At 42.7% G+C, this 222060-nt stretch overlaps 3 protein-coding genes and 1 pseudogene across 11 annotated transcripts; 2 read left to right on the forward strand and 2 right to left on the reverse strand.

Annotated features, from left to right (window-relative positions):
* Nucleotides 1-18361: 18361 nt before the first annotated feature.
* Nucleotides 18362-18718, reverse strand: LOC308434556 (small ribosomal subunit protein eS25-like; annotated as a pseudogene). The gene has a single exon. The product of its transcript is annotated as a small ribosomal subunit protein eS25-like (transcript).
* Nucleotides 18719-52516: 33798 nt separating this feature from the next.
* On the forward strand, nt 52517-148098 carry LRRFIP2 (LRR binding FLII interacting protein 2). Of its 6 annotated transcripts, XM_080934500.1 has the most exons (30): nt 52517-52765; nt 54030-54101; nt 70537-70681; nt 88159-88245; nt 89706-89756; nt 94491-94547; nt 94642-94686; nt 97563-97631; nt 100506-100547; nt 102296-102361; nt 103272-103346; nt 104451-104501; nt 104582-104626; nt 105225-105272; nt 105596-105652; nt 108192-108260; nt 110328-110417; nt 114722-114766; nt 116035-116151; nt 118907-118978; nt 125354-125524; nt 130893-130985; nt 133332-133424; nt 138388-138489; nt 138724-138856; nt 140398-140447; nt 143696-143816; nt 146083-146162; nt 147136-147240; nt 147825-148098. In XM_080934500.1, exons 3-30 carry the CDS (start codon nt 70592-70594, stop codon nt 147933-147935), a joined length of 2235 nt encoding a protein of 744 aa, XP_080790626.1. In that variant the 5' UTR covers nt 52517-52765; nt 54030-54101; nt 70537-70591; the 3' UTR covers nt 147936-148098. The 6 variants fall into 6 exon arrangements, with proteins under 6 accessions (XP_080790626.1, XP_080790627.1, XP_080790629.1 ...); XM_080934501.1 differs by lacking the exon at nt 94491-94547; XM_080934503.1 differs by lacking the exons at nt 133332-133424; nt 138388-138489.
* A 3855-nt stretch (nt 148099-151953) lies between these two features.
* MLH1 (mutL homolog 1) lies at nt 151954-189676 on the reverse strand. 2 transcript variants are annotated; one of them, XM_080934530.1, is made up of 19 exons: nt 189542-189676; nt 187394-187484; nt 184566-184664; nt 180947-181020; nt 178176-178248; nt 177065-177156; nt 175973-176015; nt 175516-175604; nt 173363-173475; nt 169817-169910; nt 167988-168141; nt 163104-163480; nt 160919-161067; nt 158039-158147; nt 156328-156391; nt 154685-154849; nt 154107-154199; nt 153670-153783; nt 151954-152574 (listed from the first exon to the last, which is right to left on the reverse strand). In XM_080934530.1, the coding sequence occupies exons 1-19, from the start codon at nt 189655-189657 to the stop codon at nt 152407-152409; spliced, it is 2277 nt and encodes a 758-aa protein (XP_080790656.1). In that variant the 5' UTR covers nt 189658-189676; the 3' UTR covers nt 151954-152406. The 2 variants fall into 2 exon arrangements, 1 of the variants encoding a protein (XP_080790656.1); XR_013975474.1 differs by having other exon boundaries at nt 152543-152574; nt 154107-154161.
* Nucleotides 189677-190037: 361 nt separating this feature from the next.
* Nucleotides 190038-197167, forward strand: EPM2AIP1 (EPM2A interacting protein 1). Of its 2 annotated transcripts, none has more exons than XM_080934408.1 (2): nt 190038-194116; nt 195461-197167. In XM_080934408.1, the coding sequence occupies exon 1, from the start codon at nt 190094-190096 to the stop codon at nt 191912-191914; it is 1821 nt and encodes a 606-aa protein (XP_080790534.1). In that variant the 5' UTR covers nt 190038-190093; the 3' UTR covers nt 191915-194116; nt 195461-197167. The 2 variants fall into 2 exon arrangements, with proteins under 2 accessions (XP_080790534.1, XP_080790535.1); XM_080934409.1 differs by having other exon boundaries at nt 195515-197167.
* Nucleotides 197168-222060: the final 24893 nt, after the last annotated feature.

Genomic DNA, 222060 nt, shown 5'->3' on the forward strand with positions numbered 1-222060 from the left:
CTGACTTCAGAAAGTTCCAGTCCATGGTCACTCATCCCTTTGCCTCTGGGATTGTGACGAGTAGTGCACTGTGGCCCGCTTAGAAAGCTCTTCCCCTAATGTTAGCTGGGAAGTGAAGGGGTGGGGGGAGAAAAAGTGGGGCTGAAATTCTAATATCCTCCTCAAGCACAGTCTCCAGTCACCCCACTTCCTTCTGCCGCCCACTTCTACCTTTTAAAGGCCCTACTACCTCTCAAAGTGCCCAGACTGAAGACTGTTTTGCACACGAGTCTTGAGGTGGCCTTTACAGAAACCACAGCATTCATTCTTGTGAGAGCAAGGCACCTCCTATAGCTGGTTTGAGGCTCACAAGCCTTAGTGTTGAAGGTCTGAGTTCCTCCTAGTCACTGAACCCAACCTTGCTAGCGGTCCAAGACGCTATCACATGTATTTTCTCAACAAACATTTCTATGGTGCCTAGCATTTGTTCATTCCTGCTCTAGATGCAGGCAGGACAGAAAACCAGTGAGCAAAAGAGGCAAAAATCCTGACCGTCAGAGAGCTCCTAGTAGGTTAAAAACAAAATAGATCAATTGTATTGATAGATGGTAGCCAAGGGGGTCTTCAGGGAAAAGTAAAGCAAGGAAGTCCAGAAGGGTTAGGAGATTCGTAGTGAGAGACAGTCTGGGTGAGGATGGGCAGGGAAGCTGCAAAGAACTGGGTCCCATAAACAACACTCATTGTGTTGTTTCCTGTTACAACATTCTTACTTCAGAGGGAACAATGCTCACCAAAGTTGCAGAGATACTTACTCTTCAGAGTCTACTGACTTTCTATTCAAATATGTACTATATATCTATATACATAACATACATTACATACTTATACATATAACATATATATTTATATGGTCATATATATTATTCTAAATATAATATTATATTTATTAAGTATCAACCACTTATTTTCTTTTATTAATTATTTAACTAATTATTAATTACTATGAGATTTATGTTATAATACTTTAATTATGTTTATAATATAAGGTATAGATTATTGTATAAATCAATAGTTAATAACTAGTCATGAAATTTAACTATTTGATTGATTTAATTAATAAAATAGTGACTGTTTTATTAATAATGTATTATTAAGTATTAATATAAGCAACAATATGATATTGATTATATGTGTATGATTATATACTGTTAATTTTATATATAATTACATATGATAAATATGACATATAATGTACAATATTATATATACATACATATAAGGTCTCTCACTGTGTAACCCTGTCTGACCTGGAACTTGCTTACTTGATGAACCAGGCTGGCCCCGAACTCACAGAGACCTGCCTCCCTCTGCTGATACTGGTATTAAAGACATTCCTGGCTTAACTCAGTTTAAAAAGCAAAGGATATAGTGCACCAGCCATCAGCAGAGAAGGACCTTGGTCATCTTCTAAGTCCCCTTTTATGGATGTTCCATGTCAGCCTGGAGGTGACGGCTGCTTCCTGCACTTCCATTCCTGTGTTCTTTAGGGCTCTCCTTCCTCCAATTTAGCCCATCCCCTCCGATAGTAATTGTTTATATACAATGTCTCTTGTTCAAGTTGCTGCTTTGGCTTCTGACTGACACATTGTATTCTGCTTGATGACAGGAGGAAAGATGCCCAGCGAGACAATGCTGGAGGGTGTCAGTTTCCGGGGATTTGTCTTGATAATGAGGGATGGGTATTAGTTTATTAAGAATATTGTAATTTAATATACTCCTCTTAAATATCTATTTTTTCATATTTGTCTATCATCTGTATCTATCACCTATATTATCTATCTACTACCTATGCATCTACTAGATATTAATCATCTATGTATGTATGTATGTATGTATGTATATGTATGTATGTATGTATCTATCTATCTATCACCCATCTATGTAACTATCATTTATCTCTTTACTTATCTATCCATTACTGATCAGCAAATTGGAAGAGTAAACAGCATGATTTGTAATTTCAGGGTCATTTCTTTGTGCCTCAGAGACGGGACAAGATAATGGAAAATATCGAAAGTCGAGGTGGGTGGTGGCATTTTCTTATCTAGTGCCACATGTGACTGTGACTGACTTTCTGAAATCAAGAGTCAGCCTCCGGATTGGATTCCTAGGAACCAGAACTTTGAGAGGCAGACGTGTGTGCAGAAAGCTGGTTGTGCAAGGCCTTCCGTCAGACTTCTCTGTAGGGGATAGAATGAGGCAGCACCAGGAAGAAGATGCAATGGCTGCCACGTGATAACACCTGAATCCTCAGCTGGTCCTACATGAGGCGTGGAGCTAGGATGCCTCCAGAGAACTGTTCTGGACTCTGGTGACCACACCAGGTTCCTGAAATTCCACTTTAGCCAATGTTCTCCATTGTCTCCTGGGAGATGGTACTGCCCGGAGGACAGATGGAGGGCGGCACACACAATGGCCCTGAATAGGGCCTCTGGGAAGGCACCACAGCGTCCTCTGTGACGCCGAGGACTTGTAGACTTTCCAAAAGTTGTGCTTACCCAAACTGACAAGAAATGGAAATGAAAATTTCCAAACCCAGGGTGTCGTAAGTCCAGGGAACCCACGCCGGGGCGAGAGCACATTAAAAGAGGAAGTGACGTGTCCTGTGAGGCCCAACTGCTCATTGCTGTCCCCAATCATTTGATTGGCTGCTGTCATATGAGTACAGAGAAAGGTCAGAGAGAAACTGGGATGCTCCTCTCAGCCCCGCTCCTCCATCTGTCCCTTCTTCGTCCCTTAAGTTTCCACAGGATTGGGTTGGGTGGGTCCGACACAGGCCCAATTTTAACCAGATCTGACATGAATAAGAAGTTAACAAAATCAACACAGGGGTCAGGGGAGATGGCTTAGTCAGCTCCCAGATCCCATGTTAAAAAGATTCAGGCCTGGTAACACAAGCCAATAGATCCCTACTTCTCACTGCCCAGACGGCCAAGCTGAAGTAGGAAGCTCAGGTCAGTGAGGGATCCTGTTTCAAAAGTAAGGTGTTCTGAGGAACCACACCCAACACTGACCACCTCTGGCTTCCACATGTACTGACAAACCTGTAAAAACTGCACACATGGACATTGCACACATGGACGTGTGCATGCACAGGCAAAAGCATTCGTATTTAAAAATATTTCTTTAGGAGCTGGGAATATAGTTTAGTGGCAAAGTACTTGTCTAGAATGCATAGATCCTTTTCCCAGCAACACACACACACACACACACACACACACACACACACGCACCACGCACACACTCACGCACACACGTACACACACGGAGCGAGGGGAGGAGGAAAGGGAGAGGGAGGAGGAGAGAGTTATCTTTCAATAAAATGTGGCCCATTTAATTATGTAGGGCAAGGGGCAAGGGTTCAGTGAAGCCTTCTCTGCAGCCTAAGTGGCTGTCTCGGGTCCTGCCCCGGCTCCTGTGAGCTGAGCTGGGCGCTGTGAAGATCTAGCTTTCTTCTTGTCAGCCCCCTCCGGGTCGGGCCCTGAAGCTCCTCAGAGGTTATACCGCCTCTCCTGTCCCAGAACCAACAGCCTCTAAGGACTTGATTTGAGTCAGCTCCCAACTACCCAGAATCTACAACCCGTGTTCTCCATCTTGTTGCAAATGACTCGGCCACGACCTCTGGAAAGAATGTTGGGAAGGGGCTCTCATCTCAGTGAGCCAAGACCTCTAAGCCACAAGGTTGCTCCTGGGCTTTCCAGGGAGCGTTGGACTTGGGGACTGAAGTGGTGTTTTAGGGGAGGGAGGAAAACCTGTGTGTCAGGATCAAGCAAGGACAAACCAGGCAGGGGCTGAGAGCTCAGCCTTAAGGACTGCACTTTGTTTTGTCTAATTCCATCTTATTTCATATCTCTGCAGCACCTGACAGTGCTGATGCTTCTGACTCCGCCTAGAATCTCTCCTCCATGAGCTGTGTGTGTGTGTGTGTGTTGTCAAGTATTCACATGGAGGGCAGAGGACAACCTTGGGTGACAATCTTTGCAAGCCACCACCATTTTCTTTTGAGACCCAGTTTCTCATTGGCTTGGAGCTTGTCAAGTGGGCTAGGCTGGCTGGCCAGTAAGCCCCAGGGCTCTGCCTATCTCTCCCTTCCCAGCACTGAGGTTATAAGTGTTTGCCAGAAGCTTGACAGGGTTCTGGGGATCAAACTCAGGTCCTCGTGTGAGCAAGGCGAGCGCTTTACCCAGTGGGCTGCATCTCCAGCCTCTTTCCTTGCTCTTTTGCTACCCACCTGCATGACTCCAGGTTCTGTTTTTCCACTGCCACGGTATGCACTATCAGGGGTAGATACTCTGCCGAATTAATTGCCTGTAGCACCAGCTTCCCCTGGGATTGCCTGGGTGTCTGCCAGCTCAGTCAGTGTTGAAAGCTGAAGCCCTCTTCCTCTACCTTAAATCAGTGCTCTTTGTTTTATGGGGTTGGGAGCCAGCCTCAACCCCCCATCTTTCCTTAAGGCCACACCCTGACAGTTATTCATTCTCCATCATCACATTTAGAGCCATTAACATCTCCCTCCATCAGGATCCCTGGCCTGAGACCTCCACTGTGCTCTGGAAACAGCACTGCCCACACCTCCATCTCCACCCTGCCTTTTCTAACACAGACTCCAGATGCAGTGCCAAACACTGTTAGGACCACTCCCTACCCTACAAGTGTCCAAAGCCCCAGGACTTAGTTAACAGGAGGAAAGAATCAATTACCGAAAGTTGTCCTCTGACTCCACACGTGTGCAACGCCAGGGGCACAACCACCCTCAAAATCAGTAAAGTACAAGAAGCAAAAAGAGGCCACTTACCATTCCCTGGAGTTGCCTTCTCCACACACCTGTTTTCCTGTGGGAATGGAATTTTCTAGAAAGGTGTTATACCTTTAAAGAAACATTCTGTGAAACCAATTTGATTGGTTGGAACTTCAGTAATTATGGAGAATTTAGAATGTTGCAGGCCCAGAGCCTAATAGAATTTAACCTTGGACTAAATAGCTCCCTGAATAGACATTCTTTGTCTGCCTCAGGGTAGAACCTGACATTCTGTGAATAACAGGGGAAAAGGCCTTTGAAATGTATTAATTTAACAAAACCACTGTTTCCACCAACCAAAAGGCTAAGGAGTTGTCAGACAGCACCAGAGGCCTATAGCTGAGATGTGGTTGCTTTTTCTGTAATCCACCGATATGCTTGATCTATGATTTTCTTTGTTCTGTTACTATAAAAACTTCACAAGGACTGGAGAGATGGCTCAGTGGTTAAGAGTACTGGCTGCTCTTCCAGAGGACCCAGGTTCAAGCCCAGCTTCTGCATGGTAGCTCACAACTGTCTGTAACTCCGGTTCTACAGTATCTAACACCCTCTTACAGACATATATGGTGCACATAATATACACCAGTGTACATTTTTAAAAGCCCAAACAACAACAACAGCAACAACAACAAAAACAAAAATCTCGAAACTTTCCCGTGTTGGAGTGTGAGATTTGGGATGTATTAGTTACTGTTCTGCTGCTATAATAAAACATCATGCCCAAAGGCAACTTATAGAAGGAAGAGTTTATTTTGGCTTATGGTTCCAGGCAGGTGAGTCTTTTATTGGCAGGGAGCCATAGCAGGTGTGGCATCAGGAGCAGGAAGGTAGAGATCATGTCTTTTCAGCCATAAACATGAAATGGAAGGAGCAAGTGGAAATAAATCAAGGCGGTCTTCTCGCAAAGCCAGCTCCCAGTCACTTTCCCTCAGCATGGCTACATCTCCTAAATCTCAAACAACATCACTAATGGGACTAAGTGTTTAAAAGCCTGAACCTATGGGGACATTCTCATTCAAACCACTAGATGGGCTAACCTGCGACACTGCTGGCCTGCTTCTCTGAGTAGGGTGTCCAAGCACGTTAACAGCAGGCTGGACTGAAGGGAGAGAAGTGGATTAGGCAAGGTCTCAGTCTTCATGAATACGGGAGAAAGTCTTCTCCAGAGACAGTTTTTAGTGAAACAGCTCTCTTTATTGTGGGGCCAGGGAGAGGATGACAAGGACTATATAAACCCTGGGAAATGGGTAGGGGTTTGGGGTGAGTGTTTAATCATGGCTGGTGCCCAGGTGCTGGGGAATGCTCCATTTGCATGAAGAGGAATTTCAGGTGCTTGCTGTACATGTCCTTATAAGGAGAGGGGAGGCATAACCTGTAACCTAGCCACCAGGCTATGTGACGATAGTGCTTTAAGGTGGGGCAGAGGTAGGGGGTCATAAGGCTACGTCTACATCTGGACATGCAGGTCCAGAGCAGGGAGGAAGTAGTCCTGCTCCTGCCTGTCTCAGGATGAGGTTTTAGGGGTTTGAACATGTCTCAGCCTTATTCTTGCTCCAGACTGGCTCCTCCCAGTCACACGGCCTTCTGACCTCATAAACCTGAGCCTGTGTTCCTAGGCAACAGCCACTCATACTTGACACTGGAATAAACTAGCTGTTATCTGATTTGAGCTGAGAGTTGAGTTTTTATATCCACACTACAAACCATTCCCAGTGAAATTCCCTGTAATTTCTGTGGTGGGAGAGACCACACCCCTCAGACAATAATCTGAAATAGACTAGTACTGCGGTGATGTAAGGGCACTTCAGCCCTTAGACGACAGATAACACTTGGCTTCCAGGTCTGCTCATGCGACTTATAGGTCTGAGGGGGGGCATTTTGACCCCTGGCAGGGCTTATGGTAGCATGAAAGAGGCAGTGGACATGCATTGAAGGATTAACACACATGTATAGTTGAAAACAGTGTTTGGCGAGTTCAAGTACCCTAGGGACATACAAAGAATCTGAAATATCCCTTGAGTCTAGAGTCAGCTGCAAAAACCTGAACCAGCTCACCTTCATGAAACTATAGCGAGTTGAAGTCACTATGGCAGGGTTTCCCAATCGTGGCTATATGGACATCCTGGGTTGAATATGTTCTTACTGTAGGATGTGATGGTTAGTCTTAATCTTCAATTTGTTGGTTAGATGAAGAGAGAGGGGCACCTGGTAGATTAGTCAATCACACATTTGCCGGGAGCTTCCAGGCCTGGAGAAGGTAGTGGTGGGGAGCACACAGTAGGACTGTGGTGATGGCTTTAAAGTCTGAGGGTCTCAGGACTTTCTAGTTCTCTGACTGTACTGAAATGTTGATAATTTCTAAAAGGTCCTAATAACTTTTCTTGCTCTTTCTGAGGGTAAAAGGCTGCTAACTTGGGTGATTGACACCTGTAGCCTAACGGCAGGGAATTAAGTAATGTGGCCCTTTTTCTATCTCAGCAGGAGCTGCTGGGCTCTAACTTCCAGCCTGCTAGTCAAAGAGACTCTTAGAAAAGTGATTACAGCATTTATTACTAAGTTGTAAAAAGTTTCCTATGAAAGCTATTGAAGGGAAAAGGGGAAAAAAGATCCTCAGGGTGGGGGAGTAAGTTCTAGCAAGGGAAAAATTCTACCCTTCTCTCTCTGTCCTCAGCACTTATACATCTTTCAGAATACATGATCACATGTTACAAAGCTCATTAAAGGTTCACACGAAAAAAATCAAATCACATTTGCAATAGAAGTTTACAACAGAGACTGTTTACATGCATATCCATTAGGAGATAATTATCTGGCTAAACATCCATCACCTGTCTCAGCTCCACAGGTTCACTGAAGGTTTAAAACCATAACTAAGTTCTTAGTGAAGTTTTCTATAGATAAATATTGTATCCTCTGTACTAGCACCCACAGTAAATCATTAGTTCTCTTTTTTATGACTTTTGGTTAATTGTTTTACAACTTCTTGGAATGTGCTCTGAGTAGGAGAAAGTCTGGTTACAACCTAAGGGCAATTAACTGATGACACTTGGGAGACTAACAGAGTTCTCACTGCAGTTTTGACTATCAAAAAAAGGACCCAATAGTAGTCCCACTATAAAGGAGCTTAATAATCACTGTTATAATTTTAGGAATTCTTATAGAATCATTATTAAGACTTAAGTCATCTATTTGTCTATATAGCATCATTACAAGACAGTACATCTTCATAGATCTGCAGAGATCTGCTCTGAAGGGGTGTGCTATTACCCAATGATTGCTATATATGTTTAATAATAACAGGGAAAGCATATTAGTAGCAAGAATCTTTCCTAAAATGAATCCCACACTTAATCCTTGCTTAATAAGGGCAAATCTTTGCAGATTATGTAATAATTCAAAACAGGCCATCTCAGGATGATCACCTGCTAGTTATTAGCTTGTGCCATTGTGGCTCCTCACACACATTGGAGAGCATTTTGAGAGGGTTAACAAAGAGGGGCGCACCCTATATGTGGGCAGTACCATCCCCTAGGCTACTGTCCTTGATAGAATTAAAGGGTAAAAAATGGAAAACCAACCAAATCAGGAATGCTTTTTCTGCTCTCTGGCTACCATGGTGTGAGCCACCCTGATTTACCTCCTCTTCCTGGCTTCTGAAACCATGAACTGAAGTTGTTTTGAGGTATTTTGTTAGAGTGACTGGAAGTCCCAGAGATTGCTGTGTACACTGCAGCGTGTTGAATTGTTCCCCTGGCCTTCACCTACAAGTTGCCACCCCTCAGCTGTGTCAACCAAAATATCCCCAGATACAACAGGATGTCCCACTGGGCTAATATCATCACTTCATGGAGAACTGCTATGTTAGAAACTGTGGGTTCAATTAAGCATACTTGTGAGGATAAAAAGGCTCCTTTGTTTGTGAAGCAAAGAACAAGAAGCAGATTGTATGAGTCAGAGTTTTGTTTGCATTGTTAATACCATGAGTTTCAGAAGAATCACTCTTGGGCTCAGGTTCTCCCTGAGACAGATCTGTTCACTAAAAGCTGAAGTGTCATTATGTTTTGGCAGAGCTATAAAATAAAGCTGATTTAGTTAGCTCAGCACTGTGTGTGTGCTGAGCACACTCGAATATATGCACATGGGAACTTGTGGCTTGTTACTGCCAAACACAGGCACTATAGCTTCTCAATAAGTCTTTCCTGAGTGGATAATGATGAAAGCAAATCTCTAACAATATTTCATAGAAGAAGAAAGGCTAAATCTAGACCAAAGATTGCTGATGCAGACAATGCTGGCCAACTGGGAATTGCTGCTTGGAACCAATGGGATGTGGGTGGAGGATATAAAGGGCACCCTGTGGATTATTAAAGGAGCTTGCAGCAGCATTCAGATGAGCTTGCTGTGGCATTCTTACCTGCTCCCAGAGTCTGTACCTTGGATCCCATGCCACCTCATCTCCAATCCTCAAGGACAAGTAGGGTCTGGCAGCAGGCAGTCCAAGGTACAGGCAACATCAGAAGCCCAGTGTGGGGCTTGAACCCATAACCCTCAGCCAAAATCTAAGAGTCTAATCTAAGATGTAGAGGAAATTGCTGAACAAAGGCCGTCCTCTCCCTCTTCTTCTCCCCACCTCGGACAACACAGCAAATATGATAACAAAAAGTAATAAAGAACTTTTACGTTAATCTTTGTCAGGAGTCTCATGGAGAGATTGTTTTTCTGCTCCTACTGACTCAGAACAGTGCACAAAGCAATAATCGCATGTTATTCTGTATCCACGTGCTTTTTCCAACATAATGGGGGCGTGGGTTCCTTTAACACCTCCACCTCCCTGTTTTTAGTTCATGTTCCCAGACCAGGTATACTTATATACAGAGAGAGAGAGAGAGAGAGAGAGAGAGAGAGAGAGAGAGAGAGAGAGAGAGAGAGAGAGAGAAAGAAGAAGAAGAAGAAGAAGAAGAAGAAGAAGAAGAAGAAGAAGAAGAAGAAGAAGAAGACCAAAAGAAGCCAGAGAGAACATGTGTGACATAGCTGTTTCACAGCTCAGCCACCAAATGGTCATGAGGCCAGATGTCCTGAATTTGTGGCCTAAGGGCTGAGAGGCTTTTTGTCCTTTTGGATAGTGAGAATCAAATGTGAATTCTGTTGTCCATTTATCTTAATTGGGTAACTAGCCCAGAGTCTCCAGTTCTTAATGTCCCCTGTAAAGGGTCATATGGGAAAAAGAATCAATATCCCCAGCACCCTCGCCTGGACTGTTTGAGTCAGTGTAGGCCATAGCTTCATGATGTCTTACTTTCCAGCATTTTCCCTTGTGCGATGCTCCCAAGTAGATGAGGGATGGTCAAGTTTGAAAAGTATGACATTAGAGCCTCTAAACATGACAGTCTGGGTCTATTCTGCAAGGCCTTGATGCTATCATAAGTTTTCCATTCCAAGCCAAAATGAGAAACAAAACACAGTGATTTTTAAAACGCAGCTTCTGAATACACTGGTGAGGGGGACACCGATGAAGGAACCATGTGGCCTGAAGAGGGGTAGCACACAAGGCTGTGCTACAGAACATTGCAAGAGGGCATACTCTTCAAAGACACCCAGAAGACTGAGGCTGATGAAAGCAAAGAAATCCATCTGATATGAACCAGAGCTGGTTCACAAAACAGATTGGTTCTAAGAAAACATTTATTTTTATGTGTATGGATGCTTTGCCTCTCTGTCCATACGTGCACCAAATATATGCAGTACAGGCCGGAAGAGGGCATCTTGCCCCTGGAATTGGAGTCAAAGAGTTGTGAGCCCATGAGTGCATGCTAGGAACAGAACCCAACCCTGATCCTCTGAAGGGTCACAAGTTCTCTAAATCAGTGATCCACCTCTCCAGCTCCAGGGCTGATTTCCCTTCCTTTCCCCTCCCCTGACACATGCTAGCCCTCTTGAACATGGCATTCAATTTGCATAGTTCAGCCAGCCAGTTACACTTGCCAGAAACACAGGAAGTCCTCTGCATCCCTCCAGACTGGAGAATGAGGAACAGGCTAGCTGTGGAGACCTCAGGGATGCAGCAGCTTCTGCAAACAGATGACAGTGACACCTTATCTAACTTCAGTGATCAGGGGGCTCCTTGGTAGCCTGAAATCAGCCATCATGGGAATATTTAAACACCAGAGATGGGCAACTGCTGTGAGCTGGGATTCTTCATCCTCCACACAAACTGATTGGTGTTAAACAGCAACCAGCACACCCCTGAGCATCATAACCATTTAGTGGCACCAGCTGGGAAACTGAGGTCTGGGTTTCGCTATGGTTGGATTATCATGTGTTGTCTCCAAACCTCATGTTGAACTGTAAAGCTCCTTATGAGCTAGCCAGAGGTAGGTAGGGCAAGGCAGCTTCTTTAAGAGCTGTTTAGGTCTTCACTCTCAAGAATGGATTGGCTGAAGCCAGACACCGTGGCACACATCTGTAACACTAGTACTTATGAGTCTGAGGATGAAAAGTATGAGTTTGAGGCCAGCCTGGGCTACATGGCAAGTTCAAGGATGTCCTAGGCTTAAAAAATAATTTATTCTGCTATTAGTGAATTTGTGAGCTAATGAATTATCTCAAGAGTGTGTGTGCCATAGTGGCTCTTCCTGGTTGTCAGCCTCACTCTATCTGGAATGAACCACAGTCCAGAATTGGAAGGCTCACCTGTGATCCTGATCTTGGGGCTGGGAGATACAGATTTCTGACCTAGATTTTGGCATGGAGATCTTGAGGCATAGTGTCTACGGATCTCTGGAGACTAAAGCAAAGGAGATCTCTGAGTTCAAGGTCATCTGGGACAAAGCAAGTCCCAGATCCAGGCTTGGTGGTACACACCTTCTTCTGGAGACATACAAAAGGACATTGGAAGATCCTTGGACTTCCATTCATAGCTGATGCCCACCATCGTTGGGAGTTAGACTACAGACTGTAAGTCACCAACAAATTCCCTTACTATACAGAGACTACCCATAAGTTCTGTGACTCTGGAGAACCCTGACTAATATGTGTGCCTTAACAGCACTTGAGCTAGATCACCCATGTACCCTACATTAATTTTTTCATGCATGTCCCCTCACCACCTCATTTCCATCTTTTTTTTCTGCTCTCCTTCTCAAATATGACTCTAATGAGCCACATAAACCATCCCCTCAACCTCTTGTTAACTACACTTCCTTTGCTGTATAATAAACTCACCTAACAGACACACCCTGGGGTGGTGGAGAGGGTGTCCGGTCATGGATCATGGTGATTATGTTGTCTGAGGAGTGTAGGAACAGTAAATGCAGAGGTGGAGAAAGCAAATCCACATTTGTGGTGGAAGGGACACAGTGGAATCAACCTGCCACCTGGTGGCTGACTGGTCCCTCAGAGAACCGTTCTCAGAGGGATTGATACATTACCCAATTAGTAGTAGGTACTCCTGACTTGGTCTTGGGGAGTCCGTGTTGATGAACTTCTACACAGCCTCTGTAATGCAATTATTATGAGCCTCTCTGCTCACAAGTCCACCAGGCAGTGGCCGGGAAATGAGGCTGACTGATTACTGAGTGACATTTTGTACACCTGAGTATTGAGATGGCCTCTGAATTGAGGTGTTCTCATGCCTGAATAAGTGAGCATTCTCGGGGGAAACAATGTCTTCTCTTCCTGTTCAGAGAGGTCCAGCCCCCTGCTGTCATGAAACCCTGCTGCTAAGGTTGAAGTCTGATGTTACCAGAAAGCCCTGAGCTTAGTGCAAAATGACAGACTCCCTTTATCACTGGGACCTCTCCTCTAAGGGAGGAACATCTCAGCCTGAGATTCCTGAGATTCCTTCCCTATGCTAATGAGGCATCTCAGTATCTTAACCTTTGGCCAATGACCTTTGACCACCCTGGTTATTCTCACCCCTTTCCCCCAAACTACATAACCCTTGGATGACCCTGAATAAAGTGTATGCATACAAGCCCACCCTGAATAGAGGTGTGCACATAAGCTAAGATTGTCTCAGAGAGCTGTTTCATTGAAGATCCTTGGAGAGGCCTTCACCTAAAAGAGCTTTGACACTAAGATCCTTGGAGAAGTGGCCCCCCTACCCCATTCCCAGCTGGACTGGATTCCTATAGAATTCCACCCGTTCCCAACTCTGCTTCATTCTTCCAGCCTGGCGTGCAGCCACATCTGGACATCCGGAGAGGGAAGAAGCAGAGGATGCGGAACCGCACCCTGCCTCCCCTCATTCCTGGTTGTCATTCATTTTCAGATCCTGATCCTGAATTTTCTCAGGTCCCTCCTGATCATCCAGAGACATGAACCTCTGTAGATCCAACTTTCCTGCCAGCTCTTGGTGTAGATCAAGCTGCAGTGAAATTCACGCACCTGTCTTCTGCCCCAGAGTGCCCTGTCTGTCTTTCATCGATGTCCCACCGGATCACCCTGAGTGGAATTGGCTGTATAGTAGAGATGGTTACTTCTACTGTATGGAGCAGGCCCATCAGTTAAAGCATATCAGGTGTTTTCATCCTCAGCCAACTGGTCCAGGGGGATTTGGAGCGAGATATGACAAAATACATTGCAAACATGTATGAAATTCACAAAGACTAGATTTTAGATAATTTTTTAAAAGCCACACATTGACACCTAATCTTTAGTGTGATGGTGATATAAGAAATTGGAGCCTCTTTGCAGGGGCAATCATGATGCCTTGGAAATGCGATTAGCGCCCCCATAAAAGCCAAAGAGCTGCTGTGTGCCTTTCATCATACAAAGACACAGTCAGGGAAAACTGTCTATGAACCAAAAGGAGGGCCCTCATCACAGAGCCATTCTGCTGGGACTTTGATTTTGGACTTTAATCTTCAGAACTGTGAGAGATAAGTTTCTGTTTCTCACAAACCGCTGAATCTATACGGCTTTGTTGTAGAAGACCAATAGTCTTACATGTGGACTATGTGGCAAGCCATAAATAGTTTTAAATGAACAGAATCACTTAGTATATGTCTTATAGGAAGAATACAAAGAATCAATAGGAAAGACCTACTATGTCATCCTCAAATCCCTGGAAATAAATGAATGAGGAAATAAATAAATACGGTCACTGTGATAAAATGCCAAGACCAAAAGAAACTTAAGTAAGAAAAGCTTCCTATTGGCTTGTATCTCCAGAGAGAGAGAGTCCTTTTGTTGGCATAGCAACAGGAATAGGAAACTAGCTGATCACATTTTCAACCTCACACAGGATGCAAAGAACAGGAAGTGGGACAGAGCTATAAAATCTCAAGGTTTTTTCCAGCAATCCACTTCTTCCAGAAAGACTGAATCTCCTGAAGGTTCCATAGCTTTCCCCAAACAGTGTCCAAATAATGCTCGAGCCTATGAGCCTTTGAGGAATATGTATGTATGTATGCATGTATGTATGTATATAATATAAATTATATATTATACATATTATTCACATAATATATTAGATGAATAATATAAATATCTAACATATGTTTATATTATATATAATAATATAAATACATAATATATATTTATTATATATTGCCACGTCTGGTATGGCCATGGGAGGTACAGCGAAACACAGTTGCCACCCCTGGAGCAGAGCCATGAGTTTCCACAAGTATTAGCAGTTGCTGTAGGCATAAGGCTTCTTTGCATAATAATGTACATATTTTCACATTCCAGGGAATGTTCTCTCTGTCAAGGTTATTGGGAAATGTTCTCCCTGCCAGGGTTAATGACTCCATGATAATTAGAAACAGCATAAGCCCAGAATGCAAGAATTAGTTTAATGTTCCTCAGCAAAATGGTAATGCTGCACCCTTCAGGATAGTCCTTAAGGCTGTGGGGAAAGAACTCTGAAGATATGAGTTCAAGAATATATAAACAGAATTTCTCAACTATGCAAAATATAAGGATGCAATATAAATTATATGAGGGGCTTCATGGACCTGAAAGAACAGAGGCAGCTGCTTTAATGAGTCAGGAAATGGAAAGAAATAGGTAAAAAACAAAGCTCATGGTGCAAGGAATAAAGGAGAACCAGGAAGTGAGTGAGTGTTGATCTCAGGGTGGGATCCCACTCAGCTAAGCTTATTGTTTGTGTTTACAAAGACAGGCAGGCTTCTGAGTTCAAGTCAGCCTGGGACAGACCAAGTTAGGTCCAGGCAAGGTAGGAGTAGTGATTTCAGGATGGAGTATCACACAGATATACTTATTATTTGTGTTTACCAAAGCAAATATTTCTGAGATTAAGGTCTGTCTATAGAGCAAGTCCCAGAACAGCCAAGCTTAGGCAGTGAAAAAATTGGAAAACGGAAAGCTAACTTTCTCACATAGAAATAGCCTCTGTGTCTAGATTTGGCAACCACAAGCACTGTGTCCAGCAAACCACCTAGGACTTGCTATGTTAAAAATATACTTGCTGTCTTTTTATAAGAAGCAGGAGTCTAAGATCATAAAATGCTGGTTCCTAGGATAATCAAAAAGAGAATGGGGGTTAATGATTGAGTTGATATGCAAATAAAAGACTGCAATTTTGTCTGTAAGAACTGAGCTATACTAGAGAGCTAACACAGCTTTTAGAATTTTGTCTGACTTTTAGAATTTCTTACTTTGTCAGAAAACCAATGAGCTGCCTAAAGAGCTATCTCAAGCAGACCACAGAACTGCCAGCTTGCACCTCATCACTGACTTTGAGTCATTTTTTCACTGCTCCCAGACATCCCTTCCTCAAGACTCCCAACCAAGTTGTATTATATATATTCATATATACCATGATTTATATATAACATAGTCAATATAAATATATATAAAGAGGTCTGGAGAGATGGGCCAGTGGTTAAGAGCACTGACTGCTCTTCCAGGGGTCCTGAGTTCAAATCCCAGCAACCACATGGTGGCTCACAACCATCTGTGATGAGATTTGATGCCCTCTTCTGGTGTGTCTGGAGACAGTGACAGTGTACTCACATACATGATGTGTGTGTGTGTGTGTGTGTGTGTGTACTGTTGCATGGACACCTTTTGAGATGACAGGAGACACGTCAGGCAGCGTTCTGCTGTCTGCAGCTTCAGCTCCAGGGAGAGCTGAATTCTCTAGTCTACATGGGCACCTGCACTCTGTAACACACACACAAATAAAAATAAATCTTTAACATTTATTATGGGAACAACTTATGTAATGTATAGAGAGAGTGAAGAAATTTTCTATAAATGATAAACAGGCTGGAAATGAATGAACTAAGTACAAGTCTCAGAACTTAGACAACAACAGTCGAATAATTGCAAAGAGATTCAGAAAGCAAAGGTTAGAGAGGATAAACTGTTAAAGAAATAGGTATTAAATATTTTTAAATACAAGTAGGTGGTAATACAAACAGAAGGGAGTCTTTTCTTCTATGATATATTAGAGTTGAAAATGATTTAGTGAACCTGTGGAGAACTAAGTCAAAGAAGAAGACACAAATCACTCATGTCAGAAATGAAAATATTTCTGACATTTTTGCAGACATAGAATACCTAAAAATGGATCATGAGTCTGTTTCAAGAGCTGTGCAAATAATTTGATAAGAAATGAGAAGGGTGTTAGTAAAGTGTAATTAAACATTAGATTTGAGAAGAAATAGAGGTTCTGGGAGCTCAAGAGGCCTTTCATAGATGAGGACCTGGGTTTCGTCCCTGGGACAGCATGAGAAAGTGTGTGTGGGGGGGGGATAAAGGGGAGGACGAAGGGGGGAGGAAAATTATTGATCAATCAAAAGACATAAACTCAGTAGAAAAAAAAATCTTCTCACAGAGACAACTGGTTCCTAGAGGTCTGCTGGTAAGAAAACCCAGGCCTTTATGAAACTCCACAAGGGACCATGAAAGAAAGCATGATTACAGTTCCAGTTTGCTCAGAAACACAGAGGCAAGCACTCTGGATGTTAACACAATAGAGTCAGCTCTTGTGCTGCATCATGGGTAATGGACAGAGGTAGTTTGTACATTCCCAGAGCTGAAGAAGCTCTGATCACTGCACTGCTTCCTATTCTTTTCTCTTATGATGAGAACAATTAAGACCTATCCTCTTAGCTGAGCATGGTAGGAACGCCGTTAATCACAGTACTCAGGAGGCAGAGGCAGGTGGGTTTCTGCGAGTTTGAGGCCAGCCTGGTCTACAAAGCAAGTTCCAATACAATCAGAACTACATAATGAGACTCTGTCTAGAAAAGAAATAAATATCTGTCCTCTTGGAAACTTTCAAATACATCATATAGTGTGGTCAGCTTTGGTTAACATGAGCCATGTTAGTCAGCACTGATGTGTTTATAAAATGATAAAGAAAAGATATGTCCCAGGTTTCAGCACCAATGTTAGGAAAAAGATAAAGAGAGTGGAGGGATATGTTCTATGGAGGTGTCGGGGGAAGGAGGTGCCTCTGGGGGGCCCATGTTGGGTCCCTTCCACCCGAGGGACCAGCCACACGATGGTATAGTATAGAATAGAGTTTATTCAGGGCATGGGGAGGAGAGTTAAGAGGGTAGTAGGGGCAGAGAGAGAGAGAGAGAGAGAGAGAGAGAGAGAGAGAGAGAGAGAAGAGGAGAAAAGGAGTAGAAAAGTAGAGGCTGGCCATGAGCACATGGAGGGGGAGAGGGAATGGGAAAGGAAGGATAAGGGGGTAAGAGCAGGAAGGCAAGAGAAGAGAGCAAGAGCAAAGAGTGTGAGGAGGGGGCAAGCAGCCCATTTTATAGTGCCAGGTAGCTGTGGGGTGGAGCATACCTGGCTGTTGCCAGGTAACTGTGGTGTGGAGTTTGGAAGAATCCTAACAGGCACCATCTTGGTGAAGTGTTTATGACCATTCAGAGGTCTAAATGGGATGCCCCCATAGGCTAGGGCATTTTCGTACTGGTTCCCTGTTGGTGGATGTTTGAGGAAGGTTATTGGGAAGTGCAGCCTTGCTGGAGTAAGTACTGGAGTGAGATCCGGAGAGTTCATAGCCCAGCCCCATTTTTAGCTGGCTTTGTGTTTGTTTTTGAAGATCCAATCCACCAACCTCCTATTCCTGCTAAGGTGAAGACTGGAGTTAGGTTTTAAGTTTAAACTACTATGGTTAAAAGATCTATAAACAAAAATGCCTCTAACCTGTAAGTCCCACTAACAGAAGGACAGATGACTTCCTGGAATGTGGGGGCTGTTGGTCATGGACGATAACAAGCCCTGTGTTTTTACTTCTGTAACAAAGGTTGGTTGCCAAAGCTTCAGAGGATGTGCTTGATCACGCTTGCCCCCTACTGGATAAAGATAGGAAGTACATAACACTATGGGGGTTTGCCTTTATAAGAGGCAGACTAACATTCTATGTGGCCACTCCCTGGGAATTCAGGTATAAATCTTGCCAGTGTCCATGGTCTTGGCCAGTATTTAATAAAGCTTGCTTCAAATTTGGCTCAAAAAAATTGTGCTAGTGGTCTTTTTTTTTTTTTTAATCCAATAAAGTCTTATTTTCCCAAATGTACAGCTGATTGAACCTGTTCATGCGTCTTCACCAGCAGCTGGGGCGTCTCCACCCTTTGTGTTTCTGGTGTAAATGACTTGGGCTCTGTGCTTTGAAACCAGCTTGATAAGCCCTTTACTCCTGAAGGGCTGCCCTGGCCAAGGAACCTCGAATCCTAAGTCTCTCGGAGACCACGGCTGGAGTGATCAGCTTATAGTTGGGAACTTCCTTACAGAGTTTGTCTTATGTAGCTTTGTCAAACGGGACAAGACTGTTCAGCTAGTCCCGAACGTTGCCTTTGGACCACTTCTTTTTGGCCTTGACACCAGATCTATTTACTGGGTCTTTGTCTTTTTTGGCCGACTTTCTGGCATCTTGTGGTCTTTGGGCAGCATGGTGAAGCTCAGAGATTCGTATGGACCACCGCAGCCCCGAGATCGGAAGGAAAGGAAGCTCGGCGGGATTAACACTACAATATCTGCTGATTGCTGCCATACTTCTCTCTACCATGAGAGGCCCTTGTCCGTCTGGGACCGTCAGTTAAAACAAACCCTTTCTTCTATAAATTTCTTTTGATCATGGTGTTTATTGCAGCAATGGAAAAGTAAGCGATAGTTTATTTGACTTGTTCTTGTAAATAGAGGGTGGCCATGTGTGCTTCTGGGATTCCAATTTTGAAATAAAAACACACGCATTATGCGTTTTAAATGTAAAATACCTCTTGTCAGTCAGTCAAAATACCTCCTGTCAGTCAGTCCTGCTGCCCCTGTCCTGTGGGTGTATTCTGAGTGTCCAGGATAGCCAGTTGATACAGTGTCTTAAGTCCTGTCTTTTGTGTCAAATGTCACTCTGTGCGCTGAGATGTTCACATGTGAGATGCTGTCAGGTCCTACAAGACAGGACAGTTTAAATGCTGCTGCACAGGCATTTTTAGGTTGAACTTTTGAGTGTCGTTCCGAACTTCAAATAGACTCACTCAACTTTGTTCAACCTACTCCCTTGTGTTTTATTCATTCCCTAATAATATAATTTCTTTGTTCATTTTTAAATGGATCAAGATGGTCATAGTAATGAAACTCAGGTTGTCAGGACTGGGAGCAAATGCCCTTACACTGGTACTCGTGTGTGTGTGTGTGTGTGTGTGTGTGTGTGTGTGTGTGTGTGAGTGCACACGAGCACGTGTGTATGGGGGTGAGAGGGGTTGCAGAATTTCCAGCTTTGAACTCACAATGTAGCCAAGAATGACCTGGAACTTCTGATCCTCCCACCTCCACCCCCAGGTGCTTGAATCACACCCATCATATATGTACCCATCATGTGTGTACCCATCATGTATGTACCCATCATGTGTGTACCCATCATGTGTGTACCCATCATGTGTGTACCCGTTATGTGTGTACCCATCATGTGTGTACCTATCATGTGTGTACCCATCATGTGTGTACCCATCATGTGTGTACCCATCATGTGTGTACTCATCATGTGTGTGTACCCATCATGGCTGTTTGTGATGCTGAGGATAGAAACCAAAGCTTTCTGCCTGCTAGGTAACCATTTTATCAAGTGAGCTACGTCCCAGCTTTGCTTTCTTCATATCCTTGACAGAGATTCCTTCTGATTCATAAAAGATCATGGAGGCCCTTCATTTTGTGTTCCTCTCATATATATTTTAGGTCATTATTTGCTTTAGGGTTAGGTAGGATTTGAAATATGAAATATTTTCATTTCTACCCTTGCTATTTGTCTAGTGATCAGATTTAAAACTATGTTCAAATTTCAAGGAGCCCATGTTAAAAAAAAATCTCAGGGATTCCTCTGTAAGAAGGTCTTTGGCTTTGAAGTTGGAGAAGGAGAAGGGACTTTATCTTCTGGATGTCTGTGGAGTAGGAAGGTCAGCTGGGTGCTTTCTCTGCCTCTCTCTGAGGTAGCCAGTTTTTACCACAGCGTCTGGTTCCTGAGTCTTCGCTGGTACAATCAAATGGTTGTGATTTTTTTAAACAACAGTGTCACATGGTGCCAAGAGCAGATGTACAAAGTGCCTCCAAAGCAGGGTCTTTTCCTCTTCTGGAGCCTTGGCTTCTGTTGCTATGAGGGAGGAGAGACGAGTACGGAGCAAATCGAGGAGCCGTGGGCATCTAGCCTGTTGGGATGAGAAGTGTGAAGTTGTGTGGGACAGAGAAAGAGGGATCTTCATGGCTGCTGTGCAGGGCTGTTGGTGCTGATGATGTCCGGGAATTCTGAGACTTGATGCATTTGGGACCAGCTCATTCATTCCTGGGGCACATTCCTTGTTTGGATGTAGATGTGGTCCTGTATGAAGTTTTGTGTGAGAAGGCTAAGGCCAAAAGTCCACCCTGACTGAATAGCCTCTGGGTTCAGCACAATATGGGGAGGAGTGGGGGGGGACCTGGGGGAGGGGTCTCCTCTGACCTTTTCTGGAGAATTCTAAGCTCTCACACTTGCCTCTACCTGAAGAATGTCACTTAGCCTTAGTTTGATCACAAGATCAATTTCCTTTCTCCTGATAAAACCTGTCCGGCTAGCATCTGAGCTAGCTAGCTGACTCCTGAAAAGCTTCCCTATTTGCTAAGGAGGCATTTTGATGTCCTAAGCCCTCAGCCAATGACTTTTGCTCATCCTGGATGCTTCTACCCTTAGTTCCTCAAAACTTTATAAGCCTTGAATCACCCTGAGTAAAGTTTATCTGCCTCCCAATAGCTGGTCCCAGTGTGGTCGTTCACCGTAAGCACTCACGGGGCTTCCTAACTCCTAACTCCCTGTTTTTCATCTCTACTCCCACTGCCCGTGGTCTGTATCAGCTAACAATCCATGAGAGGGGGAGACCCAGGCAGATGTGGAGTCATCATCCTAGAAATAGTTAGCTCATATTTATCCTCTCCATCCAAGAAACACCAGGATAAAGGAGCAATACCAGGAGAAGACAAACTGACTCCTTAAAATGGTGTGTGGTGTGTGTGTGTGTGTGTGTGTGTGTGTGTGTGTGTGAGAGAGAGAGAGAGAGAGAGAGAGAGAGAGAGCGCATACAGCACAAAATAGGGGGGACTTTCTAGATTCTGAAGACCAATGTCAAGCTCTGACCCTTCCTGTCCCTGGCTCATTTTTCCATGAGGGCAAGCCGATCAGGGGCAGCAGCTGTGGGGTTCAGAAGCCCTGTGGGTATGAATGGAAATGCTGACTCTCCAAAGATCAGCTTTGGGGAGACAGATCAACTTTATTTGGGGTGAATTGAGGGTTATATAGCGTTTTGGAGGAAGGGGATAGGAATAGCCAGGGTGGGAAAAGGTCATTGGCTGAAAGCTAAGGCACCGAAATACATCATTAGCGTGGGGAGGCACCCCAGGAATCTCAGGTACTTGCTGAATGGGTTTTTTTAATGTGGGGGAGCTATAATTTCCTAAGGGCTACTCCATGTTCCTCAGGAAGGCAATGTGGGGCCAGGGATCTTCCAGGAAGAGAAGAGGAAGCCCTGCTGACTAAGGGAGTCCCCCATTCTGCACCAAGGTCAGGGCTTTCCTGTAATATCAGACTTTGACCTTAGCAGCGGGTCTTCTGACACCAAGCTAGAGATAAATTCCCTCAATGAAGGTATATGTAGGAGGGAACTAGATGAGACTCAAGACCTTTCAGCAGGGTGTGGCACATGAGATGAGGAGTTGTCCATTCTCTTGTTGTGCACACTGAGATGACCTCAGTTCAGAGCCATGTACCCTGTCAAGATGATGAGCTAGTGTGTTTGTGTCAAATACCCCAGTCATGGCTGGTTAGTGTTTGTCCGACTGAAAATGAGAGTATCCAGTTAGCAAAGCATTGTGAGCTGCCTGTATGTATGGTAAAGCCTCTTGTCCCCAAGGGTGAAGACATGAGTTAGTCCCTGGAACCCATACGGTGTAAGGAGGAACCAGCTCCTGCAAGTCTTCTTCTCCTTCCCCTTCCTCCTCTTCTTCCTCCTCCTCTTCTTCCTCCTCCTCTTCTTCTTTTTAATTGGATATTTTCTTTACTTACATTTCAAATGTTATCCCCTTTCCCAGTTTTCCCTCTGGGATCCCTTTATCCCATCCCTCCTCTCCCTGCCTTTAGGAGAGTGTTCCCCCATTCACTCACCCATCCACTCCCTCCTACCCTCTGCCCTGACATTTCCCTATACTGGGGCATTGAGACTTCACAGGGCCAAGGTTCTCTCCTTTCATTGATGCCCCATAAGGCCATTCTCTGCTACATATGTAGCTGGAGCCATGGGTCCCTCCATGTGTACTCTTTGGTTGGTGGTTTAGTCTCTGGGAGCTCTGGGGTGTCTGGTTGGTTGAAATTGTTGTTCTTCCTATGAGGTTGAAAACCCCTTCTGTTCCTTCACTTTTTTCTAACTCCTCCACTGGTGACCCACGGGTCTTCTTTTGATTTCCATATATGCATTGTGGCATATGTACACAATAAATGAATGTAATAGAAAGGAAACACAGAGAAGCTATGATTGCCCTGTCCCTGTGAAGGAGTGACAGGCATAGGAAGACATCACATAGGTAAGAAGCAAGTTGACATTGTCTGCCTAGAGGGCCTGCTTCCCTTTCTCGTTTAGGGAAGAGAGGAGTTGAGGGGGCTGAATGTTTAATCCACACCGGAGAAAACCCTTCCCAAGCAGGGTTGAGGAGAGATCTCTAGAGCAGAAGATACTCAGAGCTTAGAGTAGTTTTTGTTCTCACTCCCTCATGTGCTTAAGTCACATGCAAAGTGGCTCTGCTTCTACAAGAACATTCCTAGAAACCAGCCTTGAGCTCTTGCTTGGAGCACAGTGAACCGATATATACTGACTGGCTCTATGTCAACTTGAAATAAACTAGAGGCATCAGAGGGGAAGGAGATTCCGTTGAGGAAATGCCTCCATGAGATCCAGCTATAAGGCATTTTCTCAATTAATGATCAATGGGAGAGGGCCCAGATCATGGTGGGTGGTACCTTCCATGCCTGGGCTGGTGGTCTTGAGTTCTATAACAAAGCAAGCTGAGCAAGCCATGGGAAGCGTCTTAATCAGTGTTTCTATTCCTGCACCAAACATTACAACCAAGAAGCAAGTTGGGGAGGAAAGAAGGGTTTATTCAGCTTACACATCCACATTGCTATTCCAAAGGAAGTCAGGACTGGAACTCAAGCAGGTCAGGAAGCAGGAGCTGATGCAGAGGCCATAGAGGGATGTTACTTAAGAGTTTGCTTCCCCTGGCTTGCTCAGCCTGCTTTCTTATAGAAGCCAATACTACCAGCCTAGGGATGGCACCACCCACAGTGGGCCCTCCCCCCTTGATCACTAGTTGAGAAAATGCTTTACAGCTGGATCTCATGGAGGCATTTTCTTAAGAGAGGCTCCTTGTGTGTGTGTGATAACTCCAGCTTGTGTTAAGTAGACACACAAAACCATCCAGTACAGGAAGCAAGACAGTCAGCAGCACCCTTCCACATGGTCTCATCATCAGCTCTTGCCTCCGGGTTCCTGGACTGTTTGAGTTCCTTTCCTGACTTCCTTCAATAATGATCTGAAAGTGTAAGCCAAATAAGCCCTCTCCTCCCCAACATGCTTTTTGGTCATGGTGTTTGTTTCAGCAATAGAAACCCCTAATTAACTCACCCAAGGAGGCCATGTCGGCAGACTTCTGAGGGCTGGCTGCTAACATCATAAGCCAAGAGCACTGGGGATATGTGGGTGAACTGTCAGTACTAGGAGATTGTCAGTGCTGTTGCTGGTCGCAATGATCACAAGACACAATGATTGTCTGTCTGCAAGACAGAAAGACTAAGGGAAGTGACATCAAGGCAGCCCTAGCCCATGACTGTAAAAAGATGGAAAAGCATGCTCTAAGAGTCAGTGTTAGGCCCAGGTGAACCTGAGCACCAGGCAACAAAGCATCAGCCAGCTGTTCTCATTCCCTTCCTGAGGCTGAGGCAGTCGAGGAAGAGTGAGTCTAGGCTGTGGCCATGATGCTCCTAAGAACACTGGGCCTGACTTCTCAAGATTTCTCTTATCCCCTGCTCTGCCTCAGAGTAGGAATGGGGCCTCTATGCAAACTGGCTTATGTATCTGACTCTCTTCAGTCTTTATTGACCTGTCTGGACTCTAGACACTTCTACATGCCTGGACAGCAAGCCTCAACTGAGGGGTAGAAATTATTTTATTTTTAGAGTCAGATTACACAGAGCCACTGATAGAGGTCAGGAAATGGTGCCAGCTCAGAGATGCCCCCATTTTCCCTTTTGAGGTGCTTCCAGTCGTTCACACCGATATCCCAGGACTTCCCCTGCCCTTGTTAGGGGATGATGAAGGTGAGCCCTTTCCTCAAGTCCCTCAGTTAGGATGGGCTTGTGTTCTGTCACCAGGTGTTCAGAGAAAAATGGAAATAAACACCAAGGTAATTTACTGACATCTCTGCAAGGAGAGGTTGTCAGAGTCCCTGTTCTCTAGCTGTGAAGACCCCTACCATGACTCAGGCAACTTATACAAGAAGCATTTAATTGGAAGTTTGCTGATAGCTTCTGGGGGTGAGTCTGACCATTATGGCAGACATGGTAGCAGGCAGGTAGGCATGGCAGATAGCGGTAGAGCTTGTATTGTGTTAGCAAGATGGCGGCAGAGAGAAAGGGAGGGAGAGGGAGAGGGAGAGGGAGAGAGAGAGGGGGAGAGAGAGAGAGAGAGAGAGAGAGAGAGAGAGAGAGAGAGAGAGAGAGAGAGCTGGACCTGGTGTGGCTTTTGAAACCTCAAAGTCTACCTGTTCCCACAAGGCCACACCTCCTCATCCTTTCTAAATAGTTCACCAACTGGGTACCAAACATCCAAATATATGAGCCTATAGAGGCCTTTCTACTCAAACCAGCACAGAGGTCTTCTCACACTGAGAACGGCTGAAGGAAGCTGGCAGCCATAGTACATAGGCAGACTAACCTGAAAGAAGAGTGGACCCTTGCCTAAAGATGGGCAGTTTTGTTCTTGGTTTCTTCTTTCTCTTCTTCCTTGTCTTCCTCCTCTTCATTTTTTCTTTGTTCTCCTCCTCTTCCTTCTTCTCTTCCTCATCTCCCTCCCCTTCTTTCTTTCTTTCCCCTTTCCCCTCCTCTCCTCCTTCTCCTCCTCTTTCCTTCTTCCCCCTCTTCCCCTTCTTTTTCTTCCTCCACATCCTCCTCCTCTGTCTTACTTGTGTGACACATACAAGTTTTTATCTTGCCAATAGAGACAGACAGACAGATCACTATTTTTACTGGAAATACTTCACCTCCCTTGTTTTATTTTCCCATGTCCTTTGTGGCAAAACTTGAATCTGGTTGCACCACTTGACTTGTGTTTGTGTTTGGCTGATTACACGGTACTAATAGCATGAACTGTCCACGTGCTCCGCTTTAAAACAGCAGCTGTGGTCCCAGGAGGATGGATCAGACAGGAAAGTGCTCTCTGTTCAAACATGAAGACCCGAGTTTGGGGTCCCAAAACCCATGTAAGAAACTGGGCATAGCAGTAATTCAGCACTGGGGGGGGGGTGTTCCTGGCTGGGGTGTCTAACCAAAGAAGTGAGATCCAGATTCAGGAAAAAGCAATGTCTCAAAAACTAAGGTTGGAGGGGCGGGGGCCGGAGAGATGGCTCAGTTGTTAACAGTGCTTGCTGCTCTTCCTAAGGACCAGAATTCAGTTCACAGCACTCGTATCCGATGAGCTCACAGTTTGCCTGTGTCTCCAGCTCCAGCAGAACCAATGCTGTTTTCTGGCTTCCATGGGTCTCTACACATACTTGGCAAACACACAAACACATACATACATTTAAAGTGAGATGAACCTTTTAAAAAACTAAGTTGAGGCCAGCCAGATGGTTCAGCTGGTAAGCATGCATGCTACCAAGCCTGATGACCTAAGTGTAATTTCTAGTACCCACAAAATAAACAAAGAACAAATTCCCAGATGTTATCTTCTGATCCGAATGTTCACCCATACAAATAGTTAAATACTACAAAATAAGAGAGGTAAAATAGAGGAAGATAGTGTGTACATATATACAAATACATATATACCAGTTCACACACTAGTACATAGTATGAGAGAGACGGGGGGGGGGGGCAGGGGGAGACAAACCTACTAAACCCAGACCCATTGAACCTGGGCAACTTGAATTGAGAAATGGAAGCTATTTTAATCCACATATCTGAAGAATTGGGAACACAGCATAAGCTTTTCCAGAAGTGTGTTTATATATTTTTAATCAGAAACAAAATGAGAAATTTTATAACATTGGCAAAAAGAAATTGTTCCGAGGTATAACAAGACACAAATAAAATTGTAAAGTCTACCAAGGCAGATTGATACCCGTGGAGGGGGGAACCTCTTTTCTGAGGAGAAGGAGAAGGGGAGGGGGGAAGGGGTTGGATGGGGAGCTTCAATCAGGATGTAAAGTGAATTTTTAAAAAATGGGGAGCTGGAGGGATGGCTCAGCAGCTAAGAGCACTGACTGCTCTTCTAGAGGTTCTGAGTTCAATTCCCAGCAACCACATGGTGGCTCACAACCATCTGTAATGGGATCTGATGCCCTCTTCTGATATGTGTGAAGACAGCGATAGTGTACCCACATAAAATAAGTATATCTAAAAAAAAAAAAAAAAACCAACCGAACCAAACCAAACAAAAAACCAAAACCAAAAAAAAATTTTTTTTCTTTAAAATGAAAAAGCTTTGGTACTGCAGGATGGCTGAGCAGGTAAGGGTTCTTTCCAGCTGACTTTGCAACCCTGAAAACCTGAGTCCTAAGGCAGAGACCAGCCCAGCTTGCTGGAAGAGGCTCAGATCTACCAGGAAAAGGCATTCTCCAACCTGCTGAGCTGCCTGTAGCCTGTGCAGTGAGCGCCAGGTTCCCAGCTCTTGTGAGCTGTCACCCATGCTGGGGTGGGCTTTGGTGATGCAGCTGTCCTTGAGTCATTTCTGCTCCTGTAAGTGACCCCTCACCCATATTCCTGTAACTGTTCCCAAGAAAGCTCACTCCTCAGGTTAGACTTCGGCGGAGCCGGTAACTCTGTTCTGTGTTTAGTTCGCTGTCTGGCGCGAGTCGACATTTGTTCATGTCTCTGCAGGAAAAGTGTCACACAACAGATAAGTTCTCAGGAAATCACTTAGAGGAACTTATTAGCATGCAGATTTCAAAACGCCTGAATCAAGGCTTGGCCCTTAAGAGATAGCAGTTGGAAGGCGGGGGGAGGGGGGGTCTTTAAAGTTATAATTGTCCTCATTTGTTTGGCTCACGAGCTCGAGAAACGCAAACCTGATTTGTCTCCAGTCCTTTCATCCCTAGCAGAAGGTGTGCAGAGGCCGAGTCTCTTTGCACCAGCAAACTCACAGAAGTTACGAAGAGTGCCCGTCAGTTGTGCATTATTAACACGGCTCTCAGCCCCATGTGCTGAATCCGCGGTTCCCGTCGTAGCGCTTCATGAAAAAGAAATGAGCGTGGTAAGGGTTTGCCTCCTGCCGAATAAGATACTGAAAAAGACCCTGTGACTATGTGAATAGGAACTTTATAGAAAATGGAAACTCACCATTTTTTTGTTTTAAATGCAGCAAAAGATCTCAGGATGATTCTGGCATCTGGAAAGGAGCCTTTTAGACTTGGAGTCTGGTACACTCACTCTTCCCAACGACTAGCATCAGCCAGGAGGACTAGAAAGGCAGACTCAGACATTACACCATCAGCTTGTTGCTGAGAAACCAAAGGCGATGGGTTGCGTTTTTTTTTTTTGCTTGGCCTGACTCATCCACATGACCAGCTACCATCTTAACTTCTGCACTGAGCTTGGAAAACCTCTGAAGTCAGTAAAGAAACAACTAACAGCTCAGACTTAGTGTATCCAAAATTAAAGTTATTTTGTGTGTGTACGCGTTTGGGGGAGGGGGTGCCCACGTGAGGGCACATGTATGCAAATGTGTATGAACACCTCAGGCGACGTTCCTCAGGAAGCTGTAGTGTCTGTCATTGAGATGGGGTTTCTTTTTAACCTGGAGCTCACCAAGTAGGCTAGTAGCGGTCTGCCCAGTCCTAGGGATCATCCTATCTCTACCCAGGTTCTGGGATTATGAAGGTACAGCATCATTCCTAGCCACATGTGTGTGCATGTGATATATATATATATATACACACATATATACATACATATAAGTTCTTCTTGCTTGTATGTATATGGCCTACAGTCCTACAGTGCCTGAGAAGGCACTGGATCCCTGGGAACTGGATTACAGGTGATTAAAAGCTACTGTATGGGTCCTGAGAACTGCACCCAGGACCACCCTCAAGAACAGCAACTGCTAGCTGTCTCCTTAACCTCACTTCTGGCTTTTTTATGTGGGTCCTGGGGATCAAACTCAAGTTTATAAGGCAAGTACTTTACAGATGGAGCTATCTCCCTCCTACCCCCAAAGAAATGTTTCTGTTTTAAATCTTCATTCTGATGTCTCTGTCTGTTTCTTCCTTTGATGTGTGAGACCAAGGTGGGAATAAATACTTCACGGGTTGGAATAAGATCAAAACAGAAAACATACCTTGCAGGATGAGAGGTCTGTTTATAATTGAAACAGTTTGCTTGGTACTAAAATCTAACTAAGAGGTAAGTCCCTGTGTCAAGTCCCTGATAATTAAGGTCTCTGTTTGCAACCAAGAGTAAGTTCCTGGTCAGATGTGGAAAGCTTGTAACCCCCACTCACTGATGTGTATCTTTCTTTGCCTTTGTGACTGCCCGGAACCCCATTCACTTGATACACATCCTCACCTTTGTTCCTCCCTTTTTCATTGTATCTACTTAACAATGAATAATTGGCAACCCTCTCACCCCCTGTGAACACCTTATCTCCCCTCTAACAAGAACTTCAAGAAGCTAGGGGTGGCTGCTCCCCCACCACACACACATTTAGGGAGACAGCCAGCTGGCCAGCCTAGAATGCATTCAAATGCATATTGCTTTAACTTCAACAATCCTGGACTTGGTTCTTTTTTTTCCAGATCCCAGGATTGACAGTTATTCTTAATCTGGGATCTGGGTCACCTCTTTAACACATTGCTTTGAGTCTAAGTTCTTGCTTCAGACTCTGCATTTGAGAAAAAAAAAAAAAAAAAAAAAACCAATGAGATAAAAAGAGAGGTCTCTCCTCCTCTTCTACCCTTTTCTTAGTTTTATTCTGAGGCAGATCAGGTAGCCCAGGTTGGCCTTAAACTTATGAAATACCCAAGGATAACCTCGAACTTCGGGTCCTCGTGCTTTGACTTCTCAAATGCTGGGTTTACAAGTGTGCTTTTCTATGCTGACTATACATATGTGAGGTCTCAAGAAAAAGACCACTGAAGGGTTGCGCATGATTTGGGGAGGCTTTTATTGTAGACAAGAGAGGAGAGATATCTGAAAGAGTCCAGAGAAAAGAGAAAAGGAAACAGAGAGACATGGCTAGTGTTGGGATTCAGACCCAGGACAAGTGGCTGAAGTCATATTTAACATACCAAAGAGGACCTGGCCTCCAGGTTTTCCCAGCATCCCTCAGTCTCAACCTGTTGCAGAGTATAGCTGATGTACCCTGCCCTTTGCCCTGAACTTTCCAGCCAAAGGGCTGGGCTTCCACTCCCCCAGGATTTTTTTCCTATGTAATCCAAACATTTTGCGCTCCCCCTCCCCCATGCATGTAATAGCTCTTTCTTTCTGTCTCTCTCTCCCAATGGTGACTTCCCTGGCTCCGTTCCTTGGGACCAATGAACCTTCCCAAGAATAGTTTACCAATAAAATTGCCTTTATATCCTGTAATCTGACTTCAATTGAATTAGCTCACAGTGGAGAATAAATACCATCAGCGGAGAATAAATATCATCTGGTACCATAACTGGAGGTAGGGGGGAGGTTAGGTTCAAAGACATTTGACCTGAGGCTCCCCCCCTCCCCACTGTATGACCCCAGGCTTATGGGTAGGAACTGAAGGAGCCTGGAGGCCAGAATGGACTTTGACATGCAGGTATAGGACAACAGAGAGCCATAAGTCCCTCCTGCCAGAGGCAAGGGAAATGACTCCCTTGGGAGACAGGAACTGCTTCACAAATTCCTGGAGGAATGCTGGCTTTTATCCAATTTGCTAGAAATCCTATAGTCTGGGCTTAAGTTGAGTCATGACTGTCATATGTACAGCCCGAGTGTTGGGTCTCATTAAAAAAGAAAGAAAGAAAGAAAAGAAAAGAAAAGAAAAGAAAGAAAGAAAGAAAGAAAGAAAGAAAGAAAGAAAGGAAAGGAAAGGAAAAAGAAGCCAGGGGATATGTTTGGTCAAGGCGCGGTATGGTAGGGGTGCCTCTCTAGGCCCATGTTGAGGCATCCCTTCCCCCTTAGGTACCAGCCACACAAGGAGTATAGTGTAGAATAGTTTATTTAAGGCAGGGGAGTTGAGGAGGTGAGAGAGAGAGAGAGAGAGAGAGAGAGAGAGAGGGGGGGGGGGGGAGGGAGAGGGAGAGGGAGAGGGAGAGGGAGGGAGGGAGAGAGAGAGAGAGAGATAGAGAGAGAGAGAGAGAAGAGGAGGGGGGAGAGGAGGGAGAGAACACATGGGGGGAGAGGAGTGGGGAGAGAAGGGACAGAGGGGGAAAGTGGGTAAGACAGCTGGAGAGCAAGAGAGTGAGGAAGGGGGGGGGGCAAGCAGCCCCTTTTATAGTGAGTCAGGAAGACCTGGCTGTTGCCAGGCAACTGTGGGGCGGAGCCTAGAAGAAAGGCTAACACTGAGACCTAACAGAACCCAGCGCTCTGTGCAAGCTTGGGAAGCTTTCAATCCCCTAGCTGCATCCCTGCACGACGCGTTAACAATCCCAAGGAAACTCTGTGCAGAGTGCACACAGCACAATCAACATGGTTGGAAGGTGACTTTGAGGTCAAGCACGCAGCCTGAGGTCAGAAATGTATCAGCAAATTCCTTGGGGGAAAGAGAAAGAGAGAGAAAGAAGGAAAGAGAAGTAGGGGAGGGAAGGGTCTGCCTTTTATTTAGACTGTGACATAACCACTCACAGGTAAAGATGAAAACTATGGCCATTACCACGGCAAGAGATGTACTGGTCCCGTCGCTTATGGATGAAGTTACCACTTGTTTGGAGGTGAAAGTTGGTTCCTGATGAGCTGCCATGAAGGTGCTGGGAATTGAACCTGGGTCCTCTGGAATAGCAGCCAGTGCTCTTAACTACTGAGCCATCTCTCCAGTCCCCATCCCTGCTATTCTTGATATACTCTCTCTGCTCTCCTGCTTCTTCTCTCTTGCTGTTTTTCTATTGTCTTTCCCTTGCTATTTTTTCTCTTACAGATAGCCTTGGCAATAACTAGCCTGTTGGCCATGTTCAGGCTACTTCCTTCTCTCTCTGCTCTGGACTCTTCCAGACGGCCCTGGCTGTTCTCCCTCTCATATCTACAGTAAAATCCTTCCCCTTAATCGTACTGCGGAGTGGTCATTGTCAATTTGTATGGCTGGTGGGTCACACGCATCTCTGTGGACATATGAAGTGATTTCTAGATTGTTCCCAGTATTTCTGTTGGAAATAAGATGATAACAGATTTAAGAGACTGGTCAACAGAATGTGGTTTTAAATATGCAGTTCTGCAGAAAGGGATGTCAGCTTAGAGAAACGCTGAAAATGGCTGATACACTGGTTTGGTCAAAGACAGTGGCTTTTAAAGTGTCCACCCAACTCCATTGTGAGAAATAACTTGAAATCCTTCTGCCCTAGCCTGGTACTTGTTTCCTCAAATTCCCCATCCTATTGATTTAGGACACAGCCTTATCTAATAAATCATTTAGCACCTGAGACTGAATCATTCTCCGCAGTGGTATCAGAAACCAGCCTTATGGTTGCCGGTCACCTCAGATGTCACCCCTTGGCAACAAGGACCCAGTATCCATTGCCATGGCAACCACCATACATTTGAGCAGCAGATTCCTTTAGCTTTCCAATTCTGATACTTCCGAGCCAAGCAGGGGCAGCCAGAAGCCTAGGGGAGAGGAGGCTGAGGTAGAGAAGTCTTTGCACGAACACCTCAGTCAAGATTGGGGAGTATGATGTCACCCAGCCACGCCTGTTAGATGTGTGAGCACAGCAGCTAACAGAGAGAAGGGAAAAGCATTCTTCTGCTCGATTCCCTGAAGTATGACTGGAAAAATGATGCTGTAGCCAACTCCCTGGGAGCACCCAGGAACCTGAGTGGGTACAACATCAGATACCCCCGCTTCCTGGCCGCCTGACATCATCTCAGGGCTACGGGGCTCCCACCCCTGCAGTTTTGTACTGATGTTTCTGCATCAGGGTTCTAGGCCTTCTGTTCACCTCAGACTTACTGTTTCTGTGGAAGTGTGGCTGACTCTGAGCCCTGGCCCTAGGCTTGCTCCTGGCTCCTTCTGTCTCTGTTCTGAAGGAGCAGAACAGCTCCTTGTTGTGCAATGAGATAGGAGTTAAGTAGACTACATAACACACCATTCCATGACTACAGACAGGAACACTAAAGTCACCACAGAGACGCTGACATTCAGTCCCCAGAGGACAGTGCAGACAGGTGTGAGTCCCAAATGAATACTGGGATCAAAGCATTTAAAGAAAGATCAGGGGCTGGAGAGATGGCTCAGTGGTTAAGAGCACCGACTGCTCTTCCGGAGGTCCCGGGTTCAAATGTCAGCAACCACATGGTGGCTCACAACCATCTGTAATGGGATCTGATGCCCTCTTCTGGTGTGTCTGAAGACAGCTACTTACACATAATAAGTAAATAAATCTTTAAAAAAAATATCAGGAGCTTCATTACTTAGGAAATAAAAGGGATTTGAATGAAGCACAAGAAGTGGTTGCCTTGAAATAATGTTTTAAACAAAATTTAAAAGCCAGGGGGAAAAGGAGGGTAAATTAAGTAAAAATTGGACCAAAGCAGAACTTGGTTTAGTATCAGAAAGAAGTTTCTAATAACCAGAGTTTTACATCATAGATAGCTATGATCTTACAAGTAACTGGTGACCAGGCTCCACACCTAATCCCCGCAGAAAGGGTGTAAGCCTTCGTTGTCTAGAAATTCACTTAATCAAAGGCAACACCGTACTTGTTGTTTCTCTAGGTGACCACAAGGTGGCGGCAGCAGAGAAGTCCCGGGCAGGTGACTGAGGAGAAACCTGGTTCCAAAACTTACTAAGAACTTTAGTTGTCATAATAGGTGCTGTGTCTTTATAGGTTTACAATCGCCAAACCTACTAAAAAGTTAGAAAAAAATTTTTTTCACCAGAAAGTGTATTTACTAGTAAAAAGGGAGCGGGTGGAGGAGGTGGTTCAGTAAAGCTCTTTCAAGGCAAGCCTAGTATGTGAGTTTGGAACCCCAGAGACCACATGCAGCTCAGCTGAGTGCAGAGGTGTGTGACCACGATCCCAGCCCTGGAGATGTGGAGACAGGAGGGTCTGTGACACGTGAGACGCCATCTGAGTAAGAAAAGATTCATCATGGCTGTCAGATCTGCTGTTTTCCTGACCACAGAAGCTGCGAGGTTACGCTTTTTGTTTTGAGCTATTACGTTTTGGGGTGCTTTGCTACGCAGTAGAATTCCATGAAGCGCCCCCCCCCCCCAATGCCAGCCTCCCTAGCCGGATTTACACCCCAGCTACTGTGCTTATTTCAAAGCCCTCACCCTTTCTACCCAGAATCCTCTGCCCAAACAGCCCATGCCGAGTATCTGTTCAAGTCCTGGGAGTTGGACTCAGGCTTACAGCTTGGTGGCAGGTGCCTCTGCCAACTGAGTCATTTCACCAGCTCCATACGGGTACTTTGGATACTCTTTTCCCGTTCCTTGTAACTTTTTTATAACTCTAATCATGTTTCTTGAGGTGCTTGCACTTGGGAGGCTGAGCTACAAACCTCATGGTCAGCCTCAGCTACTTAAGACCCTGTCTTTGAAAACTTTTATTATCTTACAGAATCTATTTATTTATGCATAACGCCTCTCCTTCTTCAACCTTATCTGTCCTTTCTGTGCAGATAAGAATCTTTGCATTTCTTTTGCTCAAGAAGGCAAGCATCTCTGTGTTGGCTCTCTCTCTCTCTCTCTCTCTCTCTCTCTCTCTCTCTCTCTCTCTCTCTTTTTTTTTTTTTTTTTTTTGTCTACTTGACATAAGCTAGAGTTATCTTAAGAAGCCTCAGTTGAGAAAAATTCGTCCATATTCCTGGTCTGTAGGCAAGTGTATGTATGAGGCACTTTCTTGACTCATGATTGATGTAGAAGGAACCAGCCTATTGTATGTAGGTGGTGACATTCCTGGGCAGGTGGTCCTAAAAACAAGCCACCTAGCCAAGAGGAGAAACCAAGCAAGCATTTCTCCATGGTCTCTGCTTCAATATCTGTCTTGAGTTCCTGTCTCGATTTCCCTCAGTGAGAGACTGTGACCTCAGATACATAAGCCAAATAAACCCTCTCTTCTCCGAGTTGCTTTTGGCCATGGCGTTTGTGTCAGCAATAGAAAAGAAGCTAAGACAATCTCTTAGGATGGTTCTACACACATCCTAAGATTTTTCCCCTCAAATACTCCTGGGCCTGGAGTGTGCATTTCCCTAGTCCCTGAGCACAGAAGTTTCCTTCAGAGGCCATACAACCTGGAGGTGACCAGATAGCCTGGGATACTGCTGAACATGAAGGAGAACACCCCAGATTTGAGGCAGAGGAAGTGAATGTGGGTTGACTGGCAACTTCCTGGTTCTGTAATCCTAAACAAGTCACCCCTCCTTACTGTGGTTCTGTTTCCTGTAGAGAAATTCATGTTTACCTCTCTTACCCTGCAGGAATGTGGTGGAAAGCAAGACCTTCCTTCAAACCTTTTACCTCAGTGGCCTGGGACAAGACCGACTTGCTATTTTACAACACCCCAAGTCTATACCCACATTTGCCACAGGGAGGATATGTTCCAGAGACCCTAAGAGTTCCCGGAAGGAGAAAAAAAATGTTAGAATGTTCCAGATGGCTAAGCTGTATCCAGTGAAGGAGTGGCGCATGGAGGCTAAAGTCAGGGAAACACAGACTTTGAGGCTCAGTCACTTCCGGAAGACTGCGGGATTTTAACTCCAGGACCAGCACGCCATCCTGTCATCTTCTCTGTACCTCTTTTTTAACTGAGTCCTTCTCCACTCTCCCCATCCTTCATCTCCTCCCCCCTTCCTCCATCCCCTTCCCCTTCTCCATCCTCTATCCCCTTCCCCCTCACCCCTGCCAGAAGCAATTAGGCATGAAGAGCTACACTTCCGCATCCCTATCATAATTTTTAAGGACTCTTTTCGATCGCTTCCTGTCTTGACTGTTTGTTTTGGGAAAGGGGGGGAGGTTGTTACAGAAAGCTTCTAAGTCTCATTCTCAACTGTCAACTGCGGTCATCTATGCCTCTGCAAAGGAAACTTCCCTGCTCATGTCAGCTAGCCAGCGGCATGGACCACTCCCCTCAATATGGTCCCCAGTGGCAGCACGGACGATACTTACCTTTTTTTTTAGATGTGTGCATGTATGCCTGTGTGTGTGTGTGCATGTATGCCTGTGTGTGTGTATGTGTGTGCATGTATGCCTGTGTGTGTATGTATGTGTGTGTGTATGTATGCCTGTGTGTGTGTGTGTGCATGTATGCCTGTGTGTGTGTATGTGTGTGCATGTATGCCTGTGTGTATATGTATGTGTGTGTGCATGTATGCCTGTGTGTGTGTATGTGTGTGTGCATGTATGCCTGTGTGTGTGTGTATGTGTGTGCATGTGTGTCTCTGTGTGTGTGCGTCCATGTGAATATGGAGGCCATAGACAACTTTGGGCATGGTTCATTGTGTCCCTCCTTTTCTGAGACAGGGTCTCTCAATGGCCAGAAAGTTGCCAAATACGCTAGGCTGGCCGGCTAGCAAGTCCTGGGGGATCCACCTGCCTCTGACTACCCAGCGCTGAGATTACAAGAGCACCTTGTTATGCTTGGCTTTTTGAAAATGTGAGTTTGGGGGATGTAACTCAGGTCCACGAGCTTGTGTGGCAAGCACTTTATTAAATGAACGGTCTGACTTCCTCGAGACTGGTGAGTGGAATTATTTCCAGAACACAGTTACGTTATCAGGTCCAGTTGCTCAGCTCCTTAGGAAGCTCATGGGCCATCCCAAGCATGACAGCTGCACCCGGTTCCCCAGGATCCTGTCTGGACAGGAGCCATCTCAGGGACCATGTCAGGTCCCTGAGCCAGCTCTGCCACCCACTCCATGGGGTGCCCTGCCTCTTCCTAGGTCTCCAAGTTAGATCATTTCCCACTCAACAATGGCAAGAGGTTAGGCCCTAGAGTTTATTGGCTTCATTTCAAGTTTATTAGTAATTGTAGGTTGGACCTTGGGGCACTCCTGAACCGTAGTGTCTTGGCTTTGCCCTTGTGAACATTCAGGGCTGGTCTGTGGCTTTGAATCAACAGTTTGGCTGATAAAAGCCCTAACCCTAACCTAATAGTTGGTAAATAATTGTTTGGACTAAATGCTGCAATTTATTGATAAAAATAATAACAGTAACTATACTTCACTGTTTGTTATGTGCCAGTCACTATTTTAAATCGAGTCAGGGACAACAACCTAAGGCCAGGGAAGTTGATCACATTCAGGCAGTGACATAGTGAAATTTAACATAATAGTTAAATGAACGCAAGTTAAATGTAAGAGAACTAACCAGACTCTCTAGCCTGTGAAATCACTGTGTTCTCTAATTCTCTTCCTCCACAGTTCCTACTTCTCAGTTCTTCACTGTAAAACTCCTCTTGGGCTATCCAGAGCAGCAGGATCATTTTTTTTTCTGATGAAGCAGGGGACAGCTCTGAATGGAGCTAATCAGGCTTGGACTGCGTCACCCTTCCTCCATGATCTTCTTTCTGTCCAGTGATTTGACTTTTCTCTTTTTACCTCCCAAAATAGGGTTTCCTTTGTGTAGCCTTGGCTGTCCTGTTCCGATGATCAGGCTGGCCTCAAACTTGCAGAAATCCACCTGCCTCTGCTTCCTGCCTCCTGAGCGCTGAGATCAAAGGCAGGGGCCACCACCACCTGGCCTGTGATCTGACTTTGAACACATCCTGACATGTATGCAAACGGACCACACGTGTATACACACTCATGCACACAGACACAGCAGTTAAGTGATTAAGAAAAATGCATTCTAGAGACAGGAGAGTACACAGAGGCACTAAAGGCTTGGAAGCAGAAAACTGAAGAGGATGACATCCAGAGGAAGGAATGTTGCTCTCCCAGCCTCCAAGGTGGGGCGTGAGGGTGGGGTGTGGGGGATCAGGAAGGCCTCAGGGAAATATGGCCCTGGGTATCAAATTAGCAACCCAGCTCTGCAAGGTCCTAGAGGATTAGAAGCTGGGATGTACCCAGCTGCACTTGCAGGGACAGAGGCTGTCCACGTCAGGGTTCAATTGATGCTGCCCAGAACAACAGTGGATCTCGTTTCCAAAGCCTTGGTAGGTCAGACCTGTATTACTCATCACATTAGTTAAGGTTGCATGGCTTTCAGGCAGGATGTACAGTCTTGGGCCAACTCAAATAAAATGAAAAAAGAAAGGAGGATTACTAGAAAGCTCCCAGGGTCTTTTATAAAGCCAACTGGACAGGAGAACAACCACAGGTCAGCAAGGGAACCACGAGTTGATGGTTGTAGTGCCATCAGAGTGAGTTTGTTTCCGTGTGCCTGGGACCTTTGGCTGTGGAACAGGGTGTTCTTAAAGAGCCTATGACTTAGTTCAGTTTCCCAGAAGCAGAGAGAGTGTGATGCAGGTGATTAAGAGCGCTTTCAAGGGCAACTGGAAGAGGGCGAGGGCAGTGGGATGGAGCTGCAGACAGCCAAGCAAGCCTGGCCCCAGCATGTTCATCTGTGAGATCTGCAGAGACTGGCTTGATAAGAGTTACCGCCTGACACAGTGGAACAAAGATGGGCCTCACATCCACCAGCCACTGTTCACAGTATTTGAGACAAGGTAATTTGGTTGAAGGGACCACTCATGACCTTTATCAGCCACTATTCACAATGGCTGCTGACATCCTAGGTTCCATCCCCAGGCCCACCCCAACACACAAAGTCTTCTGGAATTTTCATTAGGAGTTCATCAATGTGTAGGTAATTTGGGGAAACTGAAAATTTTTATTATATTTATCCCTCTAGATCTAGTGTTTATTGGTGTTTTTAAAAAATATGGTATCAGTGGGCCGGGGAGATAGTTCAGTCAGTAACAGGCTTGTCATGCAAGCATAAAGGCCCAAGTTTGATCCCCAGAACCCATGTTAAAGAAAAGAAGAGGAAGAAGAGGGTGTGAGGAGAAAAAGAAGAGAAAGAAGGAGGAGGAGGGGGAGGAGAAGACCAATATGGTGTCATGAGATTGTAACCCCAGTGCTGGGCAGGTGGACATAGGGGGACGCCTGAGGCTTGCTGGCCAGCTAATTTACACTACCCAGTGAGTTCCAGGCAATAAAGAGAAGTCACCTTACAAAAACTGTGCATAAAACCCGAGGAACGGGCTGGAGAGATGGCTCAGTGGTTAAAAGCACTGACTGCTCTTCCAGAGATCCTGAGTTCAATTCCCAGCAACCACATTGTGACTCACAACCATCTGTAATGAGATCTGATGCCCTTTTCTGGTGTGTCTGAAGACAGCTACAGTGTACTCATATATAATAAATAAATAAATCTTTAAAAAAAAAAAAGGAAACCTGAGGAACAGCACTGACGATTGTCCTCGGGCTTTTCACGTGCACCCATACATGTGCATATGTACCTATGTAACTCTACACACAAATAGGAGTCATGGATGAACATATCTATAATACTGTATGCAGTCCTACTACAATGTACATATCTATAATACTGCATGCAGTCTTACTTTTCAGGAAGCTCAGGCAGGAGGAGCGTGAGTTCAAGGCCAGCCTGGAATACCCAAAGAGACAGTATCTCAACAAAACCAACCCCAGGGTACTGGAGAGATGGCCCAGCAGTTAACACCACTTACTGCTTTTGCAGAGGACCCGGGGTTCTACTCCACAGCAATGACAGGGTGGGTCCCAATCGCCTACCGTTCCAGTCCTACGGGGTCTGATATCCTCTAATGGTCTCCAGGACCCGTGGTGTCTTTTGCTCCTGAATTCCTGTGATGCACACAGATGTACCGTAATACAAACAGATAAACGTGTCCTTTACTTAAAAATCCCCAAATAAATAAGTTAGTTTAAAAAGTTACCAGTTTAGACATTCCACTTTCCTTTTGTGGTTTGTCACGGCGCTGGGGTGAAAACGGAGACTGGCATTTGCATTCCTATTTATCATGTGTCACAGAACATCTTTTCCTCTATTCTACTCATTGTGGTACTTGGAATCGAACCCAGGGTCTTCCCCAATGCCAGGAAAGGGCTACCCCACTGAGCCACATTCCCATCCCTTTTCTTTAGATTAAAAAATTAAAATGTCAAAATGATTCTTACATTATAGGCCGTACAAAAATAGATGGACCACAGTATGCTGGCTTCTGCGCTCAGCTCCCATTATACTCTACGGAACAGAAGAAACGCTGGCGTTTAACACTGAGATAAAACGACACTGTTTCCAGAGACTAGATGAACATCGTCTCCTAAGCTGATGAGTGTGCATTCAAAGATACACCTACGTGACATTAACCTAATACAGGTTTCTTGCGTTTCTGTTTCTGAAGGTCTGTTTGTTTGTGTGTGTGTGCCTTTGTGAGTTTAATGTACACTACTTGCATGCACGTGCTGGTGCAAGTCAGAAGTGTCAGATCCCCCAGAACTGGAGTTCTAAAAGGTCGTTGGTTGCCTGATTCGGGTGCTAGGGGCACCGGGAGGGTCCCAAAGAACAGTAATCACTCTTAACAGCTGAGCCAGCTCTTTCGCTGCATAGACATGATTTGCTCTTCCTTCTTCTCCTCCGCTTCTTCTTCTTTCCTGGAATTCACTTTGTATCCCAGGCTGGCCTCAAACACTACTACCCGGCCTTTTTTGGGGGGGCATAGTTTCCTTATTCCTAAAATTCCTATGTAACATAGGAGAATGCAGAATGACTTTACATTCCAGAGTTCTCTGTAGTTGTGTCTGGGCTATCTAAATCTATAATATTCTAAATAAACATTTATTGTTAACAGACAGTTAAAGGGAGGGGCTTTGTGATGTGACTTAGTCACAGTAACAAGGATCCCTTGAATTTGTATAGCATTTGATAGTTCACAAAATTATAGTTCCTCGAATTATCTCTTAGGATCCTCGCACAGGCCTGGAGGTAGGCACACAAGACCTTATTATTATAATTGAAAGTAGAGAACTTCCCAAGATCACACAAGGGACAAAGGAGCAGTGGAAGGAGTACTCTGGCCACACCTGTCAACCACAGAGTTGAGTCCTTTACAGACAGACAAGCAATTTGAGTACTGTGCAGTGAGTGAATCCAATTCTCCAGCTGAAGACTGCACCCTCACAGGATGTCCCTGGTTGCCACCCCAAGCTCCCTGAGCCCAGCTATGGGAACCCAAACTTTTCTCGTCCCTCCCCCTTCCTCCACACGGAGGAATCAGAGAGATCTCAACAGTAGCTGATTGCTGGGGGCCTGGTGCCGCTGCCGAGTTCAGAACGTTTCAGAGCTATGTCCTTGAGAAGCAAAGCCCTTATCATCTTTCCTTGCCGCTCACATGGTTTGTACATGGTGTCCTCCTATCTAATGAAGCCCGATCCGATAACTGTGGCCAAGTTAAATCCAGGCTCCAGCCACCATTGCCTTGATGGCTTGCTTAGTGACGTGCAGGCCATCCACAAGAAGTGACTTGGACTAAACTCTGTGGCAGAGACTGTGCATCTCTCCTCTCGGTGGTTCTGCAGAGAAAAGGGAGGAACCCCTTCCTTAGTATTGGGCATTTAGACGTGTGAACCCAATGCCACTAAGCTCAGGGATTTTGAGAGTCTGAGTTGCTGAAATGAAATACCAAAGACTGAATGGTTTTTCAACAAAAGAAATTCCTTTTTTCACAGTTTTGGAGGTGGTTGGTAGTGACGTAGCAGCAGATCTAGGGTTGGGATTGGTCTCACTCTGATTTCACAGAGTAGAAGGGTGACAGTGCTCTTATCTTTTATAAGGGCTTTGCCACCGTGACCTCGTCACATCTCAAAGCCTCCACGACTAAATGCAATCTCTTTGGTGACAGGATTTCAAAGTTTGAGTTTTAAGCAGACACAGATATTTAGACCACAGCATTATGATTATTTTTCTTTAAAAATGAATTCACCTATGAATGGAAATCTGCAGCTGCGAGAGGGGGGAGGGGAGAATCTCCAGGAGGTTCCAGAGGCTGGAGATAGGGGACGCTCCCAGGAGTCAATGCAGGTGAGATGCCTAAGAGTGGGGACATGGAACCCATAGCCAGGCAGGAGCCCCAGTGGAGGGATAAGGACACCAACCCATCCACAAAACAAACTTTCAACCCCAAATTTGTCCTGTCTGAAAGAAATGCAGTGATGGAGAAGAGACCGAAGGAAAGGATAACCAATGACTGACCCAACTCAAACCCCATCCCAAGGGTAGCACCAATCCCTGACACTGCTAATGCTACCCTGTTATGCTTGAAGGAGCCTAGCATGACTGTCCTCTGGGAGGCTCTACCCAGCATCAGACTGAAACAGATGCAAACACCCACAGCCCAACATTAGAGAGAGGCCAGAGACTCTTACAGAAGAGCACAGGAAGGATCCAAGGCCCTGAAAAGGATGGGAACCCCACAGGAAGACCAACAGAGTCAACAAACCTGGAGCCTTGGGAGCTCTCAGAGTCTGAGCCACCAACCAAAGAACATAACAAGAGCTGGAGAGAGGCCCTGACACATATGTATCAGACAGGCAGCTCAGTCTTCATGGCTGCCTTGTCTGGCCGCAGTAGGAGAGGGCGCGCCTAATCTGACAGAGACTTGATGTGCCAGGGTGTGTGTGGGATACCCAGGGAGGGGTTCAACATCTCAGAGGAGAAGGTTAGGGGGCAGAGCTAAGGGGGTTGGAGGAAAGGAGTGGGGGGAGGGACTCTTTGGGGAGGAGACAGGAAGGGGGAGCAGTGTTTGGGTTGCAAATAAATACATAAATCTACCTGACTACAGATAGAGTATAGGAATACTTAGAAAAGCAAAAGTTAAGGTATTTGATAGTCCCACTTCTTAAAGATTTTATTTTTAATCACGTATATGAGTGTGTACGAGTCTTTGTGCACACGAGTACAGCATCGGTGGGGACCAAAGAGGGTGTTGGATCCCCCGGAGCTGGAGTTACAGGTAGCTGTGAGCCCCACACGGGTGTTAGAAGTCAAACTGGAGTCCTCTCCAAGAGCAGTTCATGGTCTTAACTAACTGCTGATGGCTTAGGCTCCAGAAATTCCACCGATTAAGATTAGCTTTCAAGTGTCTTTTATTTAGCGGCGATCTCTGTGCGGAACAGTAAACAAGACTGAGATAAGGAGAACACACTGTTCAGCAGTCCTTGTTCATTCAAACACATAATGAGATAGTCTGTCACCCCTCCGGTAACAGAAAGGATAATAGCCACACCCCCCGGGTTTCATCATTCTGTCTCATTTGAAGTGCCCAAACCCAATTCCTCCAATTCTGGTGAACGGGACCACAGAGTGGAGGTCCCCTCTCACATGCTTGCTAACAAAACCTCTCCACAGGGGGCCCAGCAACACGCGATGTGACTCTAGAAACCGTTTGTTTGCTTGGGTCTGACAACGTGCCCATCTTTCTCACGGATGGCAAGTGCTTCTTGGAAGAGAGGAGCCGATGGGGAAACCATCTTCACGTCTCTTCACGCCGAAGTGGCACGTGCTCCACAGTAAATTCTTTTCTTTAATTTTTCTCTCGTTGGAAAACTTCTCAGACAGGTATCTACTGGACACGGAGCAGATCTCCCGGCTCTCTTCTCTCCCTTTTCACGCCCCTCCCCTCCCTTTTGTGTGTCCTTTGCTCCCTAGATGACTACACTTCTGTCTTCATCATATATATATATGCATGATTTTATGGAACTACATAAAATCCAGGAACCACAAATGAGAGAAAAAGATAAGACACCTGTCGTTCTGAGACTACTCGCTTAACTGGGTAACACAACCTCCATCCACCACCAACTATTTTCCTGCAAGCGTCATAACCTCGATCTTCTTTATGGCTACAAAGAACCCCATTATGTATACAACCCCATTTTCTGTGTCCTTTCCTCTGTTGCTGGGCATACTGGTTAGTGGTGTCCACAGATGATTTTAAATGACATGTTACTCGTGTTGTATGAAGCGGGTCACACACACACCACACAGAGGAAATGACTTAGTGTAGAGAGGAAACAGGGAAGCTAGAGAGGAGGGACATCTGTAGACGTGTTTACTCTACACTGGGTGAATGTCCTTCTAGCTGATTCACTTTCGTCTGCTTCGGTGGTGGTTTCCCAGACCTCTCAGTCAGCAGCCACCCTGTCCCCAGGGCACCGAAGGAAGGCAAATGAATACTTTCCTGTAACCCGACAATAGGAAAGACTCGTAAAGACAAGAAGCAACCTGCAAGTCCAGATGGGAGTGTTTTGGAAAGTGAAACACTGACCCTTCCAGATAGTTAACTTTTACAGTCAGGCCTTAATACTTACTTTTTTTTTTTTTTTTGGTGATACAAAGTAGTGACAATTGATTCTGTAACAGACGGGTGATTAAGTGTGGGACATGAGGTTGGGACACATTCCAGGTAAATATCAAGACAGGTGTCGCCTCTCCGCCTTTCCCCTTACTTATGTTTCACTGCTGTGATCAATTACTTCCAGAAACTCCTTAAGGTAGGAAGGATGTGCTCTGGCTTAAGCTTTAATGGGATGGCTGTCCATCTGGCGAGAGAGTTCACGGTGGCAGATGGGTTTGGCTTGGGCTGCTCAAGTCTTGGTGGATCTGGCAGAGTAGTGCTCACCTGAAAGATGAGGCCAGCTCTCAGCAGCCTGTGTCAACCACCCAGGCACCTTTTCTCTCTAACACTCCACAACCTCCCCAAACTTTGCCCCCAGTTGGGAATCTAGTGCTTATTCAAACCACAATATTCTTCTTCAAGACAGACTAGCTTTGAGTCTAACATCATCTTCCTCAGCCTCCACAGGGTTGGATTATAAATGCACCACCACACCCCAGGCTTAAAGAAGCCCAGGTTGAGTATAGCTGCCATAGCAGATATTGCTTCTAACCTTTCATATCCATTTTCTTTTACCTTTTTTTTTTTTTTTTTTTTTTGATTTTTCCAGACAGGGTATCTTTGTGTGGCCCTTGATCTCCTAGAACTAACTCTATATACTAGGCTGGCCTTGAACTCATGTCTCAGCCTCCCTGGGGTTAGAGGCATGCACCACCATTTTATCTGGGAGGCAGAGCCTCACCTTTCACTTGATGACAGTGCCCTGTCCTTCCGTCTGTGAAACCCATCTTGTATCCCATGCACCTTTGTGTGAACTAGAGGTGAAATGTATGGCTCAGATTTGTCTAGTCACAGACAGAACTCTTCCAGCTATTGTAACTTCCTAAAGAGTGGTTCTCAACCTATGGGTTAGGGTCGAATACCAGACATCTACATTATGTTTCATAGCCAGTGGCAAAAGTTATGAAGTAACAATGAAGTCATTTTACGGTTGGGCGTCACCATAACACGAGGAACCATTAAGGGGTTGCAGCATCAGGAGGGAAGGTTGAGAACCCCTGTCCTAAGGAACGGGAAAGTAATTCACAGTGGTTCGATGAATCCAGGGCTCTTGGGAGGACCCAGAGTAAAGTTATTGAGACTGTTCTTGGTGCCTCAGGAAGTCTGAGTATAAACCAAATATGATGAAGTATTGGAATTTTTTTCTTGTTCTTGTACTCAGACTCTTTTACCTGACCTGAAATGACCACAAGTTACAATAGACTGAAAATTCTACCTCTGCCTTTATTTTGCCAGGGCACTTTGATGTGTCTAAATTAAATATTAAGGAAACCGAAGTCTGGGAGTGGTGGTGATCATCACAAACTCAAGGCCACACTGGGCTACACAGTGAAACCAGCTAGACAGGGATACAGAGTGAGACTCTGTATTCAGACAACAATGAAAATCCACCCTTTATTAAAAAAAAAAAAAACAAACAAAAAAAAACCAAAGAAACAAAAAGCTCTACATTTAATATATTTTATTTTATGAACATTGTAAGTGTATGAATATGGAGTTATGGTGTGTAGAAATAGACCTTTTCTCAAAAAACATGGAACCTTGGGAAGACAAAACCAGTATTTAAAAGGGGCTGGAGTGAGGGGCTGGGAAGATGATTTAGCAGTTACGCACCGGCTGTTTTTTTAACTCCCAGCATCCTTGTGGCTGCTCACAGCTATTATAACTACAGTTCCAGGAGATCCAGTGCCCTCTTCTGACCCCTGTGGGCACCAGGCACACACGTGGTATACAGACACATGTGTAGGCAAAAACACTCATACATAAAAAATAAGTCTAAACCAAAAAAGAAAAAAAGAATAGTTGAGCATAGTTTAATTCCAGACTTCAAGAGGCAGAAGTAGGTGGGTCTCTGACAGTTTGAAGCCTGTTTGGTCTCCATAAAAATTCCAAGCTAGGCAGTGATACATAGTGAGACCCTATCTCAAAAAACAAAACAAAACAAAAATGACAAAATTAACATACAAACCCTTTCAAAAAGGTGTAAACTGGAGATAGTAACTATATTAATGTACATAAGAGATCTGAATGGATATAGAGTAATTTGTAACTATCTACAAATATAACTACTATACACCAAAGGGTAAGAAGCCTTAGCCCTGAATAGTTTCACTCAATCCTCAAGGTACTGCCTGAAGTCCAAATCTGTAGGTAGATGCCTAAGTTTGTATTTCCTCCCTATGTATTTCATGACTTAATGACTTTCGGATTCTGGACTTGACATTCCTGCTCAGATGTCTGCCCGGTGACTGGAGCTCATAAAGTCTGGGAAGATTGTTTCTCTAAATCTTTCAGACCTTCTCTGACTTAGAAACTTTCGGTTGATCACAGCCCAATCTTTACAGTTGTTCAAGGCCAAGCCCTTAAGTGTTATCTATTGCCCTTCTTCTCACACTGCGAACCAGAGTTCCCAGCAAATCTTGCACTCTCTCTGTTTAAAATCTCTTTAGAGTGAAACTGCTCTGCTGAAATCTGAGTTACTGAGATAGCCTAACAGGTCTTCTTGCTCTTGTTCTTGCGACCCAAAGTCTATTTATAGCAAATCAGCTAAAACAGTCCTCCCTGTGGATGTGACCAGAGAGACAAGACAGTAGTGTCTGTATGAGAAGAATAACTCATGGCCCATTTTGATGAACTGCTATTATTCATTAAATGTTTTAAAGACTATTTACTGACACGGGGAAACCAGCATGCTAAGCGAACTCTAAACATTAAGCCAGCAAGCCCTGGATCCTTCTCCAGGGACATCACGTATAAGTGAGATGTGTAATTCAAACTGATGTATTCCCCTCTCTCTGCAGAATCTTCTCTGCTCCAAGCCATCCTTCCTGAGTTCCTTCTGAGCTGCTCTGACCTATTCTTGCTACCCTACCTCTCTTTTGTGGCTGGGCTTCCTCAAGGCAGATGCTTCTCTGCCTGCTGGTGCTTGGGGTGTATAGAATCATTTTTATACTGACTTACCGACTTCGGGAAGAATTCTCCCACCCCAACTACTCCCTTCTTTGCTTCTCCAGCTAACTCTCTCAGGACATCCAGCTGTCTTTCTAACCCCTATCTCCCAAAGCCTCCCTTCTGCTCTGTACAAGATGAACACAATCATTTGGAAAAAAAAATCCACTCATTCTTGTGTGTGTAAGATGTGCGCGTGGGTGTGAGCATGCCGAACATGAGAGTGGAGTTCAGAGGATGTGGGTTCTAGGCAACAAACTCAGGTGATTAGGCGTGTATAGGTGCCCTATGAGCCATTGTGCAAACCTCTGAATTTCTCCCCCTTTTTTGAAACAGGATCTTGAGACTGGCCTCAAGTTGATGATCCTCTTTTCTTAGCCTCCTAAGTTGAAGTGCTGGAATTGTAAGTATGTGCTCTGCACTTGGCCTCTTAGGTACTGTTAAACCCTGACTCACTGTATTAGGTAAGGAGCCACATATTTTTGTGCCTTCATGGTGGTGCCACACCTATTAAGACTTGCTGGACTGTAAAGTCTTAATATTCAGGAAGTGGCTGGAACACAGTAAGAGCATCACATTCATTTCAAAGTCTATTTAGGAGCTGGAGAAATGGCTCAGTGGTGAAGAGCACCTGCTATACTTGCAGAAGGACCAGGGTCAGTTTCCAGCCACCCACAGGGTAGGTAGCTCACAACCATCTATAACTCCAGTTTTAGGAAACCTGACTTCTGAGAGTACCCAGAATACATGAGGTATATACACATACAGATAGGTAAAAGGTGCGTAAATTTTTAGTTTCTTTAGGGCAGAGATTCTATTTTACGGCTGTGCTTCTGTTGCCTGTGTACTCTGTATAGGATGGGTTAAAGTTTGATAGATAAGCCATGACATGAAGTTTTATTGCTCATTTATAAGTAGAAGTTCAGAAAGGGTCATTACTTCTGTGGTTAGGTATTCAAATGAAATTGATACTTAAACAGCTCCTTATCAACCTTTCCTCACTTTTAAGACTAAAGAAAGTACTTTAACACTTCCTTGTTTATTCTTAGGACTGAAGAGTGAGCTGCCTCTTCTGGGAGAATCTGCACAGAGCCAGAATTACTCAAGAGTGAGATTCCTCATCAAAAGGTTATGGCATTCTCATTTTGATAGTTAGGGTATGCCCTAGTTCTGTGTCTGTTGCTGTAATAAAGGCTACAACAGAAAGCATCTTATGAAAAGCTTATTTCATCTTATACTTCTAGCTAACAGTCCATCACGGAGTTATGTCCAGGCAGGAACCTGGAGGCAGGATCTGAAGCATAAGCCATGAGGGTGTTACTTGTTTCTTCTGCTCAGCCTGCTTTCTTATACAACCCAGAACCGCCTGCCCAGGAGCTGCACCGTCCATTGTGAGCTGACTCTCCTGCCCAAGTCATCAGGAAAATGCTCCACAGACTTGCCTATAGAAATTGATAAGAGGACTTCTTAAACACTCCCAGTTCTCAGATATGTCTACATTTATGTGGTGATTTGAGTAAGAATGGCCCTCAAAGGTTTATGTATATTTGAGTGCTTGGACTGCTGCTGCTGGTGGAAGTGTCTGGGGAGAGTTAGGTGTGGGACTGTTGAAGACATGTTAACTGTGGGCTGGCTTTGGGGTTTCAAAAGGCCATGCTATCTCCTGTTAGCTATCTGCCTCCTGCTTGTGGATCAGATGTGAGCTCTCAGCTGTTTCAGTGCCACGGACTCACCCACAGACACTGCAAATCCCATTGGATGTTTCCCTCTATGATTTGATTTGGTCCCGGGGCTTTGGTCACAGCAGCAGAAAAGTAAATAAGGCAGTTTGCACCAAGTTGACAAAAACTAACTAGTAACGAAGTGCTGGACTTCAGTGAAATGAAGACTCTCTTTCCTTTTACTTCAACACTAACCTCTAAAAAACATTTGTGGTCAGGGGTATTAAAATACACACAGTGGCTTATAGATGAATTTATTGGAGGGAAGGACATGAAACAGTATAAGCAGAAGTAAAAATAAAACCTTACAAATGAGTAATTTCTAATTTTGTTGTCTGGAAAAATTACTTTATTTACATGTAGTCTCACTGGTTTTTCGTCCAGGCTGGTCTAACTCTCAGCAATCTTGTCTCAGCTCTTCAAGTGCTAGGTTTTGGGAGTGAGTTGGTGTGATGTTCTGAAGAATGCTCCACATAGGCTCACATATTTGAATATTTGGTTGCTGTTTGGTGGTGATGTTTGGGTATGTTTAGAAGGTGTGACCTTGCTAGAGGAAGAATGTCACTGGGCTGGGCTTTCAGAGTTTAAAGACTAACGCCCTTTGTAGGTTGTTCTACTTCATGCCCGTGGATTAAGAGCTTGCTGCTCCAGCTGCCAAGGCTGACACTTCCCTGTGATGTGATAAAATCTTATGGCTCTGGAACCATAAGCCCAAACCAACCCTTCCTTTCCTGTGCAGCCTTGGTTGTGGTGTTCATCACAGTTACCGATGAGTTACTAATACAACCACACCTGGAACTGGCAGAATTCTGAAGAAATAAATGTTGAGATTAGAACCATGGCACATTTCTTACCGATACCTGCTTATTTAAGAAAGGAAAGAGCTAAATCATATATAACAGAAATGAATTACTGTGAAGTGGTACCTTTTTGATATGAAACAAAAACTAAAAATCTAGATTTAAAGATGCATTATAGGTAGGTAGGATGATGTCAGTGAGGTACACTGGGTAAGTCATTCATCCCCGTGCCCCCCAAAACAACCCAAAATAGCAGCCTATGCTTTTTCTTGTGTATGTGATCATGTCATTTGTATTCATGTGTATGTGGGTGCTAACCACTGTGTTCTTTGAGGCAGGGTTTCTCAACTGAACGTGAAGCTCATGGATATGACTTGTCTGGTTGGTCAGCTTGCTTTGGAGATCTTGTCTCTGCTTTCTAATGCTAGGATTACAAATTAACTCTACACTTGCCTGACATTTATGTGGATTCTGGGCATTCAAACTCTGGTCTTCATGCTACACCAAGTGCTTTAGTTTTTAAACCATCTCCCTAGCCCAGACAGCTCATTAAAAAAATTTTTTTTTGAGAATTTAATACATGTAATATATTTTGATCTTGTAATATATTTTGATCTCCACCCACCACCTCCTTCTACTTTCCCCCAAAGACCTTCAAATCCATTTTCCTTTCAACTTCATGTTCTCTTTTTAAGTTATTATTGATAGTCCTGACCAATTATTATTTTAAGATTTATTTTTAACTTTTTTAGTTATGTATATATGCGTGTGTCTCTGTGTGAGGCCACCCACTGGGGTACAGCCACATCCACAAAGAAAAGTTACCTTCATTTCTTCAGCAGCTGTCAACTGTCCATAGCTCCTGACTTATGGCTGGAGACTCAGGAGTCTCTTTGCCAGCCATGCTGAAATTTTGACCGCCTTGCTCACAGAGCTCCTAGTAGCTTATTTTTAATGCTTGAACTAATGATGTTTCCAGATATGTGCTTCAAATAAAGGAACACTGCACAGCTTTTGCCAAGACAGTTCCGTCTAAAAATATGAAGACAAGAGAAACATGAAAAACACATCATTGCCATTAATATTAGAGAAATTCATATTAAAAATAAATCTATTTTTACCAATTATGATAGTTGAAACAAAAACATATAGTACCTGATGCAGGCAAGTAAAAATAGCAATGAATACTTGATATTAAAAAGGAAACATTTTATTTCTTGGCATTATTAAAGGAAACTATGAAAGATTTGCTGTGGAAAGAATAAATATGTATGGACCCAGCCATCTCACTCTCTCAAATTGTATAAACATTTTCAAAATTTTCCTTCATCTATTAATATATCTGCAGAGCAGCCAGCCCACACAGACCTGGGGCATTCACATGTCAGAATATTCCATAAAGATCTGGGAACAGATATTTCTGGCAGAAAGAAATACTTAATGTGCTGAGAATGACTGCCTACGATGTAATTTGGGGTTACAGACTGAGTCAGGGACTCCTTGCAGTGACAAGGAGTGTCTACAACATTCTTCACAACGTTCGAATCGTTTATCACAGACTCTTTCAACAAAAGGTGTTTTTTTTTGTTTTCTGTTGTCAAATAGGTGGCAAAATATAAAGGAGGGTAACAGCGAACTTCTAAAGCTGCTTCACAACACTGTCTTAACGCCTGTTTCTACAGTGAAAGAGAGCTAGGTGTGGTGGCGCCTGTCTGTAACGCCAGCACTGGAGAGGCTGCTAGCTTTGCCGACCTGGTAAATTCCAGGTCTAGGTGAGATTTAATATGTCATTAAAAAAGCCAAGGTGCGTGGTTCCAGGGAAACACCACCCAAAGTTGCTGTCTGCGTACCAAGTGTGGAAAGACAGACAGACGAATTTCTCTCAGCACACTTTTCCCTGTGCGTGGAACCTCCAGAACTGATCCCATACAGCAGCCCCATGAACTGGAAAGGTTGATCAAACCTTTTATACCTTAGCCCTGAAAGTCCTTTTAGAAGCCATCAGACAACATCCAATCATGTCATCTCTGGGCTTACTCGTGGGCTTCTGAAATCTGCAGTTTTTGGAGATGGGAGGTTGTGTCCAAGACCATTTTGAGCCCTTCCCTCCTGATACCTGCTCAGCAATCACTTCCTGCCAGAGGTCTTCTCTGATCATTTTCTCCAGCCAGAGGCCTCCCCCTCAAAAATTTCTCATCATTGCTTGCCGCTGAGTTCAGGACAATCCATCATTACCTTGTTTATCTGCTCAAATCCATCTACTCAATTAGAAGGCAAGTTTCCCGAGAGCAGGATCAGGGTTTCTGGTGCTTTGAAGTTTGAACCTGAGGGGCTTCCACAGATACTTTGGGATTGAAGGTCGTGTCTACGATTAGATTCCCCCCCCCCCCCGTGTGTGTAGGGGTCTCTCTGTGATATTCAAACTCCTTCGCTCTGCCACAGGCTCCAGAGTACCTGAGAAAAACGACTGTAGAGCATCAATTCTGGTTTTATGCGGGGAATGGCACCCAGGGCTACAGGTATGCTAAGTAAGCACCCTATTAACGGCGCTACAGCCTCAGCTGGAAATTTCCTTAACAACAGGTATTTTCATTCCGTTCAGCCACACCCACCCTCCCCATCCTTACGCCAGGTGCCTCACTTAGCCAAAACCTCCCACCAGACCGCTTAGAGGCCACCTGGCTAAGTGCGGTTACGAAACGCTCGGATACCAGCGCTCGGGACCAGGCCTGGCTTGAGCCAGTGCCTGTCGAACGCGTCGCCCTCCCTGTCCCTGTCACCCGCTCCATCATCCGGCGCTAGCCGGGCGCTCTCCGCGGTCCAGCCAGTAGCCTCCGAGCCGCGCGCGTCCGCTACCCGGCCTCGCGCCACAACTACTTCCGGGTGAGCGGGTCGCCGGCCGGTGGCCCCGCCCCTCGGCCCCGCCACCGCCGCAGCTGCAGCCGCCGCTTGGGCTGCGGCTCCTCCCGGGTCGCGTTCGCCGTGTCGGCCGCGGCGCGAAGGGCGCCCAGAGTGTGACTCCGCGACCGGCCGCGGCGCGAGGAGCCTTTCTTTTGCCTCCCTGCGGCCCGCGGGGTGGACGGTGCGGGGACAGAGTGTGGCTACCGCTCCTCTCTTCCCCGCTCCCGGGCGGTCGCTCCGGCCCTTCCGGGCGGCGCCGCAGCCTCATCCCGCGCCACACTCAGGTAAGGGCAGGCGGCGGGCCCGGCTGTCTCAAGGCGCTGTCCAGAGGCGGCTCTGGGCTGGGGTCGCCTGGCGGGTCCCCGGCTCCCGCTTCTCCCGCCCCCGGCGGGGGAAGAAGGGGTTACGCCCCTTGGACCCGGCATCACTTCGGACAGCTGGGTGCTCCAGCTCCCGTTGCTCCCGGCCCCACACTCAGACTCTTTCCTCAGTCTGTCCCGGGAGGAGCCGCCTGGGGAACGGTGTCAGGCCGGTGGAGGGCGTAGCTTTTTAAGTGAGATTCCCCGGTCTCCAGCTTCCTTCGAGATCCGAACTGAAGCGCGCGGGCTTAACAGGCTCAGGGCAGGACGCTCAGGGTTAATGCTTGACTAAGAACCGGGTGTTATTTACACCCACATTGTGGAGTTTCATAGCTCCAGTCAGGCCTGGTTTCCCTTTGCTGGGCATATCCATCAGGAAGCAGGGGACATAAGAGAACCCAGAGGAGAAAAGTTCAAGCGTTTGCTTTATGTGCTTATTTTCCCATCTCGAGACATACAAACATAACACCGAGACGTGGCTAAAGGGTATCCCGAACTTTCAGTATTTGTAGCCCCTTTTGATTTTCCCATTTAGTGACTCAGCATTTTTTCTTTTAACCACCGTTTTATACGGTAAGTTGATTGACAGAAAACTATGTAAGGCTAACAGTGACTGCTACTCGTGTTTATCACAGTGAGAAGAGGTGCAGTCAGGTTATGGGACAGATACATTCTTAATCAGTGTTTGACGTTTTTTCTCCCCAGTAGGTGTGAAAAGCTGCAATTACTGAAGAATGCCCAGTGTTGCAGGAAGAGTTAGTTGGCCAAGTTTACCGTGGCTTGGACGTCTTGCAGAGTTAGCCCTAATTAACCAACAGCATGCTCTGTTTAAGAACTACAGAGATACGATGACCTCGTATTTAATACACTCATGCCGAGTCAGAATTTCCGAAAGTGTGATTCATGTAGGAAGTTAGGTCACACTCACTCCGTGACTCGTCGATCTGGATCTTCGCATTGACATAGTGGAAAGCTGAGCCCCTTTCTACCCGTTTAATTAGATAATTGTACTCTTTTTATAGCAAGTGATGGGTCATGTTTGGTTCTGTTTGTTGCTGGGTGGTTATTGTCATGCACTATGGCATGGAAATAAAACGTTCAAGTTCGAATGTTTTGTTTTGAAATCCTTTGTTAGTTACTAAATGGACTACTGTGATTTTTAAATCCCCCCCCCCTTTTTTTTCACCAGATGTGGGAAGACAAATGAAGGGATTTAGAAGCCAAATAAATGTCAGTGGAAAGGAGAGCTACCATCACTAAGGTACGAACTAGTACTGTGGAAGAGCCTGTACTATAGAAAATAGCTTTTTGAGTGGGAAGCTTCAGCACTTGGCCATCCTATCCTTAAAGATGCTGAGTGAGACTGTATGCTAACTTTTGTTCTGGCAGGAATTGTGTTGAGGTTTTGGTTTATTTTTAGAATTGACTAATTTCAAACTGGAAGTAACCTTTTTCTTGCTTCAGTGCCATTTGGTCATTTTAGTCTTTTAAGATGAGATGCCGAGAAACTTTGAATCCCACCGTTCTTGATAGCAACAACTTTGTTTTCTGTTTTTTTTTTTTGTTTTGTTTTGTTTTTTTTTTTTTTTTTTAATTTGTAGAGTCCCGATTGTTTTTACCTTTATTGATAGTTAGAAGTCCTATTGACTAATTGGAAAGTAATACCAAATGTATTGATGTTGCTTAAGACAGACATCCCTTTGATTCTTTGACTAAATTTTTGGCATCTTTCTCACTTTGGATATTGATACTTAAATTCAGAGTGTTCCCTAATGTTGCTTTTTATTTCTGTCCAGCTGATAGGACGATGATTCTGTTCCTTGTTAACTGAGATTCCCTTTGGAAAATCCCTTGTGAAAATCTTCATTGGGGATAGTCTTGATGCATAACTGCGTAAGGGAGATCTTCTTAGGTTAGGGTTGAAGCATCTCCATGATGGAGGGAAAAGAGAAAATACATCTGGCAAGGCGTCTCTCTGTTACAGCACAAAAACAACCTTTTCATCAATTTAGGATGGAAAAAGTGAGTGATTTCTTGCAAAGATCTTTGTGACTTGCTTACCCTGCTCCTTGTATGGTGGGGTGGGAGCTTTGGTGAGGATTAGCTAAGGGGACATAAAATTCTTCTGTCCTTCCTTATCCAAGGAGTGCTGTCTGTTAGGTCGTTGCTTTCTCTCTGGAGAGTCTGAGTGGTGGAAGTGACCCTTTCCCTGGGAAAACATTCGACCTTATCCTAATAGTTGCAGACTAGACTCGGATCATCATTCAAAGCCCAGCTAAGCCAGGAAACCGAGATTTTGAGGCTACTATGGTCTGTACAGTATGTAGTAAGACTGTGTCTCAAATAAAATTGCAAATGTGTTTTATAAGTCAATTTAAGATAGTTTGGGGTGTTAGATGATTTAATTTAAATTGGTAAATGTCAAAATACCATAGTTGTAGACTGATGTTAACAAACATAAACCACTTATATTTGGTAAAATGGCTGTATCTTGTAGGTTTGTTTCAGAGTTTATATCTTCTGTTAATGAAAAACTTATATAGCTGGGTGTGGTGGTACACACCTTTAATCCAGCACTTGGGAGGCAGATCTCTGTGAATTCAGGGCCAGCCTGGTCCATATAGCCACATCTAGACCTGCTAGAATTACCAAAAAAAAAAAAAAAAAAAAAAAAAAACACCACCACCATCAAAAATAATAATAAAATACTTTTATATAGTTTTTATTTATGCCCTGCTAAAGTTAACTGATATTAGTCATAAGAGAAAGAAATGACCCAGACTTTCTTCTTTATCTTCCACATCCTACTTTAAGTAGAGTAAATGATGGAACCTGAGAGCCAGAAGTTCTTTTGCAGTCCAGAGCACTGTTGGTAGATTCCTTTGTCAAAGCAGGAAGTAGGTATAGATTTAGACTTTATTCTGTAAAGAGCTGGTAAGCAGAATAAGGCCAGTTCAAAATTTAATTTGAACAAAACTTAATTTGTAGGTGACTCATGGTCAGGGGGAGGCTCAGGAGCCTTTGTCCTTTTGAAATGAGACAGAGAGAGTGAATACTGAGACACTCAAGTGCGGTGAAGCTGGAGCTCATGAGTGGCAGTTTCCCTGGATGCTGTCCAGGGTCTATTTTGAGGCCCTGTCAAAACTTGCCTGACGGATCTACCACATAACTGTAATCTGGCCTGGCCCTGCTGCAAGTCAGGAAGGCCTGTGGTTTAGGGGAAGTGGCAACTGCAAAAGAGGGTTCTGCAGGGAAGCCTTCAGCAGACTGAAGTTTTGAGCTGAAAATCAGCTGAGCATGTATATTATATTTCCTAGTCTCCAGGTGTTTATGCTTCAGCATTCAGGATTTTGTTTACTTATTTTTGGGAAGAGTTTAACTGCAAGAACTAAAGAGGAATTTTTTAGGACAGTGTTCATGAGGAGGAGCATAGGATTGTCCCAGCTTAATGTTCTATAGTTTGGCTCTGAGAGCATTTGCCAAGAATCAGTTGCACTGATTGACTGAGTCAGTCTCGCTTGATCACTTGCACTCCCCACCTCCCACCCCCAGCCGTGGATGCAAGGTGAACACATCCCTAGTTGAAATTGTCTAACTCAGAGTCCTTTATAGTTTCCACTGGGATAGTGGAATAATGACTGTTTTACAGGAGTGTTTGGAATTCACACAGCTAAATTATCTTCTTGCTCTATTTTTCCCATGAAAGAGTTGTGAAATCATGTATTTTATTTAGTTTTCTTCATTTTATTTTGTATGCATGTGGGTGTGGGTATGTAAGTCAGAGGACAACTTGAAAGACTTGGGTCTCCCACTGTATGGCTCTAGGGGATCAAATTGTGAAGCTTAGGACAAGCAAGTGAGCCTTCTGACCCCGAAGTTGTACCTTTAAACTCTTGCTTTTTAGCAAGACATAGTTGTCTCTCTGTGCTGGGTAGTGCAACATGGAAGCTTTGGTGTTCTCTGTGGATAGTGAGCACTTAGGTTTAAAGTTCTCTAGGTGATCTCATTTCTTTGACTAGAAAGCTGTTGAACAACTTACTGTTACACCCTCTGACCAAGGTTCACATCCTGGCTCACTGCTGAGCTGGTCCACAGTCAAGGGTTTCTGAAGGATTCAGCTTGTAGCTATACTTTATAGGTATGAGCCTGCAGATGGGTGATGGTCATTTGTGATACATTAGTTCTCACTTGAGGGTATTTACTTCTGGGGTCATTAGATTTCATGGTGACGCCTTTAGATTAATGTAAAGAAGTGAGCAATAGTTTCTTTTCCTTCCGTTATTTGGTTTATTCCTATTTCTTCTTGCTCTCAGGATTTCTCCCCTAGAACAATAAAACAAAACAAAAAGGAAACCTTGGGGTGGACTGAGAATGGTCCAGAGTTGGGAGAAACCTTTAAGTGCATATCAAGGTGTTTTGTTTTCTGAGAGAGAGCTGCCCCGTGCCCCTGCCACACCATGACAAGATCACAAACTCGTTTTCTCTTGTTCTCACTTTGGATCTTGTATATGTCTTAGGGTTTCTTCATGTGAGCATCACATTTTAACCTAGTTTTGGTATAATGGATGTATTTAGTGCTTTTGAAAACATTGACTATTTAGACTGTTTTCTTTAGGTAGTTATTCTTTCTGTAGTCCACTTTCACATAGAAACATTTTAACAGTTAGGAATTAAAGTATACTGTCTACAAACAGGATGTTAAGATACTTATTTTCCTGTTAAACAGTGTAACTATGTTTAATAAAAATTGAATAAATTTAGCAAGCACATATTGTTACCTTTTAAAAAAATAAAATTAAGTACTCCAGCTAAGTTATTCAGTAGTTGTAGGATTAAGGATAAATATTTCAGTTTCAGTTGAATCCCTCCCCCAGACTCCATGTCATGGATAATGCTTTATCTGTGTAGACAATTAAGGAAATGAGGTCATTGTCTCCTTGTCTTGCCAGATTTATTCCTGGCAATCTACCTAGTTTTATTTTTTTGATCGTGGTAAAACTTAAATAGCATTGCCATATTGACCTTTGCCATTCTTTTCATTGTGGAAGATATATGTAATGTAAGTCTCCTCTACCCAGTTTCTGAGTGCTAGGGACTGGGGTTTAGGGCCTGGCTCATGCTACGTAAACCCTCTGCTACTGATCTGCACCCTAACCCCTTAAGCGGTATGTAATTGTACAGTTTTGTGGCATTACAGTGCATTCGGGGTGTGGTGCAGCCACCCAAGCATCCATCTCCAGGACGTGTTCATCATCCTAAACTGAAAGCTGCCCATCAGACTGTAACTGCCCACTTCCTTTTCAGCCCTTGGCAGCCACTTTGCTACATTGTCTCCTGATTTAAATACTCTACTCTAGCTGCCATACATATTTGCCCTCTGTGTTTGGCTTATTTTATGTAGCATAAAGCCATCAACACCATTCATGATGTAGTGTGTATGTTTGGTTCTTGTGAATAATGCTGCCAAGGACATGGATTTGTGACTATGCATTCAAGTCCCGGTTTATTATTTTGTGTACATTACCAAGATAGGAAGTGCTGAATCATGCTAATTTTTTTTTAACTGTCATATGGGGCTGGTAGATTTTTATTTATTTCTCCATAGGAAAATTTGCTATAGTTAGACATTTTTCATTATCTTCAATTAGTACATTATTCTGTTCTTTAATATCCATTGTAGGAATGGACTGTAAATTTATTTTTTGAATCATGCTAATTTTATGTCTGAATATTTGAGAATCACCATGCTGTTAACCACAGCGGCTGTACTGTTTGAGTTTCCCTCAAGAATGCACACACATTCTGCCTGCCAAACTTGCTATTTTCTCTTTCTTTACATTTTTTCTTTCTTTTTTTTTTTTTTGATTATAACAGCCATCTTTTTAAAGATTTATTTATTTATTATATGTAAGCACACTGTAGCTGTCTTCAGTCACACCAGAAGAGGGCATCGGATCTCATTACAGATGGTTGTGAGCCACCATGTGGTTGCTGTGAAATGAACTTAGGACCTTTAGAAGAGCAGTCACTGCTCTTAACCATTGAGCCATCTCTCCAGCCCATTATGAAAGCCATCTTAATGAGTTTGTGAAGAATATCATATTGTAGTTTTGATTTGTATTTTCCAATGATGTTGAACATCTTTTTGTGCATTCATTAGCCACTTCTGTATTTATAGAACATACATAGAACATACTGGCCTTATCTTTGCCTCTCCAGTGCTGAGATTAAAGATGTGTGCTACCTACCTAGCCCATTCCTAATTAAAAATGATTTTAACTGTGTGGGTGTTTTGCCTCATGTCTGTGTACCACGTGCATACAGTACTCTTGGAGGGAGGCCACAGTACCCTTGCAGCTGAGTTAAAGATGATTCTTAGTGTCATGTCAGTGCTGACAATCAAACTTAAGTCTGATTTAAGTTCTTTGGTAGAGCAGCCAGGACTCTTAAGCTAACTCTCTAGCTTCATGTCTTTTAAAACATTAATTATATTACTACACACACACACACACACACACACACACACACACACATGCACTGTGTGAGGTTCTGTATCTAGGTGCGTACACATATGCACACAGCATTCATGTGGAGGTTAGAGAACAGCTTTGTGGAGATTCTTTCTTTCTGTGTTTACATGGGTTTGAGGGATCAAACTCAGGTTAACATCAGGCTTGGTGGCAAATACTGCCAAGCCATATTACTGGCCCTTAATTTGTTTTTGTTGCTGAGTTTAGTTTTTATATATCCTAGATATCAACCCTATTTACAAGTATTTTCTTCATTTTTACTGTTTATAGTGGGCTTTGATGCCCAAAATTTAAATTTGATAAAATCTAGTTTGCCTATTCTTTTATTGCCTTTAATTTTGTCAATCTTGACAAAAAATGTTTGTCAAATCCTGTCATGAAGATTTTCCTGTATGTTTTCTTTGAAATTTATAGTTCATATACTTAGGCTTTGATGAACCTAAACTTTTAATGTTTTGGTGATGGTCCTAGCCTTTCACATGTAAGCCGCCTCTTAACTTTTGTATATTGTGTAATCTAAAGAGTCTGACTTTATCCAGTTATGAATTTACCAGTACCACTATTTATTGGAAAGACAATCCATTCTTGTTTGGATGGTTTTAGCACCTCCATTGACAATCATTCAACCATACATGTGGGAATTTATGTATGGTCCATTTAACTGATCTATGGGTCTGCTTTATGTCTATAATATACCATTTTAATTACTATAGTTTTGTAGTAAAATTTTAGATCAAGAAGGATTGAGGGGAAAGGGTTTATTTGGCCTAAAATTCAAGATCACAGTACATTATTATGGGGAAGTCAAGGCAGGAACTTAGAGCCCACATTCTCTTTATGGTTTAGAGTAGGGAAATGAATGTATTCATGCTGCTGAGATGCTTGTTTGATAGCTTGCTTCACTCTGATAGAGTTCAAGGCCCACCCACCCTGTGGCTGTACTGAAGGTGTTGACTCAGCTGATCCCACCTGGAGACTTAACTGGGGGAAAATCCACTTTAAAATCATGTAGGTTGTTGCCAGAATTGGTTTTCTTGTGGTTTAGCACTGAGGCTTCTTCAACTGGAGATCACTTTACTCTTAAAGGCTGCTGTCAGCTGCTTGGGGCAGCCTGCAGTTGTTTGTAGTTCTTGTATTTCATCAAACCACCACGGGAATCTGTGCAGTAATCAGCAAGCACCACAGTCTTACATAATGTAACACAGTCACAGGAGTGCCATCCTATGACCTCTGCCATTCTCTGTTGGTTAGAAGTAAATCTTAGGTCCCATCCATAGGGTTCATGTGTCAGTGATATTTACGTAATGGTGTGAATACTAGAAAAGAGATTCCGGACAGGGAGCCATCTAAGAATTTGCTTGTTATAGCTGGTAACAAAACGACACATTGTATATACCTACTTTGTTTAAAGAAATGTATGTTTTTAAATGTTACTGTCTTCAGAATTATTGTTGGTTTAATTGTTATTTTGTAATTGTCCCCTCATCCCCCAGTCTGACTATAATTCATGCTATCCTAAATTTATTGTATATCTCAGGCTGTCCTCTAACTAATGGTGAGCCTCTTCAGTCTCCCATGTGGTAGGAATGTAAGGTATGAATCATCCCTAGCTTTCATTTTTTCTTTACCTCCTACCTTACCTCCTTGTAGCATTCCAATTTTGTACTCAATAATTGATGTTTTTATTTATAATAAGATACTGTGTATTATTACTAAGCTGCATATTATATTTTCTTTTAAATTAAAAATTTGCATACTTTTCTATAGAGTGGCCTAGAGTTAAATTGTGTCCAAAGTAGGCAGAGTGTGCCAATTTGAATGAATCAATGAAATTGCTATGTGCTTGTTACTAACTGCCTATGTAATTTTCCCTATAAATATGTTCCCCTAATTGAGTTTGAAGTTGACTCCTCTATCTCCTGCGTGAGATATGTGTCATCCCCAGAGCTCTGGTCTCCCCCCTTCCCCCCAATAAACCTCTTGCCTGATTGCAGCAAGATAGGCTCTCTGTGAGTTCTTGGGTTTGCGTTCTCCTGGTACTAGAGTGAGGAGCTTCCCCAATTCGGGGGTCTTTCATTTCTACCCATATGCTCTAGCAGTTTTTCATTTTTTCCCAGATTTTCCTGTATTTATAAGCGTGTAACATAAGTAGCAACTAGTTTAAGGAATATAGAAAAGTAGAAAACAAAATGGTTAAAGAATAAAGTGAATATCAATATTCTCTCTACTAAGCTAAGAAATTATGTATGACAGATATCTGAGATGGTTCCTAAGGACTTCTTTCCCTGGCACCTACTGTCTTCCACCTGGTCACAGTCACATTTTATACATCAATGGCACCCCAAACCCTGAAGTTTCCTTTAGTTTTGTATGTATGCATTCTTACCTAGTTGCAGTTTAATTTTGAAAAACTGGAAACCTATATCACCTGATGAGTGTTTCAGAACAGGCTAATGGCTTTTGTGGTGCTTAGGACGAAATGCAGGGCGTTTTGCATGTCTGGCAAGGGTTCTACCACCGTGCGTTATCCATGACTCAGGTTGACCACTTTTACAGTCCCTAAGTCTTAATGCAGTCAACCCTGTTTCTTCTTCTCACATTTCCGTCCTTGTCTACTGTAGGCTGCAGAGCCGCCAGAGGGTTAATCTGTTCCATAAGCACCCGAGGACTCTCATCACATAGGGCCTTGAAGGGCCGCACTGGTGCTTTGCATCTGGTTGGCAGGTGCCAGGGTAAAGAGGGGGAGTGTGGTAGACTTCAGAACATTTAATGGCAGGCCTGGACCCTGTTTGCTCTTGCCCACATTACATTGTCAAGAATGCAGTGAAATAACTGTGCCTACTCCAAGGAAGGATGAGAACATAAAATAACTCAGGGTCCAGGCAGAAAAGGGAAACAGTTTGGTGAATGGTAACCAGCTTTGGCCATGATGTGTCTTTTTGGTGGTATTGTTTGGCTTTGGAAAACCAAGTGGCTGTGGAAGGAAAGTCCATGTTGCCCATTTAGATGAAGGCTCCAGAGAGGAAAATCAGAAGTCTTTCTTGAGCCCTGGTTTGTGTGTTTTGGGAAAAACTTGTTAATGAGTTCTGAGAAACACATGGCTCATCAGGTAATTTTTTTGTAGCTGACAAAAAATTTTTTGTAGTTTACAAGGGATTGACAAATATCTGAGAAAAAGTGGTTAGGGAAACAGACTACTTCTCGTGTTTTTGCTTCTTGGTCTAGTTCTCAGGGACAGATAAAAGTTAAACACCCTGTTGTGAAGTAGATCAGCTTTTCCAGGCATCAAAGAAAGGGACCACAGGAAAACTCCAGATGGGGTCAAGGTGGACTAAACAACCTATGGCAACCTAGACTGGATTTAGTTAAAGGGACATCCCAAAGACTGGTAGACTAGTAACAACAGTGGTCCTCTGTTAGGTTTTCTGAATTATATGGCTTCAGTTTTTTTCCTGGAATATCATTCATCCCACTGAAGACCCCTAATGCTCCTTGTTTGTGTTAGATTATTTCTTATATGCCCAGGTCTTTTGATTTTCCTCTTTGATTTGATGAAATATTTTAATAGTTTACTGAAAAAGGGCTAAAATAGGTGAGTGAAGTTTTGAGCCTTTACATGTCCGGAATGTGTTTCATAGTCAAAGTTGAAAAGAGTGTGACTTGATTGGGTTATAGGTCACTTGTAGGTTATCTGTGATTTTGCTTCATGAGTTTATCTTGCTTCCAGAACTCCTTCTAGAAGTCTGAAGGTGTTCTTTTATATAACTGCTTTCCTAGTCTCAGAGGCCTGCAGTGGTCTCACTTCCATGTTTAAATTCACTGTGATAACTGCTGTGGCACTCCTGATGTGAGTCAGCACTGCTGTTGGGCCGGCCTTTCAGTCTGAGCTGTCTTCAGCCTGGCTCACCGCCTCCCTCATCCTCTTGTCTTCTTCCCTCCCCTCAGGTTCTCACTTGTTAGCATTGCAGACCCTATTCCCTGTGCTTGTTTACATTTTAACTCTTTATTTTCTCTTTTTTTTCTTCTGTGAGATTTTCTGAACTTCATTTGCCATTTTGTCTAAGAGATTGTTATTATTAATTTTTTTCTTTTCTCTTTTTTTTGGGGGGGGGGCAGGGTTTCTCTGTAGTCCTAGCTGACCCAGAACTCACTTTGTAGACCAGACTGGCCTTGAACTCACTGAGATCTACCTACCTCTGCTTCCTGAGTGGTGGGACTAAAGGCATGTACCACCACCATCCTTTATTTCTTTACTGAGGTGAAATATACATATCACAACAGTTATCCATTTAAAGCCTAGTGTTCACAACGGTTCTTAATGCGTTTGTAGAGCTGTGTAGCCAACACCGCTGACTCCAGAGCCTTTTCATTACCTCTAGAAGAAACCACTGCCTTCACTCCCTCCCTCTAGGCTCTGGAAAGTAGGGTCTGCTTTCTGTCTTTGTGTGTCACCTCTAATAGACATGTTACAGAAATATCTACAATATGTAATCTTTGCTTCTGGCTTGGATGTGGATAGAGTCTTGGAGGTCTAATTGCATATTATATAGAGACCTTAAAAGTGATGTTGATCTTTTTTGGGGGGCCTGGTCCTCATGCCTGCCACTTTAAGATGCTACACAGCTCTGTAGAGGTCAGACTGCTCATTCTTTTTGCACTCACTCCTCACAGGTCCTTACGCTGAAACAGTTACTGCTGGCTATCCTCAGTTAATCTTTCTCCACTAAGCTTGATGCATCTTAAATATTTAATTTAAATTACAGTTTCCCACTGTCACCCATGCCTCAAAACGTAGAATTTATTGCAGTTTAAGGAAGTAAATGAAGTAATTGTGGTTACTCTTTATGCATAACAGGAACTAACTCAAGTCTTCCATTTTTTTCTTACATTTATTTGTGTTCTTGTTTGTTGTACTCTGGTGTCTGATGTAGGTGTGTAGAGGAGTTGGTTCTCTCCATCGTGTGGGTCTTGGGGGTTGAACTCAGGTCATCATGCTTGGTAGCAAGTTTCTTTACCCACTAAGGCATCTCTCTGGTCTTCAGCTTTTTATTTTAAAGGCATTAAAACATCAGTAATTTATGTTTGAAATTATGATCATATTTATATATACTAAACTTTGAATATGGAATTAAAAGAAATCAAAGTAATTGAAGTGAGGATCTCCACAGCCCCTCTAGTGCTCTAAGCCTTGGTCTATGTTGATCAAGGTCTCCAGCCCTGTCTATCCCTCCAGCTGTCCTTCTACCCAGCTTCTCCATTTCACTGTGGAAAGTCGACCTTTAGGCTCTAATTTTTCTATGACAAATTGCATACAAAGCCAATTTTAGTGAGGTTACTAGTTCTCATTCGTCCATTCCACATTTACCGTGCATCTTGCTGTGAATAGGCCAAGTGACACAAAAGCGTAGATGAGGGCCTGGGTAGGTAGCTCGGTCATATTGTACTTACCTAGATATGCAAGGCTGTAGGTTCCATACTTAGCACACAACCAGTCAAAACTCTGAACAAGGTACAGGATTTTCAGCCAGCAGTTCTTATAGACCAGATGCCCCCTCTATTCAGTTTACTGTTGTAGTCTCAAAGTTGGTTATTATAAGTTTATTGTTGCTTTTTGTATGTGTATTATGTGTGTGGTGTTCGTGTGTGTACATGTATGTGGAGGTTAGAGATTGAAACAGTCAGGTGTCCTCAGTTGTTCTCTATCTACTAAGGCAGTGCCTGTCTGGGAGTCTGGAGCTTGCTGATCACTTGTCTAGCTAGCCAGCTTGCCCCAGCTTGTCTTTTACATGGCTGCTGGAAATCCAGACTCTTCTTACACTTTCACAGCAAGGGCTTGTTTCTGAGCTGTCTCTCCAGCCCAAATCCATGCTTTCAGCTAAGAAGTAGCTCTGTTACAGCTGTTAAGGTGATGCTTTAATCAGCAGTATTTAAAACTTAAAGTTGAAAATATGAATTTATTCTATACCCCAGAAGAGGGCCTTAGATCTCATTACAGATGGTTGTGAGCCACTTGCTGGGAATTGAACTCAGGACCTCTAGAAGAGCAGCCAGTGCTCTTAACTGCTGAGCCATCTTTCCAACCTGTGCATAGTTTTGTATGTGCATACTTTAACATATTTGCTGGCTTGGATTATATGCCATTTTCCATCTTTTCTACTGAATAGGCATATTAGTTAAATTTGCCTTTTCTTGTTTCCCTTGAGTTTTCTGAAGCTGCCATTTATTACATGATGTTGATCAATGTGACATTAAGCTTGCATAATTTTTCTGTTTAGTTTTATTATATATTAAAAAGAAATTGGGGCAATCATATTTATTCATGTAATTTTGTTTTTAAAATTATTTATTTATTTATTGTTTTGTTTTATGCACGAGTGCTCTGTCTGCATGTACACCTACATGCTAGAAGAGGATACCAGTTCATGAGCCACCATGTGGGTGCTGGGACTTGGACTCAGGACCTCTGGAAGAAAGCCAGTGCTCTTAACTGCTGAGCCATCTTACCATCCCCTTATTTTTTTTTATTATTAATCTCTTTAATTTAATTAAAGAATCGACAAAAGAAAAATAAATAGTGCTTCCTTGAAATAACTTTTTTCTTTTACGTGTATGAGTGTGTTGCCTGCATGTGTATCTGGGTACCATGTATATGCAGTATGCATAAAGGCAAGAAGAGGGCATCTGATTTTTCTAGGACTGGAATTAGAGAGGTTTATGAGCCATCATGTGATTGCTGGGCATTGAACTGGGTCCTCTAGAAGAGTAGCCAGTGCTGATGCTTGCTGAATCATCTCTTCGGCCCGTACTTCTTTCCTCCTTAGTAGAACATCATTAAAGATACCCAGATGGATGGAGGTGCTGCAGAGATGCCTTATCAGTTAAGAGTGTGTGATGTTGTTGCAGAAGACCTGTTTGGCTCAGTGTTCTCACATCAGGTGGTTTGCTTGCTACCTCTTGTACCTCTAGTTTTAGTGTATCAAAGAGTCTCTGGCCTTCACAGGCACATGTACTCATGTGTATGGAGCACATGCACTATGTACATATACATACACAAATAAAAGTAATCTTAAAAAACATGAATAGACAGATATTGGGAAAAATGTCTTGTAATTCTTGGTAGATTTTTTTATTTGTTTGTTTGTTTTGAGATGGGGTGTCACTGTGTAATCCTGGCTGGTATGGAACTTGCAGTGTAGACTTGGCTGTCCTCAAACTCACAGAGTTTGCCTGCTTCTGCTTCCCAAGTGTTGGGATTAAAGGCGAAAGGCGTGCCTTAAAAATAGCAGGTATTTTTAAAATACAGAGCAAGTAAGGCTATGTGACATATTTTGTGAAAAAGCCTTTAATTTTAAACCTCTAAATTGTATAAAAAATTAAATCATATTATGTATTTCTCTCTTGTTTTTGCTATCAGCATTGTTCTGTTACCTGGTTTATTTGGTTTACTTTCACTTATTTATAATTTGTTATTTTGTGTGTGTGTGTGTGTGTGTGTGTGTGTGTGTGTGTGTGTGTGCGCGTGTGCGCATGCGTGCGTGTGCGTGTCTAGTAATGCACACATTTGTGTGGTGCCAGAGGAGGATACCTGGTGCCTTTCTCTCATTCTCCACATTATTCCTCTGAAGCATGATCTTTTGCTGAACCTGCTAGGGTGGTAGCCCACAAACCCCAGGCATCTTCCTTTTGTCACCACCTGTAGTGCTGAGGTTACAGGCACAAAGCCATGCCCAGTTATTTTAACAGTGATGCTAGGGATTTGAACTCAGGTCCTCATGCTTGCATATTAAAGACTTTGACCCAATGAGCTGTCTTCCTATACCTTTTCTTGTTTTCATTTATTTTAGTTTTAAGTCTCTATCTTTAACACTATAATTTTTTTTCATTGTTTCATCCTTTGAGATACTTCACCAGGCATAGAGAAAGAAGATCATTTGAACGACACTTGAAAGTAATTTTCTATCAGGTTGTTGAGAATGCATTTGTAGGTAAAAGTACATCAGGTTTGGGTTCTCTACAGTTGATAACTGATTAGTATAAAAACTGCCTCATACATATAACCCATTACTGTTTGTAAAATAGCGTGTTGACAAGGAAGGAAATGTGACCATTGGCATGCCATCTTATGAGAAGAGGAAGTGGACAGATTATCTGTGTGTTGGGTATGGAAAATAGAGTATGTTCAGACCACAAGACTTTAAAAGGCATTTTTGTAGTTCTTAAGATAGCCCTGTGGAGTGCAGACATTATGCTTCATATAGTGTGAGCCTAGCAAAATCATTAGATGCTCATGTTCTTTAGAGAGTGTGGTTGTGTTCAGTTTCCTCCTCCTCTTAATTTGTGACATCTTGGGGTTTGGCTCCTGCCGTTGTTTTCTTCTTTATTCCTTTGGAGACAGGCTCTCACTCTTGTGTGCTACTAGGCCCAGCGACATCCTAAGATGTTTTGTCCCTTTTTTCAGTTTCTTGATGCACTTTTCATTTCTATGGATTTTGCATATGACTTACTCATTTTATGTGTTAATCTCATTTTGGTATTGGTAGGATTGATGTCTTGAACCAATTCTTTTTGCTCCTCTTTCTCCCTTGACTTCTCTGCAAATTCAGGAAATTGATCATTGTTTCCTTTGTCAGTAGTTTTTAAAAGTTAATATGTACCTATTTGTATGAGATTACCTTAACTTTTTTTTCCTTTTCAAATCAAATGTTTAAAAAAGTATAATTCCTAATTTCCATGCCTTTTGTTAACCTAGTTGTTCAAATTTCTCAACCATTATTTTCCCCAAATATATTATTATTTTTAAAGATTTATTTGTTATATGTAAGTACATTGTCTTCAGACACACCAGAAGAGGGCATCTGATCCCATTACAGATGGTTGTGAGCCATCATGTGGTTGCTGGGAGTTGAACTCAGGACCTCTGGAAGAGCAGCCAGTGCTCTTAACTGCTGAGCCATCTCGCCAGCCCTCCCCCCAAATATATTCTTAAAATGTTTTAAACTCTACAGAAAGTTTTAAACTATGCAAAAAAAAAAAAAAAAAAAAAGGAATGTAAAAGTTTTAAACTGTCCAAAAGTTTTAGACTATAGAGACAAGCTGAGATAGTCGATAGCTGTGACTGAGCCAGCGTCTGATCCCGTCGCCCGCTCTTTGTCCTCTCATCCGTTAGTAGTGGATGCTGGTGTGTTCAAACACTATGCATTTTAGTGTGCACATCATTAACTGAATTTCAGATTGCTATAGAGATCTTTTTTTCTATTAAGGCAAAATTTATTTAGAAAAGATACACACAGATTTTAAGTGTGTTGTTGAGTAGTTTTGTTCGTTTTGTTGTTGTGTAGACTGGCTGCCTTTTGCTAAGGAATCTGAAAACGGCAAGGCCCCAAACCATCCCCAAACTCATGTATTTCTTTACATTCTCAGAAGTAGACTTTAAATATCTTAAAATACATTTACAGGTTTTTCCTTCTCATTATATGAATGTTCTTTACAATAAAATGATAATAGTCAAAAGTATTTTAATTTTTTACAGATGATTCCTTGAGTCAACATAAATCTTAATTTGACTTCCTTGAATCAACAAAAATTTTAACTTGACTGCTGCTCTTATCTGTGTGTGCTGAAGAAGATAACATAAGGCTCTCTTTGTTTAGCTAGAGCCTAACACTGTGGCCAGCACAACCATGTATTCCCATAGCCTCAGGTGCTCAAGAGAATGGGTAGTCTGGTGAGACCCATCTCCAGAGGCAGAAGGAAGAGGGGCTTGAACATATAGCCCATTCAGATAGTCCTCGCTTTATCTGGCATGCAGCCTGGGCCCAGCCTTAGGACCATAAAACAGCACAGTCTGAGATGTAAATAAAGATGAGGAATGGCCTTTGTCAGTTTTATAAGTTGCATAAGTAAAAGAGGTAGTTAGAGATACATTAAAGATTCCTGGAGTGTTTAGTAGTTTATTAGATGTCTGCATTATTGTGACTCACTTGAGCCTTCATGGAGAAAGATTGGAGACCTCTAGGATAACTGCTCTGTAGTTAGGAATAGCTTATCAGCTGTTCCTTCAGACAGGAAATTTTGTTTTGCTTCTATTCAAATGTGACTTATCTAGGTAAGTTTGCTGTAGTGAAAAGATAGTTGTCCTCAGTCTTAATTTTTTGGTTCTATTTTTTTTGAGAAAGAGTCTCACTGTATCTCTGACTGGCCTGGAACTCATAGAGGAACTCATTTGCCTTTGCCTCTTCAGTGCTGGGATTAAAGGTGGGTGCCACCAGGCCTGGCATCTACTTTTATTGACAAATATAAGCCAGTTTGGGACTAGAGAGCTGTCTCAGTAGTTAAGTGCTCTTTCTGTTTTTTCTGAGGACCCAGGGTTCAGTTCCCAGAACCCACATGGTGGTTCACAACAATCTGGAACTAGTTCTGGAAAACCAATGCCCTCTTTTGTCATCCTTGTGGTAGGCATACGTGTGGTGGTGCATGGAGTACATTCAGGCAAATGTAAGCCTGCTCAAGGTCATGAGGAGTCATGCCAGAAAAGATAGGACTGGCAGGGACTGTCATTGGGAAAAACACTTCTGATATGAATTTAAGTACATGAAAGTCACTTGTATTTTTAACATGCCCTGTTCTAAGAGGGCAAACTAACTTGGGGGATCCTGGCGTGTCATATTTGAATGAAATGTCTTCAGTTTCTTTTATTAAAGTTAGGAAAAAAATATGTAGCCTTACCGGGTATTGGGTTGAATGAGCTGCTTCTCAGCAGTGCATTTAGAAGAGGCTGTGTGCATGAAGCTTGCTGTGCATGCAGTCATGCAGTTCAAGTTCAGACTGGACAGCTTCTATGAAACATCTTTCTTGACTGGAAATAGATTTTACAAATACCATATTAATTTTATACTATTAAGTACAATTATATTTTGATTGCGGTTTTCTGAGCTAAGATAACATTCTCACAGATTGTTGTGAATAGCTTAGTGACATTAACAAGTTGGTAATTCATATAAATTTAAGTATTCTAAAATGCACTGAGATAATTTGGTAGTGGGAAAAGGAATTCATTCATTGATTTTTTTGAGAAGAAATAGAATTGTAGTGCTAAATTTGAATGTTTAAATAAGCCTTAAGACCCTATGAAGAAAACATCCTAACTTACTGTTTTGTTTATTTCAGTGCTGAACACGAGTAAACTCATTTTCAGAGTTAAAAAACTATTTAAAAAAGCAAGATGGGGACTCCTGGTTCTGGAAGGAAAAGAACACCGGTGAAAGATCGATTTTCTGCAGAAGATGAAGCTTTGAGTAACATCGCCAGAGAGGTGTGTGCTGCCGCGTGCAAATGATGCTCACAGATGCCAAGGAGGCAGACACTCTTGTCAGCTAGCTGTGGGGGATTTGCTAGGAAATGCCTGGCCTTTTACATCATAAATCTGCTCTACTAAAATGTACTTTAAACTGTATCCCTTTTGATTTGATTTTCTGAGAATTCATCTGAAATTAATTTTTCACTATAGTTATGTGCTTTGTGTATGCTTAGAATTTTGGAGGTCTGAGAACTATGTTATAGATAACTGAGCTTTGTAGCTCTCATAGCTGCTGGGTAAATGTTGATAGAAACTTCCCTTAAGGGTGTTTGTTCAGATTTATAATCCAAGATTACTTTTGAAACATTGTAGTAGATGTCTTTCTGTCCATCCATCCATCCATCATCTATTCATCCACCCATTATTCATCCATCTATCTATCTGCCTATCTATCTATCTATCTATCTATCTATCTATCTATCTATCCATCTATCTATTTTTGAGAGACGATCTCATGAAGCTCAGGCTGGCCTTGAACTCCCTATATAGCTAAGGATTCCTTAGAACTTCTGATCCTCCTAGCTCACCTATCAGTGGGATTATAAAAGTGTGTCAGCATATGTGGCTTATGTGATGCTGGAGCTGAATCCCAGGGCATTGTGCATGCTAGGCAAGCACAGCAACAGCCACACTGGATTCTGGGCTATGCTGGAACTTTTGTATTTAATCCTTCAGATACTAACAGCTTCTAGGAAGTTTTTGTTTTAGTTTGTTGATAACTTAGGGGAAAGGAGGGGCAATAGGAGGGAAGAATTGATGCTTTCTGAATCTCTGCAGAATCTTTTGTGTATTGGAATTTAGGAGAGCTCTCAGCCAGGGTGCCTTCTCAAGGCCCTACCTATGCTTTAGATTTTGAGTATAGTTGCAGATTTTCACTTAGATTTTGAATGATAAATAATAAATTTTAATCATGATTTTATCTGTAGGAAATATCAACGTAGACAAATCTATAGAAGTTGCTGAATTGTGGTACCAGAGCTAGGAGCATTAGGGAGTGACTGCTCAGGTATATGGGCTTCTTTGTTGGGATGATAATGGAACCTTCTGGATTTTGGTCATAGTGATGATTGAACAACTGTATGATTATACTAAAAGCACTACATTATATTCTCTACAAGTGTGAACTTTTAGCAGATATAACTATTAAAAACTTTTTAATCAGGCAAGATGGCAGTGATACCTATCCTCTTGCTATTTTAATTTGAACATTTTTGTTGTTGTTGTTTAAAAGTTTCTTCCTCTTGTAGCCTAGTCTGGCCCCAAAATCCCTATGTAGATCTTGAAACTCTGATTCTCCTGACTTTATACTGTCTCCACTCCCATCGTAAACACAGAGTTGTGTCATCACACCCTTTTAAGAATTATTTTTATCCGGTGTCTGTGTGTGCAAACATGGAGGCCAGGGGTTGATATGGAGTGTCTTCTTCAATTGCTTTTTGCCCCTTTTTCTATTTGAGTGCGTGTGTGCATGCCACAGTATGTTGGTGATTTTTTCCTTCTCCCATGGGGTCCAGGCTCAAACTGGTATCACCGGCTTGTGCATTAGGGCTTTTGTCTTTTGCACCCTGTTGATCTTGTGCCTAATAGTTTTGAGACAGGCTTTCTCACTGGAGCTGGAGCTGGCAGTTTGGGTAGACAGGCAGCCAGCTAGCCCCAGGAATCCTCTTGTCTCTCTACTTACTCAGTGCTGGGATTATAGGTATGCACAGCTTTTAATGTGAGTTCTGTGTGATCGAACTCTGGTCTTCATGCTTATTTACCAAGATTTTTTGTGTAGAAGTCAAACTTTGTAGAATAATATTTGAAGCCACATTAGCTAAAAATTAGCTAAAAATTGAGTAGGACAGTATTGAGATAAAGAAAAGTTATCTAAAAAGTGGTTATAAAATTACTTTATAGTAGAAGCCAGGTATATTTAGCTAAAAAAGATATTTTAAAAAAGATATTTAAAAAAGAATGAAACAATCATCCTTTTTTAGTGACCTTAAGTATTTCCATAAGTTACATACTTTTAGATAAAAATTAAAATTATCAAAGTGTTTGTTTCACAATTGGAGGTGGGTGTGGGGAGGGTTTAGTGGTCAGTGCACTTGCCTCACAAGCCTGACAGTGCAGGTCCTTTAGATTGTATAGAGCCAGATGTGGTAGCACACATCTGTGATCTCTCATACTTGTGGTGAGATGGAAGGAGGAAACAGGAGAGTTGCCTGGAAGCTTGAGGACCACCTAACCTGAAGCACATAGTAGGGCAGAGAGACCCAGTTTCAACAAAATGAAAAGCAGAACCACTTTTGTGGTGGTTTGAATATGCTTGGCCCAGGGAGCAGCACTGTTAGGAGATGTGGCCTTGTTGGAAGAAGAGTGTCACTGTAGGGGTGGGCTTTGAGACCCTCCACCTAACCACATGGGAACCAGTCTTCTCCTATTGGTCTTCAGATGAAGATGTAGAATTCTCTTCACGTTCTGCACCATAGCCTGCCTGGATGCTGCCATGCTTCCTGCCTTGATGATAATTTACTGAACCTGTAAACCAGCCCTAATTAAATGTTGTCCTTGTAAGAGTTGACTTGGTCATGGTGTCTGCTCACAGCAGTAAAATCCTAACTAAGACAACTCTTTGAATTGTCCATTGAATCCTATACATGTGCTCTGGAAAACACCCATGCATGCATGCACTCACATAAAATCTATTTTTTAAAAAAATATTAGAACAGGGTCTCTAGCAGTGCTTTAAGTGTGTTTACCCTTTCTAAAAAATAATTATATATACTAAGGATTAGTCTGAGAAGAAATTGAGACCTTTAGAAAGGATTGCAGATAGCCTTTTTTTTCTATAAATATGTTTATCATCATTTTGGAAATCATATATATACTTATAACTGTTCATATCTATCCTATATTACACCCAACTACCCCCCCCACCCAGTTCCCTTCCAACTTCATGTTCTTTTCCTTTTTAAAAATAACCCACTAAGTCCAGTTAGGGCTGCCTGTATACACATGGTGTGGGTGCACCTGCTGGAACGTGGGCAGCCCGCCAGGGGTCACACCCCTGGGTACACTGATTGTCCCTTTCACAGGAGCTGTCACATGTCAATAGCTCTTACCTAGGGGTAGGGCTTCATGAGAGCCTCCCCTGTCTGTGCAGAAATGTTGACTGGCTTGATCTTGTGTAAGTCTTTCGTAGGCAGCCACAGCTGCTGTGAGTTCCTGAGTGGCAAGGACCCTGTCATGTCCTGATTTCTGGCTCTTAACAATCTTATTTTCTTTTAGGCAATCTAGATTTTTTTTTTTAGTGGCTGAGTAATAGTCCATTGTGTTTATAATCTTTCTGTTCATAAATCTGTTGACTGTACTTTATTGAGTTGTCATTTATTGCCTGAGGAGGTAATAGCCATTTAGGCATCTAGGAGAACCAGAAGTTTGTACTTTTGATTATAGGTTAACAGCCTGAGGAAGACATGGAGGGGTGGACTGGGCTCAGGTAAAAGGACTTCTATACCTTCTGCAGTGCTTTAAGGAGTGGTATCTGTAGGAGCTGCTCAGAGCTGATGGTAACATTGCTGCTCTGAGTAATTGAGTTAATTTTAGGTCACAGTAGATAGAATATTAGAAAAACTTTTGGCAAGTGCAAAAGCTTTCTTAAAATGTGGATTACCAGGGCTTGGAGAGATGGCTCATCAGTTAGGAGCACTGCCTGCTCTTCCAGAGGTTTTGAGTTCAATTCACAGCAACCATGTAGTGGCTCACAGTCATCTGTAATGGTTGTGGTGCCCTCTTCTGGTGTGTCTGAAGACAGCTACAGTGTACTCATATAAAACAAATAAATCTTTAAAAAATGTGAATTACCATAGTCAGCAGGAATTATGAGTATTAATTTCAGCTTTCACTTAAGGGTATAGTTATCTTTTAAAACAAACATGAACTTTGGTTTTTTGTTTATTTGCTTGTTTTTTGAGACAGGGTCTTTCTCTATAACTCTGGCTGTCCTGGAACTCACTCTGTAGACCTGGCTAGCCTCAAACTAACAGATCTACCTGCCTCTACTTCCGCCTCCCTACTGTTGGGATTAAAGGCATCTGGTACCACCTAGCCTGTGTTTTATTTGATTAATTTTTTGAAGTATAATTTTCTTTCTTTGTTTGTTTCTTTTTTAATTTAATGCTGGGAGCTCACTGTGTAGACATGGTTAACCACACCTGGCAAAGTAAACATTTAATATTAATTCAGTGCACATTTATTGAACATCTATTATGTAATGGACACCTCTACATTTAGAGGGTATAGAGTGTATCATTCTACCATGGAGCTTAGATTCAAAAGGGGAAATAGACCCTAAAGACCACATAATGGATACTTCCTCAAATTTCAGATACTTGGCAATTCCCTTTGTCTTGAAAACTGGTTATCTGTGTCTGCTATAGTCACTGGGATTCTTAGAATCCAGGAAATATGTAATATGTGTATTTATAACTGTTAGTGCTTTGAGAGAACAGTAAACAGTTTCATTAAAGAGTGTGCCACAAGGGACATGTTTGAGGGCCTTGGGAAGGCTTCCTTGGAGGAAGTGGCCTTTCACCTGAGGTTTAAAGGATGAGGGATATTCCTCAAGGGAGAGGGATTTGTCGGAGAGCTTTTTGTAAGCGTGTGAAGTTGAAGGAGTCTATAATTCAAGGGGTAACAGCAGCCGCTAAGGCTTATTCAGCTCTTACTATATTATACACTGTCTCAGTGCTTTACAGAACAGCCCCAGGCCTTTCAGTGAATTTCTATTTTATCTGCACTGAATATAAGCCATGGAGACATCAGGTAACCTTGCCAACTCCATAATGTTGAAATTATGATATAATTTCAAATTTCAAAATGCTGAAATTTCCCATAGTTTTGACCTCTTCAAGATGTGGATGCCATCATCTAGGGCCTCTAGTTACTTCAGGTGACAGCTGAGACAGAGGAGAAGAAAGAGGAATTAACTAATTCAAGCTAGTAGTTTACACCTAGAGGCATGTTTTGTTCCCTGGGATGTTTGGCAATGTATGTAGACATTTGTGTCTGTCACAGTGAAGGGTGGAATGGGGAAGGTGCTCTGGCTGTGTGGGTAGAGACTGAGAATGTTGCTAAACTTCCCAGTGCACAGCAAAGCATGATTAGCAGGGATGAGGCGGGGTGGATTCTGTTTAGGAGCATTAGTGTGTATGAGAACACTGGGGAAGTACTGAAGGTTTTGTGTAGGGAGTGGACTGATCTAAAGGATGGCCTGTATAGGCTGGAGATCGTATCAGAGAAGAGGCATCAGTGGTTCTAGGAGGTGAGGCAGGAGCCACAGTGATGGGGTGGTAGGAATGAGGAGATAAGTAGTTGGTGTTCTTGAATGGCTTTGGATAGGTGGAAGAGACAGGACACGGGCAGATACGTCTGGATAGATGGTAGGGAGACTCAGAATTGGTTGGGGAGGGCATGATTCTGTGTTGGCATGTGTTGTATTTCAGGTTGTGAGACAGCCACATGGAGGCATCACTGGGTGGTTCGGAAACACAGGCTGTGAGCTCAAAGGTGAGGGGTGGCTTTAGCTGATTCTCCATCCTTGTATCTTGTTGGCACATTGGAGTGCTGGAACTCATAGTGTGATCACCATCATTTAGGGCGAGGGAAAGGTGACTTCTCTTATGGATGAGTTGTAAAGAGTTCCAGGTCAAGTTAATCTTTAACTTTTTTTTTTTTTTTGCTTTATATATTTGATTTAGATGATTCTGTGCAAATTTTGTTTGTCAGAAAAAATAATTCCATGAGCCAAAGTTATTCATCTTTGTAATTAAAAAGTGTTCTCAATGTTGATTCACAATATTTATAAATGATTGCAAGATAGCAGTCACTTTTTTTCAGTTATAAGAAGTAAATATTTTCCATTTCTACCCAGTTAAAAAAAATCAAAATGTCCTCCTTTCTGCTTACTGACTTTACTAGCACATTGTCTGGAAGAGCTGGTCTAAGTTGTAACTTTACCCAGAATTCTTTCAGGTGACTTAGTGTGTGCATTGAGCCAGTCTGTTTCTCCTTTATCCTCAGCTGAGGAGAAAAGGGAGAGAGATGGAGCTAAAGCACTCTTTCTTGTGAGCTACCCACTGCTGCCAGCTTGTCACTGACTTCAGGAAGACCAGAGTTGCTCTCAGTATTTCACTGTCCCTTGATTTGTTGCTGTCTGAAATCAAGGGAGCATGATTATGCTAAAGGTTTCATTTTGTCTATGTGTGACTGAGATGTTCACCATCACCTCTGGCATTCAGATCATTCACTATCAGTATGGAAAACAGGAAGACATTGCTGGTATGTCTCCCTGAACCCACCCCCCAGTACTTTCACATGGTACTTATATCTCTCCTTTTGTTAAATTGTATCATTGCAGATCCTACATCTTGCTTTTCTTGGGCTATTTATTAGTTTGTAACCAGATCTCAATAATTAAATTTCTTAACCTTTGATTTCCTTCTCATTTGGTAAGATTGCTTTTGCTGTCAAAGGTCCCTGAGTAAAAAGAAAATATAGTTGTTTGATATTACAAAAAGATGAGTTAAATTTACTAGATATTATTGTTTTAGTTTTGTCTAATGCATATTCATGCCTATGTTAAGAACAATTTAAATATTTGTTCTCAAGTACCAAAGCTTTTTTAAAAAATTGTTAAGCACAGTACATTTCAAGGTCTAATTAAGAAAAAGGATACCTCACATTTTGGATTGAAGGGAAGTTGCTAGGAACATGGAGTAATAACTCTTATTTGTTAATTTGGAAACCATGGCAACACAGTAAATATTGTGTCTCTTAATTTGTTCTTCAGTGTTCTTTTGGCCTGAGTGCCATGGAAGAATAAACAAAATTAACAGTAAATGCTGAGTGCGCACTACCTGAGTTAGTCATTTTTCTTGAGGATTTTACTTTTTTTTTAAAGACACAATCTGACTATATAGCCCTGTCTGACCTCAAATTTTTGATCCTCCTACCTCAAGCTCCTAAGTGCTAGTATTATAGGCCCCTGCCTTCACACAGCTAGTGAGTGAGAAAAGATTTATTCCAGCTCAGTGGCCCCAAACTCATAGTGGTCCCTTGTGCCTCACTTCCCTGATTTATATATTTTGAATCCCAAGTGTCTGCAGACACAAGGGTGTGGAGACAGGCAGCAGGATGTGGAGAACTGAACTGCTGGACTAGTAGCTCATGGCTGTAGTGTGTACAGTGGGAGGTGGTGATGCTGGAGGAGTCGGCTAATCAGGAAAGGGGTTTTCTGCTGAGGAGTTGGGATTGACTTTGAATGTAATGGGGCCACCATCAGATTAGGCCTCAGGGGCAGTTTCCCTAGTCACCAGGGAAAGTGTCTGGAGTCTGGAGGAGGGGAGAGCATGGTGAGAAAGTTGCTGCTTGCGTCTCTGGAGATGATGAGAACCTGGAGGAAGCTGTGGCAGAGGGAGGGGGAGGTTCAGGAAGAATGGCAAAGTGTGGAGACTTGTGGGAGCTGGGTAAGTGGGCTCAGAGGCTGAGCTGTGGAGGGAGGCTAGGAAAGGGAAAGGGCCTTATGGGCCTTCCTCACTTCATCTGAGTTGTGGGACAGTGATGGAACCTATAAACAAGAAGAGAGAACTTAAAGGAGAGATTCTATGTTTAATTAGGGATTTATCGAGTCTGGAGTTCGTATGGGACAGGATTTATTTCTAATAGCCTGTTAGATCAGATGGGTGGGAGAGGGGCCTGCTGTGGACATGAAGATTTGCTGACTTTTTTCAAATGAAGTTAGTATCACCCAGGAGAGAAGGTAGAATTCAGAGACAGGGGATTAAGCCTGAAAACTCTGGTTCTGTTAAAACTTTAAGGACCTACAAAAGAAATGTCTGTCTACACAGGATTCAGAAGAGGAATTAGAGTGCACAGAGAAAACCAGAAGGTGTTAGTGCTGCAGGGACACCAAGAGCTTTCAGGAGGAATGAGGGGTTAGTGATTTCAGCTGCCCAGAGAGAAGTGAGATAAGAACGTAGGAATTCCACTGGGTTTGGTAGTTAGAGGTCATTAGTGACCTCTGACTGAGTAGTTTCAGTTCAGTGATTTGGGCAGAAGCCAGACTATAGTCATTTGAACCAAGTGGAAGTGAGGAGGGAGCTATGTGGGAACTGGGCTGCTGAGGGAAACTAGATCTGAGCTGGGTGGGACAGACCTTGTACCCAATTTTGATGAGCCAATAGAAGGAGAAGCTAAGGTGGCTAGCTGGGGCAGGGTCCTGGCTGGGTGAGTCTCACTTGGCAGTTTGGAGGGATGTGTTTGAGGGTGGTGGGCTTGGGGCAGCTCTGACCTCAAACAGGAAGGGTAGCTCTTCAGTGGGACTTTAGACAAAGGAAAAAGGACAACATAGATCCTGGGTTATCTGACCTGGGCAAGAAGATGTGGAGGGAATGCCTCCTTCATGCCGCAACCTGGATTTTCTACTTTAAGCACATCTTTAGACACATTTGAAAGATTCCTTCTATGGTGGAAAGGAATTGGCACAAGAGGAGAAATACCTCATGTGGGAGAGAAGAAACACAATATTGCAGAACTTTCTCCATTGACAATGAATGCCATTTCCATTGTATTTCTAAGACATGCTCTCCTTGTTTATTTAAAACAGTTTGTATTAGTTTGACATAGTTTTGAGTGGTGCCTATTTTGTTTCTGAAAGCCTCTGTGGTTCATAGCGTATATATGTCCTAAAAACAAAACAAAAGCACCTATGCATTTGTGACTCACTAGGTACTCTTCATAACTTGATGGACTTACCCCAATTTACAGAATGTATTTGTCTTATAGTTGGTTAACTGGATGTCTCTGAATTGTTGGATACTAGATTCAGACTATTGTGAAGTTAACACACCTTTGTTTCATATCAGAATAGTAGTCTCTCATGAAATGTGATTTATGGATTTTATCAGTAAATAGTGAACACTGCCCAGTGAATCAAGCATCCCTCCTTCCTGTCTATCCAGTGAACAGAGTTATAAACAGGATTGACAGACCTCAGATGAGCCTGTGATTGGAATGCTGCAGAAACCTACAGCAAATTTAACCTAGTCACTGTGCCTGCTAAACTGAAGCAGTTTCAGAATCCAAATTTAAAATGCAGAAAACCTGTGTATGAATGCTTTTGGATATTGGACACCACAAAGTATATCCAGGTTGTCTTGTGTTTTAAGTTTGAGAAGTTTTTCTGTGCTTGTTCCTGGGAGTTTCAGTAGGTTGACCCAATAGCATATAGCAGGAATTCTCAAAGAAGGGAGAAACTGAAATTACAATTAGGAAGCTTTTTAATTCTCTAGGTGAAAATGGTAAGAGCTGATGGGAAGAGGAGGAATCTGTTGGAAGGAGTCTAGGATGGATTTAGGAGGTTAAGAGGTCCCGAGACTTGAGTGGGATGGTGTGGGCTCCCTTGCTGGAGATGGGACTGGCAGAGCCAGGCTGCCCACCGGACAAAGGTAGAGTTGCTTTCACTAACTCCGGTCTGCTGCTAGCTCATCCATCAAGTGTTAGAGATGGAGGCTTTGATTATGGCTGAGAAGTCAGCGTGTGTGGTGCTGGATCTGGATCCTCATTGGCTCAGAGCTGAAACTATGGTCAGAGTTGAGCGGGAAAGGTGTGGCACAGTAAAAGGAGGTTATCTGCATCTGCTGTACAGGAGTGGCCAGAGAACCAACAGAACAACCAGTGCAGCTCCACAGAAAAGAGAACTGGAGCTCATTTGAAAAGCACCTAAAGCAAAGCTCTGTGGTTTGTCTGAGGAGATTGGCTCAGACTACATGTATAGACAGGCTGTAGTAGAGTGGGTAAGATTATGGACTACCAATGTGAGTCTTAGGATGTGGATCTTGGCTCCAGTGTTTGCAGGTGAGGTGATGTTATTAACTAGGTATTTGTTCTCTGAACCTCAGAGATTGGTTTTGTGGATTTGAAGCAGTCAGGCATCCAGCTAATAAGTCAGTGTTCACATGGCAACAGTCAGAGCAGTGAGACATCCCTTTGCCCATTATCTGCAACGTATGGCGTTTGTTTGTTTATTTTTTGAGTTGGGATCTTACTATGTTGTCCTTGCTGGATTCAAATTTCTGGGCTCAAGATTCTCTGGCCTCAGCCTCCAGACCAGCTGGGACTACAGTTATACCAGACTGTGCCAGGTGAAAGTTTGGGTTTTGATTATGAGGAAGTTATTCTGATAGTACTGTTTAATTTTAGGTAAGGTTATCCCTTAACAGACTTACTACAGTTTGAATTGGATTCTGATGTATTTTCATAAGCTTATTCCTCAGACTGTATTCCTAGATCATGATGTTTAAAGGATTACTTAGGGTTTGCTTAGTAATTGGTCCAAGAAATGCTATATATTCTGTGCCCCACTTTGAGATTCCTAATGTTCATTGTTATTAATATTCTCACTTAAAAAGTCCAATTCAATATTTCTCAAACATTCTAGGTCATAAATTTTTTTTTTTCTGTTTATACATTAAACTTTGTGAACTGGAATTTTGTATATATTAGTATTTCTGTCTTTCTCTTGCTCTCACTGTTTGTCTCACTCTTTCTGTCTGTGTATTTGTTGTATCTTTGAGATAGGTTTTCATATAGCCCAGGCTGGCATAAGGATGGCATACTCCTGTCATAGCCTCCTAGGTACCAGAATTGCAGATGTATTTTCTCTATACCTTGTAACTTAGTTTTTTAAGTGCACCTTTATTTACTAAAAATGATTAATTTATGATATAATTCATTGGACTGGGGATCTGGCTCAGTGGCTAAGAACATTGACTACTCTTGGAGAGTATCTGGGTTTGGTTTCTAGAACCCACATGGTGATGTACCACTGTCTGTAACTCCAGGCTCAGGCGATCTCCTTCTGCCTCTGGTCACTGCATGTGCATGGTGCAAGGCATACACACAGGCAAAACACCCATGCACATAAAATAAAGATTAAAAAAGATATAACTCAGTGACCAACACATGTACCATTTTAGGACATTGCATGCTTTTAAAATCTGCTCACTGTAATGTACAATTATCATCTTATATTATCTAATTGGAAAGCATTTCGTCAGCCCCTGAAGAACTCCCTTCTTAATTAGCAGTCACTCCCTATTCCGTCCTTCCCTGTCAACTAGTAGTCTAGTTTCTGTCTGTATAGATTTGCTTATTCTTGGTATTTTATAGAATCACATGTCACTTTTCATATCTGTCTTTTCTCACTCAGCAAAATGTTTTTAAGACTCATCTATGTTGCAGCCCTTATTAGTCTGTTTGTTTTACTGGCTGAATAGTATTCCAGTACTGGATCCCCACACTTGTTTATCCATTCGCCAGCTGCTGGGGTGTTGGCTGTCTCTGTGTTTTGACTGGTATGAGCAGAGCTGTTGTGAATATTTGTGAGAACATGTGTCTTCATCTCCCTTTGGACCTAGGGGTGAATGTTAGGTTTTATGGTAATTCTGTATTTCACTTCTGGAGAGGCTGCCACATTTTCCCAGAGCAGTTGTATACCATTGTACATCTTAGCAGCATTGTGTGGGTTTTGATCTTGCCACATTCTTGCAGCTCTAATTACATTGCCTTAATAATTTGTCTTACTAAAACCAGTCTAATAGCTGTGAAGTGGTGGCTCAGTGGATGTGAAGTCTTTCTCCATCTTTTTCCCCCTTTCATTTCTTATTAATTTTTTTATTTTTTTAATGAGTCTTAAAATATGTGACAGTTTTGGTCAAGTTCTTTCCATTAATAAGCACTGAGTAAAAACAAACAACATAATGACTCAAAGCTTCCATGTACATAGACACGTGTCCACACAACATCATTTCTTCCTGAAGGTTTTTCCACACTCATCTTTTATGACATGTTCTCTTTTCACTGACCAGGTAACCAAGAGTTAGCAGTGATACTAGGCCTGTCCCTGAGCTCCCTGGGAACAGTTGATGGCCTTCTCAGCTCTTATGCCTTCTTGGCCTATAGTCAGAGAAGCTTTTTAACAGGCAGCCTTGCTAGGGACCTTACCAACAATGACGCCTGCACCAGCTTTCAGCTTCTTAGCAGAGCAGCAATGAGTCTTGTCTTCAGCACACTCTGAAGCAGTGAGCTGTGTGAGACTGGTAGACGGGCAGAAGCTGTATGAATTTGGTCTGGATGGTTTAGGATAGATGCTTTCAGTGACAGGTCTGGGGTTTTCTTCTTTTTTGCTGTTATTTGCAGCATTGATTGGACAAACATGGTTAATGAACAGCTCCCTCAAGAGTAGCTTCACTCAAAATTTCATGGTGCATTTCAGCACACTTCAGTTGTGACGCCATCTGGAGAGAGGTAGCCACTATACTGCCTTTGAGAACTCTAATTTCCCTCAGTTAACAGGGACTTTATCAATATCACCAGTATTGTAAACATTCTGGAGGGGCAGGCACAAAGGCACAAGTTGATGGCAGGATTCAGCCTGTCCTTCAAGTGTGTGGTTCCACTGGCATTGCCACCTTGTGAGTGACATTCTACCTTGTGAGTGAACAGAGGCATGTTAGCACTTGACTTAGACCAGGAATTTGGCACAAATGCTCAGTAGTAAGATTGTAGCTCATTTTCTTAGTGTTAGTGCTGCCTTACTAAGCAAAAACTTTGTCTCTCTTCTGGCTGCAGAGACCAACAATTAGTTGTTTTGTACCAAGTTTATAAGCTATAAGGTATGCACATGGGTCTGCCAACTTTTTTTTTTTTTTTTTTTTTTTTTTTTAAAGACCCGTTTCTCTGTGTAGCCCTGGCTGTCCTGGGACTCCCTTTGTAGTCCAGATAGGCCTCAAACTCAGAAAGGCCACCTGCCTCTGCCTTTCCATTGCTGGGAGCTTTTTGAGAGACGACTTTTAATTTACCAACATAAGCAGCAACAATCAAGGCAACATATGCAGTCCATGCTGATACATTCCATTTTATATGAAAGTCTATGCTCTAGGGCATGGATGCTGGTCACTTAATCCTTCAGGTCTCAGATGTCCACAGGAGATGTCAATGGTGACAGCTGCTCATGCTCAGCCCTCACTTTATCTTACCCCAGACATATTCAAAGGAGTCCCTTGCCCGTCCTCAGCTGCCTACTTCACAGGCTTACAATCTTCTTTTTATATTTCATTTTATGTGTCTGAGTGCTTTGCTTGCATATGTCTGATACACCACATGTGTTCCTGGTGCCCAAGGAAGTCAGAAGAGGGCATTAGATGACCAGGAACTGAGTTACAGATGGTTGTGAGCTGCCATGTGGATGCTTGGACCTGAACTCCAGGTTCTCTGCAAGAATAGCAAAGAGCTCCTAACACTGAGCTCTCTAGGGCCAGACATACTTAACAGAATTTTAAATGTTTTCTTTTTCTTTTCTTTCTGTTCTACTACATTTGCAGATCAGCTGTGCCGTAGGGCTAGACTAGCCTGCATCTGCATACCCACTGATGCTGATATTGGTAGATGATCTCCTCCTTTCCCATTTTCATTTAGGTAGTTTTCAAGATGTCTGGGTTCTAGTAGCAAATCCTTTGCAAAAGCCTTAGAGTTTTGTTTGTGTGTGTATTAAGTGTGTGTGTGTGTCTGTGTGTGTGTGTGTGTCTGTGTGTGTGCGCACATGTATGTATTTAATGAGTTCTCTCTACGTTGCTTATTATGCTGCAGGGCTTGAACTGCTGTGGTCCTTCTCCCTCAGCCTGCTAAGTACTTGAGACTAACTGAGATTACAAGTTAATGCTACAACAATTAGTGTAGGTTGTGATTGTTTGAGACATTCTCTACTTAAGCTAAGCTAGCTTGAAACTGAATGTGTAGCCCAGACTGGCTTCAAGTTTACAGCTCTTCTGCCCCAGCCCTGAGTGCTGGGCTTACAGGAGTGCTGGGCTTACAGTGAGTGCTGGGCTTACAGTGAGTGCTGGGCTTATAGTGAGTGCTGGGCTTACAGGAGTGCTGGGCTTACAGGAGTGCTGGGTTTACAGTGAGTGCTGGGCTTATAGTGAGTGCTGGGCTTACAGGCGTACATTATGGTTTTAGTTTGATACATCCTTCATCAGCCTTCACATGCCTGATATTAGGAATTGGAATCATTTTAGACTAAAAACATAAATGATTTAGGCTTTCAAATATTATTATTTCATGTTTGATCAGATTCTATATTCCTGCTCATTATGTTCATTTTGTCCACCTCAATCCTTCTGCAGAACCTCATTATCTTTCAGCCCTGAAACTCTGTCCCTATCAAGCACTGAAGTCTTCACTCTCCTTCCTTCTAGTACTTAGCAACCACCTTCCTACATTCTGTCTATGAATCCGATCTCAGGTACCTTACGCAAGCACAGCGATAGACTATTCATCCATCTGGGTCTACCTTGCATCATTTAGAGTCTTTATAAGATTCATCTATGTGGTCAAATCAAAATGTCCTTCCCTTCTAAAGACTGAACAACATCCAGTCATAGGTCTTAATATAGTTTGCTTGTCCATCCATTAATGGACCTTTGCGCTGATGTCACATAGTTTTGGGGACTATGGCACTGTAAATATTGGTGTATAAATGTCTGGGTCTCTGCTGTTAAGTCTTTTGTATTTTATCTTTTAGTGGAACTATTTGTATCAAATGGTCTTTCTGTGTTTAGTTTTAATTTAGTTTGAACTTAGTTATGCTCCATTTGCTTTGTGTGTATGAGAGAGGTGCATAGTAAAAGAAATTTGCAGGTGCTTTCCTGTGGATTGTGTTCTGGTTGATCCCTGCTGTCACTCCCTGTACACGTGAGTGTGCACTTAGTGTGGCAGTTGCAGAGCATAGACTCTGCCTGCTGGGCTGAGTGTCCTAGAGCAGTGATTAGGAAGACACAGATCAAGTGGTTGTAAATCCTTTTTCTCTGTTAAAAGTGTGGCTTAAACACCATCCCTACAGAGCTAGATGGAATAACCAAAGGAAGACTGTGTGAGTCTCTCTGAGTTCATGGTTTTTCCTTTGGTTGTTAAAGAAATACACCAGAACAGATTTCAAAGTTTATAATGTAGGTTGTTAAGTCTCATTTTAGTGTACATTGTACAGAATTGCCAACGAATCCTGGAGGGATAGAACTAGTATTTTTGAATTAAATTTCTAACAGAGACTACAAGTGGAAAGCTAAAGTACATAGAATGAAAATTCTTACTTATTGTCATGACTATAATTTAAAAGTATTTGAAAGTTTTATTACTTTGTAGATTCAAATGCAATTTTCTATCTGCTAAGATGTCTAAACCTTGAAGTCTTTTTCTATGAAGTACAAACTCTCATAAGAAATTATTGCCAGAATGTGGGTAAGTAGGAGTTAACAGTTAGCTGTGCCCTGCTAGCCCAAACTGATTTCTTCCTAGCAGTTTTGTCTTCCAGGGCAGAAGTTGGTCATTTCACACTGTATTCTTAGCATTTACATAACTGCTTATGGGATGGGCTTCTTAGGCACTGGCCGAGTCTGTTCTTATGGACCGGCATAAATACAACATGGAGAGAAGCATCTGTAGCTGGGATCAGACTAAAGATGTGGCCAAGGACAGAGGAATCATCACAGAGCAGAGGCCAGGGAGATTTGATGGTCCACGTGGCACATCAGACTGTTTATGAATTTCCTTGATATTCTGGCCTTAGCCTGAAATACACTTTTTTTTTCTTTAGCAAATGTTGAGGAATTAAAGTTGTAGGGTGCCAAGAGGCATGCAATTCTAAAAGGTTTTATGTGTGGAGTGTTTTGCTTGCATGTATCTCTGTCTTTTACAGACAGTTGTGAACCACCATATGAGTGTTAAGAATTGAATCAGGTCTCTGGCTGTCCTGGAACTTATTCTATAGATCAAGCTGTTTCCAACTCACAGATCTGCCTGCTTCCAGCTTATTTTTTAATTTTAAAAATTGCTTCTAACACTGTGTGTGTGTATGTGTGTGTGTGTGTGTGTGTGTGTGTGTGTGTGTGTGTAGTCCTGGCTGGTGTGGAACTCACTGTATAGACAGGATAGTTTTGAAATTTTATTGTTTTCTTACTGCTTCTGCTTCTTGAGTGTTGGAGTTAGAGGTTTATGTTATCACACACCCGTCTTGAAGTTTTAATATAAAATTATAAAGTCACATAGAGATATGAGTATGTAGTATTTATGAAAGACAAAAGCAAGTACTCATCCTATATTGTGGGAACTCTTTCCTCGGGAGATGTAAACAGATGCCTTGCTCTTTATTATAGGGGGTTCCCACAGCAGACCAAAGTATGACTGTACTAGCATTAATCAGTTAATCAGGCCTATGTACAGAGCATGATGGGGGTCACTTACAGGAGCCACCCCACCCCACAGCCTCACCCTATGGAGAAGGATGAGTTTTGTGAAGCTGCTTACATGGAGTCTCCCTGTCAGTTAACCTTCCACAATGTGTATTCGTACCTCCTGAGGCCACACAGCCATGTGCATCTGGGGAGGTCTCACTCAGCAGAAAGGGGGAGGGATTAAGATGTGAGGAACCTTGTTTCTGCTTTTGCCTCTTCCCTCCTGCCCTTGCCGGCTCTCCGCTTCTTACTTTAACCACAGGCAACACAACCAGTAAAGGGCTTTTAAACACCCGAGTGGTGTCAGAGGCATCTTTGTCAATTTAATGGTCACGTGAGGATAGATTAGAGGGCAGATTCTAGAGAGACAGATTTGAAGGTGGCTGTAGTCCAGGCAGGAGACAGAGCTGAGCTTTCTTGCTGTGACTTTATTTACATCAAGTGTGCGGGCAGCAGATTGCTAGAGATTAGCAGTTGCTTGGAGCTAGTGGTGGTATAGCAGGGAGTGTATGTGGGCTTTCTCTTTGAGGTTCTTGATTTAATAGCACTAAAACTCACCAAATTATATTCTTCAAATGCATTCATGCTGCCCAGAACACACCTTGACTTCTTTAAAAATGGTGCTTTACCTTTGATGCTTAAATTATATCTTATTTTAAGAGGGAAGGGGAAGGATGGGGGCAATGGGGAATGGGTGGAGACCCTGAAACCATCAGAGTTCGAGACAGTCAGTGATAGTGAGTTTAAAGATTGACAATACTGAAAATCAAATAACAGCTGCTTCTCAAGTTCTTAGTCTGTATGGTTGAATTGCTAAGAAAAGAAATAAAGGAACAGAGCAAGTTTTGGGGAAGTAAGTAGTGAGCTGTGTATTAAATGTGTAGTCAAGGCAAGCAGCTGAAGATAATGGCCCTGACTTCAAGTCTTGGGACCAGGGAGAAAGGGGAATGAATGTTCGAAAGTCAGGCAAGCTTGTTAAAAATGATACTTTCATTCTCCAACCTCCTTGGAAGATATGTCCTATTGTGCCTTGTCCTCAACTCTGATATGTAAGTACTTTTGCCATCTTTTTTTAAAACTGAGATTTATGTTTCTTTTCAGGCAGAAGCAAGGCTAGCAGCAAAGCGGGCCGCCAGGGCAGAAGCCAGAGACATCCGCATGAGGGAACTGGAACGGCAGCAGAGAGAGGTAATGGAAGCCGCCTTAGCTGGTGCATATGTGTTGCTTGTGCACAGTGCATTGAGGGGAGGAAAGGAAAGGATGGAGGACAGATTTCACTGTCTCAGATCTGCATGTCTAGGGCAGGTGTACAGAGGGCTTTTGTGAGACACAAGGCATTGTAGTGAGATAGTGATAGGGAACTCCCCATGATGGACAGACTCTTGCTCAAGGTGCAGTCTCCTTCCACAGCACAGGTCTGGACTTGCCTCCCTAGGTCAGCAACTGCTTTTTCTCTTTAGATGAACCAGTTCAGAACAAACACAAAGAGAGGAGGGAGCATTGCAGACCATATATGAAAAGGATGGGTTGTTAAAAGCACAGGGGCCCAGGGTGGCAAAAGTAAGGCCCCTTTATTCTTCACTTCATAGTTCTAATTATCTGCCTTCACAATAACCAATTTAGTAAGTCTGTTCTGGGCATTTTTCTGTGTTTGCTTACTTATCATATAAACATGGTTTCTGCCTGCATTATACCATGTTCACTGTCAAGCCTATGTCCATAGAGTTGGGGGAGACGCCTCCATAATGAGTCTTTGTACTAAATGGGGAAGTTTTGGGATGGAAAGTTTTACATGAGATGTGTGCAGGTCCAAGCAGAGACACTGCAGTGAACCTGATCTCCCCAGCTAGCCCGCTGATTCCTCAGTGCTCACCATTTTGAAGCATATTTGATACGGTAGGGAAATGTTCATGGGATGGGGAAAACCCCAAACTATAAAGTTGGTAGGACACCCAAACACAAAAAAGAAAATAACCAGTGCCTATATCTAGAGTCAGAAAGAACTGGCTTCATCAGTACCTTGGTTTGATGCATGAAATTATAATGGGTTTCATTATGTTCTGTAGCTTATAGATTTACATTATGCTTTTATCATAAAAAAATGGAAAAAAGTAAAACAGGTAAATGGAAATTGACCTAACATAACATAACTTTTCTCTCTGACATGGACTTGAGTCTGAAAACACTCATGCAAATGTTTCACTATTGTATTTACAAAGAGAAAAACATTTGTGGAGGAGTAGAAAAGAAATTTATTTTGATGCTATTGGTTGATTTTTCTATTGGTAAGTTAAAAATGTATATATTTGTGTTCTCTGTTGATATAATTTTCTCCCTTAAATATAGCTTCAAATATTGGATACAGTTCTTGGTTTGGAATGCAGTGTTCCAATGCATTGTCTTCATATTCTTAAGATTACATGAAGTTGTAAATAGAGGAGACAGTTATTAACAGAAGTTCTGTCTATGCAGAAAACCATATTTCTTTTTGTTACTGAGCATACTATCTTATTAATTTCTTGTATTTTCAAAGTATAGCTTTGAGTCACTTAATATTGTTGTCTAGAGTAAGTGTATGTGACTGAGACTTTTTTGGAGAATGCAGTGAACTGAAAACCAGTCAGCTCATAAAACTTTTGTGTTTATAGCCTTCTCATCATTCCTTTGACCGGAAATGGGGACAGATTCACAAGTGGCTGGTAGGCCAGGATTGCCTGCCCTGCATGCTGTGATAACTGCTGAACTAATGGTTTGCAAAGTAGGCGGTTTGTTCTGTGTGGGCCTAAAGGTCACAGAGTAGCTGTTCAGTCTGCAAGGGGGTCAGATGGGTACTGGCCTCCAGCATTTGCTTTTGTGGTCAGTAGCCTTGCTTTCAACTCATGAAAACCCTAGATGAAGAAAGGTTGAGTAAATGAATTATGGTTTCTTTGAGGGTTTGCTTTTCCTCCCTCAATCCCTGCTTTCTCCTCTCATTCTCCATCTTTAAAAATTAACTCCACAGGCTTTTCATGGGGCTAGGTCTTAGCCCATGTCTTCTGAATTTTGTTATTTCATCTCTTTCTCAAATCCTCCATTTCCATTGCAGACTTGTAGTTACAAAAACAAATATCATGAGCCAACAGAATGCTGGTTGGCAACTATGAACATTTTTTAAGTTCAGTTATTTTCTAATGCAGGATTATTAATTTGATATGTGACTAGGCTTGGGAGGTGTGACATATGAAGCCCCTAAATATGCAAATACTTGAAAGTGTATTTTTATGGGAAATGTTGATAGGTATATTAATTACCAGATTCAAAGAGAAGTTTCCCAGAAAGTTTGAGAACCATTGTCGTAGCCGCTGCTCACACGTCACTTTCCCAAACAAGTGCCCTATAGAACAGTGGCTAAGGAGCTTCCAGTCCTACAGGGTCCGTAACCATGCTGACCCTGGTATTTAAGACATTATCAGCCATTGTGATAATCAGCTTAGACAACTGAAAAGGATGCTTGGTTATCTAAATTGAGTGGCTCCTCGTGTATGTGTTTGCTATTTTGGAGTGTGATCTGTTCTTTGTAACTGAAAGTGGTAAAATGTAATTATCAAATACATTTTTTGCATGGGTCATATTAATGCATGAAGAAGAGTATTTTGTTTGAATAAACAAAATTACCTAATTTTGCATATAAATATTTCAATTTGTTGTTTTAATTAAGCATTTTAATTCTAAAATAGCTTAACATTTTAGTAGCTTAGGTCAAACTAGAAAAATTAGATACAAGCAAAAGCATATATTAAAAATCTGATATTTCATTTGTCTATTTATGGGCTGTGAAGATAATCATTTAAAAGAATCATTGATTCATGTGTGTCTTAACTAGTGGGAATATTAGACTTACAAGACTTTTGGATAGAGGCTTTAAGTGCAGTTGGTGATTGACCTGAGACTTGACTGAGAGTTAGGACTGGGTGTACATAGAAGGCAGGATTTGGTTCAGATGGGAGTAACACACCTCACTCCGCCACTGCTGTTTTCTCCTTCCAAGCTGAGTCTCCTATTCTCTCTTACCTCACTCTCACTCCCTTGTTTGTGAGACCACATGGCTACGTGATATTCTTGATATAAACTGTAAGTGGGTATTAAGTTTTGGTGAAATCTATGGCACATAACCACAAATAGGACTGTTGATAGATGATTCTTTCCGTGTTAAATATTTCCCTTGATTCTAACTTTTTGTGTGTCAAAATTGGCTTGCTGGGATGTGAGTGGGGAACATTAGAACAGGAAACTCAGGAGTGAAGGAAGCTACTCTGTGTCAACACTGCGCTGCAGCTTTCACCTCACTTTTTACTACCGGGAGCTTTTTTTTTTTTTTTGTCAACTTGGAACAATCTAGATGTACCTGGGAAGACGGAATCATTATAACTAAGGAATTTCATCCATCAGATTGGCCTATGGTTATGACTGTTAGACATTTTCTTAATTACTAACTGATGTAGAAAGGTCCAGCCCACTATGGGTAGTATCATCCCTAAGCAGATGAGCCGAGCTGTATAAGAGGGGTAGCTAAGCAAGCCAGAGGAGGAAACACAGTAAGCAGTGTTCCTCAAGGGTCTCTGCTTCAGTTCCTGCCTTCCCTCACTGATGAACTGTAACCAGTAAGCTAAATAAACATTTCTTTCCCTGACTTGGTTTTGGTCAGTGTTTTATCAATCAACAGGAAGCAAACTAGGACAAGAGAGGAGCAGGTAGAGGTTTAGTGACTGACACTAACAGAGTTAGAGTCAGACTGAAGGAGGAAGGGGCCCCCACTGGTGCAGAGGTGAAGCAGGTTTCCACACAGTCTGTGATTCTGATTTCAAGTCGTATGCTTCAGTCAGCAGCCTTGGTGCGTGACTGGAAGAGTAAATGCTATTTCTAGGACTTTCTAATTTGAAACTGAAGGAGCAACATTAATGCCAGTTTAATAATATTTGTAGACAGAGAAGACAGTTAGGCTTGCTGGTGCTGTGGTTTTCATTTACTGAAACCACTTCTCACTTTAAGTGAACTTTTTAAAAAGAGTGTGTTTTAATTTGATTAACCCAATTTGAATATAACAAGATAAAGTACCAGAAAATTCTGCTTTCAAGTTTTTATGCTTTATTAGTTCTTATGAGAAACTTAGTCATCACAGAAACATCATTGCAGAATTTTTTCTTCATTTGTATTTTACCATTACCAACATTGGCTTTTATCCACGACTTTAGCACTTTAGAATCCTGGGGCTGCAGTAAGAGCAGGTGGAAGCTCTCTGTCCCTGAGTTTTATTTCCAGCCTGCTTTTTACTAATTGAGACAAAGTCTGAATTGTCCTGGTAGAAGTCTGTTGGTTGTGACCTTCCCAGTGTTGGTACTTAATTCGTCATTCATGAGAGTTGCCAGTCATCAACCAAGGAGGAAAGAACTCCCAAAAGTTTGAACTAAATATGTCCCTGTCGTTTCAGGCATTATCAAGCTTGGGTTGCTCAGCCCTTATAAAGCTATCTAGGATTATGACAGCGATTGTTTCTCATGACTTCTTAACCAAGGGGGGATACTCTGCTTTGTGTTTAGAACCTTAGAAGACAGTTTGCTGTAATCTTAATTTGTACTGGTACTGTCACTTAAGGAAGAGCCACTGGGTGTTAATTGTGGTACTGTAGTTCTGACCTGGATGATGAAGGGGGCTGTTCCTCCATGGAAGAAAGACCCTGAGTTTGTTGTTTCTTTGTGACTGAGCCACAGCAGGGTGGATTCTCTGGTGGATGTTGTATTTGTGGTTCTGTAGTGTGCTGAGTCTGAGAATCTAAATGCTGGCCCCAGGTGTATGCACCTATAGATTCCTCCTTAGCCGTCTGGGAGATAACTTTCTTCCTAAAGATGAGGGCCGTGTTCTGCAGATGTATTTTTGTTTGTTTACTTTAGATAGAGTCTTAACTATGTAACCCTGACTGGCCTAGAGCCCACTTTATAGACCAGGCTCATCTCTAACTCATAGAGATCTGCCTGTCTCTGCCTCCTAAATGTGGAGATTAAAGGAATGTACCGACACATCTGGCTAGATGTGTTGTCTAAAAGTGCTCTTCTATGGCTGGTGAGATGGAGAGGAAAGAGTAAAGAACTTTAGATGTTCAGCTTGAATATCAGCTTAGTATCCCAAATGATACCAACGAGCATGTGAAGTTACTACCCCAGTGTAACACAGGGCTTCTAATTAGTTTGGAACTGTTACCACTTAGCACTCTGTGCTCTGTTGTGCTAACTCACATGTCCCCAAAACTTGTGGTTCACTTACAAAAAGTTTAAATGGATTCATGCCTGAAGATCACAATCCTGTTGGAAATGGGGTCACAAAATCATCATGTTATCTTTGAACAGAATTTTGGACCTCTTCTATCAGTTGTAGCAGTATACATAGGGGGTGTCAAAAGATGGTTTTTAAACTATACACAAAAACTGAGACTGAGGTGAAGGAGTAAAAACTGTGGCATTCTGTTTGGATTACTATTTCTGTGTTGGCATGGATAGCCAGAGATAGCCCCATCTGTTCTCAGCTGCATAGTGGTCTAGTTGATTATGGGCACTGTAGCATCCTTTCCTTCATTTTGGAAGATGGCATTGCCTTTGAAAGGCGAGTCCACCTAGACTGGTTAGATGTCGTTTTTAGTCATGGTGCGAATTATTTTAACAATTTGGACATTAAATTCTGAAAATCAGAAATTCCTTTTGGTCGCAGGTGATCGTATTCTGAGGACTAGCTATTTGATACCCATGTAAAGCTTTACTGCTTTACTGCTGATAGGCAAGTGTGGAAATGTTTAGAATTACACATAATTTAGTCAACTGTAGAGTGTAGTCAGTGTCTTCATAAGCTGTATAAGGCATGATTTAACCCTATCAACCATGAAACACTTGACACACTGGGGTGTATTATTTCCTTACTTCTTTTAGTTTCCAGTTAGGATAGTGAGAGGAGTAGGGAAAACAAAACAAAGAGACCAACCAGAAAGCTTTCTCACAGTGAGCACCAGACTACAACCTAAGCGTTTTTAAAGCAACGTGACAGAGCGAACATTTCTTCTCCCCTGTATAAGCTAGTGCTCACAGTGACAAAGTAAACCTCTGTGCGTTCAGTTCTCTACTCACGTTTGTTTGCTGAATGCTGTTTAGTGTCTTTATCTCCATGTGTTGAGCTTTCTGGGCCACAAGTAAACAAGTGTTTGGACACATGCACTCCTCGGAAATAAGAATGCTGTTATGCTTGTGCCTGCTCTCCACCCAAAGCAGTGATGCTGCCAAACTCAGCTCTGAACTGAAATGTTCAAACCTACTTAATCTCAGATGTCGCTGTGCTTTTCACTGTTTGCTTTTGCTTCTTTGCTCTGATAAACAATCACTTGTTCAGTGATTAATTATTTTCTTCTTTCCCAGGAAGATTCAGAAAGGGCCAGGTATTCTCACCGGTCTAGTCTCCGCTGTCCTTACCTGGTTTGTAGTAACATATAAGCTTGTCTGTGGTGTTGTCCCTCATTGGCTTCATTCACTCACAAACCTGTAATATGTTTGCTTTTATTTTTATCAGGGAGTTGAGGATACATTGTCTCTTCGAAGCCTTGGCAGTCACAGGGTTGGTATTCTAAGTTGCTTACACCGAATAGCAAAGCTTTTAACCTTGGGCTTCCTTCAGCATTACTGATTATCTAAGCAATCTGACAATACCCATTTATACTTCTACCTTTAACAATAAGGGGAAAATGCTGGCAAAGCTCTTTAGTGGAAAGAGATGCTTTCTCTCAAATTATTGCTAGAAGTGAATCACTTCTAAAATCTTAGCTATTTTTATCTTAACAGAGATCCATTCTCAATTTCTACAGAAATACCTTTGATTTTAAAAATTTTACAAAATGGTAAGGTTGAGTTTTATAAAATAATATCTGCTTTGTTCTAAATTTTAGTTTTTTTCTCTCTTCAATTCTTAAACTGACAATTTATCGGATGAACTATAATAGCTTTGGGAGTTGCCTGATTATTTACAATTATAATTACATGAAATTATTGACTTGAACATTTTTCTTGCCCTATGTGTAGGAATTATGCCTTGACATTTTGATTGACACCGTGTAATGTCCCAGCCTTTTAGTGTAGATACTGTAAATTGAGTGCAGTTTGTTGCCTAAAGCCCCCTGTGCTGTGCTACAGCAAGCCTCTCCTTTTACTTCTCAGGAAATTGTGCCTTAAGAATGTTCTGCATTTTATGTTATTTATGCTTTTTGTCAGTAAAGTCATCCTTCAAATTAAGGGGTTTATCTGTTCCAACTCTGATCTTCTTCCTACCATATTAAAAAATGGCCTAGCTAAGCTATTCTGACATACCAGGTATTAACACATTTATATCTGTAAACAGTCCATTGGACTCTAATACATTGTTTTCTTTTAGTGGATGTAATTTATTGGGTTTTTAAGAATAACTTCACACACTGTTTTAAGTTATAACTGCTTTCTTTAGTTACAAATTTTAGAATTGTTTTATTTTCAAGTTTTTAAATCTAAGATTATCAGTGGCTTTAAGGTGGCATTATAGGTGGTCAGAAAGCTGGCTCAGCAGTTAAAAAGTACTTGCTGCCTTTGCAGAGGGCCTGGGTTCAATTCTTAGCATCCACATGACTGCAGCTCACATTTATAACTCCAGATCTAGGGCATCTGATGCCATCTTCTGGCTTCTGCAGGCAGCAGGGATACACATTGTACACATACATACACGCAGGCAAAACACTTTAAAAATGTTTTTAACGTATGTGTGTGTGTGTGTGTGTGTGTGAGTGTGTGAGTGAGTGAGTGTGTGAGTGTGTGTGAGTGTTTGCAGATAATGCATGCATTTGCTGTATTTCCTACTAGGGAAAGTTTTTCTTTCCTCTTTAAATTACTTTTAAAAAATTCTTCCAAAGTCCACCGAAGTTTCAAAGTGGAGATTCCAAGGCTATAAAATATTCCCCTCTTTCTTTTTGTGACCAATTTCTTTGCTTTTATAATGCCATAGCATGAACTTTCATACATTTCTTATTGAGCTGAGTAAATTTGCATATAAACTCAGGGAGACTGGATTTGGTTAGTTGACCTTTAAGCTTGACCTAAGCTAGGGAATTTTAAGTTAAAGCTCCAAAGAAAAGAAATCTTCAGTTAAACTGGTAAGGTGCTATTCACCTGGAGTGGGTCTAAAGCTACAATTTTAATTCTTTTCTTTTCAATGGTACCTGTACATGCTTCCATGGGTAGAGGAAGACTCCTTGAATTTTTAAAGTTAATATATGAGGACAGAAGATGTAACTTAAGTGGTAGAGTTCTGGACTAGCATGTGCAAGGACCTGGGCTTAATCTCCATCACTGGAAGAAAAAAAAAAAAAAAACTGTGCTTGAACTTAAAAAGTTCTAAATATGCAACATATTTTACATGTATAGATTTTTACATAATTAATTTTGAATTCTCACTGATAAGTAAATTACATTTCTCTTAAACAGTGTTCTTTGATTTTGATCCCTCTGGGGATGGAGCCCACTTCTAAGTGCTTCTCCTTCAAGGTTGAGCCACACCCCCAGGCTTTGAGACCCTTTCCATGGTTTGTTTTAATGAGATGATGGTAGGATTCCAACTATTTGTGGAGTTTGATTTGTTGTTTTGCTTTGAGGATTGGGCCCAGAGTATGGGGTAGGCCACTGAGTTGTCAGTAGCTCTGGAGTACTGGCTTTTAAAATGACTACCATTTCCATTAATCTGAACATGTCAGACAACTTCCGTCCTGTATAAAAATTAATACAATGTCTAAAATGGTGACCTTAATATTCTTGTGGTTTACTATATAATTTAGAGGTTTTATTGTTTTTCTACTTGTCTTTTCTTTTTAGCTTGAGAGTTATGTATTTAAAAGACTAATAATATCTACACATTTATTCGGTTTTGAAATGGGTCAGGTGCATTTAATGGTTTTTGTGCTGAATTCTTGAGACTTTGAACTTTCCATTTGTCCAGGTTTAGCAACTGCTCTATTGAAAGGTACCCCTGATAGAAGCTGTGTGGGGGGAAATGTTATAGACATTAAGACTAAAGATAAAAAGAAGAAAAGAAACCCGAGACTGAATTCTGACTTGGGGGAGGGACTTGTAAGTCAGAATCTTGGACTACGAAATAGAACTGTCCATGCTTGCTTGTTACTGGAGCAGATTGTTAATAACATGGGGTAACTAAGCCATATAGCTGCTTAGAAAACACTATAAATGTTTGACTATTGTTTTGTACACCGAATACAAGAAGTCAATAGTAGAAATCTCAAATTAGGAAACAGCGACTTTGAGTAGGACAGTCACTTCCTCTTTTGTGGAGTTTTTATTGGGTAGTTACTATTTATTTAGTCATATAAGCCTTTGAAATAATTGTGAACCAAGTTTTTAAATTATTCTTTAAACTTGTCTTTTGATATTTTAATACTACACTGTTTAATTTCACTGAAGAGTTCATCGAAGGATATTACTGGAACACACTGGAGCAGAGCCAGTCCGCCCAAGAGAAGAGACATGATGGTGTGTAATTATGAAATGTGTGGACTTAGATTTCCATGTGTTTATTGTTAATTTTCAGTATTCTGCACAGAAGAACAACAGGAATAGTCTGGTGAAGCATGAACGTTTCTGCTTTGTTTCCTTGTTTAAACTTTAAAGCAAGTTTCTCTGAGAATTAAAACATTTTCATCCTTTTAGATCTTACTTTAGCAAAAAAAAAAGATGCTTGGACAGAAGCATCTTCGGGGAGGGAGAGGGTTTATGTGGCTCACACTTCCAGGTCACAGCCCATCACTGAGAGAGCTCAGGGTAGGATCTCAAGCAACAGCTTGGAGCAAAACCTTGGAGGAATGCTTCTTGCTGGCTTGCTTGCAAACATTTGCTTGTTAGCTTCTTTATAAGACTCATGCCTAGGGGTGGTGCTGCCTGCCCTGGGCTGGGCCCTCCCTCATACATCAATTAATAAAATCACCTCCCTCCTCTTATACTTCCCCACCATATTTGTACAGGCCATTGATCTAGGCAGTTTTCCCTCAAGCCTTTCCTCTCAGATGACTGTGGGCTATGTCAAGTTGACAGTGCTCTTTAGAAGAAATAGATTGTAATAGCACACATGGAAGTGTTTTATCCAGAGTCCTTGATATTCCCAATTTTTCTTCTTTTGATAAATAATTTTTAAGTGAGATCACTACCAGCTGCCTTTTATCAGATAATGTGTGTGTGTGAGTGTGTGTGTGTGTGTGTGTGTGTGTCATAGAGAGAGAGAGAGAGAGAGAGAGAGAGAGAGAGAGAGAGAGAGAGAGAGAGAATGAGTGTGAGAGTGTGTGTGTCCAATTGTTGCTATATCCACTTTATGGATTTCTCTGCTATATATATTCTGGAATTTTTAAAGCTAACTGAACCCCACATTATATTTTGAAAAAAGAAAAAATTGGAATAAAAAATTTTGATTCTGCTTGTTAAAATACCTTGTCATCTACAGAGGGTAAGAAGGCAGACTTACCTGGTTGGGGTAGGATAATTTATGTGTAAGAACATGTGCTTTAATACTATATGTTTTGGTCATGGGTTTTTTTTTTCTAAAGAAATATATTTTTTAAAGTTTTATTTACTATATATAATTATACTGTCGCTGTCTTCAGACACACCAGAAGAAGGCATCAGATCCCATTACAGATGGTTGTGAGCCACCATGTGGGTGCTGGGAATTGAACTCAGGACCTCTGGAAGAGCAGTCAGTGCTCTTTACTGCTGAGCCATCTCTCCAGCCCATGAAATATTTTAATAGGAAAGAGAACTAAAACTTTTCTAGAGAAGAGATTTGATTTGCAGAGAAATGTCACATACAACATTTTCAGTGAATTTATTCCAGTGGTAAAGTTGTACAACAGCCGTATGTTGAATGGAATACTTTTTTCTTGAGGTTTCTGCCATGTATGTTCTAAATGACTATTTAAATAAATACAAATAGACAGGTTTTGTTATATTTGGACTAGTATTTCAATATCTTACTAAAGTTAGACTGTATATTTTTAACTTCTAGACTGTTTTAAGCTTTATAAATTATGATCTCCACCAGAAATATATTTTATTCCTTTGTCTAGTCTATATATACAGATTCCTAGCTCTGTATGTATGTATCACTGAAACACATTTCAGAAAATTCCATATAAAATTTATGTACCTATATGTAGGTGTAATATCTATGGTTTGTTTGTTTTTGAGATAAAGGCTCATTGAGTGGCTCAGGCTGGCCTTGAACTCAATATGTTCAATATGTGTTGGGATATGAAATGATATTCACTCTTCTGTGAACAACATCCTGTGATGTTTTTCTTCTTTATTTCATTTTTTTAAACTGCTAATTAAATTCACTGAATTGATTTTAAGAGGAAATAAACTTAAATCTAGGAAAATATTATTGCAGATCAAGGTTTTGAGTAATATTTCCTAATGCCCTAACTCAGTGTAAAAATGTAAAAGATATTTTTACAAAATAGTGTTTTTAAATGCTGTGTGATATATGTTTACCTTCAAGTAAGATTGTTTAAAAACTTGTGAGGATGCTTAAGAGCCATTGTTAGGAGACTAAATTCACACAGCTATGTTCCATTTTCTTTTAAAGGATCCTACCTGAAAATGTGGGTTTTCTATCTAATGTCAACTTGCTTGTCTGTTGTGTATACCACATTTTGTTCTGGCCATATTTCCCATTTTGTTGAGCATTTTCTTGAAGAAATAAGATTTTAGGGCGTACGTCTCTAAGTAGGTTCAAGGAAGTGATCCTGCTCTGATCCCAGGATTATTCTTTGCAAGCCAGATCAGGCTGTGCTCCCCCTTGCTTGGTGTCTGTCAAATGATGGCAAACAGTAGGAGCCACAGAATGAGGTGAAAGCATCCTTGACCTCAGAATGGTTCTCCTTTACATTTTAAGCCTTCCTTGGCTGTCCTGTTCCACCATGTTCTAAGATTGAGTCATCTTTCTATCACTGCTTCAGAATTTTGTTATTTGAAAGGGAAATAGAGACTGAGGTGTATCACGGTGGCAAAAGTGCTTGCACAACATGCACAAAGCTCAGTCCCCAGTGAAGCCCAAAGAGGGATGGGGAGCACAGTCTTTTGGATGTTTAGGATGCCATCTGTCTCCAGAATAGATAGGGTTATGGGTGCACATAACTGTGCCTGACATAAAACAAAGTTTTAATTATACAGGCAGTTGAGCAACAATTTCTACTGAAAAAGTAAAGGTTACATCCAAATATAATAGCTTTTGTATTTAATAATCTTTTGCTTTTGAAGTAGAATTTCTTTGATTTTAATAATGACAGGTTGCTTTTTCTCTTATATTCCTGACTGTGGCGATACAACCAACTTTCCTACTTTTCTGAACTGCAGTATGATACCATCAAGGACAGACCATCAAGAGTTTCTTCATTAGTATGTAGTGCATGACTTTGTGTTAAGTGTGAGATTTCACTTTCTAAACATGAATTGTTGCTAATCATAGATTATGACTAACTTTCATGGTTTTGTTATGATCTTTTGGGAGAAGATGTGTAACAAAACAAAAACCATTGTTTTTGCAATTATAGCATAATCTGTTACTGGAATAATAGTTTTTTCCCAGAGACTTCAGGATCAGGGATGAAGAGCATCACCCACTGGTGAGGTACCTTTAATCATTGCAAGGCTGTAGGGTTGCTTCTCAATACCGCACCACACCACACCACACCACACCACACCACACCACACCACACCACACCACACCACACCACACCACACCACCTCAAAATGATTGGGATATTTAATGTAAGAGCCAAGCTCCCTGACTATTACTAAGATCTATTGTGGTTCCATCTGTCTCTAAGAGAAAAACTGGCACCCTGTGCTTACGTGCTACACTGGAAGACTGGCTGGCTTAGTTTTTAACTTCATGTTTATTTGTTTTGCCTGTGTATGTGTCACATGGCATATATGTGGAGGTCAGAGGGCAATTTATTGAAGCTGGTTCTCCTAACATGTGGGTCCCAGGGACTGAACTCAGTTTATCTAGCATCAGGCTTGACAGCAAGCATCTTTACTCTCTGAGCTATCTCTCCAGCTCCACTGACAGTGTTTTGATGCATCCTGAGCTTTGATAACACAGACCTGTACTTGATTTGGTGTCATAAGCTGGCAGGTTACTAATTGAAACATCCAGTGGTGATGGGTGGCAGTTCAAGATGACCAAGTATTTTGGTTTGACATGCTGAATTAGCTAAGGAAGTCAAGCTGGCCTGTTTTCTTTGGGATACTATTATGTTGTTAGATTGCCCAAGTTTCTGGACTACCTAGTTTTCACTTAGAATGTTCTTAGTGAAATATAAAAGAACATTCACAATAAGAAAATGTGTTTGTCCTTATTGTTGAGGATCTGACTCTATGTGAGATAGTTTTCCTAGGACAGCCTGTTGCCCTTTGTTGTTTCTAGATACTTGGAGTGTCACAATCTCACTACATAGATTGAGCTTCTTGTCTGTTAGTTGTCTGTTAATAACAGGACTGTCCTTTGTCCCCTAGGAAAAGTGATTTTTTTTTAATAACCATCTTTTCAAAGCACTTTGTATAGCTTCAGAGCATATGTTTTAGGCATTTCTCTTCTAAGCAGCATATGCATGGATCTACTAACTTTATCTAAGAGTACTGTCTGAAGTCTGGAGAGCTGGCTTGAGGTTTAAGAGTGCTTACTGCTCTGCAAAGGACCTGAGCTCAGCTTTCAGCATCCATGCCGGCTAGCTCACAACCACTGTAAGCCAGTTCTGGGGATCCATGCCCTTTTTGGCATGTGCACACAAATAAATACACATAAACTAAATCCAAAGAAGAATGCTGTCTTGAGTGGTGCCTATGTGAACTTTTAGCTTGTCTACAGCTTTGCTTTTGCTTTAGATAAGATGTCTAAAGGGTATGAGTTCTCATATAGTGTTCTCAAGGCAAGGAAGTGGGGGATGAGACTCAAGTAAGGTGCAGTGAAGGTCCCCACAGACATCCCTCTGATTCTGTGTCCTAATAGGTTTTCTTTAGCTGGCCAGACATCGGGTTAGATAGTGGTGGACACAAGGAGAGATCAGAGAGAGTAACTTGCGAGTTTCGTTCTTAAAATTTCATTTTATGATCTAAAGTTAACTTTCAATATTTATTTCCAGAATCATTCTTACAGTCACACCCATGGGATGAAGAAGCGGTCCTCTAGTTCTTATAAAGATGCACTGGTTAGTTCTATTTCAGAAGTTTGATCTAGTTGTGGTATTATGGATAGCACCGAAACCTGGAATATACTTACTGGTAGAAACTGAAGTGTGTAACAGACCCTTTCCCTATGTGATTACACTGCAGAACCAATAAGCTTTCCATTCCAGTCACTTGACCAAGCATTTATGTAGAGAGCAAATGCTGCAGAATCAGGGTGCTTGGAGTACCTCTTCCTCCTTATTGTGCCCCTGGCAGAAATGCAGTCTCCAGCTCCCTGCCAGTTCTGGGATCCCATGGGACCCTTGGGAGGATGTAGCTGGAAGGGAAAAGGGAGGAAGAATATAGCTGAAAACAGATTAGAGAGGCCTTGGAGAATGGGGCACTGGCAGTCTTGTGGTGTGAGTTGCAGAGATGGCAGAAGACAGAACCCAGAGGGTATGGGTTGGGTAGAGGCAGGGCCCTTTAAGTAGTGTCAGCAGTAGAGAAGGGAGGTTCTAGGCAGGGAGGTTCATGTACTTAACCTCTACAAAGAGGGAGATCTGGGAAGGGATTTCTCTAATCCAGTAGTTTATAAAGGTGGTAATTAGATAGTAGCCCTAGGTTTTTCAGGCTCATTCTTAAATATAGAGTAAGAGTAACTCCATTATTTGCATTTTATTTTATTTGAAGGTGTGTTGTCTGGTCTTTTAAGTAATAATAATTAGTAGAGACTTTGTTTGAAGTGGCTGACCTTTAATGCCCATCCTTTCTAAGAAATTCTAAGCCATTGCGTCTTGTCCTTTCTTTGCTGTAATCCTTGCCTTAAAGGCCTTGCTCTGGGAAGAGGAACCTGTACAGCATCAGATTTTGCCTGTGTGTTCAAAGTTTGTCTGAGTTGTGGTTGCATCAAAAACATGTATCCTAAGAAAACTTAAATTTTGCTTTTTGCAGAGTGGCCTCTACTTTGACCAGAGAAACTATAGCAGTCTTAGACATAGCAAACCTGCCTCTACCTACTATTTCCGGGTTTGTCTAAAGATTTTTGTTCTCATGTATCTTAATACATTTCTAACCCTCCAGTTTGCATTTTTACTATTTGTAACTAATCTATGAATGGTTTGGGTATACCCAAATGGTTTTGTGTTTTTGCTTGTTTTGTTTGATTTTGAGACATGGTGTGTTTCTGTAGCCTGGGCTGGTCATCCTGCCTCAGCTACCCACATCACCACAGTAAGGTAGAAACTTCAAAGATCTTCCTCACTCTGCCTCTCCAGTGCTAGGATTAAAGGCTGTGCCAAAACTGCCTGGCATTTAGCATTTCAATCATGTGTGGTATTTAATACATTTAAAAGTATTGAGAAATGGGAGCAAATGTATGTAATAGAATACTTCATTTGCACATGCAAGGTTCTGGATTCAATTTTGAGCACTGAAAATACTATCAACTCAAAAACTTGCCCGCACACACACGGTGTCACTCGATATTCTTGTTTGTCTAGGTTTAGGGGAAAAGAACTAAAACTGTGTCTTAAGCCACAGCAGGGAAGGAGATGCAATTTTTTGTAATGAGTGCTCTCAGTGAATGGACTCAGCTGGTGAGTGCGGCTTCTCTGGTCAGCTAGCATGCTGTGTCCATGTATGCCTGGAAAGACTTTCAGACTTGTTTGGAAAAAGGCAGATAGCAGTAACTGAGGGCTTGCTTACTTGAGTCCTTTATAACCTGGCCAAACCCACTGGGAGTCTGTCACAAAAGCATTGGCAGTGCCCCAGGAGCTACTGGCGACTGCTCTGAGGCCACCATTTTATACACTCCCAGAGCCAGGGCCCCTTTCTTCAGTGCATTTTTGGGTCTTTGTCTTGCACCCTGCCAATAATTTTATAAAAACAAAAGGTTGTAGACATATTGATGGACAACCCTTAGAGGTGATTTTTCCCCCTACCTTTAACGATTAGTATTCAAAGTTTTTAGTGACTTTTTTCTTATTTCATAAATTTTTACACTACTTTAAGTGCTTGGGGCTGACTAATGAGTTATGAAATCAAAACTCATAACTTAAAGTCTTCTGCGTGCATGATGGTGAGTGCCTTCTGCCTCTGTTTTTGCTTATTCCTGTTCTGCCTCTCTTGCAGTCTTCTTCCCTGTGCAGCGAGCCGATGGGGACATCCAGGAGTCAGAGCAGGGTCAGTACTGTCCAAGGACACGCTGCTGTCATGGCTCCCCTCGACTTTCCTTAGGTTTAATTAGTGCACTTTTTTCATAGGCTTCCCCTACTGTAACTTCTGGTCTGCTGAGAAGTACCAGTCTGGTTTGTATTTCCTTCTTCCAGTGTGTGCTCTGCAGTAGGGCCACTGTCAGGGGCTGAGCTGTGTGGCCTTCCTGCCATGTGCCCTGCAGTGTACGCTGCCTGTGCTTAGGCTACAAACCTTAGGGCATGAAAAATAATCCTGTTCTTTGCCAATGTAGAAACAGATGACTTTTGGTAGCTTGTATTTAGAGTCTGTTTCCTGTGCTGGGTCCTGCTGCACTCCCATAGTTTTGTTTACAGTTATGGCCCTCGCTATGGCAGTCAAATCTATTAAGCTGAATTCAAACATAAGCAATAGCTTTCTGTGACATGTCAGTTGTCGGTGCTTCTAGTCGTTTGTTGTTCTACGGTCAGTTTGACTGGAACCCAGGAGTGTCTGCTTCCTCATGTTATAACATGAGGCGAAAGAAAATACTGCAGTGTTTTCTAACCAAGTATATTGATGAGGTTATAATGAAACCGATACAGTGAACCATGTAAGTAAGTGCATATAACATACTGTTAAACATTTTTTAAATTATAAAGTTCCAAAATAATAATGATATTTTCAAAACAACACCAGTGCTAAGTAGTCAAGTAATAATCTTTTGTTCTTCAGGCCTCACTGTATGATGGTGGATTGTATAACCCTTATGGTTCTCGAACTGTAAGTCAAAATGGGGAAGGGGGGAGGGGAGGATTACAGGAAGGAACAGGCCTTGTATTACAAATTACGACCCATTCATTAAGCCAGTTATGATAAGGTGACAACTAGAAGTTATGAGTTAACATATGAGGAGAGTCTATAGTGAAGCTCTTTGGGGCATTTCCTCCCCCATTTAAGGGTGGGTGTGAGGTGGGGTGTCAGACCAAGGAAAAGCAGCTATTTTCACCTTGGGCATCAAAAGTTAAGAGTAGGGTCACTGTACTCCCAGCAGAGAAACTGAGCTGGCCATTGTTGTAAAGCCTTTCTTCTTGGAAACTTTGTAGCCGTCTGAATACAGTTACTACTCATCCAGAGCGAGTTCCTCGAGAAGCAGTCCTGTGGTGAGCTAAAGTCTCTGCATGCTTCAGGAATGTTTAGTTGCTCTACAGTCACACTTTGGGATGGAGTGATGTGTTTCACCATCTTGTGCATGGGTTATATACTCCTAAGTCCATACACATCAAGTACTAACATACTAACTGACTGTTGCTGTGTGGACCTGAGTAATTTCTTAACTGCGTCTACGACTGAGGCCATTGAGTAGCCTTAAAGTTTTTGTGTTGCCATTCATGAGAAACACTGTTTTAAGTATTGATATTCCTGTTGGGTGTGCTGCTCTGGGCTTTCCCTGCACAAGTTCCTGCATTGCAGTTTCCATTGTTTACTAACCCCTCTGCTGTGAAGTGGTGGGAGAGGTGAACAAACCAACTCTTAAGCTCATCACAGTGTTAGTAAGCCCCAATAACATGGAACATGCTTGCAGGTCTACTGTCAGAGATGTGTTGGAAATGTATGAGTGCTTTCATTCTGACCACAAATGGCTTCCTTTCCAGTATGTTACTGCTCTATGTTTCTTAAAGTATGTTGTGCCAGTGCATACAGATTTATAGCATCTTTTTTTGACATTATTATTTTTAACAATAAGTTATGGCCCTTTTCAATTATCACCACTTTGAGATAGTTACACATTGTCAAATCTTTTTGATGTCAGTGTGCTATCCCACAAAGGCATAGGTATTATTTTAAAAATAATTTTAGTACTGATGGTCATTTAGATGGTCAAAGATTATCTGAGTCTATACATGAGCTGTGCATTCACATGCGGAGGTCAGAGGCCAATGCCAGGTGTCTTTGTTAGTTACCCCCTCTGCCTTCTTTGTTTTGATGAAGTCTCACTGAACCTGGAGAACACTGTTTAGGCTAGACTGGCCGGCCATTGAGCCTGAGAGCCACTGTCCTCAGTGCACACAGTTCCATCCCGGCTTTGACATGGATTCTGGGAGTCCAGATTAAGGCTTTCATGCTTGCAGAGCAGACACTTTACCTATTGAGCCATCTCCCCAGTCCTATGATGAACACACATTCTTTATCTTTCTTTCCCTTGTACATGCACACATGTGCACAGACACAAAGTATGTACTTACATGAGTATATCTGCAAGACAAATTGTGTATCAGGAAATAGTAGAAATTTAAGAGCATACGCATTATTTAAAATATTTATTTTTGTGTTATATGTATAAATGTTTTGCCATATGTGTGTGTGTGTGTGTGTGTGTGTGTGTACGCCATATGCATGTCTGTGCATTTGGACGCTAGAGGAGGATATTATATCCTCTGGAACTGTACTTACAGGGGATTGTGAACTACCATGTGGCTGTTGAGAATCAAACCATGGTCCCTTGCAAGAACAGCAAGTGCTTTTAACTGCTGAGCCATTCCTCCAGCCCTTGTACTCTTTGAGGTGGGGGTCTTTCTGTGTAGCTCAGGATGGTCTGGAGCTCGCTCTGTAGACCAAACAGGCCTCAAACTCAGGTCCACTGGCCTCTGCCTCCCTAGTGCTGGAATTAAAGGTGCAGGCCGCCATGCTCAGAGCATATACGTTTTAATTTTGCTATTTATGCTCATATATTGACAACTAAAAGGACCATACTAATTTACATTCCCAAACCAAATGATTACTTTAGGTATACTGTACAGATTATCCCAAATTGGAGAAATTATTATTAATAATCGTTAAGATTACAGCAGGTAAAATATGAGTTTTCTGGGCTTTCTTTTATGGTTATGTTTGTAGTTATGGCCATCTGAGTCGCAGTTCTTAGAGATGCCACCCCTGTACATAATAAAACTAACGTGTGTGTGTGTGTGTTAGGAGATAAAGGCTGTTTCACCACAGACGGATGTTTCCTTTTAATTCTCTGTATACTCAAATTCTACTTGGCAGTTTTCAGACCTGGTGATATTTCTAATATGCCAAATATAGTAGCCTCCCCTGCAGAAAATTTTTGATGACCCACTCTCAAAAACAAATTAGTGTAAAACCTTGTTCTTGTGACCTGGCTAGATTCTATTTCATTTGCAATTTGGGTTCAGAATTTCTGCTGTAGCGATGCCAGAATGGCATCTTAGTGACATCAGAATGGAGACAGGCTACTTACTTGTACCATGGATGAGTTCTGCCAGTGCAGTGGGAAGAACACAGTCCTGTGAAGGGATAACCGTCCCGTCACTGCTAGCTGCATAGGAATGAGAGTCAGGAAATGAGTCACTGCCTCAGAGCTTTGCTGGTAGGAATCTCTTTGACATATGTTATTTCGTTTTAAAACATCATTGTTTTTCCTTTCCCAAATTGAAATCTTAAAGTGTATTTATTGACCTCTCAAGGAACCACACAGATCTGTGAGTCTTCCTTAGCTGGTTGTGTCGAGTTTGCTCATGGCTGCACTGTGCTCTGTGCAGTTGTCTCCTTAGTGCCATGACAACTGCACAGTGGCTACGACAACTGCAGTGCTCAAGGAGAGTGGCCTCCTGAACTGCCCCAGTGTGTTTGCAGTCTGGGGGACCCAGAGAGAAACTGAATCTGTTTTACTTTCTGTAGCCCGTCGATGATGACACCGCAAGCATTGTGTCTTCTGATCGTGCCAGTCGTGGGCGAAGGGAGAGTGTGGTGAGCATGGTCTGCGTGCAAACAAACATAGCATTTACATGTCAACAGTGTATGATTATGTGAGATTTGCTGCAAAGTAAAATATGCATTTGACAAAGAGAACATTTTCCTTACATACAGCTTATGTGAACAGCTTGCTTTGTTCTTGAGAATGAGTCATAGATTCACATGTTTTATGTACAAACCCTTTATTGAAAAACTTTCATTTTATTTGTTGTTTCTTTATGCATACCTATTTATCTGTTTGTTTTCCAAAACAAGCCTCTCATATTTGTACTATCTTACAACTCGTAAGTTACAAAGTGCTTGTAACTGGGATCCAGGGTGTGACAACCTGTTGCTTCTTGTAAGCTGAGCCAGTGTGTGTCCAGATCTTAACACTGTGACCTTTATTATATGTTGATGGCAAGATTTTAAAACATAGGTTCAGACATTACCTAACTAATCATTGTAGATGCTGTAATAGCTTCATGTTACTCTTTAAAGAAGTTGGAGATTTTTATGAGTGACATTTTTGTTCTCTATAAGGAAATGATGGGGGAAATTATAGAGTAGAAGATGGTTTGTCAGCTTGGAGCTAGAAGAGGCCTATGAAGCTGTTTTTCCTTCCAGAAAAGTAGTTCATTTAGTGCAAGCTGAATTAATGTGGATGATTATAAACCCACAGTTCTCATAGAGAAGGGAGCACCACATGTTTATGTGATAAAAATTCAACTAATTAAAGCAGTTGCGATTCCTCAGCAAACCAAGTAATGTTTCCTACTCATGGCTGAACTAGAAATAAAAGTCACAACACCTGAAGGCATCTTGGAAGCAGCAGAGGGAAGGGTAGCAGCTGTTCAGTGATGATGCTTGCCTTGACCTCGACAGCCCATCAGTTGTTTCTGTACAGTGGAGATCTAATGGCTGTCTACTTTGTTGTTAGGCTTAGTATGTGTATTCATTCAGTGAATAACTGTGGAAGATAACTTTCAAATTTCTAAGTTAGTAGGGGCTAGTAAATATTAGTATATATAAGTCAAGTTGTAATACTGTTTTAAAGATTAAAAATATCATTGCTTGTCCTTGTTGGACTTTGTCAGATTTCATACTTTTAAGACTCTTTTGTCCCCATAGATGAGTTTCTGAATTCACTTTTTGGTGAGTTTTAAAGCAAGGCAAACAGCTTGAGTTAATTACTGATGAAGCCAGGTGGTGGTGGTGTGCGTACCTATAATTCCAGCACTTGGGAGCAGAGATAGGCAGATCTCTGAGTTTGCTACAGGATGAGTTCCAGGACATCCAAGAAATCCTGTCTCAAAACAAACAAACAAACTGAATAACTGTGAGTGGGGATAGGCATTTGACAGGTGCCTGCTATACCTGAGGCACTGTGTTAAATGCTAGGAGCGCTGTGTCAAATCGAGGAGGACAGATCTCTGAGCTTATCTCCTATTAAAGACATAGATATCAACCAGTGAAGAAGGGACACAGATGGAAGACAGCTCATAGTGTGAGAGGGCAGGTGCATGTGATGGAGCGCCGTGAGGTGGATATGTGAGTGACCTTGGAAGAGTCTTCAGAGACAGTGTCTTCTCATACAAGAGCTCAGCTGTTGGAAGAACAAGGGAAGGGATTTTCCAGGCCAGTCCTCATTATTTTGTCCCAACAATCCCTAATACAGTGATGCGTGAAAAAGAAGGAATTGTTGGGAAATTGAGTATTGCCAGAGTTGATAGCTATAATGAATATAATATTGTAAAATATAGTAGAGGTTTGATAATAGCCTGGAACACTGCCCTCCCTAGTTGAAGGTTCCCAGGGCCTTTAGCGTGCGAGGTTTGCCTGCTGTGAACTTAGGCAGAGAATTGCATTTGGGGCTGCAGAAGGCTTGCTTGCTTTAGGAGCCAGGACTTTACTTACGTACTTCTTTTCTTTTTTGCTTTTTAAAGTAAGTTAATTGTAAAAGTTTTTTCGTCTCATGATGCTTCATCAATCATATGAAAACAAGTGCACAGTTTTCCACTTTTAGCTAGTGCTCGTTCTTCCTTTCTGACTTTAAAGCATCTCGTTTTCTCTGACTGAAAGGTTTCTGCCGCTGATTACTTTAGTCGCTCCAATCGTAGGGGAAGCGTTGTCTCTGAGGTGGATGATGCCGGCATCTCAGACCTGACCAGCGTGAGTGTATTGCATGGGTCCATTGTGCCGTTGTAGGCATGTGACTAACAGCTTCTGTACTAGTTGTTTTTAAAGTTAGGACTCTAACTTCTTAGACATTTGCTTGAGTATATTAACATGAAACATAAGTATTTTGGAATGTGTTTGTTAAAATGTGCTTAAAAACACCCTTTCCCTCTCGCCCTGTGGAATCCCCCAGAGCTTGTCAGCAGTTTTGGTGAGTCTCCATACCAACGCTTATTGTGTTTGGGATGTTTTTCTCTGCTCTTTTTTCTGAATTATTCCAGAGCCAATCCATTTACATCATGTCATTTCCTAACAAGCAGTTTGATCTGCATACCTAACGGCCATTCCTGAGGAAATAAGTACTTTCCTAATACCCCCTCATATTTGGCCCATATTCAGATGTTTCTGGTTCATTCCTTGCTTCCTTCTTGGTTTTGATAAAGCTATGAAGTGATAGAATTTAAAAGTTGAATAATAAAATGTTACTTAGTAAAATGCCACTGACTTTGTGTTTTAAAGTGGACTCTGCTTTGGCCTGAGGTACCCACCCTTCCTAGTAGTTTCCAGCTGTGGGGACTGTGTAGAAGCATAGTGTCCATGGCAACAGCTGGATACTCACAGTTTAGGTACATTGTGACCTGCCTTCTGAGCTCATCTGTCCAACCCTCTTCCCCACCCCGGGCTAGCATCACACAGACAAGCCCTGTTTTAACCCAGCACTTCACTTACGGTATGAAGTAGCTATTTCTGAACTATTTTAATCCTAGAAAATAATTTCAATTATTTTAATTGCAGTCCTAATTATTCCACATTACTAGTTCTTAAATCTGTCTGTGTAGCAGGCTCATCTTGCTGTGGATTGAATCAAGGATTTTGTCCACATATGAAATTAAATGGTGATTTACCAGTTATTCTCTGAGGTGTTGTTCATTTTGTTAACCTGCTTAGTAATCTCATTTTAATTTTGAGGCGATTTTAACTTATTTTGTGTATGTGTGTTCATATGAGCACTGGTATGGAACACGTGTGTGGGTCAGAGGTCAGCTTGCAGGAGCTGCTGTTCTCCTCTCTTGTAGTCCTGGGTATTGGACTGAGGTCACAGTGCTCAGTGGCCAGTGCCTGCCTGCTGAGCGAGCCACGCCATTGGTCCACTGGTACCTGCTTTCCCCATAAATCTAATGAATTTACTCTGCCTGTTCTCTCCATAGCTTCAGTCTCTCAATTCCTGATTCCTGAAGTAGTGTTACAGTCTCTGCACATGAGTTTTGGCAGTTTGCTTTGTAATTATGTGGAAATGAAGAACCTTACGATTGTCTCTTCCTGACCCTATTAATTAAATAACTCTTCAATGTAAGCAAAAGACTGTCTACAGCAGGGCTTTCCAAGTATTCTTGTTATTTTATAGCTTGTGAGCCATTGCTTTTTGTATTTTCAAGTGCCTATAAATACAATTACTTTGGCCTTTTGATGATGTCCTCTAAACAAGTGATTTTCTCTCATTTAAAAAGCGTAAGCTTCAGTTCACCTCATTGAAACAGATGAAAAGGGGATTTATGTTGGTTCGTCCTACACTGTCCCCAGTCCTGTCTTTGAAAGATGCTTTCCAGCTGCTGTGTTGTGGGCACACTATATGCTCACAGCATGATAACCCTGGACCCAGGAGATGCTGGAAAAAGTGCCAGCCAGTTCTGCAAAAGCACAGGGTTCATATGCTGTAACCTCTTGTCTCGCTCTGTGGGTCAGGCTAGAATAAAGGAAAATAAAAAGAGTATAAATGTGCTGACGTACTGTGCATTGTATCTGCTTCTGAAAGAAATCCTTAGCCAGGTTCATTTCAGGAAATTATTAAAGTCATTGTTCATTTCCTTTCTATGATTATGGAATCAGATCCACTTTCTGTGTTTTTTTTTCCCTTTAAGCAACTTTTAGATAACCTTATTATTGGGTTGAATATTTTTAGTAGAAAAACTCAAAAGTCATTTTTTCCTAAAATCTAAAGGTTGTTGAATATTGACACGGTGCTTTATATTATAATCTAGGTTGCCGTCAAACTTCAGTTACACTAAAAATAATATATAAAATTAACTTTAACTGTTATATATATATAATTAGTGTGTGTGTGAAATATATGGGTACCATCTCCAAAAGATAAATTTCCACAAATTGAAAAAAATTTCTAAATTTGAAACACTTTTCCCCAAGTGTTTCAAATGAAGGACATTTATTAGAAGGTAATGGGTAATTGTGATTCAATTAATATATTTAGCAAACCACACTGTAAGCATTTTATTTAGAGTATACTTTTATACCTTGAGCATGATTAAATTTTCTTGCACTTAAAAGGCCATTTTAGGGTTTGGCAGGTCCTTTCAGTCTTTGCTGTAAACATTGCTTGTCATGGCAGTCCGCCTTCAGAGACTCCGGAAGCTTTACAGTGTCAGCCTCAGGAGCATCTGGCTGAGGCACTGCAGCCAAAATACTTGGACTGCGGCATGGCTGCTTTCTGCTGGCTTAACAGTTCCTCAGGTTTGGCTCGTGATCAGTTTGAGTTTCGACAGTTGGACTTTGTCAGATTACAGTGAGCACTACAGTCAGTGTTGTGGTGCTGCAGTGATGAGCCTCCGAAGTGTGCGGTTATTCCACAGTGATGGTCTGGTAGAAGTGGGTGAGTCTGGGGGTCACTTTATAAGAAAGGTGACATTTGGAAGGATTTCAGATGGACTAGATTTTTAATTTTGAATACTTGTTTTCTCATTAATGTATTAGCAGAAATTAATTAGAAAAATAAAGCAGTTTAAGAAGATACCCTTCTTGACTTTGAATGATATTAACTATCAGGCAATGCTTTTCACCAGAGCAGATTGAGAGGGAGTTTTCCTCATGTAAAGCAGACAGTGGCAACATTAAAATTCCAGCTGTCATCTCTTGCTTGCTTATTGTATAACATAAGCATTGATCTTATTTTTAAATAAATTAAACTGATTTTCTTTTGAAAATATTACAGCAAGAAATGGCCCAAAAAATAAAACACCAAAACCCAACATTCATATAACTGATAGAGTACTGAGTAAAACGTCTATGTTAAACACGATAACTGGGTAATAAAAAATAAGTTAAAACCTTTCAAATGTGAGGAAGTTGGAGTAAAGTCAACCAAGCAAAGGTGAATATAACGATGTTTCCTGTTTTAGTAATCAACTGAAGAAAGTTTTCAAATCCCCTTCCTAGATGGGCTGGGAAGGTTGATCTCAGAGCTCAGGGTCGGGGATATTTTATTTTCATGTAAAGTTGCTGTTACCTTTTCACTATGGTTAATAGTATATGCAAGCAAATGAAACGTGTTCAGATACAGCTGGGACCTTTCATAACAGCTAAACTCCAGTAAAGTTTCCCACCCCTGAACTTTTTCCCTTAGCTAAAGTTAGAATTTCAGAATAGGTCTATAAGGAACCTTCCTTCCTGCAGCAGGTCTGGGAGGCCAGAGAAAGTGAGGCTTAGCAGCAGAAGGCAGGGTAGTCTGACTGGCATGTCACATGTTGAGATGACCTGCCACTGTGAAGCTACAAAAATGGGGAGTCTTGTGAGGACAGATGGGTATAGCGTTTCTGAGCCCTTACACACTAGGTGGTGATCCTTGTTTCTCAAGTATAGACAGCCTATGTAGACATAAGGCTCGCATGACAGAGATCAGACAGCAAACAGATGGATCGGTGTAATAGTGTGGGAATAAGACATCCTATGAAGAAAGGTGAAGAAGGGGGAGAAGGAGCTAGAGAAGGTGTTTGCGACATTGTTGTTAAGATTTGAGAGACTTGGGTTGGTTGTTCTTTGTTAGAGCAGGGCTTGGTGAGGAGAAAGGCCAATTTTTATATTCTTTTGTATTCTTTGCGTTTGCTGTGTAAAAAGAAAAACCTTTATATAACCCTTTTGCCATTAAATAGTTTTATGCATTATTCTGTATCTTAATAATGTTTACATTTTGTATTGCTGCTTGCAGTGTTCACACTGAGGTTTGTATGGAGTTTTCTTTAATGTATTTTAAATACCATAAAAAGAAAAATCTGTCTAAACAATCTAAAATTTTGAATCTATGCTGCTTGCTTTCTGCCTGTCTTTTTTAGGATATGAACTAAAAGTTGTTGACACTTTGTCATAACTTTTATTCTAGTTTTAATGTATTTACTTTGGTTCCACATTTCATTGAACTTAGAACTCACCACTGAGATTGCTCCCCCTGCCCCAACACAAGCCAACAATGCCAAGCATCTTCTTGATTTTTATCTCTATTTTTTTTCTAGTTGGATGAAAAATCTGACAAGCAGTATGCTGAAAATTACACAAGGGTGAGTCTAAATTCTTGATGGACAGAGCTCTCAAGGTCAGTCCACGCTTCCTGTGACTCTTTTACTCTCTTCAGCACAATTGGCCCACAGAGCGGTTCTTTCCGTCATTATTTCCTGTCCTTGACCCCTCAAAATTCCTGTGGCCTTAGATCATGTGAAAGTCCTGTGAGGAGAGGAGAGGAGGGTGCGTTTATTTCACTGGACACCATCCTAAAGTTCTTGGCGACTTCTTTGATTTCCAGTCTCTGAAAACTGACATTGAGAAGCCACTAAACACAAATCCAAGTGTCTAGGAACAGACCAACAAACTCATACTTTTGATTTTTTTTCTTATAGAATAATCACGTCTGTAAGGAAACTAGGATAGCTTCCTTGTGGAGTGCCTCTGTAGTAAAGGTTCATTTGTTTTGGTTTTTTTTTTTTTTTTTTTTTTTTTTTTTTTTTGAGACAGGGTTTTTCTGTGTTAGAAACTTGCTCTGTAGACCAGGCTGGCCTCAAATTTACTGAAATCAGCCTGCCTCTGCCTCCCAGGTGCTGGGATTAAAGTCATGTGCCACCACCATCCAGCATCTAAACATATTTTTAAGAAGTCAAGAAAATGTTGTCCTATATTAAATTTTATAATGCAAAGCAGAACTATAAGCTTATGTGATTTTAAAGATTTTTTAGCCACACTGTAGAAAAAACAATCAATTTAAATAACATTCAACCCAAATAACCAACACATTTCAATATAGAATCAACATAAATGTTTTGTTTTGTGATGTTTGAGTCAGGGTCTTTGTATGTAGCCTGGGCTGACCTTACCCCGTACCTCAGCCTATTGCTGGAATTAGAATATTGCAGCAGCAAATGACACTCCACCAAGATGACTGTGGTGCATTTTGTCCACTGTTTTTTGTGCAGAAAGCTTTCAAAGTCTGGTGTACATTTTATACTTATATCTCACTAGAATTGGCTACATTTCAAGTGGTTTCTCGTCATAGCAGTGTACGATGTTCTTGCTCTTAGCCAAAAATAGTTCATCTTTCTTAGCAAAGGTGAGGTGCATAAGCAATGTTAGGAACCCAGGTAGGGAAGTACTGTTAGCCTGACAGCTCACCTGTGTTTGAGGCCAGCATGGGTTGCGATTGGTCGCTATTGGCTGCATTATTAGGTGTTTATCCCAGGCTCTCAGCTGCCCTCCTTGCTCTGCCCCTTTCTTCTTGTTCACAGCAAACATATGTGACAACATAGTTCACAAGTGTCATTTTTTTTCTCTTTTTTAGCCTTCATCTCGAAATTCTGCCTCAGCAACAACGCCTCTAAGCGGGAACTCATCCAGACGGGGTAGTGGGGACACCAGCAGCTTAATAGACCCAGACACCTCATTAAGTGAACTGCGGGTAAGCCACAGTTCATCTGCCTTTGAAAAGCAGCTTTGGTTTCTCTGTAGTCCATGGAACTTTTAACACTTCATGTGACGTATGAGGAACAACATAGGGCTCTGTAAAGACATGGTCGTCAGAGCGCAGGGGTTTTCCCTGGATATTTCAGAGCTGAGAGGAGCAGATTAGATGGTTCTTCCTTCAGTTCTCTCTTCTGAAGAGTTGCTGGCATTGTAATGGCTTCTGCCATGCCAAACAGCCATGTCATCTATATGAAAGTCATTCTTTAAGAATGACCTTGCCATGTTTTGAGTGAAAAATAGAACAAAGAACAATAGACTATGAGAAGGAATTATTGGCTTTTTGAGCCATAATCATATTAGATACTTGAATACAGGTTCTCAGTATTTCATAGTACTAAAAGTATAATATTTGGATAACAGAAATACCTGAGCTAGTGAAAAGTTTACTTGATCCATCATTTGAGTCTCCATATTTATTAAACCTCTTATTTTGAAGATGAGAATGTACCAGGCTATTATTTTTGACTGTCTTACTTGCTGAATCTGTTATCTGAAGAATGGATCAAGACTGGTGAGAACAGCTCCATTCGCTCCCTTGCTCACTTACTGGCTCACTCAGGCTCAGTTTGTAAACTCTTGGCAGTGGACATGTAGACAGCCAGTCAGAATCTGGCCTTCAGGAGGTCACTGTCCTTTGAAAAGACAAGCTAATTCACATCAGTTGACTCAGCTAATAGTATGCCGTGGTACCAAGAGCAGGATAAATGAGTTTAGAAAGGCATCACATAAAACTAGGAAAAGAGATAGCAAAGGCTTTTCAGAGAAGCAAGCTGTGAGCTAAGACTTGAAGGAAGAATAAAAATTAATAAAGCACAGAAGCTGGAGGAGAGCCTCTGTTGAATGTTCAGAGAACTTGAAGGCCATAGGTACAGAACACTTGTCAGAGGATAAGGGAGAAAGGAATTGCTGGTGAAAGAAAGCAAGAGGTTGTGGGGGTGGAGGGTGAGGTGGTTTGGAGGAGGTGTGCAGCAGTGGGGGTACAAATCTCAACTGCTGTATCGAATAGGAGAGCAGTATGATTTGATTTGTATCATTTTAATAATATTTATTTTATTTATATGAACATCTTCAGACACACCAGAAGAGGGCATCCAATCCCATTACAGAGGGTTGTGAGCCACCATGTGGGTGCTGGGAATTGAACTCAGGACCTCTGGAAGAGCAGTCAGTGCTCTTAACCACTGAGCCATCTCTCCAGCCCCTGATTTGCATTCTTAAAAGTAATTCTAACTTTAGCCACAGTCCTGAGGGAGAATTATCACCCAGGGCTTGAGCAGTGAGGGTGAGGTAGGCAGATGTAGACTCTCATGGGAGAAGATGTAAGAAATTGGCCCTGAAGTGAATTTGTAGCTCTTAGGATTAGGGTGGGCAGTGAGTCAAGAGATAGACTCAAATAGAAAGCTGCCTTTTTCTGTCCCTTTTCTTTCTGTAAAAGTTAAATTGGCTTGAGCAGGTGGAAAGAGGTGAGGGGATCAGACAACAGTAGTGTCAGAGGCAAGAGGAGAAGAAGCAGACTAATCAGAGGATTTGTGGCCATGCCTTTCTACTGCCGAGTAGCAGAAGAGGTTGGTTGTGAAATCGCAGGACCACAGAAAAGGAGGAGTTCTAGAACAGTAGCAGGAAGGAGAGTTGACTAGGGCAGTCCAGTTCTTTAAGCTCTTACTGTTGACCAGGCTTAAATGCTGAGGACACAGAGTTTGCGTAAGGAAGAGACTTGCCTTTAGGGGCTTCAGTCTCATGGGACAGAGAACACTGAGACGAGCTGTTCCAGCCTCGGGGTTAGGCAGCTCCTGTACAGTTCTTGGCATTTGTGTTGCTTTCCCTTGAAAGAATAGCCTCTGAAGAAGAGGTGGTTTTAGGTCTTAGTGCCTTATTCCTGATGGGCTCCCTAGCAAAGTGGTTGTTGAGTGAATCAATGAATACAAGACTCACACACCTATCAGAGAAGGAATGAGATAGGCAGAGAAAGCACAGAGCAGGATGCTCTCCAACGGTCCATTCTGGGCCATAGCCCACCTTGACGTTACATGATGTGACTGAACGCAAGAAATAATAGTTTTCACTTAAAATTGGGCCTATTTAAAATATATCATGGAAACCTTTGAAGCAGATGCTCTTGTCACCACTCAAATGTGTCCTCAGAACATAATTTCTCACTGGAAATTGTTTTCATTGTGTATAACTTCCCTTTCTTTTTCCCAATTAATGTGCTTAGTACCTATGTAATTCAAAAGTGACTGAGTTCTTATATATAATGCATATATAACGTTTTTGAAACTTATGCATGAATAGTAAATTAATTTGCTTTCAATTAATTTACTATGTAGTTTATTAGTTGCAAAGGAAGTATTATACTAAAATAATTATGACTTATAAATTTTTAAAACTTATTTTAAAAGTGTTAGAATTAATATACATTTTAAAATTATATATTTACATCCTGGCTTCTGTTTTTTAATGCTGACTTTAAAAAAAAAACAGTGCATATTAAGTACTGATACTAAACTAATTTCTCCAGTTCCACTGTAATTGGAAGAATTTATTTTGCCTCTTGTGGTGGTTTGAGAGTGGTGGATGTTTGTATTTTATATTTAATTTCTCTAGTTTTAGATGAACTAAGTTGTGTCTTCATCTGATTCTTTTGAGTTTTGAGATATATTTGTGCAATGGTTCCTTCCTGTGTCCTGCAGGACATCTATGACCTGAAGGACCAGATACATGATGTAGAAGGGAGATACATGCAGGGGCTTAAGGAACTGAAGGTACAGGGCTCCTGCTGCAGCCCATGCATGCTCTGTTGCAGAAATGTCGGCAATGGTGGTTCCAGCATTCTGTTACCCACTGCTCACTGCTTTACTAACAGTGTCTGTCCTTCAAGCATGTGCTTAACCTGCAAAGCACAGTCAAGGGAAGCTTGCAATCTGGGCTGATGTTTTAATGTTTCGTGTGGGTTTGGGGGGAGGTATTCTGAGCAGAAGAGAGTGTAACTTGCACTTTTTTGTTGTTTTGAGACAGGGACTCTCTATGAGCCCTGGCTGGTCTTAGCTTATGGTTGTTCTGTTTTGGCCTGGATGCTAGGATTGTAACTGTGTGCTGACAGACTCAGCTCTTACAATTTTTTACTACTTGTAAAATATTTAGTTGTCTCTTGGGTCTTAACCGTATAACATTAGACAAGCACCTACAAATATTCTCAAGGTATTTTTATTGAGAACTGGACCTTGGCATTCTTCCCAGCACAAGGGAAGCACTGCCTGATTCTGTCACCAAGTCCATTTCTGGTTAAAGTGGACGGAGGAAGCATTGTTCTGGCCCTTTGAGAAGAAGAGGCCTGATGCATACATACTGATTCTTTTCTTGCCTGTATGTAAGAAGGATGACGTGTGTAGTGTCTTAACGAGTTTGGAGCTGGCAAGAAGTCTCCCCAGTAAAGTAGCTTTCGTCAAGCCTGATCCTGAGTTGGATCCCTGAAGCGCACAGGTGGAGGGAGTGCACTGACACCTGCAGGCCAGGTGGAGGGAGTGCACTGACACCTGCAGGCCAGGTGGAGGGAGTGCACTGACACCTGCAGGCCAGGTGGAGGGAGTGCACTGACACCTGCAGGCTGTCCTCTGCTCTCCACATGTGTGTCGAGGTATATAGACAATGATAATGTAATTTAGAAACATTTAAGAGAATCCAATCTTTAAGGAAAATAATTTGGAGGTCAATTTGTATAACTTTTATCTATTCCCGACAAGGATGTCTGTACTTGCCACTGTAAATATGTCAGGGAGACATTCGGTTGTAAATGGCATTTTATGCCCACCCCCTCCATGTTTCAGTATTAAGTTCAAGCTGGGTATGATGAAGAAACTAAAGGGGTTTTTGTTTGTTTGTTTTAAGCCAAACACCAGCAAGTATCTACAAGAGTAAGTGCAAGGCATTCCAAAGGTTTATAGAGCTAAATGAATGAATATAATATACCTACTTCATTCTAGTGAGTATAGGCTTTTCATGAAAAGTAGCTTTTTAATTGAAAAAACAACAAGCTGTGGAACAAAATGTATGTATATAGTTAGTGTTAAATATAGTAAAACAGGCAAGAGGGCGCCTGTGCACACATGTGAAAGGAAACAGCCTGACTCTCTGCACTGCTTGCCTCTGCAGGGAGTGTGGGCAAGGAAGAATATTTCATTTTTTTCCCCATAAAATCTTACCATATTTTTTGCTTAGCTATTTTTAAGAGCAGCTTTTTAATTGGTAGTTAACATTCAGAATTATTAAACATTTCCTCAAAACTGAGTGGTACATGAACTGACTCTGGGCACACTTAGTGTATTTGTCTACTCAGCTCTGATAGGGCACTAGTAATAGACCAGAGTCATGACTCCACTCTAGCCTCACTTGGTGACCCAGTGAGCTTCTGGGGCTTATTTGCAGCGGCATGGGTGACCCATAAAGGGTTATATCACCAAAAAGTCACCCCAGCAGGATTTAAGCTTTCCCACAGCTGCTCAGATGCCTCTCTCCAGTCCAGTTTCCACAGTCTCAATACTCCTGTACCCCCACCAGATCCTATGCATCTGAAACAGAATTACATGCAACTGGCAGGGAGGTGCAGATGGGAGGGAATGGTTTCGAACTTTAAATGAGGATCTAATAGTCTCTCCGTGTTTTCTTATGAGAAAATGTCAGTAGGCCCAGTCTTCTTCTTTTTTAAAAATTGTATTTGTGTCTGTATAAATGTGTATGTGTGTGGAGGCCTAAGGTGCTACTGTGAGCTTCCTTACCTTGGTGCCAGGAACTAAACTCAGGTCCATTTCAAGAGTAGTATTTTCTCTTAATCACACCGAGCCCTCTCTTCTACCCCAACAGGCCCAATTTGTTCTGGTTAATTCTAGTTGCTCTGATGACGATGCTAATGGCAACTCCCCTAAGAGAACAGTGTTCCACAACAGTTACTTTCTGACCAACCTGCAGTTCTTCACTGTCTGTGTGGGTCTTACCTGTAAGGTGAAGAAGGTTGTAACTAGTGCCTGATGGAGGATTGTCTACAGTAGAGCAATGTGAAGTGCTGGAAGATGCTCAATAAACACCATTTACTACCAAGTGTTACTTAGGACATTATTTAAGAGCCGTACCCGAATCTAAAGAAACCTTAAAATTGAATGCATTTGCAGCTCACACTGGTGTTTTATATATGAATATTTAGCTGCAGAGAGTTTGGTTCCCTAGACAGTTGGTTGGGCCTTGTATTTGGCTTTTACTTTTTGACATGCTCTGACCTTGCTATCACTCACAAATTGTAAGTTATTGTGCATCAAAGTCTTTGGGCTTGCTGTATGTATTAGGGATTTTCTAGAAAAACATAACTGATAGAATGAATGCATATGTGTATACATATATATGTGTACACACACACACACACACACACACACACACACACAAGTGCAAACACCATCTATTAAAGGGACTTTCAGGCTGTGGTCTGATAATTCAAAAAATGGCTGTCTTCCAAGGGAAAGTCCAAGAATCCAGTCGTTGTATGCCAGTGAAGGACTGAACTTGCCAGTAAGACTGAGGGCAAGCAGGCAAGAGCAAAGCTTCCACTTTCAGTGACCTTTAAGAGGCTGCCACTAGAAGGTGTGGGCCAGACTTAATATGAGTCTTCCAACTTTAAATGATCCAATCGAGAAAAACTCCTTACAGGTGTGCTCAGCTGCTTGGATTTCAGTTAATTCCAGATGTAGTCAAGTTGACAATCAAAAATAGCCTTCACAGTATAAGTAAGTCCCATGCTGATAATCCAGCACTTTTGGGAGCAGAGGCAGGAGTGTTTCAGTAAATATTAAATAGAATGGCGTTGCCTTTTATTGGTCCCTGCGGTCTCACTCTGTGGACACCGCTCTAGTGCAGAGCTGAGCACACACTTTAGGTCCCCACACTGTCCTCTCTCAGCTGTCTCTCTTTTAGTCTGGAACTCTGGCTACCAGTTCCCATGCAGCCATCTGTCCCAGGGTTCTCTAACTTAGCAGCCTCACACGGCTTCTAAGAACTTTGGCAAGGCTCACCCTACTGACCACCCTGGTGTGTTCCTTTCCTCCACCGCCCAGGCACGAACATGACTCCAAAGCCAGGTAGCTTATCAAGCAGATTTTTTAATGTATTAAATTCTCAATCCACAAACCCTCTACACAGTAAGCTTACAATCAATGGGCAAAGATACAAACTGCACTTCCATATGAGATAAAAAGACCCATAGAAACCCTTAGAAATAATAACAACCTCATCAAGCTAGAGATGCACTGAGAGAAATATAAACATCTGCCTCCATCTTCATTCCTCCCTGATCCCCTCCTCCTCCCTCTTCTTTCGTTTTCCTAGCCTTTTCCCCGCCTACCTCTCCACTGTTCAATCATGCATCACCTTAACATTGACCCACATAGGAGGCTCAGAAATTTAAAGCCAGCATTGTCTCCAATACAAACAAACAAACAAACTGAGGTCAAGTGGGAGAAAGGAGAGGAGAGAGAAAAACACCTTTGAACTAGGTTTAGTGGCACACACCAGAAGCCCCAGGTACTTGGGAGGCTGGAACAGAAAGATGTCTTGAGCCTGTGAACCCAAGACCTATTTGAGCAACATAGCGAGAACATCTGTCTCAAATAACTAAAAAGCCTTTGGGTAAGCAAGACCCCCCCCCAAAAAAAAACCCACTATATGCTTATAAAAGTGTAGAATTCAGAAATTCTCTTGCAAATTGAGAGGCACAGCTGGGTACTTTCCTTAGGCAACTAGAATCTTTGCACCCATGTAATCTTTGGACATCTATCTGTAACCCCCTTTGGAGATCTACTTACTCACGTTGTCATTCTGAGTTTTAAGCCTGTTGTTGACTCTGTAGTTCTGGGCTGAAGTCAGTTATCAGAACTGTGAGTTGCTATTTGCTGAGTAAATTTTTAATTTTTAATAAAGGTCTCCTTTTTCTCTTTGACTGATAGTACTTCTGATGTAATTTTTAAGAAGTCATTGCCCACCCAGAGCCATGAAGATTTACTTCTGTATTTCCTTAGAGTTTTTATGTTTTTAGCTTTGCATTTAGATGTTGATTATCTTGAGCTAACTTTTGTGAGTGGTGTTGGGCATCTATCTTCATTCTTTAAACAGTGGTTTTTTTCCAGCACTATTCATTCTTTTCTCGTTGGATTATGTGGGCACCTTTGTTGAAAAACTGGTAATAAATGTAAGGGTTCTTGTTGGCTTATTTGTTTACTACTTTTTTAGGTTCTTATATCTCTCTACCTTCTTCTCGACCTTTATTCCACTTTAATCCCTTATAACCCCCCAACACTTCGTGGGAGAGGAAGAAGGCTGGAGGGGAAAGAGGGCATAGACTTCTTTAGACAACTTCCTATTGACTAATGGTGTTGCCTTCCTAGGGGCAAGTCTAGTCTTCATTGTCAGAACATCCAGCAGTCCAGCAATAGCAAATATATTTGCAGGATGAACCAACAGCAAGGGCACAGCAGCAGTTGGGGCAGCAGCTGCTACAGACCCTCTGGGCTTCTAAATTTGTACCCTCTCCAGAGTCCCCAGAATTAAACTATCTGTTGCTGACAAAATCCTTGCCTCTCCTAGAGCACAAGATAGTCCTAGTTAGTGGCTGTGGACAAACTGAAGCATATTCCGCACCTGGGATTAAAACAAAAGCATAGTCACACAACTGGGTTTCTAAGGAAACCAGAATTCTCACTACAGGTTCTGGAGTCCTGTAGCTATCTGTGGCTACATTGTGGGTTGTTCTTTCTTCTCCCCCTTTTCCTTTCTAACACTAGAGAAGAGAGAAGGATAGAGAGAAAGGAAAGAGATCACAGAATAAAGTCAGAGGTCAGAAAGGGGGAGCTGCTCTCATTAGACTACTTCTGATTGATCTACTACTGCTGATTAGAGGTCTCAGGATACCTAATTTCTCCTTGTTTCTTTTTTGTTTACGACTCCTTAACAAACCTCAAACACAACAACCAACCAACAACCCACACTGCCTTCTGAAAAGTCTCCAGAATTCCAAATGTCAGACAATCACAGAGACTGTCCGAAGCTGGCAAAATCATGCTCCTGCTAGAGCATGAGGCAAATCATAATCAGCTGCTGTGAACAATCTGAAGTAGTCACATATCCCTTACCTAGGATTAAAAAGAAAACCTATTATCATGTTTCTGTGCTTTTAAAAGAAACCAAAATTCCAGAATTCTTACTATAAAGTCCTAAGCCTGGTTTGTAAACATTTGTACCATTAAAAAACAAATAAACAAACACCCAAAATAATTGCTTTTCTAAATGAGTTTTTCTTTTTATCTTTTAATAAGTCAATAGGCAATTGCAATTATTAGGTTACTTACTGTTTTAAAATATGTATATAATATCTTAGGTAAAAGTTTTAGAATTATATAAAATTTCAGGCCCTGTGCAATAGCTCTTAAGTGATTTTTTTTTTTGTATTTACTCAACAATGACTCAAAGATGGATAATAGCTAGAAAAAATGTCCATCCCATTTACATCAGCATTACACATGTTCTCTCAAACTACTGCATTTCGAACACTAGACATTTGCTTGTTAAAAACTGGCATCAGTGGGAGGGGAGGCCCTCAGTCCTGTGAAAGTTTGATGCCCCAGTGTAGAGGAATGCTAGGGTGGTGAGGAGGGAGTGGGTGGGTGAGTGGGTGGGTGAAGCACCCTCATAGAAGCAGAGGGGAGGGGGAATGGGATAGGGAGGTTTGTGGAGGGGAAACCAGGAAGGGGGATAACATTTGAAATGTAAATACATAAAATAACCAATAAAAAATTTAAGAAACTACAAGAGAAACTTATACAAATATTATTTGCTCTACATTTTCTGTTTCTTAAAAACAAGTGTTTTCTGCACATCTTTTCTTTGTTGCTTGATGTTGTGTTCTTGGCATGCAAAGAGAGCACTCTCAGAGAGGTATAGTGTCCTCTCAGCTCTCTGTTACATGTGCACGCTACTGAACAAGGAGTGCCTGGTCTGCTTGCATTGTGTGGGATGTTCTGTGTATGTGCCGGGCCACACTGCTGTGTGTCACTCATGTGGAGCCACCTTGTCTTGGATGTAAGTTGATGTTTTTTGTTATTTAGGAGTCTTTGTCTGAAGTAGAAGAGAAATACAAGAAAGCCATGGTGTCCAATGCACAGCTAGACAACGAGAAGAACAATCTGATTTACCAGGTGGACACCCTCAAGGACGTCATTGAAGAGCAGGAGGAGCAGATGGCAGAGTTTTACAGAGAAAACGAAGAGAAATCAAAGGTAGGTGCTCTTGTATCCCACTCTCTTGAGGGCAGGCAGTCACAGCCCGCTGCTTAGAGGACATGGGGTTACTGGGAAGCTGCAGTCACAACTGAGTGCTCTGAGAAATCAGCCAGTGTCCCAGTGTCAATTTTTAAAAAAAAAAAATTTTTTTTTTGAAGGAAAAACTTATATACATTTTTAGGTTTTTAAAAACTAGATTATGAACTCAAATATTTATTCTTTTAACTGTGAAAATGATGTTGAGTTGTTTCTTTGTCTCCATTGTAAATAGGATGGCAGAACTTGGAAGCTCTTGGTGAGACAGACAATTTCTTTTTTCTTTTCTTTTCTTTTCTCTTTTTTTCCCATGAGCTTCTAAGTTCTTCAAGAGACTTTCCAAATAACCAGTTACTTAGAAGCAGCAGTTTAAAGATGTGAATCAGAAACTAACAGGTGTTTTCTTAAGAAGACACATACAGCTGAAAAATAAAAGCCACTGGTCAAAGTGCCATATCTGCCCTCAGGCAGCTGCAGCAAAGACACTAAGTTGTATTAAAAGTTTATTGGACTTGGACATTTTAAAGTTGGTTTCTAAGTAGAGAATAAATGGATATCGTTGTTAGAAATTGGTTACTGCTATATTGCTGATACAGAAATACAAAGAAAACAGTTTAGGAAATGGGTATTGATGAGTTGTTGGAAACACCATCTGAACTGTACATAATAAAGGGAGACAGCTAGTTATCTACCATTTGATAAGCTTCCGTGGTCATGGTGCCATAACACTTTAATAAGAAACTAGCTCATCTGATGTGTAAAGACATGTTTTTAAGGGGTTGTTATTAAGAGATGACTCTGCGGCTAAGCACACTTGATTCTTCAAGGGGACCCACGTTTAGTTGCCAGCACCCACATCAGGTAGCTCACAACTGCGTGTAACTCCAGCTCCACAGGATCTGACCCATACTTCTGACCTCTGCAGGTTCTGGCATACATGTTACATGTGGATGCATGTAGATATTCACACAGACACATGAGATAAAAACAAGTCTCTAAGATTTATATTGATTTTAAACAAATGAAAAAGAATATAGAGAATCTAATGAGTCCATCAGCTTCCTCTTGTTGCCACCAAACCATAGTTAGCCCAGCACTGTCCTTTTCATCCACTCTGTATTTAAAATAAATTCTAGACATCTAATTTTAATTATTAATCTTGACAGAATACATGTTCTCCCTTTAAAAGACATTTCAGGGCTTGAGATGGCTGAGCAGATAAAGTACTTGTCATATAAACTTAAGGACAGGAGTTTGGATGCCCAGTGCCCATGGAAATCCCATAGCATGGCAGCCCATCTGTAATTCTAGGAGGCAGAGACAAGATACCTGGAGTAAGCTAGGGGGACAAGACAAATTAGTGAGCTCTGGGTTAAACAAGAAACTGCCTTAATATGAAAGGTGAGAGAGTAAATCCCTGGCTTAAGCCTCATCCTCCACTCTTGCATATCTGACACCCACAGACATGTATACATACACATGCTCATACAAAAGACCAAGTCATACTTGAAAAATTAATATCAATTCAATATATTAAAATTTTAGTAGTTTCAAAGTGCCATACACAGTTTTCCTTTTTTACGCTTAGAAAAAATTCAGAAGCTAGCCATGGCTGTGTACGTAATCCTAGCAGTTGAGAAGCTGAGGCAGGAGAATAATGGATTTATGGCTTCCAGGATCACATTGAGACCCTTTCTCAAAACAAAACAGAAACAGAAGCTGGTATGGTGGCACACATCTTTAATCCTAGTATGGAGGAATTAGAGTCAAGAGGATGTTCTGTGAGTCTGAGACCAGCCTAATCTAGCAGTAAATTTTGGGTCAGCCTGGACTGTCCAGTGAGACCCTGAGACCTTGTATAATCCGTACCCCACCCCCAATCAACCCTCTCTTAGCTGTGCCCTCCATGATCTAGGCGAGCCCCACACCTTGAAATTGGTTGCTGTGCTGAGACTCAATGGTTCCCTTTCCACCGCTCTCCATTGCAGTTTAGATTTGAGGAAACTTGATTGCTAAGAGCTTGCTGTTCTTAAATTCTTTCTTTTTCTCATGCCCACAGTGTTTTTTTTTTTTTTTTTTTTTTGTTTTTGTTTTTGTTTTTTTTTTTGTTTTGTTTTGTTTTTTTGGAGGGGGGCTCCCTGTCCTCTTTAGTTTCTGCGAACAGGCTGTCAGGTGTAGAGATGTCACTAAATGTAACTGGAGCCCTCTTTCAAGTCTGCTTCAGAAGTGGCATGGTCCTTTCTACAGAGCCCAGGTAGCTGCTGTCTTCTTGTGCTGTAGTTGGATGTTTAGAGCTTAGATCCAGCTCCAGGGAATCTTATACCCTCTTCTGGCTTTCATGGTTACCAGGCAAGCAAGTGATGCACAGTTATACACACAGGCAAAACATACAAAAAATTTTAAATTATTTAATTCATATATAACTTCCCATTTAAAGCCTGTGATTCAGTGGTTTAGTATATTCATATAAAGGTGCATCTGTCACATCTATAAAATTATTGACATTTTCTGAAGTAGTATCTGAATATTCTTTAGCCACCATCTTCCTGTGCTTGATCCCCCAGTCCCAAGTAACTACTGATCTGTGTGTCTCTATAGAGTTCCTCATTCTAGACTTTGATATCAACAGAATCATAAAAGGAACTATTTCATGATTGTCATCTTACACTTAGTGTAGTAATCCTGAGTCAGCCATGTTGTGGCATACATATAAATGCTTCATTTCTTTCTGTGACATGTTAATATTCCATCTTTAGGGTAGCTACTTGTGTTGGGGGATCCTGCAGCATTAATTAATATTTGGGTTGTTTTTCCCTTTGGCCTTTCATGAAAAATGCTGACACGAGCATCTCTGTGGTTTTTGTGTGGACATTGCTTTTCTTTGTCTAATTACTTAGGAGTGGGATTGTTGGGTTGTTTGGCAACTGCACCAACTAAGTGAGGAGCAGCAGACATTCCAAAGCTGTGTGAGCATTTTAGCCGATGTTACTGGCTATGTTCTTTACCAATATCCTCTCCATTATTTGCTGGTGTTTGGCTTTTCCAGTCTCGCCATCTAGTGGATTTATCCCTGATTTGCATTTCTCTGAGAAAGCTGATGGTTTTGAGTATCTTTTCATGGGCTTCTGGTTTCTCTTTTGAAATTGCTCATTTTGCAATTTTTATTACTGTTGCAAGACTATATTTCAGATATAGGTTAAGTAACAGATAAATGATTTGTAGCTGTCTTCTCCCCCCTTTTTTTGTGTTTCTTTTTAACCTTCTTACACTTTGTGGCCTTATTATCTTTTATCATGTCTATCTTTAGAGAGGATCTTCATTTTTTTATTACCTAGATGAGACAATTTGCATAGTTTTGAAAGTCAAAATAAAGACTCCTTTGCTTTTATAGTTTCAAAATAAGGAATTGAACTCTCACCATGACTAGTTATTCTTTATGAAGTCTTTATAAATTTGCATTTTGTGCATTTCAGCTTTTGTTCCTATTGATGCTCAGATTTTCCTACCTCTTGGCTATCGTGAGCCCCTTTTCTGCTGATTCCCAAGTACTTTGGAGGGTTCACTGATAGATAGCCTTCATGCTTTCTGACGTTGCCTTTAGCATCCTTTGTCAAAGGAGAGCCTCTGTGTCTGTCCTGCAGGCCGGGGCTGCTCTTGATGCTCAGTCACTTCATGACCCTTCCGTCAAAATATGCACACAGGCACTGTTTCGTTTATATGAAAAATACACCATGCCGTGATGGTTCAAGTTTATATGCATGACTCTAGGGATTGTATCCGGTCTCTCTTCCTGCTTTATTTCATGTCACTCAGAAAAGCAAGAGCAGGGTAACCCTGGTGTAGTTATAGAAAACAGTCACAGTGCTTGGCTTGGCCTTTACTTTAGGACAGTAGGCTGTGCATAGCCAAGATACTGGTTTTTAAAAGTTGCTTGAAATAGTTGGGTTTTTTTCTTTTCAATTATGATAAAGACATACCACAATAAAGTTATCATTTTAGCCATTTTAAAGGGTGTAGTTCAGAAGTTTTCTAATGCTGTTGTGTGTGAAATCTGTATGTTTTAATCTTGCAAAAGTAAACTCTAAAGAAGACATTTGACCTTTTCCCAGCCCTTGGCAGCTATCACCCTACCTTCATCAGCACCCGTCTTGACTTACAACACAGCATGGAGCTCTTCTTTCACAAGGCTGGGTGCCATCCCCCGTCTTTGCCACATTTTACCCACCAGTCTTCATTTGCTGGGACGTGGGTTGCTTCTTCTACCTGGAGCTAAGTTTTAAATTGAACTCTGACCTATGTAAGGATAGGTAGATCTGAAGTCAAAGGATATGAATTTAAATTTTCTGTCTTTCATCCTCATTTTCCTCCTTCTTAGGGGGATTTTAAAATTTTATTTCTATGTTTTAAAGTTTTTCATTCATTTTGTTTTGTATATGCTTGTGCACCATATGTATACCTGGTGCTTGTGTAGGTCAGAAGAAGGAATTAGATCTTGGGAACTACACTTAGATGGCTGTGAGCCACCACATGGGTGCTGGACGCCAAACTGAAGCAGCAAGTGCTTGTACCTGCTGAGCCATCCCTCCAGCCCTGGAGAGTTCTTCCATTTAGTGATCTGTCTTTCCTTTTATAAGCCAAGAAGATATGTCAGCCAATTTTGATTAAAAAGAGAGATACAACATTTGAGATAGATAGAAACACATGCATTTGTGCTCTTCCCTTAGAGAATATCAACACACAGTAAATGTTCTGCTTGTAGCACACAAATCTCTGATTTTCCTGCTGCAGTTACTCTGTTGTGCACATCCAGAGTATTTGCCGTGTTTGCTGTCCAGAAGTCATCCTGCAAAGCTATGTGTGATGACACGCAGAGCTCCTGTGCTTCTCTTCCATGTTCTCAGTGGACTTTTGTTGTTATTGTTGTTATCTTATTTTAGGAGTCCTCCAGATGGAAAAAGGTTAATAAATATTTGTCTCTGAACATAAATTACAATTCCTTGGGTAGTGTATCACTTACCTTTCCTCTGTGGTAGCTCTGCTGTTCTACAGTTTAACTAGTCTCTGCTTGCGTTCCCTGTGTTGTTTCTGGAGATTGGAATTCTCTCTCTGCAGTTACTCATTTTAAACATGTCCTTACATTTTGCTGTCCCTTTTGGACCTTTTCTTCTTTCATCATACAAGATGGAGATTTAAAGTTTGACCCTTTCCATGCAAGTCAGCCATCGAGGCATGATTATGGGAGTCACATGGGACCTCTATGTTAAAACTACATATGTTGAGCTTTGTGTCTATTCCATGCCCTCTAACAGTAGCATTTTCTTAATAACAGGAGTTAGAAAGGCAGAAACACATGTGCAGTGTGCTGCAGCATAAAATGGATGAACTCAAAGAGGGCCTTCGGCAGAGGGACGAGCTCATCGAGGTATGTGCTTCAACTGTGGAGATGCTCGATTTTGAAAAATGAATTGGATAGGATGGTGGTGTTTGCAGGGAGATATTGAAATCCTACAACGCAGTGTTCTCAGCTTTCCTGGTGTGACCCTTTAATTCCTTATGTTGTGGCATGATGACCTCCAACCATGAAATTATTTCTGATGCTACTTCATAACTATAATTTTGCTACTGTGATGAATGGTAATGTAATTATCTGTTTTCTGATAGTCTTAGGTGACCTGTGAACAGGTTGTTTGTCCCCTAAAGGAGTCATGACATACATGTTGAGAACTGCTGCTATAAAGTTTGTGTTAACACTGACTCCCAAAAATTTCTGAAAATGAAATATAAAGGCAAGCATAAAAAGTGAACGCTTACAGCTCAATAAAATCCTCCCTTTAATAGTAGGACTTTTAGTTGATGTCTTTTATTCTTAAGCACTGTTTCCTGAAGATGTCATTTAGGAATTTGGGAAGGGAAGCATTAGAGTCACATATTCTGTGGGTCCTGGTGCATGCCATGCTATAGGACATGATTCTTGAGTAAGAATTTTAACCTTCACTCAGGTTAATACACTTTGAGGTAGCTGAAGAAAAGGAGAGAGTTGTCAAGGTCTTTAACTTAGACTACAGAGCTTCAGCTCTGCACTGTGGAGGAACTGTGCCACACTGAAGCAGCATCCCTGTGAAAGGAGGGTGGGCCACAGCATAGTTAAGGCATTTCACTGTCACCCCGATGTGCTTGAGTGCTTGGTTTTTATTAAGAAGTCCATGTGAGAAATAGTAAGGCTTGATTTTTGTCATTTGTCACCAGTTTCTTGGCAAACAAGCCCGGGGTGCTAGATACAGACTTTGAGTCCCGTAGTCTTTTTATGTTCTCAGTCCCATCTTTTGATGTAAGTATCTATTGATCATGCGTGACTGACACCCAAGTATCACATGCAGTGCCTTTAGGTCTTGAAAATTAAGATCTGCATAATCAAGTGGAGAGTGTGTGAGTGGGGCAGTGTCACTGGTCATTGGTTGGTGGCACATAGGGGAAACATGGGAAGAGGTCTGGGATAAGCATTTGTTCTGGTTGCCTTTTTGTTACTGTGATGGCCAAAAGCAACTTAGGGGAGGAGAAGTGGGCTTATTCACCTTGCATTCTCAGGTCACAGCCCATCATTGTGGGAAGTCAGGGCAGGAACACAAGGCAGGAACCTGACTGTACTGATGTTCCACACAAGATCATCTTCAAACATCGAACTCACTCACAACCAAGGAAGTGCACCGTGATCCATGGAGCATGCGTGTACTAGCTAGCCAGCTCACTGACTGGCTGAAGCTTTTATTCCTCACTATAACTTCCTTATATAGCCCAGACCATCTGCCCAGCCAGTAGCCCTCTCACATCAGTCTCTCACAGACATGCCTACAGACTGACCTAATAAAGACAATTATATTCACCTGAGACTTTTCCCCCAGGGGATTCTGGGCTGAGTTAGTGTTAAATCATTACTCATCCAAAGACATGCTTGAAAACAACTAAGTGTTAAAACCCCATCTCTCATTGGGGAGGTGGCTCAACAGTTAAGAGCACTGACTGCTCTTCCAGAGGTCCTGAGTTCAATTCTCAGCAACCATGTGTTGACTCACAAACATGTATAATGGGATCTGATGCCCTCTTCTGCTGTGTCATCTGAAGAGAGCAATAGTGTACTCATATACATTAAAATCCTATCTTTCTAAAAACTAATGTTTCTTTTATACTTTATGATATTCTTGATATTTCAGTTTTTGCCAACAGAAATCAAAATGATCAAGCTGAGTTATGTCTGTGGTTTTTGTTTTTTTTTTTTTGTTGTTTTTTTCCTTTACCGAGTAACATTCAAAGCTACAGTTTCCTTTCTGGTAAAGGATTATTTGTTCATAAGCAAACACAAGTTTTCTTCTGCAAATATAATGGTCCATGTTTGTGTAGAAGGGCAGTTATCACAGGATAAATATGCAGGAGTGTGTGCATAGAATGAAGGCTGGATGGCTGCCACAGAACTGTGGTTGGAACAGCTATTCTGATGCCCTTTGTAACATTTACCCTGCCCTCTTTTCTTGTGGTGCTCGGGATCAAACCCGGGGCCTTTACACACAGTACATGCTTGGCTGCCTCCTGCCGTCTTCCCTTGCTTACTGTTGGGGGCCAGCCGGGAGACAATGGATGCCCCCTTTCCCTTTTCTATGGATCATAGACTTCCCTGCCTCCCTGTTAAAATCACCCATCTCCCTCTGTTTTCTTTCTTCTAACTCCCTTGCTTTTTTCTTTCTGCTTTTATTATTTTCCTCCCCCTCTTCTTCAGGAGAATCAGCGCCTCCAGCAGAAAATAGACTCCCTGACAAAAGAGGTGTTTGACCTCCAAGAGACCCTGCTCTGGAAAGATAAAACAATTGGGGTATGAGAGGAGGTGGGGCTTTGGAGGAGCTCAATCCTCAGGGATAGACCAAGAGAATTTAACTCAGAGGTTGCCAAAAGCCCTACTTCTATTATTACATGTTTAGACAGTATGGATAAACGGAAGTCAGAGAATAACTTCCCTAGGAAACCCTGATAGTGTGCCTAGAGAGAACTTCTTTTTGTAGACTCCATGCTTGTGATGCTCACAAATGGAAACCTTTAAAAGAAGTGTTCTTCATTCCCCATATTATAAAGATTCTTACCCCACAGCAACCACAGGCATCTAATTCAAATTCTGTGGGCAGTTAGATATGCTTACATTATAAAATATGGAAAAAGAAGATGGGGGTGGAGGGGGAATGTTAGCTTATAAATCGTTGGTGAATAAAATAGGAAAGGATTACAAATCAGTTTAATTATGGAAATGGATAGGAATGTAAGATCACAGGGCTGCCAAACCTGGACACCAGCTCTAATTATAACCCTGCATGTCCAATAGGACCTGGTAAGGAAAACTTCCTCATTGCTGCTTTGTGTGGTGCTATGGGTGCATGCCAAGCATGCTGCAGGATAGCAAAAAATAGATACATACCTAGTTCCATAGGGCAGAAATTTAAAGAACAGAAGATACTTTTATATAATTTTTTGAAGTTTAAGTTACCAAGTCTCCAAAATTCCATCAAAACCTAGAAAATCTTCCCAAGGGACATTGCAATTGTGAATTACTTAATTTATAAATGTTCTTCCTTGAGAAGGTGAAGTGATGTGTGGGGGTGGGAGCACAGTAGGCAGTTTGTAGAGAAAAAGTTTAAAATGCACACACTGTCCAGGATGACCATCTCCCGAGTCAGGTGGCCCAGGGTGTCTCAGATTTTCTTAGTGTTTTAGACTGATTATCTTGGAACATAAGCTGACTAGCTAGAGTAAAACTACACACCCTATAAAATAGTTTAGTAACACAGACCTTGTTTTCCTACTAAAAAGACATAATGATGCTGGTTGTATCGACACACACCTGTGATCCTAGCACTTAGGAGACCCTGAGGCAGGCAGGTGGATCTCATGAATTCAAGGCTAGCCTCCTCACCGTATGACCGGTCTCAAAAAGAAAGGAAAGGAAAGAAATGTATATGCTGAGGGTTAAGATAGATATCACTTTGTGTTTAATTGTCAGGATTTATTGACTTTCTATAAGATATAATGTATTTAGCCTTTAAAAAGTAAACTTCGTTAGGCTGCTGAGATTGTCTTGCAAATGTGATGCCTTGGCGTTGGTCTCCAGAACCCACCTGCAGGTGGGGGGAGGGAAGACTCCAAAGTGCTCCTGACCTCTGTTGTATTTGTGCCAGCTCTCACACCATACACACAATAATGCATGCTTTTTTACAAAATCAAATGTTTTCATAGTGAGGAAAGTTAAGAATCTTGTTCAAGTGTAAGAAACAATACCTTTGCTCACAAATGACACGTTGTGCAGAGCTGTAGTGCAGTGTCACAGCCAGGACATGTCTGGTGCAGTGAAGACAGAGCCACTTCCACTCTCCTTTTTATAGGCACCCATCTACCACTGCCTGCCAGTCCTGACAGCCACTCTGTAATTTTGCCATTTTAAGAACGTTATATAAATAGAAACCTACAGTGTGTAACGTTTTGGGACCTAGATTTTTTTCCTTTCAGCATAACTCAAAAGGTTTATCCAGTTGTAACAGTAGTTTATCCCTCCCTTAGCTTTTCTTTACATTGTGTCTGATACAAACAATGACCGTTGGACATGCCAGTGCGCACTGTTCCGGTCCTCTCCAGCTTAAGGTCTGTTCCTATTAAGCCATGGCACTGCCTCAACCCTGCCAGCCACTGCTCCACCCTGTTTCCGAGTTAACTACTCAGGCTCCTCATTGAGGTGCACACATATAGCCCTTGTCCATTTATGGCTACTTGAGTTCAGTAGTGTGAGATCCTCACGCTTCATCAGCATCAGTGTGTGTGAGAATTAATGCATCAGTCTCTCTCCTCCTCATCTCTTTCTCCTCTCCCCTCTCCTGTGTGTGATCTTACTTTGTAGTTCAGGCTGACTCTCCCACTTCCTTCTCAGTGCTGGGGTTCCAGGCATCTTTCACCAACACTCAGCAAATTTTTCTACGTTTTGAAACTGAATGGCATCCCTCCTCATCTGTATCTGACTTATCTGTTACTGACACCTGGGCAGCAGCATCCATCTCTGCCGCTGTGAACATGTGGTGCAGACATCTCTCTTGTGCTCTGCTTTCTGTTGTTGTGGGTCCATCCCTAAAGGTGGAGTTGCTAAGTCATTGAGTTATTACATTTAATTTTTTTGAGGACTAGCCATTCTGTATTCCACAGCAATTCTGCGCTTCCACATTCCCCTGGGCAGTGATCAAAGGTGGACTTTCTCCATTTCTTCACCAACACCTGTTACTTTTCTATCTGGAGCTGTTACATCATCTGCTCTTGCTTTTTGCTCTTTCCAGTCCTAGGAATGGAGCCCAAGCACTCACTCCCGAGCTACTGTCTCTAGACTTGGATATTTATTTATGTATTTCTGAGATAGTCTGTGTAGGCCAGGCTGGATCCAACACATCCAGCTTCCTTTTTGTCTGCTTCAGCACCCAGAGCACCACTCTAGCTTCACGTTCAAGAATAAAATCTAATAAGTTAACCAAGAAACAGTTCCCAGGTTAAACCTGCCTCCTGTCCCGCTTTTCTTTGGTGATCTCAGTCCTCTCGGCGCTGGCCTCCTGCAGTTCTCACAGGTTCTCACCTAGACTAGAATAGTGCACACAAAAAGGCTTCTGAGCTCATGGCCAACCCAACCACAGTTAATTCTCATTTTCAATAACTGTAGTTATTTAACTGGTTGCATAGTATACAGCCTGTCCCACATCTCTGGCTTTTTGTTGCTAAAATTAGATGTTAGATCTTTGACAAAGAAGTATTTAGATCTCTGCAAAGTTGAACTCTGTACTCTGGTCTGTTGGTAGAGGCAATTGCTGCCTGCAGGCACAGGGTGGTGGTTGTGTGGTCAGACAGTACAGAGGATTACAGATGGAGAACAAATGCATTTGACCCAATTATAAGGTATTTCAGTAACTTTCAAGTTTTGTGGTGAAATGAACAAATATACAGGATATATTTTATTTTCCTATCTGTAATTATGGGAAGAGGAAATTTTAAAATCTAAAAGTAAAACAAAACCCAGTACTATAATTGTTGAAGGAGATACAAAAGCCATGTACTGGTATTTGCTGGAATTCTTGAGATTGGTCTGTTCCTGAGGTCTTTTGTATTCAGTGGGATTATTGACAAGCATACTGTGAAAGTGACCACCTCCTCAGCTACAGGTCATGATTACACCAACTGTCTGCTGTGCCTATAACACACATCTAACTGTGGGGAGTGTCTGCTGTGTGTCTGCTGTGCCTGTAACACACATCTAACCCACGCAGTTCAGACAGGAAGTGCTCCTGTGGTGTCCTAATGTTTCATTTGTTGTTAAGAGTGTTGACACCAGCAGTAAATGTTAGAGGTTTCAAATCTAGCATCTCAGGTCACTTTACAGGTAACTGCAGATAGAGCAAGTGTGTTCACTTCCACCGTTTATGGGAAGGAGTTAGAGTCTCTCGCTGTAATGTGAAAAGTAAGGAAGGGCTTGTCTAAGGGACATGAAAGAAGGAAATGCAGCCTGTGTAGGCTGTGCTATAAAACCACAGGTGAGGGCTTTAGAACCAGAGGGAACTGCATTCGTTTTCTCCCATTGGTGGCTACTGTAACTTTGGGCAGGAAGATGAGCAGTGATCACAGAGGGCGGAGGGCAGAGCGGCACCACCAGGCCCTGCCATCCACTGCTGCAGTCAGTGCTCACAGACCTGCACCATGCGGGCTTTGTATAAATTAACACATGCCTGTGATCCCACTGTGGGTAGATCCTGGAGGCACAGGACTCCATGGCAAATTCAAGGCCAGCCTAGGCAGTATGAGACCTTCTGTTCAGCAACAAGGACAACCAGGAAAACACCCCTAGCCACCAGTAACTAAGCAGTTGACCACTTTTGACCTGGTGATGAGGTAAAAACATTAAATGCAGGAAAAATATGCAGTAGAAGGCTTTTTAGAAACGGTGCTCCCCCAGGCCACTGTGCTCTCTGTTTCTCATCCTGCTGTTTGAGGTTCCAGAACTGCCCACCCGTCTGTCTTTCCCAAACTCTGTAACTCACCAAGTGCAAGCAGTATTCCAAGGCCAGCATGCCTCTGAAGTGGATGATGCTGACAAACTCTGTCTGTCATATGTGTGGGTATGACGGTGTCAGGTCCCCAAGGCTAGATCTGAGACCCCTGACCTCTCATCCAGCTGGGCTAGTGTTCTTTTTTTTTTTTTTCTTATTTTATCAGTATATCAAAAAAACAAATGAATCATACTTGTGTATAATTAAGTTAACATAAGCAGGTTGTAGAGACACCCTTGGAAGAGGAGCTGTCTTGGGTCAGGTAATATCTGAGTACCTTGCTCTAACACTTGGAGAGAAGCAGACAGCCAGTATTTAAAATAATTTATCCAGACTCACCACTTTTCTTCCCAAACTAATTTCATTTTTAAAATCAAGCATATTTTTAAATTAAACTACTCTTGTTTAACATGAAATGAAATGTGGTTTTTTTGTTGTTGCTGTTTACCAAATGAAAACATACTGAGGAAATCAGGCAGAAAATTTTTGTGTGTAAAGATGGTCTTCATGTGATGAGCATGTCTGGCCAGATTCATGCATGAGCACTCTTCTATTGAAACTGTTGCGCAGCTGCGCACACAGGCTGTTCCCCTGCTGCCTGGCTGCTGTTTCCATGCTTCTGGGCTCCTGCTTGTAGGCCTTCCTGCTTATTGGATTAGTCACCTTTCTCTTGCTCTTTTTCTATGCTGTTCTTGCCCTTGCTACCCTGCCTAAAACCAGGCCCTAGAGAAACAGAAAGAACACATTGCCTGTCTCAGGAATGAGCGAGATGTGCTCAGAGAGGAGCTGGCTGACCTGCAGCAGACAGTGAAGACAGCAGAGGTATGTCAGCCTGGGCCTTCTTCCCCTCCTCTTGCCTTATTTCTTTTCTGATCGTAAACAACAGCCTTGATAAGATGATAGGTTGAGCCGTTTCCTCCACAGAAGTATATCACATAACTAATTTCTCACTAGCTTTTACCCATGGCAAACAAACATTGTTGCAGAGATGCCGCAAGAGAGCTTAGTTTCTGTGTGGGTTATCGTTTGTGATACTAAGTTTTTTCTTCTCCACAGAAATATGGCTTAGTTATAATCCCAGACAGCACTCCCAATGGTGATGTCAATCATGAGCCTGTGGTTGGAGCCATTACTGCTGTGTCTCAGGAAGCTGCTCAGGTCTTGGAGTCAGCCGGAGAAGGGCCACTAGGTGAGACACTGCTTGCTATTTAGTCTTGGATTGATGTCGGGCTTCCAGGTGGGGTCAGGGTGGGTGCCAAGACGGAATCTGGACACATTGTCCTTAGACATTCTTGATCTGGGAAAACAGCAGCGGAGTCATCATGAGGAAAGCACTGCAGGTTTATACACATCTCCTTGTGCTTAAAGTAGGCTTTGTGCAGAGTCCAGTGTCCCATCCCGTGGGCAGCTCAGGGCTGGTAGGATGTCGCAGCATTTGCTTAGCCTCTTCCTGGCCCACATGGATTTAGATTTAGATTCTAAGCTTACCCTGGGACTCTGCAGCTCTTTGCCACCACTTTTCATAACGATGGAAGAGACCATACTGAAGTGTGACTTCCAGAGCAGGGCTGTAGTCCTGCTGAGAGTAACCCCAGAGAATGGGATGACAGTTTCTCTCTAGGAAGTCACAAAAGGGCCCAACTTAAATGTTGCCTTATAAAAAATCTCACACTAGGGGAAGAAAGACAGCACAGATAGATCTGTGTCATCAGTTTACATTTGATTCTTTCTCCTTTACTTTGTTCTCGCGTGTTTAAGGGAATGTGAGCACTGTAAGAACAACACAGGCTGAAATATTTTAAAGTTAGCAGGCAAATTATCTCTTGTAGAATTCTAGAAATACAATTAATTGTTGTGCACTTTGATAAAGGATGCTGGAAAGCTAGAGAAGAGATCCTGCAGGCATGTTCACTTTTGATATTTAACATGACATTGTCATTTATAAAGCCCACACTTAAAAACCACCCAAGCTAAAAAACCAAATGAAACCAAAAATCTTTTAAGTCAGTTTACTGTTTTGCTGTTTCCATCCATTCCTGCTGTTCATAGCCAGACACTGTACAGAACCGAAGGAGGCAGTGGCCGGCCCTCTTGGGTTCCTCCACCTTTGGAAACTGGAACTGACTCGGCGAACCTTATTTATTATGGGTTCGCTGGCCAGCTGTGAGCAGCTGCATTAGCTAAACTAGTCGTTTCCTCAACATAGGGGCTGTTCCTGCTCGGGAAGAAGCTGCCCTGGGCATCTGTCCCAGGCTAAAGCCCAGGTTCTGTATGCTTGATTTTCTTGTGTTCATCAGTAAGTTAGCCATGAGTTTAAACATCAGTTTAAGCCCACTCTGGGTTTTCTGATCCACCAGGCTTTGTGTTTCACCCTGAGGTCTAAAGTACCTCACTTGCCTGCTCCCACTTAGCCATTAGCCCACTGGTACCTTACTTCATAGTCATACCAAGAGTGGGAGCCTCTAAAGACAGCTGGGAAAAGCTTGCACATTTTTGCAGCAACAACAACAAAAACCTGGTTTCCTGTGGACCCCAGTTTGTTTCTAGGCAGAAAGTCGGTGCTCTGGGAACAGATATTTTATTTGATAATTGGCTGGGAGTATGAATAAAGTATTTTTATTGCAGTTAAAGCCTTTGTGTCTTCTCATGTTCAGAGTGTAAATAATGTAATTTATTAGATGTTGGCTATTTGTGAACACCTTTAGTTTACAGCCTCCCCACTTGTTCTAGATGTGAGGCTACGAAAACTGGCTGGAGAGAAGGACGAGCTCCTGTCCCAGGTAAGTTGTCTACTCATCTGAAACTGTTGGTTTACCTAAGGTGAGTTAGAGTGCTCATTGGAAATTAGAAATAGCTGGGTGTAGTAGTGGGACATGTCTTTAATCTCAGTACTCAGACGGTGGAGGCAGGTGGATTTCTGTGTGGTTAAGGGTAGCTTGGTCTACAGAGTAGGTTCCAGGACAGTCAGAACTATAGTGAAACCCTGTCTTGAAAAAAAAAAAAAAAAACTAGAAAAAAAAGTTAGAAATATATTTATAACTTTGTATTAAAGTGACATTTTGAGAAAGAAAAGTCAATTCATGTTTTATGTCTCAAAAAAAGAGTGCATCGGATGCATACAAAGCTTGCTGCCCAGCCCTTCCACCCTCCTTAGCTGTCCCTCAGTGTGTGTCACTGGCTGGATGCTGTGTGACTATTTTCTTGTGTTTCTCACAAAGTTACCTTGTGTTTTGGACAGTAGTTTAAGCCCACTCAGAGTTTTTCTGATATACACCAGGGGTTCCCATCTTGAGCCTCTGACTAAATCCATCCTGGACTTTAGAGATTTCTTCACTCCTGGTGTGCTCACCCTTCAGGCCTGAGGAGACTCTGTCTGTGCGATGGATGGGTGTTCTTTTCTTGGTCTTACCACCTTCCTCTTTGCTTCACTTTTTTGTTGGTATATATTCCAGTTGTTTCTTGAGGGGGGAAGAAAAAGTGCGCTGTTAAAAAAATTCCCATAACCTCAAAGGCATATAAAAGTGTCATTTTCCTTAAGCATTTTCAAAGGCCTATTTCTTCATTGTCCTGTTTTTGAGGATAGTTGTTCAGAATTGTGAAGGCCTATGAGGTGGCTCAGCAAGTAAAGTGCATGTTGTGCAAGCCAGATGACCTGAGTTCAGTCCCTACAACCCACATAAGAAAGTGAGAACTGACTCCACAAATGTTTACTGCATTGTGTGTGTGTGTGTGTATTTTGAGATTTGATCTCTCATAGGTCAAGTTTTTGCCTTTCCTTTCTGTCCTGTTCTTTCTCTCTAGTATCTTGAAATCTCAGTTGATGTGTTTAGAAATTTTCAAGCATCATAATAGCCCTTGTAGATTCCAGAAACTCCTAGTTCTGAGTTTGGAAAACTTGAGTGATTTTATTTACTCTTCCCCTGACTCCTGTTTGGTCAGTAAGGGAGTGGTGAGTGCTACTCTATGGTTTAATATATTATTCATGGTATGTGGGAAATTTAGATGAACACATTGTTGTGGGGTTATCTGAAAAATCTATGCCCTGGAAGGTCTTAGTAGAAAGAGGTCAAGCAATAGAATTTAGAAACTGTATTGTATCTGAAAAGTTTCTGTGAATACATTTATTATGTGTTTCTCTAGCTAAGGTCAGCTGTATGATATAGGCATGTAGTCAAGAAAGAGTTAGATCTAACCAAGCAAAGGATGTTGTGGATATATAAGACCATGGTGGTCATGTTGGACCTAGAAGTTAAGCTAGATGGCCAGTGTTGAGAGAACCTCTAAGTAGAGATCAGATATAGTTGAAAGAAGATTGATCGATGACTGGGAGTGAATATGGCTGAGGATGTTAGGGTTAGGATCTAGAGAAAAGGACATAGAACTAAATAATCTAGGGAGTGTGACCATCTATTGATGTCAGTTATATGTCCAAGGGGAAGCGAGATACATGGCAGGATCTTTGAAGGGTGGATATTCCGGATATGTACCTACATTATGGGACATGCCACTGCTCTGGGTATACATTGAAATGCCAGAGACTTAAAACAGCAGTAGTTTGGAAGTGCAAGTCAGGAGCTAACATGACAGGCACAGCACATCAGTAAAGATATGAGGTACTTGGATATTAGTTTGAACAGATGAGATTAAGAACAGAGACTCGAGGGAGTAAGTATAGGCTAGTTCAGCAACAGCAAGGAAAGCCTGAGAGCACTATTGCCATTTTCAGGCTGAGGTAGGAGGCTGTGATGACACAAGTAGCAGCACTTAGTGGGGCTACAGGAATGGCAGACTGGGTGACAGGTGTACTCTAAGAGGAGGCTGTGGCAGGAGCACCAGCTGGTAGCAGGCTGATGCTTCCAGAGGCACTGGAAAAGTTTATGGGGTGAGGTTAGGCATGGCCAGGGCCTTTGGGATGAATGCTCAAGAAGAGAGATGTCCCTTTTTAGGTGTGATAGAAATGATGGAATAATAACCAAATTCCTTCAAGGCAACTCCATGTATGTGCAAAGGGCACAGATAACTGGGAAGCACACATTCATTGAGTGAGATCAGCACTTGCCCTTCCCATTGGGCAGTGGCAAAGCTGGTTGCTCAGCCTCCTCTTGATCCCTCGCAGCAGAGCTGGGGCCACCGGAGAAAGCCAGCCACTTGTGCTTCCAATTACTTTTGTGTATTTAAAGTCTCTAAAGAACTTTAAAAGTCTTAACTGCCCATGGAAAAATTTACTTTAATGAGACTAAGAAAATACTACCCAGAAGATGTACTTTTATGCAAATACACACAGGTAATAAAGAAGTCTTTATTGGAACACCTAGTTTCTGAGGCTCATTTTTCTATTTATATTAGTTTATATCAAATGCCCAGGACCATGTGTCTCATAGGCACCATAGTGCTTGAGTGATACTTACACTTTGCTAATGTAAGATGGATTTCCATTGTTTAGGATATGGCCACTGGATTTTATTTATTTAAGAGACTTAGGGTTGGGAAGATGGTCTTATAGCACTTGGCATGAAAGTCTATGGCCTGTATTTGAATTCCAAGCAGTAGCCACCGTAGCATGTTTTGTAATCCCAGGGAGGTGGACAGAGAAGGTTCACTGGAACTTAGCCAGCCCAGCCAAATTGATTAGCTCCAGGTTTGGTGAGAGACCCTAATCTCAAAATAACATGCAGAACAATTAAGAAAGGTATCTGATTTGGACCTCTGGCCTCAATGTATGCAAGCACATATACATCCACGTGTACAAACTCTATAGACACTTATAGACACTGGTGACATGGGTCTAAAATCCCAGCTACTTGGGAGGCTGTGGAAAGAGAATCCCAAGTTCAGGGTCTTCCTGGGCTGCAAAGTGAATGCAAAGCTAGCCTGGACAACTTAGTGGGAGGCTATTTCAAAGTAAAACAGAGGGCTATGGCTATAGCCCCATGTTAGTGAGGCCCCTGGGCTTCACCCCAGTTATCACCAAAGAAAGAAAGACAGAGACAGACACATATCTCTCTGGTGACTTTTACTTCCATTCCAGATTAGGAAACTGAAGCTCCAGTTAGAGGAAGAACGGCAGAAGTGTTCCAGAAATGACGGCGTGTCCGGGGACCTGGCAGGACTGCAGAACGGCTCAGACTTGCAGTTCATCGAGATGCAGAGTAGGTACCAGGGGCAGGCTAGTTTGCACTGGTATGCAGCATCTATCCCTGAACAGAGTTTGGTATGTGCTGCTGGAGCCCAGGGGAGTGGTTCTGGTCATCTGGGAGCTAAATAAGGGTTATGCTCACCTATGTCCCAGGTATGGCATGGACCAGTCACTGCTTGCATATGATCTCTGAACTCCTGGGGACCTTCTTCCATTTAAGCTTTTGCTTTGGAATTCATCTTGGAAAGTTGAAGATTTAAGATCGGCTTAAATTAATGTTGGGTTGTTTATGAAATTTCCTAGTTTTTCACAAATATTCATCTTTACATGAAATTAAAAACAAAGCTACAAAATATAGTTTGTTTACCCAAGTTATGCTTCCTTTTTCTTTCTATTTTTAGCTCCATTTCATTGGTTTCAGGGTCTTTTTACATAGTCTTAGCTGGCCTGAAATCACTTTGTAGATCAGGTTGGACTAGAATTCAGAGATCTCCTGCCTTTACCTCTCAAGTGCTGAGATTAAAGGTGTGTGCGTCCACCATGCTTGGCCCATATTTTTATATGCAATCGATGTTTTACCTGATGTATGTTTGTGTGACGGTGCCAGATCCTTTGCATTGGAGTTAGAGGTAATTGTGAGCTGCCACCCTGGGTGCTGGGAACTGAACCAGTGTCCTCTGGAAGAGCATCTCTCCAGCCACTCTTCTTAAGTTCTTATGTATTCACACTAAATCCCACTGCAGCGTTGTCCTAGCATCCCTTTTTATTATAGTTATCCATTGGTAGTGATAGGTAACTTACAGTAGGGGCTTTTGGTTTTCTAATTTGTAGTGGCCTTTCTGATAAACTGACTTTAAAACTGTGGCTAACAATTGGACTTAGGCCAATGGAGGAGTTTGGGGTTTGAAGCTTATTTCTGTGGTTAGTATCACTTCCTCTTTCAGACCTCTGGTCCCTCATAGTCCTTAATGAGTAGTTTGTGCAGTGGGACAAGAATGTGACAGAATGTAGTCAGGCTAGTTACAAAGCTGAATGAGGAGCTGACCAGTGCAGTCGGTGTCGACAGGGCAGTCCCAGAGGCACAAGTAGTAGGTTTTGAAAGATTGCTAAAGCAGCAAATCCAAAAGGAACTGGCTAGAGTTAGGGATTGCTTCCTAGAACCAAGTAGCTATTATTGGTGGGCTTTGCAGGTGAAAGTTACATGACCTGAGGCACTGCCTGGAAGCCAGGACTAGCTGCTGAAAAGGAAATAGTAGCTCTTGGCCTGTAGAGTGAGCAGGGTTTCAAACACACATGAAATGAATAGACTTGTACACAGGAAGGAATCTGTGTTTGAGAGTGATAAAGAAGCTGCACATTTTGATAATGAGTTCTTAGAGATATGAATGTAAAAAATGGGACTATCACTTCCTTTGTATCACTCCACTTCCCAGAGGTAGCCTTGGAGATAGCTGCTTTATCTGTTGAGATAGTCTTCGTGCAGCCCAGGCTTTCCTCAGACTCCTGGTCCTCTTGTTTTGGCCTCCCACTTTTCGGGGATTTGAGATTACAGGTAAGTGCTATCTCCTGTGGTTCCTGTTGCTTTAAGGTAATAGCAACTGTCCATCAGCAAAACTGCTTGCACTGAGCACATGGCAGGCCTACTGTTGCTCACGTGGAAACAGGGCAGTTCTTGGGATGTTTGAATTATTTCTTTTGGTATGTTAGCTATGATTTAGGTTCCATAAACTTTGCAATAATATAATCATGGAGATGAGTGTGTTTTACTGAGGCTGGTGAAGATTGAGTCAGAGTGTGTAGGAGAGCAGAAACACTACCTGGGAGCTGCATGGTACAGGGCTGGGTTCAAAGAAGCAGGGAGCCCAGAGGCTACAGGGGGCATTGCTACTCTGTGGGCTTTTTTTCTCAAAGGTCTGTTTACAAGAGCAGTGGTTCTCAACCTTACTAATGCTATAACCCTTTAATACAGTTCCTTGTGTTGTGGTGACCCCTAACCATAACATTTCATTGCTATTTCATAACTGTAACTTTGTTCCTATAAATATCTGATATGCAGGATATCTGTGACCCTGAAAGGGGCCAGACGCATCGGTTGAGAACTGCTGGACTGGAGGGAAAGAAGGACTTGGCTTCTGACTCTTGGTCTTTGGAACACTGTAGAGCAAAATAGGAGCATCTTGCAGTGCATAGCATTCAGAACCGGAACTGCATGCCTTCTGTATGCTACTTCACAGCTTCCTCTCTGGAGATGTGTCATTCTTTGTTATCTTCTGTTTTAGGAGATGCCAATAGACAAATTAGTGAATACAAATTCAAGCTTTCAAAAGCAGAACAAGACATAGCTACCTTGGAACAAAGTGTAAGTAGTTCTGTAATGCACCAAATGGTTTAAATGCCACTAAATGCAATCAAATCCCTCTCAGCATCTTGCATCAAAGTGGCTAGATCTTTGAGTTTCTGTGGGTGGCCTTGGCAGCTAGATCTTTTCAAAAGTTCTGTGTTCTAGTTGAAAAACCCAGAGAATACCTGGTGGGGTAATCCAGCTTTGTGTTTGCTCTGAAGGCAAAGGACTGAGCCGGCAAGATGGTATAGCACAGACACTTGCTGCTAAATCTAAAGGACTGAGTTTGATCCCCAAGATACACATGGCAGGAGACAACTGGTTCCCACATGTTCTCTTCTTAATCTGTCCTAGTTAGGGTTTCTATTGCTATGTTGAAACACCATGACCAAATGCAACTTGGGAGTGAAGGTGAGTTCACACACAAGTTCATCATCAAAAGCAGTGAAGGCAGGAACTCTAGCAAGGCAGGAACCTAGAGGCAGGAGCTGATGCAGATGCCATAGAGGGGTTCTTGACTTTCCCCTATGGCTTGCTCAGTCTGTTTTCTTATAGACCCTAGGACCACCAACCTAGGGATGGCACCACCCAATTTTCTGGGCCCTCCCTCATCAATCATTAATTACAAAAACACACTACAAACTTGCCCACAGTCTAGTCTTATGGAAGCATTTTCTCAATTTAAATTCCCTCCTCTTCGAGTTGACAGAAAATAAGTATAGACCTCTTGTGTGTTCACTGTAAATATATATATATATATATATATATATATATTGGTTAAAGAAAACACAGCACTTTGCAACTGTCATTGTTTTTTGTAGGTATTTTTATAGAGGATTTAAAAATAGTCCCTGTTAAGAATTTCATGAGCCTAAAGACTTAACATGGGAAATCGGGCCTATAATAAATGACTCTGCAGCCGTCCTAACCGGGATTCTTGGCTGCTGAGCAGTGGTGGCAAACGCTATAGGCCTATGTGCTGTGTTTACAGATCAGCCGGCTTGAGGGGCAGGTGCTGAGATACAAAACTGCTGCTGAGAACGCCGAGAAAATTGAAGATGAGCTGAAAGCAGAAAGGAGGAAGCTACAGCGAGAGGTACTGTGTTAACATACTACTTGGAGAACACATCCCTAAAAAGACAAATTCTGTGTACAAATTTCACACTGTTTAAGAAATCTGATTTTTGTCAAGTCTGGTGGTGCATCCCTTGAATTCCAGCAATCGGATGCAGGAGAACAGGCCTATCTCTGTTAGTTTGAGGCCACTTGGTCTACATAGTGAGTTCCAGGCCAGCATCCATGGCTACATAGTGGCATCCTTGTCTCAGATAATCAAATCCAAGAAGACCTGGTAAACACACTGTGGGGCTACTTGCCCTTCATACAGGCTTTGGACCTGCACAGAGGCTGCCACTGACTTTTTTTGTAAAGTAGCAAATAAAAAAATTTTTTTTGGGTTTTTCTTCAGATGATATCAGATTTTTCAGCTTTTATACACCGTTTGGTTTAAACAATTTTTAACACCATTGCTTAGGCTTCTAGCTGTCCGGAGGAAGGTGTCAGCTGTTTAGGGACTCCATACATTGGCTATCACTATTAGCAGCACTCCTGTTTCCCAGAAGTGGAAAGGTGCTAGGCTTTCTTCTGACCACATGAAGTGACTGTGCTCTTTGTTTCCAGCTACGGACAGCACAGGACAAGATCGAGGAGATGGAGATGACCAACAGCCACCTGGCAAAGCGGCTAGAGAAAATGAAAGCCAACAGGACAGCCCTTCTAGCCCAGCAGTAGGAGGCGGCCCTTCCACCTGGGTGCTGCTTTGAGGGCCTTGCCGGGAGATACTGACTCTTTTGTACATTGACACAAACCCCTTCAAGTACTGTTTTGAGTCTTGTCATTAAACAGCCACCTTTGTATTTTATAATTTATGAGAATGAAGCAGGTTTAATCGTTACGGATTTTGTTTGTAGTTCACTTCTGCAGTGAGAACTAGTCTGTGCTGTTTTTATTTTCAACATTCTAGAATCACGTTTTCTCACCATCTTCTTCCAGCTGCCTCACTGGCTAGGCACTTGGGCGGCCTTGCTGTGGGTTCTGGAGGACGGCCACTCTGAGCTGAGACACTTGCTGGAGACCTCAAAAACACAAGTGCCTTCTCTACAATGTGACATAGGCTTCAGAGACCAAGTGGCCAAGATTCCCACTCTTAATATACCAGAGCATCTACATCTCAGTGAGGATGTGTTCAGCAGTGGGAAGTTTGTGTTTCACTCAAATTTATGTTTGGAAGAAAAAGGTTTTTTTTTTTTTTTTGGTAAGATATTTAAATTTATATAAAAATGTTAGAAAACAATATGGGGAGTGTACATTAAACTTTATTGCATGGGGTAGAGCAAGTCCAAGCCTGTACTCCAAGGAGTAGGGTCCTCAGTCTCCACACCCACTGTGCTGTTCTGTGTCTTTTCATCTGCTGCTTATTTGTGAAGTGAAACCTCAGACAAGCTCAAGGGAGGAGGAAAGGACAGTGCAGGCAGGTGGGGATCTGCCTGAACCTACCTGTTAAAACACACCTTTCTGTCATCCATGATTGGCTGCGGGCAGCTGTTAAAGAAGCCTTTAGGACTAGTCCTGGCCACCACGTACAGTCTTGTCTTGCTCTTTTTTTCTCAAGATGAGGTAATCTGGAGTACAGACCTTTCTTCTAGTTTTTTAAGAGAAAGGATCTATATAACCCAGTCTGGCCTCCACCCTCACTGGGCCTCTTAAGTGCTGGGATCCCAAGCAGGCACCTTCGTGCCTGGTTCTAGAATATAAAATGCTTACGAATGCTCATCTTTAAGAGCCCAGCTCACGATACCCCTGCCCCTACTGTAACCATTTTATAGGGTTTGTGATTCTCTTTTGTCAGAATCAAGGTGGTTTCATGGGAATGATTACTGTAGCTCAAAGTGTTTACAAAGAAACTATATTAAGGATAAAAATCTAATGAATCAAAGCCTCTTAATCAATCTAGCCTTGGAACTAGAGAATAAAATTAACTCAAAAGTGAATGATAGTTGTCCCTTCTTTAGAGTCACTAGCCCTTCGGTTTTTAGGATATAGAAACTACATCTTGAGCTGAGATCCTGTGCATCTTCTAATAGGAGCAGTTAACAATTATCTGGGTAGGGCAGGGATGCAGATCTGTCTTATCTCTCAGCTACAATCAGGTTATCCAGCTCTTCATACCCAGAAGGCACCTCTTCCTTTCCACTGACGTCACTCAGCCTGTATTCCTCCTGGGCTCCTGAACCTTCCCTCTGAGAAACCCTGCTTGGCCCTAGTCCTTGTTTTAGTCTTTTCAATGAAATGTTTTCTTTAGACCCTTCTTCATTGCATCCTGTGGTATGTGTTCTACTCTAAAGTCCTGGGCATTTATCTTTGGGCTGAGTGTTGTATTTCTGCTGAGGAAGACTGATATTAAGGTAGCTTGTTTGGGCACTGAATAATGAATATTTTTATTACTGGTTTTAGAGAAAAAGCCCTGGCTAACTCCCAGTGGACTAGATTTGGCCACCCAGCCCAGCAAGTCACCACAGTTGAATAGTGAAGGCAAAGTTGATTTCATATGGCCATGTTGGGAGGAAAAGACAAAAGGTTCCAGAATTCTAAATTAATTTCCCAAGTGTTACTGGTTCAAAAGAAGGAAAAAGGAGACAGCTGAGGTGTGTGTTGCTGTTGAAGCAAATCATCTTGGACAAGCCAGTGGCCTGACAGGTAATTAAGTTCAGGTCCTATGAAAGGCTCTGGAGAAGTGAGTGCCGGCGTCTCTTGATGGTTTCTTTGACATAATTATTTCCCTCTCCAAGGGTAGCCTCATCATTGTTGGTAGTTTCTCATTTTCAGGGATAGTCTGTCCTGTGAGTGTTACCTGGGAGTAGCTTTGGTTCTCATCATAAAGATATTTCTCACCAGTCCTGCTGTCATTCCTCAGTTCCAAAGTAACTCCAAAACAGAATGACTCTAGAGGGAAAAAGAGCCAGCCAGAGGGCAAAGAGCTGCTGAGACCACTGACTCTTTTTGCTTCCCCAAGAGCTTCCAAACAAGAACATCTAGAAACACCCACTAAGTGGGTTTATTACACCCACTAAGTGGGCTAACTTAACTCTTACCAATTAAAAGACTGGGCAAAATTGGCTTAAGTTTTGTACCTATTAGCTAATTAGTTTTGATGGCTAATAGTAACAGAGTCTCACTCCAGTCAACATCAACATTCATATACCAAGTTTGTAACTAACTCTTCTCGTTGTTGACCAAGCACCTTACAAGTAACTCAGGGATGGATAGGTTTATTTTGACTCAGTTTAAGAGTAAAGTCCATTCTGAATGATAGAGAGGGTGTGGCAGAGCTTATGGGCATGGTTTGGCAGATGATTTTCGAGCAGAAAGCCCTTTCCTCAGCAGGCTAGTCACATGCTAGTTTCAGGCCTCTCTAGCTATGCTCATCTTTTTGTCTACTCTCTTTTTCTGCAACTTTAAATGTGTTCATCCTCCTAGTTCATGGTTTTTTTTTTTTTTTCTCACGGGACTGCATATTTTTTATCTTTTCTGTTTTGAATTAACATTATCAACCTCAATGAACACAGTGATAACCATGCCACCACCTAAATGTTAAGCTGTTTTGAAACTGCCTCTGCCAAACAACTTAAGTGAGAAAAGACAGAGGCTGGCCTTTGCCAGATCCCACTCCCATACTTGTTCTCATTCTCAGCCCACGTGAGCTGTGCCCGACACTGGCTGTATTTCTCCTAAACCCCAATTAGAATCATTAAGTTCTGTTTACAATGTCCCAAAGATCTCCTAGCCTGAACTCCAAACTTCCACATCCCTCTTATAAACCCGTTTCGAAGCCTATATGCCACATGGCAAGTTTATCATTTTAGGCAGGGCTTTCTACAGAAACAGAATTCATAAGGTGCATAACAGGAATTATCATCGTAAGGGGCTGGAAAGGTAGAAAACTTGGCAGCTGTTCAGTCCACAAGGCTAGATGCTTTAGTAGGTCCAATCTGGCATCAAAAGCCTGGAAGATACCTGGATGGAGTCTTGCTACCAGGTCCAGTTTGGAGGGCAAAGATGTTGAATCTGACGGCAGCAACGGGATGGGTATAGGCAGGTGTGTACTGTACCCTGCAATCTTCTCATACTCAGACTATTAGAGGTGGTTCCTGCCCCAGATGGAGGACACGCCTTCCCCAAGCAGTTATCTGCTCTGGAAACAGTGTATTTCCCAGGTACTCTAGATCCAGTCAACTGACAAGACCACCATATGTGCTCTAGACTTTTTTTTGAGGCAGAGTCTAATTAAGCCTGAACACTGAGGGAGAAGATGCAGGACGCCTAAGATATGGACACAGACTTCTCAAAAACTGCTGTTCCAGGGCTTCTTTTAAAGGAGTGTGAGCTGATGAAGCTTGGTATCGACCGCAGACTTCCAGAATACAAACATCAGAACATGATTTGGGGAAACTTCAAGAGTTTTAAGAGTGTGTGTAGAAATGCCTCCTCAGTGCCCAGGGGCTTTCAAACTTCTTTTTGAAATCTTCAACTCTACCCAGTTTTCTTAGTGTTTCTATTCCTGTACAAACATCAGGACCAAGAAGCAAGTTGGGGAGAAAAGGGTTTTATTCAGCTTACACTTCCATATCGCTATTCATCACCAAAGGAAGTCAGGACTGGAACTCAAGCAGGTCAGGAAGCAGGAGCTGATGCAGAGGCCATGGAGGGATGTTACCTACTGGCTTGCTTCCCCTGGCTTGCTCAGCTGCTTTCTTATAGAACCCAGGTCTGCCAGCCCAGGGATGGCACCACCCACTATGAGCTGGGCCCTGCCACCCTTGATCACTAGTTGAGAAAATGCCTTACAGCTGAAACTCATGGAGGCATTTCCTCAACTGAGGCTCCTTTCTCTGTGATAACTCTAGCTTGTGTCAAGTTGACACAAAACCAGCCAGTACACCAATATATGTTAGGTGAAAATCATCTTAGAAAGTTTTCCAGTGTGCAGTTATATAAAAATCACATCAACACACGAGTTTATTTGCAGCCAATCCACAGGCAAAGTGCATTACGTTGCAGCACCAATGCTGGGATACAGAGCAAGAACAGTGAGCGCTGGAAACCCTGGAGCCTGGCACCAAGTGCCCAATTCTGTGGCTTCCAGATCAGTACATATGCTTCACCTTGAATGGCCATGTAGTCTCTACGGTGGCTATGATTGTATTTAACACCGCTCAAAGACTTTGTACAGATCTGGCAGGTTGGCAAGCTGCAGAACATTGCCATCTTCTGTGAAATGCTTCGGAGGTAGAAGGTGTGAGCGGAAGGCTTTATAGATAATGTGTTCTACAGTCCACTTCCAGGGCTTTGAAGTGGAGCCAGGCATGTCACTCTGGAAAATACACAAAATGCCATTTATTCTCCACATAATGACAAGACAGGCACTGGGTCTGGACAGGTCTCAGTGGTAATGGGTGTGCTGTCCAAAGCCTATAGAGCAGCTTCTGCAGGACAGTCTTGAGGTCCCACAGGTCTGGTCAGAAGAAACTTTATCTCCATTTCAGTGGCTCTAACATTTCTGAGCCTGGCTCCTGGATCATAGCCCCACACCAAACTTGGGTGTCTTAAAGCAGTGCTGCTCTGACACTCCACAGAGGGCAAATTTGCCTCACCATTCCTCTGTACGTCTTGGATGCCTCACGCAATAAATGTCCTTTTCCATCCACCTCTGGTTCCTATCAGATCAGCTCAGGATGCTGTGTGTTTCACCTTCACCACCTGAAACCTCAGCCTGGAAGGAACCAGGGCTAATTTCTGTTCACCATTGTAAAGCACTGAAAACCCTAAACACACCAACTGTCCTGGTCAGTCAACAGACTTCATCAGAAACTCCTGAGTCTCCCTCCTTCCGAATTATGAGTGAGCATTCCCATCTGACTGAAAATAGTGACAAGCAGTAGAACCCAGACTCTGGGTCAGGCTGGTCTATGAGAGGATGATAGAGACTGTCAGATGCAAAGTAGGGAGAAAGTGAGGTAGACTGAGGGCTGGTCTAGTATCTGAAGACTTGAGTTTAAGTGTCAACAGTGGTACCTACAGAACTGCTGGCTTAAAACACTCTGGCCTAACATCTCCTTTTCTCTCTGATATTGTACGCACCACTGTGTCTCTGACAGGTTCTCAGATCATTCTGGAAGTCTATGTTCTAGTCCAGCAGAAAGAAATAATGTTCATGAATAAAAGCTGACCACTGTAAAAAGTTGGATGTGCTGGTACATGCTATAATCCCAGCACTTAGGAGGCTAAAGCAGGAGTTCAAAGCCAACATTAACCATATGCAAATTCGTGGGCTTAAAAAAAAAAGTTGAGGGCTGTTGTTTGACCTTTGTCAATATAGAGTAAACGGATAGGATTTTAGATGTGATTTAAGTTCCATATCCTAAAGTACATGAGACCTGGATGTCAATGTACATAATTCCCACAGTACCTGCTGGCCTGAGAGGGTTGACTCTTCCATTATATACTGCTTCCGAATGGAGTAAAACATAGCGCATTCTTTACTGAGACTTTCAAAACACTCCTTTTCTTCATCCCAGTTCACCTGGTCCACAGAATTCAATACAAGACAAGCATTGAAACTCAGTGCTTTAATATTTCATTTCTAAACAGTTCACAGACTTAACAGGGAAAAGGAAATGGGACTTTCCTGGCACGAAGACCTGACTGGTAAGTGCTGCTAGGATGACTAGGGGATGGGTTGATGGGCCTCAGCTGTGGGCTGTTCTGTTTTTAATCTCTTCCCTTCCAAATGAAGGAATTCTCCCTCCAGCACACATGCGCGTGCGCGCGCGCGCGCGCGCGCGCGCACACACACACACACACACACACACACACACACACTGCTTAGCATCTGCTGCTACATACCTCGGTGGCCAGTCGAAGGATGAAGATAGGCAGTCCCTCCAAAGGTGGCACATAGCTATCAATCAGAAGAGGTAATCCAATCAGGTTCCCTTCCTGCTTGTGGGGAAAAGGCCACGAGTAGAGGGTAAGAAATAATGGCACTATGGCTGATAGGCTTTATTTCTCTGGTGCTTCTCTAAGCCTTGTCCTGCAGGTTGTAGGATGGACATTGTGAGCTAACAGGTAAGCATTTAAAAAGAGCCTGTGGTTAAGAACAACTCTTCCTACTGGATCTGCTTGCAAATGTCAGGACAAGAAGTCCCAAAGAATAAGGGTAAGAGGAGGAAATGGAGTGAGTGTCAGAGTTTCGTTCATTCTGTGGCCTGTAAGAACTGGGGTTCGGCTTTCCCTAGTGGGAGAGTCCTTCATCCTGGGATCAAGAACAGCAAGATGGATGGAGCAGTGTGACTGTATGATCTCCAGTGCAAATGAGAAGTGTATGATAGAGACATGCTGCTGCTGAGGGGAGTCCAGCCTTTTTGTCCCAACCTAGAGACTTGACTCTTATATGAAAAATAACTCCAAATAACCCCACCAACCTCATCAATTTCCACAGAGAAGTAGTCTGCAAGCATCTCGGCTTTCTTCTTCAGAAACTCAACAATGTATTCTGCAAGTCCTTCCTTTGGGCCGTCTTCCTCTGTCCAGCCACTTTCAGGACTGTCTAAGGCCAGCATCGCAAGGTCAAAGAGTGGTGCTGGTTCCTGGGAAGGAGCAAGAATGTCGGGATCAGGTGGGAAGCCTGAGTCTGTCGGACCAAGCTCGGTTCAGATATACAGCACCGTCAGCGATGGAATGGCTGCTCATCATTGCTGGTTTCAATATCCCTGTTCTTTACAGCAGGTCAAGTAGGCAGTCGTTATGGTGATAATCAAGTTAAGTGCCACATGACAGCTCTAACAAGGTAAGAATATAATTTTTTTCAGATGACAACATGAGCTGACCAAACATATGCTTTAGGCCACGAAAAATGTCTCAGTAATGTGTGAAGACACTCATGAATGTCTTTTAACTAAGCTAGAAATAAAGTGGAAATCAGTTACAGGTTTCTGGAAAATCTCCAAGAGTCTTGCCCCCAAATGATGGAGATCTAAATACAAACAACCTAGCCTACTCAGAAAGCTCCAGGTCCTAGTGAGACATCCTGTCTTAAAAACAAAACAATGCCAAAAAACAAGATGAGGTGATGGTCTCTGGGAAACAACACCTGACACTGTTCTCTGGCCTCAACACACAAACAACAACCTGAAAAACTTTCACAGCAAGAACTTGAATCTCATTTAAATCATATTTTAGAGGAAGAAAAAGTATTTGAAAAAATGTCAATGTCTATTACTAAATTAAAAATAAAAAAGGACTTTCCTAACTTCCTAAGGACACCCACAAAAATTTGCTCCCAGCTACTAATATAACAACAAAAGTGTGATCCATCCTCTAAGATCAGAACAAGAGAAGGGTTTTCATTCTTGCCATTTTAGTTAGCCCAAGACTGCGAGCCTTCAAGACAAAGGGCAGGCATTATACTAGGTGTGAAGAAGGACAGCAGCCTTCATCTCAATAACCATGTATGTAGAAAACAGACTTTACAAATGCTCCAACCAAACTAGCAGTTTTGCTTAACCGTTTATAGTTAGTGTATTTATAATCTAGTAATAAATATCAGGAATTGAAACTATTAAGTTGCCATGTATGGCACTTATAAAAAAGTGAAACATTAATAAAATATCTTTTCTCAAAGGTGATCTACAGATGAAATAGAATTCTAATCAAACTTCCAAAAGGCTAAATTAAAATTAGGCACCCAAACCATCTTGGAACAGATGAGCTGAAACTGTTAGGTTCAGAGTAAAACTCCATGACACAGTGTGTGCCTATTAGCGTGCCGAAAATAAAGAGAAAGCAAACACACCCCATCCCTGCTCTGGCCAGTTTTACAGAATAGTTCTATTTTTAATTTCAAGTAAATATGTAGTAACTTCTATAATTAGCATTTATTTAAGCTGGCTATAAAAGTAAGTATTCACCTGAAAGATTCAACACAAAAACTTCATTGCAAATAGTATGGTACAGATATTCCTACCAAACACTGGAAAGTTAACATTCTGCTAACTAGGCTATCACTTGTATAGCACATGTTCTGAGACATGACCAGGTGCAGTTTCAAAAGTGAGGAGAAACTTACCGATAACCTCAGAACACCAAAGTTGGCAAAGTCATAAATGAGTATCTGGTAGAACAGCTCTTCACTGAAAATAAAAATGAAAGACTTTAAGAAAAATGAATCTGTGCTTGAAGCACAGCAGCAAGAGCAGAAAGGGACAAAGAGGCTGCTGCCTAGCTAAGGAGGTCCTTTCTATGCAAGGACTGGGATGCCTAGTGTTGACTCCTGCCAGGACACTGCAGCCATCTCTTCTGGACAAGTTCAATTACTAAGCTTGGCTCATCTCCTTCCTAATGCTGTCAAAGGTTTCGCACCAACAATGAAGTTTAAGACACTGTTTGTTTACCATTTCCCCAGTTAACAAAGAGCACTAGAGATCACCTTTGACAATTCACCATTCAGCACCGAAGGGCAGAGTGTTTGCCTAGGATATGATGGCCTGGGTTCTACCCTCAGCACCACAGAAACTATGTAGGTAAAAATGTTTATGGAGCATAGAAAGGGCAGTGTTTCCCTGAATTATCAAAAATGAACCCTAAGGCAGAATTATCCTGCACTGATTTGGGGTGCAGGGTAGGAGAAAAGGGCTTGATATGTAGCCCAATCTGGAACTTACATTTATTCTTTACCTACGCCTGACAAGTGCTATATTGCAGGCGTTTGCCCCATGGCTGGAAGTGCATTGATATTTGAGTCAGTGTGTTGCATTGACTGACAATAATCCAAGAACAGCTATTAAGTAGGCATAATGAGTTACTAATTAAAACCACGTTCTTCCTCATAGTATAAATACTATCTATCTATATATAGATATATAGATAGATATATATAGATATATAGATAGATAGTATATATACTATACTAACCTATAGTTTAAATATGTAAAAGTACATATGGGTACAGTTTAGCATGTAGAAAGAAGAACAATTAGGCTAACTATTAGGGAATGAAAAAGGACAGGGGCTGCTTCTAGATTAGAGATGGCTAATAAATTTGTAGTTCATGTACCATGTCCACGCAGTGTACAGTCAGTGTCTGTTCTATTCAGAAGACCAAGAAGTACCCTAAGGTCACAGAAAGACTTAGAAATGCCAGAGTAGATAAACAATACGCAGTGGACACAGGCAGCAGCCTCCTCCCATATGCATCACCTATTTGAGGATATGTTTACTATAAGCTCTAGAAGCAAGAGATCTAAAGTCCCTAGAAACAGTTAAGATGTGCCCACGTATGAACAGGGTACATGGCACTCCTGGGCTTGCCCTTCCTATGCCATGCAATACTCTGACTTTGGTGGCTAGAATGTAAGCCCGTGCTGCATTCCCATGCCAGGGAGAAGCATGGCTTCCTTGTACTGCCTCTGCAACTCTGCTGCACATCTGAGACACCAGATCTCTAACAGCACAAAGCCCTCAACACCTGATCTTTAAGCCAATGTTTACTGAGACTGAGTCAAGAGTTGGGCTTCTCAAGTTATTTATCCCCACAAAATTCCAATCAAATTGAGTCTTACTAACCTATGTATAGGTTAGGTACATGAAATACAGAATAGAAATTTCCCATCATGCAAATTGCAAATGGTCAACCCCGGATTTGAACTCCCATCTGTGACTTTCAAGGCTATATCCTCTCCAGCTAATTCACCTGCTCCTCCACCATCTACCCTCCAACACTGGTGCTAATCCCCAGATTGCTCTTCTGGTGGCTTTGCTGCTTTCACATGTAGATTTACCTGAGCTTGGTAGTGTTGAGGAGGTATAGCTTGGTCTGGTGCTGTGCCAAGGCCCACTGGGGATTCACACAGCCCACAAAGGAATGGTTACGGAGCATCTCCCGGAGAGCTAGAAGCAAACAAAACCATATGAGTAATGGAATCACTCTAAAGACCCCCTCACACCTCAAGCCCCATATAAGCAAAGATACATCAACTAGGCTACTACTAAAAGAAACCAAATATGGAACGCCACACAATCTACCTCTTACAATGCTAAAGGTGAAAGATTTATACAAGCTGAAGAGAAACCAAACCTACAGAGTCAACTAACCTAGGACCATGGGAGCTCACAGAGCCTGGACCACCAACCAGGGAGCATGCAGAAGATGGACTTAGACCCCTCTATACATTTGTAGCAAATATACAACTTGGTCTTCATGTGGGTTCCCTAACAAGTCGGGAAGGGGCTGTCTCAGTCTCTGTTTCCTGCCACTGAATCCCTTTCCTCCTATCTAGACTATCTGATTACGCCTCAGTGGGAGAGGATGTGCCTAGTCCTGCTAGAAATGGAAGTTCCAGGGCAGGGTTGTATCCAAGGGGACGGTGCAGTGGGGTAAGGGGTTTGCAAGAGTTGGGAAAAGAGGAGGGAGGGGTGCTGTGATGAGGATGTAAACTGAGTTAAAAAAAAAAAAGATGCTAAAAGACAAGGATCAAAATGAAAGGCAAAGTAGGAAGCCAGAGATATGACAAGAAGCCAGCTTTACCTAAGAGTGAAAGGCTTCTCCAGAGTTGGGAACTTCAGCATTACAGGCTGTGGCAGTGTAAAAAGGACAAGATAAAAAGACGTGTGAAATGGGGAATTCGACAGACCAAAACCAACCACTGGAGCTGAAATTCCAAGAACTGCACTCCTCGCATAAACAGAAACAATGTCCATGTTTCTTCTCCAACCACCTGCCATCTTTGTGTTGACAGTAAAGAAAGGAAAGAAGACCTTGACCCCCTGAGTGTACAGCCATCAGCTGATCCTTGAATGGTTTAAAGTAATACCAGACTCCAAGTAAGTAGCAGCTGTGTGTGTGCGTGTGTATGTATGTGCGTGTGTCTTATTATAAAAGAGAAACAGAGAACCAAGTTTCAGAGAGTAGAAACAAGCACAGAAGACCTGCAATGGCCTGTACATTGGAAACACAGCAGACAACAGGAACACAGTCAGAAGGCTGAGGAGCTGAGCGACTTTTGAGCAGGACATGACTTGAAGTGTCAAGTACAAAGAAGAACTGGGCAGGACCTAACACGGAGAGCTGACTGCAGCTGAAACAAAGGCGGGCAAAGAATCCACGATTCAGCCCAGAAAGGCAAAGAGAGGACACGGGGACAAAAGAACACTTAAATGGACTCAGAAAAGGCTGACCATGAGAATTAAATACGTGAAACTTCATGACTGAATTTTCAACAGCAGAAATCATAAAATAAATACCTAAGAAAAATCATTATCAACCTGGAGTTTTAAATAAAAGTGAATTTGGGAAACAACTCAAGTTGTCATTGCTGCTGCTGATGTGCTTGTGAGTTTCCACTGCTAAGTTCCGCAGCCATGTCCCACACAGAAGCTTGCTGTCTTCATCTATGCAATAGGCACCAGCAACTCCCCCTTACTACTTGAAACTCCATGCTTTACAGGATGCTCTATGTGGGTGGAAATGATTGTCTTTAAAGCTGAAGAACATCAAATATTTAGAATAATGACCCAATGGAGGAGAAAGAGCAGTGGATCTTTATTCTAAATAAAGCAGTGGGACCATGTGGAATGAGGCCAGAGTTTCCGAGAGGAACACTCACGGCCATGTCTATCCATCTCCAGCGACTGTGGTGAAACTCAGCCAGCAGGACAGCAGACTCCATGTCTGCTGGTCCGGCATAGGTCTTTCTTCACAGGACTTCAAGGACTGCACTTTACTCCACCTGAAACATTCCTCTAGCCTCAGTTTCTCCTATGTGTTTTCCTCCATTCAGCAAAAAACAAAATAGACAAAATCTTTCTTTTATGTCAAAGACAAACCGCACACCCTACTTCAAAACCGAGACTGTGGGTCTTTACATATTCTCAGCACCAACAGATGCTGCAGCCTTTAGGGCTTATTCCTGACAGATGAAAACAGGTCAAGGCTACATGACGGACTCAAGCAGCTGCCGTCTGGAGCCTGCATGCTGCCCTACACTGGGAACATTAGTACCTCGTAAGGTATGGGCAGCTTGGTTGTGAGGGCCAGTCTCCTTACACACCTACTTACATCCCTGACCCCATCCTCCTAAAACCATTCAGCTAGGTTTCTAATAACAGGGACCAGGATGAAGTCTGGCACCTAACTACTCTCAAAAGCTACTTCTGAGAATGACAGGGACTTAATCAGCCTTCAGGATATAGAAAATACCCCATGTTTTTAACAAGTGTCTTACTAGTTACTTCTAATCAGTCTGCTGATCTTCTGGGATAAATCAGGACATGCTCTGAGTCACAGAACAGGTGAATCAGTGTGAGATCACACAATGGAAATGGAGTCCAGGACCTGTCCACCCCCAGCTAAGCAAACCCCCATCTGGTAGGATAAAGACTTTGCTGCTCATTCACGATGCTGCTTTTAGCAATAATAGAAACAAAGCAAAAATTTCTGCAATGACCATTGTAGTCAACCCCTTCCATTAACAGAAATACCAGTTAATTCTGCTTAAAACCAATAGATTATGTCCCCCTTCTCTTCCTCTAGAGAACTGTCTTCTGTGTAAGGGAAAATAGCTCGCCTGTGCAGCATATGCCCTGCCTACCTGACAACCTAAGTGCTTTCTAGATTTCCAAAGCCCTCACCCAGTGCCATGGAGATCTCAGCACTTACGTACTCTCATGACCCCGCTCATGAATTTCTTCCTGGAGACTCAAAACACTGGTGAGGTTAATAATCCTCCTCCGGGGGTAGCAAGCAGCTGTCATTTCCTCCTGGGAGTCATTTTCCACCATTTCCACATCGGAGTCCTCCCGATGTCTCTTTCTACAATGGAGGGACGATTCAACAGGTCGTTACTCTTCCATTTCAAGTTTTTAACTCAGCCAAATGTTAATGTTGTACTTTAGAGAAAGGAGCAGCTTCTCTCTGCCAGTGGTGATCTGTCCACAGCTGTGCTGTGGCAAACCTGCCACGGTCCTGTTTTATCTCAAGGGCTTTAAGCAAGTAAACTGACCTTGTTCAGTCTCATTAATTCATGAATCATTCGTGATCTATCCATCTGTCTGTCTACCCACCCGCCCATCCATCCCACACTAACAGGCACTGACAACATACAGCAGTGAACACATTAGAAAGGGAAGCCCTCTTGGCTTACTTTCTAGTGGAAAAGTTAGCAACAGAAAACTTTTAAAATCAAATTTTAAATATGTAATTATGTATATGGCTGTTTTATCTGGATGTCCTCGTACGTGTCCATGCCTGGTGCCTGCAGAGGCCAGAAGGTAGCACTGAATTTCCTAGGAGAAGAGTTGCAGAAGGCTGTGACCCACTATGCTCTAGGTGCTAGGAATCAAACCTGGGTCATCTATAAGAGCACCTAGTGTTCTTAACTGCTGAGCCATCTCTCCAGCCCAAGAAAAAGATGTTTAATAGTGGCAAATGCTAGGAAGAAAATACAAGGCCACATACTAAGGCTGATGGGAATGTAAGAGGAGAGGGATTTTTTATCTGAATGAACAGTGTGCTGGTCTGAGTGAGAATGGCCTGCATAGGCTCATATACTTGAATATTTAGTCCCCAGTTGGTAGAACTATTTGGAAAGGCCTTATTGGAAGAGGTGTGTCACTGGGGGTGGGCATTGAGGTTTCAAAACCTCACAACAGTCCCAGTCTCACTGTCTCTGTCTCTCTCTCTCTCTGCCTCCAATTTATAGATCAGATGTAGTCTATCAGCATGTTCCAGTACCATGCCTGCCTGCATGCTTGCTGTTATGCTTCCTGCCACGGTGATCATGGACTAATCCTCTGAATTATATGGAAGCCCCTAATTAAATGCTTCCTTTTATAAGTTGCCTTGGTTATGGTGTCTCTTCACACCAATAGACAAGTAACTAAGACAAAGCCGTTGGGAAACATGACACTTGAGCTGAAACATGAATGACAAAAGCCCAGCATCTCTTAGGCTGAGAAACACCAAGCAGGAACGGGATGGAAGCTGGTCGTGTGGCAATCGCAGTGCAGAGGGCCAGCAGGGAGCAGGCGCAGGCTGTCATCCCACGCCAACGGGAAGCCTTGGGAAGCTTCAACAGGAGGAATTCCACCCTATCAAGTTTCACAACTGCTCTGTGATAAATAGCTCTTAATCCCCCAAATGATAAACAAATGGACTATTTCCCTGGCAGGGGAAGAGCATTAAATAATACATATAAAGTACACATGCCTGAAAAACACCCGCATCAATTTATCCTCTGGAAAACTTGCTTGGATGCTGTCTTGCTAAGATGATAAAGGAAAGATCAACCAGAGTTAAGTAGCGTGTCCAAGTACAATGTTCACTTCAGTGCCAGAGATCCTACTAGCACCTCCAAGAGAACATGTACCTCGGGCAATTTTAAATTGAGCACTAGAGTCAATGCCAGTTGAGTCTCCGTGGGACTCAGACTTTGAGAACTTGTAGAGAACGCACTAGAAATGCTCAAGGTTAAATGACAGTCTTTTGACTACAGTTCCCTTCAGAAAGTCTTCCCAGGAGCTCATCTACTAGAATCCTGTACCCTAGGCTGCTTCCGTAAGGACCAGCAACAGCTGTGGCAAGGACAGAAGAGCCATTTTAGGCTTCTCTCTTCAGTCATCTCTGATGTCAAGGCTTTATTAAAAACAAAAACTTCATCTCTGTGCCTTCTGATATATTAACTAAAGCATAAAACAGTGGACATTTAAGAACTCTCACAGGAAACCATGTGAGTCACTGTCAAATGCAGACCGTGAACAAGGCCACCACACTGACCCAGTCTAGAAGGAGCAACTGATTTATGGAGAAGCTGCTGGAAGAGTTTTAGTGAGGAACACAGGAGGCCACACCTGGAGCTGCCTGGACTGGAAGTAGGTGCCGCTTTCGGTGCTGCTTCTGAAGTCCCGGTTACTGAGTCCCTCTCCAAAGTCTCCCTCTCAGCAGCTGCTTCAGTGGGGGCTGGGAGCTCAAACATTTCCGCATCCTTGTGCATGGCTTTTTCAGGAGAGCCCTTTGTCCTGTCCCCTTGGACAGGGTCCTGTGGCTGGCTGGGCAGAAGTCTGCTTACAGGCTGCAGAAAGGCATCAAGCTTCTGGTCCCGGGAGTCTGTTCGGACCATCTGGCAAGCGTAGACCTTGTCGCCACTTCCACTAGTAGATGAGGAAGTCACACCTGTCGTGGGTTTAACTGCCTCCCCAGAGGGCCCAGCAAGTCCTGGAAGCAAGGTCTGTTTCAAAAGAGAAGACAGTGAAAAGGCTAGTTTTTAGCACTTGAATGTCCAGATCCCAAAAAAGAACAATAGTAGACAAAGATGTCAGAGCCAGTATTACATTATAGTATTATAACAGCCATAAGTATAAAATTCAAGAATTAAGCGAAGTTCTTATAATCTTAAAATAAGGTTAAAATGAAATGTGAAAAGTTCTTATATTTTGACTATTTTCTACCATAAAAAGAATATTTATTTTTCATGGTAAAACATACACAGCAGAAAACAAGCCATTTTAAGCAGTTTTTCGGCTAGAGCCCCATGGCAGTGAGTTCAGTCACACAGCTGTGAAGCTCTTACCCCTCAAACACACACTCACCTTCCCTTTCCCTCCCACCCCAGGCCCCGGCAACTATCATTCTGCTGTCTGAAAATGTGCTGGGGACTGACCCCAGGACGCTCATTCGCACTCTACCCCTGAGCAATAGCCTCAGAATCCTACTTTAAAACATACGTACTTCTTTCGCTCTGTCCACTGACGTCTAAAAATCAGTCACTACCCAGAAACAGGGAAAATCCCAGGTCCCTGATTCTGGATTCTAGTTACCAAATACCAATTCTTCTGTAGTGAACTAGAGAACCTTCGAGAAATAACTGTCCCAACAGGGGCTGGAAAAGAAGCACAAGGCTAGCTGCCCACAACATCCTGTTTTGCTAGACACAAGACATCTCGAAGCCTAAGGGAACTGGGTCCAAAAAGATGAAGGAACAGCTAAAAGGGACTTCAACTGGACAAGAAAATGGGGAAAAGACAAATGTGTACAAGTGATTAACACGGTTGCTTTGCTAATGGCTGTGACTCAATACCAAGAAAAGAAAGTAGGGAGGGAACAACAGTTCTAACAATTGAGAGAAAGCTCTATTCAGAAGATTCCTGTCAATTAATACAGGACAAGATGATAAAGTGGTAAGATCATATCCTACAATCTAATGTAATAACTGATTACAATAATGGGGACACTAGTAAGGTATAGCGTGGAAGGCAACCTTAACAATAAAGAACCAGGCAGTCACCAAAGGAGCTCACCCATAACTCAGAAGTCATTATGAGCTTCCTGTTGAATGCAAGAGGAAGTACAGGACCCCGCCTCCCCAGAACCATCTCCAGGCCCAGTCCACAGATGCCGGGACCGGCTTGGCCATGTCTTACATGTTTTCACAGTCCTCCAAGGAACGTCCTCCCTGGTAATACTCCATGATAATCAGAGACAGTGTGAGTCCAGAGGCAAAGGTGTGGCTAATAATTCAGCAAAATGGTAATGCTGTGACCTCCAGGAGAGCCCTTAAGGCTGTGGAAAAGAACTCTAAAACTATGAATTCAAAAATATATAATTTCTCAACTCTGCAAAAATATAAGGATGCAATATGAATTGTCTAAGGAGCTTCACAGTTCTGAAGGAACCGAGGCAGCTACACTGTGAACCACCTTGTTAGATACAGAAACAGGCAGATATAAATGCAGACAGATCCCTGAGTTCAAGGTCATCCTGGGACTGGGCAAATTTAGGTCCAGGTATGGTCAGAATAGTCATTTGAGGGTAGAATCACACCCAGCTAGCTTATCATCTGTGCTTAACAGAGGAAGGCAGATCTCTGAATTATTTTGCAGTGCTGAAAAGAGAAAGAAAGAAAGAAAGAAAGAAAGAGAAAGAAAGAAAGAAAGAAAGAAAGAAAGAAAGAAAGAAAGAGAAAAAAAGAAAGAAAGAGAGAGAAAGAGAAAGAAAGAAAGAAAGAGTGCTTGCTCTTGCTGTCTCCTAAGAATCAAAGGGCTGGGTCAGGAGATGCTGATTCATAGGATAGTCAAAAGGGAACCTGGAATAAATGAGTGGATTGATATGTAAAATGAAAGACTGGGCTTATGATCTACAAGAGATGAGCTATCCAGAGAAATTTTTAGAATGGCAAGACAGAACTCCTTAGAGAACTGTTTCAAGCATTAAACAGAGGATAGAGAGAGAGAGAGAGAGAGAGAGAGAGAGAGAGAGAGAGAGAGAGAGAGGGAGAGAGAGAGATAGGGAGGGAGGGAGGGAGGGAGAGAGCGCTGTCTGGAGATCTCCAGAGAAAACAGTACAGAGGTGGCCAGCCTGGACCTATAATTTGATTTTGAGTCGTTTGGTTTTCCAACTCCCAGACACCCCTTCTCTCTAAACCTCTCTCCAACCCGAAGCTGGTCCCTGGCAATTCACAATTAGGCTACAACTTCAACACTGCAGTAGGACACGTGAGAGACCCAGAAAACTCCACTGAACTTGCTAAGACCCACTGTGCTCAAAGGTGACATGCTTATTTCCTTAACAGGAAGGCAAAATGTTCAGCACTCTCCTGACACTTTGGTGTTCATAGTTTAAACACAGGGACAGAATGAGAGTTTGACTGGAGGTCCTAGCCTACTAGTATACACTATTTGTATACCCTGGACCAAAGACCTGCCCTCCTCTGAGTCCTCCTCTATTCACGAAGGAGCATGTAGCTTGCCGAAGGATAGAGAATGGTGAGGAAGGGGACACCTGCTTAGCCAGCTAGCTCAGCTGGTGATCAATGGGTGACAGATGTCACAACTAACTTGCTCTCACATTCTACCGGGATAGAATCACAGGGATAAAGCCCAGCAGGGATGACTTTGATGCAGCCAACCTGGCTTCAGCCTGGTGTATTCCTCCTGTGGATAGGGACTTAACACATTCAAGTTCCACTGTGTGCTCTCTCACCACCACCCCCAGCTGCTTCTCACCAGAAAGCCTTGGCTCCATCCCATAAACCACAGCAGAAGCAAGACCAGTGTTTGCCTCCTCACTACCAAAAGGAGTAAGACAGACACATGAATGAGCCCAACAAAGAACATCTTCAGATAAAGAATTACTGGGGTAAAATGAATGGGAGGGGCAAGGTGACAGTCATCTGGCAAACTGATTGTAGGTTGTGATTCAGGAAAGTCCTGAGCCAGATCAATGATGATGAATGTAGTTAACAGCACTGAACTGCATATGTGGTCAAAATGCTTCCGATACTACACTCTAAATTATGACTTTTTTAAACCATAGTTTATAACATCAAACATCAGCTCTTGGACTAGAGTATGAGAATTTACAGCTACTGGCAGTGCAAAAAACTAATATATGATAACTTGGATTTGTTTTTTTGATTTTTTTTTTGAGGGATCAAACTAGAATAAATAAAATTTACAAGAAAAAAAATCTGGGCAAGATTGTTTTTATGTCTGAATATAGTTATACCCCTAGATTTCCAATTCAAAGTAATATAGAGGTTCAGAGAGAATTAAATAAAACTACAAAGAAACAATCAGCCAGTCAATCCAACTGTACATTATGCTACAGAAAACATAGAGAAGCCAACGAGAACAGCAACTTTAAAAACGAAGCTGGGGCTGGCAAGATGGCTCGGTGGGTCAAAGTGCTGATAACTGAGTTATGACAACCTGAGTTAGTCCCTGGAAGTCACCACTAGGAGACTGACTGTAAAAGTTACCCTCTCATCTCACATGCTTCCCATGTGCACGTTCACAATAATGGAAAGGAGGTGGCTTTACTTAATTCAAAGGGACTTAAGAGACTTTAGCAAGGAAGGCCTGGTGGCACACACCTCGAATCCCAGTTCTTGAGAGGCAGAGCAGAAGGGCCAGAAGTTTAAGGTTCCTCAGCTATATGCAAACTCAAGGTCAGTCTAGGCCATGAAACCCTGTTTTCCCAAAAATAAAATAAGCAGACAGAGAACCAACTTAAGAGATTTTAAAAAATGTAACCAATTATATGACCTGAACTTCTCTGGATACAGAATTAAACACACCTACTATTAAACAGACTCTCAGGATAATTAAGATATTTGAATAAGATTAGATAGTACTCGATGTTATTGCTATTCATTTTATTGTGTGCCATATTTATATTATGGTTATATAAGAAACTTTTTCGATATATAATGAAGTACTAAGGAAGAAATCAATGTCTAAAGTGTCTTTAAGATATATTTTTCTCTTTCCTAAGTAAGACAAGAATATATAAAATCAGTAAGGCAAAATACTGATGTTATTAAAGGTGGGCAACAGGTATATATACTACTTAATTTTATCTGTGCTTAGAAAACACATAAAAATTAAAACAAAGTATCAGCTCTATTTCAAAAATGGAACACTTCTTGGAAGACAGTCGAAATCCAGAGGGGGCAGTGGCTCAGGTAAGAACATCGGCTGTGCGAGTGAGGACGTGGTTCAAATGCTCAGCACTCAAGTAAGGTCTGGCCTGGCTAGAGCATCTACTACCTAATTCCTGGGGGTAGAAGCAGGCAGATCCTGAGAGTCACTTGCCAGTCAGCCTCACTCAGACTCAAGGCAGAAAGGAGACAGAACAAATTCAATACCCTGCTCTGGCCTCTGCATACAAGTACATGTACCTGGAACACACACAGAGACACTCAAATACATAACGACCGTGGAGGCAGAGGTCCTCACCTGGGTGAAATACATCCTGGATGAATTGGAGCCCAATAGCTTGCTCTCAATGTGCTGCTGCACACGCTCCAGAATACTCTCCTCATGAAGAAAGTGAACTTCGTGCTTGGTGGGGTGCACATTGACATCCACGTTCTGAGGACTGATTTCCAAACTAGCATGAAAAGACAGAAAGACCACAGGGGATGGGAAAACCTACATGTGGTGTCATGTGATGACTAAACAGCATGGCGAGGCCGAATCACCATGGTCTGAAACCTCAAGTCAAAGAGAGTGCATGCTATCTCTTGTACAGGAGCTGTGTGGCTCTCAGGGACATGCACCACCATCCTTGGCCTTGGCGTCCTTTATAAACTGGACACAGCAGCTCTCCTAACTGCAGAATGGCAGCGGGGATTAAGCCCATGCGAGGCATCTTGTGTGTGCATGTTGGGGGTGGAGTAGTTACTGCATGTCAGCTGTAAGAACTGCTGGATTATGTGACTTCAGGCAAGTAGCCAATGTCTCTGAATGGTTTCTCAGCTCTGAAGACAGGGTAACTATCAAACTGTCCCTTCCCTCACTTTCCAGAAGATGCAGAACTCTCTAATCAGCTCTGTCAGCAGAGGGCACTACAGGCAACACAGCCCACAGCAGCTCCTCAGTAGAGTGCCAAGGACTGTGTCCTGCACTTCTCCCAGGTGCAGCAGCCAGGCGCACTTTTCATCAGGGCCTTATCTCAGCAACAGGGTGGTGAAGACCGGAATGGCGAGAGGCTCCCCATCTCAGCCCTGAGGAGGGGCTGCTCTCTGCACCGTTGTCCTGTCATTGATCTCTCACTATTTAACCCTCTGGTACTTGGGTTCAGTATGTAATTTCTTCATTAAACTTTACTTGTTCTGTTGCATGATTTCTATGTCCTATAGAGATCCTGCCTGGTACAGAACAAGCTGATTACATCACAGATTTACTATCCAGCAAGGAAACACATGATGGAGTCAACAACTGTACATTATATCTAAAAGCCGCTCTTGTCCATGGCCGTAATGTCTGATCTCATCTAGAAACCATTTTGAAACATGATTTTTTACTTTCTCTCATTTCAGAGAAATCAGAACAAAGAAAACTTTCTTATTTTGAGACAGGGTCTTGTTACACTGGCCTAGAAAAGTAAAATTCTCCAAAACACCGGGCTTATAGGAGTGTTTTGGAAGGCTCCGTTGAGAATTAACTTTCCAACCTTGAGAGATTTCAGTATGCATTGGGCCCTGTGAAGCTTTGTTGCAAAGAGAATGGCCATTTCTCATGCCGACTTTTAGAGAAGCTTTTTCAGACAAGCAGAACAAGACATTTAAAAAGACTCTGACTGCTTGGGGTTTTGTCTAAATCAGGCAAGCCCTCAATTCTGAGTGATAAGGAAGCATGCCTGCGATACTCTTCAGGGGAGCCACCGACATCTGCCAAGCCAAGGCAAGAACCCTGCAGGAAGGCAGGCAGGCAAAGGCTGGCCAACCAGAACCCGTGTAAAGAGGAAAAAATATGTCTTCTGACTTCCCCACTTATATTCCATGCCCCATGCTCTCTCGCTCCTTCCCTCTTTCTCTTACCCCACCCCCAAATTAACTAAACAACAAGAAAGAATCTTTTAAAATGTTTAAAGACACCTCACAGGGCAGGATGCTGTCTCCCGACCCAAGTGGAAGGAAGCACAGTCTCTGAGTGAGTGGGAACGATACCACTTTCCTATGGAGGGACGGGCCTCCTTTCAGAGCAGTGCCCAGGACCCGTCCTGCTGACGACTGATAGGCAGTCTCTCCCACAGTGCACTGAAGTGTCTGGTGCTGCCTTACCTGAGGTACAGGAATGGGTGTGTGTGTTTGGGCAAATACGCTGCATATACAGTTTCTATGGCTTTTCTCAAGGCAGTTGATTCTACCAGACGGTCTGAAAAAACAAAAGGAGAGTTAACCAGATCATACTTGTCCTTCAGATGAGGTCACAGCCTCATCCTCACAGATGACCATAAAGTCTCCCCTGGAATGACAACCTTATCAGATGCCCAGAAACAAGGGCCCCCTTCGTCACCACTCCCCAGCATCTCACTACAGGCTTGGGGTTTTTCCTCACATCGAAGCAGCAGAAAAGATGAGAGGGTATCCAATTCCACCTGCTCACTTGCCTTCCTCCCATCAGCCCATGTACATTAGTTTTGCTGGCATTGACCCTCAGCAACGCTCAGACATTTCAATCCACAAAGACAAAGCTACCACTCACACATGCCAAATATTGAGCAAAACCATAGTGGTGGATAAACTATGCTCAAGTGTCCAGCCCTAGAAGAGAGATGTGTGTGATCCATGGTGAGGTGTGAGAGCACTAACTTTGTCCACAGAGGGTTCCATACTAAATGAAGAAGGCTAAGAGCAAGCTCCCAGCATCTCAGGCACTATAAACAGCTCAGTGCATGCACTGTGATTTAAATGACCCAGGCTCAGAGAGTATAGAGAAAGGCTAGAAGTTAAGACTAAAGATAAAGGAAGATCTATTTCAAGAAATTCTTTCTCCTGAGACATATTTTAAAGAATAACTTAATGAACTGTTGTTCTATACATTGGTAGCTAAGAATATAACACCTCTTTGTATTTCTAACAAGGGTGATGATTTTATCAAAGCCACACTTTGTTCTATAACTCCTGTGCTGACAACACAGGCCTGGTGGTGTACCTAACAAGACAGACGAGGAAATCTTGCTGAGATCTCTGAACTCGAGGCAGGCTTTCACAGTGATGGGTGTCACTGTCCCTGGGTGAGCATATGCAGTAGGACAGAATAGAAAGCTGGCCTCTTTTTGCCATTATGAACAAATTGGCCAGCATTAACGCATACTATGGTACACGGACCCAGCAGATATATGACCAGGCCAGTCGCATGATACTTAGTTGACTTTTGCTTGTCTGCTCTATGGTCAACATGTGTGATATAAAGCAATTATTATTTTAAAAAAGTCTTACGTGCACGTATTTATTTGGGGGAGGGACAAGGACATGTGGAGGACAACTTGCAGGAGTCAGTTCTAAGATGTGGTCCTGGGACCAGAACTCAGGTCATCATGCTTGCTAACAAGTACCGTTACCTGTGGAGACTTTACCTTGTCCCATAATGCTGTTATTCTTATGCTTAGAAAAAAACTAATAAAAACAATGTTTCTAAGTCTTACATGTGACAAGCCTTATTATTTATTAGGCTTAGGACTTCTTAATACAGCAGGAAAGATGCCTGCTAATATAAATGGTATTAACAGAACTTGTCTGACAGTGGTTGGCGTCTTGTAACTGCTCCTGGATTGTGCTCAACAAGTGCTATAAAATATACATGATGAGCCAGGTGTGGTGCACACCTGTAATCCCAGCACTTGGGAGACAAAGGCAGTGAATCTCTTATGAGTTTTCGGCCAGCCTGACCTAAAACAAGTTCCAAAACAGCCAGGGCTGTTAGACAGAGAAACCCTGTCTCAAAGTCCAAAACCAAACCAAAGCAAAGCAAAAGCAAACAAAAAAAGATCAGAACATACGTAACTTGAGGGCTAGAGAGGTGGCTCTGTGGCTGAGCACCTGCGTCTCCAGCGCTAAGGGACCGGACTCTCTTCTGGCCTCTGCAGGCACTGCACTCACACATAAATAAAAATAACTAAAAATGATTTTGTTTAAAGATGTGTAATTTAAGACATTTACTGCCACTTACTGCTAAAGAAGGAAGAAAACACACATTTCCAATAGCAAACAAAGAAGACAGCAATGAGAGCTGTGATGGCTGCTTTACAGTAAAGGCAAAGGGGCCGCACTGTGCACAGACACCGTGCATCATGTACAGTGCTGAACTATCCCCAACAGCATGGAGACAGAGTCAGCCTACGCAGTCACCAGATAAATGAAAAATGGAAATGTGCTCCATAAACACAATGGAACTTTATTAAGTCACAAAGAAAAATCATCCAGCTTGCAAAAAAACAAATGGAATTTGACATGATATTAAGAGAGTTAACCTGACCTCGGAAGACAGACGTGGCATAGGACAGAAAACTGGGATATGGAAATAGCAAGGGAACTTCTAGGCAGGGAAGGTCATGGGCAGGGGATGGGAACTGAGGAAGGACAAAAGTATATGTAAAAATGCCATGAGACCTTTTACTTTGTATGCAAATTAAGAAACAAAATAAATATAGCTATGACTTAGAAAACAAAAGAAACAACAAGCACCTGTGAGGGGTGACCCTCCTCTGCAGGCTGGAGAGAAGGCTCAGCAGTTAAGAGCACTGCTGCTCCTGCAGAGGGTTAGGGTCAGTTCCCAGCACCCACATGGTGGTTCACAGCCATCCTTAACTCTAGTTCCAGGGGATTAACCACTTCTTGCCTCCAAGGGCATCAGGCATGCACATGGTAAACAAACATATAGGGAGGCAAAACATTCACACACATAAAATAAGTAAATCCAAAAGTCAATGTACCTTGAAAGCCTATACCCATGTCTCAGGTGTGCTATCCTTTCACCCTCTCAGTGCCCATCTCTATTCAACAGATTCTTCGTAAACTCCAAGTTTGTTCAAAATAAAACTTCGGAGAATATGAAAACCAAATGTGTGGAAAGATGTTTCTCTTGTCTGAAAGGATTCTAAGTTCAGACTACTAGGGATAGGGCGGTATTGTTACTCTATCATGTATCATATACCGGATATCATGTATCTTTTTATTGAAGTCTCTAACATTACCTACTGAGGAGGTTTGAATATGCTTGGCCCAGGGAGTGGCACTATTAGGAGGTGTGGCCTTGCCAGAGTAGGTGTGGCCTTATTGGAAGAAGTGTGTCACTGTGGGAGTGGGCAATGAGACCCTCCCCCTAACCACATGGGAGTCAGTCTTCTCTTATTGGGCCTTCAGATGAAGATGAGGAACTCGGAGCTCCTTCTGCACCATGCCTGCATGGACGCTGCCATACTCCTGCCTTGATGATAATGGACTGAACCTGTAAGCCAGCCTTAATTAAATGTCATCCTTATAAGAGTTGCCTTGGTCATGGTGTCTATTCACAGAAGTAAAACCCTGAGACAATGTGTATATGCCAGTCTTGATTTTCTACTGAACAGCAGCCCCACCTAGAGGCAGAAGAGGGTCTACTTGTAAAGGCTGTGATGAGAGCACAGAAGGCAATCTGGCCTATACTGCTCAAGGTAAAGAACTAGAGTGTGACAGCCAACAATACAGACAAGATAAAAATTATAGATGCTTCCAAATGGGACCAAACTGTGACATGAAGTCGCCCCATGTGTGATACCCTGGGAGTTAGCAACTCTCCGGTTCCATACAGCTCTCTGTGTAGACACTTAGCTCTTTCTCACTTACGGTTGATGAAGAGTAGGAAAATGCACTTCTTCACTGAGTAGTTTGCATTCGATATATAGCCATTCATTTTGAAAGCTAGGGTTTTATCCTCACACCCAACTTCTATCAGTTCTCTGTTTACAAAAGAGAAATTTGGAGACTTTTGAAAGCACAAAAAAATCTTAAGTGTCAGAAAATAGTAAAAAACAGTAAAAAACAGGGTTCCTTCCCATAAACCAACTATGCCTCATAAAAAACCTGAGACTAGGTTCAGCTGAGGTCCTACAAGTATTCTCTACATCTGTCTGTCCATCTATCCAACCATCCACCAACTCTGTGTAGGCACCTACTCAGTGTTTTCAAGTGCTTGTGCGGAGTGCTGGGCACTGCTCTAACTGCTGTGAGGATGAATCGAAGCTCCCAGTCCTTACTTTGTTTAAGTTTGTTATCATAACTAAATCCCAAAGCTTTAAGCCCCCAAACTCATCTCTGCTGACCTGAAACCTTACTATACTGATTATTGCCATAATGGATTCCCAAGAGTGTTTACTGGCAAGGACAGGTAAACAAGAACAGGCTCTCTGAAAGTCACACTTACTTCTTCCTGTTTTCAGAATAACCTACTGGCAGCTAGTTAACTCCTAGTAGTCTTCACACTCTTCACTATCTCCAGAGATTTCCCCTCATACCCTGTTATTTTTATTTTGAGGCATCAGCACAACCTGCTAATGGATAGCATAACTGTCTTGTTTCCTTCTGACTGGAGTGCTGTGAGAAGAGTCCCTCTACTCTTCACTGCTGCATCCCTACCGTAGCAAGCACTCACTAGATTGTGCTGCATAGACTGAGGCTGCTTTTCCTGCAGTAATCGGTCCCAAGTACCTGGGTGGAGAGCGCAGCCTGCAGGGTTGCACATACACACTGACCCACAAACTTTCTTCCTCTGATGTGTCATGAGGCCAGACCTGAAACCTGCTTCAGGTCATGTTCTCTAAGGACAATATCTAATCTCTTACAGCCCATGGGGATTCCAAGGCAAAAGCTTGTCAAAGTTCTTGAAAGCTGTGATGCAGAATACAGAGATCTTCCTTGGTTCTAGTTTTTAAAATTAGCTCTTTTACATTTAATTATAAATAAAAGTGTGATAACAAACAAACTACTTGTTCTCTTGGTTGGACTCAAAGAATGAATAGTTTGCCCTTGGAAGTAGAAATTTAGTATTAGGACAACTGTCAATGCTTTTGAAACTGTCATGGTTGGAATATGCTTGTCCAAAGGAGTGGTACTATTTAGAGGTGTGGCCTTGTTGGAGTAGGTGTGTCACTGTGGGTGTGGGCTTTAAGACCCTATCCTAACTGCCTGGAAGCCAGTCTTCCTCTAGCAGCCTTCAGATGAAGATGTAGAACTCTCAGCTCATCCTACACCATGCCTGCCTGGATGCTGTCATGTTGCTGCCTTGACATTAATGGACTGAACTTCTGAATCTGTAGACCAGCCTCAATTAAAAGTTGCCTTTTATAAGACTTGCTTTGGTCATGGTGTCTGTTCACAGCAGTAAAACCCTAACTAAGACAGAAGTCTTGAGGAAAGGGAAAGCAGAGCCTGTTGGCTCCACAGGAAGAATCTTAATATTGCCACCTGGGGTATGGTGTGAAGTTCAAAGCTGACATTCCTAGCAAGGCACCTGTGATGGAAATGGTGGGCTTCACAAACAAAGGGAGCTCAAGAGGAACTCATCATAGACACAAACACTTCTCATGGGCTGCTAATGCCTGCAAATGTAGTCTTTAAGAACAGAAAATTTCTTCCAGCTTTTTCACATCACCTCACACAAAACTTAAAATAAGAATCAATAAATGTTGAATGACAAGTTACATCTTCCTAATATTAATGAACAAAAAGGGAACATGAACATCCAAGGGCAACAGAACTCTAAACTTTAAAGCTAACAAGCTGATTTATAGGCACAGCATCCAGGAGACAGAGCACCCCAGGGAACACTGACTACATGAAACAGTGATGTCACCAACTGCCACGAGGCACGGGAACAAGCCTGATAGCTGACTATGCAACGCTCATAGCGTTTACTGTCTCGAAGAGTCTCAAAATAAAAACTGGGTTGAAGAATGGAGGGAAGGAACCCAAGGGATTCTGCTCTATGATTACTGACATACCGACTAACAGCATTTCCAAAGATGGAGCGAATGTTGTCTACTGTTGTAGCATTGGGTAGTGTTCTGACATCAGCTACCGTCTCACCTTGCTGAAAAACAACAGACAACATTGTGACTTGACATCTGATGGCCCCAAGAAGTAAGAATTTTTCTTAAAAATGGTCTACTTTTCTTTCCTAATACAGAACTGTCCTTCAAATTTCCTAACTTAGGAACTGAAGGCGTGGCCCAGCCATTAGGAACACTGGTTGCTACTCTTGCAGAGATTCCGAGTTTGTTTCCCAGAACCCACATGCCACTTACAGCCACCTGTAAATCCAGTTCCAGGGGATCTGATGGCCTCTTCTGGCCTCTGTGGGCACCAGGCATGCACATGGTGCGCAGACACACACGCAGGCAAAAGTTTGCACACATAAAACAAAGATGAATATTTCTTTTAAAAAAAATCATGACTTACTTTTTTAACTGAGAAACTAATGCCTGAATTGTGTATTGAATACCTAGAAAAGAAAAAAGTAAAAGCTAAGCAGAGGTTACTTAAATGAACAATAAATTCAGCAAACTACTTTTAATTAAACAAGTTGGTAGATCTATAGGGAAAAAAAGTAAAGTTGTACAAACCAAAATACCTTGGTATAATCTATATTACCCATCGGAAAACAAAGCAACAGAGATGTGTGGAGATTACACCTCCAATGTGACTTAAGTCACAGGAAACACCAAGTCTTACAGGCTACTGACAGGATCGCAGCTAACGAACCTGCAGGTTATATTCATGGTGACATACCTAGGCTGCCACCAGGACATCCTTAACACTCGATTCAACCTCTGCACTTGATTCCCTCAGCACAGCATCCCCATCACAGCTCTTTTCCTGGTGCTGGTCCTCTCCAGTATCTCCACAACTTTGTCACTACTCTATTCACTGACTCCATAAACTAAAGAACTGTCTAGTGAAAAGTATTTATTAATACCAATTTTCTACCTTAGCACACTTAGAACTAAAACAGCCACTGAGAATATTTTTTATGCTAATTTATACAATTTTACTAGTGGGAGTGGGGAGAGTGTAGGGGACCGAATATATAACCCTGTTCCTGTATGGACAGGTATATTTTAGAAATACTGACACAAATCACTATTATGATTAAGATATGTAATTCAAGCCCCACTACAGCCAGTAAGTTGTGGGTACCACACCATGGAGCCTAGCCACGCCAATCACAGTGCTGTCCAAGAGAGAATTCCAGAGCAAAAGCAGAACAAACCAGCAGAAGGGTCACCAGTCACCTTGTGAGCAACAGTGATTTCTCTTTGGCTCCAGGTACCTAACGTTAGTTTGCTTTATCTGCCAGCAAAGGCACCAAGAGTCCAACTGGGCCCCTGGCAAGATGAGTCGGACTCAGGACTGATGAGCAAACGGACCAGAGCAGTACACAGGCCAGCCTTGCTGTTTGCACCCCACTTTCTACTACTCAATTCACAAGCACTGGGGCATATTCCTTTAATAACAGAGCTCAAGGACCCACTCCCAAATTTTGGACGGTACCTGCCAACAACTTCCAAAATTTTTCCGTACTCTTCACTTGGATTTTTTAAAGCTTTCCTCCTTGTGATTATGTTGTAAAAAAGGTCTTCCACCTGAAGAAAGATCCATTTGTCTTGTAAATTCATGGATGTACATGCAAAGTATCACACTGTCCTACAGAAAGCTGGATATTAAAGCACTGAATGCTATGAAATTACCAACAGACTGTTCTAAGTGCTGACTCGGGAGCAGAAGACATAAAGCAGCATTCCCCCACATTCACTGACTTCTCAGGTAATGAGGGATGGCTGTTTGCTAAAAATATGAGGACATTTTAAATTATTGTCTTGCTCAAGAGAGTAGACAATTTAATAAGACATAAATGTAATTCTGCAAACAATTACTATATTACAGAGACATTTCCAAACTAAGGACAATTAGAAAACTCTGGAAGAATTTGGAGTTCTCAGTAACCATACTTTGCATGCAGCTAAGGCTCCCCGAAGCCAGCACTGAAGCACAGGGTTGTTCTGCCTCCTTCCTGCCTGCCTATCGTGCCAAGACTTGGAAAGGTCCTTGGAAGCTTTTGAGACGTGCTACAGCTGGGGTCACATGAATCAGGACAGAGAGGTGCTTTAAGGACCCTCCGACTGGAAAGGCGATAAGATGCTCTAAGGCTGCTTGATGGGTTTCCTCTTGACTGATAACGCTCACATGGCCCAGCCATGGCCCTCTGGAGCAGAAGCCTAGACATTCTTTGTCCCACTGGAGACATTAGAAACGTAAAATTCTGAGATGTCTTAAGTGACTTGCCCACGGACACAGAAGTGCCAAAACATAAGACTGGGACTCCAACGTGTCTTCTGCTGTCAACCCTAACATTTTTCAAGGCCAACTACTCTGCCACTGATTTCTACCATCCCACCCCCTATAAAAGACAAGAAGGTAGGCAGGTACCATGCCATAAAACCCAATAATCATTTTTCCTACTTAGAAGCAGAACTATCACGGGACTTCCATTAAAAGTCAGAATTTACTTGATTTTTACATCAGAAATTCAGAGCTCGTTTTGGTTTTACTTCAGCATACTAAGCTGCTTATCAGCGTTTTTACTCCCATGTACTGTTCTTACCGTGATCAGGGTACCCTGGTTGCCTGCACATGGTTTAGGGGGGGCTTGCAGTTTTCCATCTGAGTAACTTGCTCTAGTCAGAAAACAAAAAGATTATTTGTATCTAACAGGATGCTTATCCAAAGCATAAAAATAAAAATCATAGTACAGGCAGTGGCCTGTGTCTGCTACCCCAACACTGTAAATGCTTTACAAGTTCCTGAGCTGCATAAAACATAAATACATTAATATGTCCCATTTAAAACATGACAAACTTCATTATTTAAAAAAAACTTGTAAATAAATAAAAACATCATACACCAAAAACTAACCAGGCCCAAAGTCTATACAACTCAGTGAACTTCTATATAGTTAGAATAGACATTGAGAAATTAATCTGTGAAGCTTCATATTAAATTTTACACGTTCCATACAGAATATATTTTATGCACTCATCCTTGAGAACTAGCAAAACAATGAACTTTCTAATCTCTTCCATATTGTGTCCATTATCTGGATTCAGTCCATATTTCCACATTTTAAAAATGAAAATGATATCAATCATTCATTATATATAACACAGCCATATTATATATTGTTAATTGAATTTTATTTTAAAGCCCTATTATAACAAATTTTGCCTGAGCTATTCACTTCTGAGTTACTAACCAACAGCTTTGCCACAGTTTAAGGGAGCTAGCTGTCCAGGCTGCTGCAGTTCTGCAGCCATTTGCCTGCTAAGGTCCTGGGGATACCTGCCAGCAGCAGTAGGGGACACTTGTGATCCAGCACTCTAGAGGCAAAGGTGGAGAAGGGCCATTGCAAATTCCAGGCAGCCAGAGATTTTTGTCTCCAAAACAAAACAAAACAAAATACAATTTCGCACAAGAAAAACAGTCCTTTATACAAATGTAGATTAATGTGATACAGGCGCAAGGTCAGTCCTTTATACAAATGTAGATTAATGTGATACAGTGATCCAGCAACCTACAGCCTGGGTAGGCAACTGGGGAGGTGGTAGCAACAGAGAAAAGAAGGAAACTCATTCAGGTTTTAAGGAGAAATAGTTTCAGGTGACTAGAGGGGGAAGAAAAAACCCTCATAAGTCAGAGAGCAAGGAGATTTGGAACAAATGGCACTTGGTCATTTGTAGAGAGAAGGGGCTGAAAAGTGGGTCAGAACATTTAGAAATGTAACATTAGTTAGTGTAACTATTGCTGTAATGAAACACCATGACCAAAGCAACTTGGGAAGGAAAGGGTTTATTTGGCTGACACTTTACATCAAGTTGAGACAGGAACTCAAGCAGGATGGGAACCTAGATGCAGGAGCTGATGCTGAGGCCATGGAAGGGTGCTGCCTACTAGTCTGCTCAGTTCCATCTTATAGAACCCAGGACCACAAGCCCTCGGAATGAACAACCCACAGTGGACTAGGCACCTCCCCCATTAATCACTAATTAAGAAAATGTCTTTCAGCCAAATCTTAGGGAAGCATTTTAATTAAGGTTCCCTCTTCTCAAATGACTTTAATATGTCATAAAACTATCCAGCACAGGAAGGCACCGGATGCCAAGATGAAACCTCTAGATTTCGTCCTGCTACAGAAGGGAGTCACTAAAAGCCCTAGGCAGGGCACAACAACAACAACAACAACAATAACCCAGAGGCTTTGAAACAGGACTCATAGCTCAGGCTACCTACAAAAAAATGTAACTCACAACCGTCTCTCTGGTTTGTAACACTCCAATCAGCCCACCCAGAATTCTCACACAGAATCAAGATCCCGAACACTAGACCTGCATACTCTGAGGTACTCTCTCTTCTGTTATATCCCACATTAGTTCAGAAGACCGAGGGCAAAAAAAGTCCTGATTTAAACTCACAAACAACCTGTGTGCTTTCGTTTTTCTTTCTACATTCATTAGGTATGACTACAAGTCTTTAGCCAGTGTCAGCCAGTGCTTACAAAAAAACAAACACACAAAAAAAAAAAAAACAAAGAAACCATGGCTGTAATTTCTTGAATCCCATTTTTGGTCTGTCTCAGGACAATTTCCAAGCCTCTAGAAACTGCCAGCTAAATGGCCAGCCAGCAGACACTCCCTGAAAAGCAAGGCAGCTCACACAGGTCCAGGGAGAGGGAACCAGAAGCTCAGAAGCCAGCAACTATTGTGACTCTCCAGCATCCCAGCCACAGACCTGTAATCAGCCCAAAGTGCTGGCCCACCAGGTCAAAAGGGCAGAAATAACAAGAGCAGCTACTAGAAAACCTATGTGTGATGGACACCTTCCTGGGTGCTTGTAATATGTTACAACTTATCTCTTAGGAAGCCATGCAGTGGGGCTGGAGATAGCTTAGCTGTTAAAAAAACACTGGCTACTCTTCCAGCAGACCACAGAGGCCAAAGAGAAAGAGAACATGAAATGAGAATATCTCATTACCTAGAAACTTCGAGAGAACCTGTATTCTTTTCCCAGAACCTACACATTGTGCTCGCACTTTACAATCATATGTAACTCCAGTCCCAGTAGATCCCATTCCTTCTTCAGGCTGCCAAGGGCACCAGACATATACAAGATAACTAAACATGAATACAGCCAAAATATCCATACACAAAAAACACATTAATTTAAATCTTAAAAAGAAGCCATGAAGTAAGAGAGTACCCTACCTCATGATCATCCCTGTGGATGAATACTTTATCCACAGGAATGGAAGAAAAATGAGTATCTTAGTTGGGGAAAGGTAACACTTACATTCAGGGTGGACACAGAATCATTATTACATACCTGTATGCACATTTTCCGTCAGCTGTTTTGGTTGTAATAGTGACATGAGCCACATGGCTTATGCTTGCCAAAGCCTAGGGAGGAAAGGGAACCAGATGAAAGGAAAACTCACTGTTGCTTCATCAAGACAAAGATTATCTAACTTGCCTCTTCCACTCTACGTTAGCGTGTCAACAATGAACAATCTAATGCTGTTAAGAGAGAGAATCTAATCCATAGGCAATTACTAGAATAAGGGAAAGCATATGTTACAAACTCCAAAAGGAGCCAACCGAGCTTCTGTGTTAACAGTAACTGTATCTCATGGTGCTGCCACAGGGTCTGTGCCGGGCAGTTTCCATTACTGTAACAACACACCAGCTGAGCAACTTATAGACAACAGGCTTCTATTAGCTCATGGTTTTAGAGGACCCAAATAGTAGTTCCTGATGCTTTTGGTCCTGAGTTGAAGAAATTCATTGTGGTGTGGAGTTCATGGAGACCAAAGCCACTCACACCTCACATATAGAGGCCAAAGAGAACAGGAAGGAGTTCACTGTCCCCTTAAAGGGCACATCTTACAACCTGGAAACCACCTACTAAGCCTGACACTTAGCTTAAACTAATAACAAGCCATAGACCAAGCTTTCAGTGTATTGGCCTCTAGAGAACATTTTAGATTCAAAGGGTAATATATTCTCAGTAATGTATCTTCCAAAGAATTAAAAATATGCCTCCAAAAATCATTATGTTTAATCTATACACACCAAGAAAACTCTGTTTCCATGTTACGTTCTGTTCTACATGTACTTTATCCTTATGGTAACTAGTAAGATTTCAATGCATACTATCAAACCTCTAAAAGAATTAAGTACTGACAAAAATATATTCATATAGTGTTATGCCAAAATGCCTTTAAAAATCTGTACACATTTCTTTTTTTAAAATAAAATTGTAAGATTAAAAAAAAAAAGAAATTAGGACGATATCACCATGTATACAGGCATTTCCCCTTTCGTGTTGAATCTATACATCAACATCTATAAATAAACACTTTTCGGTGCCTAGAAAAAAAAATGCCTTAAGAAATAATGGGATCTCTCAAAAAAGCTTTATAGAAACAATTATATTTTTAAAAATACAAATTTATAATTGCTACAATGGGTCTGTATAAAAATGTCTAAACACCAGAGGCAGGTTCAGCTCACTGAAAGAAGCATGACTCTGGTTGGATGGCTAAGGCAAGAGGATCACCGGAACCTTGGAGTTTGAGACCAACAGAGGAGCTTAGTTCCATCTCAAAAACATGTGAACTAAAAATAGACATGCTTTAGACTCATAGATTACTTGGTCAGAGCCACACTTCCCTAGTTCATATAATCTATCTTTCTCTCTTTCTCTTTGTAGCCAGGTTGGCCTCAGACTTGCTATGCAGATCTGGCTGGTTTCAAACTCTAGATGCTCCTGTCTCAGCCTCTCAAGTACTGAGATTATAGACATATACCACTGCATCCAGCTTGACCTTTATAATTTTCAAACATTTAAGAAACTGGATGTAGTAGTGCAGACCCTTTATCCCAATATTTTGGAGGTAAAGGCGGGAAGATTAGGAGCAAAGACCAGCCTCAGCTACATAAGGAGTTCAAGAACAACTAGTGTAGAAGACCTGGTTCAAGCCATAAACTACATTTAAAATGTAAATGAAATAAGACCTTGTAAGACAAGAGCGGCTCACAGGAGACAATCCTATATATTTTTAGGAAGTGGGCCAACATACACAGTACAGCAGGCAGCCCTGCTGCTTCAGAAGGAGCCTTTTCAAGCAGACAGGAGCAGACTCTGGGGTCAGGGTGCCTACATTCCTCCACGGTCACTGTCTAATGTGTACAGATCAGGTATCTTACACATCCTCATGAACCAGGGAGATGCAACTCTATGCTGTGGGGATTAGAAGGAAGAGCTAATTCAAAAAAGGAACATCTCTGGCACAAAGACATTCCTCAATATAAACCTCCTTCTGATTCCAGTAAACAGGAACCCCTAAGACAGACTAAGGATGCCTGAGGCCTGGAGCTTGGAAACTGACCCACAGGATTGCAGCTAGAATAAAACTGCCTTTCTACAATGTGACCAGAGGCAGCTTCAAATTAAGCCTTTCAAAGACTGTCTATTGGGAACAATTTTGAGGTTACTGTGAGCCAGAGGGCACTTGAGGCTATATTGGTTTGACCTACACTACCTAAATTACAGAGAATGGCTCCAGCTTGTGGGAGATGTACAAGTCAACCTTATGAAGGAAAAAGCGGGAGGGAGAGCAAAGTACCACAGGCTCCTGGAACTCCTCAGAGAATCCTGATTTGCCGCACACAGCATTACATGTAAGATGGCTCTGGGCACACCGGTGAGACAGCAAAAAGGAACCCATGCCAGGGTGGTAGCTGCTTCCCGTCTTCATAGAAGTCTTCACAGGTGACCACATTCCCCCAACTCCTTCTGAGTTACCTCATTAGGCAGGGCTTTCATTGGAGCATGTTGGCGGTGTGGTGATATGACTGACCAAGGATTTGAGGACTTAGGGTTGGCTCAAACACTGTATATAAGCTTTCAATATGCACCCTGATGCTGGTCTCCTGGGTCAGATTTCCTGGGATTCATCAAGTGACTCTGTGGCCTCCCACTTCCCACCTTTGGTCCTATTCCCACATCAGCTGCCTTTTGATTTAATTAAATAAAGTCTATGTCACTGTTCTATTGCTACAGATAGATACCATGACCACAGTAACTCCTATAAAAGAAAACTAGGGGCTTGTGTACAGTTGCAGAGGATGGTTCGTCCATTATCATCATAGCTGGGAGCATGACAGCAGGCAGGCAAAAGCGTGGTGCTGGAGAAATATCTGAGAGCTGCACTCTGGTCCGACAGAGGCTTTCACACCCTTCTAACCTCTTCTAGTTCACAGGCCTGTACTCTGCTTTTATTCCTGTGGTTCACCGGCTGACAGCCTATTCTATGTATTGTGTTTCCTAGCCCCAGGTCTGATTTCAGTTACCATTTCTGCATGTCCCCTGAATTTTTAATATACTGATAAGCAGATAAAAGCATTGATCAGGTTCACATTTTGTTTTCTGATACAACTTCATATGTGTCTTAGGTTGAGATTTTACTGCTATGAACAGACACCATGACCAAGGCAAGTCTTATAAATGACAGCATTTAACTGGGGCTGGCCTACAGGTTCAGAGGTTCAGTCTGGTATCATCAAGGCAGGAAGCATGGCAGCATCCAGGCAGAAGATGAAGAGAGTTCTACATCTTGTTGCAAAGGCTGTCTTGCAGGCAGCTAGAAGGGTCTCAAAGCCCACCCCTACAGTGACACTCTTCTTCCAACAAGGCCACATCTCTTAACAGTGCTGCTCCCTGGGCCAAGCATATTCAAACCACCACAATAGGCAATGTTAGAAATTTCAATAAAAAGACACGGTATCCAGTGCCTCTGTAGATAAAATAGTATATTAAGTATTTTTCAAAATTTCTCAGTCATGGAAAGCTAAATTTGTTCAAGTTTACATGTGGTAAACAAGTATAAATTATTAAATTGCATTTGCCTCTGTTTCATACATTTCTTTAAATCTTAGCTTACCTCACCACGAAATCCATAGGTAGAAATGCGGGTTAAATCCTCAAAAGTCTGAAGTTTACTTGTAGTGAACCTCTCACACACAATATCCAGATCTTCCTTCTGCATGATTAAGAAAGAGGGGGAGTAAATAATTATGTCTTCATTTTCTGAAGTCTTTCTAAATTTTCATTTTATGGTTTTAATAAGAAATTCTCAGAAGAGGTCTAAATTAGTACCAACTTCCTTATTGACAAACAAAATACCATGGGACCTGGATTTTCACTTTCCTAGGTGGCTCCTTCCCAGTGTCATGTACAGGACCCACTTCCAGCCTCCACCTCCTAGCATTAGGACTCCATGCGTAGACCTCTTTCTTCTCTACCTATATTCACTCATTTCTGCCTTCCCTACCCCCTCCCCCGCCCCCTTTTCAAGATAGTCTCATGGTATAATCTAGGATGCTTCAATCTCAATTCTCCTACCGTGAACTCTAAAGTGCTGGAATTGTTTGCACATGACATCATACCCAAATTTCAATGTCTTTCTTTTTAAGTTAAAAACAAACTTTATTTTCAGTCTATAGGAAGGAAACCTTTACTATCTTACAAGTAGTAAAAATACTTGTAACAGAATTTTCATTTTAGATGCCTTTGGTGGCATACACTTGAAATTCTAGCACTTTGTAGCTAGAAGTAGGAGGAACAAGCACTTAGCTCCACAAAACAATCAAGGTTAGTCTAGCCCAGAAGAGACCCTGCCTCAAAAGCCATAAACAAGGGCTGGAGATGCCTCAGTGTGGTAAGAGCACTTTCTGCGTTCTGAGGACCTGAATTCAGTTCCCAACACCCACATCAGGTGACTCACAGCAACTTCTAACTCCAGTTCCAGGAGATCTGATGCCTCTATAGGCTTTCTCGAGCATGCGCTTGTGCACAGACACAGACACACACATCTAGAAAACATATACACACTCACCCACACAGAGACAAAGAATCTTTAAAAAACCTTTTCATTTTAATCACAACTGTCCATGTCCAGAGCTTCGTTAATTTTCTTAAACTGAATCCCGGTGCCTGTTTAAGTTTCCGCTCTCCCCTTTCCTCCAGGCCCTGGCAAGCACCATTCCACACTGTCTCTGACTCTAACTTCTCCAGAAACCTCATAGAATAGGAACTGTTCAGCCCTTTTATTTTTTGTAACTGATTAATTTCACCTCCATAAATGAACCATGCCAGAATTTGATGTCCACCGAAGGCTGAATACTCCTCCATGGTGTGGGGTGTATCCCATCTGCTGCTGTACATGCATTGCCTTCCCTTGGGCCTCTGCTGTTACCTATCTACATGTGCTCAGTAGGAACAGCAACTGTAATTCTGAGGAAACACCACATCACTTCCTGTAACTGCCACACTAGCTTCCCACCAATAGTACACAGAGACGATTTCTGTACCTTCAGACAATCCATATAATTTTATTTTTTTGATAGCGGTCACATTAATAATTGTGAAATGGTATCTCATCACAGCTTGGATCGACATTTCTGTATAGTTACATATAAGCATGTTTTCATGAATCTTATAGCTTCTCATATGTCAAAATGCAAAGTTTCAAATTTTGATCTGTAAACCTACATTGTATTCAGTCTCTCTCTGACACACACACACACACACACACACACACACACACATATCCCTTTAAAGGGCACTATAAGTTTAACATGCCCCATATGAACTGCTTGTTCTTCCTTCAAACCTTTCTTTCACAATCTTTCCCATTATGCTAAATGGCAACTCTTAGTCAATTACCCCTCTTATATCCTTATATCAGCAAATTCTGAGAGGTCTGCCCTCAGAATGAACTCAGGAATCTCAGTGCTCCTCACATCTCACTGGTCCACGCACTGTCATTGTACTCCTGGGTTCCTACAAGAGTCTTCTCACCATCTCTACTGTCCTTCAGCAACTTTTTAAAGTTTTTTAATTTTATTTTTCTGTGCATGTGCGTGCCTGACTGTATGAGTACCATATGCATGAAGTACCCTCAGAGGCTGCGTGAGCCCTTGAAACTGGAGTTCTAGCTGTCATCAGACACTTGATACAAACGCTGAGAACAGAACTTGGTTCCTCCACAAGTGTGGTTGCTCTGAGCCATCACTCCAGGCCCATTCAAAAGTTTTAAATAAAATACACCACCACATCATGTTTTGCTTACAATTGTTGAGTTATATCCCACCATAGTTGCCAAGACCACCAGTTTTCCTATGCCCAGAATGCTTCCTCCTAGGCTTCATGTCTTATTACCCTAGACATGCTGTAGACACACTGGCTTCCTTACTGGCCATCCAGTTTAAGCATGCTTCTACTTTGTGATTTTGTCCTTATTCCTCTTTCTGCCCAAGACATATATCCTTTCAACAGTTTTATAATCTGTTCCTTGATCTCTTTTCTTTTCCTCCACACATTTCCATCCATATTAAAGCCCTCCTGAATCACCAATACATGAAGTCACATCCTTCCCCACCTCTGATCCTACCTTCCCCACCTTTTGTATTCTACAGTACTTTATGGCACCCGGCACACTATTCACTTTTTCCTGACTTCACTACCATGACAGAAAACACCTATCAGAAAACAAAAGATTGTTGTCCATTTCATTCACTGCCATATCCCTTAGACAACAATGTTCAATATAGACTAGAAGTTTAATATTAATTACTAAGTGTTTAAGCCTTCAATCTAAAATACCTTCTGAAAAAGACTACAGTCACCAGGCTAGGAAGAGGTCCTGAATTTGAGGACAGACATAAAGCACATAAAACCATGTTTTATGTCCCCCCAGGTCTTGCTTACCCTGATTCCAGTGCCATTGTCTTGGATCTGAATTAGCTTCAGGCCTCCTTCTTTAACAATCACTTGAATGTTTGTGGATTTTGCATCTAAACTGGCAAATCAGAGAAAATATTTTGTCAGTTGCAACTACTCTGATGCACCAAATTGTAATATCAAATTTCAAACAAATAGAGTGCTTGACTAGCATACTTTTTCTGTGTCTTACAAGCTCAATGTGGGTACTGTATGAACATATACATTGCTTACGTGACAAGGACAGAGCACATTTCTGTCCCTGTAGGTCCTTTCAACACATGTGTTTCTTACTCTCTTTTCAACTACTGTTACTAGTCAGTCTCTGGTTTCTAAGTGACTCTATTACACATCATTTTAAAATGCTGCTTTCCTCTACCATTACAAAGAAAACTGCTTTGCAGAAATTTCTTTAAGAGGCTTATGCAGTTGGAGCCCAGAGGACTCAGTCATTAAGAGTACTGGTTGCTCTTCCAGAGGACCGGAGCTCATTCCCAGCATCCACGTGGTAGCTGAAGCTCCAGCTACAGAGGACCTGCTCTCTAAGAGCAACCCATGGACAGGCAAAACATCCACACAAAATGAAAATTTTAAATTAAGAAAAGATGCCAATAGGAACTATAAAATGTCTTCGTGGGTAAAAGCACCTGGCACCAATCTGAGGATCTGAATTCAATCTCTGGGACCCACATGAAGGAAAGAGAGAATCAAAGTTGTCCTCTGACCTTCACAAGTGTGTTGCACACATAATCCCTATCACACAAATACGTAAACAAAAATAAACTAAATTAAAAAGAGGAAATAATCTTTAGAAGAATAAAACTCTTGTGTTTTCAGAGCAGCCTATACTCATAGAATATCTACCACAGGAAACAAATTTGACCTGGGGATGCATGAAAAAGGGAAGTTCTCCTCTGATGAAAAACCCTTTATTAAGAAACCAAACAGTAAGTTACTTAAGTAATGAACTTTTCTTACCACCTTTGTATCAGAAACCATGACTTTTAAATACTGAAGTAGGATCTGTGCAAAATCTCTGCTTGCATGCATGTTGCTATGCTACTTTTAAGCTTAGTTTGATGGTACAGTATTCAGGCATAGTACAATTCAGTGGCTCAAGCTCTCCAGTTCACCTTAACACTGTAAAGGGAAAAGCTACCCCAGCAGGCTTACTGCTCCTTCCTTTGGTTACCTCTTAACCTTTCTCCCTGAGGCAGTGGTTTTCAACCTTCCCAAAGGTTCCTTTATTAATGTTGTGGTGACTCCTAACCATAAAATTATTTTGTTGCTACTTTATAACTGTAATTTTGCTACTGTTCTGAACAGTAATGTAAATGTGTGTTTTGTGATCATCTTTGGTGACTCCTGGACCCTAAAGGGGCTCTAAATGGCTTGTCTTTTTAGTACACTTATACAAGACTGCTATTCTTCACTGAACATTTGTCTTCCTTTTTTGTTATTTATTTATTTTGGTAACGATGTATGGGCTTCCACTAATATCATCAACTATTAACACAAAGTCTTTATGTATACTTAGTGTCCTTTTTGAACTTATTTGGTGGTGTGTCTATTTTGGGGTAAACTATTCACACTGCCTTCTAAAAGTTAAACTGTACACATTTAACTTCTCCCCTCCACAACTTGTGGGGTTTAAGTCTCAGATACAATAAATGCCTCCACCTAGAACACTGAATTGACAACTGGAAGTCAGAAGAAAGCCCTGGGCCCACTGCCCTGATACGAATGAATAAAACTCAAAACTGTGCCTTGGATGTGTACGGATTATTCCGGGAATGAACGATAAACCTGAAATGGCACACTCTGAAGACTGTTTCTCTCATCCACCCTTTAAACCTTCACACATCGTCAGCTGCGCATCTTCTACGGGTGTAATGTGGTAGGAAGTCGCTTCCTCCGGGAAGGTACCATTAAACCAATACCACGCGTGCTTCCCCGACTTGCAACCCAAACCGGTCTCGCGGAAGCCGTGAGGCCCCTTGGCCCCGCGCAAAGCGGGGAAACCGGCTCGGCGCGCGCACGGTCCCTGTGCCGGGCACCCCGCACGGTGACCGACTGCAGGTGAGTCGGCCCGTCCCGGCTCGCATTCGGGGGAACTCGGCTCCGCTCCCTCCGTACCAGTTCTCAATCATCTCTTTGATAGCATTGGCCGGCCGCTGAATGACTTCCCCCGCCGCTATGCGATTCACTACCGTCTCATCAAGACGCCGAATAACTCCCGCTACAAACGCCATATTGGCGCCCGAGTTTGCCGTCAGCCAATCACTTCGACTCCTCACGCTCAAGTTCTTCCTTCAGCTTCGGCCCACCGCAGGCCTGCGCGTCCTTACAGCGGCTAAGTGCTGATTGGGCAGAATGGATGCCAGTCAAGCGCCTTCATACGTCAGTTCCTGGGGTGTCTGTCCCGCCCTAAACAGCGGCTGCCCATCAGGCTAGAAGGCAACGCGCTTGCGCGTCAAAGTTCACGGTCTGCTCTTCCTATTGGCTCATTTCTGAGAGCTGAGGGAATACGAAATCTCTAGCCAATAGGAACGCAGGTGCCGTGGCGGAGGCTGGTGCACCCCTGCTCGGGTGATCTGGCGCAGAACCCAGGGGGTGCTTGGCGTTCGTCGGGCTCCTCCCCGTTTGCTGCGGCCTCAGAGCTCGGCGTTATCCCGTGGCCTCCGCAGAATGTGGATGACGCCCAAGAGGATCAGAATGGAAGTCGATGAAGCTCTGGTTTTCCGGCCCGAGTGGACCCAGCGTTACCTGGTGGTGGAGCCTGCGGAGGGTGACGGGGCCCTGTGCCTGGTGTGTCACCGCCTGGTCGCCTCGACTCGGGAACGCGACGTGAGGCGCCACTACGAGGCCGAACACGAATTCTACGAACGGTTTGTAGGGGACGAGGAACGCGCGGCCCTGGTGGAACGTCTGCGGCAGGGCGACATGTCTTTGGCCGCCGTGCTTACTCCGGAGGAGAGAGCGACGCGGGCAGGCCTCGGCCTCTGCCGCTTCTTGGCCTTGAAGGGTCGCGGCTGGGGTGAGGGTGACTTCGTACACCAGTGCATGGAGGTGTTGCTGAGAGAGGTACTACCGGATCACATCGGCGTCCTGGAAGGCATTGATTTATCTCCAGAGATCACACAGCAGAGGATTCTGAGCATTGACAGCAACCTCCGTAGCCAGCTGTTTAACCGAGCCAGGGACTTTAAGGCCTATTCCCTTGCTTTGGATGACCAGGCTTTTGTGGCCTATGAGAACTACCTGCTGGTCTTCATCCGTGGCGTCGGCCGTGACCTGGAGGTGCAAGAAGATCTTCTGACGATTATCAACCTGACTCATCACTTCAGTGTTGGGGCTCTCATGTCGGCGATTCTGGAGGCCCTGCAAACGGCGGGGCTTAGCCTACAGCGAATGGTTGGACTGACCACGACCCACACCTTGAGGATGATTGGCGAGAACTCCGGACTGGTCTCCTACATGAGAGAAAAGGCTGTGAGTCCCAACTGTTGGAACGTTATCCACTATTCGGGATTTCTTCACTTGGAACTGTTGAGTTCTTATGATGTTGATATTAATCAGATCATAAATACCATATCAGAATGGGTAGTTATGATTAAGACCAGAGGTGTTAGGCGACCGGAGTTTCAGCCTTTACTAACTGAGTCTGAATCAGAGCATGGGGAAAGAGTTAATGGGCGGTGTTTGAACAACTGGCTGAGAAGAGGCAAAACGTTAAAACTAATATTTTCACTAAGGAAAGAAATTGAGGCATTCTTGGTGTCAGTGGGGGCAACAACAGTTCATTTCTCAGACAAGCAGTGGCTTTGTGATTTTGGTTTTTTGGTAGATATTATGGATTATCTTCGAGAGATCAGTGAAGAACTGCAAATCAGTAAAGTCTTTGCAGCTGCTGCCTTTGAACGAATCTGTACCTTCGAGGGTAAGCTGAGTTCCCTTCAGAGACATATGGAGGAAGTAAATCTAACAGACTTTCCTGCCTTCAGCATAATCGTTGATGAACTTAAACAGCAGTTCAAGGACGATCAAAAAATATTTGATCCTGACAGGTATCAAATGGTGATCTCGCGCCTACAGAAAGATTTTGAGAGACATTTTAAGGACCTCAGATTCATTAAGAAGGACTTAGAACTTTTCTCAAATCCGTTTAGCTTTAAACCGGAATACGCACCGATTTCTGTAAGAGTGGAGCTCACAAAGCTTCAGGAGAACACTGACCTGTGGAATGAATACAGAGTCAAAGACTTGGGACAGTTCTATGCCGGACTGTCTGGCGAAGCTTACCCAATTATCAAAGGGGTTGCCTATAAGGTGGCTTCCTTGTTTGATAGTAACCAAATCTGTGATAAGGCTTTTGCGTACTTAACTCGAAACCAGCACACGTTGAGCCAGCCACTGACGGATGAGCATCTCCAAGCACTGTTCCGTGTTGCCACAACTGAAATGGATCCTCGTTGGGATGATCTTGTGAGAGAAAGAAATGATTCGTAAGCCATCCGTCTTGTGCTACAAGAAGACGTCAGTTTGAAAAGGGAAAATTAGTTTTGAGTTCTTTCGAATTTTCTCACTTGGACGGTTGGAAAGCCTTGAACTTACTACAGATGTTCCAAATTGATAAACACTGAAGTCTTTCTGATGAGTTGCCTTTCTTTCCCCATCTCATTTGGCAACAAGGAACTGAAACATAAGGACACCACCTTTAAAAGACTTAGTTTAATGGAAAAGTCGTTGCCTTTTACTTTTATTATAACTGATTTTCAACAAATTTAGTATTGATATTGTAAGTTGAACTAGAAGTCTGGTTTTAAAATGCTCTAAAGACGTATGCCAAAAGTTTCAGCTCTTATTTTGACACAGTGGAAATCGTGACACATGGTTTGATGCGACCAACTCCTTAAAAGTGTATTTAGTCAGTTTACAGAAACCCATATCAAATTAAGTTTCTGACAAAGGAATAGCATGTACACAGTGGAGGTATTTTGTCTAGCTAACAGAACTTAAGATTATTTTTAAAGCATATTTCTGAGTCTGAAGTAAATAAAACCCCCATTCTCACCTACCCAGTTGATGGTGACATTATAGATGGAGGTTTCTTACTGTCAGGAATTAAGAATAAGCGATTATTGGTGGTTTGCTCCTTATTTTTTCACAGCTGGGGCAATTTTTTCAGCTCGTCTATCAAAGGACCATGGTAAGTATGGAATCTTGATCACTGCCAGCCAGTAAATTTTTTTTCTTTTTTCTTTTCTTTTCTTTCTTTTTTTTTTTTTTTTTTTTTTTTTTTTCTGCTCTAGACAGAACTTTGGCCTTATCCAAACAGTAAGGGAGGAAAGACTTTTACACTTCAGGATGAGGAGTTATGCATGGGTTTTATGAAGAAACTATGCTTACAGGAGACTATTTTGAAATGTGTCAGATTTTGTTAGCTGCAGGAAATGGATTTACTTTAGAATTTAGAACTGTCTTACACACTGAGTAGTTAAGACAGTGCACAAGTAAAAATACTTCAATCTCAAGAAGCAACCTTATCCACACACAGACTTTAGTAATTCCTGTTTCTAGAGACATTGGTTTTGTGCTATAATGATGTTAACTGAGGGGAAAGTCCATCTTAAGGTAAAGCTCAACATGTAAACCTGATCTAAAAGCAGCACCGGATTTGTAACTCATCCTTAAGTTCAGTTTACAAGCTGATGTGCTGCGTTCTGTCTTAAATGCTGCAGCACGTTGTCGTGTTGCTCGTTCAAGGAACCTGATCACAACCAAGAATTTGGAAGGAACGATGCCTAAGCCACACAGAGTCTAAGAACCAGTTAGATCAGTGGCTCTCAACCAAAGGTAGAAACCCTAGCTTCCTGGGAGTGCTAGGAAGTGTTAGGGACACCTTTGTGGTTACTTTACTGGAGAGTTGTGCTGGCATGTAAGCCAAGATTTCTCCTTCCATGGTGTTCAGACAGCCTGATGCCATAAAGAATCATCCATTTCCCCCCAAATGCCAGCACCCCTCCCCCACCAGGTACACATCATCTTATTTCAAAGGACAGAAAATCTCCAGTGGAAGCTGATGTATACTTGATAGGGAAGCCGAGTTCCAACAGTTGAGAGGAAAAGCGAGTGTCAGATTGACATTTTGCTTATCAAAGAATAAGCTTAAGTACCTGGAAAACAGAAGTCTACTGGTTCTTTCCTGGTAGCTTTGTGTATTACCTTTCACAGCAAACACTTCAAATACTTTTACTATTTGAGAGAATGATTGGAAGTCCTGAAAGCTGCTTCTATTTTCTAGTCCCCTAAATATTAATATCTTGTGCATTCTATCAAGTTCTTGTGTTTTGCTTAAGGTGATAATAAGATTAGTTTGTGTCATGTAACCACTGTGTGAATATGGGGGAGATATAAATAAGCTAAGGATTTTTCAATTGACCCTCAGCAATAGTTTGCTGTAACTAGTCTTATTTTTTGTTTCTCTGTTTAAGGCAGTGGTTCTTAACCTTTCTAATATAGTTCATCATGTTGTGACCCCCAGCCATAAAGTTATTTCATTGCTACTTCATAACTGTAATTTTGCTCTTTGTTATGAATTGTAAATATCTGATATGCAGGACGTCTGATATTCGACACCCCCCCCCAGGGGTCAGGACCCATGGGTTGAGAACCGCTGGTTTAAGGTGTTTTGCTGTTTTCTGTATTTCTGTAAGTAACTTAAGCTGCATGGCAGTTTTTTTCTTTTCTTTTTCCTTTTTAAATATATAGTTGTTACTGGTCCTGTGGTGAATATAGTTAAAATAAGTGCCATTTAAAACAACTCTGTGTCCTTAACTGTCCCTTTCCATTTCTCTCATTTCTACTAGTTCAAATATTTGCTTGGCCAGGTTCCCATACTGCCAGGCAGATCAGTCAGGTTCAGTGTTTTCATCAGTGTTTTTCCCTTCTTGAAATCATTGAGCATTGCAGAGACACCAGCTCCAGTCATTGCAGTCACCTCTTCCTTAAGTGTGTCTGCTTGCTTTGTTTGCTGTTCTGTTTTGTTTTCTTTTAAGGCTCCCTTTCCTCATTTTCCTACATTACTTCCTTAGTTGATCTTTCTGTGACTTCAGTTACCACCTGTATGCAGATGCTTCCAAATTTTCGTCTCCTGAGATTTCCTCCTAAATCCTAGTTGCTGATAATTGCTAACACTCTGCTCCCTCACATCTTGGCTCTTTCTCCCAAACCTGCTCTTCCTCTCACTTTTCCTTCAGCAGATGACTTTACAGTTGTCCTAGCCTAAGCCAAAACCAGTCAGCTCATTCATACACTCCCTGCCTTCATTGCCATCAGGGTAGATAGAACAACTTCTGTTCATCTTGCAGAACTTGACTTACATATCATCTAAGAGGGCATCCTTTAGGCCAGGTGTCTAACTACATGTGCTAAACACCCTGTCCTTTCTACTTAGCATTTCTTACTGTGCGTTGGTCATTGTAGACTGGACCAGAGAAGTCTAATCCATTGTTTCATCTCTAGTGAATAGTGCAATGCCGGGCATTTGAACAAATGCTTGGGCAAATAAATACTTGTGTGTTTTCCTTTGTTTTGTTTTGTTTTTATGAAACCTTCACAGTCTTCATTTGACCATCACAGACATCCTGCCTGTTCCCTGACTAGTTCTTAGACATGTATTACAAATTAAGAAATGAAACTCACCTTACTTGTGACTCAGAATCCCATTGTTGTGTTTCTTGAATTTAGTGCAGTGCTTAGCATGTGGTTCAAATATTAGGTGAATGTTGTTAAGAAAACAGATTGTAATTTACCCTAGTAAACTAGTAGTAATGTCAAGATTCAAACTAGGTGTACTCACTAATCTACTCTCTAGTGTTAAGTACATTCATAATGTAGAGTCTTTATTTAATTTCCAAAGGAGCCTACATACAGAGGGAAAACATTGGATAATTGCTTAGATTGAACTGAATCCAGTAATCTAAGAATTACCTTCATTCAGTAGTGGAGAAAGACAATACTGCAAAGAGTTAATGTCCATTTTCCCTTTTGTAGGCGTCAACCCTAGGAGAAAATGGCATGCTATTTAGTGGTTACTTTCCTTTACAGATGATGTCTGGCTCTTCTGGAATTTAAAAGTAAGTAAACTTGTTTCTGAGAAAGATGTCTTAGTCAGGCCTTCTGTCTTCAAGATCCTCGGCTCATTTATTCTAACATGTGGAATTCCCACATCATCTCCCAAAGAGAACCACCCCCCTCCCCATCCCCATGACATCGAGCTAACATGGACTTTTAGATTTGCCGTATTTTCTCCCTTTCTTGTTTCATGCATCTGAATTTTATTTCTAGGCAAATGGGACATTTCAGTCTTAAGCCAGATACTTATTAGTCTCTTTTATTGAGCCATTTTTCCCAACTTAAGAGATAAACTAGTGTCATTCTCTTAGTTGAACTTACAGTTTAGGAAGTCACACTGATTAACTACTTCACTCTGAGGTCTTGGCATTTGATCTTTGTTGTAAGACTAGGTTTTTGTCAACCTTTGGGTTGAGGGTTTCTCATTTTTATCTCGTATTTAAAAGTTGATTCATCCTACACTGTAAGTACTTTATAAATACTCTATAATTTCTGCCTTGAAACCAACCAAATACTGAATTCATGTCTTGTACATTTTGTCTAAAGCAGCCAATGGCCACCGCATAGTATTTTTTTCTCCTTTAATAAAGGGTAGATGTCCTGTCTCCCAGTTCATCTCAAGGGGTACTTTCACCTCTCTATAATATAACTTGTCCCTGTGTCATTATTTTTTTTTTAATCTTCCAGTAGCAATCTTCCTGAATGCCTAACAAATAGTCACTAAGCAGTTTGTTGAGTATTTTAGTTCTGCACCGGGATTGGTGAGGTTGCCATGAGCAGGTGAATAACTATGAAAGCTTACTGTTCCAACAGCTTGTCTGTGACAAGTTGTCTGAGCTGGCAGACTACTGTCCCCACAGGCCAAGTCTGTCCTGGCTCATCCTTCTCTTGAGAAAGTGTTACAGGAGTTACAGCCATGTCTGTCTATGAACTGTCATGGCTGCTTTCCTCTACAGTTGCACACTTGAGTAGTTGTGACACTATGTGCAACGCAAGCTAAAATACTTTTTGGAAAAGTTCACTGTTTCCTGCTTAAAATTGCCCGTACCTACTCTGGGGCTCAGGACAAGATAAGCTCAATAGGGGTTGACTGCTCACTCTGGGAAAACAGAAGAGAAAGTTTGGCTTTGTAAGGCCATGGCCTCACCAGATTTCAAGAAGTGCAAATCCCTCCATACAGATGGGAGGAAGATGAACTAATTGAAGATCATACTGCTTGTCCTCATTCTATTCCCCTAGTTACATCACTTTAAATATGTCTTTGCTTTTTCATTAAGAAAAAGTTTAAAGTGTCCACTCCAGTGCATTTTTATATTCCCCCATGAATGCACCACTCAGATCAAGGTAGAAAATATTTCTGTTACTCCAGTAGATGCCCTTTGCCTCTCACAGAGAGATGATTGCTGGTCTGACTTGTATTGCCTGTCAGTTAGTTTTGCCTGTTTTAAATGTGTATAAATGGAATTAGATACACTGTGTATCTTTTGTTCTGTCTGCTATAGTAATCCATGGTGTGAATTGTAAACTCATTTCTCACTCTGTGTCACAGTCCAATCATTGTACAAGTTGATCCATTCACTGTTGATGAATATTTGGATTGTTTCCAGTTTATGGTCATTATGAATAAAATTGCTATTAAAAGCCTTGTGTTTGTCTTTCAGTGAACATATGTTACCCCTTTCTTTTGGTATAATACTTGGCAGATAACTTTGCTTCCGTTACTTTATATGGGTTATTTCCCACAAAATAACCTACTACTTTAAAATCTCTCAGATAATGCCACTTTCCTACACAAAAACTTCCAGTGGTTTGCTATCAGGTTAAAATCTGAAGTCTGTCTGTTCCTACATCTTTACCCACACATACATTCTTCTTGGTATCTCTTCTAACATCTTTTGTTTTTAGCTCCTTACTCTACTGAATGCTGTGCTTATAAATTTGGGGGTTATGATAAATGTTTTGTAATTTGAGTAATTATTTGTTGCTTGACGGCTTTGAGCTTGGCTTTGCTTTTGTCTTCAGGCTGGGAAGATGAATGCAGGGCCTTGAGCACGTGAAACATGCTCTGCATTTTGCACGGAAGCTCCACTGGTTTTAAACACAAGCTGTTACACTGGTTTATGATGTGTTAACTATCCCACTGAGCACTAATGCTTAACTTTCAATGGTATTTAGAAATGAAAACAGCCCACCTTAACTTCAGAAATGTTTAAGTTCTTGTATTACAGTTCTACAGATTATGATTAGAGTCTGTCAATGGGATGAGTTTGGTGCCAATAGTTCAAGTCCCTGGGGCCTAGCTGGTTGCTGGAAGCTGGGGCAGAGGAGGTAAAAGGGCAGTGGGATAAAGAGGTATTTGTATTACGTCTGAAATAGTACCAGCGTAAGGGCCTCTTTAAATGTGCCAGTGGTGTGGCCCCCACTATAACTGTATAGCTGTAAGTAGTTGTGCATGTTTAGTTACTGGGGCTAGAGAGGTCCTGGCAGGTAAGAGCTCATACTGCTCCTTCAAAGGACTAGAGTTCATCTCCTGGTTCCCTGCACCCACATCAGGAGGCTCAAAGTTATCTGTCACTAGTTCCAAGGGATCTGATGCTCTCTTTTCACCTTCAATGTCATCCTCGTCTATAGACATAAATTTTAAGAAAAGGAACATTTAAGGGAAAAATAAGGCAGTGTCATAGTTCAGATTGACATCAGATTGACCTTGGCTGGCAACAAGCTTCTGGTTTATAGTTGGCTGTCTTGTGCCCTCATGTAGTAAGGTGTAAAAACTTTTTTCTCTTGTCCCCAGGCTCTCAGAATAAGGACCATGAGATTCAAAATATGTTTACAAACACCTTAACCCATGAGCTTTAGTTTATTCTCCGACTAGCTCATAAAATTAGTGTCCTAATTATTCTGATCTAAGTTTTGCCATGTGGCAGTTATCTGCTCAGGTTCCATGTGTCCTCCTTTGGTTCCCAGGGACCATGTCTGTATTTGGCTCTATCCCAGAATCCTGCCTGCCAAATGTCTATTCTACCCTTTATTATAGGACATAGGTATTTTTTTCATTGACAAATGATGCATCTATATACAACACGCAAGATAGTCTTTCTACATCGGGAGTCTTTTCTTGTCTGTACCAACCCCATTTTCACAACATACCTTCCAATTCTTGGAGTACTGTCAGCATTGAGGGTTAGGATTCCAACGTAAGCATTTACTGGGGTTGGGGCTGGTAAAGTACTTGCCATGAAAGCATGTAGACCTACCTGAATCTAGCTAGAACCCCAGTTGCCACATAAAAAGCCAGCTAGTGTGGTGGTACACACACCTGAAATCCTAGTGCTGGGAGATGGAAGGACTCAGTGAATTCCAGCTTCAGTGAGAGAACATGTTTCAAAAAATCAAGTGGAGCGTAAAGTACCACATGGTGACTTTTGGCCTCCACATGTTTACATACCCTGCATGCACATTCATGCATAGAATGTAGAGTTTACCAGGAAATATTCTGTGTGTGGCAAGACGGGTATCTCTTAGAACCACCATTGACCGCAGGCTAGCCAACCCTCATTCGCCTCCCTGGCTTCTGTAACCATCTTCTCTAATGCCAATGGTTGATCTCAGGTACTAACTCCATTTCTTGGGCAGTGCTTTGTGCTCGTTCATTTGGTCTTCCCTCTGACCAGGCACATGGTTTGGACTGCAGTAAATAGTGGTTATGGGGGGATCTGTACTGTTTCCTCATGAAAACAAACAAAAAACCAAAATAAGCCCATAGTCTGTGTAAGGGGAACTGATTTGATAGATACACCATGTCTCATGGAAGACGTGAGGAAGTTAAAGTCAATAGTCAGTCATTTATTAATGATCTACAGGTAGACACTGATGTTTTATCAGTAGAAGCAAAATCGATTTCTTGCCCGTAGGTCTGATCCCATTTTCACATCTGCTTTATTTTCTCCAGACACTAACTTTAGCTGCTGCTTTTTTGTAGACCACAATTGTGACAGTGGAGGCATTTCTCTTGGGTCTATCATGCAAAGCTGTAACCTCAGGTCTTTGGTTGGGAGAGTAGAAGAGGGAGACTTTCTGGGAGGCACGTCACATTGAGGACAGCCACTCTCAGAGATGAAGCCAAACCTGGCAACTTGAGTCTAGTCCCCAGGACCCACGTGGTAGAATCAGAGAACTGGCTCTAAAAGTTGTCCTCTGGCTGCCACACATTCTGTGGTACACCCATCCTTACTCAGTAAATACTAAACAACAACAATGTATTTAAAAGGCACAAGAGAAACCATGATGACAGCAAAAGAGAAAATGACTACCACTGAAAGATCAGTTAAAAAACATCAGGTCAGGCAATGCATGCCTTTAATCCTGGCACTCGGGAAACGGAGGCAGGCCTGGTCGACAGAGGGAATTCTAGGACAACCACAGCTTCATAAAAAAACGGGCTGGAGAGATGGCTCAGTGGTTAAGAGCACTGACTGCTCTTCCAGAGGTTCTGAGTTCAAATCCCAGCAACCACATGGTGGGTCACAACAGTCAGGAGCCTTGCCTTATCTTGTGCCTGCCCTCACTTGCATATAGACATCAACCACAAGGAAGGGCACTTTGTGAGCTACAAAAATGACTCAGTGAAGGAACTGAGACTCAAAATGCTGCGCAAGCCTGAGAACCAGAGTGGAGAGCCTGTGGTAGACAGTTTTATGTCGACTTGACACCAAGACGACTCTGAAAGGAGGGAACCTCAAGAAAATGCTTTCTTCATAAGATGACGAGGCTGTAGAGCACTGTCTTAATAAGTAATTTGATGGGTGAGGCCAGCCCGTTGTGGGTGGTGCCATCCTTGGCTGGTGGTCCTGATTCTGTAAGAAAGGAGACTGAGCAAGCCATGAAGAGCAAGCCAGCAAGGAGCACCCTCCATGGCCTCTGCATCAGCTCCTGCCTCCGGGTTGCAGCCCTGCTTGAGTTTCTGTCCTGACCTCTTCAGTGATGACTGTGATGTGGAAGTGTAAGCCAAACGAACCCTTTCCTCCCCACGTTGCTTTGGTTATGGTGCAGCATAATAATATGGTACAGCAATAATAACCGTAACTAAGATCCCTAGTATCCACGTAAATGTCAGGTGGATGTGGTCACCCATCGGTAGTCCCAGTGCACCATAGGTGAAGACAAGAATCCCCTGAGCAAGTTGACTAGCTAGACAGACTGAATCAGTGAGTCCAGGGTTAGCTAGAGATTCCACCTTAACTTATAAGATGGAGAATAATTGAAAAAGACACTTCTCATCAACATCTAGCTTACACACCAACCCCGCCCCCATGCACATGCATGTGCCTACATGTATGCTATCAAGTGTGCACAAACCATATATGTGACAAAAGGGGGAGCAACTTCTTACAGCACCAAGAAGATTGTGGTGGCTTGAATAAGAATGGCCCCCATAAGTGCACGTTTGAATGGTTGGTCTACAATGGGTAGAACTGTTTAGGAAGGATTAGGAGGTGTAGCCTTGTTGAAGGAGGTGTGTGACAGGGGTAGGCTTGGTTTTAACATCCTCCAGTCATTCCCCAGTGTACTCCCTGCCTCCCAGGTTCAAGATGTGAGCTCTCCGCTGATCCTGTCACCATGCCTTTGCTCTGTCATCATGCACTCTAACCTTTTGGAACTGTAAGCCCAATTCAACAAGTTTTACACATTGTCTTGGTCATGGCATTTTATCATAGCAATAGAATATTAAGTAAGTAAAGTAAATAGTAAGACCAGAATGGAGGTTACACATCACACGAGGACGTACATCAAGCACCAGGATGCATCAGTGTCCAGGAGTGAGAAGAAGCATAAATTGACAAGGTGGGACAACACGCTTAGGACCCACTGATAGTAATTCCACTGGCCTCTGCCATGCCGAGGCTATCCTGGTAAGAAGGTACTCAGTCCTGGATGAGTCGAGATGAGAAGAATTGCCCCTGTGGTGGAAGAGCTAGATAGAAGGACATGTAGAATATGGACTTCAGGTGGATGCTTCATTTGAGTAACACAATGAAAATGCTCTCTCCAGAAACATGGGAGTGCTAAGAGGGACAGTCTTAGGTCAGTGAGGCCCCTAATGCTGGATCATCTAAAATACAGTACTAGAGAGATGGCTCAGCAGTTAAGAGCACTGGTTGCTCTTCCAGAGGACCTGGGTTCTAGTCCCAGAATCCACGTTGCAGCTTATAAACACCCAGTTCTAAGGGATGTGATGCCCTCTTCTGGCCTCTGCAGGCAGCACGCACCCACATGGTACACAGACATCCATGAAGGCAAAACACCTGTGGACACAAAAAGGCTTTTTAAAGAAATTAAAGAAAAAATATACAGAAAACAGGGTGCTGAAGAGATGGCTTGGCAGTTATGAGAAAGAAGTTGCTTCTCTTACAGAGGACCTTTGTTCTCAGCAACCATAGTGGGCATCTCACAATCTCCTGTAACTCCAGCTTCAGGAGATCTTCTTTGGCCTCTGAGGGACCTGCACACACATGACATATGTGCACACACACACATACACACACATCTATATAAACAAAAATTGTAAGAATACAACAAATAACATATAATTAGAATAAAAGTTACCTTGTTATTCCTGAGCCTGTGGTTTCCTAGCAAGGAAAGGACTGGGATTTGTGTTTGTAGATATGGTCAAGATGTCAAGGGAATTGCTCTAGGGACTTACTATGCAGATGGATACTAGCTGTCCCTTCCAGCACGAGTATGTCAAAGTCACCAATTAAGAATCTGGAGAAGCTGGTCTTGGCTTTCACCCTCGACTTGGGTTTCTAAGTTTCCTTAGTAACTAGGAGAGTCTGCCAGCCCACAACTCCTGTCAGATTACTACCCACAGTGTCTGCTTAGTGTCCCTCTCATGGATCATGTGGGTCACAAAGTCAAAATTAGACCTCCAGTCTCCTCTAGGAATAAACAAAGAACCTGTTAATTGAAGTATGAAAACTAGGGGCTGGAGAGATGGCTCAGTGGTTAAGAGCACTGACTGCTCTTCCAGAGGTCCTGAGTTCAATTCCCAGCAACCACTTGGTGGCTCACAACCATCTGTACTGGGATCTGATGCCCTCTCCTGGTGTGTCTGAAGACAGCTACAGTGTACTCACACACATAAAAGAAATAAATCTTTAAAAAGAGAAAGAAATATGGAAACTACAATCTGTGTGATGCCCATGCAAGCCTTTAATCTCAGGAGGCAGAGGCAGGCAGATCTCTGTGAATTTGAGGTCTACAGAGTGTGTTCCAGAGGGAGAGCCAAGGAAACAGAGAAAAAAGCCTGTCTCAAAAAAAAAAAAAAAAAAAAAAAAATGAAACAAAACAAAAACATGAAAACTACCCTTTAGGGAGGGTAAAAATGGTGAAGGTTCTTCTGTGGTTCAAATATTGTGACCTCTCTTTGCTTGTCCTTTTACATGAGTACATAACTTGTCCATCTCTGGAAGACTGGCCATCAGTCCAGGCTTAGACACACAGCCCACAGAATACCTTCCAAACACCATCCTTAACTTACAGCTTGAATAGGTCTTTGTCCCTGCTCTTAGCTGCTATAGAAGAGACAAACATACTGTTGGGATTCTGTAAACCCCGACCCACAGTTACCTCGCAACAGCCAGGTATGTTCCGCCCCAGTTACCTGACACTATAAAGAGGGATGCTTGTCCCTCCTCTCTCTTGCCCTCTTGGCCTCTTGCCCACTCTTGCTCTCCCCCACTTGCCCTTCCTCTCCCATTCCCTTCCCCCCAGCCTCCATGTGCTCATTGCTGGCCTCCTCTGCTTTTCTACTTTTCTCCTCTCTCTCTGCCTCTACTACCCTCTTAACTCCCCTCCCCATGCCCTGAATAAACTCTACTCTGTACTATACGCTCAGAGGGAAGGGATTCCCAACATGAGTCCCCCAGAGACATCCTGCCCCCTGCACCTCCATGCATATCCCCCCTTCCCCCACTTGCTTCATCCTTTTCCTAACATTGATGTCAAAACCCAGGAAGTCTCTTTTCTTTCATCGGTCCCTGCCACTCCCTTCATCTTTTTCTTATCGTTGGTGCCTAAACCCGGGACGTCAGCTTTTTCCTAACATTTTCTTTTCTTTTCTATAAAAACATCACATACCCGTCCCTATTAGCTACCAAGAGTTACGACTTGTTAAAGTTTGAGGGCAAATGCCTGAGGAGTCATCTCTTGGGTACCTTTGGAAACCATATGTTAATGAATCGAGGGACTGGAGGGATGATTTCGGATTAGGAAGGGGTGAGAGTTTGGTTAATTCAAGGGTTAGGGAAAAGATGAAAGTTCAGTTCCCCAATTCCATCCTGGGTGGCTTACAACCTCCTGTAATTACAGCTTCAGGGAATCCAGTATCCTCTTCTGGCCTCTGAGGGTACACAGATACATATGTGGCAGATATATACACACATGCACACACACACACACACACACACACACACATTGTGGTAAATTTTATGGGAGGGGAGCATTCTACCCCACCTTAGATCATTCAGTTTCCAAATAAAAGACACAAATTCTTTCTATTTATAGTAAGCCTTAAAGCACCAGAGCTGGGCAGAGACCAACCCTCTGTGCTGGTTTGTCTACTTCTCTGTCAATAACCCCAAGATATCACTTGCCATGGTCTGCCTGGGCTGTGCCACTCCATCCGGCCAGCCCTCCTGGCCATGTGCTTATGATCCACCTACCCCGTGGAGTTCTTCCTCCTCATTCTTTCTTCTCTCCTTGTGGTCCCTGCTTGAGACCCCAAGCCTGGGAACTTTATTCCACCCCTTTCTTCTTCCAGCCCAGGTTGTAGGCATCTTTATTAATCAATCAGGGATAACGTGTGTGTGTGTGTGTGTGTGTTTCAAGGTTTACACAACAAAAGCTAGAATATGTGAGGATCTCCTCATCTTGGAGCAACCAGATCTTGGGGTGAAGAATTTAGCATTTGAGTACATAGCAACACCAGACAACTCACTACACACACAGGCACACACAGACACACACAGACACACACACACACACACACACACACACAGAGAGAGAGAGAGAGAGAGAGAGAGAGAGAGAGAGAGAGAGAGAGAGAGAGAGAGAATCTTTAAAATGAATCAAGTTTGCATTAAATAGGATGCATGCTGTTTTAGAAAGAGACTGGGGAGACGGGCTCAGTGAGTAAGGCCCTAGATGGGAACCCCACTGTATATGTAAAGCTGGATTAAAGGGGATGGTATTTATCCACACAGTGGTATGACAATTACCAAGTTGCTGCCATCCACATCTCATGAGCGTATTTATCACGGATGAGGACAAGCGGGTCACTGCTAAGTCAGTGTCATGGCTGAGCTTCCTTCAGCTTGTCAGCATCACACAGGAGCATGAGAGAGATCGGAAAGGTTGCCTGCTGAGCACTAAGCCTTGGCATTACTTTTGGTATCAGATCTGGTTTCCCAGGCAACCAGGGTCCACTTAATGAATGGCTCCAGGCAGCAGACATGAACTTATCCATAGCAACAGCACATAAGGAAGGACGTCCTCAGCAAATAATGCTTCATTTTGGTCTGCATACACAAGACTCTGGGTGATTTTTTTTTTTTTTTAATTCAGAATGCTGGAAGAGATAATAAGAGGCCGGCAAGCCCTCGTTCCATCCCTCCTTCCATCCTTTATGTGCTCTGATAACAGCCACTCATTACATTTTCTTACAGTCTTTTTTTTTTTTTTTTTTTGCTTCACATGTACATCTGTATATTGTGAATTATGTTTTCATTTTTAAAATGAGTTGTAGTTTGCTTTTACAGTTATTAGAGTTATTAACTGTATGTGGGTGTGCATATGTAGGGGCCAGAGGACAATTTGTGGAAGTCATTTCTGTCCTGACATCATGTGGATGCTGGGAATCGAACTCAGGCTGTCAGGCTTGGCAGCAAGTGCCTTTAGCCCCTGGGCCACACTGCCAGCCTGCTAAGTCTTTGCCTCTTCTGGTCATTAAGCATCCATTTCTTCCTTTCTTGCCACACCTTTGATTTTTCCTCTCTGTTGGTTACTTTTTCAGCATTAGATTTTCTCCTGAAATGACCTAATTTTGGTTCTAGCCATTTTCACCAGTGTGCCTCCTCCATCTCCCCCCACCCCGCCCAACACCCGCCTTTTAGTTTCTGTGAATTCTGGGTTAAACTTTTCATTATTTTTATGGGTAGTGGTATTTTGCCTGCATATACGGCTGGGGACCATGTTTATGTGTGGCGCTCCTAGAGGCCAGAAGAGAGCATTAGATCCCTGTTACAGGGTATTTGATCACATTGTGAACCTCAAGATTGTGTTATTTACTAAAAAAAAAAGAAAAAAAACCCTGTTTTTAGTCATGTCGTGGCCCAGCCCTTGGCACACACCTTTAATCCCAAACAATGAAGGTAAAGTTAGTTTGTAGAAGGAAGCACCTATGTTTGTAAGTGATGTCTAATTGAATGGCAGACAAAGTGACAAATCAAAGTGACAAAGTGACTGAGAAAGATTTGACAGAATAGGATATGCCCAAGTCTCACGAGGAGAGAGAGAGTGAAAGGGAAGCTACTTTACAGGCAGTGCAGAGGGAGGGAGGAGGCAGTCTTATTGGAGGCAGGTTGCAGAGAGAACAAGCTAGATCCAGGTGGAAACAGAAGGAATCAGAGAATGAAAAAGAGCCAGTGGATTAGAACAGATTACTAGAGGTAGTTTGAGGCCAAGCAGAGCAAAACATTGGAGGCAGAAAGAGAAAGAGGCGCCAGATTGAATTAGTCCACTTGGAGAGAGGATTGAGCCAGAACAACTGAGCTGAATCAAGCAGTGATAGATCAGAAAGAATGAGAAAGGGCAAGCTTACTCAGCAGTAAATCTCAGGCTAGCATTCTAGGGTAGATTAGATTGGACAGAGGCTAGAAGCTTCTAGGATGAAGCCAAGACTAGCGGATAAGACAGTAGGCCTCAGAGATGACAATTAAGTCAGGTGAATAGAAGTATAGTTCCAGGTAGTTGTAAACTGCCATGTTGGTGCTGGGAATCAAACCAGAGTCCTCTGGAAGAGCTGCCAGTGCTTTTTAACTGTCCAACCATCTCTCCTGCCCTTTCTTTTATTTTTATTTTCTAACTATTTTTTTAAAGACAAGCTTTTGCAATATAACCATGGCTAGCCTGATCTACATATCAAATTTCAGGCTCTGAACATTCCATATGCCTCTGCCTCCTGAGTGTTGGGATTAAAGGTGTGCACCACCACTCCCACCTGGTTTTTCTATATTTCTAATGTCATGGCCCTGAACATGGAACAATACAAAAAGTTAGAAATATGTGGCTTGTGAGGTGGTCCAGTGTGTTAAGGGTGCTTGCCGCCATGCCTGAAGACCTGAAGTGTTCAGTTCCCTGGGACCCACATAGCAGACAGAATGGTTTTGACACATTGTCCCCCATGCCACATACTTGCCTCCCTCCAATAAATAAGTGTAAAAAATTATCTGAAAAATCTCCAGTAGTAGCAGGACCCCAGACCTTAGCACAATTGACCCCATAATGGCAGTACCACTGGGACTATAAGACTCTCGGCACACAGGCAGCACCACCTGGCAAAACTAAAACAAAGGCCTAATAATCAAAATCCAGATAGTTCTGGGAAACCTCTAAATGTACTAACCTTGCTTTTTTTCCATTGTCCTGCTTCTGGCTAACTGTTCTTATTAGCTGAAGTGTGTCAACCCAGGACCTGAGTTTTGTGCTCAAAGGCTCATCCTAAGAAAGACTCAATGCTGCACTGATACCTCGAGCACTCACTGTAGCTGCCGGCTGGCTCATAAAGACTTCCTGTTGGCTTAAACTTGGTGGGAGTGGCTTTCTTCGGTGAATAGCCCAAAGCACTGCTGGATATTGGATTATAGTTCCTTATGCTGCCTTCACGGCTCAAACTTAGCCACAGACTGCTGCGGCTGCCACCCTGGTCTCTCTTCCATGTTGGTCACTTCTTTTCTACCCACACCTCACACTTGATTTCTTGGCTGATATCTCTGTCTATCTCGTGAAGAAAAGGCCCTTGAGTCCTTTCAGGGGTATAGACAGCTTTCATTTATTCTCCATCTTGACGGCCAGCTCACCAGGTATAGATTTCTAAGTTCACAGTTATTGACCCACGAGACTTTGAAGGTGTGGTCTAGTAATTTATGTTTGAAAGTTTAAAACTTCATAAAGTCAGATGTCTTAGTCAGGGTTTGTTTTGTGTCACAGAGAAAACAAAACATTCCTGCACAAAACATCATGACCAAGAAGCACATTGGGGAGGAAAGGGTTAATCAGCTTACACTTCCATATCGCTGTTCATCACCAAAGAAAGTCAGGACTGGAACCCAAGCAGGTCAGGAAGCAGGAGCTGATGCAGAGGCCATGGAGGGATGTTAGTTACTGGCTTGTTTCCCCTGGCTTGCTCAGCCTGCTTTCTTATAGAACCCCGGGTCAGCCAGCCCAGGGATGGCTCCACCCACAATGGGCGGGGCCAGGGATGACTCCACCCACAACGGGCTGGGCCCTCCCCCCTTGATCACTAGTTGAGAAAATGCCTTACAGCTGGATCTCATGGAGGCATTTCCTCAACTGAGGCTCCTTTCTCTGTGACAACTCCAGCTTGTGTCAAGTGGACACAAAACCAGCCAGTACATCAGACATACACGTATCGAAAAGCACATAAGTGCACGTGGGTAGGTCCTTCAGTTCTGGGTGTTGAACTCAGGGCCTCATGAATGCCAGACAAGCACACTCTACAGCATTGCACAAGCTCATCTTTAAAACCTGCTCTATTTAAATAACTACATAGCCAACATCCAGGCCAACGTTTGATATGAAAATGCATTTTATATCAAAACTTTAAAAGTTTGCGTCAAGTCTCTTCATTCCCCTCCCCCTTCTACCCAACACACATTCACACCTCTGCTGCTATGGGAACGATCTCTTGGGTTTTCTTTGTTAGAAGGAAGTTAGTAATTTCTCTATCAGTTGACATTTGCCCTGCCATCCCATTTAAATAAAAACACTATGACAGATATTCCTGAGTCTGTCCCTTAATGTGATACTGTCTTCTAGAAATGGAGGTCCTGAGTCGTGATATAAATGCCCTTTCTTTACATTCCTAGTTGTCTAGCTGTATGCTAATTCGATAAATGAAACGTTGTAACTCTTAGATCTATGGTGTTTAGTTTGCGAGTCTGCTAATTTTGGTTTCAAGCCATGCTTAATCTCACCCTACTGTCTCTGCATTTTAAACCTCATCTCCTCTGCTTACTGCCAGACAGCTCTTCTGTAAAATAGAGATGTCCCTGGCGCTGCCTCCCAAGAGCTGGGATTAAAGGCGTTTGCCATCACACTCTGCCTAAAGTTTACAGCTATATTCATCTGTGTGTGTGTGTGTGTGTGTGTGTGTGTGTGTGTGTGTATGTGTGTGTGGCACATTCGTGTTATGACTTGTATGTGGAGGTCAGAGAACAACTTCCTGGTTTCTGTTCTCTTCCTCCTATTAGTCTAATAGTGAGGAACTCCCAAGGTTAATTGAGATGACTTTGTCCCGGAAAGGCTAGTTGGCTGGCCTTAATTGGCAAAGATGTCGGGAAGAAACTGAAAGTCACAGAGGGAAGCTTGACTCTAGGCTCCTGAAAGCTCTCTGGCTGCTACATTGTTACCTAGACAGGACCACTTCCTGTACCGTCTGGGAACCTCTCAGTTGGCTTCTCTGTTACCAAGAGCCTAAAGCAACTTAAGTGGATTCGGTTAAGTAACCTCCCCCACACCTCTTTCCATATTGTTATAGATGTCCCGTAATTCCATATGGCTAATGGTCCATGGAGAACACAGATTTCTCAAGTCAGTAGTGACTGCTGAGAGTGACAGAATTAGAGGTAACATTTTTTAAAAGATTTATTTATTTACTTACTTATTTAATGTATATAAATACACTGCTGCTGCCTTCAGACACACCAGAAGAAGGCATCGGATTTCATTACAGATGGTTGTGAGCCACCGTGTGGTTGCTGGGAATTGAACTTAGGACCTCTGGAAGAGCAGGCAGTGCTCTTATCTGCTGAGCCATCTCTCCAGCTGGAGGTAACATGTTTTTATTTTCATTTTTTAAAAGGATAATGTGGCCAATCTCTGAATTTGAGACAAGCCTGGTCTACAGATTGTGTTCCAGGACAGCCAGAGATATAAAGAGAAACCATGTCTCAAAAAACTAAACCAAGAAGAGGAGGAGGAGGAGGAAGGGGAGGAGGGGGAGGAAGGAGGTAAGGGAGGAGGAGATGTTTTAGGAGGTCTAAAAAATTCTTATAGATTGCATCTTCATATAAATCCAAGAACTGAAGGCATTTAAATTAAACAACTACAATGTACAAGGTCCTGGAATGAGTGTGTGTGTGTGTGTGTGTGTGTGTGTGTGTGTGTTGTGTTCTTGAATGAGGCTTCCCAGACAATTTATAAGGTAATAAGCATGCTGGATAGTTCGATATCAAGCTAGAGTTATCTAAAAGGACAGAACCTCAGTTGAGAAAATGGCTTCATAAGGTCTGGCTGTAAACATTTTCTTGGAGGCTGGAGAGATGGCTCAGTGATTAAAAGCACTGATGCTCTTTCAGAGGTCCTGAGTTCAATTCCCAGCAGCCACATGGTGGCTCACAACTATCTCTAATGAAACCCAGTACCTTCTTCTACAGTGTACTAAATAAGTCTTTAAAAAAACATTTTCTTAATTAGTGATTAATGGAGGAGGAACTAAACAAGTCATGATGAACATGCCAGCAAGCAGCACCCCCTCACCTCTGCATCAGCTCCTGCCTTCAGGTTCCTTCCCTGCTTTAGTTCCTGCCCTGACTTTCCTCAGTGAACTATCCCTTTCCTCCCCAAATTGCTTTGCTCATGGTGCTTCATCACAGCACTAGAAACCCTAGTAGGACAGTAAAGTAGAAACAGATAAGGATTAAGCAGAAGAGAGGATCCTGGTTGGCTGAGTGATAGCTGGTCTTTGCTTGCTCATCACTGGAGTAAAAAGAACTCTCTGGAAAATACACAAATGACGTCATGGGCCGGTTGGGAGGTTGAGCCATTTGCGCCCTCTGGTGGTAAAGCTTTCCTCCAGGGCGCTGCAGTGTGCGTTCCTGCCACACGGGGGCAGCAGACTATGCACTGGATCTTGGGGCCGCAGGCGCTCCCAAGGCATCTGGAAAACAAAACTTTCACAGATGAGTCAGCTCTGGGTGACACATAGCACAGCGCCAGCAGCATATTCTTATTATCATCACCCCACACTCTAGTCCACCAGAGCACGCGCGCGCGGACACACACACACACACACACACACACACACACACACACACACACACACACACACTCCTTCCCCGCTGCTGCCCCTGTTTGCATACTGTCCTTTCTCTTGCAATCCCACCTTCAGCCCATCCCCCCCACTCGGAGCCACGTCAGACATTCTGTTCTTGGACACTTGACATCATTATTCCTCACTTCCCCCATAAGAATCAGTTTCTCAGTTTAATGTAAATCCCTTTCATGTAATATTCCCGCTAAACATTATTTCGCCCTACACTTGATTCTGGGGGGAGGTGAGGAGGTGATATTTATTGTTTACTACTTTAGAATTAACGCTAATAATTTTGTGGTGCTCATATTCTTACTGATACATTGGTTTTATTCATTCTGCAAGGATTGTGCCTGCTAAGCGTCAGGGAGCTGGGAACATAAATTACCTGAGGCTTTGAGGAGATAAGCTGCCCCTCACAGCAGTCCAAAAGCAAACTGTCAAAAGCTGCCTTTGCAACAGAGAGGAAGAGGGAGGGAGAGGAAGAGGGAGGGAGGGAGAGAGAGAGAGAGAGAGAGAGAGAGAGAGAGAGAGAGAGAGATGGAGGGAGAGGAGAGCGCGCGGGAGTGAGCAAGCTAGGGAGAGAGCAGGAAGGGGGGTAGGGAGAGCGAGAGAGCGGGAGAGAGGGAAGGTGGTGGGGGGAGAAGCAGAGGCCGCCTGGGCCAGAGCAGGTTACCATGGAGACAGGGACACTGGGAATTTGCAAGACTGAAGAGGGTAAGAAAGCTTGGAAATTTGCAAAAATAACAGCGCAGGGGCCTAAGGGATGACTCAGTGGTTTAGAGCACTTGGTGCATCTGCGGAGGACTTAGGTTCACTTCCCAGCATCCACATGGGAGCTCACCATCTGTAACTTCAGGAGATCCAAGGCCCTCTTCTGACATCCATGGGCACGGGACATGCATGTCTACATATCCAGGCAGGCAGAGTATTCATGGTACATAAAAACATATACATCCGAAAAAATAACGAACCACAGAATCCCTTACATCCCTCTGGTTGCAGACGGGAGTCTGTGAGACCAGAAAGGATCAAATGGAGGGAATCCTCATGCAAGTTTGCCTCATCTTACCCAGTCGGTCTGGTGTGGGTGTTTAGCATTACTGACTGCTGCCAATCCTATCTGGCTGGTCTGTGGCTAGGTCTCAGTGGACACTGCATGACAATTCCGAACTAGTTAAATGGGAATGTCTAAGTCGGGGTTTCTATTCCTGCACAAGCATCATGACCCAAAAGCAAGTTGGGGAGGAAAGGGTTGATTCAGCTTACACTTCCACATTGCTGTTCATCACCAGAGGAAGTCAGGACTGGAACCCAAGCAGGTCAGGAAGCAGGAGCTGATGCAGAGGCCATGGGGGGATGTCACTTACTGGCTCGCTTCCCCTGGCTTGCTCAGCTTGCTTTCTTATAGAACCTAAGACTACCAGCCTAGGGATGGCACCACCCACAAGGGGCCTTCCCCCATTGATTACTAATTGAGAAAATGCCTAACAGCTGGATCTCATGGAGGCATTTCCTTTTTGTTGTTGACACACAAAACCAGTCCGTACAGGGAGCTTCCAGGCAATGCAATTCATTTTTCTAGAAGTCTGTAAGAAAACACCAAAAGCCTTGTTTGTACGTGTATTTATTTATTTATTTCCACCAAAGCTACAACAACTCCATATGTGGTGGGCTTCACCTCTGGGAGTTCACACCTCAGCTGTACTCAGGAGAGCTGCCTGACTACTGTGGGCGGTTGCATTTCTGGTTTATGTGTTAGCACACTTGAGGGCTCCAGTTACAAGAGTCAGCTTGATTTGTGAGGGGAGGCTTAGTCATTAAAGTACCTGCTGCAGACACAGGAGGGCCTGCTAGGGCTCTCTTGCTGTGTAAAACCCCATAGTCAAAGCAACTAGGGGAAGAAAATACTCTACCGACTGGCCTAGAGCCAGATCTTATGGGGGCATTTTCTTAACTGAGGTTCCCTCCTCTCAGATGACTTTAGCTTGTGTCAAGCTGATGAAAAACTATCTAGCACAGAACCTAAGTCCATATTCCCAGCACCCTTGTTAAAAGCTGGCCAAAGTCTGTAAGCCCAGTGCTGAGGATGGGGAGGGAGGCAGTGAAGGGCAGAGCGATCAACAGAAAAGGTGGAGATCTCATCAAAGAGGACACCTGAAGCCAGACGGTGGGCGGCGGTGCATGTCTTTAATGCTAGTACTTGGGAGGCAGCGGCAGGAAGATCTGTGAGTTCGAGGCCAGCCTGGTCTACAGAGAGAGTTCCAGGACACCCAGGGCTACACAGAGAAACCCTATCTCAAAAACAAAATAAAAGCAAAAACAAACAAACAAACAAACAAACAAAATAAGAAAAGACACTTGATTTAGAACCGCTGGCCGGTACCGGTACCATACTTGCATGCACCTGTGTGTGCGCACACACACACATACACACGCACACAGGCACACACGCACATACTCGAGCACACACACACTCCGTCTTCCTGGTTGTAAGGAAGAAGAAGGAGGTCCAGGGAGCTGGAGCAGCTCCTGAGGGCCAGTGGGATATGGCACAACCAGAGCTTGCACTAGAGAGACTAGGCTGCTGAGAGATGTTCAAGCACAGCCAGGGCCTCCTTCTTGACCATAGTCCTGGCTCACAAGTGTGAGAGCGCAGAGCTACCTGCAAGGCAAGCGTGTAATGGTGAGCCAGACCCAGAAACCATACCTGTCTCCTTCTGTTCCTGTTCTCACTCCTACCTTATGAAGAATTCGATGGTTCACGTTCTGTTCACGGCTCCCAAGGTCCTGGCAAACAGATGTGCCCTTTGCTACCCTTTGGCCAGTGGTATCACTTTGGTGCCTCATCTGTTTTAAGAGGACAGACTAGAGATCCCAAGTTGGCTAAACTCTTACAGAGATCATTGAAAACAAGTAGGGTGTTCTTGGTATAGAGGTTATGGTCTACAGTCGTGGATCTCAGCCTTCCTAACACTGTGACCCTTTAATACAGTTCCTCATGCTGTCGTGACCCCTAGCCATAACGTTATTTCTCTTGCTTTTTCATAACTGTAGTTTTGCTACTGTCGCGAATCTTAATGTAAATATCTGACATGCAGGGTCTCTGATGTGCAACCCACAAACGGGTTATGACCCTCCGGTTGAAAACTGCTGGTCTAGGGAGAGTGTGAGGACTTAGACTCTGAGTGAGGGTCATAGTCCCCAGGCATCAGAGGACTCCTCGCCTTCCGGGAAGAGGTGGGCTTAGAAGAGACTCAGAACCCTGGGATCTCCACAAGGCAGGGCCAGGACTTAGGTGTTGGCAGACACAGGGATGCAATCAAGGATGTCTGTCTTAATTTGCTAGGTCTGTTGCACCATAATAATAATAATATTCATCATCATCATCATCATCCATGGCTTAAAAGGGCAGAAATGCATTTCCTCATAGCTCTGGAGGCCAGAAAGCCAAAAAAGATGCTAGTAAGTTTGGTGCCTCCCAGGGGCTCTGTGCTGAGCTTCCTTCCCGGTTCCTGCTGAGGGGTCAGTCTTTGACACCTCTTTCTTCACATAGAATTCTCCTCATATGTCTCTGACTTCATGTGGCCATCTTTCTCTATACTAAATTAGAAACATATCCTAGTATAGCAGGATTCATTCTGTGGCAATAAAACCATCATAAATGTGTAACAGTGTATTTGGCAATAGGCTATGTGTGTGTGTGTGTGTGTGTGTGTGTGTGTGTGTGTGTATGCATATACACACATATATACATACACATATATATATGTATACACACATACACATTTGCTCCTTTAAGATTATAGAAGGGGTGGGGCTGGAGAGGTGGCTCAGTGTTTAAGAGCACTGACTACTCTTCCAGAGGTTCTGAGTTCAATTCCCAGCAACCACATGTTGGCTCACAACCATCTGTAATGGGATAGATGTTCTATTCTGGTGTGTCTGAAGACAGCTACAGTGTACTCATATACATAAAATAAATGAAATCTTTTAAAAAAAGATTATAGAGGGGCTGGTGACATGGCTCAGCAGCTAGAGGGGCTTCTTGTCAAGGCTGACCAGTTGAGTTCTCTCCTCGGAACCTACACGTGGGAAGGAGAGCACTGACTCCCATGAGCTGTCCTCTGGCCTCCACATAGGAACCGCGGCACACATGTACTTATGCACTTCCACATGCACAAAATAAATACATGCAAAAACACAAGGGGTTTCTAAGAAACCTAAAATACAAAAAAAAAATTATAATGGAGCTGAAAATTCTAATTAGTGATATTACATCATTATGATGTAATGGCGTGGCTTAGCAGGTAAAAATTCTTGTCAATCTGGTGGCCAGAGTTCAATCTTTAGGACCCCCTTGGTGGAGTTCCTCTGTCCTCCCCAGCTGTGATCCGTTACATGTGTGCTCAAGTACACACACACACACACACACACACACACACACACACACACACACACACAAAATTAATCAGTAAATTAACTGTTGGGTGTAGTAGTGCATGTCTTTAATCCCAGAACTGGAAAGGGAGAAGGCAGAGGCAGACAGATTTCTATGAGTTCAAGGCCAGACTGGTCTACATAGCATGGTCCACGACAGCCAGGACTATATAGCAAGACCTTGCCTAAATAAAAAACAAACAAGCAAAATCAAAACAAAACAAAAACAAACAAACAAACAAAAAAAGCAGTACTGGATAACCATGTGCTAAAATCCACAGACCCAAAGGAACTAAGTGAGAAGGAGGGCCCAAGGGAGGGTACGTGGATCTCCCTCAGAAGGGGAAATAAAATAGACACTGGAGGTAGATGAAGCGAGAACTGGGTAGCAGAGGGCTGGGGAGGGAAACGGGGATGGGGATCCCGTGTGGGGGGAGGGGGCGGGGCCTGGAAGTGAAACCTGCCATCGATGGGGGGGCATCTCTGGGACTAGCTGGAGACCTGGGATGGGGGGGGCTCGGAGAGTCTGTAGGGGTGACCATAGCTGAAACTCCTACCGGCCAGGGATATGGAGACTGAAGTGGCCACCTCCTGTAGCCAGGTGGGACTTCCAGTGGAGGGAGGGGGACATCAACCCACCCACAAAACCTTCAGCCCCAAACCTGTCCTGCCTCCGAGGGAAGAGCCGACCAATGACCGGCCCAAGTTGAGACCCATCCCCGGTGAGAGAACCAACCTCTGATACCATGAAAGATGCTCTGCTATGCTTGCAGACTGGAGTCTGCCATAACTGCTTCCCGAGGAGCTTCCAGGAGCAGCCCACTGAAACAGATGCAGTGCCCCTCAGACAAACAAGAGGCGGAAGAGTGCGGGGGGGTGGGGGGGGCAGGACTGAGTGAGCTGGGCGGTTCCAGGACACCATCAGAAGACCTGGCCCACAGGGGCTCACAGAGACCGAACCACCAACCAAAGAGCAGGCTTGGACTGGACCTAGGTCCGCTAACCCATTCGTAGCAGACGTGCAGCTTGGACTTCATGTGGGATCCCTGACAACTAGACTCGGACTCTGTTCCCTGCCATTGGATCCCCTGCCTGGTTGGGCCTCAGTGGGAAAGGACGCACTTAGTCTTGTTGGGACTGGATGTACCCAAGGGGAGATTCCTCTTCTCTGAAGAAGGGGAAGGGGTCATGGGGGGAGGGACTTGTAAAGGTGAGACTGGGAGTAGAAGTGGGGCTGGGATTGGATGTAAAGTGAAAAAACACATTAATGAAAAAACAAACAAAAGGCCACCCCCGACAGAAAAGCAAACAAACCCCCAAACCAACCAGTCAAAAAAAAAAAAAAAAAAAAAAAAAAAAAAAAAAAAAAAACAACTGCAAAAGGACATAATGTCATACTGTGGTTCAGTGAAGGCGTAAACAGGTCTCTCTCTCTCTATGGTGACCGTGTGACTGCTCATCTTCTTATGATAGTCTACTTTTTTGACGTTAATTTAGAGTATAATTACACTTTGTTTTAGAAAGGTTATAGCTAGGTGTGGGTGGTACATACCTTCAATCCCAGTACTTAGGGAGCAGAGCCAGGAGGGTCTCTGTGAGTTCTAGGCCAACCAGGGCCACATAGTGAGACCTTGTCTCAGGAAAACAGTACGCCATACTATGTTGGCAGTGGCCTCATACATCTTGTGTTTTGGGAATCTCATGTTAATACCATGTAGATGTGCCATAAATACACATACACACAAATACACATATACATTTTCCAGAATCTATCCCCAGTGTTAGGCAACTCATGACTATGTTTCCAAACATGGTCATATTCTGACATGCTGAGGTAAGCACTTCAATAGTTCTTCACTGAGGGACATAATCGATCTGATAGGGGACTGGAAGGACAGCCAGGGACACTATTACATTTTCATTACAAAGATGCTCTTGTAGCCTGTCTAGTAGGAGTCAGAAAGAACACCCTTAATGGTTTGTTTGTTCAGAGTTAACACCCCCAGTCCCTCAGTCCAGATGTCTCTGGAGGAGGACAAGGTTAGTGCCAGCAGAGATGAACTTGATTCAGTCTCTATGCGTTCCCGAAGTCAAACGTCCACAGAACAAAGGGTGATTATGAAGACGCAACCCAGACAGCGTTTGTCTCAGAGACACAGGGGCAAGACTGAAGTCCAGAGTGGCTGACAATCTGCTCACTGGGCATGGGATGTAAGACAGAGCTCTAGGGCATTAGTCTGCAGTCTCTTCAGATTGCTATTTGAGTAAAGTACGTGTTCAAGAGTCAGTTCCTGGACTGGAGGTGTGGGCTCAGTGGTGAAGGGTGCTTACTGCTGTCACGGAGGGTGCCAGTGTAATTCCTAGCCCAGGTCTTAGGTGTGGTGCACACCCATGTGAAATACCAGCTTCAGGGGACCCAACTCCTCTGGCTTGCACAACACTGTCATGTGTGCACACACATACCTCTCCCCACACATTTAAAAACATAATAAATCTTTTCATTATTATTCTGTCTGTTTGTTTATCAAGACAGGGTTTCTCTGGGTCGCCCTGGCTGTCCTGGAACTCACTCTGTAGGCCAGACTGGCCTTGAGCTCAGAGTTCTGCCTGCCTCTGCTTACCACGTGCTGGAAGTAAAGGCATGCGGCATCACTGGCTAGCTTAGATCTTTGAATTAAAAAATGAGGAAAGGCTGGAGAGGTGGTTCAGCAATTAAGATTCTTGCAGAGGATCAGGGTGTGGTTCTTAGCACACACACAGGGTAGTTTACAAACATCTGTAACTACAGTTGGGGGGGGTCATGCACCCTGTTCTGGCCTACACAGGCAGCAAGCATGCATGTGGCATGCTTACATACATGTAGGCAAAACACTCATGCACATAAAATAAAATACAGTGCTGAGAAAATACTTTACCAAGCCTGTACCTTCCAGACCAGAGTAGCTAACCTTGCCCAGGTTACGTGCTCCAAATTCTATTAGATTTATTTTACCACTAGCCATGTCCTAAGACTGTCCACACCAAGCAAGGCCTCCTAGTAAACAAGAGGCGTCAGAGACTGACCACCTAAGAGGGAAATCCATGTACATCTGAGGAGGACCACTCCTTTTCCATTGCTTCTTCTTCAGTGTTTGCTCCTGTTAGCTTTGTTCTGTGCTCTCCTTGTAGAGTTGGATGGGTGCTGTTTGCTGACATTCTACCGAGGAGCAACTTTCCACAGAAACCTGAGCAATGCCATTATTTATTGACTTATTTTTTGATACGACTCGGACACATGCATACACACACACACAGAGGGAGGGAGAGGGAGAGGGAGGAAGGGAGGGAGGGAAGGAGACGTGGGGGGGGGAGATCTCATTCTGACCTTGGCAAGAAGGACAATCAGGATCAAACAACTGGTGGTTAATTGGCAATATCTCCCAAGAACGTTGTTCAGAGACAGTATCAGGCTTGGAGTAAAGGCCCACTAGATATGAGGGTGCCTGCCTGTAACCCAGGCACTTGGGAAGCTAAAGCGAGAGGGTCATGTTCTTGAGGCCAGCCCGGCCTTTATCTCTCAGCCAGAGACAAGAATGGAATCATTTGTGCCAGCTCTTCCAAAGCAGAGTGCTACCTAATACTTAGCTAACATTGCTTAACCTTGGTTCCCACCCTTATTCTTCCTAAGAACTTCTTTTCAGACACAGACACGATTTGGGCGTCTTTTTGTGTGCCCTGGCATGCAGACCATGTGCAGGGTGATTCTTTCACCTGTAAAAGTCACGATGGCCACCCACAAGGTGCTCAATGACAGGGTCCCATACTTCACAGGGCACACACCTATTGAGAATTACTGTTGACAGCGCAGAAGAAGAGGTGAGGAAGGTGAGTATATTCTGAATTATAAAGACACATTTGTACTCCACATTGTAGAGCATTATGAGCAAGTTTGCTCTTATTAGCTTAGCCTAGGCCAGCGCATTCCCACTGTTAATGGCTCCTTTGTTCTGAGCTAACCTCCATCTGAGGTTAGATGTTCCAGTAGGAGAGCAAGGGAGATACCAGCAGGGACTAATTTGATTCAGTGTTTCAGGACTGAGCCCAAGCCCAAACATCCCTGAGGATAAGGAAAGAATGGAAGAGATGATAAGAAGAAAATAGATATCCATATCCCAAAAACATGGCTGTCTACAGGGGCAAACTGAAGACCAGAAGGTTGGCCTGCCTTGGTGGCCCCCGTTCTCCCCATACAATGTACAATGTGCTGGTTTGAGAAGCTGTGTATCACCAGGGTATGAAGTCATTCTCTGCTCGCCGGCTCTCTGGATAAAGTACAGTTTTAAGATTCAATTCTTGGACTAGAGAGATGGTAAAGCACTTGTTGCACAAACAAGAGGAGTTGAGTTCAGATCCCTAGCACACACAACACACACACACACACACACACACACACACACACACACACACACATGCTGGCAGGTAGTGGGGCTATAATCCCAGTATCAGGAGATAGAAACAGGACCTTTCTGGCTAGCTAGTCTTTCTGAGTAGGTGAGTTCAAGACTTACAGAGAGACCTTGTCTGAAAAGAAGGTGGCGAATACGAGGGTAATACCAATACCAAGTTCTGGCTTCCACATGTGTGTGTGCCTATACTCCTCTCTCTGTCTCTCTCGCACACCCTCACCCCACTCCCACAGAAGTTATAACTCTGTCTCTGCTTTTATTGGCTTCTGTAAGTGACTGGCAGTATGAACCGAATCCAGTTTCAAACCTACAGCACAGTCTCTGCCAGGCCACAAAGCAGGAAGGACTCAGGGTCACAGAAATACCCTTCCACCCAGGCCTCCTGCAGACTGGAAACAAAAAGGGGTTTCCCCAGAGTAGCCTGGTCCTCACTGACTTTTGCTAACATCCAAAGGTCCGCTGGCCACCTCCACCACCCTTCTCCTTTCCCAACCACCAGCCACAACTCCGTGGGCCTCTTTCTCTACCCAGTGGCTTCAGCTTAGCTAACTCTGCCTGTGACAGCTCTGTAGCTGCCTTCCCTCTTTATTTTCATCGTTTGTTCCCTGCATCAGCCTCCCTGGCTCTTTATCCTCGTACTGGGTCCCTTGGAGGTGGTTTGGTTTAGCACACCCCCCCCAGTGCCCGCTGGGACAGCTTTCATAGTGGAGTGGCACAGGGAGAATTGGCTAGTCTGTACGTTGGCTGCCCTGAGCTAAGTGTGTGCCTGTCCCAGCATATATAGCTGTGTCCAGGGTTGGGTTCTCATGACACAAATCCAGCCTAGTTATCTCCACGTGGCTTACTGGCAGGGAGCTAAGGAAGGATAATTTTCTGTTTCTTCTAAGACAAGCTTTTCCTAACTATGGGGACCACTGACATTTGGAGCTGGATAATTGCTGACTGTGGATGGCTGACCTATAGGATGTTAAACAGCAGCTCTGGCCTCTGCCCAGCAGGTACCAGTAAAACCATCCACTCTTCTGCAAAACCGAGGCGATAAATGGTGTCTCCAGACTTTGCCGAATGTCCACCGTCATAAGGTCGTGGGAGGCCCCGAGTTTGTCCCCTTCTAGCCCATCCATGTCCCTGCAGTAAATAGTAGAAGGGGTTTGAAGGGTACCGTTATGTCTCTGTGAGGGATGGTTGTGCTTTGCATGTGACGTGTAGACTCTATCCCTGAGAGATGGTAGGTTCTACCACTGAGAGATGATTGGATGAGTGGCATTCGACCTCGTCAGTGAATTAATCTATTGAGGGATGCATTGTTTGATGGTATTATTGGGAAGTGGGGGCTGGTGGAATCAGGTGGGCCACTGGAGCATGCTCTCGAAGATATTCCCTGTCTCTGGTGCCTTCCTGCTTCACTCTGCTCCCTGGCTTTCACGAGAGAACAACGCGTTCTCCCCCCTTTGGCTCTGATGTGCTCTCTGCCTCACGGTTGCCTGGAAACAGTGGAGGCAGCTGAATGCAGACTGAGATGTCTGCAGCTGTGAGCGAGAGCACACTTTTGCCCTGTAAATTGTTCCTCTCAGGTGACAAAACGTCAGACTAAAGCAGATACAGAGGGGGAGCGCCTGCCGCGGGCAGCAGGTGTGGGTAAGAGCCTTCACGCTTCAGTCTCATCTGGGTAATTTTAACTATTCGAAATGAGGAATTTGGGGCAGTGATGGTCTCTCTGTGGCTGTGGCCTGCAATGGCCGACTCCTTTGTTCATCCTATGTGAACCCGTTCGAGAGTGTGGAATCCTCTCTGCCGTTATGCTACGCTTCTGAAGAAGCCATTCCTGGTACATTGAGAGCCAGCTGCCAAAGGAGAGAGGCCTGAAAAGATTGAAGCCCGAGGCCGATGGGGGGCTTGAAAGAGAATGGGGTAGCAAGGCAGCAAGGTTTCAACATGCTGAAGAGGAGGGAGGGCTAACTCACATAGTGGTAGCCTTTGGCCAACTAGAACGTACTTGGCTCTCTAAAAAACTGTCAACATGGGGGCTGGAGAGGTGGCTTTGGGGAGGATCTGAGTGAGTACCCAATTCTCAGTACCCACACAGTGGCTCCCAAGTACCATTAAATCCAAGTTCCACAGGATCCAATGGCCTCTTCTGGCCTCTACAGCCATCAGACATGTCTGTTGCGTACAGACATATATTCAGGCAAATCACTTATACACATATAATAAAAATAAACAAATCCCCCCCCTTTTTT

This window comes from Micromys minutus (assembly GCF_963924665.1).
Source record: "Micromys minutus genome assembly, chromosome: 21".
Classification (NCBI taxonomy): Eukaryota; Metazoa; Chordata; class Mammalia; order Rodentia; family Muridae; genus Micromys; species Micromys minutus.

Excerpts from the sequence above, each read along its gene's own strand:
- LRRFIP2 (XM_080934500.1), top strand. The coding sequence starts at position 70,592 with ATGGGGACTCCTGGTTCTGGAAGGAAAAGAACACCGGTGAAAGATCGA. Across the intron at positions 116,152-118,906 it reads CCTCATTAAGTGAACTGCGG|GACATCTATGACCTGAAGGA; the intron begins GTAAGCCACAGT and ends TGTGTCCTGCAG. Across the intron at positions 125,525-130,892 it reads AAAACGAAGAGAAATCAAAG|GAGTTAGAAAGGCAGAAACA; the intron begins GTAGGTGCTCTT and ends TCTTAATAACAG.
- EPM2AIP1 (XM_080934408.1), top strand. The coding sequence starts at position 190,094 with ATGTGGATGACGCCCAAGAGGATCAGAATGGAAGTCGATGAAGCTCTG.
- MLH1 (XM_080934530.1), bottom strand. The coding sequence starts at position 189,657 with ATGGCGTTTGTAGCGGGAGTTATTCGGCGTCTTGATGAGACGGTAGTG. Across the intron at positions 184,665-187,393 it reads ACAATGGCACTGGAATCAGG|AAGGAAGATCTGGATATTGT; the intron begins GTAAGCAAGACC and ends TTAATCATGCAG. Across the intron at positions 152,575-153,669 it reads CAACCCTCTCAGGCCAGCAG|AGTGACATGCCTGGCTCCAC; the intron begins GTACTGTGGGAA and ends TGTATTTTCCAG.